The 288,358-nt window shown below is 39.1% G+C and overlaps 2 protein-coding genes and 1 long non-coding RNA gene across 8 annotated transcripts in view; 1 reads left to right on the forward strand and 2 right to left on the reverse strand.

Moving 5' to 3' along the window:
* Positions 1-5,898: 5,898 nt before the first annotated feature.
* Positions 5,899-111,174, reverse strand: LOC126198751 (uncharacterized). Its single transcript, XR_007540098.1, has 4 exons — positions 111,077-111,174; positions 31,085-31,139; positions 25,343-25,481; positions 5,899-6,078 (listed from the first exon to the last, which is right to left on the reverse strand). It is a non-coding gene; the product is annotated as an uncharacterized LOC126198751 (long non-coding RNA).
* On the forward strand, positions 110,576-134,979 carry LOC126198750 (transmembrane reductase CYB561D2-like). Of its 6 annotated transcripts, none has more exons than XM_049935303.1 (3): positions 110,576-110,778; positions 125,634-125,769; positions 134,292-134,979. In XM_049935303.1, the coding sequence occupies exons 2-3, from the start codon at positions 125,728-125,730 to the stop codon at positions 134,805-134,807; spliced, it is 558 nt and encodes a 185-aa protein (XP_049791260.1). In that variant the 5' UTR covers positions 110,576-110,778; positions 125,634-125,727; the 3' UTR covers positions 134,808-134,979. The 6 variants fall into 6 exon arrangements, with proteins under 6 accessions (XP_049791260.1, XP_049791257.1, XP_049791261.1 ...); XM_049935304.1 differs by lacking the exon at positions 110,576-110,778 and adding an exon at positions 111,991-112,180; XM_049935301.1 differs by lacking the exon at positions 110,576-110,778 and adding an exon at positions 113,450-113,466.
* Positions 134,980-168,843: 33,864 nt separating this feature from the next.
* Positions 168,844-288,358, reverse strand: part of LOC126199192 (sorbitol dehydrogenase-like) — a 127,316-nt gene continuing 7,801 nt past the window's right edge. The window contains exons 2-8 of the mRNA XM_049935974.1: positions 268,009-268,042; positions 243,671-243,835; positions 225,520-225,679; positions 203,869-204,053; positions 185,416-185,594; positions 185,134-185,255; positions 168,844-169,124 (exon numbers count right to left, since the gene is read on the reverse strand). Coding sequence (XP_049791931.1) covers positions 168,971-169,124; positions 185,134-185,255; positions 185,416-185,594; positions 203,869-204,053; positions 225,520-225,679; positions 243,671-243,835; positions 268,009-268,042 — 999 coding nt within the window. The 3' untranslated portion in view covers positions 168,844-168,970. The remainder of the gene's footprint in view (positions 169,125-185,133; positions 185,256-185,415; positions 185,595-203,868; positions 204,054-225,519; positions 225,680-243,670; positions 243,836-268,008; positions 268,043-288,358) is intronic.

Raw genomic sequence — 288,358 nt, forward strand, 5'->3', positions numbered from 1 at the left:
GGGGGGGGGGGGGGGGGGGGGGGACTGTTAGTAGGGCAAGTTTGGTACTTTTATGGCTTCAAGTTGGCATACTGGGATGAGCCCTGATCAGCTGATGTACAAACATTGTTTTGTTTATAACCTCAAAAATACATTTGTTTTGTTTATAAACTTAAAAATACATTTCAAGATGGTGAGTCTGCTTGGAACGTCCACTTTAGTTGAACAACGTTCTGTTATTCAATTTTTACTTGCTGAAGGTGAGAAACCGGTGAATATATGCTGTAGGATGTTTAAAGTTTATGGTGAAGGTTGTATGAATCATGCAAATTTTTACAAGTGTAGAGCAGTTAAAAAATGGTCGCGACTCAGTGACTGACGTACATCATTCTGGCCAACCAGTTGCAGTTTCAACTTGCTCACTTGAAAGTCGAATTGACGACATTATTCGTGCCGACTGCCATGTGACTGTGGAAATGATATTTTATAAGGTTCAAATTAGTGCTGATACAGTTCATAACATTATCTGTAACAAGATGAAGTACCCCATAACATGTGCAAGTTGGGTCCCAAAGGAGTTGATGTGGCTACCCAAGGAAACAGGTTGAGAGTGTGCCCAGAGCTAAAGGAACATTATGAAAGAGAAGGAGAGCACTTCCTCAACAAAATTTTTAACTTGGGATGAAACTTGGGTTCCCTATTATGAGCCAGAATCCAAAAGACAAAGCATGGAGTGGAAGCACGCCAACTCACCTGTCAAGAAAGAATTCAAAACCCAAGCATCAGCAGGAAAACACATGTTAACAGTGTTTTGGGATACTGAAGATCCAGTTTCTCATGATCATCTCGAAGAGTAGTATACAATGAACAGCCAATACTACTCAGATTTGCTTTTAAACAAGGTGAAGCCAGTCATGAGAGAGAGATGTCGTGGATCTCAGAGGAGAGGTGTGATTCTCCAGCAAGACGAGGCACATACTCGTATTGTTCAACTAACCCATGAAACCATCGACAAAATGGGCTGGGAAGTACTGCCCCATCCCCCTTACAGTCCTGATTTGGCACCTAATGATTTCCATTTGTTTGGTGCACTGAAGGAAGCATTAAATGTTCAAGGGGATGGTGTTGAAAAGTAGAAAAAGTATTGTTTCGAAAAAATTAACGCTTTTTCTTCAGAGCAATTTGTCTCTTTAATTACTGAATTACCCTCGTAACAATATTATGATTGTGGTTTCAGTTGCCTGAGACTGCAGTCGTGTGTGTGTGTGTGTGTGTGTGTGTGTGTGTGTGTGTGTGTGAGAGAGAGAGAGAGAGAGAGAGAGAGAGAGAGTAGGTGTGTCTCTTGTTGATGAAGGCCAAAAGCTTTAATTGTGTAATTGTGAGAGTCTTTTTGTTGTGCCTATCTGCAACTCAGCATCTCCACTATATGGTGAAGAGCAACTTTCCTTTTAATATTGTTAAACTGTGATGAGATGGATGTGGACAGTCATATATCGTACAACCATGAAACTAACATCGTATACATACCACACAGGCAGGTACGTACTGTTATGGCACATGGTTTATTCGGAAACTTGAAGCAGCCTGTATATTATAACTTTGATACCACAATGACTTGAGATAAGCAGATTGGTATCATTAAAGAGATATAGAATTTAAGATCTGCTGTAGTTGGTGTCGTATCTGCTTTGGTGGGGGAGGGGGAGGGAGGGAAGGCAAGATTGGGAGGAATTTAACATTGACTAAGCAAATACATACTTCATCAGTCTAAATTATGAAATGAAACATGTTTTGGGTATTTGCTGGTGTGCCACATTTTGGGAAATTGTGGCTGCTCACAGTGTAGAAAAGTTTAAAACCTGTCATTTGGTCATCTATTTTTCCACGACTATATCAACTGAGTCGTGGTAATTGCCAGTAAATTAGCTTATTACACAAATGTTCTAGCATTTATTTGGATGAATTTGGTTTATGTAACTGAAGATACATGTTCTGATGATGACTTGGGTTCTGCTCAAGTCTAATGATTTATAATGCTTATAACACTTGGTAGTAGCCTAAGGCTGAAGTCTAGATTGTGAAATAAAACCCGTTGTACAGTCAAATGGTGGTTATATCTTTCAACAAATTTTGGGAAATATTTTAGGAATAACTTTTTGGATGGTGATTTTACAATTGGTGACTCAAAAGAAATAACAAAATATGTAATAGAACAGTTATTGTTGAAAGACAGTTGAGCACTCAAATTGCAGCCTAAACTTATTGCTCACTATCTGACAGTCTCTGGAAAAGACTGATAGCTCATTCATCCTAGCCTGCCAACTCTTTTCCAACACCATATCTGAAGTAATTTCTTTTGTGATGCCTGAATTAAAATACACTGAAGACTTCTGCAGTGTGGTTAACAATACAGTTGATATTATGCTTCCAATGTACATGTTGGCAATGACCTATTTCAAGTGTTTTAGTGTTGTGTAGACACATGAGGAGTTTCTTCATGGATTCTACTGTCTGTGAAAGAATAAGAGAAGGAGAAATAAAACTTAATTTACATAGATGCAGTCACTGTTGGGTTGCTTTGTAATCTGAAATGTGGTTACAATTTGAGCTATATATTTACCTCAAAGTTCAGCCAGACTGCCTCAAAAACTCTTCCCAGATAAGAGTAGTTGGCAGAGCCCATGACTTCCCTAACGAATGTAATTCAAAAGCTGTTTGCATGTCACAATTTACGAAGAACAGAATTTATGACAGTCAGTCACATAAATCTTCGCCATTTGCAATGGAAACTGGTGCAAACTACCTGATTTTGAAGCTGTTCACATGATATATCATCTCTGGCATTGAGGAAACATTGTGAATTGTAGGAAATGAACAAAAAAATAGCAGTGTTACATTAGAAGATTTAACTGTGTCATCACTTATAGTCCTCCCCCCCATGAACCACGAACCAAGCTGGGAGGGGGGGGGGGGGGGGGGGGGGTGTCCTCAGAGATTCAGATAGCCATACTGTAGGTGCAACCACGATGGAGAGGTATCTGTTGAGAGGCCAGACAAATGTGTGGTTTCAGAAGAGGAGCAGCAGCCTTCTCAGTAGTTCCGGGGGCAACAGTCTGGATGATTGACTGATCTGGCCCTGTATCATCAACCAAAATATCCTTGGTGTGCTGTTACTGCGAACAGCTGAAAGCAAGGGGAAACTACAGCAATCATTTTTCCCAAGGGCATACAGCTCTACTGTATGGTTAAATAAAGATAGGTGCTGCCTACAGGAAAATTAGACACCTTTGGAGAAAAGAGAATAACTTACATGAGTATTAAGAGCTCTGTAGAAAACCAGTCCTAAGCGAAGAAGAGAAAGCAGAAAGATGGAAGTTGTATACAAAGGGTCTACAGAAGGGAGATGTGCTTGAGGGCAATGTTATGGAAATGGAAGAGGATGTAGATGAAGATGAGAAGGGAGATATGATACTACATAAAGTATCTGATGAAGCACTGAAAGTCTTAAGTCAAAACAAGGTCCCGAGAGTAGACAACATTGAGTTAGAACTACTGATAGCCTTGGACAGCCAGCTGTGACAAAACTCTTCCATCTGGTGAGCAAGATATACAAGAAGGGTGAAGTACCCTCAGACTTCAAAAAGAACATAATAATTCCAATTCCAAAGAAAGCAGGTGCTGACAGGTGTGAAAATTACTGAACTATCAGTTTAATAAGTCATGGTTGCAAAATACTAACATGAATCATTTACAGAAGAATGGAAAAATTGGTAGAAGCTGACTTCGAGGAAGATCAGTTTGGATTCCAGAGAACACAGAGGCAATACTGACCCTAGACTTCTCATAGAAGATTATATTTAGATTAAAGTTGACTGCACAGCAGCAAGGAGAGCTCCACCTACCAACCCAAGGGAGCCAATGGGTCTGATGATGGTTTTATAGAAAAAACCGAAACCGGTTACTCATTAAAACAGACATAACGTGATCAAGACTGAACTTTAATCTAAATATAACAATTAATTGATCACTGTATTCCAAAAATGTTTACCAAAATTGTGTCATAGAAGATTGGTTAAGGGAAGGCAAACCCATATTTCTATACTCAGAGAAGGTTTTTCAGAGTTGACTGGAATACTCTCTTTCAAATTCTGAAGGTGGCAGGGGTCAAATAAGAGAGCAAAAGGCTATTTACAATTTGTACAGAAACCAGAAAGCAGTTGTAAGAGTCGAGCAGCACGAAAGGGAAGCAGTGGTTGAGAAGGGAGTGACACAGGGTTGTAGCCTATCCCCGATATTACTCAATCTGTATATTGAGCAAGCAGTAAAGGAAACAAAAAGTCAGTTTGGAGTTGGAATTAAAGTCGAGGGAAAAGAAATATAAACTTTGAGGTTTGCCGATGACATTGTAACCGAGGATGGTCGAAGTAGGGAGGATATAAAATGTAGACGCAATGGCAAAAAAAGTGTTTCTGAAGAAGAGAAATTTATTCACATCGAGTATAGATTTAAGTGTCAGGAAGCCCTTTCTGAAAGTATTTGTAGCCATGTAAGGACGTGAAACATGGATGATAACCAGTTTAGACAAGAAAAGAATAGAAGCTTTTGAAACATAGTGCTACAGAAGAATGCTGAAGATCAGATGGGTAGATCACATAACTAATGAGGAGGTACTGAATAGAATTGGGGAGAAGAAAAATCTGTGGTACAATCTGACAAGAAGAAGGGATTGGGTGGTAGGACTCATTCTGAGGCATCAAGGGATCGCCAATTTAGTACTGGAGGGAAGCGTGGGGAGTAAAAGTCATAGAGGGAAACCAAGAGATGAATACAGTAAGCAAATTCAGTTTTTGGACTGAAGACCACTACAGTACACCACTGGCTGAAACTCCAGAGTATTTTCTAGAATGTCTCTGTTAAATCGCACAATGTATTGGTTCCAGATCCATTTCCCTAGGCAAATAACTTGGACATCCTAGTGGCAATACGATAGATACATCAACAAACCCTACAAGCTTCAGCTGGACTGAGAAACTATCTCACTGTGACTCACTCATTTGAAATAGTCAAAAAATTATATGTACTATTTTTAAATTTCTGTGGCAGCAGTATCTATAAAGATGTTCTAAAATAAACTGACTAAACTTTTAATCGGGAAGTATCAAAATATTTCTCAAGAGGTTGTTACGACATATACCAGAACCTTCATCCAAATAAGGCACCTCAGCACATCAGCAAAGGGACAGAAGGCTAAACAGCAGCAGCAGAAAGCAGCACACACATATGGAGAGCGTCTGCAGGTTACTCCAAACTGGATTAAGGTATTTCATCTCGTCTTCATCTTCTTTTCATTAGCATTAAACTCATTTAGGATAGGCTACACTGTACACAATATTTGGCAAATATATTTTATTTAACTTCATGGCTGGATGCCCTTCCTGTTGCTGCAGCTGTCAGTTACCTAAGGGAGGGAAGTAATGTGCACCACTTACCTGTAAATTATGTAAACTTTTTTCCGTGTCTGATCATATTTTAAATGTTTTCATATCATATTTTCTGAGGCAGAAACCGAGGGCCTGCCCAGCACTTGTCTAAACAAGCATGGGAAACCATCTAAAAGATGCACTCAAGCTCACCAGATTAAGATATTTAATACGAGTATTTTATTAAAACTATTGATAGTAAGGCAATTAAGTCTCTAGCTTCTGTATAATTATGCATACTAATGTTTAAATAACTGGAATTATGGTGTTTCCTTAGTATGCATGAAAGCTTTTATCATTGTTGCTTATGCGGTACTATTAAAAACTGAATAAAAACAGACTGAAGGACATCGGGTGAGGAATTATCAAATAGAAAGTATTGAGTAATACAATGTCTATGCCAAGAGGAGTCATATTGTTTAATTTCGCTAGTCATTACTAGGAGGACAACATATGCAATTCATGGCCTTAGTAAGTAGTAACATTCATTTAACATGTTACCTTAATCTTCTCACACTTCTTGGCATTTTTTCTGTTTTGTGCACCCCTTCTGGCTTGACAACTCTCTTGTCCATGTGCCTTCAGCAAGTGTTGGTAGAAAGCCCCAGAATACTGCAAACTGATGAAGCAAGAAATAGGAGAATGTTATTCACATTTTTTGCCCAAGTGCTGTTGCTTACTACAATTCACACAATCGTGGTTGGTGTTGATTTAATGGACCAATGCTTGGCATTGCATGCACTCTGATGTCGCAACAAACATTGGTATCTGCGACTGTTATTTCATTTTCTAAGTATGTGTGTGTAGTAAATTGCTGATTCTTTTAGATCACAAGGTGTCTGTAGCAAGAACACTAATAAATGTTGGCTCACAAGGTGGAAGTAGTGTAGGAAAGGTGCAGGCCAAGCCAACTCCATCTAAAGTAAAATGACAACCAGTGACAGAACCCCAGATGGAATACTTCATCATGCAGGTAACCATTGGTCAGATCTGATAAATGTCAAAAATGCAAATCACTGTCATTATGAGATTTGTAAAAGGAAAACAAAATATATCTTTGTCAAATGTAAAGAGCCTTTGTGCCCTAATTGTTTTGAAACAATTTTCGCAGCAAAAGAAATGATAAAACCATTGTTATGAAAATAAAATTGCATATTGCACGACATTAAAATTGGTGATGTAATCATCTAACAATTACCAGTACATGCATTTTGATTATTCATAACCATCATTTGTTAATATTAACCACTCATTAAATTTTATTTTATTTCAGAGTAATTCAGGCATGAAAGGATTAAGCACAATAGTGTTGTACACGAAAATTAGAATACTTCTTATGCTACTACTCATTTTTGACAGTGACATCATGTGGAAATGCCAAACACATTATCCCAACTAACTGTGTAGTAACCTTGATTGACTTGCACCAATTGCAGTTTATGCTGGGGCCACAGCTCCCAGTGGAATCATGAACCAAGTGTGTAATGGGCAGAGCCACTGAGTATTTAAGCGGCAAGTCAGTTTACTTCCATGTGTGTTGCTTATCATTTCACTCCACACATTGTTAAATAAATACAACCTTCCCTTATTTTAGAGTTAGCAGTAGATCTGTTTGGACTGTTTTCACTAGCTCCCAGTGATTTTGAGTTTTCTTACACTTCATTGAAATAAAGAGTTCTGGACTTCAGTGTACCTTCCAGTTTCTTTGAAAGTACGAGATTTAAATTAAGTAACATCTCTGTTGTGCTCTACAAACAATGTTTGTGTATCTGCAGAGATACAGAATTATGTCGACAAGATCATATTTCTCTTCTTCACAGCACTTGAGCAAAAGCAGCACAAGAGGTTTCTAACAAGGACTTTACCATTGGAGAGTGGCTAATGTGGCTTAAAGGCAGCATGGGTGTAGCAATATTTTTGTATGCTGTTAAGAAATAAGCTTCTGCCATCAGCCAGGGAATATTGGAAATATTGGATGCCATTTTATGACTGGTTGAAGTCATAGTACTAACAGTGGTGATAGCTTCCTTTAAGATGAACCTGCTGAAGTGTTTTGTGACCTAGAGCATTTCTCATCATAATTCACACAGCTTGAGTGATTAAAGAGTGTTAATGTGTTTATCTGTTGGTACTTTTTGCACTGCGTGAATAATGAGACCATGCCCTCCTGCTGGCTGAGCGTATGTCAGTCTCGCGCATCGGCACTCTGGGCTAGTTTATTCTTGATGTCAGCACACCATGCCACACTGCATAATCAACAGCAACAGTGGGCAACGGGTAAGCAGCCACTAGCTGTTCTTGGCTGTCACACCCATCCTAGTGCTGTCAGCTGCCTCAGAGACAACAGCCAAGCAACTACCTTCCAAAGTGCACTCCCACAAAGATCTGGGAAAGACTAGCCGCCATAAACTCATAGACCTGGTGGCACTGGATTGGCAATGTCAGCTGAGCCTCTTCTCTGCTGGTGGCTTTGACAGCAGCACAGGAGAAGGTGTCAGCAATTGAATCTCAAGAGATCCAGTTCAGATTCTGGAACACAGTGGACTACGTTGATGAGATGCTAACACAACGTATAATCCATGCCAACATGGAGATAAATGTAAAAACAGTAGTCGATACACAATCTATATTGAATATAGAGCTTGAGAGGGAACTCATAAATAACAAATGTATTTGTGAAAGGAGAGAGATGGGTCTAAAGGAAAGGGCTACACATAGGAATGAACAGAAGCCACCTTTGTCATTGTCCAGCAGCAAACAAAGCAAGCATTATGTCAACACCAAGAACAGGTCATATGTCAAGTCAATTACATTTGTTTCAGTAGGAATAACTTGAGGGGAGTACAGAAACCATATTACTTCCTTTCCATGCTCCAGGCTTTTAACGTTTTCTCCACGACTTTTACCAATGTGTCAAATTCAAGTCAGTGTGCCCCCCCCCCCCACCCCCACCCCCTTTCAGTGCTCTGCTTCTTGTAGCAAACCACCAAATACTCACAGGATGATGATAGACATGGTAAAGATCAAAGTCAGTGGTATGGTTCCCCTTAAGATCCAATGTTCATACACTTAACACATTGGAAATATGCTGTATGAAATTTGCCACTAACATCAGATCCTAAGGTGGGGGGTTGTTATAAAATCAATTAACTATATTTCATACAATGGAACATCCAGGATGAAATGTAACAAAATTATGAAAAGGAAAGTTGCTGCTCGCCACACAGCGGAGAATGCTGAGTCGCAGATAGGCACAACAAAAAGATTCTCACAATATAAGTTTTCAGCCAACAAGGTCCTTATCGAAAAAAGAGGACACACACACACACGACTGCAGCCACTGGCAGCTGAAGCCACACTGTGAACAACAGCAGCAGTCCATGATGGGAGTGGCAACTGGGTGGGGGTAAGGAGGAGGCTGGGGCAGGGAGGGGGAGGGATAGCAGGGTAGAGGTGGAGGACAGTGAAGTGTTGCTGGGGAGCGTGCAAGGACGAGCTGGAGAGAGGGTAGAGCAGCTAGGTGCAGTCAGAAGGTTAAGGGGGTGCAGTCGAAAGGTTAAGGGGTGGGCAGGGGACAGGTGGGTTTGGGGGGGGGGGGGGGGTAGCGGAAAAGGGGAGAAGTAAAAAGACTGGGTGCGTTGGTGGAATGAGAGCTGTTTGTAGTGCTGGAATGCAAACGGGGAAGGGGCTGGATGGGTGAGAAAAATGACTAATGAAGGTTGAGGCCAGGAGGGTTACTGGAACGTAGGATATATTGCAGGGAGAATTACCATCTGCGCAATTCGGAAAAGGTGATGTTGGTGGGAAGGATCCATATGGCACAGGCTGTGAAGCAGGCATTGAAGTGACGAATGTCGTGTTGGGCAGTGTGCTCAGTAACAGGGTGGTCCACTCGTTTCTTGGCCACAGTTTGTCAGTGGCCATTCATGCAGACAGACAGCTAGTTGGTTGTCGTGACTACATAAAATGCTGCACAGTGACTGCATCTTAGCTTGTAGACCACATGATTGGTTTCACAGGTAACCCTGCCTTTGATGGGATAGGTGATGTTAGTGACCAGACTGGAGTAGGTGTTGGGAGGATGTGTGGGACAGTATCTTGGTCTATTGCAGGGATATGAGCCATATGGTAAGAGGTTGGGGGCAGGGGTTTTGTAAGAATGGGTGAGTATATTGTGTAGGTTCAGTGGATGGCGGAATACCACTGTCGGAGGGGTGAGAAGGATAATGAGCCGGACATCTCTGATTTCAGAGCACATTGAGAGGTAGTCAAAACCCTGGCAGAGAATGTGATTCAGTTGCTCCAGTCCTGGGTGGTACTGAGTTATGAGAGGAATGCTCCTCTGTGGCCAGACAGTGAGACTTTGGGAGATTGTGGGAGAATTGAAAGATAAGGCATGGGAGATTTGTTTTTGTACAAGATTGGGAGGATGATTGTGGCCTATGAAGGCCTCAGTGAAACCCTCAGTATATTTCAAGAGGGATCGCTCGTCACTGTAGATGCAACAACCATGGTTGGCTAGGCTGTATGAAATGGACTTCTTGGTATGGAAAGGGTGCGAGCTGTCGAAGTGGAGGTATTGCTGGCAGTTAGTAGGTTTGATATGGACAGAGATACTGATGTAGCCATCTTTGAGGTGGAAGTCAGCATCTAGGGAGGTGGCTTGTTGGGTTGAGTAGGACCAAGTGAAGCAAATGTGGGAGAAGCTGTTGAGGTTCTGGAGAAGCTGTTGGGGTTCTGGAGGAATGTGGATAGGGTGTCCTCACCCTCGACTCAGATTGCAAAGATGTAATCAATGAATCTCAACTAGGTGATGGGTTTATGGTTCTGAGCATTGAGGAAGGATTCCTCTAGATGGCCCAGGAACAGGTTGGCATACTCTGTACTTCAGATTTGTTTGTAGGTAATGCCTTCAAAGGATAAGTAATTGTGGGTGAGGATATAGTTTGGTCATGGTGACTATAAAGGAGGTTGTTGGTCTGGAATCTGTCGGGTGTTAGGAAAGGTAGTGTTCAACAGTGGTAACACCATGGGTATTTGGGATGTTAGTGTTAAGGGAGGTGGCATCAACAGTGATGAACAGGGTACCGTATGGTAAAGGGACAGGAACTGTGGAGAGACGGTGGAGAAAATGGTTGGTATCATTTATATAGGAGGGTAGGTTCCAGGTAATAGGCTGAAGGTGTTGGTCTACGAGAGCAGAGATTGTCTCAGTGGGGGCACAGTAACCGGCCACAATGGGTCATCCTGGGTGGTTGAATTTATGAGCTTTAGGTAGCATGTAAAAGGTAGGAGTGAGGGGAGGTAGGGGTAAGGAGAGAGACGGACTCCTGGGAGAGGATTTGAGGAGAGGCTGGAGATCCTGCTGGATTTCTGGAATGGGGCCACTGTGGCAAGGTTTGTAAGTGGGAGTATCTGACAGCTGGTGGAGTCTTTCTGCCAGGTAATCCTTGTCGTTCAAAAAAACAGTGGTCGAGCCTTTGTACACAGGTAGGTTTATAAGGTTGGGATCAGTTTTTAAGCGGTGGACTGCTGTTGTTTCCAAGGGTGTAAGGTTAGTTTGCATGTTGAGGGATTTGGGGGATGATTGTGAGGCAATGTTTGAGGTTAAGAAATTGTGGAAAGTTAATGGGGTGATTTGGGGGCAGTGGGGTTGGATCATGGTTGGATGGAGGAGTGAACTGAGTCAGGCAGGATTCAACGTTGGTCTTTGGTTGAGTCTGATTGGTAGGGTTGGTGGCAAAAAAGTGTTTCCACTGTAGGGACTGGGAGAAGGAAAGAAGGTCTTTAACGTGTCCTTGCATGATTGAATTTGGGAGTGAGGCAAAAGGTGAGGCCGTTGGAAAGAACTGATATTTCTGTGGGGCTAAGGCTTATGGAGGAAAGGTTCATGACTGTATTTAGGGTCTGTTTAGGTTCTGGATTCATGGATGTAGTGTGGTGGTGGGAGCGAGTTTTGGAGGGTGGAGTAAATGTAGCATGTCTGCGAGACAGGGTTTGTCAGCTAGGAGGGGCTGTGGGAGAGGTTTGGAGGTCCGTGTAGAGGTGGTTGATGGTAGTACTCCAAAGTGGGCGTAGGAAGTGAGCAGAGTGGAGAATTTTTTGAGGTGGCATTGTGCATGTTGCTCTAGTTCCTGGAGGGCAAGAGTTTAAATGTGTGTTATGGGCCCCGTGATTTGGGATTGCATAACAGGAGAACTTTGTGGATAGAGAGAAGGTACTGCAAGGAGGTTCGGGCTTGGTTGATATGGTTTTGCAGGAATATGTTGGTGAGGGCTAAGGATCGGCAAAATCTCAATGGATGGAGGTCACTGTGGAAGGACGGGTGGTAGCCGGAGATGGGTAATTCGATGGTAAGGCCATTTGGGGGGACTCCATCATCCAAGCAACAACGCAGGAACGCATGTAGGATTGGGTTTTGGCTAGTGATAAGGAAACTTTTTTGTATTGATGCAGGTGGAGGCGCTAGGATACATGGTGGGTGGAAAAAATGCGAAAAACTACATAAATAACATAGAATTACGTCCAAAAAAATTCCTGAAAATACACACAAATGCATTGGAAAAATCACGAGAAAGAAGAAACAGATGAAAAAGTGGGAAACGAGATTAAATCTGAGGGAGTCGACGATAGTGAAAGGCGAACATTCACTAAAATTGGTATGAAGTCACAATGAGACCAAACAAAAGATATAAATAATGAAAAATAATATTTTACTATGGGTGCCAGGTCTGAGGGTGGATAAGTGTGTAGAAGGGGGATGGCAAATGTGACTGGATGAGGTGAAATTAGTGTGAGCGAACTGGGAGAAAGAATGGAGGGTGGGGAGGGGTTCATAGGATGATATACAAAATCATGTAGCACTGGAAAGGTGCAGGAAATAACACGCAAAAATATGAAAAATATGGGAGCATGATCAATTTGAATGTATAGGATTACTGATATCGGCAGGAGTTATGTGGGACATAAGATCCTGACCAAACAATCAGCGTGGTCTTGTAGCCGCCTGCTGTGCGTGGCCGAGATGGCTGATACAGTATGGATCGTAAGTAGAGCATGCAGTGTGGTTTGTTAGGCGACAAGAGAAACACAGGAAAGAAGAGAAAGAGGAATGGACATTGAGAATAGTAATGCATTAGAAAATAGTAACAAAGGAAAACAGCACTAGGTTAGGATTGAAGCAAAGCCATCAGGCAAAAACCAAACAATTGAAAATCCAGGATGGGATGTAACAATATTATGAAAAGGAAAGTTGCTACTCATCATTCAGCAGAGATGCTGAGTTGCAGATAGGCACAACAAAAAGAAACACAATATAAGCTTTCAGCCAACAAAGCCTTATTTGAAAAGAGAGGGGAAACACACACACACACACAACTGCAGCCACTGGCAGCTGAAGCTACACTATGAGCAACAGCAGCAGTGCATGATGGGAGTGGCAACTGGGTGGGGATAAGGAGGAGGCTGGGGCAGGGAGGGGGAGGGATAGCAGGGTAGAGGTGGACAGTGAAGTGCTGCTGTGGAGCACGCAAGGACGAGCTGGAGAGAGGGTAGGGCAGCTAGGTGCAGTCAGAAGGTTAACGGGTGGGCAGTGGACAGGTTGGGGGGGGGGGGGGGGGGGTTGCGGAAAAGGGGAAAAGTAAAAAGACTGGGTGCATTGGTGGGTTGAGGGCTGTGTAGTGCTGGAATGGGAACACAGAAGGGGCTGGATGGGTGAGAAAAATGGCTAATGAAGGTTGAGGCCAGGAGGGTTGTGGGAACATAGAATATATTGCAGGGAGAATTCCCATATGCGAAATTCAGAAAAGCTGGTGTTGGTGAGATGGTTCCATATGGCACAGGCTGTGAAGGAATCATTGAAATGAAGGATATCATGTTGGGCAGTGTGCTCAGTAACAGATTGATCCACTTGTTTCTTGGCCACAGTTTGTCAGTGGCCCTTCACGCAGACAGACAGCTTGTTGGTTGTCATGCCCACATTGAATGCAGCACAGTGTTTGCAGATTAGCTTGTAGATTACATGACTGGTTTCACAGGTAGCCCTGCCTTTTGTGGGATAGATGATGTTTGTGACTGGACTGGAGTAGGTGGTGGTGGTGGTGGTGGTGGGAGGGTGCCTTCTCTCCAGCTGTAAAATTCTCCTGCTATACAATCCCAAATTTCTGGAACCAAAACACACATGATAATGCTTGCCCTCCAGGAACTAGAGCTACATGCAGAATGCCACCTGAAAAAACTCTCCGCCCTACTCACTTCCTACTCCCGCTTTGGAGTACCACTGTCCCATGCATCCTCCCACCACCATCTACTCCACACCGTTCACAAACAAAGCCTATCCCATCAAAGGCAGGGCTACCTGTGAAACCAGTCATGTAATCTACAAGCTAAGCTGCAACCACTGTGCTGCATTTTATGTGAGCATGACAACCAACAAGCTGTCTGTCCACATGAATGGCCACCAACAAATTGTGACATAGAAACTAGTGGACCACCCCGTTGCTGAGTATGCTACCCAACACGATGTCCTTGATTTCAATGACTGCTTCACAGCCTGTGCCATATGGATCTTTCCCACCAACACCAGCTTTTCTGAACTGCACAGATGGAAACTCTCCCTGCAATATATCCTACATTCCCGTAACCCTCATGCCCTCAACCTTCGTTAGTCATTTTTCTCACCCATCCAGCCCCTTCCCTGTTCCCATTCCAACACACAGCCCTCGTTCTACCAATGCACCCAGTTTTTTTACTGCTCTCCTTTTCTGCTAACTCCCCCCTACCCCTCTCCCATCCTCCCACCACCACCTCTCAGCTGCCCTCTGCCTAAACTTCTGACTGCCCCTAGGTGCTCTATCCTCTCTCCAACTAGTCCTTGCGTGCTCCCCAGCAGCACTCAACTGTCTCTCACCCCTACGATGCTATCCTTCACCCTCCTGCCCCAGCCTGCTACTTATGATCACCCAGTTGCCATTCCCATCATGCACTGCTGCTGTTGCTCGCAGTGTGGCTTTAGTTACCAGTGGCTGCAGTCATGTGCATGTGAGTTGCGTTCAGTTGCAGGTACAAAAAAACCTCAAGGATAGGGTGCTAAAGATACATTGAGCTACCTTTGCTTTTACCATAATAAATAATAATCAAGTCACATGCAAAGTTTAAGGAAGTTTTATTTAAACTGTTTATACATATATACGAGGGTAATCCCAAAAGTAAGGTCTCCTGTTTTTTTTATAAGTACATAGACCTGTTTATTTCTACAATTGGTAACATCAGTTTACAACTTGAACATTTAACTATTTTTTGACATAATCACAATATCTGTCAATGCATTTTTATAGACGCTGTGGCAGTTTTTCTATGCCCATGTCATACCAGCTTGCCACCATGCTGTTCAGAAAGTTATGAACCTCTTCTTGCACCTCGTCATCAGAGCTAAATGGCTTTCTGGCCAAATGTTCTTTTAACCTATGGAACAGGTGATAGTTACTGGGGGCCAAGTCAGGACTATAGGGTGGGTGGGTGTTTATGTCTCATTGAAACTGTTGCAGGAGAGCAACGGTTTGCCGAGCAATGTGTGGGCGAGCATTGTCATGGAGAATGTAAAAGCCCTTGCTCAAGATTCCTCTTCTCCGGGTCTAAATTGCCCATTTGAGTTTTTTCAGCGTCTCACAGTACCTGTCAGCATTAATTGCACCAGTGGGCATAAAGTCGACCAACAATACCCCTTTCTGATCCCAAAAACGGTTGTCATGACTTTACCGGCAGACTGTGTTTGTTTGAATTTGCGCGGCTTTGGTGAAGAAGGATGCCGCCACTTGCGTGATTGTTGAATGGTCTCAGGTGTAAAGTGGTATGCCCAGGTTTCGTCACCCATGACAATTGAGTCGAGAAAGTTGTCCTGTTCGGCAGCAAGGCGGTGAAGAAATGCACGGGAAGCATCAACTCGTTGCCGCATATGTTCCTCAGTCAACATGCGTGGCACCCATCTTGTGCACACCTTCTGGTAGTTCAATGTTTCCGTTAAAATTCTGTGAGCGGTGCTTCGGGAAACCACAGGACCCAGTGTGCAGAGATCATCCAGGGTGATCCGCCGATCATCATGCATGCTTTGCTCCACTTTCAACACTGTCTCCTCAAAAATTGATGGTCTCCCACTCCTTTGTTCGTCATGAATTTTGGTCTGACCAGCTGCAAACTTCCTACACCACTTACGAATATTTTTGACATCCATGCACAACTCACCATACACTTCCGTTAGTTGGCAATGGATTTCAATCGGCGCAGTGCCCTTTGCGTTCAAAAACCGAATAACTGCATGCAATTTGCACTTGGCGGTAACATCCAATGGGAGCTCCATTCTCAACGGCTGCCAAGCCAAGACTGAGCACCTCAGCGCGGCGTGCGCATGTTTACACACACTGCGTGAAGCACTCTTCATAACAGTGTGACCAACTGCCACACAAACAGAGTTCTGTACTTATAAAAAAATAGGAGACCTTACTTTTGGGATTACCCTCGTGCAAGACAATGCCATCTTATGATATAAAAAATTAGATGCCAATTATTCTCAAAAAAACACTTTATTCGCACTGAAAAATGCAACACTAGTACACTTAGCACTAAAATACACATGGTCATGCTCCACGTATTTCTAATATCACTAAGCACAACACTGACTGAAGTCCACGGTAATAGCCAAAAATTGCACTTTTATCATGTCCAAGTTATTGCAACAATTGTAGCTTTCAAACTGACTACCTGTTAGCGACTCTGCTTCCCTCATATACATGGCACGGTTGTTTCGAGAACTTTCGCTTCCACACTTTTATGGAGTGTGAACAAATACCTACCGTGAAAGCAACAAGCCAATATGTACTTTACGATGTATAATATAAGAGTGAGTTTCCAGTGATGATATCATATGGCTGTTTATGTGTGTGAAACTTTTATTGTTGATTCTGTTCCTTTCTAGTGCATTCGATAGAGGGCCTATATAGTAACAATGTACTTTTAGGAATCTTCTCGAAAGTCACTTTTACCGGAGATATACACATCAATAGTTTCCCCCTACCTAACTCGTATTATGAGTTAGGAATGGGAAACTGTTGTTACATTATTAGTAAAAATATTGTTATGAGTGTTGTAACAATATTTTAACTGTGAAATTACTATGAATTACTGTTATTAATACTTAACAATCAACTGATCATTCTCACTCTTGACTAGTCTTCACACTTGCACTTGCTGCAACTAGGACTTTTTACTTATTCATTCTTCAGTATTAATATTTCTGCTTCTGAATGTAAACTAGCTTCCTATTCGGCAAATAGTCCATATTTATAACGCTATGTATCGAAGGTTCTCTGTACACGAAAACAGTAGAATATTCGTGGCTTTTCTCGAACAAATACCAGACTGAATACTGTATTGAGATCGCTAGAATGGCCATTTCTCATAGGTATGTGTTAGCTATCTATGTGCCAGACAGAAATGTGGATGTGCATGCTACATAGGAAAGTACAACTACTTGATAATCCAATTCAGTCAAGTCAACTAACTAAAGAAATGAATGAATAGCGTGCAGGCTACTGGCGGGGGCAGCGCGGGTAGCAATGCGGGTGGCCCTGCAAGGGCCACTGGTTTTGTGTGTGTGTGTGTGTGTGTGTGTGTGTGTGTCCACTGGTTGTGTTTGAGTGTGTGTGTGTGTGTGTGTGTGTGTGTGTGTGTGTGTGAAAGTCTTTTTGTTGTGCCTATCTGCAACTCAGTATCTCCACTGTACGGTGAGTAGCAACTTTCTGTTTCATAATACTGTTAACTATATCTTAAAAACAGTTGATAGTGAAGATTATATGAAGGGACCACTACATACTTTAAATGAAATTCAAATCAAAATAAACTGGTGATATGTTACAAAACTTCGTCTTCATCCACAAGAAAACTGACAGAGTGACAATACAAATCTGACATGAGAGACAATTAATCAGCACAAGTATGATGTCCAGGTAAAGGTAAAGGACTCAAACTTCACATTCCCTCAATATGAATAAACTGCACAAATCTGAGGTGGTTATTTTTCCGAACTAAAATGGGAAGAACATATCTTCTTAAATGGAATCTAATGTCACTGTGGCATCGATATACCCTCATAAAATGTTAGACTCCCTGGTAACAAGCTGGTGCTGCACAATATGCTCACCAATCACTTGTTGTCCCAACGGACATGAAGATGTGGGTCACCACAGTATCTCCACCAGCTTGGAATCTGCAGATCATGGTAAGTCGTTAGCACAGTAGCCCAGCACAGAACACCAGAATGATTGCACATTGAGCATGTGAAGTCACCTTAAAGATGACCAATTACAGTGGCACTGATCATGCATCCGACTCCCCCGTTTGCGTAGGGACGACAGCTAGCACCAATCGGGCAACATGTCATTTACTTCTGCCCAATGGCATGAAACTGCAACGTTAAATGCCGGCCGGTGTGGCCGAGCAGTTCTAGGCGCTACAGTCTGGAACCGCACGACTGCTATGGTCACAGGTTCGAATCCTGCCTCGAGCATGGAAGCGTGTGGTGTCCTTAGGTTAGTTAGGTTTAAGTAGTTCTCAATTCTAGGGGACTGATGACCTCAGAAGTTAAGTCCCATAGTGCTCAGAGCCATTTGAACCATTTTTGCAACGTTAAATAATTTACCAACATGGAATATATTAAGTAGACAGTCAATTAGCACTCACTCTCCTCTCAATGTTTGTTGTGGACATTCAAAATGGAGTAGACAAATCAGAGTGTCGTGTATACAACTCAGAATTTCCAACACATCAGGTGAATGCAACAGGAGCCCATTTGGCCCCATACCCACAACAGGCCTGGCCTCTTCAAGAATAGTGAGTTCTCTCCCACAACACCAAAAATCCCATCCTTCTAGGAGTGACATGAGATCCTGAAAGCCTCAGTCTGGACTCTACTACCCTTGAAAGCCAGGGATGTAATCTTCCAAGTGGCAAGCAGACTGCCACGCTACTCCCAATGTCATGTGTATTGGTCATTCCCCAACTCCTGGGGAAACAAACTACAAGTTTCCTCTGAAGCGACATAAGTTCAGACTGACAGTTCCTGCACTTTTATCAAATGCATTACTCAGAATCAAGAATGGTGATCAGAGTTGAATAAAGTGATGAGAATCATCTGTTCCACGTATCTACAGTCATGACAAGGAGCAGATAGCGTTAGCTTGTTAATGGAAATAGGCAAGCCAGATGGCTTGTAACCTTCCATAGCCTCTCCCTCCCAATGAAAGTTCAAGAGGGAGTTGTACCACTGAGGTAGGGTAGTGGAGCAACTCAAAGCAAAATTTCCATGACTACCACCAGTCGTAACTGGTCAGGACACCCATAGAAAAATGTGAATTGTGTTGCAAGGAGTGGTATTAAAGGTATCAGCTAGAACTGTGGTGTCATTGTATGGGCTCCTGTTCTTCATAAATGACTAAACCATACATAAAGTGGCAAAAGGTCCATTTCCACAAGACTTTACAATATCCAATTCACTCACTGATATACCGTACAAAAGTGATTATTGATGACACTTTCATTTGCAGGTATGGAAGAAAGCCTCTCAGAGACTGTGTTTGAAATTTTAAGTTAAATCTTTGTTTGCTTAAAAATATGACAGGAAATAAGAAATCGTTGGATCAAGATACGCAGACAGATGCAAAATGAGCTTCAGGAGTTTATAAACATGTGACAGTTCAAATATTTTAGAGTATGATCCTGTTGATGGATGGGCATAGTAAATGAAATTCATATGAAATTGTGACATCATGAATCAGAAATTGGATGAAAAGGAGGCATAAAGATATATACTTATATACATATAAAAACTGTACAGTGATCCTAATAAGTACGAGCATTCTTTAAAGATTCAAGCTGACAGAAATGAGAGCATGGCAATTCATATTGATACATGTAATAATGTATTTAGACATGAAAATATCGATCTATCTTCACTAAATGAGATACAGTTTATGTCATTGTCATTACAACCTTTGAATAAAATGTATATTAAGATAAAAAGATGTGATGTGTCAGACAATTAATGTTTCTCATGTTCTAATATAATTGATAAGCGTGATCTACACTAAAATGAACAAGAAATGTGTCAGTGATGGTCACTTAATACTAATACAAAATTTGTTCAACAATTTCTTTATAGGATTGGGTGCGAAGTCAGCTGCAAAGAATCACAAACACAGCAAGTGTCTACTCTAACCTAGTTCTTTCTTCTGAGAGCATCACACAAGAGACAGGGGCATGTCACACGGTCACACATTAGGGCATGGTTCACTTCACTTGGAATACCATGTGGATGCGTAGTGTGTGTCTGTGGTTGGGGGGGGGGGGGGGGGCATTGGCTGCAATTTATGTCAATCCAGATCATTGGTTGGCATGAGGTTCCTCCTGGACCACGGCTTTCACTGGCAGTGTTAGCAGTTGCACGTCTCTGTCCACCACTTCTTGAGAGCTGGCAGAGTCCAGGACAACTATCTGGTAGCCATTTCCTATGGCACATGGAGGCTTGTTTGGCAGGATGCTCCTGTGGTGTCAAATCATTTGTACAGAGACAGAGAGTTGATGATGACTCATGCAAGAGCAAAAACTGGTTGAACTTGTTAGAGTTGTGCACCCTATCTAAAGGTCTGTGATAGAAAACAATTTGCTGCTTTGACTGTCCCGCGTGAGCAATAGCATGGGTGTGGTCTCTTAGAGACAGAAATGTGGGCATCTGCAATCAGAAATCACAGAACTGCAAGGCTATAGACTGGCTGATTGAGTGCTCCCCTAGAGAGAAAGAAAGAATTCATTTCCATTAGCTGGTACTGCGCGCCGTGGAATTTGAGTCCACACCAGACGTCATGGACGTCAAAGACCCATAGAGGTCTCTGCACCATTGTGCCATAAGCTGTGGCGGCGCGCGCCTCCTGGCCTGCTTTTAGTGTGAGGGTGATGCTGAAGTCCGCCCCTTGCCTTACTCCCTTCTCTCCGGACCACCCCTTGGTTGTGGCAGCTGATGTGTTGGCATACGGCATTGGGGCCGTCCTCGCGCACCGGGATGCCGATGGCTCCGAACAGCCCATCGCTTATGCCTCTAAGACGTTGACCCCAGCACAACGGAACTACTCTCAGATTGAAAAGGAGGCCCTGGTGATCGTATTCGCCGTCCAAAAATTTCACGCCTATCTCTTTGGGGCAAAGTTCACTCTCCTGACGGACCATAAACCCTTGGTTACACTTTTTGGACCCCACACTCACCTTCCCGAACGGACGGCTCAGTGTCTCCAGTGCTGGACATTGTTTTCATGTAATTACACTTACACCATCCGGTATAAGCCCAATGCCCACCATGCTAATGTGGACGCTTTGTCACGTCTCCCAGCAGGCCCCAATCCTGCCTTTGACCAAGAGGAGGTCCTCTGCTTTTACATTGATTCTGCCCGCCAGGATGCGCTGGACAGTCTGCCTCTTATGGCTGCTCACATTGGTGTGGCTACCCGTTGCGACCCTGTCTTGCGGCAGGTTCTCAACTACGTGGTCCATGGGTGGCCATCCTATGTTACTCGTCGGATGCAGTCCGATTTCAGCCCCTGGCGCCACCTGTCCCACAGGCTCTCCGTGGTCGATGATGTCCTTCTGTTGGCCACAGAGTCAGATGCCCACTGGGTGGTCATCCCTCTGGAATTGCAGTTTCGGGTACTCAGTTTGTTACACCGCGGGTACTGGGGTATGTCCCGTACGAAAGTTTTGGCTTGCCAGCATGTGTATTGGCCCGGCATAGATGGTGATATTGAGTGCCTGGTCCGTGGGTGCACTGTCTGTGTGCGTCACCAGGCAAGCCCCCCTCAGTCGTTTGCACCCTGGCCTGTGCCTCACCGGCCCTGGGATCGCATCCATATCGATTTTGCGGGCCCGTTTTTGGGTTCCATGTGGTTACTCATCTTTGATGCCTACTCCAAATACCCATATGTTTTCCATATGGCATCCACCACCACGGAGGCTACACTCACAGCCCTGGCCCAGGTTCTCGCCATTGAGGGCCTGCCCCACATGTTGGTCTCCGATAATGGTCCCCAATTCACGGCGTCCTCCTTCCATGACTTCTGTCAGGCCAAAGGTATCAAACATATCCGTAGCCCCCCCCCTCCTTTCCACCCTTCGTTTAATGGCGCAGCGGAGAGGCTTGTCCGCACTTTTAAACACCAGTTGACTAAGGCAGTCGACACATTTCCAACCACGTCGGCCCTCACCCTGTTTTTGAGCACCTATCGCACTACGCCAAAGGACACAGTCAGGCAGAGCTCCTTCATGGGCAACAGCCGCGGACCCTGCTCCATTTGCTGATGCCATCCTCCTCCCAACCCCACTCCCAGTCCTTGCAGCGGTATGCCCCTGGCACGGCTGTGTGGGCCCGTGAGAATGGGCGCAAGGCGGGTTGGACACCCACCACGGTCATCACGGCCCATGGGCGGCGTGAGACGTCGGTGCAGACGTCGAAAGGTTTGGACCGCCGCCATCATAATCAGCTCCGCCCTCGTGCTGCCATGGGACTCGCGCCGCCGCCTCTTTCCCTTCCTCCTTTGGGTATGGAAGTGGTCCTCGAGTCACCGTCCCAGCCCCCGGTTGCCGTCTCCCCCCGTTCCTGCTGCTGGCCCTCTCCGCCTCCAGGTGGATCGGCGGTGGCTCCCTCCCCCGCCCTGGACTCTGGATCAGTTGTCATGGATACCTCGGGCGTCCCTTCCTCCCCGCCAATTACGGTTGATACGCCCACTTCCTCTTCCCACTGCCACCCACCTCAGCACCGTCCAGGGCATTTCCACCCCTACGCGCAAGTATCAGGGGGGAGGGATCTGGTACTGCACGCCACAGAATTTGAATCCGCGCCAGACTTCATGGACGTCGAAGACTCATAGAGGTCTCTGCACCATTGCGCTGTAAGCTGTGGCGGCGCACGCCTCCTGGTCCACTTTTAGTGTGAGGGTGCCACAGTGGAACACGTGGTTCCAGTGGCCAATAGCAGCACCCCCGATAGCGTACCGTATTTACTCGAATCTAAGCCGCACTCGAATCTAAGCCGCACCTGAAAAATGAGACTCGAAATCAAGGAAAAAAATTTCCCGAATCTAAGCCGCACCTAAAATTTGAGACTCGAAATTCAATGGGAGAGGAAAGTCTTAGGCCGCACCTCCAAATCGAAACAATGTTGGTCCATTGTAATATGAGACACAATTTAGGTCTAATGAATGACCATACAGCTACAGTAGTTTGGTTCGGGTCATAAGCTTAGCAGTTAAGCTTTACCAGGTAGCCATTGCAAAGCGTCAGGTGCTCCGTCCGTATTTATACGGGTACCCTTCCTTTTTCACGTGCTTCGTCTGGTTTCAATAGATTGCTTATTTTTCTTTGATCTGATAAGTGCCATTCTCTTTGTTATAGGTGTTTATGTCACTATAAGCTGAAAATGCATTACTGTACTGTGTCATGCAATGTTTGTCGCATTCTGATAATGGAGTGCTTTCAGCCTGTCGCCGCTCATGGCATGGCTTGCTTTTGTGCGTGCTGCCGCCGCTTACAATAAAAAAAAAAGAGAGGAATCGTCTCATTAGCGAAATAATGGCAAGAGACTGCTATTTGTTGTTACTTACACTGCTGCTTTCTTTGATAATGATCAACAAGAACCAAATAATAGACTGCGTATGATAAAAGATGTTCTGAACGAGAGTTTAGCAAAAATTTTTCTTCGTTTGAAAATCTTTGCAGATGCCCTTTTAGTACATTACATTCTGCACAGAAATTAGAGTCATCTTAGATTTTAAAATCTAGTCAGTTGCCGTGTTTCATTTCTGACTGTATCCCTATTAGGCATAAGAATAATACGAATATAAACATGACATGATATGTATATTCTTCCGCGTTTGCTGTTGTCTCCCTCTACTTTCATAGTTTATTAGGCAGACAGGATTTAAATGAGATAGCAGCAAACACGAAAGAATACACAGCAAAATTCTTATGGTGAAGAGAATACTGCATGTGATTCACAATTCATAAAAGTTCCTATCAGCAACCATCTCTTCTCACAGGTAGGAATAAATTCAGAACGGAAGAGTTGGCCATATTGGCAAACATCCCAGTCTTGCCAGTCGGATTTTCGTAGTACATTGAAATGCTGCTACATTCGAAGATGAACAATACGGAATTTGTATTCACTTCATTGGATAACGTACGAAAATGCAGTGGTCGAAAATCGGGGCGGAGAAAAAAGCTCGTCTTCCACCCTTTTTTTTTTTTTTTTTTTTTTTTTTTTTTACACAGATGTTTTGGCGTCAGTATTTATCTATGTGCCTGCAAAGCATGCCTGTGTAGTGCTACATATATTCGACGGCAGAAGTTAGTTGTGGCAGCAAGCACCTATCAACATTTTTCAGAACTTCCGCTTACTTTGCACTCGATTCTAAGCCGCAGGCGGGTTTTTGGATTACTAAAACAGGAAAAAAAGTGCGTCTTAAATTCGAGTAAATATGGTACTTAAGTGCCTGCCTCTCGCTCAGCCAGCCAGTCAAATCTCATGTACGTCTGTTGACACCTCGTGTCGCGTTAGACAGCTTACTTCCTTGTTCTGTGTACGAGTGGACGTGTTTGTTTCCTTATGACTCCATTGTTCAATCTTGTTGTATTTGTTCTGTCCTTCATTAGTCGTGTCCGTCCTCTCCTGTTGTGTTGTTGTTAGCGGGTCCCGCCACGCTTTCTGTCATTGCTACCCCGCAACCGTCCCGGTCGCAGTTACAACATTTATTATGTTGCCATACAAAATATTGGGTCATTTTGTCCTTGACACCGTGTGACAGGTCAGGGAGGCATGGTACAGCTACAGACTCTCCATAAACATCTTTTCTGGCTCAAGAGTGTGTCTCCTAACACAAGTTATTGGTCTTTGGCTTTAGAAGGAGCAACTGCCACAGGTTGGCGCAGGTAGGTAAAGAGCCCCGTCCTCTGTCTGCCGTGCACAACCCCGTGTCCATTGACCCAGATTACCATTGTCAACAGTTTCTTGTACAACCACTCCATAAGTCATCCACATTGGTCCCCCTTATCTGGATATCTCTGCACTTTACTAATGTAGAAAGTAACAAACAAGACAAGGCTGGACTCACACAATTCAAGTTTACAACGTATTTGGTGTAAACAAAAATACATTAGGCATACCTGATACTAATCCTGTTCTTGCACTAAACCTGTGCTGTGGTACTATTCTAAATATAACATGTATATGTTCACATCCAAATGGTTCACACACAACATGTAAGATTAGTAACATTAATGTTAATCAGACTAACTACTCCACCACCTACAGTGTTAGTGAAGTACATGCAGTTTTACCCTGCTAATAGAGTAACAGCTCCCCCCATAAATGTCATACAGGAAAAGTGTCTGGCAATGAAAGGAAACATGTAAATTGTCCCTTGATGCTCTTGATATACAGTGATTCCAACATTTTGGTCCTTTGACTACACAACCAATGTTCTTGATCGCTCTTGTGGCTGGTTTCTTGTATAATCACACATTTGACGGTTAATTACAGCAATTCGGATTATAAGTGGAGTTAACAGGAATCATTCATGCAGAAATATTTTTAAAACACACAAAATATTAACAATGACCTCACAATATATCCTATCCCTTATGTGCTTTTCAGCTAAGAACCTATACATGAACAAAACCAATACTTCTTATCATGACCGTGACACACAAACATATAAATGAACAAGTCACAAAGAACAAACATTTTTATTCAATATTAAATAGACAGACGCATAACTTTAGATGAGTATACTCACATTCTTTTGATTGTTGTCTTTTCATTAATATGTTCCATTCTGTACTGTTATGGTTATGATTGCTGACTATCCTTTCTATTTTTCCAAATTTGCTACCTAATCATCTTGTCTTCTTTTCATAAAGTTACAGGGAAGAAACCTATGTAAAACACAAATTCGGAACATTATTAGTAAGTTCTTAATCTAAGCAGTCACGCCAAACGTAGACTGTTCCTGACAGCCAAGCACACCTTGATGTTGTCTTATTTCTCTCGTAGGTCAAGTATACTCACTTACAATGCTGCACACTGTGTCCTAAATCTGAAATGAAACTCTGTCAATAATATAAGTTAAACCTGCACTCTCAAGATATGGGTCCATGAAATGGTGGTGTGGATTAGTCCCAGAATACATAATTTGTCATCCTAAGAAGGCATTACTGGCACAGGTGACAACAAAGGCCTGCACTGTTTACAGTCTTCCTCTCGACTAATCAAAACAATAACTTTATGAGAAATGTAAATCTAAACTGGGAATCAGATGGTTCTCCCTTTGTCACAGCCACTCAACAGATGTCTCACAATTCCTGTCCTACCCGCAGTAATGAAAATAAAAATGTCAGACAGTGCATCTTCTCATCTTCATCACTCTTTATAATCCAGAACTTTCCTTTCCATCCTTCCACGTGAGTGTTTCTAAGAGGTGACATAAAATCAGGCCCCAGCGTTTCACAATGCAATACACAACGCAATACCTATGTACAAAATTTGAAGGAGCACACATACCCTATTAAATTAACAGAAAATTCCTGGAATACAACATGACACAATTATCATCTGCTTAACAGAAATACAAATTAAACTATTGTTTCCTGTGGCCTAGTCAGCTATTCAATTCAGTGAATGATTTCAAGTGGCTGTTTTGCTGGTATCTGAGTGATCTGTCCCACAGTTACTTCTGTCATTGTTGCCTACCATTTCATGGCATTGATTGCTGTGTGGGTTGGGTGGCCAAATCTCAGCTGCATCCTCATGTGCAGTATTTGGATCTGAACTAAATCTGTTCTGTCCAAACTGTCACATTTTATGCCTTCTGTTGTGATAGTGGTTGTTCCAGCATTCTTTCTGATATGGATAGTTGTGTTGTCTGCTGTCACCAGTTGTCCTGTCTCTGTTTGCTTGCCGATTATCCCTGTTATTATTCCTCCTCTGCTGGATGTTGTCATAGTAATCAGGCCACATCTGCATTTCAGTGCTCTGCTTGTCATACGTGAATTAACCAGAGCCTCAAAAAGTTTAACTGGGCTCTTGAATCTTGAGGTGACCAGATCCTTACTGGACATAATCTGATGCTCAATTCATCATTATTCGATACACGTGTTGCAGCAATCGTACACTTTCTTCATGTGACACTGCCCCTGCTGGTCCCACAGGTGTGGGGTAGTGACACGTTGAATTTCCAAATAAACATCTTTGGATGCAATGTGTTATCACTATCTCTATAGTTTTGGGACTTCCACACTGACACAAAGCGTTTGAAGTCAAACCCATCATCTGCTTGTCCATACAATTTTGATTCTGTGAGACTGTCCTGAACTGATTCGGCTCTCAAATAGCAGTGTTGCTCAGTAGCAGACTCACTACATTGCTCACCAGATCATTGGTTCTGTGCTGTGGTACTCACTTATGTATATCATTCGGTTTGCCCTCCTTCTAACATCTGCTCTACTCTTCCCTTGTCTTAGAGTAAGAATGTGTTCTTCATTTTGTATATTGGTTTACCATAATGATTTTTTCGCTGCTTACGCATGGTATAAGATACTTTGCTGCACTGCCTTTGTGATAAAATATTGATCATATCTTTGTGTATATGACAATGAATTTGGCTGCCTTGCTTTTCCGGTGAATGTATGTATATCATGCTGAATATAGTTTTAGGAGAGCTTGCTTAGAAGAAGCATTTACTGTTAGAGGCTATAAATAATGTAAATTCCGAGACATAGAATTATCAAAAAAATGGATGTAGAAAGAGAATAAGTTGAAAACGAACGTGACTGTAAAGTGGAAATATGAAAATAGGCGGGTTGAATGATGATTATATTATGTGGTTATAATGATGTTACCTCTTCTTCTATCAAGTCTTGAACCTGACCTCTTAACTGCTCAATATTTTGCAACATTTTCTTGTTTATCTTGTGTGCCTTCTCTGCTTTCTTATCTGCTGCCATTGCTAACAGTTTTGCCTCCCGTACTTCCTTCAAGGCTCGTACAGCTAATGTTTGGATCCTTTTACTTTCATCTTTCACTTCTGTTCTAATTTTCTTGATCACTTCCTGTGCCCACTTTTCCACATCGTCTTTGCTTTTTTTATATAAATTCTTGTTTTCTCTTCGCTGCCATGTCTTCCATTTTCCTTTCCCTCTTCATTGCCCTGTCGTCCATTTTATTTTAGAAGGTTAATAGATGTTGCTCATCCTGCTTGACTTCTGCCCTATTGTTACAGAAGGATGTACGCGAGCATGGTCGCAAGACAGGTCGACTGGGTGTGATGGATCTGACTCTCTTCTGAGCCTTGCAGTCCACTATTTTTGTTGCACATTCACTGTGTCGTGACTTGACATCATCTTTGCCTTTATTCCCACTATCATTACTGTGGTGTACAACTACCTCAAACTAGATGTGATCCCAATCGATTTTGTGGTCATCCATCTGATTTGAGTTTGGTTGTTCTACAGGAACTGATCCTCCCCCTTGTTTGCAAAATCTTCTGCTTCGCTGAGCTCCAGGATCTCAATCTTGTCAGTTTCAGCAAAATCTATCTGTACCTAAGGCTTACTTCATGTGATCATACATAGCAGAACACCAATTTACACAAAATTTTAAACTTCGCGGCATAAGAAAGGTGCTTTACTGAAGGCTAACACACCTATAAATTCCGAATCACAACATTTTAATTATGAACAAAGAAATAAAAGCAAAGAGAAGCCTTCTGAAGTTCCAACACTTGTTGACACAGCAGAAAAACAAACAATGTGGGACAAAACCCACAACACCAAAAATATGAGCACAAATGACTTTCATGTTGACAGAAAAAACTTGCACCTGATACAAAAGGGAGTATACTACTCAAGCATAAAGGTGTTTAATGCACTCCCGTCTGACAAAAAAAAATCTTACCACTGAAATGCCAAAATTTAAGAGTAAATTGAAGGAATATCTTCTGGAAAAAGCGTTTTACTCTCTTAATCAAGTCTTTAACGTAACATTGTAACTTAGATGTAATACTTTACTTCTAATATTTGCTATTGCCACTTTGTAACTTAATACATCTCACACATAATTTATTATTTTAACGTTTTATACCCCTGTTTTACCATAGAAAATGCATAAGCCTGTAACTATTAACATACTTTGTTTCTTATACACCAATTGCAATTTGCATTTGTTAGCATATACTAGCATATACTGACTGTGTTAATTTATATTGTGACTCATTCCACATCCATGCAATTCTTTTGTATACCGGATCTACGGAACACAAATAAATAAATAAACTATGTAGTGGTTGGTTGTCCAAACTAAAATGGAAGGAACATATCTTCTTAAATGGAATTTAACAGCAATGTGGCATTGATGTACCCTTATATGCCCACCAACCTCTTGTCATTTCAATGGACATGAAGATGTGGGTCAGCACAAGATTTCCACCTGCCCGGAATCTGCAGATCGCTGTAAGTCATTGACATGATGGTCTACTGCAGAACACCAGAATAATCCTCCCCTCTGTGATCGAGCTTGTGAACTCACCTCTAACATGACCATTTCCAGTGTCCCTGATTGTGTGTCCCTGCACCAAACTCCTCAGTTTGTTTCGAAATGGCAGCAAGCACCATTGGGGCAAAATGTTATTTACTTCTGTCCAGTGGTATGAAACTGCAATGTTAAATAATTTCCCACCATGGAATATATCAAGTAGAGGGACAACAGGGCACTTTCTCCTCTCAAAGTTTGTTGAGGAAATTACTGTCTGATGTCTTTTACACTATGGTACTATGTACAAGCGATTTTCATTTATACAAGTGGCTATTTACATGCTTCGCAAAAGGGGATATTTATATTCGAGGAATGAAGGAATATAAATTAAGTCTTTAACATACTGCAAAAAATAGGATTGAGCCCTGTTTATGACATGAGTTTTCTTTCCAGTTGCAAAAAGGTAAGTCAAAATGACAACCACAGTTCAAACATGCACTCTTACAACTCATAAAAAGTTTGATAAAGAATGAACTGCATACTGACAGAATTTGAATACATGAATATTGAAAGTGGGATGCAGTGAGCAACTATGCACTTAGTTTTAAGTTGGTATTTAATTGTCCTTCCAGTGAATGATGCAGAGTCACGTACTGGGTAAAATAGGGAACACAATAGTTTGGTACCAAAGAATAAGGGTGGTACCAAAAATAAATAATTATATGTATAAAAATGTATGTGAGTATGATAGTGTGAGTGTGTGTATGAAAAAACTACAGTACGCCAAATATATAAAAAGGTTGAACTTAGGTCTTGTGCTACAAAATAAAAAGGGGTCAGACCAAACAATGTAAGTCCATGTGACTGAGAAGAGCACCAAGCAAGAGTTATTACAGTATATTTGCACTTTAACATTAGTTGTCACAACATTGTTTCACACTTATTCAATGGCAAAATTCTTATAGAGACATATTCATGCACATCAGAATACACAGGACTGATATCCTGTAGCAAAGGAGGTATAAGTCACAAACACTGAAGTACACTGCTTGCAGTCGATGATGACACTTGTATACACAAAATGAGTGAGTTAACACGAATAGATAGTAATGAAATGGTGTGCTCATTAGTTCTCCCGTAATGAGTGAAGGATTGCAGTAGTAGTGTAAAAATGAACGGTGCTTCCTATCCATAACATTTCCTGTAGACCAGTAGACACATCTTGGAAAACTTGTCAGAGATGTAGCGAAGTGTAGTTATGTAGGCTTATTGCGATTTTATGTTATGAAGTTTTCCTTCCTACTCATCTGTTACAATGGACACTCATGTCAGGTGCGGTGTATGAACACAAAACTTGTGTGTATCATGTGATAATGTTGTATGCAAATATTTTGTCAATGCAGGAAAATGAGATTGAAAAAAATGACAGTCTATGTAATGTTAAAGTAAGATGAGACCATGAATACAGATTGCTCACAGATAAACATTCAAAAGGGCAACGCCCGAGAGCAAAATGGATAAAAATGATCATGTAAAACCTAAAATATGGTAACTGACATAAAATCACAAGATATGGACATAATATTAACTTTATTGTATGTATAATTTCTGTACAGTGTTTATGTAAATTTTTGTGTAATATTAATGTAAAGAAATGTAAATGGTAGATGAAAATGTGTATGTATGGAGTAAGAAATATGAACACCCAGCATGTCAATATATTTTAAAATGTAAACACTCAGGTTATTGTCACTATGATGGACTGTAGGAACTATGACGCAATATGAAGCTGAATATGTTCTGCAGGACTGCATATGTCAACTAATGACTGTAAATGTGCTATGAACATTGTGTGAAGGTTTGAAACCCATAATTCTGTGTGTTCTTGTGAAAGAAACGTGTGCTAGTTCTGGGCTGTAATGAACATTTGTATCCTCGGTGAACTCGGATATTGACAAGACATTCTACCACCGAAAGGGTATGGAAACAAATAAAGGCATTTGAGACTTACCTTGAACCCATTCAAGTGTCTTCGGGATGCTGATAGTGTGAGCCTGGTTCAACCACTGAAACATTTGGATTACAACAGGAACAATTAGCTGGGTCGTCAATAATGGACCACCTCACCACAACATCAATGATTCCACTATGCACAAGTCTCATACTTTTTATTGATTCTGGGTAAACAAGTGAAACTGTAGCACTCATGGACAGCTCAACTTAACTGTAACGTTAACAAACTCAAGTGTGCAGGATGCATCATGTCAGATGCGCGTCGCTGGACAATGCCACAATAGCAGTGGCTACATTCCAATAATCAAACTACAGACTCTGAATTCAAATGCTCCAGTTGGCACAACCTTTAAAAAGTTTTTGTGGATAGTAGTAATAATTTGTAGAGTATTCATTAAACACAATTAGATATATATGTTATGTAATGACACATTCTGGGAGTAAACAAGGTGAACTTGGCCGCAAATAGAGGTCTCAGCACCCTGAAAGGTCAAGAGTTTAAAGTACAGAAAAGGTGCAAAAGGTGTAATGTACCACCACTGTACACTTATGTCCAGTGATATGGATCATGCCAGTATGCAGTGGGGAGGGGAGGGGACGGGGGACAGTTGTATCAGTTGATGTTGTAGGGAAGTATCATTGTCTCAGTAAGATAGTTAAAGGTTAAACTATCAGGTTTTTTATGTGTCTCATTTTTCTTTTTTTTCTGCGGTTTTTTCAGCTGGTGTGATACAGTCACATGGATTATACTGTATCAGCATTGTTTTAAGTAAAAGTTATGATATGCATAGGTCACAAGTTTTCATTCTACTATTGAGCTATGTCCTAATTTCCTTCTCCCAGTGCAACCAGGACATGTATTTGTAGACGGAGATTTTCATCGATGAAGTGAACATGGAGAGAGAATAGCTGCTGCAACCATGCCGGTGTTGTTGTACATGGCTGGGGAGACAAGGTGCAGATAAATATGCATTAACTTAATTACTTCAGATCTGGACAATCCAGATTATCTCTCTCCCCAACCACTATGTTGTCAGGCAGCCAGGCAGTAGTAGCTGACCGCGATAGATGCAGCAACAGATAAGTAAACCGCTTTTGTGACATTCACGAGTCCCTGACCAGGAGCGAGTTTCATTATATCATTGGTGCGCTTTAATAGTTTAGTTTCTTGAGTTTCTGTGTGTAAATTTAAAATCTAATAGCCACAGTTATCGGGTTTTCGTTTGCATCAGAAAGTAAACCGCTTTTGTGATATATTACAAATTCCTTATCAGGGGCAAATTATTTAGTTTCACCTGAGTGCTTTGGTAGTTAGGTTCTTGAATATCTGCGTATTACTAGACACAGTTCGTGCGTTTTCGTCAGGGTCGACATTACAGTTGCGCAGCACATGCCGATAGTCCGTTTATCTGCATAGTTTAGTTTTCCACGGTCTTTGGTGTGGACAGGGACTGCAATTGTTGTGTATGGATGCGAGCTGAGTTGGTGACACTTCGCTCTCAGCTTCAGGCTGTGATGGCTTTGGTTACACAGCTTGAGGCTGCAGTTGATGGGCACCACTGTTGTGGGCTAGCCGTGGGGATCCAATGGGCGTCCAGCGTGTCGGGAGTCCTCCGAATGGTCCTCACCGGTGGCCAACCCAGTTACTGCTCACACTGAGGCTGACCCCTCACCTTTGGTCGAGTGGGAGGCTGCCCCGGGGCAAAGCAGGTGGCGAAACACTTCCCAGGCGGCCACACATGACACACGAAAGGCCTCCCCGGTTTGTCTGACAAATAGGTTCCAGGTGCTGTCTGTGGCTGACACTGTCACTGAGCCGGATGCTGTCGCCTGTCCTGTTTCAGTGGAAACCACTCAGCCTGCAAGATCCAGGCAATCACAGAGGGTGGGACTATTGCTAGTTGGGAGCTCCAAAGTTAGGAGTGTTATGGGGCCCCTTAGGGACTTGGCTGACAAGGAGGGTAAGAAAACCAATGTGCACTCCATGTGCATACCAGGTGGAGTCATTCCAGATGTGGAAAGGGTCCTCCTGGATGCCATGAAGAGCACAGGGTGCACCCAATTGCAGGTGGTTGCTCACATCGGTACCAATGACGTGTGTCGCTTTGGATCAGAAGAGATTCTCTATGGTATCAAGCGGGTAACAGAAGTGGTACAGGCTGCCAGTTTTGCTTGCAAGGTGAAAGCAGAGCTGACCATTTGCAGCATAGTCAACAGGACCGATTGCGGACCTCTGGTACAGAGCCGAGTCTGAATCAGAGGCTCAGACGGTTGTGCGACTGTGTAAGTTGCAGATTCCTCGACTTGCGCCAAAGTGTGGTTGGGTTTCGGGTTCCGTTGAATAGGTCAGGTGTCCACTATACGCAGTAGGCAGCTACATGGGTAGCAGGGGCTGTGTGGCATGGACTGGGCGGTTTTTAGGTTAGAGGGTCTCGGGAAAACACAAGATGAGCTTCAGTCACAAAGTGTGCAGGTTGAACACACAAAGAACATAGATACAGGAACCATTGGTATAACAGTTGTAAATTGTCGTAGCTGTGTTGGGAAAGTACCAGAGCTCCAAGGACTAATAGAAAGCACTGATGCTCAAATCTTTATAGGCACTGAAAGCTGGCTAAAGCCAGATATAAGCTCAGCCGAAATTTTTGTGAAGAACGTAATGGTGTTCCGAAAAGATAGGCTAAACACGGTTGGCGGTGGCGTGTTTGTTGTTGTTAGATGTAGTTTCACTTGTCACGAAATTGAAGTAGATACTTCCTGTGAGTTAGTATGGGCAGAGGTCATTGTTGGCAACCAGAATAAAATAATACCTGGAGCCTTTTACCGACCTCCCAGTTCAGATGATACAGTTGCTGAAAGGTTCAAAGAAAGCTTGAGTTTGATTTCAAACACGTACCCGACTCATACGATAACAGTTGGTGGTGACTTTGATTTAGCCTCAATATGTTGGCGAAAATACATGTTTAATTCTGGAGGTACGCATAAAATATCATCCAAAATTGTGCTAAACGCATTCTCTGACAATTATTTCGAGCAGTTAGTTCATGAGCCCAAGCAAATAGTACATGGATGTGAAAACACACTTGACCTCTTAGCAACAAATAATCCTGAGTTAGTAACCGGCATCAAAACCGATATAGGGATTAGTGAACACAGGGTTGTCGTAGCAAGACTGAATATTGTAATCCCCAAATCCTCGAAAAATATACCTATTCAAAAAAGCAGATAAAAATTCACTTGATGCCTTCCTGAGAGGCAATCTCCACTCATTGCAAATTAATAATATAATTGCAGACCAGATGTGGCTTAGATTCAAAGAAACAGTATCGGCAGCAATTGAGAGGTTTATACCAAATAAACTAACAAACGACGGAGCTGGTCCTCCTTGGTACACAAAAGGGATAGAACACTGTTGCAGAAACAACGAAACAAACATGACAAATTTAAACAGACGCAAAATCCCCAAGATTGGCGATCCTTTACAGAAGCTCGAAACTCAGCGCAGAGTTCAGTGCGAGACGCCTATAACAGTTTCCACAATGAAACTTTGTCTCGAATCCTGGCAGAAAATCCAAAAGAAATTCTCGTCGTATGTGAAGTATGTTAGCGGCAAGAAACAATCAATGCCTTCTCTGCGCGATAACAATGGAGATACTATCGAAGACAAGGCTGCCAAAGCAGATTTACTAAACACAGCCTTCCTAAGTGCCCTCACAAAAGAATATGAAGTAAATATTCCAGAATTCGAATCGAGAACAGCTTCCAATATGAGTAACGTAGAAGTAAATATCCTCGGAGTAGTGAAGCAACTCAAATCACTTAATAAAAGCGAGTCTTCTGGTCCAGACTGTATACCAATTAGGTTCCTTTCGAAGTATACTGACGCATTAGCTCCATACTTAACAATCTTATACAACCTTTCGCTCAACGAAAGATCCGCACCCAAAGACTGCAAAGTTGCACAGGTCACATCAATATTCAAGAAAGGTAGTAGGTGTAATCCACTAAATTACAGGCTCATATCGTTAATGTCGATATGCAGCAGGATTTTAGTACATACATTGTGTTCGAACATTATGAATTACCTCAAAGGAAATGGTCTATTGGCACACAGTCAACATGGGTTTAGAAAACATCGTTCCTGTGAAACGCAACTAGCTCTTTATCCACATGAAGTGTTGAGTGCTATTGACAAGGGATTTCAGATCGATTCCGTATTTCTGGATTTCTGGAAGGCTTTTGACACTGTACCACGCAAGCGGCTCATTGTAAAATTGCTTGCTTATAGAATATTGTCTTAGTTATGTGACTGAATTTGCGATTTCCTGTCAGAGATGTCACAGTTCGTAGTAATTGACGGAAAGTCATCGAGTAAAACAGAAGTGATTTCAGGCGTTCCCCAAGGTAGTGTTATAGGCCCTTTGCTGTTCCTTATCTATATAAACGATTTGGGAGACAATCTGAGCAGCCGTCTTCGGCTGTTTGCAGATGCCGCTGTCGTTTATCGACTAATAAAGTCATCAGAAGATCAAAACAAACTGCAAAACGATTTAGAAAAAATATCTAGTGGTGCGAAAAGTGGCAGTTGACCCTAAATAACGAAAAGTGTGAGGTCATCCACATGAGTACTAAAAGAAACTCGTTAAATTTCGGTTACACGATAAATCAGTCTAATCTAAAAGCCATAAATTCAACTAAATACCTTGGTATTACAATTATGAACAACTTAAATTGGAAAGAACACATAGAAAATGTTGTGGGGAAGGCTAATCAAAGGCTGCGTTTCATTGGCAGGACACAGAAAATGTAACAGACCTACTAAGGAGACTGCCTACACTACGCTTGTCCATCCTCTTTTAGAATACTGCTGCACAGTGTGGGATCCTTACCAGATAGGACTGACGGAGTACATCGAGAAAGTTCAAAGAAAGGAAGCATGTTTTGTATTATCGTGAAATATGGGAGAGAGTGTCACAGAAATAATACAGGATTTGGGCTGGAAATCATTAAAAGAAAGGCGTTTTTCGTTTCAACGGAATCTTCTAACGAAATTCCAGTCACCAACTTTCTCCTCTGAATGCGAAAATATTTTGTTGACACCGACTTACACAGGGCAGAACAATCACCATGATAAAATTAGGAAAATCAGAGCTTGTACGGAAAGATATAGGAGTTCATTCTTTCTGCGTGCTATTCAAGATTGGTATAATAGAGAATTGTGAAGGTGGTTCAATGAACCCACTGCCAGGCACTTAAATGTGATTTGCAGAGAATCCATGTAGATGTAGATATGCAGAATTGACCACATTGCTCACAGATTCAGACCCAAGTAGGGTACAAATATAGGGTGACCACTTGCCTTTAACTGCGCACACCCTACGACAACCTGCAGATACCTTACTACATCACACAGAAAGTATCCATTTCTTCTGGTGTAAGCTGTTAAATCACCCACCTTCAGACAACCAACCAAAATTTCCTAACAAAATGCCCAGGTTCGAAACAGCAAAAACATGTCGCCTTAGCAACAGTGTGAGACTGAGACTGTTCTGGTCTACCTTGTCAAACACTACTCAATCCACCCTCACAATGGCCTAACTTTAATTCTCCCCATTTTTTTTCACTATAATGGACAGTCTCAATAGAAACAAGTAGTTTATCTATATCAAATAAACATACTGGTTTCTTCCAAAACAAGGCCATAGATCGGTCTTCCACCCACACACCTTCCTTTCCGTAATTTCAACACATGAGCCAAAATAGCAAGATGCACATTGTTAACATAATCAGCCAATGGCTCATTCCTGCCCTGTACCCAATACATATATTTGTCAATTAATTCTTTCCTCTTCCAAGTACCAGTGCATTTACAAACAATGGTCTTTTGAAAATTCCACTGCATTTTCACATTTTACAGTGCCTCTGCAACTATTCTAGTCAGACAGCCTATTGCCAAAGGATTAACAAGTTTGAGTACAACATCATGATCTAATTGCTATACATTAGCTTGTTCATACAACTTGACTAAGAACCACATAACTGAATTACTTGATCAGTACTGTCCACAGGTAAATTCTTCGCCTCCTGGAGAATGGCAACTAGAGGGTTTGATGATTGTTCAGTCTCTGATCATACATTTCCTCATTGATACCTAAGTCCCTATTGGGTCGATCATCCCATCAGTTCAAATATAACATCTGTTGTTGCAGGGCCTAAACTTCCTACTGCAGGTTTAAAAATCTCCTGTAACACTAACGGATCATTATTGATATCATGGATCAGTTAGCTAATTGGACCAAAAGGGTCAGTACTCAGCAAATTTGCCTTTGAGACAGGGAGGCAACTTCAAAAGTGGACACATCATCTTCAAAATCTGCCAGCAGAGCCTTACAATACGAAATGTTTTCACTTACCTCTCCTACTGACTCAGCTGAAATATTTACAGAAAGGTCAAGGCAAATCCTAGGCACTGGCAGACTTACGCAATGCTGTCCCCCTCTGGCTGTTTGTGTGTGTGAAGTTCATACTGTAAACACAATTTCCTGAGGCTGGTTACACCAATCACATTTCTCGCTCCCTTAGTGTCAATTGCTGAAACACAAAAGTAAATAATGGCAACTGCCTGTAATATACCTAACAACACTGGTACACTAACACTAGGTTACACTGAAACTGGTACGCGTTCTCACCCCCGATTATACCACAAAACCACACGCTGAAATGATAAGACAGTAGGACACTGGCTGCTGAAGTAGAGGGGCTAAGGCTGCATTGACACACTGTGTCTGGCTGGGCTGGGATGATATGTACTGGACCGGCCCATACCCAGCCACTGCCCTGGTGTTCACACTGTGCATCAGGCCTGGAGGATGGAAAGGGGAAAATCCACATCGCAGTGTTCACATTGTAAAAGGTCTTCACAGTCTGTAAGATTTTGCTGCATTGTTTTATGCACTTGTATTTTCCTTATAAGCTTTACTTTCCTTGTGAAAATAGAAAATGCCTACTTCTTATTCTGCCTGATTTTTTTTCTTAGTTCCATAACATTTCTCAGTCGATCCTGGAAAAGGTACGGGGTTAAAAAATCTGATTTTGTACACATTTACCATTTACTTTTATATACCTCATAACAGTCATTGTGAAGTGATGGCATTTGTCAACCATGTGCACTTGATTTACAAATCTTGTAGTGAAAAAGTTTGATAGCAAGTAACTTACCTTTAGACATGTTGTAGACTATACATAACTGGGAGTGAAATATAGCCAGAAGTATGAAAGTTTTTGAAATGATTGTGACACTGATACCTGTCTCCATTCACAAATATATACGAGGTATTGAAGGGTGTCAATGCCACGATCACATGCCTATGGAGTTCATGCAGATTTAACTTGGTGATCGTTTCAGGCCTACAGTTGGTTGCTTGCGTTATTTTAATAATCCATGCCTAAAAAAACCAAATACAAATATTTCCCTCAGACATCCAATTATACTGGACAGTCTACTACTATGGTTTCGCAGTGGTACCGTATATCATGAAAGTCAAACAATTATTTGTTGTCCACATCCTACAATTAATAAGGTAGAAGAGAAGAATAAATTAATAAGGTAGAAGAGAAGAATAAATTAATTTAAGAATGAGACTTTGCTGTGGATGGACTGTAATAAAAGCTTGCAACGTTCTACTTAATTCCTATTTAGCTGGAAATGAAAAATGGCAAATGCTGAAAAATATAGTTACATTTACAGATTTTAATCTAAGTTTGACTAACACCCAAAATGTTCACTTTTGACATTTTCATTTTTGTAGTTTTGGGGAAGTGTAATACAGTACCACTGGCGTAATTAATTACATGCTTTATATTGACCCTGTCTCCACTTTCAAATAACTGTGCATAGCTCTTACAAATAGTACTTATTTTAGGAAATTAATGTAATGAAATCATGGCTAAATGGAACTGTGTTTCAATGGACATTTTTCTGGATCATTCGATGAAAAAGTTGTTAAGTTCTCTTTGTGTCTGAGGTGCTTCCATTTTGGTTTTTCTACTTTAACTGAAAGAAAAATGCACAGATTCAGCGCAGTCCAACGTACTTCAGGACAGGTAAATGAATTACTGCTGACTGATGTGTTGGATCCTCATGCAGTTCAAACCACTTTAAAGAATGAGATCTGTGTGTCACTGTCTGTTCCCATTTCCATGTAGTTCTTTCCCCACCTAGTGGGCTAGTCCCCATCGGCAAGAGATTCTCACTCTTTCACAGCTGAAGGTCAAATATAACACAGATGCAGCCAGAAGTGTTTCACCACTATCCAATTAGAGCCATCTTATATAACATTGATTTCATTGTTCTGTTGGTTTTGTTTTCACATTATCATGACTCATAGAATTTTAAAGCACATAAGAAATGAATAGTTATGGACTCACCCCATGAAAATTGACTGATGTTTAGCAGAGCTTTCCTCTTACATGAAGAACTAAAACACTTTCTTGAAAAACTTTTATTCCTATTCTCCATACCAACAGTCCTCAGAAGGTCCAATGGTGTCATCCACAGCCGATATGTAGCACCACTGCATGCAGATGTAGAGGGGCACGTGGTCAGTACACCGCTCTCCTGGCCATTGTCAGTTTTCATTACTGGAGCCACTGCTTCTCAATCAAGTAGTTCCTCAACTGGCCTCACAGCAGACACAGACAGTCACCCGTCCAGGTGTCAGCCAAGCCCAGTAGCAGTGAACACCACAGTTTTATATTGTATTTATTGGTCTTGTTGTCTACAAAAGTGTCTTTTTCATAAGACATTGGACAAGTTTATTTATGAGTACACTATTGAGAGATATTTCTAGGCATACTCATTTACACTTACAATAAAACAATGTATGCATTAAGTATTTATATAACACACTTCATAAATTTAAATATTCTCTAATAGAGCAAAAGCAGTGATGCTGTAAATATGACTTTAGAGATTTCCCGAAGGTTTTTACCTCAGTAATAGCTTTTATGTTTTCAGAAAGCTTGTTATAATGTTTAACTTCTATGCGGAAAGTAGCGTTTTGGCACAGAGATGTGTTGATTTAGGTTATAAGTAAATTTTTGTTTTTTCTGCCAAAATGATCATGTATACCACAGTTTTCTTACAGTCTGCAGTTCTTACCTATTACATTTATTTTTATTAATATAATATATACACATGGTAATTAAATAATACCAGACAGTTTAAACAGAGGTTTGCAAGAGTCTATAGGTTTGCAAATATGGTTCTAATGGCCCTTTTTTGTAGTTTGAAAGTGCTATTAGCTGTTTTGAATGTTCGCCAGAAAGTAACTCCATATTTAAGGTGAGAATGGAAGTAGGCGTAGTATGAATTCATTACTGTTTCCTCCCTACAGCACGATTTTAGTCGGCGAAGAAAGTAACATGTCTTACTCAGTTCTGCATTAAGGTATTCAGTATGCTTATCCCATTTAACATTGTTCTGCAGCCAAAGTTTTAGGAATTTGGTTTCAGTTCTGTTACTAACTAGTTCATCACTGACCGAGAGCAATGGGACAAACATGTCCTTGTTTGGAGCATTGTGGAATTTTAGTGCAATGCTTTTTTTTAACTATTTAGTACAAGTTGATTACTCTGTGCCCAGCAGTGAAGTTCTTTTGTGACAGTGTTTACTGATTGCTGTAATTGTTCTTTACTGTCTCCTTTTAGTAGAATTGCGGTGTCATCTGCAATTATGATTGTTTTAGATGCATCCCCATTTAAGTTGAGATAAACCATTTAAGTTGAGATATGCAGAAGGGATCCCATTACTGATCCTTGGAGTACACCGTATTTAATTTGTTTAAGTCTAATAAGTGTTCAGATACAGTTTTTAGGTGGGTATTTGTGTGTTTCATGCACACTGCCTGCTTATGATTGTTCAGGAAGGAACTGATCCAGTTCTTGGACAGACCTCAAATACCGTACTTATCAAGCTTCGACAGCAAATCTTATGGTCCACCATGTCAAAAGCTTTTGAGGTCAACAAATACTCCTATTGATTCCTTAATATGGAATTGATGCACTCATAAACAGCAGTTGTCTCTGACCTCTTATTTATGAATCCCTGTTGTTCGTTGCATAGGATATTGTATTTATTTACAAATTTCATACATTTGTTATACATAATTTTTTCTAATACTTTTGAAATGCAGGAGGAAATTGTATGAGTCTGAGTTATTCACGTTATCTTTCTTGCCTTTTTTATGTACTGGAATGATTTTAGATGTTTACAATACATCAGGGAACGTATCTGCGTGAAGTGAGCAGTTGCATAAGTGTGTAAGTATTTCAATTAGCTTTGACGCACTCTTCTTCGACATTGTTGCAGCGACACTATCAACGCCAGCAGAGCTATAATTTTCAGTCCTTTTCTTGCATTACCTACTTCATCTTGTGAGACAGAACTGACTTACACTGATCCTCTACAATCCCTTATTTTGTACTTGACTGGCTTGGATGCCCTTATGTAAGTCTGATTGTATCATATTATCAGCAACATGGTGAAAAAATATTTAAAAGTGTTTCTACTCATAAGGGGTTTGTCACTTTTTAATTTTTTGTGGTAGTTTTATATTTGGTCTGTGTTCACCAGATTCTTTTTTTGCAACACTACACATAGCCTTTGATTTATTATCTGAATTATAAATGTATTTGCCATTATGCATTATTTTTGCTGCTCTTATTACTTTTCATAGTATTTTGGAGTATTTTTATAGTATATGTGTATTTCATGTGAATAGTTTTTTGATTTACACATTTCATGGAGTAGTCTTTTTTTCTGGCATGAAACCCTTATTCAAATATTTTTTATTCCAGTCTTTGATCACAATATAAAGCCCATCGATGATGACCGGTTTCAGTCTGTAATGACCATCTTCAGATCTGTCCCACACTATGTCCTAATGTGATAAAGCTGTAATGGCATTGTCAGAACATTTTACACCATAATTTAGTTTGACGTGACAATGCTTTGCTGAGAGTATTTATATGTTTTGACGATGCCATTATGGCTTTATCACATTAGAACAGATTTGAAGATGGTCATTACTGGCTGAAATGGGTCATCATCAAATGACTTAATATTGTGATCAAAGACTGGGATAAAAAACATTTGACAGTACTTGGATCTACGTTTCTATTCACAACTATGTCGCAGCTTGTGAAACCCTTATTCCCCTTGTGATCCAGCTGTTTTTTTAGAATCCCCCTTTTTATTACAGTTTTCAGTGGGAAGGCAGTTTGAAAGTAATGGGTTAGCGTATCAATGAAAATGGTGAATTTTTCATTGATATCATTAGTTTGGTGTACCTGTGACCATTTTTCTTTCTGTAATAAGCTGTTGAAGTAGTTTACATTTTACTGATTATACCTTCTACTAGTGGTTCTTAAAGACATGTTAATAATACTGCCTTTCATTTTTAAGCTTAATATTTGAGCAAGATCGTCACTAAATCCTGCATTGAAAATTGTTAGAGAAGTGTTGGGTGGGTAAACTTTTCTTGACAAAAAATTGATCTAAAGCTGTTTTACAAGTTTCTGTTACTCAGGTATCAGCTTATGCTTCAGCCATTAAAGGACCTCTCTGTTTCTACTATTTGTGAGGAAATCAATATTGAAGTCACCACAGTTTATCAACTCGCAATCCGTTTTATTTACTTTATTTAGCAATGACTCCATTTTGTTTAAGAAAAGTTCAAAATTTCCAGATGGTGATCTGTAAACTGTAGCTGTAACCAGACTGAACTGAATAATTTTTATAGCTGCAATTTCATAATCCTTTTCGACATTTGTTCTAGTTAAGTCAGGTAGAAAAGTAAAATCTATACTTTCCTTTATGTAAATTGCCACCCCACCCTGTTTGCTGTTTTTACTGCAGTAGTAGGAATACAAAATGAATTTATTTATTCTCTTATTCTGAATTAATTCTGAATTAAACCAGTATTCACATACGCATAACACTGAGTTAGCTTTTAGTTCATCAGTTAACAGTGCATTAATGTCATTGATCTTATTATTCAGGGATTGCACATTATTGTGATAAATTTTCAGATCAGATGTATTCATGACTGGGTAGTTGGGAACAGTGGCAGCTGCTGTGTAAGAGCACAAGAGCAAGTGAACACCCTAACTTTCAACACCTTGAGGATTTATTGGTTATTTTTCTTTGAATGCCGTTAAACGTAATATAGATGCTGCTATCTGAAAAATACAGCACTTAAATCTGCCGTGCTACTGTGGAACTTAGCTTCATTTGTCACGAGCACACATTCCTTTGTCATGGGCACACCTTCAGGAGCTTTTGTGCATGCACAACTCACATGACATAATTGCCTTATGGGCCAAATACACAGGGATTTAGTAAACAACATGCACGGTTCACAATGTGCACAGCTATACTCCGTACGTTGAGAGAAGAGTTCTGACAGCTGGCAGTGCAGTTGCCAGTATTTCACATGGACGGGCAGCAAGCCAGTGGTGGGGGGAGCGGGGTGACAGACCTTCCCGTCCCACCCTTCGACCTGCGGCAACACTCAGCTCCTTCAGAACCTAACAGTGCCATGTCACTCCAGCGTTCCTGTAGGGGCAGCATTCTGCTGACTGATGTGTTCCTTGGTGGAATATTTTTTCGCATGCACTTCCAGTGTTAGTCACCTTACACACACACACACACATAAATATTTTCTTTAATGATGTTGCAGCCATTTGACTGCAACAATTTTTATTTTATTGTTATACGGTTCAGATTTCGCTGTTTTCATGCAAGTCTGATGTCTTTTGACATATACAGGGTGTTACAAAAAGGAACGGCCAAACTTTCAGGAAACATTCCTCACACACAAATAAAGAAAAGATGTTATGTGGACATGTGTCTAGAAACGCTTAATTTCCATGTTAGAGTTCATTTTAGTTTCGTCAGTATGTACTGTACTTACTCGATTCACCGCCAGTTGGCCCAATTGAAAGAAGGTAATGTTGACTTCGGTGCTTGTGTTGACATGTGACTCATTGCTCTACAGTACTAGCATCAAGCACATCAGTACGTAGCATCAACAGGTTAGTGTTCATCACGAACGTGGTTTTGCAGTCAGTGAAATGTTTACAAATGTGGAGTTGGCAGATGCCCATTTGATGTATGGATTAGCACGGGGCAATAGCCGTGGTGCGGTACGTTTGTATCAAGACAGATTTCCAGAACGAAGGTGTCCCGACAGGAAGACATTTGAAGCAATTGATCGGCGTCTTAGGGAGCACGGAACATTCCAACCTATGACTCGCGACTGGGGAAGACCTAGAACGATGAGGACACCTGCAATGGACGAGGCAATTCTTCATGCAGTTGACGATAACCCTAATGTCAGCGTCAGAGAAGTTGCTGCTGTACAAGGTAACATTGACCATTTCACTGTATGGAAAGTGCTACGGGAGAACCTGTTGTTTCCGTACCATGTACAGCGTGTGCAGGCACTATCAGCAGCTGATTGGCCTCCACGGGTACACTTCTGCAAATGGTTCATCCAACAATGTGTCAATCCTCATTTCAGTGCAAATGTTCTCTTTACGGATGAGGCTTCATTCCAACATGATCAAATCGTAAATGTTCACAATCAACATGTGTGGGCTGACGAGAATCCGCACACAATTGTGCAATCATGTCATCAACACAGATTTTCTGTGAACATTTGGGCAGGCAATGTTGGTGATGTCTTGATTGGGCCCCATGTTCTTCCACCTACACTCAACGGAGCATGTTATCATGATTTCAGACAGGATACTCTACCTGTGCTGCTAGAACATGTGCCTTTACAAGTACGACACAACATGTGTTTCATGCACGATGGAGCTCCTGCACATTTCAGTCAAAGTGTTCGTATGCTTCTCAACAACAGATTCGGTGACCGATGGATTGGTAGAGGCGGACCAATTCCATGGCCTCCACGCTCTCCTGACCTCAACCCTCTTGACTTTCATTTATGGGGGCATTTGAAAGCTCTTGTCTACGCAACCCTGGTACCAAATGTAGAGACTCTTCATGCTCGTATTGTGGATGGCTGTGATACAATACGCCATTCTCCAGGGCTGCATCAGCGCATCAGAGATTCCATGCGATGGAGGGTGGATGCATGTATCCTCGCTAACAGAGGACATTTTGAACATTTCCTGTAACAAAGTGTTTGAAGTCACGCTGGTACGTTCTGTTGCTGTGTTTCCATTCCATGATTAAAGTGATTTGAAGAGAAGTAATAAAATGAGCTCTAACATGGAAAGTAAGCGTTTCCGGACACATGTCCACATAACATATTTTCTTTCTTTGTGTGTGAGGAATGTTTCCTGAAAGTTTGGCCATACCTTTTTTGTAACACCCTGTAAATAGGTTACTGTTCTTGAAAATGGCCAATGGCCAAACTCTGCATCATATAACAATAAAATAAAAATTATTACTGTCAAACAGCAGTAACATCATTTTAAAAAATTACCATAACTATGGTTCCAGCCAAAATAAAAATTACACACGTTTTCAACGTTAACAAGGTAAAGCAAATTGTACAAATGTTATGTTAAAATGTCAAATAAGCATGTTACCTCTATTTTTCTTGTGGAAGAATGGAAACTCCAAGATCATCATCATCTGATTGGTCATCTCTCATCACAACCACAGTCTTTGGTATCTTTGCTGCTGCTGTACTCACTCTCTGATAAATAAATTGCAATATTATGAATGGATTCTTCTCTTGCACCATCTTTTATGTTTGACCTTGTAATCTCTTCCCACACTTGTTTCACGACATTCTTCCAATTTTCTGGTGTTATTGGTGTGACAGCCTCATTTACTAACCTCTCTGTGTCTCGCAACGTAAAGGTTTTGTTTTGCTCCACAACATCTGCTTTTATTTGAGCCCTGGTGAACTCAGTTGCATTGTAATGGCAGTGGTATGGTGGAAGACGTATAACTTTGTGGCCATGGTTCCCTGCTAAAGTATCAATCACATAATGCTTCTTCTGTGGCTTGTACCATTTCACTAATTCCAGAAGTTCTGTTTTCCACAAGTTCTGTTCAAAAATTATCTTTCAACCAGCTGACTATTTTTTCTCTCCTTGCAGCAGCCGTTGGTGCCCTATTTAATTGCACAGATTGGTACAACACATTGTCCATTACAAAAACACTACCAGAACTGACATTTGGTAGCAAACGAGTAACAAACCAGACTTTGAATGTATCTGCATTCATCTTGTCATGGCAGTTGACAGTTGTTTTTGACTGAAAGATCATCATAGCACTGGGCACAAAACAATTCATAGAGCCAGCTTGAACTATACCAACTTACCAGTTGGCACACTCATTGTTCTATGGCATGTGTCGTCTGTCCATCAAATGTACATGTATGACACATGTTGACCCATGTTTCGTCAATTGATATTACATTTTCCAGATTTACTGCTAGCAACTCATGCAGGAAACATCATCTCCATGCTAAAATGTCTCCACGTTCCATTAATACTGTTCATGCTGAGAAATTTTTCCCAATGGAAGCCAATCTTTTTCAAAACATTGGAGAGATTTGTCATTCTGCCTGTGAACAAACCACTGTCCAACATTGATGCTATCAACTTTATAAGTGTCAGATACTCCATCCTGCTGTAGTACAGATATATGTGTTACCTGATAGCACTTTCATCAAAGTTGCCTGTTTCAGTCACACGACATGATCTCTTCCTTGACTTACCAGGCATCACAATAACAGGGGTCGCAGCTGAATTGGCAGCCTCATCATCATTTGTGACTCTCTTCACTGACACTGTAGAAATGTTCAATGCTTCTGCCACTCTTCAACCACTTTACTCATTGATATTGAAGGCTCACCATTGTCCCTTTCCCTTTCAAAGTAGACGCGCAATCTGCATATAAATTCACGTGCTTGGGATTTCAGCATAGCTCCTTTCCCAAAAGCCCTCTTCTCTGTACTACAGGCAGCAATTTTCTACTTATACACACTTTTCCACTTATACACATGGCAATAAACTCATAAAAGTAGCGGAATGCACACATATACACACAAACCTGAACGTAGCATGTGATGCAACTGACTAAAAGCAGCGGTCACCCAGCACCACGGCAGCACTGGAGCATTGCCACAGTAAAGCTCATGATCTGATTGGCTGTTGTGGATGCACGAAGCACATGCACCACGGCCGTGTCAACTGTCAGAGCTCTTCTCTCACCATATGTAGTATAGCCCTTGCAACAGAACTAGGAGTTTACGTCATTGCCACCAGATGGTACCACACTGCAGCAGACTTTTATCCCCTTTGCTCAGCATAAATCCTGCTAGATGATAGTACATTCTTCAGATATGCTAATTCACTCACTATATAGTAAAATTAGATTGCACATAAGTATATGTTAAAGTTGTACTGATACTTATCATGTTTTGTGGGTTTCTGAATGAGTTATAGAATATTAAGTTATCAATTTTATCATGCAGTAATCCATTTGAGGCTGTGAGAATCATAAGGGCCTAAAGCTCATCACCATCAATTGTGAGATTGTAGCATTTATTCATGCTTCTGAAAACTGTTGATCTTATGGTGAGTCAGGTTTATCTGTGCTGTAGGCCCACGTCATATATATGTTCAAGAAAAGTTCTATCACTGGTTTCTCTGATATCGACTTAAATGTGGGATCAACAGCAGTTAGCTTCAGGCCCTTGTGGATCTCAGTGCCACATTTGTGTTCTAGTCAAGTGGCTGTGTTGGTAGACATTACTACTTGAGTTTAATCATTTCCACATATGGCAGTTTATGTTTGGATTTGATTGTTTACTATGCGGGAATCAGCTTTCGCGTGCAGTGCAAACATAAACTATGTTAAATCTATTTTAAACACTAACACCTGTGAGGATGCATCATGAGTTGTATGTGGAGAGCTTAGTTGGTAGAGCACCCACCCAGCAAAGGCAAAGGTCCCAAGTTCAAGTCTCAGTACAGCACACAGTTTTAATCTGCCAGGAAGTTTCATATCAGTGCAGACTCCATTGCAGAGTGAAAATCTCATTCTCGGAACATAAAAGTAAATTATCAGGAAAATTTAGTGGCAAAGGAACTAGGGCTTCCACAAACAGGTCCTTTGATTGAGAGAGTGACGAAATCAAATAAGTGTGACTACAAGTGAATATTCAAGGGAATGTACAGTAAGCATAAGTCGTTACATGGGTGTAGCATATTAGTATCTGATTTTCAGCCCAGAAGTAAATTTGTGAACTAATACATCTGTTAGGGGTCTTGTATATTTGCGTGAAAAAATGGAAAAGCATGAAATCTCCGAATTACACAAAAATGCAAAATGGAGAGTTGCAAAAGCTTACACATTATTTTGTTATTGCCCTAAACTGTACATAATTATGTACAAAACAACAAATTTCCACAAAAACAATTCTTTCTTTTGTCAGATAAGTTATGCATATTATTATTATTTATTTCCTTTCTCAGACGTTATGTCTGGTTAAAAATGGAAGGTATCGCGGACCTTGATCAAGCGTGACTTCCTTTTAACTGTACAGTATATGTTACATTGCATTTAGGAACTTTCGGGTAATTGAACAAGTGTCAATAGTTACAGATTTCTGTAGTTGTATATATAAGTTTGGATGTAGCTGTATTGCATTGATGTACTGGTGGATATTGTGTGGTATGACTCCTGTAGTCGATAGTATAATTGGTATAATGTCAACTTTATCCTGATGCCACATGTCCTTGACTTCCTCAGGCAGTTGAATGTATTTTTCAATTTTTTCTCCTGTTTTCTTCTGTATATTTGTTGTATTGGGTATGGATATTTCGATTAGTTGTGTTAATTTCTTCTTTTTATTGGTGAGTATGATGTCAGGTTTGTTATGTGGTGTTGTTTTATCTGTTATAATGGTTCTGTTCCAGTATAATTTTTATTCATCATTCTCCAGTACATTTTGTGGTGCATACTTGTAAGTGGGAACATGTTGTTTTATAAGTTTATGTTGTAAGGCAAGCTTTTGATGTATTATTTTTGCTACATTGTCATGTCTTCTGGGGTATTCTGTATTTGCTAGTATTGTACATCCACTTGTGATGTGATCTACTGTTTCTATCTGTTGTTTGCAAAGTCTGCATTTATCTGTTGTGGTATTGGGATCTTTAATAATATGCTTGCTGTAATATCTGGTGTTTATTGTTTGATCCTGTATTGCAATCATGAATCCTTCCGTCTCACTGTATATATTGCCTTTTCTTAGCCATGTGTTGGATGCGTCTTGATCTATGTGTGGCTGTGTTAGATGATAAGGGTGCTTGCCATGTAGTGTTTTCTTTTTCCAATTTACTTTCTTTGTATCTGTTGATGTTATGTGATCGAAAGGGTTGTAGAAGTGGTTATGAAATTGCAATGGTGTAGCTGATGTATTTATATGAGTGATTGCTTTGTGTATTTTGCTAGTTTCTGCTCGTTCTATAAATAATTTTCTTAAATTGTCTACCTGTCCATAATGTAGGTTTTTTTATGTCGATAAATCCCCTTCCTCCTTCCTTTCTGCTTAATGTGAATCTTTCAGTTGCTGAATGTATGTGATGTATTCTATATTTCTGGCATTGTGATCATGTAAGTGTATTGAGTGCTTCTAGGTCTGTGTTACTACATTTCACTACTCCAAATGAGTAGCTCAATAATGGTATAGCATAAGTATTTATAGCTTTTGTCTTGTTTCTTGCTGTCAATTCTGTTTTCAGTATTTTTGTTAATCTTTGTCTATATTTTTCTTTTAGTTCTTCTTTAATATTTGTATTATCTATTCCTATTTTTTGTCTGTATCCTAGATATTTATAGGCATCTGTTTTTTCCATCGCTTCTATGCAGTCGCTGTGGTTATCCAATATGTAATCTTCTTGTTTAGTGTGTTTTCCCTTGACTATGCTATTTTTCTTACATTTGTCTGTTCCAAAAGCCATATTTATATCATTGCTGAATACTTCTGTTATCTTTAGTAATTGGTTGAGTTGTTGATTTGTTGCTGCCAGTAGTTTTAGATCATCCATGTATAGCAAATGTGTGATTTTGTGTGGGTATGTTCCACTAATATTGTATCCATAATTTGTATTATTTAGCATGTTGGATAGTGAGTTCAGAGCAAGGCAGAACCAGAAAGGACTTAATGAGTCTCCTTGGTATATTCCACGCTTAATCTGTATTGGCTGTGATGTGATATGATATTATTTGAATTTGTTTGGATATTAAGTGTGGTTTTCCAATTTTTCATTACTATGTTTAGGAACTGAATCAATTTAGGATCTACTTTGTATATTTCCAATATTTGTAGTAACCATGAGTGGGGTACACAATCAAAAGCTTTTTGGTAATCAATGTATGCGTAGTGTAGCGACCTTTGTTTAGTTTTAGCTTGATATGTCATCTCTGCATCTATTATCAGTTGCTCTTTACATCCTCATGCTCCTTTGCAGCAGCCTTTTTGTTCTTCATTTATATTTTTGTTCTGTGTTGTATGTGTCATTAATTTCTGTGTAATGACTGAAGTTAATATTTTGTATATTGTTGGTAGGCATGTTATGGGGCGATATTTAGCTGGGTTTTCTGTGTCTGCTTGATCTTTAGGTTTCAGATAAGTTATTATTATTATTATTATTATTTCTTTCTCGTCTCAGTCGTTATGTCTGGTTAAAAATGGAAGGTATTGCGGACCTTGATCAAGCGTGACTTCCTTTTAACTGTACAGTATATGTTACATTGCATTTAGGAACTTTCGGGTAATTGAACAAGTGTCAATAATTACAGATTTCTGTAGTTGTATATATAAGTTTGGATGTAGCTGTATTGCATTGATGTACTGGTGGATATTGTGTGGTATGACTCCTGTAGTTGATAGTATAATTGGTATAATGTCAACTTTATCCTGATGCCACATGTCCTTGACTTCCTCAGGCAGTTGAATGTATTTTTCAATTTTTTCTCCTGTTTTCATCTGTATATTTGTTGTATTGGGTATGGATATTTCGATTAGTTGTGTTAATTTCTTCTTTTTATTGGTGAGTATGATGTTAGGTTTGTTATGTGGTGTTGTTTTATCTGTTATAATGGTTCTGTTCCAGTATAATTTTTATTCATCATTCTCCAGTACATTTTGTGGTGCATACTTGTAAGTGGGAACATGTTGTTTTATAAATTTATGTTGTAAGGCAAGCTTTTGATGTATTATTTTTGCTACATTGTCATGTCTTCTGGGGTATTCTGTATTTGCTAGTATTGTACATCCACTTGTGATGTGATCTACTGTTTCTATCTGTTGTTTGCAAAGTCTGCATTTATCTGTTGTGGTATTGGTATCTTTAATAATATGCTTGCTGTAATATCTGGTGTTTATTGTTTGATCCTGTATTGCAATCATGAATCCTTCCGTTTCACTGTATATATTGCCTTTTCTTAGCCATGTGTTGGATGCGTCTTGATCTATGTGTGGCTGTGTTAGATGATAAGGGTGCTTGCCATGTAGTGTTTTCTTTTTCCAATTTACTTTCTTTGTATCTGTTGATGTTATGTGATCGAAAGGGTTGTAGAAGTGGTTATGAAATTGCAGTGATGTAGCCGATGTATTTATATGAGTGATTGCTTTGTGTATTTTGCTAGTTTCTGCTCGTTCTATAAATAATTTTCTTAAATTGTCTACCTGTCCATATTGTAGGTTTTTTATGTCAATAAATCCCCTTCCTTTCTGCTTAATGTGAATCTTTCAGTTGCTGAATGTATATGATGTATTCTATATTTGTGGCACTGTGATCGTGTAAGTGTATTGAGTGCTTCTAGGTCTGTGTTACTCCACTTCACTACTCCAAATGAGTAGCTCAATAATGGTATAGCATAAGTATTTATAGCTTTTGTCTTGTTTCTTGCTGTCAATTCTGTTTTCAGTATTTTTGTTAGTCTTTGTCTATATTTTTCTTTTAGTAGTTCTTTAATATTTGTATTATCTATTCCTATTTTTCGTCTGTATCCTAGATATTTATAGGCATCTGTTTTTCCCCTCGCTTCTATGCAGTCACTGTGGTTATCCAATATGTAATCTTCTTGTTTAGTTTGTTTTCCCTTTACTATGCTATTTTTCTTACATTTGTCTGTACCAAAACCCATATTTATATCATTGCTGAGTACTTCTGTTATCTTTAGTAATTGGTTGAGTTGTTGATTTGTTGCTGCCAGTAGTTTTAGATCATCCATGTATAGCAAATGTGTGATTTTTGTGTTGGTATGTTCCAGTAATATTGTATCCATAATTTGTATTATTCAGCATGTTGGATAGTGAGTTCAGAGCAAGGCAGAACCAGAAAGGACTTAATGAGTCTCCTTGGTATATTCCACGCTTAATCTGTATTGGCTGTGATGTGATATTATTTGAATTTGTTTGGATATTAAGTGTGGTTTTCCAATTTTTCATTACTATGTTTAGGAACTGAATCAATTTAGGATCTACTTTGTATATTTCCAATATTTGTAGTAACCATGAGTGGGGTACACAATCAAAAGCTTTTTGGTAATCAATGTATGCGTAGTGTAGCGACCTTTGTTTAGTTTTAGCTTGATATGTCATCTCTGCATCTATTATCAGTTGCTCTTTACATCCTCATGCTCCTTTGCAGCAGCCTTTTTGTTCTTCATTTATATTTTTGTTCTGTGTTGTATGTGTCATTAATTTCTGTGTAATGACTGAAGTTAATATTTTGTATATTGTTGGTAGGCATGTTATGGGGCGATATTTAGCTGGGTTTTCTGTGTCTGCTTGATCTTTAGGTTTCAGGTAAGTTATTCCATGTGTAAGTGTATCAGGGAATGTGTATGGGTCTGCAATGTAACTGTTAAATAATTTAGTTAGATGTGAATGTGTTGAGGTGAATTTCTTTAGCCAGAAATTTGCTATTTTATCTTTTCCATGGGCTTTCCAATTGTGAGTAGAATTAATTGCTTGGGTGACTTCATGTTGCAAAATTATCACTTCAGGCATTTATGGTATCATCTTGTACGTATCTGTTTCTGCTTGTATCCACCGTGCATGCCTGTTATGTTGTACCGGGTTTCACCATATGTTGCTCCAGAAGTGTTCCATGTCTGTTATGTTTGGTGGATTGTCTATTTTAATGTGTGTGTTATCTATTGTCTGGTAAAATTTCTTTTGGTTTGTGTTGAATGTTTGGTTTTGTTTCCTTCTATTTTCACTTTTTTTTGTATCTTCTAAGTCGTTTGGCCAATGCTTGTAATTTCTGCTTCTTTTCATCTAATTGCTCTATCACTTCTTGTTGTGAGATTTTACCTAACCTTTTTCGTTTTTTTTTTCTGACATTTCATTTCTTATAAATTGTGTTAGCTGTCCGATGTCTTTTCTCAGTTTTTCTATTCTGATCTGTAGCCTGTGTTGCCATGCTGGTTTTGTGGGTTTCTTCTGTGTGTTGGTTGGTTCTGATCTCTGCCTAGTGTGTATATTTAGTGTAGTGAGTGCTCCTATATAAACCAGTAGTTGTAACTCTTCCATAGTTGTGTTTTCATTTATTTTGTTGTGTATGATTGTGTTGATAGTTTTTATTGTTGTTTCGACTTGTGGGTTATTTGGCGGTCTATGCAAGAATGGTCTAATGTCTGTATTTGTGTCTTTGTATTCTATATATGTCAGCTGAAATTTTTCTTCTATATCTAACATGTGTGTCACTTCGTGTTCTATTTGTGCTTGTTCTGGTGGTTGTCTTAAGATTTTGTTTTCCTCTGACTGTTTAATTGATGCGTGTTGTTCTTTGTTTGTTTGCTCTGGGATGTTTGAGTCCATTACTGTATTTTCTTCTTCTTCTGATTGCACATTATTTTGTTCCAGTATTTGATGTACTTGTTGTTTGATGTTTTCTAATTCTGACTGGGGTATCCTGTTATTTTTTATTATTACACGGATCTGATCAGCTAGTCGTTGTTCTGTTAAAAATTTTAATTCTGGGTATCTGGTAATAAATGTTGTGTATACTTGTGATCTGTATCCAGTTGAGTTGGTTCCTAGGTTTGTTGCTTGGTAATAACAGAACATGAGGTGTCGATTAACTTCATCTGACCATCTCATCCTCTGTCTTTGTTTTCCTTCTAGGGTGGTTGCAGGAAGCATATCCTGCAAAACACCTCTATTTGGTTTTGAATCATTTTCCAGTTGGCTAGCAGTGTCGTTACCATTGTGGGCGGGCATAGGGTTCAAGCGTCGTCCTAGACCATGACGGCGCTTGTCCGAGGCTTCTTTAGTTCTGTCCTGAACCAACTAATCACACTAAAAGGGGGGTTAGCCCTATTAGTGGTTTGTTCTTTTCGTTGCCTTTTACGACTGGCAGAACATACCGGAGGCCTATTCTTTTCCCAGGCCTCCACGGGAGTTATTATTATTATTATTATTATTATTATTATTATTATTATTATTATTACTGTAGTTATTATTATTGGCAGTGACTGCAGTTGTATAAACTTGTTGACAAGCATAACTGTTATACAGCAGATGCTATTAAGTTCACACTCCCAGATTTATCTGAATCTAAAAATTTGTGAACACCAAGAATGTATACTCACATACCACCACTCACGTATCTTTAGTTTAAATTAGGATCGCCTGTTGTGTTGTCTTTTCATTCTTCTTTCTTGCTCGGTTTACTTTCCTTGCTGTTGCCCATAAGATGGCCCATTCCCATTCGAGTATACGTCAAGCTACAGCTATCCCCCTGTCACTGGAGCTGCTAGAAACTGAATTGGTCACACTGGAAGCTATCGCTAGAAATAATGGTTATAGTTTGCAACTGGTAAGACGTTTGTACAATAAGAAAACAAATAAAAATAATGGTGCAGCTTCCACATTAGGAGATTTAGTAAATGACAAACCGATGGCAACAGTATACACTCCTGGAAATGGAAAAAAAAACACATTGACACCGGTGTGTCAGACCCACCATACTTGCTCCGGACACTGCGAGAGGGCTGTACAAGCAATGATCACACGCACGGCACAGCGGACACACCAGGAACCGCGGTGTTGGCCGTCGAATGGCGCTAGCTGCGCAGCATTTGTGCACCGCCGCCGTCAGTGTCAGCCAGTTTGCCGTGGCATACGGAGCTCCATCACAGTCTTTAACACTGGTAGCATGCCGCGACAGTGTGGACGTGAACCGTATGTGCAGTTGACGGACTTTGAGCGAGGGCGTATAGTGGGCATGCGGGAGGCCGGGTGGACGTACCGCCGAATTGCTCAACACGTGGGGCGTGAGGTCTCCACAGTACATCGATGTTGTCGCCAGTGGTCGGCGGAAGGTGCACGTGCCCGTCGACCTGGGACCGGACCGCAGCGACGCACGGATGCACGCCAAGACCGTAGGATCCTACGCAGTGCCGTAGGGGACCGCACCGCCACTTCCCAGCAAATTAGGGACACTGTTGCTCCTGGGGTATCGGTGAGGACCATTCGCAACCGTCTCCATGAAGCTGGGCTAAGGTCCCGCACACCGTTAGGCCGTCTTCCGCTCACGCCCCAACATCGTGCAGCCCACCTCCAGTGGTGTCGCGACAGGCGTGAATGGAGGGACGAATGGAGACGTGTCGTCTTCAGCGATGAGAGTCGCTTCTGCCTTGGTGCCAATGATGGTCGTATGCGTGTTTGGCGCCGTGCAGGTGAGCGCCACAATCAGGACTGCATACGACCGAGGCACACAGGGCCAACACCCGGCATCATGGTGTGGGGAGCGATCTCCTACACTGGCCGTACACCACTGGTGATCGTCGAGGGGACACTGAATAGTGCACGGTACATCCAAACCGTCATCGAACCCATCGTTCTACCATTCCTAGACCGGCTAGGGAACTTGCTGTTCCAACAGGACATTGCACGTCCGCATGTATCCCGTGCCACCCAACGTGCTCTAGAAAGTGTAAGCCAACTACCCTGGCCAGCAAGATCTCCGGATCTGTCCCCCATTGAGCATGTTTGGGACTGGATGAAGCGTCGTCTCACACGGTCTGCACGTCCAGCACGAACGCTGGTCCAACTGAGGCGCCAGATGGAAATGGCATGGCAAGCCGTTCCACAGGACTACATCCAGCATCTCTACGATCGTCTCCATGGGAGAATAGCAGCCTGCATTGCTGCGAAAGGTAGATATACACTGTACTAGTGCCGACATTGTGCATGCTCTGTTGCCTGTGTCTATGTGCCTGTGGTTCTGTCAGTGTGATCATGTGATGTATCTGACCCCAGGAATGTGTCAATAAAGTTTCCCCTTCCTGGGACAATGAATTCACGGTGTTCTTATTTCAATTTCCAGGAGTGTATATCCCTTTTGTAGTTAATGTTAGTTACAAATTTGCTTAGAGCCTATAACTTTAGAGTAGCCTTTTCCACCAACAATAATCTGCACAAGAATTTAATCCTCTCGTTGCAGATCACAGATAAACTGTCTCAGTGTGGAGTGTATAAAATTACTTGCGGTGACTGTCTGAAATTTTACATAGGTCAGACAGGCCGAGCTCTCATGACTAGATATAAATAGCACATCCCCACTAGAACCGGTGATGGCACGAGAGGTTCCACTTATGCAGAACACCTTATAAAAATGGCCCATGCGCCGAGCCCTCCGTCTAAAATCGAGTTGCTTTGTGCTGAAGTTAAGGGTTCAAAATTGGAGATCTTAGAGCAATTGCAGATTTTTAAACACCTGCAGTATGCCAAAGACGATGTCGTTAATGATCAGCTCCAATTAAAAAACAGAAATTTCTTTGAAGGTTTCGAGTTTCGGTCCCTTACTTAATTCTTCACATTAATAAGCATGATGTGGAAGTTGGCTGATGCATGCGCACGATGTTGATTGTTCACGGATGGTAACAACGCCCGCCCCCTCCCATTTTGGTACGTTTTCCCTCCTACTGTGTTGAGGGTTTGGTTAGCCAAGAAGAACACCATTTGTATTTTCTTATTGCTGTGCGCTTTTAGGAGGTATTTTATGTATCTTCGTTGGCTTCTATGTAATTATAAGATCATGGAGCCAAGGTGTGTTATAAATCTTTAACGCCTTCTGATTACGGCCTGGTCGGCCACTTATTATTATGGCGATGTAGCGAGTATGGTTGTTTCTGCTGCAGATATTATTAGTGCGGTTTTATCCGTTAACAATAACGTCCTTAGCGTAGTTATCTTTTTAGTTTAGTTGTAATATCTACCTAATTCTAGCGCCTCCATATTAGCTTGTGGCTGATTTACCATCCGTGCACAAAGTTTGTTGTGCGTTGCTATTAAATATGTCTTAATTCCCGCATCATCGCTTTTATCATTTGCTCAATTTGTTATATGTGCGACAACTTTTGGCAATCAGTTAGGTCCCGATCCGTGTTAACTTTGTAATCCCGCTCCTATGCATAAGAAGAGCGTTTCCTGGCCGTGTGCATGCGCAGTGATTTCGATAGCCATGCATGTGAGCAGCCTGTGATGCCTCAGTTCGGTGGAGAGCCTGTGACCATTGTACATTAGCTAGGGCGAGGCAGCACTCACAGGGTTGAGATGAGTAATATTATTGACTTGGTACATATGTACCGTGTATTCGTAAAAAATTTTTATGAGGTCTTGCCGCTGTAGGTGTTGATTTTAGCCTTTCACTATGCCTATATAGGCAAGCTGTTTTATATTTGTTCTGCAGAAGGCGTGGTTACCCACGCTGAAACCTAGGTAAACACCAGGTAGTTTGTGCAATCGAGGCGGATTTTTCATAATTATTAAGTGAGAGCATTACAATATTTCTTTTGCAATTAGAGCTACATTATGAGGAAGATTGTGCCTGCTTAAATTGCCACTAGTTAATGATGCCACAACATAGACGTATCAAAACATCAAATAAGCCACGAATCAATTCTTTATGATCTCAAACAACACCCATCAGGCTTATGGCATTTGGTATAGGTTCATTGATGCTTCTAAAGTAATTTTTAAATCACAGAATGCTCAGCCACTTTTGGTATAATATGTGATCTATGATTAGCATGGTTTCCATTTCAACTGACAGGAAAAACTGCAACAGTGTATCAACTGGGTCTGCAGGAAGGGCATTGGCCCCCACCCACTTCAAACTCCGGAGAGGGGGATGCAAAATATAGTTTATTCCCCCCTCCCCAAAATCACTTGTAGTTTTATTTGATCTATAGGCAGAGCCAATAAATGAACTATTCTGCCGTCAAGAAATATGGGATCAGTATTTTTTGGTGCCAGCGATTTTTGCTTTTGACAGAAGCGTCTTATTACACCTGCTACATTCCGTCCTCTCCCTTTGTCCCATTTTTCAGTCTGTGACTCCTAATGGGGGACAGTCTCTGCATAGCACTTTCGAATAGTTGAGACTGATTGGGCGAACTACAGACTGGCAGCATGCCGAAGTTGGAGGAGGAGCATCAGACTTAAGGCATATATCTTGACTGCAGAAAACTGATTTTTCTGTCCCTTTACATTGTTAACAGTTATCCTCTGCACCTGCCTAACAATATACTGCTCAATACAAGTATTTCCTCAATCTTCATTACTGTTTGGTTCCCCTTGAAACTAAGTCCACACACATTCACAGATCCGCAGGTTGTGAAAAACTTTCTTTGGTCTGTTTAGTTTCATGGTCATGCAGGCATAAGCCAAGTGCGGTCCTATAAAAAATGACAAACACTAGCAAACAACGCCCAAACAGCAGTCGGTATCCCTGACAGGGCTCCCCACTATGACAGTGCCCGACACACTACAAACAGTCCAACAATTAAGAAAATAAAAACAACGTGAGCAGAGGCAGTATTCTAACACTCCACCATTTTCCCTCCCTTCACGACAACCATGCCTTCACGCAGTAGCTACATCGCAATATGTTGTTGCTCTGGTACCGAACGTGAAGCATGTACGGCGTAGAAGTGGTTTTCCTCCAGTTTCCTATACAGAGACAAAAACACACATATTTGATCGGCATTTTCGAGGTGATATGTGTGAATCTTTGTGGTGAAAGGTATGTAATTATTTATGTAAAATATTTTTCACAAAACTCCAAGTACAATATTGATTTTTCTCAGTAGGTAATTGAAGAACGTAAATGTAATTGAGTAGCTTAAATCCAAAAGCCACTAAACCCATTTTTTGTCGATTTTGAGTTGAGTGCACAACCGTACAGATTTTTTCTGTGCCGTCACAATGGAATAGGTACCAGGGTGCAAAACCTGCCTCAAACTGTTGAAATTGGCTATAGAAAATCGTGTCCGGTTGCAAAAGCCACTAACTGTGCGTTGTCTTCGAGTGCCAAGCCCGCTAAACGGCCAGCGTTCTCAAGAACTGTGAATTTCAACAGGCATGGCGGACGTCATGCCATGTCTGGATGCTAAGTGCGACAACTGTCGTCAGATAAAACAATCTACACATTCAAAGCTACATTTCAGTTTTTTAGAACTCAAAGGGATATATTTCTTATTCGGAGTTAGGTTGGCTGTGCTGTAGTGAACCCTTAGGCAACAATGAAGCTCTCGCTGCTGATGCGTTGTCGAAATATACGCCGGTAAGCACATTTCAGCTGATCAGCAGGATGTTTGTTGTATTTTTGTGAGTGTTTTGAAAAAAGTAAATTATTGTGTGGACGGTTTAAATGCAGAAGATGGTACAAACGAAATGGGAGTAATTGAAATAGTAGGAATTCTGCAAGAAGTCGAACCCATTGTTGTACTTACAAATGACCAGAACGAGACCGCGGACGACGGTCCCTCCTGAGAAAGGAAGAGGCGTTGAGATCAGTGGAAAAGAAATGTTTCCAAAACAGAAAGGTAAGTACATTAAAAGTATTATTAAAGCAACATTATGCCATGAATACTGTGTTGACACTACTTGTTACGAAATAAGTGAAAGGATTTTGAAAGTTACTGGTAACTGGCATTTGCAGATTCAAAAAGCCAAAAGAAATGATGTTCAGGAAAAGGAACAACAAGATTTGCTTAGTTCGTGGAGACCCCTTCTACAACTTTGAGGCTGGAGACGGGAAGAGCATCCTGAAGAGGAAGAAAAAATTTCAGCAAATGAAATGGCCTAACACCAATCACAGCTGGTGTAAGACTTTCAGAAGCCAAACTCGGATATTTCAAAATGCTTTTGGAGTTCTACTTTGGTGAAGACTGAGCGACCAACTAGTGGTGGGCAGGAAATCGCGTATCTGTTAGAAATCACCGTGATTGAGAAGTCACAGATATCACAATAACAACTTTAAAAAATCTAACTGCGATTTCAGTCACAGTTAGTAGTCGCAAGTAGCATTTCACATTCAACGCCGTGAGCCATCTGTTGGCCGAATTCCGTACTGCTTTCTGCGATTTCAGTGACAAGTCACGGCTAGAAGTCGCAAGTAGCAACTAAAAAGCGCAATTAACAGTGCCATCTGTTGGCCGAAGTTCGCACTACGCTCATCTCTGCGACACGCTATCGAGTCCAACTGCGATTTCCTTGACATGTCGCAACTAAGAGTCGCAAGTAGCAACTAAAAAGCGCAGTTAACATTCTTTTCCTAGTGCCATCTGTTGACCGACCTATGTACTTCGTTATGAGAGCCTTGTGCCTCACAAGATTTATGTGCTGTGTGTGCATATGAAGGGCTTATTTCGATAGTGGTACAAGTCCATTTTTGTTCATTTTGAGATACAGAGTCGTAAAGTTAAATGAGCGCTAAAAATCTGCAGTTGAGATACCAGAAATATTCAAAGCATACGGCTTCTTGCTAGAGATGAACCTTTATTTATGTTTGTTTGGATAATTAATTTCAGAAGCATTATAAACAGAAAAGTGGAGGTAATGGACTTGTACCACTATTGAAATAAGCTCTTCATATTATATGACGACATGCACATTCAACATCAGTTATGGTTGGTCAAACACAGCTGTGACTCTGAATGTATTATATTAATAAGAAGCAACATTGCCTTTTTCTTCTGAAAATATCAAGTAACGTAACAAATTTGTTTGATTCTGCTTCCAATATGACAGCTTTGGTTAATACTCCACATGCCTACAGGACTTTGCAATGTTAGCACAGCATAACTCAGACATGCGTATAAGTGTAGTGAAATGAAAGCAGTATTACTGAGTCATATGAATGCCTCACTTTTGTTCCACTCGGGAGAAAAGCTTTACATCCGATGTTCTACATGGCAACTTCACACACAAGACCTTTTTGCCGACACTACTACCACCTACATAAGTAATCTTTTCCTGTGTTACTTTCAAGTAATGCACTTAAGCTATTCCTGATTTAACTGGAAGATTTGTACTTCCCACTCTCATATCAACAGCCTCAAAATGCATATTGTAGACTTCAGGATATCTTACAGGTCAGTGTCACACCAAGATTGAGGAGAAGGGGGGGGGGGGGCGGCATGTCACTCTCCAACAAGTGTTTACCAATAAATAAGTGGCGGAAAATTACGGGTATAGGATGGCTTAACATGTGGAAAATGAGATTTTCATTATTCACTCACTGTATTTAACATTTATTATTCCTTTATAATCGCACAACAATTTCAATAAAACACAGTTTAATCACTCATCTGCACACTTATTTCACAATTATGTCACTTTTAAACTGCAAATCCTCTTAGAGCTGTCTTAAATCTTCACGAGTCTGTCTCAACCAACGAGTTAAAATTTCATAGAGTGGCTATAGGTCCGCCATGTTTGAAGCAAATTGAAGTTCTGTCCGCCTTGTTTTCTTTAGTCAAGGCATTCGTCTGCTGTGTCCCGCCCTCTTGTAAGTGCGTTTGACTCACTTTAAATAGCCCATACTAGCTTTATTTTTTCTAAAACAAGCAACAGACAGTAGTGATTTCTGTGTACACTGACAGCAAAAAGGGATGTTTTTGTCGAAATATGGCTAAACTTTTCGATGTAGATAACACTACAAGACACCTCAAATAAGTCTGTCCATCCATTATAACGTTACTTGTTGCCCATAAATTAATGCAATTAGAGCAGGTACCACCAGAATATTACGGTGAAACTTCTAAACATGCTGTGGTTAACTATTAGAAACAGCAACGGGTGCAGAAATGCGATATTTTTGTCGCTATTTCAAAATAAACAAAGCCTCAAAAACCAGTACACTGTGAACGAGAATATTATTTGAAATATGTGTTACAAGTAGTTAACACAAGCATAGTAATTCAATAAAATAATAATCTACAAGTAAAATAATTTATTTACATTAAATTTTTACAATGTTTTAACTGACATTCGTATTTTTTCAGTCTTTTCACTGACCTTTAAATAAAATAAGCTTCGTGTATAGTTGTCTTACAACTTTACCTCTCTGCTCAGATGATTTTGATTTGCATAAGTGATTTATTCGACATACAAAATAATGTTTGAGCAGCAGTTTTATCAGTTTAACATAATGGGTTTCTTCACCAAATTCAGTTTTTGTAAAAAGATGTTCACTGTCTATAAATAAGGAGCCTCTCACCAATTCCAACACTTCTGTCTGGAACCTCAACAAAACGTTTTTCTGACATTTCAGGATTATGTCCTCATTATTTCTGAAAACCTTCTCAGTAACATTATAAAGTTTAACATCATCATTAGCTCGATTGATTAAACTGGTTTTCACATCTTTCACTGCAATCAATCCAGTTCTTTTAGTCTCAATACAAGCAAAAATAACTTCTAAGCAGTCAGTACAGTTAATTTTGTTTGTCACCTGTCTCACTATACTTCCAGCTATGTACTCAATGACATATTCAAAGTACATACTCAGTGAGGCATAATCTGGCACATAATCATGGTCTACAGCTGCAGGGTTTACCTTAGCAAAAGGAAGTGATGGAACGGTAGCAGGAGGTAGCATACTGGTATTTGGGTTATTTCTGTTTCCTCCTCTACTGCGAATGCTGGAGAAAAATAATTCCAAGTTATCTTGACTTGTTCTATGGGTCAAAATATAATTGAGCTCTGCATTTTCTTTCCAAACATACAATTCTGCAATTTGCCTTATGCTCATTAAATTCATCATAAGTCCATACAACGGCATTTTTCTGTTAGACAGAATAACAGGAATTCCATCAGAAAGCTTTAAAGACTTGAAATACTTAATGTATTCATTGATCCTTTTACAGACTGTGTCTTTGTTCCCTCTGAAAATTGGTGCCTTAGTGCCCTTGTCCATTGTGTGACAAAAATTTAATAAATCAAAGGCACCGTCTAACATTTTGATATATTTAACTGTTGCCTCACACCCACAAAATTCTTTAATGCCTAAATCTTTGCAGAACAACATGGCATTTGCAACAGAATTGCTAAGGGTTTGTGCTGCCAAAGCCACTTTCATTTTTTGAGTATGGTACAGAATGTGCTGCCTCCTAAGTTTGTTTGCAGCATGCAAACCTTCCCTTTCAATCAAGTCCACTAACTTTTTAAAATATTCCCATTTAATTATGTTATCACTGCCTGAAATGGTACCATCTAACAAAAAATTCTTTACTGCAAGTAAATTACGTGCCAGCTTTACCATGTGAGCTGTGTCAAACATGCAAAATACCCTCATATCATTATTTTAAGGGTGGGGAAACCAACACTGTGCTCCCTGTTCATCATATCTGATCCCTAAATTTGCCATTAAAGATCTATTTGTGGCAGTACCATCGCAAACCACAGCTACTATAGTAACACCAGTGTCTCCAAGTTTTTGGAGATACTGTTGTACCAAATTTAGCTTTACAGTATAAGATAGGGAGTGAACTAAACAATAACCCACAGGAATTTTACAATTTCTGTTTAGCGCTGTGACCATGAACACAAGAGCCTCTTTTGCTGCCTCGCTATCATCACTTTCTATGCCACCCTCCCCAAAATCAACATAGCCTCTTATTTTTTCCCCATACCAAACAAGGTCCTTCTTAATAGCCATCTCATCAAACATCAATGTTGCAAAAATTTGGGGTTGTGCTATTCTCAACTTCAGAGGCAATTTTAGTGAAACCCTCCTCAGTAAAACCTGGATGGCCACCCACTGACATTGCCCAATGGCGAAGCGTTCTTGGGTGGGGTAATTTCACAAATTTTCGTAAGTAGCTGATTGCCTTGGCAGAATAAAAGCGTAGGGTCAGGGCAAATTTCCTTATTTGCTGAGAATAATGGCATACTCTAGCACTGCACTGAAGTTCCAATAGCTCCTTCAACAAACCAACTACATGTTCACTGTTTAACATATCAGAAACTGAACTACATAGCCTTCTTCTCAAACCAGCAACTAAAAGTCTGTAACTCCACTATTCTTCTTTTGTGTCGTACACTAAGTTGCTTCATTTGCTTTATCCGCTTCTTTAGTCGCACATTCTCTGCTTGTGCTCTGTTATATTGTGTTTTCAACTTCTTAGGGCTTGGTAGACAGTAATTGTGGTCAGCAGAAACAGATGTGGGTCCGATAGGCACTGAAAGAATGCAGCTACATCATAAGTTTATAACAGAGTTACACCATAAGATTATAATAGAAAGTATGTAATTCAAAGTAATAAGAACACGGAGTAAAATTAAATTATTGACTTACTTTGTGCTAATGATGTCACTGTAACAGCACTATCTTGCAAATTGTCGAAAGACTGCTTTCTGGGTTGTGGTCGTAATACTTTATCATTCTTTTGTAAATGTGGTGGAAAATTAAAGATAGTAGGTACTCCTTTTGACGAAAGGCGCCTCTGGACATTTGTGTGGTACATATATTTCTCTTCAAAATGAGCTGAACAGAGGTAACTGGCTGTAGTAGGAAACCAGTTTTGTAGCTTCATATTTATAACCTATCTTTTTGTAATTTCCTTATCTTTTAAAGGAAATCTGTCATCAACGATAAATAAATTACTTTCCTGCATTTGTCTTAAGCATAATTACAGTTCCATTGCAAATTACTCTTTAATAAACATTAAAAAACGTGTGTCGTATTTCGGTACTAATATACTTACTTATAATATGAAATATTTGTTGTTTTATCGCTGCGATTTGTGCAGTTGAACGCTGAACACACTGCAGGCATGTTGACTTTATATTTTGTAACAAAAAAGTCAACTAGAAAAGTTGAATATTGCAGTAATAGCACAACAGCTGACACACTTTCAACAGAAACAACAGTAACGCTTTCCTAATGTTTTGACTAAGGAGAACATGGCGGCCGAGTTAGCGTTGGTTGCCGCTAGGAGCGCTGTAACTAGTATCTCAGCCACTCTATGAAATTTTAACTCGTTGGTCTCAACAGCCTTGATGTGTATAGACAACGCCACCTAGGAACAAGGCCTCACAGCGCGACTCGTGACGTCATGACTAGGGGTCTGAAATACCGAGCGGCTTGTTAGGCTCTGCACCACGTATATGAAAACATTAAACACTTTCCTGGCAGACCACTCATAGTGTTTTATGCATAAATCTGTAAACAAACGCTAATCCTTCTCACTGGAGAATTAAATTGTTCAAATTTCGTAAACTATAGCTCCAAAGGTGAAAATACTTTTTCGTAATTTCCGTCACTCGCGTTTTGAAACTGCGAATTTCTAATTCCATAACTCTGAAAGCACTATTTTCACCGTGTAAGTCGCCTTGCATAATTTAATTGGAAATGAGGTACCGTAATTGGAAAGACTGACAATGAATCGAAGCAGGTACTCATACTTGTATCTATGTCAAATTCTAGTTTCGTATGACAGATACCTCATTTGGCAGTCATCTACAGTTTTATACTTAAGAAAACATTACCGTACAGAAACTTGTGCAAACTTCGCTGAACCTTCTACATACTACTTAGTTTAAGAGATTTGCCAGTAGAAGACTAGGCAGTGTTAAGTTATTAGGTATTATAAATTGAAATGGGAACCACACATTAGAATTATTGCAAACTTGCCCACTGCAAGCCATTGTTTATCAGCTTGAAAATATTAACTGTTATAAACTTGCACATTTACACTGTTCTACTGTATACAAAGAACAGAATACCAGCTTAAGCAGGATTTACACTCTCATGGAACTGGGGTTTAACTGATGAATGGGACACCACCCATCAACCTCATGTAATGACATATTTTAAGAACCTGTTATTACTTTTTATTGTACAAACTGATCCATTTATATTCACCCATCCACATACTGATCCCCATCTTTTAATTAAAATACTTGTCATTTGATACACTGATCATTGGCAATGGGTATTACAGCGTTGTAAAAATTTAAAATGTCATCTATAGGGCCATTTGTGAAAGCAGATGAGTGGTATCCCAATCTTCAGTAATGCCACAACTAGAAATAGTAGGTATCTTCACATACCTTACTGCAGATTATCTACATCATAGAACAGTAATGTAGTGAGTATGAAGCTGTTTAACAAACTGCCTATAGAATGGCTAGAAGCTTTATTTGATTTATTCAAGCACAAGAAGTACAGTTGGTCATCGGTAAATCCTCTATACTCACTTTAATGTATGAGTTTAAATATCACAGTGATAACTGCTTGGTGAGTGTACCACAATTTCCTTAATGATTTCTATTTAAGATGTACTACACAAATAGTTTTAGCTTGAATATTTTACTTTATGGAAAATCTGTTGTAACGTTGTTTTTTAATTTGCGTATAGTAATTTTTGTATACATGCTGTATACTTTTTAAACATTTGTAATTTGACTGTCTATTGCTGCAATAGCTAAATGAGAATAAAATTCTTTTATTGTTCACTAATGTTGTCCCAGAGGAAAAAAAGCACTGCTATTCCAAACTCCAAAAACATTATCAAATAAAATTGCATAGAATTTCTCTCAAATGAAGAATGGCTAAGTTATGTATTGTCCTCCCCCCCCTCCCCGAAATATTGGTTGTATTGACAGACTGGACCTGTTCTGCAGATTAATTTTTACTTATGATGATGGTAGACTAACATGTGAATACTAGCAATGAATTGTTCTCCTTGTGAGAATAATTAATTTACTGACTGGACAAAAATATATACAAAAACTTGTCAACCACAGAGCAGGAGCAGCATTAATTATATATTTACTGATGAACAGATAAGACTATTCCCCTAATTCTATGAGATTGGGGTTTCACAGAGAATTTGTGGAAACAAATTAATCTGTAGCAAAGCCTCATGTTTACGGCTGCACCATATCGAACAGAGCAGAAGGGGTCTAATACATAACATTTACTGACAAGATGTATGGGATACTGTGCATGAAATAAATACAGAAAATAGAAATAAACATTTATTTCACATCATCTTCCCAAGCCTCAAACAGTGAAAATATACAACCACAGTATAATTTAACATTTTTTCAATCTTTTGTACACAGTTACTTTTTTAACAGTAGTTTCATCATTTCTCCTCTTGGTGTAATTGTTTAGCAAAATATTTGCACAGCAAAACAGTATGCAATTCATGACTGAATCAATTGAGTGTGTATTTTTACAGCGAAACCCATAAAAAAGATTGCTGGGAATGTTGTGGGATGCTACCTTCACAAGTACATTTCTCTGATTTGCCTGTTCTAAAAATAAAATTCAGAATTTTCTGTAGAGTTAAATAGACATATGTCATACACACTACTACATCATCTGCAGGATATGTCAACCCTCCTCTGTCTTTTACCATAATCAAATCACCACCACCCTGCTTAATTTCATCTGTAGTAAGGAATACCTTACAATATTCACAATGGTTTTTTTTAATAGATTGGTGTGAGCAGTAACCTGCTATGTAATGCAACAGTGGCCAAGTATTCTCATCTATTCCAACAACATCATTTTCATCTATTGCTACATTTAAAAATTCTGGTATTGATGTTTCTTTTAATCCCTGAATTTCAATATGAGTAGAAAAAATATCAGTGGTCTTAATAACAACATCACCAACTACTTTCGACCGAAGCACAAGGGAAAACATAGACTGTGCCCTTAGTTTTTGTTCAGTTTCAAAAACTTATCTTAGAGAAACATTATAATTTCTCCCACATAGCTGGCGGTGTTTGCCGAACCTTTCTTCTAAACTGTCTGTCTGTACTTATCCTAACAGCAAATATGATCTGTTTTTCTCAGAAAGCCAGTGTTTTGAATCACGTTCACACTTTTACTTATAAAATACTTTATTAAAATATACATATGTTCACTTTACAAAAGACACACGAAGACTATATATTGCGCCTCATCACTCACGCATATATACACAAACATAGCTGTCACCACAATCGATACTTCTCGAACATACTCGATATAACTTATTCTAGAACGATGTTCTGGAACTTTCTCATATCCGATATAAATGTATTACATAATTCCAACACACCTCCTTACATTTATATCACGATGTTTAACATATTCCTAATTTTAATGAATTTTTCTTTACATAACGACTTTGTGAATATATCTGCAACATTTTCATTTGAATCTACTTTAACAATATCAATGAGTCCCTGTAAATAATACTCATTCACAAAATGGTAATGCACTTCTATGTATTTTGAATTCTTTGTAAAATTACCAAACTTCACTATATTTAATGCTCCTGAATTATCTTCATATATGACAATAGGTTTTTCAAATTTAACATTAAAAATGTCTAAAATATTACGTACAAGTTTCACCTCGCTTACAGCTTCAGACAATGCTACATATTCTGCGAAAGTTGAAGCCTTTGTAACACTCGCTTGTTTTCTTGACTTCCAAAATACAACATTACCAAATAATCTAATTACATAACCAGAAGTTGACTTTCTATCCACACTATCACCTGCCCAATCTGAATCCACAAAACAATCTAATATCTCAGCACTTTCATTCTTACAATAGTTTAATTTCAAATCTTCAGTTAAATATAAATATTTCAAAATTCTCAAAGCATATTTAAAATGAGTACTACTGTAACAACTTTGGAATCTGCTCAAGTAATTCACACTATAGCTAATATCTGGTCTAGTACCCGAACTTACGTACAAGAGTGCACCTATCAAGTTTCCATATCTAACGTCATTACAATCTTCATACGCTGGTTCTAACTTTAAATTTACTTCCATTGGAGTTTTGTACAAGATCGAATCTTCAATTTTATATTTTGCAGCTAACGAATCAATATATTTTTCTTGACTCAAACTCATAACTCTTGTTTCACAATCATAATTAATATCGATGCCAAGATATCTTTTTACCTCACCTAAATCTTTCATATTAAATCGTTTTGACAATAAGTTCTTAATCTTAACAATTTTTTCTTTTCTCACACAGCAAATGAGCAAATCGTCGACAAAAATAATCAAATAAATCAAGACATCTCCATCTTGCAATACATAAAGACAATAATCATATTTACTCCTTTTAAAACTAAACTTCTTAAAAACTCGTCAAGACAATTGTACCAAGCTCGTGAGCTTTCTCGCAAACCATACAATGCTTTATACAATTTACAGACTCTATCCGTACCATCATCATATCCTCTTGGCTGCTTTGCATAAACTTCAGATAAAACTTTACAATTTAGAAACGCAGTCTCTACGTCCATTTGTTCTATAACCAAACCTTCTTGACAACAGTATGACAACAAAATCTTTAATGTTTGCATATTGGTTACTGGAGAATAAATATCCTCAACGACTTCTTTTTGTTGAAACCCCCTGACAACTAATCTTGCTTTGTAAACACTTTCTGAATTCTTTGTGAAAACCCACTTTACATCAATGGCTTCTTTATCAACTGGTTTATCTACTAATTCCCATGTTTTGTTTTTGTTCAAACAATCAATTTCCTTATTCATCGCTTTTTCCCAAAAATTTGATTCGGCGCTGTTAATCGCCTCCTCAAAGCTTTCCGGACTATTTGCACTGCAAAAGTTTACATAAATAAAATTGCTGTAAACATAATCATTTAATATTTTTGGTTTTCTTTCTCTAGATGATCTCCTCAACTCAAGTACTTTCTCTGGTTCATGATTATCAGAAAGCTTTTCATTTTTCTCAATTTCCTTCTGTTTTTCTATTAGTTCATTTTCATTTTCTATACTTTCGTGTTCAGAATCACTAGAATATTCACTTACTGAATCATAATCTTTAAACCCAATACATTTAACACCACTTTCAACAATGTCCACATGTCGAGCAACAACTATCTTATTATTTATTAGCACTCTGTAGCCTACTTCACAATAACCCATTAAAACCCCCAAATCGGCTTTCCTATCCCATTTCGACTTCCTCAGTTGCTCAGGTACTCTTACAAAAACTCTACTCCCATACAACTTCAAATGATTAACATTAGGTCTTTTCCCCAGTAATATCTCATAAGGAGTTTTCTTTTCAATGGTGTTAGCTAAAGTTCTGTTTTTGAGGTACGCTGCTGCACAAACCACTTCAGGCCAAAATCTCTTGTCTACTCGCACTTCGGCTAGCAGACACCGAGACATGTCCATGATGGATCTGTTATACCTTTCAGCAGTACCATTAAGCTCATGCACATAAGGTGGACAAGCATTCAATACAATTCCTTTTTGTCTCACAAATTCATAGACATTTTCATTTTAGTATTCCTTCCCATTGTCACATCTTATCTTTTTAACAGTTTTCCCAGTGAGATTCTCAACTTCATTAATATACTCTACAAAACAATTGTATACTTGATCTTTAGATTTTATGGTGTAAACACGAGCTGCCTTACTGTAATCATCAATGAAAGAAAGAAAATATCTTTCCCTATGCATTCCAGTAGTTGAGTGAGGCCCATTTAGATCTGTGTGAACAATTTCTAAGATTTCTTTTGCTTTGGTTCTATTATTTTTAAAAGGAACATTATGCATTTTGTTTTCGATACAGATTTTACATTTCATAAATTCTGATTCTAGTTCTGAAGGAACCCCATCTAACAATTGATGTTTACATAAAGTATTTAGATAATTGAAATTAACATGTCCCAAAATGCGGTGCCATTTTTCCTTTGTTGTCATATTATTGTCTTTACTCATAACGTTAACATTAACTTCTCCTTTATTAATAGTACTACTCATTTTATACAACCGACTCTCTTTCCATGCAATTGCAATCAATCCATTAGCTTTATCAAAAATTTTAGCATTATTCCCTACCGATACAATTTTGTGATTATCTGTAATTTTGGCATAACTGATCAAGTTTTTGTCTGTGTCTTTTACAAAGAAAACATCTCGCATATTAATTGGAACCATTTGATCATAGACAGGAAAATTACTAATTACATTACCAACTTTAGTAGCTTGCAAAATTTTTCCCACAGCAATTTTTACATTTATAGGTTGTTTTAAAGTTATACTCTTAGAAAAATATTCCTCATTATTAATAACATGATCAGTATAGCCACTGTCTAATAACCAATTGATTTGAATTTGATTGTTGTTACTTGACTCTACTGTTCTATTTTGACCTATCATAGAATTAACCTCTGTTATAAAACTACTCATACCATGATCACTCTGATGGTAACCTTGCTTGCTGTGATGCCGACCGCTCCTAAAACCATGCTGCTCTCCTCGACCACGTTGCCTGCTGCCATAACCTCCACGCTGCATGTTGCCGTAATTTCCATGCTGTACATTGCTATAGCCTCCACGCTGCATATTTCCATTACCTCTGTCGCTACTTTGAAAATGTACTCCACGATGCCATGTGCCTCTGTTACTTGTTCTTCCTTGGTTACAATCACGTTTGAAGTGACCTGCTTTGCTGCATCGATAACATACTTGCTCCTGATTTCTTGAATTCAATTTTCTTTGTGTGAAATGCATTTGATTTTACCTCTTCATTTCCAGTTTTTGCATTCGATAATTGAATCTTACTTTTAACGTATTCAACTGTCTGGTCCTCTTCCTTCAAGACGTCCACTAAGTCCCCAATATAGCTCATTGACTCTGGTAACGTTCGCAGCATATAATTTAACTTCTCCTTTTCCGTTACTTTAGCGCCTGCAGATTTCAGCTCATTTACAGTTTTTTCAAATGCACTGAAAAATGTCCCCGTATCACTGTAATCACTTAACCTCAATTTGCCCAACTTGTTTCTGCGTAATATTTGAAGGGCTGTAGACTCTTTCGAATATAATTCATCAAATTTCTTCATGATCTCGAAAGCACTTTCTCTGTCACTCACGAATTCTAGTTGCTTATTTGTGATTGCACCATAAATATAGTTGATAGCCTTCAAGTCCTCTTCATCCCACGTTTCGTTGTCTGAGCTCACTTTTGCCCTCGTAGTCACTGTATGGCATTTCTTCATTTTTAGGTACATGATTATCCGCTGCTTCCAGTTCCCATAGTCCTCGCCATCGAATACAGGAATAGTTATATCAGCCATGTCGAACTTTCTGAATGACACGCGACGGCCACAATATAATATTTAACTTCTACTTTTCTTTTCAATAACCACGCTCTGCTACCATGTTTTGAATCACGTTCACACTTTTACTTATAAAATACTTTATTAAAATATACATATGTTCACTTTACAAAAGACACACGAAGACTATATATTGCGCCTCATCACTCACGCATATATACACAAACATAGCTGTCACCACAATCGATACTTCTCGAACATACTCGATATAACTTATTCTAGAACGATGTTCTGGAACTTTCTCATATCCGATATAAATGTATTACATAATTCCTACAGCCAGTAGTCATTGAAGTCGATCAAAGCAGCAGTTGTGTGTTTCAAAGCACTATGTGTCTCTCGAGTAAGTTTTCTTTCATCACTACACTCTTCCCAAGAATATAACCATGAGATGAAGCACTGTAAGAATTCTTGTATGTGATGGGATTTACTAGTCACAGGTTCTTGGAAAATATTTCTTAACCTCTGTTCCTTGAGTAATGTTTTTACATTTACAATATACCACCAACGATTTATTATTTTTAGCAATGTTTCAGTACTTTCCCAGTTGCTAATTGCTTTCTTTGAACCAAATGTGTCCAAAGCAACAACTGCCGTATCATTGAAAATACGCAATACTAACTTGACATTTTGGCGCTCAATTGAGTTAGGAAATAGAGACTTCAAAGTTAAGGAACTGCCATATTGCAGTAGTTCATCTTTTTCTATCAAGTGCAATTCTTTCAGTGCTCCAACAGAAGACAAACCTCCCTTCAAACTGTCACTGAAGTCAGGAAAACACTAGATCTGCTCCTTTTGGTTAAACCAGTTATGGCAGATACCCTTCAAAATATGGACAGTGTCCACAAAATAATACAATGGGCGATTTGGAGAAGCCTGTACAGGGCGATCATACTTTATTTTCACATCTGGAGGAGCAGAAAACTTAGACACTGCTTTCTTATTAATTGCATTATTGTCTGCTACTATACCAACCACCTCAAATCCAACTGTGTCTAATTTAAGAATGACTGCTTTAATGTAAGAGAACGGAACATCAACCTGAATAGTATGAACTGGCGGAATAGATACCACATCCTTGTAAGGTGATTCCATGCTCTGAACCATAAAAACATAGGCGCTGGTTGCACACAAAAAATATTCAGTGTTAAAGGCACATCCTACAACATTTCCAGCTTTGTAATCAAGCTGAGACTTCAGATGAATTTCATTCATCAACAGGAGCACAGTTTTATCATCTGAGGATAAAGTACCTACTTTATTTGTGATGTAGCTCATAAACTGATGACCCTGTTGCTCAATGACACGATTTGTTGAGAGTTTACTACAAAGCCTTGAAAGGGCGTTAGGACTACGCACAGAAAAACTGTCAGTGTTCCTCAAAAATTTGTAAGCATGTGGGCCTATAGAATGTACTTATGACCACATTATCATAGAGTTAGTATCATACCTAAATTGAGTTGAACTTCTGCACTTCAAAAATGGAATCTGTTCCTTCAAAAATGTAATTTTAGTTTCGTTTCCTGGCAACTTTTCTAATAAATTTTGCAATAACTGGTCAATTAAAGACAAAATGTTATCTACAGGAGCCTCAGAACTAGGCCTATTATAAAGAAGATAAATGTTCTTAAGAACATCACTTACCACCTGTATGTTGTTTACTTTCATGGGAAATTTCATGTTTCCAATACATTTCACTTCAATATCATTACTGAAGACACTGAGTAATAAACCACTGCTTATAACTACGTGGCAAAAAATTCTTGGGTAAGGATTATGCTTTAGTAACACTAGGCACACACTGTCAGATTTGTTTATCACTACCCAGTCACTGTGCTTTTCACATTCACTCAACTTTGTTTTCATTTGTTCTAAACTATCGAACGATATCGCATCAATCATTTTCGCATGTGTGTCCACACTTTCATGGATAGCAATTTGAAGAGCACGATTTTCTAAACGCCCCCTGCGAATTTCTGGGTCCTCTCGTACTGCAGTTTGATGGCTCGACAAGTAAGATGGGCATCCAGGCAACTTCGATGGGATAGCATCTGAAAAATTAATAACGAAGTATGAAACCGATCTCACAGCATACAAGTGAAATAAAGATAATTATTATGCCGCTGTACTTTACTAAGAGCGTGTTTCGTAACTCACCTTTTCTCAAGCGTCGACGATCCAACGGTGCTGACAAGAGTGTACCAGTTTTCGGGTCATACATGCTGGTACTGCTTAAACTATCGTCCTTGTTGAAATGCAGTTCACATATCTAAAAACAAGCATACAGTTCTCTTTAAAACATATAACGAAAATTAATGAGGTATGAGATTATAAATACATTCTTCTGTTTACTGTATTTTATTCAGCTGGACTACGTTTCAAGTAACTACGACACACTAACCAACCAAATACACTGATACTTACAACAGAGTGCTTACTAGGTGTCCAGTCTTGTCTGTGAACAGCCGATAACCATTTTCGTCTTAAATTCTCGTCAGATGGAAAAAAAATACACTGACTTTAGGTCCATTATCGTAATTGGCCCTGCAGTTCGGCATACAACACCTTCGGGGCATCGTAACTGAGTATAGATCAAATAACCACTCACGAACAGCACAAAGTACAATATGGAAACGCTACGAATCACGTGTGTCGGACTGTCGGTACCTAGCTTCTCAGATCCCTACCCGTGACGTCACAGGCTCATTAGACTCACGATGTGAGGCCTTGTTCCTTGGTGGCGTTGGTATAGATATGTACAGCAACCAATAATCAGAGTCAGAACTGTGTCTGCAAAATCACAAGGATTATTAAACAATTTTTGCTGTCACTAATTACAAGCAATATAATTGACAGAGTAGATTGTTAAAACAGCGACAAAAAATTCTAGAAAATGAAATTAGCTGAAACTGCTTTCATGTGACATCGCTCACAACACTGCCCATCAATGCAAAATCTCTTCTGGCTTCTTCAGATGGTTGACAGTGGCAGTGGCGACTCTAGTAGTGCCTTCCTGTTCGGCACCTCAGTGTAGTATTCGAGTTTGTCGTTGGTCGTAGTGATGGGCTAAACTGCGATTTTCCGATATCATTGATTTCTGTGAATGCTACTTTTCAATATCTGTTATTCTTAAGAGGCGCAGTTAAGGACCCTAGGTCGTGTATCCCCCTGTAGGCGACTTGCCTACAACAAATAATTGCATAGCCGTTCGGTATCATGAGTTAACGAAAACATATTTATTCGTGAAAACTCACAATGAGATGAAACTAGATAAAACAACAGAGAAGTAACAAAAACTAGGAGATCCTATAGTCTTACGGCAAAGATAAAAAACAACACATGGCCAAAAAAAAACTCTCGCGCACTTTTGACATACTTTGCACCAGACATGAAAAATATCACTGCCACACCTCCGCCACTGCTATTTCTGTGATTTCTGCTACTTCCGTGATTTCTGCTACTTCTGCAATTTCTGCGACTTCTGCGATTTCTGTGACTTCTGCTACTTCTGCGATTTCTGTGACTCCTGCGATTTCTGCGACTTACCACCGTATGAAAAACTTACATCTGTCCACACAGAAAATTGCATCTCAACAAACCTGTCATTGGTAGGTATGTTTTACGTCTGTTCTTCCGTTTGCTTTAATTTTGTATTAAAGAATCAACTGTGAAAATATTAATAGTGTAATTAACATGTAAACTACATTTCAGTCACTCAGTAAAGTGATAACTCAAAATATCACTGTCAACAGATCTGGAGAAATTGCCACTGCATCTTTAGACCGTTTTCGTCAGACGAGAGGTTAGTTTCTAAGTGTTTCGATGGACTTAATTACTTCAGTGAGATCGTTCTTGCAAATCTGAAAGATACCCCATTGAGTGGCTTTCTTTTTTTTCTTTTTTAGAAACAAAGAAATGAAGTATTTAACTTTAATAATTTGGATGAGACTAGTTTTTCGTGATTATCTCAGTTTGCTTATCATGTAGTTAGTGGCTTTTGTAGCTGGTTAGTCAGTTATATTCCCACATTTTTCAGTGAGACTTTTGTGGTGAACGAATGGGGAGGGGGGGGGGAGTTATGGCGTACACGAAAGTATTTGCAAAAAGGTATCAGTTATTTCCGATATGGTGGAAATGCTTTTGAGTTAAAACAACAGTGCCTAGATCAACACTGAAATACTCAGAACTCGCTGACTATCCGTATCAGTGGTAAACACATTAGCCACAAGGATTCAAACTGGAAGAAAAGAAGAAATGTTCCAGAAATAATTAACAAAGATCGGCGAATAAGCATTCCTTACCACTACATCAAAGCAGGTATGGGTTCAACGAACAAAGGTGTCGATAATCACTATGTAACAATGTAAGTTAAATTCGTACAGAAAGGCGCAAACTATGTACTCATAGCATCGCATCGAGAACTAAGATGGAATAATTGTCGTAAGTTGCAAGAAAACTAGTATTTGGACACGCGAGTTTGAGCTAGGTGTACTATTGCAAGAAAATCCCTCTATAAGCCGTTGCAGCTCGTCCTGAAAATAGACATCATGACAGTATACTCATATCATTCTTCTGCTCCACAGCAAGAGAAAGTCCACTGCCATTGCAGGATTAGAAAAAGTGAGATGTATGTTCCGATACAATACTGTATAGCAAGTTGTTATGAAGTTCATTGTACATGACATGCACTACATTCACATTTCAGTATGAAATTTTTAATTAATTTTACTAGTTAAAAACATCCGCGATATATGTCTCATAGGAATGCATAATACATTCATTATCTGACACAAGCTGCTTTGTCTAGGGACCACATTTCTCATAGTCAACCCTGCAGTAGTAGTTAAGCAATGCATTCAATCAGTCATAGCGATTATTGCTTAGATGATGTGTTTCATGCTAAAAACAGCCCTCTGTTTACTAAGGCACTACAGATAATTTAATCCTGAAGTCTAGTACGCACTGGTTTATTAACCAGACTCATTATCGCAATTTGTTATCACTAGCTTATAGATGCGGTATTACTATTGTGAACTGTTTGTGGAAAACTCTTTCTCACCCTGTAACACAAAATAACCGAAGAGGAAACATAGTTTTCAGTCATATGGATAAATGTTTTATATAAATGAGACAAAGCAACAACCTTTTCTGAAATTAGTTTGTTCGGAAAACGTTTTACTGTTTGCACACAGAAATTAAGAAAATACTAATTTGAATATGAGTGGACTTTTTCTTTTCGCTATGCAACGTTTCCATGTGATTTCATAAAAAAGTGATGTATTGTAACTGCACATACGAGTGTGGCAGTGACATGGCTTCCTTTTCGTTATTAAATATAGTTTTTACGGTGTTTATAAATGAAGTACCATAATTCACTGAATGTAGCTTGAAGAATTTGCATGAGATCACTGACTATTTCACGTTTTATGCGCTTTAGGACATGTATTTCAGCATACCAACTGAAGCTAATGAACCAGCTTAATTTATTATTTTGGTAAGAAAGCTTTATCTTTCCAATGATGAATAAATGGATTGTAGGTGCTGGTGATACGCCATACATGGTAACTTTCTGCACGCCATGCAGTGTAAAGCGTGACAAGTCTCTACACTAGGGTGACCAAACGTCCCGGAAAACTGGGATTGTCCCGGTTTCCATCCCTGTGTTTCAGTGTCCCGAAAATTTGTTTCGGTGCGCTCAGAAGTCCCGGAATTCAGTTTTTAAATACATTTCGTGAAAGTTTCTCAAATTTTTGGGATTTCGCTATATTAAGGGAAATACAACACAAGAAATTAATATATTTTAGCTTATTTGTCTAAAACCTCCATTGTCCCATACTAGTAATCACAGTATCAGTATTGATACACTCAGGCAATAATTTACTTTGAGCGGTACTTTGGCCAACAAGTAGTAAGTTGTATTATTGTAACAGAGCTATGAAACCGTCCGATTGTCGCGCCACTTACTCACACACTTATTGTCAGAACAGTGTAGTAGTTGATGTTTTGTCAGACAAACTGCAATAGTTTTTTCTCATATTAGTGGTATTATTGCTGCAGTACTGTGAAACGCAATGCCGAAACGTGCCTGCAAGTTCAGTGACTGTTATTCCAAGGAATGGAATTTCATTAAGAAAGGTCGTTTTGATTACGAAGCAGAGTGTTCCATATGTAACTGTTTTATTAGTATAAGTCATGGTGGACGTTCCGACACAGTTGATCACATCAGGTCAAAGAAACACATTAGCAGATACAGTGCACCGAGCTGCAGTAAAACTCTACAAAATTATTTTGTGAAACATCAGTCAAGTGAAGAGACGAAAGTTCGAGAGCCGAGCATACACTAGCCTACCACACGGTAAAACATCACCAAACTTATAGATCTAGTGATTGTACTGATAAGCTTAACAGCATTATGTTTGATGATTCTTCCATTGCAAAAAAGTTTAATTCAGCAAGAACTAAAGTGTCAGCCTTAGTGAAAGGAGTTATTGCTCCCCAGAGTGTAAAGGAAAGCCCTGAATACATCAAAAAGTCTTCTTTCTACGCGATATCCACTGATGCCAGCAATCATAAGGCCACTAAATTATTTCCGTTTGTTGTTCAGTTTTTCGATATTAATCAGGGAATTCAGACCAAACTTTTGAAGGTGAGTTCCCTACCTAATGAAACATCTGACGAAATTTCAAGATTTTGTATGAATACTATCGAAATGTTTGATCTTGAGAAAAATAAATGTGTGGCATTTTGTGGAGACAACACCAACACAAACTTTGGTGGTTTAAAAAGACAAGGCAAATGCAACGTATTTACCACATTAAAGGCAACATTGCATGAAAACATTGAAGGAATAGGGTGCCCTGCACATGTTTTACACAATAGCGTGCAGACATCTGCTGACAGTTTAAGCTGTGATGTTGAAATTATCGTCATGAAGGTATACTCACACTTTTACATATATACTGTTAAAACAAAGAGGCTTAAGGAGTTCTGTGATTATGTGGGAACTGAATGTATGAATGTAATGTGTCACTCGAAAACTCGCTGGTTATCACTGTTCCCAGCAGTTGAAAGAGTAATCTGCCTGTTTGAACCGTTAAAAGATTTTTTCCTAAATGAAGACAAAGCCCCCAAAATATTGGTTCAGTTTTTCAGTAACCCTTTTTGTGAAGCCTACTTATGGTTCATTCACAGTCAGCTTAGCACTTTGCAGCATGGGATAAAGGAAATTGAGGAAAGCACGAAAAGTGTAATAGAGGTAATTGATGTTTTGAAAAATACTCTATAAACTGTTACTAAGAGGAGAGAACAGCGATTCATTTCTTTTAATGTTAAATCTGTCCTTAAAAGAGCAGAAGTATCAGAAGCAGCGGAAAGGAGTTTTAGAGAAGAAGTTAACAAGTTTTATGACACTTGTCTAGAATATCTCAGCAAGTGTAGCACCTCATATTTACCCTCATCACCGGTGTTTGATTGGATGTTACTGAAGAGAGTGCCAAAATGGGAAAGTGTTGAAGAGACAGTTTCTTATTTGAAGAGTAAAGAGAACGATGATTCCATTCTCTTTGATCAGTTTGGCATACTGACAAATTTTGTTGAAGAAAGTCTTCACAAGTGGAATGATGAAAAAAAACACCATTGGAATGTCATGAGAAGTGGATGAGTTTTTTTAAAAGCTGTGACTGTCTTCAGCATTACTCTGAGTTGGTAATAATTGCAAGATATTTATTTGCAATCCCAGCCCATAATACCAAGAATATTTTCGTTCATGAATATCCAGTGGACTGATGAAAGAAACTCTCTTGAAGCAATCCTGCAGATCCTGTACAACTACAAAAGGGATTGTGCCGAGATTTATCACTGTGTCTCAAAGAACAAAGACATGATCAAGAAGGCTAGAGGCAGTGAAAAGTACCCTTTTCTCCAAGGACAGTCAATTCCATTTACAAGTGCTCAGTATTATTAAAGCTCATGTTAATATTAGTTGATTAAAAGTTGAATGGCTGTAAAATTTTGTAAAATCGTAATACATTTCTTTATTACTGTATACGTTTATTAAATGTCATTAATTATACAGATAATCTAGATTATATCAATCTTTTGTATCCTCTTATTAGTTATAATAATCGGGTTAACAAAATTTATCAACAAAACATTAATTTTTAAAATTAAGAAACCTGGGTACATGTGGAATGAGGTGTCCATTGGCACCAGGGTGAATGTGTCCCGGTTTTCACCAAAAATAATTTGGTCACCCTACTCTACACATAAACAGTTCAAGATACTGAAGCAAGGTTTCCAACGAATAATAGTAGCTCTGTACAATAAATACTGAGATTTTTTATCTATCGTAACATTTAAGTGTATTAATGGCATTTGTTAACCTATGAAAGGAAAGTAAGTGCTATAATGCAAGTCAATGTTTACAATCAGACGTGTGCAAAAACAGCAGCAAGTAAAAATAAATAATCAGTTCTGGTAAGAAGTTTTAATATCCTGGTGTGCGGCTACATTTTTGGCTGTTACGCAGCCACCGAGAAAAGCATTTGCACACTGAAAATGAGATTTGAGTTCTCCATATTTCATACCAGTTTCATCACAAATGTTATATGTGATGATACAAATATTGTTCAATTTACTTAAATTGATTTAACAACTGGTAGTTGAATGTACGATAAACACAAAAACACAGTGTTTTACACGACAGTTCATCATTGAAGAAATATGTAGTACACATTATCTTTACAGCTGAAAATATTTTATTTACCATGTGAGTTTCCTTCTAATAATCGTCAGTTACAATCGATTTGGTATGAATTGTGGAAGTTTGTTGTGTCTGATGTTAATGTTCTTCCATTTACGCTGCTGCAATGCTTTTAGATCTGATTTGAACCCTAATTTGTTATTCACTATATAAATGTTCAATAATGTTCACAGTGATTCCTCTTACTTGCGACAGATACAATTAGTAGGTTATAGCGTCATTTTTAAATTTCCGTGTCTAACTTTTCGCTCTCTTTTTATGTTTACATCGATTCATGGGTGGAGGGTTTGAATCAGACGCTCAGACCGTTCTGCGACCGTGTATACTGCAGATTCCTCGAGTTGCGCCAAAGGGTGGTTGTGTTCCGGGTTCCGGTGAGTAGGTCTGCAGTCCACTACACACAGGAGCCGGCTACACTGGTAGCAGGGGCTGTGTGGCGTGGACTGAGTGGTTTTTTAGATTAGAGGGTCTCGGGAAAACCAAAAAGGGGTTCAGTCACAAAGGGTGAAGGACAAACACAGGAAGAATCTAGATACAGGAACAATCGGTAAAACAGTTGTAAATTGTGGTAGCTGTGTTGGGAAAGTTCCAGAGCTCCAAGCGCTAATGGAAAGCACTGACGCTCAAATCGCTGAAAGCTAGCTAAAGCCCGAGATAAGTTCAGCCGAAATTTTTGCGAAGAACCTAACGGTGTTCCTAAAGGAACGGTTAAACACAGCTGGTATTGGCGTGTTTGTTGCTGTTAGAAGTAGTTTATCTAGTTGCGAAATCAAAGTAGATGGTTCCTGTGACTTATAATGGGCAGTGATCATTCTTGCCAACCGGAGAAAATAATAATTGGTACCTTTTACTGATCTCCCAATTCAGATGATACAAACGCTGAAAGATTCAAAGAAACCTTGAGCTTGACTTCAAACACGTACCCGACTTGCACATTTGTAGCTCGTGGTGACTTTAATTTACTTTCTATATCTTGGTGAAAATACATGTTTAATTCCGGAGGTATGCATAAAACATAATCCTAAATTGTCCTAAAGGCATTCTCTGAAAATTACTTCGAGTAATTAATTCATGAGCTCATGCGAATAGTAAATGGTTGTGAAAACACACTTGACCTCTTAGTGACAAATAATCCTGAGTTAATAGCGAACGTCAAAACGGATACAGGGATTAGTGAACACAGCGTTGTCGTAGCGAGACTGAATACTGTAACCCGAAAATCCTACAAAAATAAACAAAAAGTATACCTATTCAAAAAATTGATTTGATGCCGTCCTGAAAGACAGTCTCCACTCCTTCCAAATTAACAATGTAAGTGCAGACCAGATGTGACTTGAATTCAGAGAAATAATATCGGCAGCAATTGAGAGATTTATACCAAATAAATTAACAAACGATGGAGCTGATCCCCATGGGACACAAAACGGGTCAGAACACAGTTGCAGAAACAACGAAAAAAACATGCCAAATTCAAACAGACGCAAAATCTCCGAGATTGGCGGTACTTTACAGAAGCTCGAAATTTAGCGAGGATTTCAATGCGAGATGCTTATAATAGGTTCCAGAACTAAACCTTTCTCGAAACCTGGCAGAAAATCCAAAGAGATTCTGGTCGTATGTGAAGTATGCCAGCGGCAAGACACAATCAGTGCCTTCTCTGCGTGATAACGAAATAGTATTGATGAAAGTGCTGCTACGCAGAGTTACTAAATGCAACCTTCCGAAATTCCTTCACCAAAGAAGGCGAAGTAAATATTCCAGAACTCTAGTCAAAAACAACTCCCTACACGAGTAACATAGAAGTAGATAACCTCAGAGTACTGAAATAACTTAAATCACTTAATAAAAGCAAGTTTTCTGGTCCAGACTGTATACCAATTAGGTTCCTTTCGGAGTATGCTGATGCAATAGGTCCATACTTAACAATCATATACAACCGTTCGCTCGACGAAAAATCTGTACTTAAAGACTGGAAAGTTGCACAGGTCACACCAATATTCAAGAAAGGTAGTAGGAGTAATCCAGTAAATTACACACCCATCATTAAAGTCGATATGCAGCAGGATTTTGGAACATATATTGTGTTCGAACATTATGATTTACCTCGAAGAAAACTGTCTATTGACACACAGTCAACACGAATTTAGAAAACATTGTTGTTCTGAAATTCAACTAGCTCTTTACTCGCACGGAAGTGTTGACAGCTATTGACAAGGATTTCAAATGGATTCCGTATTTCTGGATTTCCGGAAGGCTTTTGACACAGTATCACACAAGCAGCTTGTAGTGAAACTGCGTGCTTACGGAATATCGTCGTAGTTATGTGACGGGATTCGTGATTTCCTGTCAGAGAGGTCACAGTTTATAGTAATTGACGGAAAGTCATCGAGTAAAGCGGAAGTGATTTCTGGCGTTCCCCAAGGTAGTGTTATGGGCTCTTTGCCGTTCCTTATCTATATAAATGATTTGGGAGACAATCTGGGCAGCCGTCTTATGTTGTTTGTAGATGACACTGTAGTTTATCGATTAGTAACGTCATCAGAATATCAAAGCAAATTGCAAAACGATTTAGAAAAAATATCTAGTGGTGCGAAAAGTGGCAGTTGGCCCTAAGGAACGAAAAGTGTGAGGTAATCCTCGTGAATGCTAAAAGGAAACCGTTAAACTTCGGTTACACGATAAATTAGTCAAATCTAAAGGCTATAACTTCAACTAAATACCTAGGACTTACAATTACAAAGAACTTAAATTGGAAGGAACACACAGAAAATGTTGCAGGGAAGGCTAACCAAAGACTTTGCTTTACTGGGAGGACACTTTGAAAATGTAACAGATCTACTAAGGAGACTGCCTATACTTGTCCGTCCTCTTTCAGAATACTGCTGCACTGTGTGGGACCCTTTCAGATAGGATTGATGGAGTACACTGAAAAAGTTCAAAGAAGGGCAACACGTTTCGTATTATCGCGAAATAGGGGAGAGAGTGTCACTGAAATGAAACAGCTTTTGGGATGAACATCATGAAAACAGAGGCGTTTTTCGCTGTGGAGGAATCTTCTCACCAAATTTCAATAACCAGTGTTCTCGTCCGAGTGCGAAAATATTTTGTTGACGCCGGTCTACATAGGGAGAAACTATCGCCACGATAAAACAAGGTAAATCAGAGGCCGCACCAAAATATATAAATGTTTGTTCTTTCCGTACACTGTACGAGATTGGAATAATAGAGAATTGTGCAGGTTGATAGATGAACCCTCTGCCAGGCCCCTAAATCTGATTTGCAGAATACTTAGATGTAGATGTGTATGTAGATGTTTATAGATGATTATTACTATTTTGCTATTTTAGGTGTGGCACTGCACAATGTCAAAAAATCTATCAAGGAATTTTTTGGAGGTGGTAGTAGCACTAAAAAATCTCATAGTTGGCATTAGTGTTACCCACGAGTGACCAATCTCAGTCTGGTAGTAATAATCCTAGTTGAAGATATTACAAGAAAGCACAAGCTAAACATCTTGTGGTCAACTATGTGTGTTTCTTCCTACGCTTGTGCTGTTATACTATAGGCCCACCATCAACATACTTTGATTGCTGGAAGCTACTTTTGTCTTAGCATGGTGTATGTAAGATTCGTCATCTTGCACGTTCTTATCCTTAACGATTTCACGTACGCCCTGATCGACATAAAGAGCTGTAGCACAGGACTGTCAAAGCATGCAAACACTCCATTCTCACAAGAAAACACAATGTGCTCTACTTCAAGTATACCTGTTCTTGAAACAGAATTTCATCAATCAGAGAAGCATAAATTTCCACGAAGGAATGGTAGATTTTGTAAACTGTAATGGTTAGTAACTTATCCGTGGATACATTGGAAGAAAAGAGTGGTAGTGTTTTCTGCTAGGACTGCATTCAGTCCACCCATTTAGTGAACAATAGAAAACCACAGAACGAGGTGGGTTTTCTTGAAGAAGATTTCTGTAACTGGAAAAAAAAGCTATAGAAAAGCTCAAGATACATGAGGAGCCTTTTTCTATCGAGAATCTCTCGCAAATATTCAGCAACGTGAAAATAGCACACCTATGATTGCCCAAGTCGCGAGACATCTGCTGACCGACCAGGAGAAAGCTAGAGCCGCTTTACTAGTAATTATCAGTTCTCTCAGGTTCCTGGGTCGAACAGGAAATGCACTGAGAGGTCATGGAATGGTCTTTGGGAACCTAATGACACTCGAGGAGAGGAAAAATGATGTACCAGAACTGAAGATATGAATGAAACGCTGAGACACATGATCTGCGCCAGCGATATAAAACGAAGTATTGGAAATTACGGCTCACACGATCCCGCAAGAAACTGTGCACCAAATTAAAAAAAAATCCCTATTTTACATAATTACAGCAGACTGAATGATGGACGTGGCTGGCCAGGAGCAATTCATTCTTTGTGTAAGTTGTGTTGACCCTGAGACGCTCGAAATAAAAGAACTTTTTCTGGTTTATATAAAAATGCAGTAAATGAAGCAGGCAAAAAGGAATACAAACGTCTCAAAAATGAGATCGACAGGAAGTGCAAAACGGCTAAGCAGACATGGCTAGAGGACTAGTGTAAGGATGTAGAGGCTTATCTCACTAGGGGTAAGATAGATACTGCCTACAGGAAAATTAAAGAGACCTTTGGAGATAAGAGAACCACTTGTATGAATATCAAGAGCTCAGATGGAAACCCAGCTCTAAGCAAAGAAAGGAAAGCAGAAAGTTGGAAGGAGTATATAGAGGGTCTATTCAAGGGCGATGTACTTGAGGACAATATTATGGAAATGGAAGAGGATGTAGATGAAGATGAAATGGGAGATACGATACTGTGTGAAGAGTTTGACAGAGCACTGAAAGACCTGAGTCGAAACAAGGCCCCCGGAGTAGACAACATTCCATTGGAACTACTGACGGCCTTGGGAGAGCCAGTCCTGACAAAACTCTAGCATCTGGTGAGCAAGATGAATGAGACAGGCGAAATTCCCTCAGACTTCAAGAAGAATATAATAATTCCAATCCCAAAGAATGCAGGTGTTGACAGATGTGAAAATTACCGAACTAACAGTTTAATAAGCCACAGCTGCAAAATACTAGCACGAATTCTTTACAGACGAATGGAAAAACTAGTAGAAGCCGACCTCGGGGAAGATCAGTTTGGATTCCGTAGAAATACTGGAACACGTGAGGCAATACTGACCCTACGACTTATCTTAGAAGCTAGATCAAGGAAAGGCAAACCTATGTTTCTAGCATTTGTAGACTTAGAGACAGCTTTTGACAATGTTGACTGGAATACTCTCTTTCAAATTCCGAAGGTGGCAGGGGTAAAATACAGGGAGTGAAAGGCTATTTACAATTTGTACAGGAACCAGATGGCAGTTATAAGAGTCGAGGGACATGAAAGGGAAGCAGTTGTTGGGAAGGGAGTAAGACAGGGTTGTAGCCTCTCCTCGATGTTATTGAATCTGTGTATTGAGTAAGCAGTAACGGAAACAATGAAAAATTCGGAGTAGGTATTAAAATCCATGGAGAAGAAATAAAAACTTTGAGGTTCGCCGATCACATTGTAATTTTGGCAGAGACAGCAAAGGAATTGGAAGAGCAGTTGAATGGAATGGATAGCGTCTTGACTGGAGGATATAAGATGAATATCAACAAAAGCAAAACGAGGATAATGGAATGTAGTCGAATTAAGTTGGGTGATGCTGTGGGAATTAGATTAGGAAATAAGACATTGAAAGTAGTAAAGTTTTGCTATTTGGGGAGCAAAATAACTGATGATGGTCGAAGTAGAGAGGATATAAAATGTAGACTGGCAATGACAAGGAAAGCGTTTCTGAAGAAGAGAAATTTGTTAACATCGAGTATAGATTTAAGTGTCAGGAAGTCATTTCTGAAAGTATTTGTATGGAGTATAGCCATGTATAGAAGTGAAACATGGACGATAAATAGTTTGGACAAGAAGAGAATAGAAGCTTTCGAAATGTGGTGCTACAGAAGAATGCTGAAGGTTAGATGGGTAGATCACATAACTAATGTGGAAGTATTGAATAGGATTGGGGAGAAGAGAAGTTTGTGGCACAACTTGACCAGAAGAAGGGCTCGGTTGGTAGGACATGTTCTGAGGCATCAAGGGATCACCAATTTAGTATTGGAGGGCAGCGTGGAGGGTAAAAATCGTAGAGGGAGACCAAGAGATGAATACACTGAGCAGATTCAGAAGGATGTAGGTTGAAGTAGGTACTGGGAGATGAAGAAGCTTGCACAGGATAGAGTAGCATGGAGAGCTGCATCAAACCAGTCTCAGGACTGAAGACCACAACAACAACAACATATACGAGGTGCGACAATAAAGTAATGAGACTGGTTTTCTTTGCAAGATGTGGCAACCCTACAGGCTTGTGTGGGCACAATATCTTTGACCTTGGTCTATAAGCTGCTTCTAGTCCAAGCAGCACATTGATGCAGTTGCTCAGTCGTGATTTGAGCTGTAATAAGTTAACACGTGTTCGTGTCTCTCGTCACAGAAATGGAACAGTATAATATTGCGCAACAGTATTCCATTTCTTTTTGCGTTAAATTGGGTGAAAACGCGACGACAACTTACAGTAAGCTTCAGAAGGTTCTTGGAGAGGAGGTTATGTCAAGAACTCAAGTTTTTCGTTGGCATAAAATGCTTATTCAAGGCAGAATGAATGTTGAAGATGAAGACTGCAGTGGACGACCATGCGCGCTTATGTGCTTCTTTGATTCCAATGGAATTGATCATAAAGAGTGGTGCCTCCTGGAAAAACAGATAACCAATATTACTACAAAGAAATTTTAGAAAGACTTCATAATAGAGTTCTTCATGTCCCTGCCAACATTGCTGATAATTGGATTCTGCACCACGATAATGCGCCATCCCATACTGCTCTGTCAGTACAGTAATTTTTAACCTCAAAACAAATTTCAGTACTACCACAGCCACCTTATTCACCAGATATGGCTCCATGCGACTTTTTTCTATTTCCAAGAGTCAAAACGGCGGTCAAGGGACACCATTTTCAAACAAAACAAAATGTCCAAAATGCTGTGACAAGGGTCTTGGAGGATATTACAGAAGATGAGTTCCAGAAATGTTACCATCAATGGCAGAAGTGCTGGAAAAAGTGTGTGCAATCAGAAGGGAACTACTTTGAAGGAGACAGTACTGAAATTGACTAAAATGGTAAGCAACATTTTCTTTCACTTCTGTTGTGGTATCAGACGTCAAATGTGGCGTATTGAAACTCAGCGAGAACTTTCCAAATGATTTATTTGTTTCCACTACAGTGCTCCGTTCACCTTGGTCCGCGTCACAGGGTCCTGCAATGCAGAGACCAGTGCCCCAGCGATCCAGTGCAGAGTGCTGTTGTGTCCGGCCTGCCTTGTAAGCCAGCTGCAGAGTTCCAATTATGTCAGGATGGCTGTGCCAGCAGCCAACTCAGCACTGCTCGGTGTGAGCCGCGGACGGCCAGCTGCGGCCTTGTCCTCGTTGGCATGGCTGAGAACGTGGCGACGAACAAGCATCGGCTATCCAGCATCCGAATCTGCGGCCCTCGCCTCAGGAAGTCACCGGCGTGTGTTGGGAGCCGAGAACACTGCCCGCAGTAGCGAGCCGAGGAGTGGCCCACCCTGACTGGCTGCGGACCCCACATCGGCCTCAGAGGGTCGAACCAAGGATCCGCCGTGGACTGGAATGCTGTCGCTCCATCTGTTGCTGCTTGTAGCCCGGCAGTGTGACACGCCCCGCCATCCAGGAGAGCTGCCACACTTGAATAATCTCGTAAGGAAATGGCACCTATTTATACTTGGCTGTGCGCCTCTGTTTTGTCAAGCGCGCCGCTTCGCGTCACATATGCATAACACTTAGGTTGGACAGTGGCCCTCTTCTGCCTGTGACTTGCGCCATGGAAACTGCTGCGTGTGCCCTCTCCGGCAGTTTTGCGCCCCTGCGGCCACTAATTGACTTCGCAACTGCTGGTATGCGTAACTTACTGCTATCCGTCCCGCACCTGGCTGTAACTCGTGCTCCGAGTATCGCACAAAACTAACTTTCCCTGTCCTAAACAGTGGTGCTCCTACATTATTCCCCTCTTCGGAAAGACCTGGTCCCCGGGTCGTCCTTTAACTAACTCTTAAACGTGTTTGGATTGGCACTTATGACATTCTTACTTACTATTGGAAAACTTAAATGTGGTCTAGTGCTCTCTTAAAACCATGACATGAAACAAAACGTAAAAATTCCTTACTGGACGACCACAGCTTGATCAACCTATTACCTACTCGTCTCACGTCCTCGGTATCCAATTCATTGGGACTTGGACTATCCTTGGTTCCCTTTTGGAATTAGCTCTCCACCTGATCAGAAAGAAAACAACACATAACAAAGTCAAGGCTGCGATGACACTTGACACATAGGTGCTCAAAATGATAGTTATTTGCCGTTGCCTTTCCCTATACTGCACGACATGTTGAACAATTTGTTCGGCTGATATGCGCCGCTTTTTCTCTAAAATGAACTGGTTTACGGATCTCAACAGACCTGGCTCCAGAGTTTGATTTAACAACGTCAGATTCTGCCTTGGAAAAAACTCTAAAGTGGCTTCTGGCTAGTACAGCTGTGGCTGCGTAATATTTAATTGTGTGACTCCTGAAATTGACGCTGGCAGATGGAAGGTTGGTCCTATTATGTTACACTTAGTTCGATTGATTAAAATTCCGCTTCCTTCGAGCTCTTCTCGTTTCGCTTCCGTAAACACTCCTTGCTCGAAACAACTTGCTACTACTACCAAATTCTCGTAGGTGGAGAAGATCCAATGCATCCCGACCCGTCGAAAACTCAATTTTGGCTCCACATTGTCCCTTGTACAGTCTATTCCTTCCCCCCTGGCTAAAAATAACTGCACCGTGCATGTGTCCCATATTTGTAGCTTCACAGATTTTCCTCTAAGATTCATTATTTTGGATCCAAACACAACACCGATTGTGTGACTACTTTCATCCTTAAATTATTTTATATGAACTGGTGCAATAAACACGACTTTCCTGACCCAGCAAGCCGGCTGAAGTGGCCGTGCGGTTAAAGGCGCTGCAGTCTGGAACCGCAAGACCGCTACGGTCGCAGGTTCGAATCCTGCCTCGGGCATGGATGTTTGTGATGTCCTTAGGTTAGTTAGGTTTAACTAGTTCTAAGTGCTAGGGGACTAATGACCTCAGCAGTTGAGTCCCATAGTGCTCAGAGCCATTTGAACCATTTGAGCCTGACCCAGCACAATCGATAACAAAAAAATTTAAACAAGAAATCGTACGACTCTGACATCGTTCAATACATATTTATTACAGCTTTGCCACAAAATTTACTCAGACGCATTTATTTCTCCAGAACTGCGTTCGATTTCTCCTCCAATAACACTCCACATACGTCAGACGCTACACTTCCCTTTTCAGTGATCTGAGGACAGGGATCACCATCACCTTTCCTCCCTCTTCAAAGAGACTGCTGTCCCTAGCAGGCTCACAATACTCGAAAACACATATAAAATACAATGCCCAATTACTCTACGCCAACCCAATGATACATGACACGAAAACAAATACTCTACTACTTTCTAAGTAACTTAGATCGCAAAGCATACGGTACTACATGCTGTACTCTATCTTCCTGGTTTCCTCCATGCTGAGCACCACTCTTCACTCTCTTTTCCTTCCTCTCTCCTTCCTGTGACACGCCTGGAATCACATCCGGGCAACCCTTAAATGGCCGTCACCGTCTAGTGTGTACTATCGTTGTTCTCATTGACAGCTTATGTGGTTTAAAAAATTTGGTATGGCCCTTCATACCTCGTGAGAAACTTCTTCGGTTTCCCTTTTTGCATAGAGGGGCTGGACGGCATTACCCATGGCCTCACTTTATAATGCGGTAAACTTCCTTTCCGCTTTACTGCGTCTTCCTGCCTTTCCATAGCCTTTGTATTCGCCTTTTGTAACCGTTTCCAAACATCCCGAATTGTTTTCGCGAGTTGACGTACAGATTCACCAGTACTTCCTTTCTGTAGCTTCACTACATCAAACGGTGACAGCATTTTCCGCCCGTGCACTACTTCATATGGAGACAAAACGGTGTTTGTATGGACTTTTGCATTGTATGTGCATACAATATGCTTCAAGTACTCGTCACACTGATGGCGATGCGAATCCACATAAAAACCCAGCATCTTCCTGATTGTTCTGTGTACCTGTTCTGTCCTTCCTGTGGCCTGTGGATGCAACGTGCTCGTCCTCAAAATCTTTACGTTCAACGATTTACACAGTTCCTTCCTTAAATCCGACATGAAGCTGGTCCCTTGGTCAGTAATTATTGTCTCTGGTAGACCAAACTTCAAAATCCAGTTGTAAACTAATGCTTGCACGACCACTGCTGTCTGTTGATTTGCCACAGCCACCATCTCCACATACCTTGAAAAATGATCTATTATTGTCAGAACGTATCTGTTCCCCGATCGTGTTCGCCTAAAACGTCTTAAGACATCAATCCCCAGAAAAGAAAATGGGCATGTCGCTTTACGGTAATCGTTGTAGCTCTACCTGTTTCCGACTCAAATCTGCTCTCTGCGCACGTGGTGTATAATTCTTTACATACTGATGCACATCTGCTTTCCTTCCTCTCCCTCAATACCCCTCCGCCACTCTCCTATTCGTCGCTCTATACCCACCATGACCGGATAACACGTGATCATGTGCTTCCTTTAAAACCTCATCCCTCAACTTCGCTGGCACTGCTACCCTTACACATATTAATTGTGGCAGTGTCCGATACAGTTTACAATCGTTGTCAGCGTCCTATAATTCTTGCCATACCGCTAGGTCATAAACTATGACTTCTACTTTTGCCACCTTCCTACTTAGTGCATCCGCATTACCGTGCTTCTTCCAAGGCTTGTGCAACATCTCACAGTCGAATTCACTAAGCCTTACAGCCCATCTAGCGAGTCCAGTGGACAGATGCTTCAAACCCAACAACCACTTCAACGCAGCATGATCTGTCACTACCCGATATCTTCTCCCATATAAATAACATTTAAAACATGTGATTCCATAGATTACGCTAAGCATCTCCCTCTTTGTTGTTGAGTAATTCTTCTCTGCTGCATTCAACTGCCTAGACGCATGGGTACAGGGTGTTCTTCCTCATCAATTTCCTGACTAAGAACACACCCTAATGCTTGATTCGATGCATCACATGCTAGTATAAACTCCTCTTCAAAATATGGTAACACAAGAAACGGACTTGATGTTAACACTTCTTTCAGTTTGTCAAACGCTTTCTGACACTTCTGTCCACTCAAATTTCACACCCTTCTGTAACAATCACGTCAACGGCTGTGCTAAATCTGCAAAACCCTTCATGAACTTTCGATAGAAATTGCTAATTCCGATGAATGGTTGCACTTCTTTAACTGTTTTCGGTCCCCGAAAACCCCTTACAGCCTGTACCAACCTCGAATCTGTTTGCACTCCGTCTTTATTGATAATATGGCCCAAATATTTTACTTCTTCTAATGCGAAATAACTCATCTCCAGGCTCAACGTCAAACGAGCTGCTCTTAACCTCATAAACACTTCCTTTAACTGCTGTCTATATTGATCCATACTACATGAAAACACTATAATGTCATCCAAGCAGACAAGATACTGCCATGGTTTCAAACCCCTCAAGACACTGTCTAACAACCTCTGAAACGTTGCCGGAGCGTTTTTCAAACCGAATGGCATTCTAATGTAGTGGTAATGGCCTCCAGAGTAGAGAAAGCAGTTTTTGGACGATCCTCTGGAGCCACTTCTAACTGATGATAACCACTTGTCAAATCCTAAGTGATCCAAAGTCTCCGCTATGCTTGGAATAGGGTATGCGTTCGTTACTGTCTTATTATTGAGGTATCGGTAGTCACAACAGAACCTGTATTTCTTAGTTCCATCCGCAGATTTTTGAGGCACAACGACAATGCCTACTCACCAGCATCTATTACTATGCTCTATAATACCGTCAGCAAGCTGCTGATCAATGAAATCCTCCACAATCGGCTACAAATACCTCAGTGTTCTGTATGGTTTACGGTAAACAGGTGCTTCATTCCCTGTGGGTATCCTGTGTTGAACTAATGGAGTTTCTAGTAACGGCCATTGTGGAAAAAATAAATCCTTAAATTCCCACAATAATTCTTCCATGTGCTCTCTTTATCCTCCTTTCAAATGCTTAATTTTGTCACGCAATGCACTTCTATCGGCAGTTAATGGTTAGTCGCTTCGCCTACCTCTCAAACACCAGTCTTCGTCATCTGGCACATCTAAATTTGCTACTAAAACTCCTTTCCTCAAATTCGCGTCTACTGCGCTAAAATTATCCACGTTCACGGGAACTACTTGCCCGTCGTTCCCCTCCTGTACGCGTACAACACTACGTTTCACAAAACAACCCAGTGAACCCAAATCTTCATTATCCTCCAATGGTTCAATAACACATACTGTACCCACAGGTAGATTTGACTGCAAACTTACCCAAAATGACTTCCCGGTGCCACTAGACGCACACTCATGCGAATTAAGCCTTACGCGGTTCAATTGGTTTGTTCATTACGTTGAACGCTCCTCGCGACAGCTCTGCATTGACAACAATTTCCCCTAGCGGAAATAACATTCCACCAAGTTCCACGGTTGTTGTCAAGAAATCTACTCCTAGGATCATGTCGTAGCCCTCGCTCACCCATGGTACAACCTCTATGCATGCATTAAATCGGACTTTCCCTATGCGAAAGTCAACTGTCACCGACCCCAAAGGAGTGACCTCCTTATCCCCCACTCCACGCAACTTATTACTTCCTTCATCCCATTATATTCTTAGTAGCCACTGACACTTGCGCCGCTGTGTCCAACAAAATCTTAAACTTTTTAGTTCCTATGGATCCTTCCACTGAACATTCCACCTCTGCATACGTATTCATCGCATTGAAATTACATGGGAACTCCTTTAGGTGGGTCTTGGGACCCCTCTGCCGTTTAACGCTTGTCCACCTCTACTATTTCCACTTCTCCATCCTCCACGCTACATCAGTCTCATTACTTTATTGTCGCACCTCGTAGTCCGCCGGACTGCAAGGCGCAAACACTGGCATCTCCCATTGAATACATCCTTCTAAGACTGTCACTAGAAATTGAGTTTCTACACGCCCCCATGGTGCGGCTAATATGTCTGAGCAGAACGAAGATGTGAAAGAAAACCCTCTTCAAGACCAGCCAAAGAGTTTTTACATCGACTGCAGCAATCGCTGTTTGGATCTGGCACTACAGGAAGTTTCAAGAAGCTGTGATCCATTGTGCTATGTACTGGTAACTGTGAAAGACGTCTCAGATATAATTCTAGACTCAGCAAAAAGGGAAACGTATATGCAGATGTTATGCTACCATCCGATGTCGATGAGACGAATCTAGAACCAGAAGCTCATCGCCTGATTCCAGTGTGTCCCATACGATGGGCTGTAAGAGCAGAATAATTTGACACGTTTTAGGGAGAACTATGAGCAGGTCCAGAAAACGGTGACCAAGGTCAGTTAGAGACGAAGCAATGTAGTCCTGTGGGGCTACCCGAAGTGCCTCGAAAAGATTGAAACAATCTTTTATATAACAGTTGCAACTGAAGTGTTTGGACTGTGCGAGGAACTGTCCAGATCCCTACAGAACCCAAATTTTAATGCAGCCAGAGTGAAAGATTTTGCACGGTTCTAAAAGTAGCTCTTGCTAATCTTAGGACTATGGAAGCATTTGATATGCTGTTAAGGAAATTCAAACATTATTATTATTCTAAAAACCTAAATATGAAATACCCAAACCGGTCAAGCAAAAAAAAGGGGGAATCGCAGCACACAGAAACACAGTCTGTTCCAAAAGAATTGTCTTAAGAACGAAAATTTAGGAAAGATTTGTTTGAAATTCTTGATCTAAAGCGACTATCCTATCTTGAAGTATGAGATACTTATTACGTCCTGCGAAACGCATCTATCATCTACACGATGTTTGGAGGAACTGCTTCGAGTACATACAACAGAGCTTAGCCTGAACAGACTTCATGCACAGCTCGAAATGCTGTAAACCATTACGTATGGTATACAACCACATAATGTATCCTCTATTGGAAGACAACTTGCTTCTCAGCCTGGGTATGATTAAAGAAGGAAGCTATTCGCCTCATCATCCAGATTCTGGTAGTTCCAGTATCATCTGCATCCTCTGAGAGGTCATTCAGTACCTTGAGACGACTTGAAACTTGTCTCAGATCAACAATGACTCAGTCCAGACTAAACATTCTACTACTCCTCCATAATCATCAAGACTGGGCTCGAAAAATTAATCTTATGGATGGCATGAAAGAATTTGTTTCCAGAGCTGTCGAAACGAAAACTGCATTTGGAAACTGTACGTGTTTTAATCTAATTATGAACAAAATAGATGCCTTTTCTTTTCCAAAAAAATTATGTTTTTTTTCTTTTTTCATTAATACGTGGTACCGAGTATTTGTAAAATAGTAATAATAACAAAAGGACTCTCTCTGGCCGACTAAGATTGCAGTGTACAGTAAACACCCCTCCTTTTCGTAAATGATCTCAAAATACAGTGGGATAAATGATGTCTTTTTAGAAATTAAAGCAACGAAATTGTTTTCATGAGCAAGACCTATAAAATTTTAATGAATTGTATCTCTCTGTAGAACAACATAGTGCTGATTACCCGAAACACCCTCCTACAATATCGGTAAGCATTTATTCTTAACGGTTTTGCTCAAAAAAACAAAATGAGTAAATCTGTTTCCTCATCCACTCTCCCCCTCTAAGGAAATAGTTGGTGCGCCACTGAACAAGTATGCATTACATGATCTTCGCAGTAGATCAACCAAACATAACTGAATGTGCAACCAGTGACAAATTATAAGAACCTAACAATATAACCAAAAACTGGAGACTGGCAATTACTCATCTGTGGGTAACTGATTGTGGTGCCTGATGTCTCAAGTTTTTTAGCTATAGAAATTGTTTGTTGTATGTAGGTTCTAGATGAGATTTACACATGCACAGCTATATTATATTGACACATGAATTATCTATTGCTTTTTTTTTTTTTCTGAAACCACGAATTGGATCAGAGGCGGCAAGAAGGCAGCACAGATATATTGACCAATGTTTCTGTCCCCCAACTAATGTAAAATTAATTTCTCTTTTTCTTTCCTTACATCAAACCTCAAAGTGGATGACTGAAGGAGTAGTCAATATAAGACAGTAATCCACATACTTCAGAATATTCAGCCTGCTGTAAAAAAACATAGCATGACACAGTATTGATAAAGTTATCTGAAACAGAATCGCAAAGACTGTGGAACAATGATTATAGGCCTATTGATCATACTTTGTGACATATAGTTAATACAGTCACTGCTTCATGTCCACAGCCTTCACTTAGTTACAGCTGCAGGACAGGGCTAGGCCTAAAGCAGCAAAATCCACTAAACTAAACACTTACATTCCTCAACTGTTGTCCCTTACAGATACTTCATATTTTGAACACTATTTCCAAGGCTAGAGATCTGTTATTGAGCAGATCTATAAAACAGCAAGAGGAATATATAGGACAGAAAGGCAGCAACTGCATGTACCAAAGATAGCTACTGCTACTGGAAAGACCCACGTCTTTTGCAAGGAAACGCAAAACTACATTAGTAACTCCATTGTTTCCCATATTGCTGATCAAATCTTTATAAATGTGATAATAAATCAGAAGTTAGCATTCATCTGAATTTGTGTAGACATGTATGCATTTTGGATATTTAATTTAACGTCCACATACATTTTTACCTTTTTTGTAGATGTCCATATATTTTTTAGTTTTGGGAACTGTGATCTTTTGATTTTGGTTTTCATGACATCTCATAAAAAATGTACACACTTTTTACTTCAGTTATTGAATCACGTCATCACGGTCTTATGTGGAAAAATCTATCAAATCTTTGTTTGATAAAAATATTGGAATTTATGATGGAAAGTGCTTTGATCAGTTTTCAGATTTAAAAAAGAAATCATGGCCACTTATCATGGAAAATCTGAACCAAGCCAGAAGCAATAGAGCAAGTACATTGAGTTGTCAAGTAGTGATGAGCAGTTAAGTGAATTAATTAAAATTGTGCACTTTTTCTTTGAAGTGCCAGCCTATAATACTTGTTTCAGAGATTGTTCTCTTTAATACAACCACAGTGGACAAAGGAGACACATATAGTGACAGTCAAATATGTAAAATGGTAAAATTTTATTTGTGTCAACAAAAGTAGCTTTTAACCAAGGTTCAGTTCAGTAAAAAATACATAACAAATGGTTCAAATGGCTCTGAGCACTATGGGACTTACCTTCTGAGCTCATCAGTCACCTAGAACTTAGAACTACTTAAACCTAACTAACCTAAGGACATTAAAACATCCATGCCCATGGAAGGATTCGAACCTGTGACTGTAGTGGTCGCGCTGTTCCAGACTGTAGCGTCTAGAACCGCCGGCCACTCTGGCCGGCAAAATACATAACAGATATGAGAGAAATAGTAAAGAGCAGGTATACATGATGTGTAGGTTATGACATTTTTATTTTGTTTGTGTCATATCTAGAATAGCCATATGACATCGTCACAAAACTAAACTAACGACCGTCCATTCAACAAATAGCAAGTCAAATTTAGTCTTAGAAAGATCAGCCAATAAAATATTTGTGGACATTAATCACTGGTTCCTAGCCAATTCTTTGTCACTAAACTTTGAAAAAACACACTACCTGCAGTTCAGAACTTGTAAGGGGTGTCCCAAGAGTATATGTCTAACATACGATGACAAGAAGATAGAAGAAGTGGACAGTGTTAAATTCTTGGGATTACAGCTTGATAATAAATTCAACTGGGAGGAGCACACCACAGAACTGCTGAAGCGTCTTAACAAATCTCTGTTTGCAATGCGAATTTTGTCAGACATAGGGGATATAAAAATGAAAAAGCTGGCATACTATGCTTACTTTCATTCCATAATGTCATATGGGATTATTTTTTGGGGTAATTCATCAAGCCAAGCTAAAGTTTTCCGGGCACAGAAACGTGCAGTGAGAGTTATATGTGGTGTGAACTCAAGAACATCCTGCAGAAGCCTGTTTAGGGAACTAGGGATACTAACTACTGCTTCCCAATATATTTATTCCTTAATTAAATTTGTCATTAAAAATATATCACTTTTTCAAACCAACAGCTCAATTCATGGAATCAATACTAGAAATAAGAATAATCTTCACAAGGATTTAAAGTCACTTAGTCTTGTACAAAAAGGTGTGCATTATTCAGGAAGACACAATTTCAATAACTTGCCAGCAGCCATAAAAAGCTTAACAACCAATGAAATTCAGTTTAAGAGAAGCCTAAAGGATTTATTGGTGGCCAACTCCTTCTACTCCATTGATGAATTTCTTAGTAAAACCAACTGATTTGTATACAAGTACAACATAACTTCTGCACAATTTCAGTGCAGTAATGTGTTCATTGAGAATTTGTGTGTGTGTGTGTGTTAGTATAATCTAACTTCTGCACCATTTCAGTGCAGTAATGTGTTCATTGTAAATAAGTATTACAGTAGTTGTATTACCTTATAAATAAATAAAAAACTTTTTTATTTTAAATTCAGTGCATTAGTATTTGTAAAATGACTCTTAGTGTTCATTAAAAAATGACGATCATTCCACTTGGGACCTGTGGAATGGTACATTAGCTTATTTGTTTTAGTTGTAAATATTTGTCATGTATTGTTGTTTTTCTGACATGTTCCACATCCTGGAGGACCTCCTCACTACGGATCAATTGGAATGAAAGTAAATCTAATCTAATCTAATCTCACAGACATTTTTAAGATCTGTTGCACAAAGGTTCTGAAAACAAATACAGCAACAGTCTAAAAACATCACTCTACAGCTGAGTGGTCCATACCCACTCTGCAGAGGCTTAGACCATTAGTTACGAGTTACTATGCTAAATATAAAAATTATGATGCAGACAAAGCTAGTTATATTGAATTAAAGAGTAAGGACAGATCACAAACCATGTGAGCAAAGTGCAGAGCAAATCACAATTACATTAGTAAGTACCACAACAAGTGTAAAGCTGCTTGGTATGTTGTAAAGACTAAACTGGGTAGAAGCAAGAGTTATAAAAATGATGGCTGTAATGTTAATATAACACAAGAAAAATTCAATGCTTATTTTGTTAATATTTATGATGTAAGCTCCTCTACTGCAAGTGAGGCAAATAATAATTAATTATTTCCTAAGAAGAATGGGTAGCTTTGAGGGATGAAGTAGTGAAGGCATCAGAGGATCAAGTAGGTAAAAAGACGAGGACTAGTAGAATTCCTTTGGTAACAGCAGAAATATAGAATATAATTGATGAAAGGAGAAAATATAAAAATGCAGTAAATGAAGCAGGCAAAAAGGAATACAAACGTCTCAAAAATGAGATCGACAGGAAGTGCAAAATGGCTAAGCAGGGATGGCTAGAGGACAAATGTAAGGATGTAGAGGCTTATCTCAGTAGGGGTAAGATAGATACTGCCTACAGGAAAATTAAAGAGACCTTTGGCGAAAAGAGAGCCACTTGTATGAATATCAAGAGCTCAGATGGAAACCCAGTTCTAACAAGGGAACCTCCCCATCACACCCCCCCTCAGATTTAGTTATAAGTTGGCACAGTGGATAGGCCTTGAAAAACTGAACACAGATCAATCGAGAAAACAGGAAGAAGTTGTGTGGAACTATGAAAAAAATAAGCAAAACATACAAACTGAGTAGTCCATGCGCAGGATAGGCAACATCAAGGATAATGTGAACTCAGGAGCGCCGTGGTCCCGTGGTTAGGGTGAGCACCTGTGGAACGAGCACCAACAGTGATACGTGTGTTAAAGTGCTTTTTTAAAAAAATGTGACAGTGAAAAGTGATTTAACACGTAAAAGTTTCCAATATCGTGTCAATATAACCATAGCTCCGAGTGTTTTTCTTTCTTTTTTTTTTCCTACCCTCAATCGTGTGCAATCGAGAGGTGTGCGCAACTTTGAATACCATAAAACTATTACAGTTCCATCAGTACAACAAACTAGTGACTCACATGCTTATATATGTCTTTGTTTCCACCACGAATAGTTTCCTCCTTTCAGTCTTCCCTACTCTCGCGCACCACCTCTATTAACCCTCTATTGCCCAAATTATTATTTCCAGTAGAAAAAAATATTTATATGCACAGAATGTTAGAGAATAATGTATTTAACACATATCAGGTGAATTTTTGTTTTTGAAAAAAATTATTTTTTAAAAATAGTTCTGTGACTCTGAGGTCACAGTGGGCAGTTACATTGTTTGTGTATAAAGCAGCCATATTGTAACACTCAAGTCACACTGGTCAAGAAAGAAATAACGATCCTAATGCGAAATATAACGATAAAATTTGGCGTGACTTCAGAGTCACGGTGGGCAGTAGAGGGTTAAACTAGCTCTGCAATAGCACTGTATAATGCTTCCTAGTGTATTGCTCTTTGCTCAGTCGAAAAAAAATTAGGTTTAATAATTCGCTAAAATAGTAATGTCCTTTTTTTGTCATGGATTGTTTAAATATGCTAAGATAGTTTTTCATGAGTGTTTCCCCTTTGGATACCACTTTACTCATCGAACAACAGCTGACAATTTATACACTCATTAATATTTCTGTCAAACTGATTTTATGCCTAGTGCATGTCCCACTAAGGTCTCGTTTTCAAGACCCAACGTAAAAAGCCTCCCCCTTTGTTTCTAACAAAAGATTTAATTAGAAGATAGTAATAATTAAACATTATTTTAAAATGAATAGAGCACATCCACAACCCAAATATATATATAAATAATAACAATAATAATAATAATACCATAACTAGTAATAAGTAAAATTTCCATAAAATAACTTTTATTTATAAATTATTCTGTGTAAATAACTAGATCGTACAATCAATGCTTATTCCAAATTCCTTCTGCCACACATACAAATGTAGTGTACAAAGACTCAGAAAAAGCTAAACTGCAACAATAAACAGTGCAAGAAACCACTAACGAACTCAGACTGACAGACTCTCGAAAAATATTTTTTTAAAAGAAAGCACCAAATGAAATAATTACCTGGACAGTAACCGAAAAATAAAAGCAAAGAATGGATAGTCTCATCTTTACAAGTAAAATGCAAACTGTATTTGTAAAACGAAAATTGTTATTTTGTAAATAAAAGTCTATATACATTGAAAAAAAAGAGGTCCTTGGTTCAAGTCTACCCCGAGTGAAAAGTTTAATTTTTTGTTTTCAGACAATTATCAAAGTTCAGGCACTCACACATAATCAACTTTGCTCTCCCAAATTCCAGGACATGTTCAGATTTGCTTGGACATATGCAGGATTTGACGGTCTACACAAGGAAAAATTTGAAAACGTTAAAAACATATGTTTTGACAGAGCACAGGGAAAACTGTGCGACTGTGAAACTGTTGCATTCATTTGTTGCAGTTTATGTGACAAACTCTTATGTTTTCATCACTTTTTTGGGAGTGATTATCACATCCACAAGAAAACCTAAATCGGGCAAGGTAGAAGAATCTTTTTACCCATTCGCCAAGTGTACAAGTTAGGTGGGTCGACAACATATTCCTGTCATGTGAAGCACATGCCGTCACCAGTGTCGTATAGAATATATCAGACGAGTTTTCCTGTGGAGGAATCGGTTGACCTATGACCTTGCGATCAAATGTTTTTGGTACCCATTGGAGAGGCACGTCCTTTCTTCTACTAATCGCACGGTTTTGTGGTGCGGTCGCAAAACACAGACACAAAACTTATTACAGTGAACAGAGACGTCAATGAACGAACGGACAGATCATAACTTTGCGAAAATAAAGAAATTTAAATTTTCACTTGAGTGAAGACTTGAAGCAAGGACCACTCATTCCGCAGGTGCTCACGCTAACCATGGTACCACAGCGCTCCTGAGCTGAGATAATCCTTGATGTTGCCTATCTTGCGCATGGACTACTCAGTTTGTATATTTCCTTTTTTTTCATAGTTCCACACAACTTCTTCCGGTTTTCACGATTGATCCGTGTCCAGTTTTTCAAGGCCTATCCACTGTGCCAACTTATAACTAAATCTAAGGGGTGAGCGATGGGGAGGTTCCCTTGTAAGGGAAAGCAGAAATATGGAAGGAGTATATAAAGGGTCTATTCAAGGGCGATGTACTTGAGGACAATATGATGGAAATGGAAGAGGATGTAGATGAAGATGAAATGGGAGATATGATACTGTGTGAAGAGTTTGATAGAGCACTGAAAGACCTGAGTCGAAACAAAGCCCCAGGAGTAGATAACATTCCATCAGAACTACTGACAGCCTTGGGAGAGCCAGTCCTGACAAAACTCTACCATCTGGTGAGCAAGATGTATGAGACAGGCGAAATTCCCTCAGACTTCAAGAAGAATATAGTAATTCCAATCCCAAAGAAAGCAGGTGTTGACAGATGTGAAAATTACCAAACTATCAGTTTAATAAGTCACGGCCGTAAAATACTAACACGAATTCTTTACAGACGAATGGAAAAACTAGTAGAAGCCGGCTAGAAGCCGGCTTGATCTTCTACATCAAGCACTGCAGTTGTCCATAAAAAGCCCCTCGAAGTGGTATCGGTATGTGGATGATACCTTTGTAATATGGAATCATGAGGAAGAAGACATGAATGATTTCCTGGTACACTTAAATAGCATCAACCCAAAGATTAAATTTACTATGGAGAAGGAGAAGAACGGACAACTTAACTTCTTGGATGTATCAGTTATCAAACGGGCGGATGGGACCTTAGGCCATAAGGTCTACAGGAAAGGTACACATACTGATCGCTACCTCCATAAGAACTCAAACCACCACCCTAGGCAAAAGAGGGGGGTCATAAAAACATTGGTGGATAGGGCTAATAATATTGTGAACCAGGCTACTTACAAGAAGAACTAAATCATTTACGAATGGCCTTTGCAAAAAATGGTTATACGAAAAACGAGATTAACCGAGCACTTCATCCAAATAGAAAAATGCCTAAAAATAGGAGACAGCAACAACCATCAGCTGGAAAAGTATTTCTTCCGTTCATCCATAATATTACGGATCGCATTGGGAAAGTATTAGCCAAGTTTCACGTAGAGACAATTTTCAGACCTACTAAGAAAATTAGTGAATGCCTAAGATCAACAAAAGATGCTCGTCACCCCCTAGCCACCCCAGGGGTATATAAAATTCCGTGCAGTTGTGGCAGGGTTTACATAGGAACTACAAAAAGAAGCATCAATACACGGTTGACGGAGCACAAAAGAAACTGTCGCTTGGGACATATCGACAAATCGGCAGTAGCGGAACATGTTTTTAAGGATGGAGATCATGAAATAAAATTTGGTGAAACAAGCGTGCTAGCAAGGACGTCGCATTATTATACACGTATGTATAGAGAGGCAATTGAAATCCACAAACATCAATACAATTTTAATCGTAAAGAAGAAGGATTAAAATTGGATAAGATATGGCGGTCGACGTTGCATCAATCACGTGACAATCGATTGCCTGCAATCGAGAGAACAGACGATAGCCAGAGATAGCTGCACATCGACGCCACGTGACGTGCGGTGACGCCCTCTACGATATCCATATAAGCGGCGGCCCCAGCTCCTAGCAGCCTTTTTATGTGCTACTTTTAAACAGTTTTTTCTCTCCATTTTACAGTCACCCCGTTTTTTGTCTATTGCCTTCCATGATGTTCCCCTTTTTTATATCTATGTTCACCTTATTCTCTCCTTTGCTGTTTTTAAATGTCTTCTATTGTTTTGTTCTATGTCTTTCGGCTGAAGAGCAGCGCCTATGCTGCTGCCAGCCCGCCCCGATGGGGAATTGAAACACAATAAAGGAAAAAAAAAAAAACTCCTAGCAGCCAGTCGTTGACTCACCTCCGAAGATGTTCTCCGTAGTTGAGAACGAAACGTCAGGGAGAAGAAGTTCTACAAATCGACCACGGCAACTTAGCCCGGAAGTTTTTATTGATGAAGACGCCGGCCGTGAAAGCGTACATGGAATGGTTGCACTTCTGTCACATTGAACTATTCTCTTCAGTCATCGTTGGTCCCATTCTTGCACCATTTTTTTCCGGCCGCAGCGATGTCGGAGATTTGATGTTTTATTGGATTCCTGATATTCACGGTACATTCGTAAAATGGTCGTACGGAAAAATCCCCATTTCATCGCTACCTTGGAGATGCTGTGTCCCGTCACTTGTGCGCCGACTATAACACCACGTTCAAACTCACTTAAATCCTGATAACCCGCCATTGTAGCAGCACTAACCGATTGAACTACTGCCCCAGACACTTGTTGTCTTATATAGGAGTTGCTGACCGCAGCACCGTATTCTGCCTGTTTACAGATATCTGTATCTTAATATGTATTCCTATACCAGTCTGTTGGGCGCTTCACTGTATTTATACTTGGGTATCACGAAAATAAAATAGTTTCACCACCCCACATTAAGGATCTCTTCAAAACTTGATGATTTGACTATAGTTTGTTATGCTATCGTGATAGGATGTGATACTTTGGGTACAAAGTTTTACAGTTAAAAGCACATAATCGTAAAAATGTCTGGTGTATCTGCTATATGTTGTGCAGATAAAATTTGTGTGAGTAAGCATGTATTATTTAATTACTGAATGGAGATTTGAGGTTTCACAGCAGCTCACACTATTCTACAAATGATGAAAATTAATGGAATTCTGGGAGTACTGTACATTCAGATAATCAGATTCTAGTACTGGAAACTGGAATGCCTTTTAGACACTTGTGCACTGGATTTGATAAAGGAAGTAACAAGTTTCTGTTAGCATCATTGTTTCCGATTGAGTTTAGATTTTAATAAATAAAATCAATTCTGTTAAAGTGTCTTTTAGTAAACTTGCATGAATCATAGCTCGAAAATTATGTGTGGAATAAATTTAATATTGTATCATGCAAGAGTGAAAATATTAGCTTTTAAATTAGTCTTTAGGACGTCATAAATAGCACAGAAGCATATCACACAAAAAATCAGTAACTGTACTTTTGAGAATGCAGTGTAGGCCTATATATTGGAAAGAAATTCGAAATGGCACTTCTAATTTTACTTGAGACAGGGCTGCATCTTTAATGTATCTAGTAGAGTTTGTATCACAGTTCTACAGCTACTTGAAATTAGCTTCTGTTATCATAAAGTGTTTCCTGTTTGTGTCTTTGTGTATGACAGTGCTTCGTCCATAATTTTGTTTGATGCCACTGTGTTTTTAGTGCATAAATTCCTCTTCCAAAACCAGTCTTTGTGCTTTCTCCTCCTTTTATTGAGTTCTTAGCTCGATTTAGATACCATAACCTGAGTAACAATACCAATGTCCATATAAACAGTGTCACGACCATTTTAACATGAGTGTGTCGAAACACAACAGATGGCACCTGTGTCGTATCAGCCGTTATGTTCCTTTGTTGCATGTGGAAACCCACAAATCAATTTACATGTGATAACACCCTATTTGCACACTGTCATGCCTACTTACATGTACGTTACAAAAGTTAAAAGGGCTCTAATTCTCTTGTATAAAGTTGCTTCTCACACTACCGTCTTCAACAGCTTGCTCTATGTGGATCTCCTCTCATTCTGCTTTCGTTCGTTTGAAACCACACACATCCTGAACCATTTGTTTATGTATATGAATAGTTCCAACACTGTTCACAAACGATGGCAGTTCACGCAGGTCGAGGTACGGACGACTATTGTTTTGATGCTGGTTGCAAGAGACAGTTGCAGTATGTGCATACATTTGCTTTGTACTTGATGGAAGTATGTATTCTGCGGATACTGTCTCTCCCTTGCTTACAGATAATTTGTTTCTTGCCAGCACCATCAGCGATGACAACTTACAATAAATGGAATACAACTTCATTAAATAAGTCACTATGATCACGCTTAACAGTCGAATTGTATACGACATTCACACCAGAATGCTCAGAGCAGTACTTATTGAGTTGGAGAATACATGAAATAGGTGCACAGAAGAAGCCTAATGTCGACAAATATCATTCACGGCTCCCACTGTAGTGTAATTACTTACAGTAGTAACAGGCAGTCTTCAACTAAGTGAATAAGTACTTTGTGAAGAGGAAAAATGTTCTTAAATTTTGCGGTAGGAACCTCATCATAGCATTCAGCAATTTTTTGCTTTGGTGTAAATAGGCAGGTATGGCTTCTGATAAAATGCTCTACAATGGCTCAGGTCTTACCTGATAAATGGGAAGCAAGGAGTACTTATACCGTCTAATGCCACAAATTATGCGTCTCAGAGGGATTCAGTTTCTTCTTCCTCTTTTATGTATACACTTTACTCCGAATATCAGTGACCAGCAGGCATGTTTGTCAATGACATGTCAGTACTTATTGACAAAGAAACATAGGTACATGGTCTCAAGAAAACGGCCTTAAACTTAATATTTCAAAGATTCTGTTCTCTTAATTTAAAAGTAGTGACATCTAAAATCTGTGACATAAGTACTGTACATAAAAATCAAGTTATGGGAGAAACTCAGTCCATCAAATTCTTGGGAGTGAAGTTGGAAAAAAAGTCTAATCTGGCAAGCTAGTTACCAAATCAAAAGCCTTACTTTTGCAGTGGACATACGTTCTGGTGTAACAGAAATAAACAGCATGAAAGTACTATACCACAGTTACTTTAAACCCATAATTACATATGGTTTAATTTTTCAGGGGAGATAAGCCACACATCACGAATCCTGCTATTTCAAAAAAGAATTCTTAGAAAAATGTGTGTTGCTCCTCCAAGAACATCCTGTCGCCTACTATTCAATAACCTTAAAAATATTACCTATTCATGAATTGTGCATCTTTTCACACCATAATCCAGAGCTAACTGAAGAAACCAGTTTCAAACATATGTAAAACACTAGAGGCAAAGAAAATGTAATGTTTCCAACACATTGTTTAAAACTCTACCAACAATCATCCAAGTACATAGGAATGAAACACTACAATAAACTGAAGAATAGAATTGTACTGCACATGGAAATAGGCTCACTGAAGTGAAAGTATATGATCTCCTGGTGGAAAAATTCTGCTGCTCAGTTGAGGAATCTATGAATGATGAGATGATCATTTGAGCAGTATAATGATTTAATATCATAGTATTGTGGACAATATTGTATGCATAATCCAATATCTGGGAAATTAAGACTCTAGGTACTGGTAGATCACAAGAAAAACAATTTACTATTATCACCGTGTTTGACATAGACCTGTGCTACTGAAATTTGTGTTAGAAAATTATGTAACTGTTTGTGTAATAAACCAAAAATTGACATGTGTCTTGTGCAATACGATCAGATAGTCTCCGAAATGTATGTTACGAGACGAATAAAATACAAATACATTTATTCAAATGGCCCTGAGCACTGTGGGACTTAAAATCATAGGTCATCAGTCCCCAAATACATGTATTACAGTCAAGTGGAAATACAAAACTTATCAGTGCTTTTAGAGGTTTTTAAACTACACCAGAACTAATTAAAATGCTGTGTGATTTACCATAGTATTTGTATTGGCGCAATCATTCCTTAATACCTGTTTTGCACATTAGCACAAAGTTTGGTTCCAAAATTAAGGACCATACCGGTAAAGGAAACGTTGTATTTACAGCTTCTTTGACTTATCAAAAACATGACTGATTCCTAAAATAGAAAGAAAGCGCAGCTGATGAGACACACACCTTAGTTTCCAACTATCTTCAATGTAATGGAAATAGCATTCAGTACTTCACTAAAGATTTTCAAAATAGTGTTCTTTGGAGTGTGATGTGTGTATTGCAGAAATGATAGCGTCACCAGTTGCCAGATATTGCAGTGTTACACGTAATTTAATGTCAGTTTCCATGGAACTTTATATACATATAAGGAGTGTTTAAAAGGAAAGGTATGAAATGTCATAATAACCAAGCCGGTTGAAATTTGCATATATTGCTTTTGGAAAATGTAACGAGACATCTAGGAACAGCATTTATTGGAAGCATGCACTGTCACCTCCTCTTAAAAAATTCAAAGCAAATTCCTTGAGCACGGAAAACCATTAATCAAACATGAACTGTGAGACACTCAATAGTCTACGCCAAGTCCATCAAGAGCAAACAGCGTGGAGTGCTTATGGAGGGAGTGATTCTGCTCCGAGGTAACATAAAGTGTAATGACCAAGTTGAAGTGGGAGCAGCTTGAGCATCCAGCCTATAGCCCAGACATATCGCCGTGCGACTTCCATGTGTCTGGTCTGCTAAAAAGACATCTCAAAGGAAATGTTTCACCCAGGACGACGACTTTCCCCTATAAAACATTGGGATAGTTGTGCTCAGGCCACTGGAGACTACTTTTGAAAAAAGACTTCAATTATACCTATAGTGTTGTTTGTACCTTTTCTTTTGAACAGACCTCACGTATTAGACTTTCCGACAGAGCCAGAAATGTGGCTCAAAATAAATGCAAAATTGATTTTAATAATTCGAAAATGATTTTTGAAAGAAAGTTCTTTCCCAGCATGTAGCTTCCTTATTAGAGCTTTGGATGTTCCCAAAAGATTCCTATGAGATACCCATTTTCAAACCCAACATTTGTGGGTCTGCTTTTTCTACATCTACATTGATACTCCGCAAGGCCTGTACCACTACTAGTCATTTCATTTCCTGTTCCACAAGTAAATAGATCGAGGGAGAAACGACTGTCTACATGCCTCGATATGAGCCTTAATTTCTCGTATCGTATCTTCAGAATCGTTTGGCAGTCAGCTTCTTTGTTAATGCCACTATAAACTTTTCAGCTAAAAGCTGCGCAACCATATTAATTCCTGTATGAATAATTTCACTTGTCACTATCTTGAAAGCGGCGTAAATAGTGTTTCCAGTTTCGACGTGTGGAAACGATAACTTACATGTAATGATAGCGGTGTGCGGTGCCAGTGGGGTTGGTGGGTGGGGGGGGGGGGGGGAGAGGGGAGGGCAGCATGTGTAAGTGTAATCCATACTTGTGGAAGCTGGCTTAATACTTCGCAGATTGTTTGCTAATATTATAAATAGCAGTTTCCGTGGCACCGAACCCTACAGCACAATGTGAAAAATATTCTTTGATTGCTGCTTTTCTTTGATGTAGTTTACGATTTGTTACTGAGATATGATTTGGTGAGGGAGGCTTCGAAGTCCCTAACGCTACAACATCAAATTTCCTCCAACAATATTTTATGGTTTATATTATCAACTACCTTATTTGGATGGACTGGACTGGATGTAGGAGGCGTAAAAGAAATCTGTAAAATGCATTATCAACAAGTTTGACTTGAAAATTGGAGCCTGAAATGACACTGAGATTTAGTCAAAATATTATTATTTAACAAATGTAGACATATTTCCTCTTGTATGCGGCGTTCAATTATTTTGGGAAATATATAGGCGGCAGAGAAAGTAGGCGATCATTATTAGCATAGAATTTGTCACCGTTTTTTTTGCAATTTATTATAGACATTTCTGGAAAACGGCCACTTACAAAGTTCCAATTCTGTAATGTGTTCGGAAATGAGGCGGCAGAGAAAGTAGGCGATCATTATTAGCATAGAATTTGTCACTGTTTTTTTTTTTTTTTGCAATTTATTATAGACATTTCTGGAAAACGGCCACTTACAAAGTTCCAATTCTGTAATGTGTTCGGAAATGTGAGATCAACTCCATTACGTCTTTAATCTCAAAATTTGATGAGTCATAAATATATTCAGACTTGGAATAGCTAACTTATGCTTTTTGTTTAATGACATCATATACCTCCACTTCCTTCAAGGTGCTAGTCTCACCGTCGTTGCTACAGTTCTTAGAAACTAATTAACACGAAAAAACTTTTCTGTACAGCCAGCTGACAAGACAGAAATGAGCGAGTGGGGCATGAACTGTGCAGTCCGATTGTGGAGCGGATGGAAGTGTAAGTTCTGCTTGTGGAAACAGGGCTTTAGAATGGCCTTTACAGAGTTAAAAAAATAATGAAGAGGAGAGAGAGATAAAATTCATCTGTAGCAGTTTTAACATTGCTTGAACACAGCTTTCTCATAGTTTTTACCTGTATCCACTTCTGTGTTTGTGGAACTTCAAGCAGGCTCCCATTTATTATGAGAGATTTTACATAAGGTAATTTTATTATTTTATCATTGCCGAAGGTGTCTACAGCATTTTTCGAAACCTGTATCATAGTCCAATTTAGATCTTCAGATTATTCTTAATAGTGTTAAGCTTGCAAAATTATGCCAGTAGCATTGCCAAGCAGGACGATGTCGATGACGACAAGATGTTCAATTAATCTTATTTTATTATGGTCCCGTCAATGTACTGAAAGCTACGGAAATGTAATCGAGTCTCCCTGAGAACACTAACGTAACGGAAAGGAATTTTTTCTGTCAGGCAGACGTCAAAAACGTTTGTAAATTACCATAATAGTCGTAAATCAGGTCTTTTTCCGTTTCACTTTGTTCCTAGCTGACGATTTTCTGTAGATTTGAATATCAAATGCACAGAGCTTTGAGAACTGCTTTCTTATGTTCTATTCTGGGAGATACAAAAATAGTTTTGACACAGCGTGAGACCGCTATAAGCATCGTCAGTCACTCAGTTAACAACAGACTGTTACTACGATACGGAAAATTTGAGTAACGTGCTATAAAATTAACACTTTTTTTTCTTCTTTCATGGTTGCTGTAGAACAGCCGAGATGTAGCAGCGGGCATTGTTGTGAGGTCTGCTAGGGAGAAAGAAACCATATACTGTTTCATCCGATAAAAAGACAGATAAGTGCGCACGAGCACATGTGTGCACAGCTGTGCGAGCAAAAAAAGAAAAAAAAGACTTATAAAAGGAAAAATGACGTTTATACAACACTGCGTACAAAGAGGGCTGTTTGAGGAAGTGAAACGGTTGAGTGTTTGTTGTAGCTGGTGATGTGGATTTTATGACACTTTCTGTAATCTACAGAAAATGGCAAGTGCTTTTCCAGACGTATCTCCAGCTAATGATCCACTCAAGGATGAAGATGGTTACGACGAGGTACTTCAGCTTGAGCCTCAAGATAAAAAACCTAACACCAAGAACCCGAAATCACGCTGGCGGACAGTAAACATCATGAGCAACATAAGTCATATTTTGATGCTGTTGTTCACAGTGTACGTGTTGATTTTAAGTTTTGGTGATTATTCATTTTTTTCGTGGCATCCAGCGTTAATGACACTCGGTGTGAGTATACAAAATCATGTACATTATTATCGTAGATATTAGGCAGTGTAGCGTAAGCTTTTGTTGCTAAGCGGTATAGCATGCAACACTTGCTTATCTTGTAGCGTCATTTTCATTCGTAGATAGGTGGAGAAATTCTGTGGTTTCTATGAAGAAGATTGTTTAATAATAATAATAATTTAGGTTTATGTATATCACAGTTACACACAGACAGATGTATCTTATTTCATCTGCTGTTCACCTGTCCGATCAGTAGTACTGTGCAAGTGTTACGTATCGCACCAATGTACTGCCAAGTAAACACATTGTAAGGACACCACCACGATAATATTACTCATACGTGTGCAGCTTGGAATTTGTGCATGGATTTACGTACTATACAGCGAAAATTACACGCTGGTGGTTGTATTTCGTCTGCTCGTCATAATATTTAAACAGTCTTGATGTGCGAAATAGAAGTTAGTGGATTTGCAGTTTTGACCTATCTATACCAGAAATTGCGTTTTTTAGTTGGTGGGGAGGGGGGGGGGAGGCACCTGTGTGTTTATGTTGGGACTGCTACTGTGAAGCAGTTTCCTCGTCAAGGTTATGTTTGTCTTTCCATGGGCCTGTACTTAGAATAAATAATAATTGTGTCATAACAGTTTTCGTTATAGAGATTTTCAAACCAACCCTACCATGCATATCTTTTATGGTATTTATGTTGTGCCCATGTACTCGTTTCGTAGTTTTAGACTATGCTACTCGTCGAGCAGATTAACTTGTTCAGTATTGTATTGCATGTAGCATGCAGCAAAAAATTAAAAAATACTAAAGAAATTTAGATAAAACACTTTTAAGATTTTTGGTTTGTCGTGTGCGCGTCACGTGAAGCAGTAAATTTCCCAATCAGGCACTGGTAATGATTATTGTGTGTAGGCTTAGCTAGTTGAAAACTTGAGCATATTTATCAAAACTTTAAAGCAGGCAACCAAACTTAACAACACACCTATCCTCCTCTGAAGTGTATCGTCAGTAACCGTGTTGGAGTAGTCTCTAAATAGTTCTTGAGAAATTTGGTACAGAGTAGAACTTTTATTTCTTATGTGGGAATTATACAAACTGTGAAATTTTATTTTAAGCGGATGGATTTTAATGAAGCTGCAGTGACAAGTTTCAATTTGCAAAATGGTTGGTGGTGCAAAAACAAAACAAAGAAAAAGTTAGGCTAATTTATTTCCACTAAGTACAGGTACCAGGGTTCTAGTCATGTGGAATACTGCGGGAAAAAATTGGCTGGGTAGATGACCATAACAAACATTATGGTATCTCGGAAATAATGTCAACCCTTTTCCACTGAAAACTCAAAACTTCACCTCTGTGTTGCCTTATGCAGTTTGATTATATTGACAAGTGAGTCAGAAGCAGCAGGAGGTATAGCAGTCAGTAACTAATGGATACTTCCAAGTGACTCCATCTTAGATAGAAACAACAGGATAATTTTGTCATTACTGTATTAAGAAATAAGTCACCAAGCTAACAACTGACCAGACTGAGTCAGTTTGAAGAGCAGTTGGTATGAAGAAAAACTACTGTCCAGATATATCAAATTTTGTAAGTTATGTTATCTGTATTGTAAAAGGAATTGATTGCAGTTTAAATGTATCCAAAAATTACTGGAGTGATGATTGCACCACATTTTATGACCTGTACATGAGTAAACTGTTTACATTGAAATTCAGAAACCTGCTGTATTATTTCTTCAGGATGTCTTAAGGTGCATAAGAGAGTCACATTTACATGCTCAGCAAATTACAATGGGAGACACTTAGCGTGGGTAGGACGTCAAACGGGCCAACTTGGAGCAGTAGTGTCACCACAGGACATTTTAATTTCTGCTGTCTATACTTTTACAAATAAATTCATAAAACTTTGTCACCATGACCAGGAAGGATTGAGGACTCACACTCATTGCAGTGGAAGTTCGAAAACGTAGCAAAGTACCTTCTTTTACATATGAAATTTCATCATTTTTTCACTTGTTACTGGCTGCATTTGTTGCTATAGTTACTTTTCTTCCTAAGTATGAGAGATTCTTCGATGAATTTTTCATAGCATACAAACAGTAGTTACAGGTGTATGAAACTTTAGAATTTTCCGAATCTATTAAAAAACTGTGGAAAAAATTGAGATAACTAACTATAAAACTTGAATTTTTTCTAAACATGAAGTTTAAAATGTAACAGTTCATTTATTTTTTCATAAATTAAATAACTTCTAGAGTTTCATACATCTGTAACTATGGTTTGTATGCTGTGCAAAAGTCATCGAAGAATCTCTCTTACTTAGGAAGAAAAGTGTAGCTATAGCAACAAATGCAGACAGTAGTAAGTGAAAAAATGATGAAATTTCACATGTAAAAAAATGTGTTTTGTTACGTTTTTGAGCATCTACTGCTATGAGTATGAATTCTGAATCCTTCCTGGTCATGCTGTTAAAGTTTTATGAATTTATTTGTAAAAGTATAGACAGTGAAAATTAAAATGTCCTGTGGTGCTTCTCCTGCTCCAAGTCGGCCCATTTGACGTCCTACCCCCCTTAAGATTTGTATACCAAGTGTAAGATTTTCTGTTTACATTCCAAGACAAGTCAAGAAACACTTCTATGGACATCTCATGCAACGCCATTATGGCGAGATTAGAAACACATTACATGGAAGCACATTAGTAGTAATTCATCATGTATGTGAAATAAATAAATAAATACTGTGCCAATTATACAATATTGCACCATTTATACTGTTTGTTTGTTTGTGTGTGTGTGTGTGTGTGTGTGTGTGTGTGTGTGTGTGTGTGTGTGTGTGTGTGTGTGTGTGTAAATAATTCTTCTTGTGTTACATCTGTCACTGTAATTGGGAATTAAATCTGTGAATGTAATTGGGAAAAGATTCAGTTAAACTGGTGCACTAAGTACCGCCTTCTACAACTGTACAGTATTTTGCAAACTGCAGATATAGTTACACACAACTTTGTAAGAACAGTTTCTTTCCTTTTATTGTATACTGAGAAATGGCGAGGGCAAAAATTGAATTCTGGTTTTTGCATAATAGTGCAAGAAAGCATCTACATCTGCATCCATACTCCTCAAACCATTGCAAGTTGCGTGGCAGAGGTTATGTCCCATTGTAGCAGTTATTGGGTTTCTTCATTTTCCATTCACATATCGAGTGCGAGAAGAATGACTACTCGAATGCATTTGTGTGTGCAGTAGTTATTCTAATCTTATCTTCACAAACATTATGTGAGCAATCTGTAGGGAGTTGTAGCATATTCCTAGAGTAATCATTTATAGCTGGCTCTTGAAACTTTGTTAATAGACTAATTCTGGATATAGTTTACGTCTGTCTTGAAGAGTCCTCCGGTTCAGTTCTTCAGTAACTGTATGACACACTCCCATGGATTAAACAAACCTGCGACCATTCATGCAGCCCTTCTCTGTATACTTTCAGTATCTCCCGTTAGGCCTATTTGATATGGGCCCCACACACTTGAGCAGTATTCTAAAATCAGTCACATGAGAGGTTTGTAAGAATTTCCTATATATAGCAGTTTTCCAGTATTCTGCCAATCAAATGAAGTCTACTGCCTGCTTTACCCAAGACTGAACCTATGTGATCATTCCGTTTCATATCCCTACAAAGTGTTACATGACGATAATTTCATGTGAAATCACCCAGTGGCTGTTGCCCTTACGTCACAGATTTTTCTGAAAATTTGGTGTAAGTGAGCATAATTAGTTAGGGTTAAAATATTTTTTCTGGAATTTTTTGACCAAAATTGTAATTAGGAGACCATTTTGAAATGTGGGCTCCTTCTACCAACTGGCAATGAGAAACGAAGTGCCTTGTAAGTTAACCACTATAACTTTTTTTATTTATGAATCAATTTTATTGAATTTGGTGTCATTGGAAAGTAAAAGAATAGAACTATAATATAAAAATTATTAAAGTGCTGTGTCTAAGCAACAGATGTTTGAAAATTTGTAATTAGGCTAATGTAATTTCTTACCAATTTTTTTTTTTTTTTTTTTTTTTGCAAATTTCAGGATTTTTTTTTTTTTTTTTCAGCAGAATCACAAGTTTCACCAACTGAATTTTTGATTCAAATAATTCCTACTGCCATTCTTTTCAACATAAAAAAATCAGAAGGGTGTTTGTTCTCTATTGTTAGATCTTATACTTTTTCAATAATGCTGTAATAATTAATTGCTTCAAATAGCTAATCAACAATACATGAAACAACAATGGAAAATTTAGTCTAGTAGCAACACTCGCATGCAACACAGGGTATGTGACTAATTAGAGAACAATTCTGCAACATACACAGTTGATTAAAAATCACAATGGCAAACAAATGTTCTTTAGGTTTTGTGTCAGCAGTTGTGTGTCAGAAGTAAAGTAGTAGCAGTGAAAAGCTTGATTTAATAGATATGTCAAGCCTGAATCAAGCTGATGCTGAATTATTGAGGCTAAGAAGCACCTGTGAAAATATTGAGAATGTTTTTTTTTCTCACAAAAGGCTCTGTTTGGTAACATTTGAAGACAGACAAAGAATTTGCTGTGACTCTTTTAAGAAGAATGGTAAAAAGACTGCTAAGAAATCTTTGAAACCTATTTCTTTACCCAAGGCAAGGAAATATAAAACCCTTGGACTTATCCCAGGTACCAAGCTGTGCATAACATGGTATAAGAACATTTTATCTCCTTTGGGGGATAACCTTCCAGAGATGGATGAATGTGGAGTTGAAGATCAAGAATATACATCAGATCTGTCTACAGCTCTTCAAAAACTTAATGAAAGTTGTGAATTACTTGAAATTTCACCATTTAAGGTTATCAAGAGAGCACAAGACATGCGTCCAGAATAGATTCGATCCAAGTCTCGTTGCTTAGCTTTAAAATTCCAGCAAACAGCATCAGAAGTGCTAAATGTTGCAGTGAAAAACGTGTCTGAAGAAACTGGCAGTGCTGAATGTACAGACTGTAATATTTTAATGCAAAAGCTTAAAGAGAAATTCATCAGAAATTCTGTTAAAGGAAAAATACAAATACATACCTTAGCACCAGCTGCACAGAGTAAAGAAAAAACCCAAATGTTTTTTAACACTACCGAATACATTGTAAATAATCGAGGGTATTGCTAAAAGATGGTGGTATTTTGTCAAAAGGGAGTTATAAAGTGGGGAACAGAACAGGTAAGGATGTGGAAAAAAGTGACCAGAATTTTTACTGTGAAGATGATATAAGTCGCATTTCTGCTAATAAAAAAGACTGTCTTTCAGAAAATGGCAAAATAGTGTATAAGACAAAAGACTAATTTTACATAATCTGAAAAATGTATACTTAGCTTTCAGAGAAGAATATCCTGAAGATAAAATTGGTTTTACTAAATTTTGTGAACTTGGGCCAGAAGAATGTGTGTTACTGTAAACATTCGTGGAATGCGTAACGTATGTGTATGCACGTATCTCCAAAACGTAAAACTGTTAATGCATGCTGCGCATGTGAAAGAATCGTACACTGAACTTCTACATAAACGTGTGTGTAATCTGGAAAACGAGGAGTGCATGCTGCATTGCTGTTCTCAGTGTCCTGACGAATATGAACTGCACAATTTTTTAATGGAGCTGGATTCCTTACAAGATTGTGAAAATGTTGTATTCAAACAATGGATGCAAACTGATCGACCTACACTGGAGACATTAATGAAGACGACCAATGAATTTGTTGAGTATTTAATGCAAAAACTTCAAAAAGTAACACATCATCATTATGTATCAAAATCTCGGAGTTACTACTATTAAGTCAAGCAAAGAAACCCTCCCTGATACTACATGCATCATAATAGTGGATTTTGCAGAGAACTAGGCGTACCTGTTTGCTTCAGGATGCTGCACAAGGATTTCACTGGCAGAACATTCAAGTCACCCTTCATCCTTTTGTGGTGTACTTTAAAACAGATAATTGCATTAAGTCAATGTTATTGTGTTGTACAAGTGACTGTTTGCAGCATGATACAAACACATTCTATGTTTTCCAGAAAACTGCTCTCACTTATGTATTGGAACAATTACCACACATCCAGCATGTTATGTACTTCAGTGATGGCAGTTCTGCACAATATAAAAACTTTAAGATCTTTTTGAATTTGTGCCATCACAAGCAAGATCATGGAGTAACTGCAGAATGGAATTTTTTGCCACTAGTCATGGCAAAAATGCATGTGATGGAGTTGGAGTACTATTGAACGATTAGCAACAAGAGCAAGTTTACAGCATCCATATGACAGTCACATTTTAAGTCCAAAAGATCTGTTTACATTTACCAAAACTCATGTTCCAGGAGTAGAAACCTTTTATGTTACAACAGGAGAGATAACAAAGTTCACAAATATGTTACAAGAACAATATGAGACTGGTTCTACCATCCTGGGACAAGAGTGAATCATTTTTTCAAACCACTGAATGAAAACAAGCTGCTGATAAAGCGTGTAGCATCATCTACTAAATTCATTGAAGTTCCTCTTGGAATTCAAAACACTGCCTCTAACACAATTAAAGAAGAAACATTTGTCGCAGCTATCTACGATAACCAGTGGTGGCTTGGAAAAATTCTAGAGATAAGTGAAGGACACAGAGATGCAAAGGTCAAGTTCACGAGTCCAAGTGGCCCTACCTCAAGTTATTCATGGCCAGTTCACACTGATGTTTGCTGGATACCTTATGAAAACATTTTAATGACTTTGCCTGCTCCTAGTGCCAGCACAAGTACTGGTCATTTATATACTTTTGAATCAGACATAATATTGTCCATTGAAAACTTGTTTTAAAGAATGAATGCTTTTTAGAATTTTATGAATGTGTTTTATGAGAACTGATCATCATTTGTGACCACTACGTAAGAGTCACAAAATGAAACATGTATATTATTATTTATGTTCTTTCTGTTTTAAATGATTAAACAGAACAAACACCCTTCTGATTTTTTTTATGTTGAAATGTATGACAATTGAAATTCTTTGAGGCAAAAAAATCATGAAATATGTATTAAAAAAATTGAAAAATGACTTTAATTACAGATTTGCATATATTTATATGCACAGTTGCAGCATTTTTATAGTTTAGTGATATAGTTGGTCCTTTTATCTTTCTAATGACACCAAATTGATTTATAAATAAGAGAGTTATAGTAGTTAAAAACTTTCAGCCTACCTTTCATACTGACGCCAGATGGAGAAAATGCTAGACATTTCCAAATGGCCTCCTGACTACAGTTTTGATGTAAAAATCTGAAAAAAAATATTTTATCACTTTCTATTTATGTACTTCCTTACACCTAATTTTCACAAATATCTATGACGTGATGGCAACGAGATTTCTTTATTTTGGGTGATTTTAAATGAAATGAGCCATGTAGATATTTGTACAAGTTGACTGATTCCAACAGTGACTCATTGCTATTGTAATCATAGGATACTGTTTTTTTCCTTTTATGAATTACAAAATTTTATATTTCTGAACACTTAAAGCAAGTTACCAGTCTTTGCACCATATTGAAATCTTATCAAGTTTGAATGAATATTTATACAGCTTCTTTCAGATAGTAGATAACGGCAGCATCTCATAAAGTCTGCGTTTGCTGTTAACATGGTCTGCAAAGTCATTAATATATAACATGAGCAGCAAGGGTCCCAACATATTTCCGTGGGGCACACCTGAAGTTACGTCTGCATCTGACGATGACTCTCCATCCGAGATAACATGCCGCGTCCTCCCTACCAAAAAGTTCTCAATCCAGTCACAAATTTACTTGATACCCCATATGATCGTACCTTTGACAATAAGCTTACATGTGGTACTGAGTGAAATGCTTTTTGGATATCAAGAAATACAGCATCTACCTGGTTGCCTTGTTCCAAAGCTTTCAGTATGTTATGTGAGAAAAGTGTGAGTTGGGTTTCATATGATCATTGTTTTTTATATCCGTGCTGGTTGGCTTTGAGGAGGTCATTCTGTTCAATATACCTCATTATGTTTGAGCTCAGAATATGTTCTAAGCTTCTACAACAAATCGATGTCAGTTACGCTAGACGGCAGTTTTGTGGATCACTTCTTCTACCCTTCTTGTAGATAGATGTGACCTGTGCCTTTTTCCAAGAACTGGGCACAGTTTTTTTGTTTGTAGGATCCACAATAGATTATAATTAGAAGAGGGGCTAACTCAGCCACAAATTCAGTATAGAACCTGATGGGGACTCATTGGTGTGTGGACCTTTGTTCAATTTTAACGAATTCAGCTGTTTCTTAACACCTCTGACAATAATTCCTATTTCATTAATTTTTTCAGTGGTACGAGGATTAAATTATGGCAGTTCTCCTGTGTTTTCCTTTGTAAAGGCACACTTCAAAATGGAATTAAGCATTTCAGCTTTTGCTTTGCTACGCTCATTTTCAGTTCCTTTCTCATTTGCTAGGAACTGAAAACTAACTTTGGTGCAGCTAACAGCCTTTACGTACAACCAGAATTTCTTTGGGTCTGTGAAAGATCACTTGACAATATTCTGCTTCAGTAGCCGCTGAAGGCATCATGCATTGCTGTCTTGACAGCCAAACACGTTTCATTCACCATCTCTTGATCAATAGCCCTATGCTTTGTTTTACATCTATTATACAGTAATCTCTGTTTCTTTAAAAGTTTCTTTACAGTGACCGTATACCATGGAGGTTCCTTTGCATTATTTTCCCCTACATGCTACTGCCCTATGCTGAATGGTTCAAGTTCCTCATTGAAATATGACTCAACAATTAGAAATTTCAGAGAAAATCTTCAGCAGTAAGACTGGGATGAGGTGTACAAGGAATCCGATGCTAATTTAAAATATAACTTATTTCATGATACACTTGTAAGAGAATTTGAAAACCGTTTCCCCAAGAAAATAGTTAAATCTAATTATAAGAAACCATGCAAAAACCTTGGCTTACTAAAGGAATAAAAATATCTTGTAACTACAAAAGGGAACTGTATGTAACAAGAAAGAGTAATGACCCAGAAACAGCCAAATATTATAAAAACTACTGTGCTACATTAAGAAAGGTTATTAAAAAGTCCAGAAGCATGTTCATCATGTCTGAGATTAATACCTCTGATAACAAAATCAAAACAATTTGGAATGTTATTACAAGGGAGACAGGGCAACCAAGAGTACAGGATGACAGCATCACCATCAAAGCGAATGGAAACTTGATAAACAACAAGCCGGAAGTCGAAAACATTTTGAATAATCATTTTCTAAATGTTGTAGAGAAAATAGGATCTAAATGTTCATTAGAAGAAGCAAGGCAGTTAATGGAAGAGGCCTTACCCACACCATTTGATACAATTGAAATTCCACCCACCTCTCCTTCTGAAATTAGGAAGATAATAAACTCTCTCAAGAATAAAAGTTCACACAGAATTGATGGCATTTCCAGCAGGTTAATAAAAGCTTGTTCCCAAGAAATAAGTGGGATTCTTAGCCACATATGTAATAGCTCTCTGAAACAGGTTATTTTCCCAGATAGACTGAAGTATGCCATTGTTAAACCACTGCATAAAAAAGGGGATACGCCTGATGCCAACAACTACCGCCCAATCTCTCTTCTGACTGCCTCATCCAAAATTCTTGAAAAAGTAATGTATTGTAGAGTAGCTTCACACCTTTGTAAAAATAAAGTTTTAAGAAAATGTCACTTTGGTTTCCAGAAGGGTTTTTCAACTGAAAATGCTATACAGTATATACTTTCACTAATGAAATATTAAATGCTCTGAGTAACCGGAAGTCACCCGTTGGGATTTTTTTGTGATCTATCAAAGGCTTTTGATTGTGTAAATCATGGAATACTTCTAGATAAGCTCAAGTACTGTGGTATGAATGGGACAGTGCTCAAATGGTTTAAATCATACTTAACTGGAAGAGTGCGGAAAGTTGAAATAAGCAGTTCACATAATATGCAAAAAAACTGGTGAGTTCTCAAACTGGGGATAAATCAAGAATGGGGTGCTGCAAGGTTTGGTCTTGGGCCCTCTGCTGTCCTTCATATATATTAATGACTTGTCATTCTATATTCATGAAGATGCAAAGCTGGTACTTTTTGCCAATGATACAAGTGTAGCTATCACACCCAAGAGAAAAGAATTAACTGGTGAAATTGTAAATGATGTTTTTCAGAAAACCATTAAGTGGTTCTCTGCAAATGGCCTCTCATTAAACTGTGACAAAACACAGTATAAACAGTTCCACACAGTAAATGAAATGACACCATTAATAAATATAGACTTCAATCAGAAATCGGTAGCTAAGGTAGAATATTCAAAATTTCTAGGTGTATGCATTGATGGGGGGTTGAACTGGAAAAAACACACTGAGGATCTGCTGAAACGTTTGAGTTCAGCTACTCATGCTATTAGGGTCATTGCAAATTTTGGCGATATACATCTGAGTAAATTAGCTTACCAGGCCTATTTTCATTCTCTGCTTTCGTATGGCATCATATTCTGGGGTAATTCATCATTGAGCAAAAGAGTGTTCATTGCACAAAAGTGTGTAATCAGAATAATTGCTGGAGCTCATCCAAGATCATCGTGCAGACACTTATTTAAAGAGCTAGAAATCGTCACTGTAGCCTCACAATATATATATTCTCTTATGAAATTTGTTATTAACAATCCGAACAAATTCAAAAGTAATAGCAGTGTACATGGCTACAACACTAGGAGAAAGGATGATCTTCACTACTCAAGGTTAAATCTAACTTTGGCTCAAAAGGGGGTAAATTATGCTGCCACAAAAGTCTTTGGTCACTTACCTAATAGCGTCAAAAGTCTGAAGGATAGCCATATAGCATTTAAAAGCAAATTAAAAGAATTTCTTAATGGCAACTCCTTCTACTCATTAGATGAATTTTTGGATATAGTAAGTGGGTAAGATAGCCATATAGCATTTAAAAGGAAATTAAAAGAATTTCTTAATGGCAACTCCTTCTACTCATTAGATGAATTTTTGGATATAGTAAGTGGGTAAGCCCCCCCCCCACCCCACCCCCCACCCCCCCCCCCCCAAAAAAAAAAAAAGAAAAAGAAAAGTGTGTCCTGTAATATTTTGTGTAATGTAATATCTTGTATAGACACCTTTTATCAACCTGACACGTTCCACATCATTAAGAAGTGTCGTATTTGTTGCGTCGGCAGACTTGCCAACACTACGCACACTAATTGAAAGAGGCGGCCAAGATGCACGCGCTAACTCACGAAGGATGGAGTGAGGTCTGAAACTGGAGACTTAATGAATGCTATAAAGAAAATACGTAGCTCCTTTGGTACTTATCTTTTAATCCATCCTTTGTATACATCGTTCTTGATGAGACATCTGGAGATTGTGGCGATACAAGTGAGACTCTTTTGATACAAGCTATCTAAGGCTAATGGCGCCTTGCTAGGTCGTAGACATGAACTTAGCTGAAGGCTATTCTGTCTCTCGGCAAATGAGAGCAAAGGCTTCGTCCGTATAGTCGCTAGCAACGTCGTCGTACAACTGGGGCGAGTTCTCGTACTTCTCGCGAGACCTGCCGTGTGGTGGCGCTCGGTCTGTGATCACACAGTGGCGACATGCGGGGCCGACATGTACTAATGGACCGCGGCCGATTTAAGCTACCACCTAGCAAGTGTGGTGTCTGGCTGTGACACCACAGTATTCATGATCTATGGAACAAGTACTAATGTAATCTAATATGACACTATTTACTTTTATCTAGTTTACTGAACATATATATCTTTTTGCTTGTTTAGTAGTTTTTTGTACTTTTGTAATCATGTTGTCACTGCCGCGTCATGGTCACTGATACCCGTTTTGATGTGTACATCCTGAAAGAGGTCTGATATATTTGTTGCCATTAGATCCAATATATTACCATCATGAGTGGGTTTCCCAACTATCTGTTTGAGGTTGTTTTCAGAGAAGACATTTGGTAAAGTTTCACACCCATCACTAACGAAACTGTAATGTTCCCAATTAATTGTTGGATGGCCCAGTGACAAGCATCATTTCTTCCAATGTGCACCACAATCTGCAGCTGGTTGCAACTTGTTCCCTAAATGGCTGCTGAAATAGCCACTTCAGTGTTTTGAATTAGTCCCCCAGACATACACACTGGGTGCACCTCATGTTGTTTCCTATTCCTTGCTGCCATTTCCCTAAGGGGTACCATCATTTGCTGTACGTTTGAATGGCAGACGATTAATAAACCTCTACCCTTTTGCACTTGCCTCCTCCTGACACCAGACAAAACAGGTTTCCCCATAAAGGTGAAATGAGCCCCAGTGGTTCAGTTTCAGTGAAAGACAGCACCGCAGACTTGTTGATTAGGGGGATCGGCACAACACCCAGAGTCCTCCCTGGTTCCTGTCTACCCTGTACAACCACCCGCAGACAGGTGGATGAGCAATGACAGAGAGGACAGCACTTGAGAGGTACCTGTGGTACAGGTATCACAGGTACATAACTCACAGGAGCTCTTCCAACACACAGATTCGCAGCAACTGCCAATCGTTTGACAGTAGTCAGGGCAATTTTCAGCTGCTTACCAATGTCAACCAACTCATCCCCTGTATGAGAACAGCATTCACAGTGGGGCTGCATTGTGGCTTTCACAATGTATTATAAGGCAGTGAACACTTAACTTTACATTAAATAATTTTAGCATAGCCTGCTGATTATCTTTTAATCTGTTGATTCAAAAAATTCCCTGTAAGAATTGGAGCAAATCACAAGTATATGTACAGTAGGGAAATTACCTTTCAGGGATTAACTATATTAAAAAAATTGGTACCATGTAATATTTGTAGATTTTCTCACCTTGAAGACAGAACTGAAAGAATATGAGTGGGTACAATCACAAAGCTGCCTGTACCTACTGTTTGAGAGCTGATGGAATTCTGCAGGTTCTGTCTCCTGTTTTCTATCTGTTAGACTAGTCAATCCCATTGCACTGCTTTCTCTCTCTGTCTTAGCCAACCATTCAAACCATTCTTTAAAAAAGAGTACAGCATTGTTGCCTATGTGTACTAGAAAAATTAAAAGGTTTGGATATAACTTCTCACATAACTTTTTCCCTGTATTTTTTTCTCAGCAAATTCCAAATTGAAATTTTCCCATTTTATCAGCTGAGTGTCATTTTCATCTAGAAACAATACACTTCACCTGAAGATGAAGATGGAGTAGAAAACATTGAAGTGCTGCTTCAGGAAGACACTCCCACTAAACTGATCTGAAAATTATTTACAGAATGTATTATTTCCATTCTTTTACTGGTTGCTCCACTGTATTTTACAACTGTCTTTTAGTGATGCTTATGAGTTTTATAAAATGTATCAATACTTAATAAAAATTAAGAAAGTGAGAGAATGAAAACTATTTGCTACTATGATTTTCTATCTAATTTTATGCAAAATTTTTATAGATATCTAATAATTTCCAAATGTAAGCAGATAACTTTGACAATGTAAAACTATTTGATAAAAAATTTGCCCATCTACATCGATATGAATCAAATGGTGGAATTAGTAGTAGTAGTAGTAGCAGTAGTAGTAATTTATTCATCCAGTCATCAAGTTTACAATGGTATAAAATCTGTCAGCTTAATACATAATTCATGCTGTATGTAAATATACACATGTCTTTAATGAGCAGAGGACAGGTGGTCAGCTGTGGCCTTGAAGGGCTGAAGGAACCATCTGACATTTGCCTGAAGTGATTAGAAAGACAACATTAAACCTCAAGCAAGATGGCTGCACAGAGCATGAGCTTCCTTCCTTGTGAGTCCAGGGTCAGTGTTTTAACAAATGCACTGCTTCAGTTGTTTATATCTAACACACAGTGCTCTTATATTTGTGCATACTTAGAACAAATTAGCATAATAATGTGATTAATAACTCTGTTCATATAGAATCTACACTGCACACATCACACACACTTGCAGATGATTTCAGGACCATGAACATATTATGTCTACAGTCTTCCCTTCTGCCTGTCTGAAAAATCAGTCAGTGTCCCCCTCATGATGAAAGAGATGTTGAACTCAGAAAAATGATGACATGTTGGTATTGGTTTTGTAAAACCTTGTCACCAGTTTGGTGAACCCTTGTTGGCAGTTTTGTGAAGGCCTCGTTGCTACAGCTGTGGAGGCCGAATTGCCACTGTTGTTACAGTAGGCAGAGTTTGTGAGTTCATGAAATGGCTTCCGGTGCAGTACACTGCTAAGAAAATTTCCCCCTGCCACTATTACACAGCTATGCCCCAGGGTCAGGTAACGGGACAGGAGAACGAAATTTCTACAACACCTCAACAAATTAGTAACAAAGTTACGCAAGTGAGTTAAAACCATTTACTTATCTTTGTGACTTATTGAATAATGAAGTCTGCAACACTGCATGTAATATTACACAAAAAAGGCCCTCAATGGCTAAATGCAAATAATCGTAGGTAAACATTACAGTACATAGCAAATGCAATTTACAACTGTCTGTTCACTTCTAAGAGTTCACAAAATGACGTTCTCTGTCTAAGTCATCCTTGGACAATGCTCTGTAACCAAGGGGGTGAGAGCTGCTGCTCTCTCTTCCTAGTAAGCTTCTGTCCATTGTCATCCGGTCATTGGTAGATTGTAATTGGCCACCAATTGGCTGAGGCAAAGTTGATATCTTCATCCTCAGTGCCGCCCACGGTGCTGGTGGTACTTGCACAAGTGGCGAGTCTCTATGGCACTGGCACCACCTTGCGTCTTTGCTCCAGTGGTGTTTTTGCTCTGGCTGTGTCCTGTTCAAACAATACAGCACCATCATCATGTACAGCCGAGCACAATACTGACAGTGGGGGTAGGCGTGATGTTGAACCAGTGTGGAGCAGTGACCATTGCTGTAGCCAATGCCGAGTTGCTGCTCACACCCTGTCATTTGTGTTGAGACTCCGAGGGAACACCGGCCGAAAAACGACACAGAGGGTGTGTCCCAGCACCCGTCGGCAGAGCATTTTCTTGATGATGGAAATCCTCAACGGCATCTCTTTGACAGGAGGCCCCATGGTAGGCCTCAGTGTGGGGTTGACCCAGCTGTTGTTGTGTGTCAGGTGCTAGCGGACATCCGCTAGTGGACAGGTGCGATGTCGGATCGATGTCCATTGGCTAGAGATCTGCAAAGAGCACTCCGTGGCGCTCGGATTGCATCGACTGGGAAGGCCTGGAATCTGTGAACATACAAGAAGCGGCAGACTTTGCAAGCTACAAGGGCAAATTTAATTTAGGTGCCGCTTCTGCAATCCATCAGGACCTCGAATGTGAAACATACACAAAATAATTGACTGAGTGATGATGCCACACTTCCATGATTTGTTTCTCCCATAGATTCTGTAAAACACAGGATGGCTAATCCGATATGTTGGCTGACTGGAGTCTGTAGATGCCAACCACAGCGAGCGATGGAACACATGGAAGAGCATATGGTGGCATCAGCCAGGTAGCACCTTTGCGGGCGAAGGGCCATTGCGGGGTTCGAAGTGATAAGTAGACAAGAAGCGAAGTAAGGCTTTTTTGTGTGGATGATGCAAGTGAAGTTTGTCCATTTGCTATTTGAACCTGTGAACAAAATTTTCAGTGTCACCATTCAATTGTGGGTGGAATGGTGTTGAGGTGAGATGGTGCAAGCCATTTACTGTACAGAAATCTTCAAATTATGCAGAGACAAATTGAGGTCCTTTCTCCGTGACGAGCCGTTTAGACAGACCTTCAATGCAGAATGCTCGATCTATTTCATTGTCAGTGTACCCATTTCTCTTGAAAGCCGTTTGCAAATGGGTACACTGACAACAAAATAGATCGAGCACTCCACCCTAGAAGAAAAGTGTCCGAAAATACACGATGACAACAACAACCGTCGGCTGGAAAAGTTTTTCTTCCATTTATTCATAACATCACGGACCGTATTGGGAAACTTTTGGCCAAGTTTCAAGTGGAGACAATCTTTTGACCTAAGATCGGTGAAAGATGCACGACACCCCTTAGCTACCCCAGGTGTGTATAAAATTCCATGTAGCTGTGGCATGGTTTATATTGGTACAACTAAAAGGAGTGTTAATACCTGCATATCGGAACATAAAAGGAACTGTAGATTGGGACAAATTGACAAATCAGCTGTAGCGGAACATGTTTTCAAAGACGGTGATCACAAAATAAAATTTAGTGAGACAAACGTGATAGCTAGGACCTCACATTATTATACCCGCATGTATTGAGAAGCTATAGAGATCTACAAGCACGAAAATAATTTTAATAAAAAAGAAGAAGGATTAAAACTAGACAAGATATGGCAGTCGACATTGTACAAACGAAGCGACAATTGATTACCTGTAATCAAGAGAGAAGGCACTAGCCAGAGATAGTTTTAAAGTCGAAAGCACGTGGTGAGTGGTGGCGCCATCTAAGTGCTCTATATAAGCGGGACCTCCAGCACCTAGCAGCCAGTTGCCGACTCATTTAAGAAGATGTTGCCCGCAGTAGGCAACGAAATGTCAGGAAGGAGAAGAAGTTTTACATATGGACCATGATAATTCAGCTCGGAAGTTTTAATTAATGAATCATATAAACTTCGCAGTACATAGCAAATGCAATTTACAACTGTCTAGTCACTTCTAAGAGATCACTAAAGAACTTTCCCTGTCTCAGTCAGGTCTGGTTGATGATCTGTAACCTACTGAGCAAGAGCTGCTCTTCTCTCTTCTGAGTAGGTTTCTGTCTGTTGTCATCCGGTCATTGGCAGATTGTAGTTGACTGACAGTTGGCCAAGGTGAAGTGAACAGCTTCATCCTCAGCACTGCCCGTGAATTACAATACAGCTGTTGTTTCAAATTTCGTTATTGAATTATGTGTAGATATACTTAACAGTACTGGAATATTTGAGAAATCCAAACTGTGATTTTGACAATAAATAATTTGTGGTCAGATGGCTAAGACTTTCTATATTATCTTCTCTCAAAATTTTAAGGATGCTGGTAAAAATGAAATTGGTTGGAAATTTGGCCCTATTTATCTCCTTTCATGTATTGAAGCTTAACTTCAGCATATTTCAGTCAGTTGAGAGATGTTCCAGTGGTAACTGATTGGTTAAGCATGTAACTTAATAGGTTTCTAAACTCTGAAGAACAATCTTTAACTAACTTCATTGATAATATTATTAAAAGACTACATTGCTGCATTCTTTTTTTATGCGTATCTGTGGCTCAGCATCTTTGCTATATGGGGAGTAGTGATCTATACTTTTCATAATATTGTCATTATTCTATTCTGAATTTTCCTTTGTTTGATTTTAGCTTTGTTGATATTTTATCATAACCACTAAAGTTTTTTGATTTTAAAGATTTTACAGTGGACAGTACTTCTGTTTTTGTAGTGAGGATCATATTCATATTACTGAAGTTATTTGTGAAGATGGTCTGAGGTATTCAGTGACAGCGTCTGTTGAACCTGAGAACCAAATCTTTTCAGTGACAGTTATGAAATACTTTAAAACGTTTTGAAACACTGCATGCATCTGTTACCTGTGTATTATTTACTCTCAGTGCTATATGTTCCTCTTCATGTCATGTTTTATACAAGCCTCCTCCTTCACTATATCCCATATTATCTTTATTTTGTTATCTGATGTGATTGTCTCTTTCTGGTAATGCATTTGCTTCGATGTCCGTATTACTATCTTTAATATTTTGTAGTATGTCTTGTAATAGGCTGTAGCATCAACATCATAGTTGTTTGTGACTGGCAGATACAGTTTCCTTTTTGTTTTACATGGTACCATTATTTCTGGATTAATCTATGGCTTTTTTGTAGACTTTGGTTTATCTGGGTTAGTTTATGTGGGAGGGGGGTAAGAATGTTGTTAATAAAAGTGTTGGATTCATCATTCACGCTGTGAGCACAGTATACATCACTTCTGTTGCCACAATAATCAAATTTGGCTTGACTACCCTCTTGAATTCAGATTTAGTAGAAGAATGCTGAAGATTAGATGGGTAGACCATGTAACCAATGACGAGGTACTGAATAGAACTGGAAACAAAAGAAATTTCGGGCATAACTTGACTAAAAGAGAGGATCAGTTGATAAGACGTTCTGTAACATCAAGGGAGTGCCAATTTGGGCTGGTGGGAAGTAAGGAAGGAAAAAATTGTAGAGGGAGACAGACAGATGGATGCAGTAAGCAAGTTGAAAAAGCTTGCAGTAATTTTTCGGACATGAAGAGGCTTGCACTGGATGGAGTAGCATGGAGAGCTGCAGCAAATATTCTTCATACTGAAGACTACAATAGATATTATATCCTGTTCAGTATTAACTTCAAAAAAATCTACATGTCATGCTCTGAGAGTCCATTGTCTGTTTGTTTTATAGCATAATTTTGTTCATTAGACCTCCCTATTAAGATATCATCAATGGCTGTTTGTGAGCAGTTAGCTACCCTAGTTGGGAAGTTTACGCCACGAGCTTAGTCGAATGATAGTGTTACTGACTGCAGTACATGCTTATTGGGAAAGTACTTACGAAAATCTGCATTAAAATCATCATCATCGACTATGTCTCGTTTTTTTGCCCCTGTTAAGAAGGCCAGTGAAGCTTTCGAGTTGATTTATGAAGAGATTAAAGTGATTCCATCAGTTCCATCTCCTGAATGGAAATAAGGTTTTTGAGAACTTACTGAAGCTGCACTCACCCTCGAAATTGATTTGAACACCACTGTGGCATACTAGGCATGGTGTTGTTAGAATTGATTGCCCTTGCCATTCTCTGACCTTTCAACTACACAAGCAGTTAGTTTAGAAGAGGAAATAAAAATTGTAGAACAGACTGGGAATTGAACTGCTGAATGTTCACACTTGTAGTTTGACGCTGAGCGACAGGAAAAGAGCTGTACAGGAAAATAGCTGTGTGTATTTATATAGAGTAAAATGAATAATTCACTTATATATATATATATATATATATATATATATATATATATATATATATATATATATATATATATATATATATATAACAGAGGGAAACATTCCACGTGGAAAAAATATATCTAAAAAGAAAGATGATGAGACTTACCAAACAAAAGCGCTGGCAGGTCGATAGACACACAAACAAACACAAATATACACACAAAATACTAGCTTTCGCAACCAACGGTTGCTTCGTCAGGAAAGAGGGAAGGAGAGGGAAAGATGAAAGGATGTGGGTTTTAAGGGAGAGGGTAAGGAGTCATTCCAATCCCGGGAGCGGAAAGACTTACCTTAGGGGGAAAAAAGGACAGGTATACACTCGCACACACACACATATCCATCCACACATACAGACACAAGCAGACATATGTCTGCTTTTCTATGGACATGTAATATCCATCGTATTGTAGTAGACAAGAAATGAAACACAAAAATTGTTGACCAGACACTCAGACAGCAGCAGTTCGACATCCAATTTAAAGTTGAGATAACCTTGTTAGACCCACAGGTGACAGGCTTTGAAGTAAGAGCGTAGCTTGTATCATCACCAATGGTGAGTTTCATCTATGTTGAAATTTCATTTTTTAAGGGCACTGGAAAAATTATTGAACATAATTGTCTATAGGTGCAGTCTTATTACTTTAACGCAACTTTATAGGAGAGAGATTTTTAAGACAGAGATTTAGGAACCAGGTTTGAAATTGTAAGACATTTTCAGGGGCAGATGTGGACTCTGATCACAACCTGTTGGTTATAAACTGTAGATTAAAACTTAAGAAACCGCAAAAAGGTGGGAATTTAAGGATATGGGACCTGGATAAAATGAAAGTACCACAGGTTGTAGAGAGCTTCAGAGAGAGCATTAGAGAACGATTGACAAGAACAGGGGAAAGAAATACAGTAGAAGAAGAATGGGTAGCTTTGAGAGATGAAATAGTTAAGGCAGCAGAGGATCAAGTAGGTAAAAAGACAAGGAATCATAGAAATCCTTGGGTAACAGGAGAGGTATTGAATTTAACTGGTGAAAGGAGGAAATATAAAAATGCAGTAAATGAAGCAGGCAAAAAGGAATACAAACATCTCAAATATGAGATTGACAGGAAGTGCAAAATGGCTAAGCAGACATGGCTAGAGGACAAGTGTAAGGATGTAGAGGCTTATCTCACTAGGGGTAAGATAGATACTGCCTACAAGAAAATTAAAGAGACCTTTGGAGAAAAGAGAACCACTTGTATGAATATCAAGAACTGAGATGGAAAACCAGTTCTAAGCAAAGAAGAGAAGGCAGAAAGGTGGAAGTAGTATATAGATGGTCTATACAAGGGCAAAGTACTTGAGGGCAGTATTATGGAAATGGAAGAGGACGTAGATGAAGATGAGTTATGATACTGCGTGAAGAGTTTGACAGAACACAGAAAGTCCTAAGTCAAAACAAGGTCGCAGGAGTAGACAACGTTCCATTAGAGCTACTGACAGCCTTGGGAGAGCCAGTCCTGACAAAACTCTACCATCTGGTGAGCAGGATGTACGAGACAGGCGAAATACCATCAGACTTCAAGAAGAATATAATAATTCCAATCCCAAAGAAAGCAGATGTTGGCTGGTGTGAAAATTACTGGACTATCAGTTTAAAAAGTCGTGGATGCAAAATAATAACACGAATTCTTTACAGACAAATGGAAAAACTGGTAGAAGCTGACCTTGGGGAGAATCAGTTTGGATTCCGTAGAATTGTTGGAACACGTGAGGCAATACTGACCCTACGAATTATTTTAGAAGATAGGTTAAGGAAAAGCAATCCTACATTTGTAGACTTAGAGAAAGCTTTCGACAATGTTATCTGGAATACTCTTTCAAATTCTGAAGGTGACAGAGGTCAAATACAGGGAGCGAAAGACTATTTACAAATTGTACAGAAACCAGATGGCAGTTATAAGAGTCGAGGGGTATGAAAGGGAAGCAGTGGTTGGGAAGGGAGTGAGACAGGGATGTAGGTTATCCCTGATGTTATTCAATCTGTATATTGAGCAAGCAGTAAAGGAAACAACAGAAACATTTGGAGTAGGAATTAAAATCCATGCAGAAGAAATAAAAACTTTAAGGTTTGCCGATGACACTGTAATTCTGTCAGGAACAGCAAAGGACTTTGAAAAGGAGTTCAGAATGGAAAGTGTCTTGAAAGGAGGATATAGGATGAACAGCAACAAAAGCAAAACAAGGATAATGGAATTTAGTCTAATTAAATCGGATGATGCTGAAGGAATTATATTAGGAAATGAGACACTTAAAGTAGTAAATTAGTTTTGCTATTTGGGAATTAAAATAACTGATGATGGTCAAAGTAGAGAGGATATAAAATGTAGACTGCCAATGGCAAGGAAAGCGTTTCTGAAGAAAAGAAATTTGTTTACATCGAGAATAGATTTAAGTGTCAGGAAGTCTTTTCAGAAAGTATTTGTATGGAATGTAGCCATGTATGGAAGTGAAACATGGATGATAAATAGTTTAGACAAGAAGAGAATAGAAGTTTTCGAAATGTGGTGCTACAGGAGAATGCTGAAGATTAGATGGGTAGATCACGTAACCAATGAGGAAGTACTGAATAGAATTGGGGAGAAGAGGAATTTGAGGCACAACTTGACTAGAAAAAGCGATCAGTTGGTGTGAAATGTTCTGAGGCATTGAGGGATCACCAATTTAGTATTGGAGGGCAGCATGGAGGGTAGAAATCATATGGGGAGACCAAGAGATGAATACACCAAGCAGAAGACCACAGCAACAACAACAACAACTACTTTATTAAAAAATAAATAAAAAAAGAAAAAACAGTAAATTTTGTGAAAAGCTATACATTCCTGTTTCAGGTCTTCAGCATTCATTTACATTTGTATTTTGTTCATTCATGAATACATTATTTAAAAAAAATTAGGAAATTTGTTTAGAAATAACACTTCTTAAAGGTCAAACAATGGAAACTCCAGGTAGGAATGTGAACAAAGTAGGAAAAGATAGATTGCTACATACCATAATGATTATACAAATGATTTGATGTTAAGGCTTTTATCTATCCAACCATTTCTAATGTGAGGGCTTGGTTAAGACTAGCAATTCATAATGATTATCTGGCTCTATAGGGGAGGGCACTCTTAGAGGTGCTTCCTCTTTTTTCCCATTGTTACAGTAACAGTATTTAAATTTATATTTCAGCTTTAATGAACAGATTTTACTTGGCCTGTTACTTGTACAATAAGCACATTAGACATACATCGTTGTCATCATTTTTCACTTGTATTAACATTTATAAATTGTTGTTAACAGTCACTGCTCTTCATGGGTGAGGCAGTTTTGGCGATTTCAACTGGGAACTGGCTGACTTCAAGACTGAACAGGAGAAACCGCGTAACAGCTCATTGGGTATTGCAGGCCATAGCTGCTGCCTGTATTTTTGCAGGATTTTTGATAATATTTATTAATAAAAACAGAAAAGGAAAATTACACTTTCAATCTCTTCATGGAATAGTGGGTCTAGTTTCTGTGATATTTGTTGGAATAACCAGCAGTGGAGGCGTTGCCGCATTGTATACAACGCGCTTGAAAGACATAATTAAACCAGCTAAAGTTAAATTTGCACACAATGTTTTTGGCATTATTACATTTGCCATTGGAATAGCATCAACGATACTTGGTATTTATTCAGGATGGTTCACAAGACATTCAAATACATTAATGCAGATAGTTTCTGTAATAGTTGTTACACTAGCAAGCATTTTTGCTGTGATAAATGCTTTTAAATCTGCATATTCCAGATTTGTTAACATGGTACATGGTCATTAAATTGATGCACTATGGTTAAATTGTGCATTTATGGTGAGAGATCATTTTGAGTTGTATACATTGAAACTATATGGTTTTTCAGTAGAATGTTAACAAGTATTGTACAATAATCACTTTTTTTGTGATGTGTATTTGTTGCATACTAAGAAACAAGATCTATTGTTTCAAAGCATTTGTTGAAATAACTTTTTTCAGCAGGAAGTTAAGACCAAGTATTGACCAAAAACAGTGTATGTTAAATATGTATACTGAAAATTAGTAAATAAGATCTATCCCCTCAAATCATTTTGTGGTACTGTTGGGGCATGGATTGGTTCAGATAATTGCTACCCTAATTATTTATCTCGCATATAATAGGACTGACAATAATGCTCAATATTTGTTCGAGAAAACTGCTACTTCATTTTTCCATTGCTGAATACATTGCAGTGTGCAACAAATGTGCTGAGAAGTAAGGTAAAACTTGTTAACGATGTAGTCCATTTTAGGAGTTTAATTTCCTTTCATATATACACAATTTTAGGCTGGTGTTACAAAAAACATATGGTACCATGGGGCAAGTTGCTTTGTATTTGTATTGGAAAACAATTGTCATATTAATGGAATGATGATATTGACCATGCATCTTTGTTGTTTCATGCAATATATTATTTTGTTAACAAAAAACTTGCAATGTTCTCCCAGTTTTTGAACAACATGTCTAATGAGATAGTGTTGTTCCAAATAACAGTTTGTTTATACACTAAAGTTCTCTGAGAATCTCCAGTAGAAAATCATTAGCACTCTGTTTGGTAGTTAACTGCCTGCTCTTCTTCTTATAAATCGGACAAGTAGCCCATTGGTTGTTGCTCAGCACCAAGTAGCATGCTGCTGAAGTTGTTAATCCTTTGAAGCAGGATAGATATTAATTTCTGGCTATATCTCTGTACAAATGAATATGCTCAAAATTAACATCATTTACCTGAAGGAAAATATTTACAAATAAAAGGAGGCAACATGAATGGGTTTGTTGATTTCTCTGATGTCATGTGAAAGACTTCTTGGAGTAAAACAAGGGCTTAATTGAAAACAAAGTAAACCTCCCATTTCTAGAAATTTGTTCTGCCAGGCTCTGCCTTTTGTCTGTGCATCTCACAGGTGTCTTACAATTTTCAGTATTTTTACTTAGAAAATTTTATTAGACTTACATGAAAATAGTGACAAAAATCATAAAGTTCCTATAGCAACTGTAAAATGTATTTTGTTTCACTGTTGAAATATTCAGTGTTGTCACAGGTTCTGGAAATCAGGGAATTTCAAACACATCAGGGAAATCAGTGAAATATTAGGAAAACTTTTTTTTTTAAAAAAAAGCTGGAAAAATCTCATTTTTGGCTGTCATGGATCGTTGTTGGCTGGGTGCAGATGAGTATGTGTGCCACTTCTCCACTCCCTCATTCCTGTTTCTTCTCCCCTTCTTACCACTCTCCTCAGCTTGCAGTCAGTGCTGCCTTCACTTCTTGCCGCTAGCCTAGCAGCTGCTGATGAGAGGCAGGGAGGCATGAGGAGTGTTTTGCTTGGAGATTCTCAGAGGCTGCAGATGCAGTGGCTGGAGACGGTGGTCATGTGTGCATGAGTTGTGTCTGAGTGGTGGTGTGAATGTGTGTGTGCTCACATTTTTTGATGAAAGCTATGGCTGAAAATTTAGTTGTGAGTGTGATTGTCTTTTCTACATGTCTGCCTGGGGCTCAGCAATCATCTTTACAGTAAGTTTCTACCTATCCTCATTATTATTGATTCTCAGAGTATTTGAACAAGTTACCTGTTGCATAGATTGATCATTGTGGTCTCATTTTATCAACATACTGTCTATGGCTTGTGAATATCTGGCCACACAAGTGGATTTCCATGACGGGCCAAAACCTGAGGCCATTTCTGCGGGTATCAGTAATGGATTGGGCCTGCCGAACTGAAGCCATTCGTTTCCCACCAATGTGCAGGCCCTCCCTGTCGGGTGTAGTCTCACCATCTGCCCGCAGGCCAGGTCTGATTGTGTGTGGCATAATGCAGTGGATTTTCATGATTTTTCCATGGACCCAGGACTGCGATGCACCTCAGCAGGCCAGAGACCATGGGTGATGGATTTCAGAAATTGTGACTGTCTCACCACAAGTGTGTTGTACATCATGGCGGTTTATAGATGTTTTATTTGTTCTAGTGTATTTTGCGCACTTCAAAAGTAGTTTATATATTAGAAAGTATTTATGATAAGAAGAAAATGATGTCAGTCAGTGGTGGTTTTTATGCTGAGTTCTTATACATTTCTCAAAAGAAAACTCTCACAATACCTGTAAAATAATAGTTATAACACAGTGGGTAATAACTGACAATAACGAACATAGTAGAACCAACATTTTATTGGCTGTCACCTACAGTGGTTTACATAATTCTTCCCTACCTTATATATTTCTTTGAAGGAGCCTACTTTTTTCTGAGGTTATTTCTGAAATCGGTGAAGATATTTTAAATCCGGCTTGCAAATCCAGGGAAATACGTATTTTTGTCACCAAATGACTTTCGTTTTATTGAAATAAAATAACATCAGCGGTCTTAATGAAACACACATACCATTTGGCTTGCTTCCTCTATCTAAAAATAGTTCATCACAAAAGATATTGATGTTAGTACTTAAGATTTTTGGTCACATCAGGAAACGCCGTCTGCTTGCAAGTTTTTTGTAGATATTTCCTTGTTTGCACTATTGTACCATAGCTGCAAAGAGAGATTGTCAACTTACATCTTATTACCCTTGAGATCGCAACACTTGTCAGGGAAAAGTGCTAATACTCGTCTGGAAATCAGGGAAATATCAGGGAATTTCACTTGGGGAAACTTGTGGCAACTCTGAAATTACCAATTACTGTTACATGTCAGCAAGCATGTTCTTGTAAATTATTGCATGGCTGGTATCACAGTTATACCAAATGAGATTACTTTTGATACTGAAAAGCCATTTTAGTTAGAACAGAGCAGTTATATTAGTATTCATCAGACTCGGGGAGATAAAATCTGAAATGAAATACTTGAAGGAAGTAATTTTCCTGCATAGGATGTTATTTTATATTACCGTTGAGTATCCAGTACAGTTGACTTGAATGACTTGGTTCTCAGTAACGATGTAACTATTGAAAGTATTGCAACCGCAGGTGAAAGTGCTAATGTCATTGAAAGTTTAGAATGCTGTTCATTTTACTGCTTGTAGGCAAAAGCACAAAGTTTCGAATTGCATAGGACCAAATAACATGCCTTCAGAGATAATAAATAAATAAATAAACTATAGGACAAGAAGGAAAGAAGATTTACTGGTACAAGAGTGGCTGGCTGACTGGATGATGATGATGATGATGATTATGATGATGGTACCTTGTACTTCATTTACTGATGCATTGGCTCATTATTGGCACAGATGGATCATACCTAGAAGTAAATTTGTTGCAGTAGAATGGAAATAATAATTATAACACACGTAAAAGCATCACATTTGTAAGCTTGTGAATGTTACAAATTATGTATAACATCAGAAAAATTGAATCAGTAGGTGGCATGGTTTATTTGATAGAAGTACTACAGTATGTGTTCCTCGGCACAGGGACTGGGAATTAAGAGGCTTATTGTGTATTACACAGATGAACCAAACCATAGTGTGTTGGTCCACCTTTGGAACATGGTACAGCAATGATTCTGTGTGGCATAGGTACAAGGCCTTTGTATGTTTCTGGAGGTGTGTGGCACCAGATGTCTATGCACCTGTCAAGCAATTCCCACAAATTACGAGGCGCTGGTTTGTGGGTGCAAAACTGTTACCTGGTAGTATTCCAGATGTGTTCAGTTGGGTTCATATCAGCTGAATTTTGTGGTCAAGACAGCAACGTGAGTTCACTGTCAGGCTGCCAAACTACTATAACACAATTCTGGCGAATGACATGGACAGTACCCTACTGGAAAATTCCATTGGGAAAGATACCAAACGTAAAGGGTTGCAGGTAGTCCACATAATTTTCAAATAGTTCACATTTGTCATTATGCCTTCAGTTTCTGCCACAGGTCCCAAGGAAGCCCAGGTGAATGTCCTCCATAGCACAATACCACCCGCACTAGCCTGCGTCCTTGGCACGATGCATTTTTTAAGTAAATGTTCGTCTTGATGATATCAGATCCAGACACAACCATAAGCTTGGTATAACAAGAAACATGATTCACCAAACAAGGTGACATGTTTCCATCGATGCACAGCCCAATTTCCTTGGTCCTGTGCCCACTGCAATTCTGAGTGCTAATGTTTTGTCAGTTTGGGAACGTGTAGAAGTCATATGCCGTGTAACCCCATGTTCAACTCTGTGTGCTGAATGATGTGCTCTTAAACACTTATGCCTGCAAAACCATTGTACTTAATTGTAACATATGCAACTTGTATATCTTGCTTCACAGCAGGCAAGCCTCTGACCTCCATGTTCGGTGATAAGGCGTGGACGTACTACACCTTGTCACCTATTCGTGGTTGTACTGTTCTTCAACTATTTTCTATAGAAACCCACAACAGCTGACCAGCTTTGCCATTTCCAAGATGCTTGTTCCCAGGTGGTGGACGATAACAGTGTCAAACAATGGAAGCTCCACGTTGGAATAACAACAATTTTTTTTTAAGGATAGATTACTGCTCACCACAAGGGTGACCCGTGGAGCTGCAGACAGGCACAATGAAAAGACTGTTACACATTATAGCTTTCACCAAAGCCTTTTTCAGCAAAGGAAAACACACACACACACACACACACACACACACACACACAAGCAAGAACACTGAATGCACACATGAGGGACTTATGACCACAGCAGTTGAGTCCCATAGTGCTCAGAGCCATTTGAACCATTTTTTTTTTTTTTTGCGCACATGACCACTACCACTGGTAGCTCCGACCAGATTGTGACTGTCACATGAATAGCAATCTAGAGAGAGGTGGGAAGGTGGGTGGGAAATGGGGTATGAAAGCAAGGTATGCGTGGGGGGAGAGATGAGTGCTGTGTGGCAGGGTGTGCAGGGAGTAGGGACTGCCATGGACAGTGTGGGGGAAGGGGGGCATTGGCAGGGGCGGGGGGGGGGGTAAAGGAGAGGAGCAGGGAACAGGGAAGGGGAAAGGATGGGCAAGTACATTGGCAGAGGGTGGCACACAAAGAGGGTGAGGGAAAGTGAAAAGGGAGGAGATCAAAGAGACAGAAACTGTTGGGTGAGGGTGTGGGGACAGTAGGTTACCATAAGTTGAGGCCGGGATAATTTCAGCTATTGGGGGAGAGAAGGATCCAAATAGCCTGGTTTGTGAAGCAGCCAATGAAATCAAGCATATGGTGTTCAGCTATATGTTGTGCTACAGGGTGGTCATCTTTGATCTTGGCCACAGTTTGGCAGCAGCCATTCATCGTGGTGTACAGCTGGTTGTTAGTCATACCAATATAAAAAGCTGTGCAGTGGTTACAGCAGAGCTGGTGTACAACAGGACTGCTTTCACAGGTGGCCGAACCTTTGATGAGATAAGGTAGCCTGTAACAGGACTGAAACAGAAAATGATGGCTGGGTGGACTGTGCAGGTTTTGCACCTGGGTCTTCCACAGAGAAATGATCCCTATGGGAAGGGCTTCGGTTTGGTCATGGCGTAGGGATGGACTAAGATATTGTGAAGGTTTGTGGGTGATGGAACACCATTTTAGGAAGGTTGGGAAGGGTCCTGGGTAGAACATTCCTCACACCAGGATATGATGATAGATAATCGAAGCCCTGACAAAGGATGTGGTTTAGTTGTTCCAGGGTGGTATTGGGTGATGAAGGGGGCACTCTTTTGTAGTTGGCTTGTGGGGGTGGTGGGAGGATTGAGGGTGTGAGGGGAGGCACAGGAAATCTACAGAATTGGACGGGAATAGTGCCTGACTGTGTAGGCCTTGGTGAGACCTTTACCATGCTGGAAAAGAGAGTTCTAATCACTGCAGATACACTGTCCCTGGGTGGCAAGGCTGTATAGGAGGAATTTTTTAATATGGAAGGGATGACAGCCATCAAAATGTAGGTAATGTTGGTGGGTTTGATGTGGACAGGGGTGTGGATGGAGCTGTCAGAGAGGAAGAGGTCAACATCTAGGGATGTGGCACAGTGGTTTGAGGAGGACCAGGCGTGGTGGTGTTGGGAGAGGTGGTGTTGACGTTGTGAAGGAATGAGGATAGTGTGTCTCTGCCCTGAGTACAGATCATGAAGATATCATCAATGAATCTGAACCAGACCAGGGATTTGGGGTTCTGGGAGGCTAGGAAAGTTTCCTCTAGATGCCTCATAAACAAGCGGGCACAGGAGATTGCCATGTGGATGCCCATGGCTGTGCCCCACCGCCCCTGTCCAAATGCCCCATCTCCAAGTGCTGCAGCTGGCAGTCTATAGTAGCTGCATGCTCTGCCAGACAGCACTCTCACCCACCTCCTCCCCCCACCCATACCGTGCTGTCCCTCCCCTTCTTTGTGCTACTTCAGGGTGCTATTCATGTGACAGTTACATTCCAATCAGAGCTGCTGGTGGTACAGTCATGTGCGTGGGATGTGCTTGCTTGTGTGAATTTGTGTGTGTACTTTCTTTGCTGAAGAAGACTTTAGCTGAAAGCTATAATATATAACGGTCTTTTCTGTGCTTATTTGCAACTCACCAGGTCATCTTTACTGTGAGTAGCTATCTATCCTGTTCCTAATGTGATGGATTTCCCCATTTGTGGCCCATGTCATCACTAAAATGATTCCCAATTTGTCTCTGCTCTGCTTACATATTTTTCTTACTGCATAATGTGCTCACAATGCCACCAGGTGGTATTAAATTTTGTAACAGGCATTTGTCACTATACTGCAGCTCACCAGGGTATGTTAGATCCCTCAGTTTTAATGAATCATTAAGAAGTCTCAGTTACCTATGCCTTCTGTGATATGGACAATGACCTATCTTTAATAACTGATAAGTTACCTCAGTAACTACATGTTTAACATGTTTTTGTCTGTTTTGATACATATGAAGGGAGACTGTTAAAATTGGACTCCTGAAAACACAAAGAAGTAACTACTGAGTTCCATGTTTCTACTTAATAGAGAGCTCACTGTCGTTACTTCCAGCTCTTTCTACAAGATGCTGCAGAAAAGCTTTGAGATTTAATTTTGACATCGATATACATTGCATTGATCTGTAACTGTACTATCGCAACTCTATTACCTTATGAAGCTATTTGTATCAGTCACACTCAGTTTAAGTAATCTTTTAGTGAGTGCCACCGTGTCACTGTAGTTAATAATTTGAATTCTTATGGTTGTATGAATTTGAATTTATATTGGAAATCTTCTAGGCTGTGAATGCCGGAATTGAGTATAAGATTCTTGCTTATTTGAATATTTTAGATAATCTAGAAGTCCTCAAGTTACTATCCTTGCTAAGTTCCAAGTGTAGGCAATATGTAACTGCCCCTTCTCTGACTTAGTCTGATAGTCAAGTGTGTATTGAATGATGTGATGTGGATGATTATGAAAAGTGCTTGGATTGATAAAATATTGAGAATGTTGTATGAAGAATACAGAATGAAAAAAGAGGGAGACTGAAGTCTAACACCTGTCTGTCAGCAGCATCAACAGGCCAGGTGAGATTAATTACCTAATCCATTGGGGCTGTTCACATTCAGCAGTGTTTTATGACATAAGATAATACCTGGAAGTTTGAAGTTTAAACTCATGATGCTGTCACACATAAACTCTGTAGTGCCCCATTTTCCCCAACCTGGTGAAATATTTGTAAGGAAAATTTCCTTTTATCATGATGATTTAAACCAAACAATTTCTAGATGAAATAGTACTGCACATCTACAACCACAGTCAGAAAGGCATCATTAGAATGCAGTTGAAATAAGAAATAAAATTTTGTGATTTATTTGCTAGTGTATTTCTTGTAGCTGATATTATTTTAGTAGCCTGTATCTCATACTTTTGGGTTTGTCTGTCCTGTTTGCTCCTTATACTTTTAATATTAACTGCTCCTTTTATATTTTTAACATTCAAAAGTCTAATTTCCTTTCAGTGAACTAACATGTCCTTCCATCCATCTTTCATTTTACGTTGATATCACTTAATAAAAATATTTTAAAAAAGGTGTGTGCTGTCCTACCATTCATTCATCATACGCTGTAGATCTCACCACAAAGAGGACCTTCAGTAATACATAAAAAGCCAAAAAAATGGAGTAACTATTCGAACCTAAATCTATATACTGTATTAAATAAAATATTACTATGCACTGCACGTGGCTTATGGATATAGCGCTGAATTTGACATAGTATTGTTACCTGGAAGCTGGTACTTTTGGGCAAAAACTGTTTCATGCCCACATTGATACTTGGTAAAATATAACAATAGAGCTGTATTTATAGTGACCTTCAATATTTGCTTAGCTTGTTGAAAACTTTTGGATTAAAATACAGAACTCCACACTGAATCCTACTCAAGGAGGTACAGTCTAAATAAAAATAATAATTGTGTCTCTTGTATTAGTCAATTAAAACTGACAGTAGCAACAAACTTAATTTTGGTGTAAATGTAGTGGAAAGATCTTACTTTTCCTGAATAAACAATTTGTTGTGAATCTGCAATATTAGTTGATCAAACCATCCATGGGTGTACAGATAGCACATTTTAACTTGGACTCTCTATGATCAGTGAAAGTTGGCTGACTTCTTGCCACTCTGGAATGTTTACACTTGTCGCCAACCTTAATTGCATCACAGCATTATGCACTGTAGCAATATGTAGCTATTGTGGATATAATGTTGATTTTTGTTTGGTGTTGTGCATATGATTGTTAATATTATTTACTAAAATGAATGAAGAAGCTGTATCTGGTCCTAGATACTTGCGATCATCTTTCGTGTCAGATCTGCAATCCATTAATCTAGTACATATTTGTTCCTGTTATAAGCTATAAGCTGGCTGCTCTGGGAAAAGGAGATGGGGCTCGTCTCAGCAGCCAGTGTGCTACAAACTGATCACAAACTTTCACCCCCAGCATTCTCCACTCAGGTGCCAAGCTGAAGTGTACAAACTGTACTGCCAGTTCATATTGTCCAATGGGAACAATATTTCAGCCATCAGACATGTCGCCATCATCAGTTGCTCTGACAAAACTGTCTCATGGGGCCACACGGATGACTTACACCCTCCTCCCATCTGCTGCTTCATATGTTGTCCACAGCTGAGGATGTGCATTGGTGGCTGAAAAGCAACTGCATCAAAGTCTGTGGTTGGCGAAGCCCAGCGGGACACGCTGGCTGCAGTAGCATGAGTCGAGGCACTCCATCTGCCCCAGCTGCCAGATCATTGTGATTCCTGGATGTCTTCTTAATTGGACCCAGTTTCCAAACCTTTCTGAGGCTATAGGTGCATTCTGTGTAGATGAGATTGCCCTTGGTATATTTCTCAATAGCCTCTCTAATGATGCTGTACCAGTATTTTGACATTTGTGCTAACATCATGATGCGCTCATATTCCATCCCATGAGCCTCAGACAGACAGTGCGCTTTGTGATTGCCGATGTGTCTTGCCACAGTGGCATGGAATCAGGTCTGGTCTTCCATAAACTGGTCCTCTTTGGCACTCTCCAAAAATGCTTGTGTTTTATTGGCTGTACTAAAGACAGTTATTACTGGGAGCGTTTTCAGTATGCGTCTGATTTTTCCCAGTAGCATGTTGGTGTGTGGTACAAAGACAGTGTATACATCTTTCTCTATAACTGCCTCAGTCTCCACAGGTTGTACTGTAGTGGTGGGGCGCAGAGTGAGCCGAATCTACAATTCCGATTGAACTTCTTTACAGAACACTGCTCGAATTAGTTTAGTTCTCAGATTCTTATTGTCTCTTCTGTTGTCAGAGAAGCTAGCAGAATGCCCAAAATGACAGCCTCATCAACTGAGACTGTGATTATGGTCTCAGTAAGGCTTGAACCAGCACTGAGAATAATTAAGAAGACACTCAGTGAACACAAGTTGGTGGTCAGGATGGCCTGAGTGCCTACATCTACACAACTGCAGCTCGGACACCCTGCTGGATGTCACTGGTGACAGATGCAACAGTGTGACCATTTTGGCCACCAACATGGATACTCATGCATGGACTGTGTATGGAATGATCTGCAGGGGGAGGGTATTTAAGTCAGGCACGAGACCCAAGAGTTCAGCTTGTCAGCACACATACCAATGGCAACATGTCTGACCACTGAAATATTGTGTCCATTGGACTCTATGAACTGATAGTACACCTGTGGAATTGAATAATCATATCACATACCTTTGCAGGGAGGAGATGTAACACAGTGTGAAGGAATTCCACAAGCTGTGCCTCTGTATATGCTGTTTGTGGAATGCTCTTGTATTTCTGAAAAAATGCCATGCTAAGCATGTGTGGCTGAATTTCACCAAGGTCGCACATCACATTGGTTTGGTGGCAGCCAGGAGAATCAAGAAACGGGCCTTGCCCTAGTCCATGAAAGGGTACCCTGTGCCTATTGGAGCCTGGAGAACATCTTCCAAGAACCTTGTAAACTATATTTACAACAGGCCAATCAATTTAATTCATGGACTTGGGAATGGACTGATGGCATTAGATGAGTGACAGTCAATTCCACATATAAAAAGACCATAGGAAATCAAGTATCACATTTGTACATCTCACTGACAAATTATCACTGGAAGCCACCTGCAAGACTGTCTTAAATCTGATAAAATCACAGCTGTGTGGTGATAGAGTTTCAGTTATGAAGAGTGACTTACTTGGCTCTCGACCCGTAAGTTCACATCACCAACAGGAATTTTCAGTGCAGTTCAACAAGTCATGGCGTGATTGCCACTTGAAGCAGTTGAAGAAGTGCAGGTGTAGGTCATAACTAAATCTACAAAATCGAAAATGACCAGCAGTAAGAGGGAGGCAGGGTGGCCATCAGGGACCTGAGAGAGACATTGTTCTCTTACCTGACAGAGCACTCCACTGTAATCCTCACCCACATGGACTACACTGAGAAGGCACAGGGCATTGTTAGATGATGATTCCTGCAGGAAGCTGTAGAACAAGACCAGGGCACTTCTCAAGGACTCACATTTTACCAGAGGTGGTTATCAAGAAATCGTTACCACAAGGATCTGCAGTGTTAAGACTTTATAGGCTCCCTAAGGTCCACAAAGACAGGGTGCCAATACACCCCAATTGATGGCGACATCATGGCACCTACATATTTGCTGCCAAAATACCTGAAAGACATAATAAGCCTGTATATGGGTAAATGCTCATAACACATCAACAATTCTGCGGATTTTATGAAATGCCTTGATAACTTCAGGCTGAAGAACTTGAATATTGTGGAAAGCTTTTTAGTATTTTTGCTATTCACCAGGGTACTTTTATGAGAATCTCTAGAATTCATTTGTCAGAGATTTGACTTGAAGACCAACATCCTTTCCAGACATGTCCTAACCTCCATGTTTTTTTCCATTTAATGGAGAATACTGTGAACAGATGGAGATAATCACAATGGACTGCCCACTCTTGCCTGGTGCTCTGAGGTCACCCAAATGGAAATCTACTTGCTTTTCTCTTATATGGATGACACATTTGTCATCTGGTCCCATGGAAGAAGTGAACTCCGTGACATCCTCACACATCTAAACTCCACAGATACCAAAATCAGGTTCGCTATGGAGTCCGAGGCAGAGGGAAGACTACCATTTTTGGACTCCAGGATGGAGCAAATGCTTCCGTGGGCAACATTGTATATCAGAAGAAAATATCCACCGGCCTGTACTTGCCCGTAGACAGCTGCTATCATCCTGTGCAGAGGAGTACGGTATTCAAAACAGTAATACACAATACTCTGACAATTTCAGATGCAGAGAGGGGCTGGAACACCTCAGGACAGTGTTCAGGAAGAAACTCTTATTCAGAATGCCAGATTAGGAACAGTCTACGTCCCACCACTACAGTACCTGTGGAGACTGATGAAATTTCAGAAAAAGAGGCAGATGCTGTGTTTGCACTGTTCATCAGTGTGCTATCAAGAGTAAGCGGGTGTATACTGAAAAAGCACCAAGTAAGGACTGTATTTTGCCAGCCCATCAAAATGTGGGTATTATTGGGAAACATCAGAGGTGATCTCAAGTTATGGAAGGTTGGGGTATGCCACATTCCAAGCCAATGTGGCAAGACATAATTGGACAAAAAGTGTGTGCTATTGAGAACACCGACAGCACACTTGACTAATGAATCCTAACAAGTCAGTGGCCACAGAGGACTATTTTTTCTGAAACTCATCTGATCCAATACAAACATCAAACTACTAGGATAGCATCATCAGAGATGTCATCAAAATATGTACCAGGCACAACCTCACCACTTGGAACTGTGGTATAGTCTCAGCATGGCTTGGGAGCCAGCACTGAGTCTAATTAAGAAGACAATCTACAAACACAGTGAACTGGCAGCCATGGTGGATGGAGTGCCCTCATCCACATTACCACAGCCATTATGACGCACTAGGTGTTATCAGACACAGATACCAATACAATCATCTCTTTGGCCATCTATGTGCACAGTCAGCTGAGACGCATCTATGGAGTAGCCTGTGGTGCAGAGGGGTTTCTACAATTTGGCTATGTGCTCAAGAGGTCAGTTTGTTAGCACACCTGACAATGCAACATGTCTGATGGTCAAAATACTGTTGGACAATATGAACCATTGGTACACCTACAGACTGCTTGACAAAACAGTTGATATAGTTGCCTAAGAAGATAATTGGAGAAGACAGCAGTGATGGAAAATATGCAAAAGGAGCTAGAATCTGGTGTTCAGGAAAATATTAATTATCTAGCTGGACCCCAATGACCTTTACACATAGAAGTTTCATATAGTGTATAACAGTGTCATTGTAATTTGAAATTTGGTGCTTGCCAAGGGAAGGTAGTAGTATGCCTAACAACTCTTTATCTTTAATAAGAATTTGACCATTTGTAGACTGCTTAGAACCTAAGATGATAATAGACAAATGTTCTTCCTTTCTTCCCAGTACTTCTTCATACATTGACTGAAGACCTGCCTCTGTTCATCTAAGGTTGCTCTCTTACATTAAGGTTCTGGTTGTTGGGTCAGAAATATCGGGGAAGTTGTTCCTGGCCTGGATTTGCTAAGATCATGTTTTGTCTCTTCTAGCCATCGAATGGTGTATTTTTTTTTAGATGAAGAGCAATCTTCTTGGTTAATTTGTTATTGTTCAGTCTTTGGAGGGATCCATAACACTTGAATCTTTTTTTATTGTGTATGTCGTCATCTCTTGTGTTTTTGTGTAAATCTTCATCCTATCTTTTTGTCTGTTGCATTTTCTTTAGTTCTTCAATAATTCCCTTAGTATTTTCATTCCTTTTTCTCATAGTCCTATTGTTTACCTTTTGTTACTCATTGTAAAGGATTAGGATCAGATAGTTCCTTTTATTTAATTACTGTTTATTAATGTTTGACTTTAGGCTGAAAACTTTAGCTCCTTTACTGTAATAGTTTCAGGTGAGTTAAGATATATAATCTATGTGTATTTGCAGGCTTTATTGCTCAGTCGATTTTATGGACTCTATTCTCCCAAGTGTTTATAAATTAATGAAATTAATTGAAACCCTCAGCTGCCAACAGGTGTTGTTGATGTACCTCAAATGGAGACAGCTGAAAATGTGTGCCCCGACTGGGACTTGAACCCGGGATCTCCTGCTTACATGGCAGATGCTGTATCCATCTGAGCCACCGAGGGAACAGAGGATAGTGCGACTGCAGCGACTTATCTCTTGCACGCGTCCCGTGAGACCCACATTCCCAACTGTCCACAACTTACATTCGTAATGTTCCTAAAGGATAGTTGCCCATTCACTCATTACTCATGCCAACTAAGGTGCCGATTCCCGTAAGAGTTTCAGCAAAGTGTGCGCATTCACACAGGAGGAGGTCAATGGCCGGATAGCCTTTAACTATATGCACGTGCAAGGGATAAGTCCCTGTAGTCGCACTATCCTCTGTGCCCTCGGTGGCTCAGATAGATAGAGTGTCTGCTATGTAAGTAGGAGATCCTGTGTTCGAGTCTCGGTCGGGGCATACATTTTCAGCTGTCCTCATTGAGGTATATCAACAACACCTGTTGGCAACTGAGGATTTTGATTAATTTCATTTCTTTCTAGAGAAGCTGCATGGCCATCATTGGTATCTGTTCTTTCGTAACAGTTACTATCTTCATATGTTTATAAATTTGTCAAATCATCCAAATGTTCCATGATGTTTTCTACGCAGTTTTCTCTACAGAATCTGAGCTAAATGTATTTGCCTATTTGTAGTTAAGTTTTTGCTGTAATTTGATAAAGAATTAGTCGTCATTTTTGCAGCTACTTGTCTTTGGAAACTTTTGCAATATCATTGGCAAAAGCAAGGCATTTCCCTTTGAAATTTTCCTTGCTTTTTTCTCCAAATGGGTTGAGTTTACATCCATTTGTCCCACCTTTTAGAGCTCCTGTTTTAATTTTGAGGAGTTCTGAAATTTTGTTTGAAAACTTGACTCTGTGTCATGTTTGCAAGCATTTTATCAAGTGATTTGCTTGTGTTTTTATTTTATTCCTGATTCATGATTTAATTAAGCTTAATAGAGCCATGGAATTGTGGGGCTTTTCAGACTCAATGAAAGTGACTGATGTGGTGATGTTATGTTTTGTTCTAATTATTAGGAGTGTTTTAATGCTGAAAATTTATTCTGAATATTAAATGCTATCTGTGAACTCTACATGGTATTCACTTCATTCATTCAATTTAATTCTTTATTAACCATCGATCACTAACAACAGAACAGGTTTAGTCATTAAATATACAAGTGATAATAATGATATTTTTAGTGTCTTCAGCTGATGAAGAGGAGATGGCAGCATCCCTTAGGATCCACTTTCCTTATTATAGCAATTATTCTGTCCGCAATTTTCCAGTTGTGTATTCTGCTTGTTCTTTTGTTTTGTAACACTTTTGTGTTTTGTAACACTTTTGAAAATATTTTTCTGAAAGCTTGTGAAGAGCTGCAATGTAAGAATCAATTAACATATAACATTAATTTCTTATTGTTTATTGTTACGTGATTCAACTAATAAGAGCCCAAATGTGTTTTTAAGGAGAACGAGGTCCTTGTGGGCAATTTTATTGGAAAGGTTGTTGTTAGTTTTATGCCAATTTGCTATAGTCTTTGCTGTTCATATTAATACATTTTCTTACCGGAAAATCATCTACTATAGCTTTGTATTTAATTTCTCTGATAATCTGTGTATTCAGATAAGTCTCCCATGGGTATTTCTGTTTGGTGCTGTGTTGTTTTTGATGACTAATTACTTTTCTTCGTGTGGCTGTCACAGTTATATAAAATTTATGTAATGACTACATTTTTTATGAGCTCATGCACATTGCAGTGGTGTATCCTTGCTTCCTGATCTAAATGAGAGAAGCGAGATCTGTTCTCATGGATATTTAAAACTTTTATAAGTTTGTGAGATTTTGTTTGGTCAGTTTTTGGTTATTGCTTTTCCTTTCCTTTTATATAACAAGAAAATGATTGGTAGGTACAATTATTTTTATAATTGTGTGACTCTTAGGTAATTTAACAGAAGACTGACATGAGCAAGATATAGTTCTAATTGCCTAAATAGCATTTTTATTCTCAGAGTATCTAATGTGATCCTGAGATATCAAAATAATCTTTGTCAGCCCAATTGTCAAATTATATTTAGTTAGTTGTAAGGATATATTAATCGGTCATACATTTATTAGATTAATGTTATTCTTATATTCTTAAGCATGATTTCTGGTTTCCCACCTTTAGTAAAATTCTGGAGAGAGTAATAAATATTTAAATGTCGATTTAGTGTGTTCACTATTACAACTATAATGGCAGACCTAACAGTAGTTGTTTTAAGATATGCATAGATGTACATTAACCACTACAAAATTTGGTCAGTGGTAGTGTTTACACATACTTTGATTTTTGCTAAGTGCCAAGAATAATTATCAACTATTTTTATAGTGATTTTTAGTCTGAAATCATTGCAATTGTGCACTGACTTTTATGGAAACAGTTAGTATTTTGGAGCTGATAATTCTTAATGGAAGATACTGATGTTTTCACAATATTCTAATAGTAAATACTGGAAAACTATAGATTAAATGAGATTTCATCTTACGTCATTAAGGCTGTTGCATTCCATTGTGTACTCAGAATAAGGTCAATAAGTATGTACTGCATTTAAAATTATTAGTCTTCCAGGTTTATATAAGATACAGGCCCTGAGTATTTACAACTACATACAGATACTACATAATTAATAGATTTTTTGTGGAGTGGTAATCCAGAAAGTAAGTTCCTATTGTCTCCAGAGATGATATTACTCATAGGACCAGACTACACATTTGGTGGTATAGAAGGGGGGATGGGATATGTAACAATAATGTGTTGCAGTTTCAGTGTCATGATAATATTCTTTATTTGACAGGGTTAGGAGAAAATCCCAGAAATAATATTGTCTCCCATTAGATGCAAGATTTATACAATTATCAGAAGAAACTGCAGCAAAAATCCACTGTCAATTGTGCCTCATGTATTATCAGAAATGGTGTAGATAGTTGACTGAAGGCCAATCTAATGTGCATAACAAAGACTGTAGTGGCCGATTGCAGCTGATGCAACAGAATAGACTGAAAGTGTACAGCGAACACTTTCACAGAACTGGCCTTTCTCACTGTCCCATCTTTGTCCCAAATGATTTTTATCTGTTCTGTTCCCTTAAACACTTTCCAGTAGGAAACTGTTTCCAGTTTATGATGAGGTACAAATGACAGTCACTTCATGAACTTCAGATGTTGATACGGCCTTTTTATCACATGAGCCTATGGTGCATTGGTATAATATATGTTGTAGTGGTGGAGATGGTGATATTGAGTAGTAACCAGTGAATATTTGTAAATACTGAAACAGATATTTCTTAGTTATTAATATATTTGTTTTCTTTGTCATCTATCAAAAATTACTTTCTGGATTACCGTCATCTATGTGATGAATAACATTGATTTTTAAGTGAAAAAATATGTATTTTTGCTATCCTTTTATTATAATTCTCTATCTCAGGTGGTTTGGAAAAACATAGATGTTACATTGGAAAAAGGAGAAAGTGTTGGGTCATTATTATTCCTATTATTTTGTGTATTTGAGTGGTGTTGAGAGTTGAAGTGGGAGAGGTCAGAGGAAGAAATAGTTAGTTATTTAGAAAGGGACCATTTTAATCCTTACTCCAGTATAGTAGATAGTTTACCAGTAGTATGTAGTGCCCAGTTTCAGTGAGCAGCTTGATGGATTTCTTACCAGACTTGGTGATTACTGGAAACAAATCAGCAGCAATACTGAAAATGTTAAAAAAGAGAAAAGTTTTCTTAGTTTTTGGAAGCGTAGATTTTTTGTTTTGTAGACCAGGGAGATTGTAGTGGAAGTTCTAAGTTACTAAGACTCCAATAGTCAAACATTTGAGAGCTAAAAACTGTAAGCTTCCCATCTCTTTTCTTTTTTCTCAGTGTTTTACTTGATGTTTTCCCTTATAACATCAGAAGAAATTATCTTCGATTCCAAAGGCGTACAGTTCACATTTTGTTTTGGGAACAACTATTAGTAGAGTTCCAGTCGTGAAGTTTTCAGTGATGGCTAACTATGCATGTCTGTTAGTGTTTATTGTTTTTAGTTTTGACTTCTGTTGCAAAATTTTGTATTGATACATCCTCTGTTGATGTAAATATTTCATATGTATGAATGTGTTGCCTCATTTATTATAACAAATATGTTTATTCATTTTGTACTACTGTGCTGTGATACCTGGAAGTCTGCCAAACATTTTAGAAATAAATAAATATTTATAAATAAATAATGCCTCAAATTAAATGACAAACTGAATATTTGTTTGTAGCTTTTTGCTTTACGTTTTAATCTTGGTAAGATGAGCTCAAGTTCTGTCTCTCTGCAGTATTAAGGCAAATTTATCTTTTCTATCCCAAGTACAAATAAAAAATTCATGAAAATGGTTAAGTGGCGAAATAAAGTATATTTAATATAATTTAATGTTCTTCTTTAAGCAGGATGGTTGGATTATCTAACTCACTTACTTTACTTGGAATTTGTTCAATTAAAACATAAAAAGAGAGAGAACTCACCTTACCTATTCACAGATATTGATGCAAGTGAAAATCTTTGTACTAGACAAATACCATCTATAATCACTTCTAAAATCAATGAAATATGGTGATCTATTTGTGATTTTCTTTCAGTATTTGTATCCACAGGATGCCTGAGAAGTCCTACTGCTCTTGACTTCATAAAATTGAGAAATAGTTGTTTTATTGGTATCTATTCGCAGTTGAACTTTGAGCACTGTGGTCAAGTATGCATGTTCCCACTATAAAAGATTTGAAAATGAAAAAAATGTAGACAAATGTTTGTAAATGAATTATCTGACAGCAACATAGAGTGGTGAGTTGCAGCCATCCTCTTTTGTTTGGCACAATTTACAAATGCTGTGTCTCACTTAAGAGGGTCTGGTTAAACTGTGATATATCACAATTACATGGAGGAATGTGGTTTTATTCTATAAAGGAAATCACCTTTGTGTGCACGAAAGAGTTTGAAAGGTACCCAACTCATGTTATGATGTGGGTTGAGATATCATTGGCTATTGGCTTCAGTCAGTCCTGTAAGAGAGTATCAAGTCGACTTAGTAATGAATATGAAATTCATGTACACCATAATGCTAGGATCACAGACCATCAAAACTATTTATTTTGTGATAATTGCAAGGCAGATAAACAATGAGAAACAATAAACTACAGCTGTACAAGGTGTCAGCAAAGGGGAAAAAAACAGTCTTTCTCAACAGATTTGATCACATTACATATTTGATTAATTTCTTTGAAATGAGTGTGAAGGAAATGTTTATTCAGAACTCAGCTCAAAACAAGGGAATTGTGGATCATGTGTGGTTCCAGCATACTTCACTGTTCAAGTGCACGAGTATCTCTGTGAACAATTTTGAGGCCAATGGATTGGGTGTGGCTCAGCAGCACCTCCAGCCTCCTTTCAAATGACTGCCACAAAATGTGGACCTTACTATACAAGATAACAGTTTATAGGGAATAATAAAGTCAGTCAAGTCAGTGCAAGACTAATGAAGAGTTTCACAAAACTGTTTAGGACGTCTTTTGAAGCATAACTCCTGAGATGCTCCACAAGATGTCCAGAAAATCATGGAGAAACGGAGATAACTCTGTAAGGCACATTGGCGCAAATACAGCTCCACTGCATACATAGTTTTTAATATTAAAGTTCTCCAATATAGAATATGTAAAACACAAAATACTGCCTTGACCTAGGGATACAAGGATTACTTGAAGTTATTGTACCGTAGCATGTTCAACTTTTAGTTATTCACTTGTGGCATGAGTCACATGACGGTTCGGGTGTCACACTTGTAGGAAGTCTTGCACCTGCCACACTGCACCATATGGTATGATCTTTCTCTGGTTGACTGGTGTTAAGGCCAACCAATAACATTTGTGTTTCATTGCAAAATACCATAAGCATGTTGTCCTTGTAAGGTTTATATACCTTGAATTCAATCAGACAAGGTAAATGTTATCAACTTGGTGAATTATTATTATTATTATTATTTTAAGAAAAACACTTCCCTTTGTTGAGATGCACTGATAACCCAAGACATTAAGACCACATGTCTTGGTTCAGCATTGAAAGTCAATACACCAACGATTCTGCATGGTGTAGAGTCAATAGGTCCTTGGTAGGTTTCTGGAGATATGGCACCAGATGTCTGTGCACAGGTCAAGAGATTCCCATAAATTATGGACCGGTAGTCTGTGGACTTAGCACTGACTCCTAATAGCATCCTGGACATATTCCAGTAGGTTCAGATCAGATCAGGTGAGTTTGGTGTCCCAAAACATTGATGTTGAGTTCCCTTTAATGCTCCTCAAACCACTACAGCACAATTCCAGTCTTGTGACAGTTATTCTGCTGGAAGATGCCATCAACAAAAATATCAAGCAAGAAAGGATGCAGGTGGTCCGCAATAATGTTCACGTGATGAACATCTGTTGTCATGCCTGGTTAATACCTTAGGGCCCAAGGAAGTCAAAGTGAATGTCCCTCATAGCAAAATATTGTCCACACCACCCTGCATCCTTGGCACAATTCATGTTTCAAGCAGTTGTGCTCCTGGATGGCAGTGTATCTGGACATAACCCTACGTAATGATTTATCCAATCAGGTGACACATTTCTATTGATCTACAGTCGAATCTTGATGATTCTGTGCCCACTGCAATTTTAATTGACAATGGTGTTGGGTCTACATAGGAAAACATAGGGACCGCCTGCTGTGGTCCCATGTCCAGCAATGTGCACTGAACATTGAGCTCTGAAACACTTGTGCATGCATGATCATTGTATTCTGTCTTAAGATCTGCCACAGATTGCCATTTGTGTATCCTACTGTACAGATTGGGCAAGCCTCCAGTCTCCAACCATTTTCCATAGCGACTCATGACTAGCATGCAAACAGCTAACCAGCTTTGCCATACACAAACATCAGGCCATAGCAATCTGCCCATTGTCAAAGCCACTTATGTCAGTGGATTTTCCAATATGCAGTCGGTATCATTACTAGAATGATTCTCCATTCATCTCTGCACCACCTTCTTCACCATATCAAGTGACTACCATGCCACCAGACAACATTCAACTGTGTAGTTGACTGTGGTCATAATGTTTTGTCTCATCAGTGTATACATTATCTCGCCAAAAGTCTCAGGACACCAACAGTTTGCTTCAGGCTCACCAGCCATGTTTCAAATAACCTATAGGACACTGGTGAAACCTCTCCTTTGCAAGATGAATTGTAGGCTCTGTGGACCTAAGTGTATGTAACTTATATAAGATCTCTGTGACTTATGCCATTATGTCATATAATCTAATATCGTCCTCTGATCAAACTTGATCAATTTTGTCCATTGACTTAGACTGACAGAAAACGTGTCATTGACAATGTCCATTTTTATTTGCAGTTTATGTTCTACAGAGTGCATCCATTGAAATATCTAAGAGTGCTTTGGCCACGTTTCTGGTTATCAAGGAACAATTGAGCATGGTTAAAACAGTAGAGGTGCATCCAGGGAAAGCCAACTTTAAATTATTATATGGTCAAGATTTTCCTTACTACCGTAAATCATTTAATGCAGATGCCTGCATGGCACCTTTACAGTAGCTGGTATCCTTGTCCAATCAGGAACAGTGGGATTTTAAACCATAGTATTCCCTATCCTTGTCTTTTGCAAACTGAGCAAGTAATTAGAAGCTGTCTTCTTTGACAGAAATTAGGGAGAAACATATGTTCAGTTTTGGACCTAATTGCAAACGAGTGATGAATACGCCAGTTAGATAGTTGGTGAGTACTAAAATCTGTTGGGTTCACTTCTTCTGAGCAGAGTTATGCCATGGCTGCCTGATGATGCAGCGAATACTGCTACTGAAGCATTGTGGTGGTACCTCATATTGACATGAAGCAGAGGGGGCAGCAGCATGAAAAACATTAACAAACAAAGACACTACAGTCTGGATGACATGGTTACATCCAGACGATGAACTTGTACCTTGTGTTATAGAAACTGGTGCTGTAGCAAAACAAGAAGGGCGAAGATCTTATAAATACTCATCATTTTTAGCCCAAAGTATTGGGGTCTACTGGCTATTGGTCCTGAGGAAGGAACTGTGTCAGTACACTGGTCTCCTTGGCTCAACTAGTCACCCCGACAGACTCTGCTACTGCTAACTGCAACCTGCCACTGGTGCCAAGTCCAGTGCTGTGAACTTGACAGTCCTACTTCAGCTGCTTCTGGCCTTCCACCCTGGAGGTGTCCGGCTCTTAGCCAGGGCTGTTCAAATGTTCAGCTGCCACTGCCTGTGCTTGCTGCCTGCCTGTGCTGTGGGCAGGCTACACTGTTGTGAGCTGCCCTTTATACACCAGGTCGACATTGGGATTCTGTCACCACAGCATGCTTTGTCCAGGGCTATTGGCTATGATGATATAATGTGCTCGTCTCTCTGGGTCAGCAGCCTTGCCATGCCTTGGCCTCAGCTTTTCATTGCGTACATGATGTTGCCATCTGCCCGTGGTTGTGGCCCACATACTGACCACAGCACCTTCCTCAGTGGGCAGGTATTTCTGACATCCTGTGGGTGTTCGCAGCAGTGACAGGACTACTGTAATGCTGAGTAATAAATGAATGGCTTTACAATGATGTTTCTATGATGTCGGCACATACCAGGCACTCACTCACCACTCCACTGCTCTCCGGTCCAGACTGGTGACTTATACCCAGCTCCACCACTGACCATAGTGGCTAACATCCTGGTTGCTTTAAGCACTGTCAGAATGGTCACCGACATCTGCAGCATGGGTCCAGACAATGCACTTCATCAGTATATTTTTGGTGGGTGATCTTTTAGTTATAAGGTCTTTTTTTAAATTCATGGCCATAGTTAATAGACAACACATGCACAAAATATGAAGGTGCAGTTCATGAAACCAGAAGAGCCTGTGGACATTTTACTTTTAAGAGAAATTGTAAGTATATTACTTACAGCCAGTGAGATGCCAGTATTGTATAGTGTTAATATTACACTATTTATCAATCAGTTTAGTATTTTAAGCATCCCTTACAGAAACTGAAATAACAATGGAGAAATTTCTACAGAGATTTTTATACAATGCTAACATTTGTGTGATTGTCTTTTCCAGTGTAATTATAGGCACTGATTTCTGTGGACGTAGTTAAGAATGAAGTTTTACCTTTTCATTGTGTGGTCTTCCAGAGTCTGTAATTTAATCAAGGTCTGCCAAATTGAATCTTGCATTGTTTCCATGCATCCTGGATTTGGCAACTGGGGTACTTTCTTTGCCTTGCCGTGCTGTGTCTCCTATCCAGTACAACTTTTGTATTCGTAAAGAATTGTGTATTTTTCCTTTAAAAGTGGAGTTTTTATTATGGATGATTTGCTCAACATGCACACGCAACAACTGATGTATACAGAAATAGCTAATTAAAAAATTCAATGTAACCCAATCTGAATTCTGTTCATGACTTCGAAGATGTTACGTTTTCTTAGTTCCTATTAATATGTACAATTTATAGTAAGTGATTACAAAATAATAAAGTTTATAATAATAATTAAAACATTCTTTTTTCTCTTATCCCTTCTAGATACATTACATATACTCCCACTGCCATCGACCATTTCAGCTCCTTCAATGACAGTACACAGCATTCTGATTAAATTGAAAAAAAGAAAAGAGCAGACACATGTTCCTATTAAGTATGGGAACTGGGTGCATGTCCTAATCTCTTCTTCTCCCTGTCTTTGTCCATCTCCTCCTCCCCATTCCTTTGTCCATCCATCTCCTCCTCTTTCCCTCTCTCCTTGTCCATCTTCTCCTCCCTCCCCTTCTCCATCTCCTCGTGCCCCCTCTCTCTCAGTCCATTTCTTCTTCCCCCTTTCTTGGCATATCTTCTCCTCCCCTTATCCCTCTCTGACCTTGAGCCTTGTTTATTGGTATTGCAGAAATCAGATTCTGTTGTTGTATTCTAATCATATACCAATAAGCCATCAATACAACCTTCCTCTTTGCTGACAACTTTTCACTGTTGTATATTATACACGTATTTATACAAGAAGTCTCTTGGGACCAAGACAATGAAATTCTAGAACACTTTGATGCTAAACGCTCTTCACACTCTGTTTCACTCTCTGCTACTCTCCTCAATCGTGTTCATTTGGTAGAGCACAGCAAGAGGAAAGGTTAGAGCGTTTTCAGGAAGGCATTATTACTACAAGACAAACTTATCAATATCAGTAGTTACATCAATAGAAGAATGAATTCAAGAATGAAAGAAGTTAAACAAACAAAGACACTAATACATAACAATTGCATCACTTCACTAATATTAATAAGACACAATGAAAACCTCTGAAGAAATGTACAAAAGTTATTTTTAGTGTCAACTTGACAAACTTGTCAGCAGTAATAGTAGCATCAACTTGACAAACTTACCAATGGTAATAGTCACTCCGATTCAAGAATGTCTATCAATAATGGGATTAGACTGTTGAATTATTACTGTGATGGTAAAATACTGCTTTTTACAGAGCCTATCATTTCTATCCTGGTTTGTTTAGTTAATTTTTATAAAAGTTATGCTGTCCCGATTTTCTTCTTCCGATATAATGAAATGATCCTTACACGAAAAGTACCTAAGACTGTTTTCCTGTATTTTGTATGGATTCCAGTTTCCCCATACTGAGCCAGTTAAAGAAAATACTCTGTATGCATGGGTAACTCGGCTTGTAGGTGGCGTATTGGGATGAAGCGGACAAAATTTTAAGTTAGACCTCCAATAATAAAACTGTGAAAACTGCATCCAATTTCACTCAGCAGTTATTGTGTGATGCATGTACAAACGTGTGGACAGACAAACAGGCAGACAAAAATTCAAAAATAATTATTTTGGCTTCTATTGCTGTTATAAAGACATCTCATACTAAGATTTTTTAAATGTCTCCTATGTACAAACATAGGCTTGTTACAATTTTATTGTATGTATAGATTGTACACATAGAAGTTGCATTTTGTATTTTGGCATCTTACAGTACAAAAATCTTATCATATTGAAGAAGCAAAATGTTTTCATGTCAAACAAGATTATTTCTACATTCTCCCTTTCATACTTTATCAGAACTGTACCATGGTCTAGGAATTTATTTCTTTTTGTTGGACCAGAGGATGAAGATTTGTTGTTAGAGTTTATTTTCTCACTGGACGTAGGTTAGCCCTCTTCTAACGTTTTTCGGACAACAAGAGATATTGTGGTATTGGGTTGCAAGGCACACACATCTCTCAATTCAGTTAACTTGCATGTTGTGTGTAGCCGATCCTCTTCTCTGGGTAATCATCTACATCGATCTCCCACAAGCTTTTTCTACCAAGACTAAAGCCGGTTAAGGGAATTTATTAAAATACTTCTCAATCCTTGAAATAATTTTGGCACTCGTATAATACTTTTCAGTCCAATCACTTTATATTTTCAACTTTCACAGATAATAACTTCTGCAAGCTAACTTATTCCTTACACGTTAAGACTCATTTACACATATTCAGATAGTGTACATGTGTTTTGTTTTGTTCATAGCCAAGACATGAAATAATTTAAAAGTCTCTAGTCTCAAGCGAGTCCAATACATGAATGTGCTTAGCACTATATTCAACTGTTCAATAGTCTTTTTTTACAATCACCAAAGACACTAACACATCAAAGAATACGACATAATTATTCATTGAGTTCTCCTCACGTGGTCTGTGGCACTGTTCATTGGCAAACACTTGTTGTCATCAGTGACTTGCCCCTCTTACAGTCTTCTAATAATAAACTTCTGACCTGCACGTAGAAACAGATGGATTGGTAGAAACATTCTCACTCTCCCGCACTTGTACCTAAAATATCGGGTGTTTGAGGTGGAATGCTGAATGTTTCTAGAATTTACCCCAAAATTCTCGAGGCACTACTCTTTGTAATAATTAAAAATTAAATTTTAAGAATACCATTTTTCAAATTACATTTACACATGTCAGAATTACCTAAAATTGTCTTGTGTTTACTGTCACATTTACAAGTTTGGTAATTACATGAGTTTATCACTTTTTTTCTTACACAGGCGTTATTATATGTGATTTATTGTCCATCTTTCATTTATGAATGTCTTTCTCACCTTTTTTGTCCACATTCGAGGTAAATTGTTTTGTTGGCAGTAGAGACATATTGCTCGCTTGCCTTTCAGTTAAGTCGTATTGTCGGTCCAGCTGCCAAAACTGCACTTTGTTGAAAAAATGTGCGAAACCCCAGTTGTCAGCCAACTGTCAGGTTGTGTATGAGAAACTGAAAGGGTCATTAGTGATGTGTCCATTATTAGTACTTCCAAATTACCAGAACGAATTTATCTTGTCCTGTTATGCAAGCAGTTGGGCAGCTGGATGTATTCCAAGTCAGGACACAGATGACAAGCAACACCCAGTAGCACACATATCAAGACAGTTGAATAAAGCCAGACAGAATTATTCAGCCACAGAGAGAGAGTTGTCAAATGTCATATATTGTATTACCTATTTCTGTTGTTACCTTTTTAGTAGGAAATTCAAAGTTGTAATGGACCATGTAGCATTAACATGGTTACTAGGACTGAAAGATTCTTTGAGTAGATTAACCTATTATGCATTAAAATTGAGTGAACTTGATTATGAGTTTGTACATATATCTGCCAAGAAACATAGCAATGTCAATGGCTCGAGCAGAAAGATTGGGTTTATAAGAGCACTCGGCTGAAGTCTTGCTGCGTGGCAAGAAGCAGAGACTGATGATGCACACTGCCACTTATTTAGAACACAGTCTCTGTTTGCGACACATGAGGGTCTCCTATGTATGATGATGAAGTACAGACCAAACATTGTGCTACACAAAGTTTGAAATGTTAAGGGATGCTCACAACCATGTACTCACAGGTCAGGGAGGACAAAGCTCACAGTGCTGGTGGAAGATGAGGAGGCAGGATGTTGACCAGTATGTGAGGAACTGCATATCATGCGCACAATGTGCTGATCTCAGTCAGTAATGAGTACCACTGCAAAGTTCACCAGAGTCATCTATCCCATCTGAAGTGAAGGGAATGGCCATTTTAGGTCCAAACCTATCACTAGTGGCTAATCGCTACACATTAACCATCATAGAATATTTTTCACCTTAGATACAGAAAGGACAGTCTTGGTTGCACAAGGTAGATTTATTTAGTCATCACATGTGTCACATTTTGCCTGTTGTAGGCGAAATGCATCACACAGTAATTACAGATCTGGGCACCAACTTTATGTCTGAGTTGATTAAGCAATTACGCCTTCTGTTGTGGATCCAGGAGCTCATAACTAACCCTTTCCACCCTCAAAGGAATGGAAAAAGAGAACATGTCCAACTGTGGGTAAGATGATGTTATGTGAATACCCACAATGACGATTGGGATGTTTATCTACCTTATGACTTTGCTGCATATAATACTACCATCAAAAACATCCAGAAAGGCGCGATAATTCTCATGATGTTGCACCTCTTTGCGGGATAGTGGACTCAATGTAGAACCATTGACTCAAAGGAGGAGTGCTGTTTTCCAAACAGGGGGACATCGTGCTAACCAGTCACCTATGGACATTAAGGCTAACCTGTAATACATGGGAAGTAAGGAATGAAATAAGAAGATAAAAGGAACATTCTCATCTCAAAGCTGAGAGGCAAGGAGTACTAAGAAAGATACAGGCAGAATATCAGAGGTTGCAATTTAAGGGCCCAGTTGCAGGAGATGATGGATTTAGCTGATGTACATTTTTATGGAGGAATAGTGGATGGTGAGATGCAGCTGGAAAGTTAAAAAATGTGATGTTTGGCACAGAATATAACGACAACATCCAGGAATTAAATGACATTCTGGTAGAAGTGCACTAACAGAGCAACTATGGAATGGCATATCGCACAGTTAGAATATTTGGATCAAGACGTGTTGAATAATACTAAGGTGATACAGGAATTGACTGCAGAGTTAGCAGGATATTTGAAGACAACTATGGGAACAGTTAATAGGGATTTGGATAAAATACAGGCTCGAACTTACTAGATAAGTAGAACTTACTAGTGAAGTTACTTCAAGCTCTGGCAGACTGCATAGGTGATACGAGGGTGGGGGTGACAGCATTGCAGCAGGTGATACCTTGCTTAGTGCATAGGTTATTAAATTCTTCATTACTATCTTCACGGCAGGTGGTAGCTGAACTTCAGAAGGTACAGCAGGAATTGACAGCAGAAATGCTGCACATAGTTGATCCAACAGAACGGAATTTGTCATTATTTTATCATAGGTCAGTGGTTGAGATTAATATTAATGGAGCTAAAATTCATGTGTTGGTTTGGTTCCCTATGACAAGTGTGGATGGGCATTACCAGTGCTTCATGATGCATCCCCACCAGTGCAATGGGAAACTGTGATCAAAACATAGGAGGTGCTGTTAATCTCCAAGGAGATGCAAAGCTATGTATTAATGTCCTCAGGTGAGCTATGCTTGAATCAGAGAGAGAGAGAGAGAAAGAGAGAGAGAGAGAGAGGATCACAATATTGTAATACTGAGTAGTAATGAATGGTTTTACAATGCTGTTTCTTTGATGTCCTGTAGGGCATCCACAAGGCATCCACTCACATTTCCACTACTACCCAGCTCAGGGGGGTGGTCTATTTACATTCTGACATCAAGGTACTCCACTCCACCATCCACCATAGTAATCAACCACTTTGGTCTTTATATCATTAACTGAGACAAAATAACACCTAACCATACAGCATCTCCTGTACGGAAATGTGAAAACATGTACTACTGCATTTGGCTGCTTTAGATGTATTCTATCTCCAGATTTATGTTGTTGGAAGCATAATAACATATTTATTATTACAACACAATCATATCAAAATGTTATGGTACATAAGAGAGAATGTAAGAAGACTATCAGAACAGCACTAGGAATTTAATGGCCATGAATCTCTCTCTCTCCATCCATCTCCCTCCTCCGTCCCTCTCCCTCTCGCCGCACCTCTGTCTCTCACTCTTTTACAGTAATACAGGGTGGGACCCTGGACAAAGTATTACTGTCAATTATGTTTCTCTTTAATATTGACACATTTCTGTTTTTCATAAGTGATTTTCTTACTGTTGTCAGTCTGCCTTTTATATCCCCTTTGCTTTGATAATCATCAGATAGCAAGACTCATGTACTACTTTTAGTTTCCCCACTTTCTAATCTAATTGTCTCAGTGTCACATGAATATTCTACTTGACAATATTCCATTACTCTTGTTTTACATTTGTCGATTTTCATCTGATAAACTGTTTTGAAGACACTATTGATTCCATGCAATTGATATTCCTTTTCTGTCACTGACTGACCTACATTGTCATTGTCAACTAAGAGTTTTTATTTTTCCCCCCCCTTCATTAAAAACTAACATGGTGTGGGAAGGATGTAGGTAGGTTGGACCTCACTTCAAAGAATATTTTCAGGAAAATCATATTGCTGCCATAGATGCTTGTTAATACATTCAAGACTAGAATAGTACTAAATTCTTAGAACTGATTTGTTGTTTTTAAGGGTGCATTGGTGACACTCATTTTTATAAATGTCGGTTTCAACTACAAAAATATTTCAGGCTCTATATTTTTGATGGAGAGAACAATCCTGGGTGCTTTGATAGAGATTTTTATGTGAAATGAATCACACAGTTTTAAAGATATAAAATGGTTTGACAAAACATGAGTAAAGACCAGACTGTTGGATTAATCACAAGGATAAAGCTGTGGTACTCCTCTTTGGTGATTATTTTGCATGGAGGTGCATGATGTTTCTTTATCTGTGGAAGTCAAGTGCTTCTCAGGACATAGAAAATGTTGGTTACTATGAAGAAGTGTATCATGAAAAGTTTTAAATTGGTTTCAAAATTATTGTCTTCCAAATTCAGTATTATCCTCTCATCTGAAAAAAATTAAGTCTTGAGATTATTTGAATGTCAAGTTACTGCTGAAGATAGTTTGGAAAAGAAAAAGAATATTGTAGTTAGAATGTGTGTCACTTCACATCACAATTCCCAACATTTGATATTGATGAGATAAATATGGACATCATGATAAGACAGCTTCCTTATTAATGCCACTGTAACAAAACTTGAAATTATTTGAGTGGAAGTGAAAAAAAGTTAAACTTCAGTGAAGTTTCCACATCCTGGAAAAGTCATCAAAATGAACTGCAAGACCATGGTGAGGTACGTAAAGTAACTGACAAAAGCAAAATAATGAAGGTCTCCTTAAAGATAAGCAATTGAACTAATAATTGCTTCAAGCTGCTCAGCTTCTTTCAAAAGCTACAGTGACTCTAAATTTAGTGGTGCCTATTCATTACAGAACAACATAGTTGTCTGCAACGAATTGTATCTGCCTTTGTGCCTCTTGTGACAATGTTTCTTGGGTCTATGGTTTTTGTATTTACTGCCATAACAGTACGTCTCTGTCTGTCTTTATTCCATCTCCTGAAGAACATTTATGAGAATCAGAGGCTAAAAAAGATTCTTTTTTTTTCCAGAAAATAAAGGTTGTGTAAACTTTATCCCTGAATGCTCTGTTTCCACAAGTTATATAAGTAAGAGCATCTGTTTCATACAGTTTGTTCAGAATAAAATACCAACTCTATATTATGGAAATCCAGGAAGGAATAATGACAGTAGTATGAAATGGATATTTGCTACTCACCACATAGTGGAGTTGCTGAGTCGCAGATGGCCGCAACAAAAAGGCTGTCAAACAAAGCTTTTGGGTAAATGGGCCTTCATCAGAATAAGACAACAAAAAAACAAACAAACACATACACACACACAATGCAAATTACTCAGACGTGACCACAACCTCTGGCTGCCAAGGCCAGACTAAAAGCAGATGGGGGGAGAAGCAGACTAGGTGATGAGGGTAAGGAGGAAGCTCTGGTGGGAATGGGGAGGGATAGTAGGTTAGGGATGGTGGATGGTAAAGTGCTGCTTGTGGCAGCATATGGCTACAAGATGGGGAGTGATAGGGCAGCTAGGTGCTCTCGGGAGGTTAGATGAAGGATGGAGAGGATGGGATGGAAGCAGAGGAAAAGGAGAGAAGTAAAAAGACTGTGGATGCATTGGTGGAATAGAAGGCTGTTTAGTGCTGGATTGGGAACAGGGAAGGGGAGAGGTGGGTTGACAATGCCTAATGAAGTTAAGGCCAGTCAGGTTACAGGAACATAGGATATATTGTAGGGAGAGTTTCCCCATGCGCAGTTCGGAAAAGCTGGTTTTGGTGGGAAGGATTCAGATGGCACAGGCTGTGAAGCAGTCATTGAAATGAAAAATGTCGTGTTGGACAGCACGCTCAGCAACTGAGTGGTCCAGCTGTTTCTTGGTCACAGTTTGTTGTTGGCCATTAAAATGATCAGAAAGCTGCTTGGTTGTCATGCCCAGCTTAACTTGTAGATCACATGACTGGTTTTACAAGTAGCCCTGCCTTTGATGGGATAGGCAATGCTTGTGACTGAACTGGAGTAGGTGGTGGTGGGAAGATGTGTGAGACAGGTCTTGCATCTAAGTATATTACAGGGATATGAGCTATGAGGCAAGGGGTTGGGAGAAGGGGTTGTACAGGGATGGACAAGGGAGGTTTGGTGGGTGGCAGAATACCATTGTGGGAAGGGTGGGAAGGATAGTGGGTAGGACATTCCTTATTTCAGAGCATGACAAGAGGTAGTCAAAACCCTGGCAGAGAATATGATTCAGTTGCTTCAGTCCTGGGTGGTACCAGGTACAAGGAGAATGCTCTTCTGTGGCTGGACAGTGGGACTTTGGGAGGTAGTGGGAGACTGGAGTGATAAGGCAAGTGAAATTTTCTTTTCGTACTAGGTTGGGAGGATAATTACAGTTTGCAAAGGCCTCAGTGAGACCCTCAGCATATTTCGAGAGGGACTGCTCATCACTACAAATGCGATGGCCATGGGTGGCTAGGCCGTATGGAAGGGACTTCTTGGAATGAAATGGGTCACAGCTGTTGGAAGTGGAGGTATTGCTGGTGGTTAGTAGGTTTGATATGGACAGGAGTACTGATCAAGCCATCTTTGAGGCAGATGTCAACAGCAAGGAATGTGGCTTTGTGGGTTGAGGAGGACCAGATGAAGTGAATGGGGGAGAAGGTGTTGAGGTTCTGGAGGAATGTTGATAGGGTGTCCTCACCCTTGAGCTGGAGGGTCATGAAAATGTGCTCAACGAGTCTGAATCTGATGAGGGTTTGGGGATTCTGGATGGTTATAAAGGATTTCTCTAGATGGCCAATTAACAGGTTGGCATAGGATGGTGTCATGTGGGTGCCCATAGCCATACCCCAGATTTGTTTGTAGGTGATGTCTTCAAATGATAAATAATTATGGGTGAGAATATAGTTGGTCATGCCGACTGGGAAGGAGGTTGTAAGCTGGAATCCATCAGGTGCTGGGAAAGGTAGTGTCCAGTAGTGGCAAGGCTATGGGGATTAGGGATGTTAGTGTAAAGGAAGGTGGTGTTAATATGATGAGCAGGGCCCATGTTATAAAGGAACAGGAACTGTGGACTGTCAGTGGAAGAAATGGTTGGTATCTCTTCTATAGGAGGGTAGAGTTGCGGGTAATAGGCTGAAGGTGTTGGTCTGTGAGAGGAGAGATACTTTTAGTGGGGGCCAGTAACTGGCTACAATGGGATACTCTGGACTTCAGGAAGCAAATGGAAGGCAGGAGTATGGGGAGTGGTAGGGCTGAGGAAAGAGATTGACTGTAGGGAGAGGTTCTGGGCTGTGCCTAAGAATCTGAGGAGAGACTGGAGATCCTGCTGGATTTTTGGAATGGGGTCACTGTGGCAGGGTTTTTAGGTAGATGAATTTGGTAGCTGCAGAGTCCTTCTGCCAGGTAATCTTTGCTGTTCACAAACAACAGTGGTGGAGCCTTTGTCAGCAGGTAGGATTATAAGGTTGGGATCAGTTATAAGGTGGTGGATTGCACTTATTTCTGTGGATGTAAGGGTAGTTTTCTTCTTGAGGGTTTTGGGGAATGGTAGTGACACAAGATTTTAGGTTAAGAATTTCTGGAAAGTTAACAGAGGGTTATTTGGGATCAGTGGTGGTGGATCGTGGTTGGATGGAGGAGTGAACAGAGTCAGGCAGGGTTCAACATTGATCTTTGGTTGGATCTGATTGGTGGGGTTGGTGGTGAAAAAGTGTTTCCAATGTAGGGACCGGGAGAAGGAGAGAAAGTCTTTAGCAAGTCGTGCCTTACTGAATTTTGGAGCGGAGTGAAAGGTGAGGACTGATATTTTTGTGGGGCTAAAGCTTTTGGTAGAAAGGTTCATGACTGTGTTTTGGGTCTCTTTAGGTTCTGGATTCTCTGTGGTGATGGTCGGGAGTTTTTGAGGATGGAGTAAATGTTGTAGGTCAGCAAGGCAGGGTCTGTCAACAGTGAGGGGATGTGGAGGTTGTCTGGGCATTGCTGTAGAGGTGGTGGATAGTGGTAGTCCAAGGCAGGAGTAAGAAGTGAATAGGGTGGAGAGTCTTTTGAGGTGGCACTATGCATGCTGTTCTAGTTCCTGGAGGGCAAGAATTTCAGTGTGTGAAATGGGATCCAGAAATTTGGGATTGCATTGCAGGAGGAGAATTTACAAATGGAGAGAAGGTACTGCAAGGAGGTTCTATGCCTAATTGACATGGTTTTGCAGGACTATGTTGGTGAGGGTTAAGGACTCATCAAAACTGAAGAGATGGAGGTAATTGTGGAAGGAGGGGTTGCAGCTGGAAATACTTAATTTGATGTTAATGCTCTTCAGGGGGATTCCATGAGCCAAGCAACAATGCGGCAACAGTATTTGGGACTGAGTTCTGGCTAGAAGTAAGGAAACTTTGTTTGACAGTTTTTTTGTTCTGCCTATCTGTGACTCAGCATCTCCTCTACATGGTGAGTAGCAACTATCCTTTTCATAATACTGTCAACTTCATATTATGGGTGTAAATCAGCAAAAAGCATTACTCACAAAAGGTAATTTCATTTACATAATAGAATTGATGATTATTCAACAATTTATTCTGTCAATGCAATAAATGTGTTACACTTCTAGTGAAGAAAAATAACATAGTTTATCTTTACTTATCATACAATAATTTTCCCAAGTTTTGAATGTAAAATAGCAAGATATAGTACAATAGTACAATAACACATGTGGTTATATATTTGTGAGGAGGCAACTTTTGAAGGGTGTATAGATTAATTGCAGTGAAGCATTATTTTAATAGGATTCCCTTCTTTTGATATAGCAGTCTGGATTGCCTTCTCTGTGTCCTTTAAATGGAAGTTATGTGTAATTAAATTCTTGAGATCCACTTTTTGTGAGGCAATCAGTGACAGTGATGCAGGATAGCTGAAAAATTGCATACAAGAACTTATTAGTAAGGAGCTTATTTCACTAACTTAATTGAATTTAGTGAGTGTAATGACAGTCAGTGACATGATAAATCCACCATCAGCAATAAACATGACAAAGGAAGGAAAGCCGGCCGAAGTGGCCGTGCGGTTAAAGGCGCTGCAGTCTGGAACCGCAAGACCGCTACGGTCGCAGGTTCGAATCCTGCCTCGGGCATGGATGTTTGTGATGTCCTTAGGTTAGTTAGGTTTAACTAGTTCTAAGTTCTAGGGGACTAATGACCTCAGCAGTTGAGTCCCATAGTGCTCAGAGCCAAAGGAAGGAAAAAAATTCCTCACTATGATCAGCACTACACAGAGATCATGCTAATGTCAACAAAGTTGGCTTTTGTTATGTTGGTACATTTTGCACAAAAATGTAACTTAAGCCACGACTTCACTGACAATTTATAGAGCTTTCTAAAGCAGTTGTATTGTGTGTGTGTGTGTGTGTGAGGGGGGGGGGAGGGGGGGGTGTAACACCAAGACATACAAAATTATTTGTTTCAATGTTGTATCATCAGTGTATCGTCATTTTTGACAGATAAATATACTTAGCTGGCTGAATTCAAAGAAGGCCATATGTTTTTCTGGAACCTCGATGTGAAGGCATTGTGGAACTGTATGCAGATGTGTTCCACAGTTCTACAACAACTTGCCATTGTCAGCATAAGCTTATAATTATGTGCATTTGCCTGATGACACTTCTTGAAAGTGGGAATCGTGCATTTCTTTCTAATTCATTGGTACCCATTATGAATCCAGTAACTGGGAATGAGCTGATGCTCTACTGTAAATTGATGTATTTTTAATTCTTGGGCAATTTTAGTTAATATTTATCATACAAGCACTCATCGCAACATCCACCATTTCAACATTTGTGCAATGATTGAAAGGATGAACTGTTTTATAAATCATCCATAATTCTGGAAAACCAAATTTAATGTTGTGGCCTTTTGTCTGTCACATTCTCCCTTTGCACCAATATGGTCACAGAGCAGCTGAATAGATCAGTAGCTGTAAAACTGTGGCCCATGGTCCTTGGGCATGTTTTATAATCATATGCATCTAGAAACTACAGCCAAATCCTAAAAGTCAGCTAAAGTTAAGAGCCTCTTAGGAGACGATAATATTTTAAGATATGCTTAATTTTAATTGATATTGGTGAATTTGTCCATGAAGCAAGTATATCTGGCCATTTACCTCAGGGGCATAGGGCTAAGTAGCATGGTCCTTGTGGATTAAAAGATGTGAGTGGGGAATGTTTGATTGTTTGTCTTCCAGTACTGACAACTCATGGGTGTGTGTGATTTGTACCAATCAGCAGCTATGGTATACATTTGAAGCAGAAGTAACGGATTCACAAATGAATGATCATCTTCAAACATGGTACATATTTGTAACAAGGAATACGTAATTAAATTAAGGCTGTTGTAATACAGTGCAGTGGGTAGAAGAAAAAGGACATTCAAAACATTTGGTTCATGTCTCATATTGCATTTAATTATAAGTGCAATGACTGTTATTAATAAATTAATCATCCACCCACACAGACAACTTAACAGCACTTTGTCAGGCATTGTAGTGTCACAACTACGGCATCACTGAGGGTGGTAGCAATCTGAAACAGAGCACAGTTGACACAAAGCATTCCGAATGGTGGTGACTTCATGATCAGTACTTGGGGGGGGGGGGGGCTTGTTTGAATTCAGCCAGCTAAGTATATTTATCTGTCAAAAATGACGATGCATTGATGATACAACATTGAAACAAATAATTTTGTATGTCTTGGTGTTACAGCCCCCCCCCCCACACACACACAATACAACTGCTTTAGAAAGCTCTATAAATTGTCAGTGAAGTCGTGGCTTAAGTTACATTTTTGTGCAAACTGGAGCCAACATATAATACCCTTACTACAGCTAGTCTGTTGCAGCTCATAACACACTAATTTAGTAGGTTATCAGTTAATAATAAGATTGATACATACACAATCCAAGGTGCCAACCCGCAACATCAATATTGCACCTTGAGCAGAAAAGTTTGATGACAACTAGAATAGATGACTCCAGATCACTTTCTTACTTTATGTAAAACCAACCCTACTTAGCAATTTTGGTCAGATTTTTTGGCAAAGTTTTAATTTTAGATTAACTGAATTCTTCTCACATTGCTGTTGGTTGTGCCCATTTTGGTTGTGTTCAGCATCTGTTTGTCAAATCAGCAAGTCTTACACTTTGCTTAGATCTGTGATGAAAATGTCTTTATTTTCATGGCAACATTCTAACACAGTTGTTGAAGCATGGTGGGTTTTCCATTCCTGACAACAGTGCTTGGCACATATGTGTCTGATGCATATTGCACAATGCTTTTAAATTTTACTCGTGGCTTCATACCAAGAGCTGAAAGTTTGACGTGGACTACTCAGAGACTTTGCAGCTTGCTTCCTGTCTCTCTCTTCCCAAACAAAAATATTTGTTTACCTTTCTTAATATTCCTTTTAAGACTTCTGGTGTTGTCATTGACAATAGCACAGCCTTATGGTCACTGATTGACTCTGCTATGTTAATTGATTAAAAAACTTTGGGTCTGTTAATTTACCCTCTTGTAATAGTTCTCTGGTTAACTACTTGAAATAATTTTAAGAAATTTGTTGAGAACAATCTCATATGTAACCCTCCCTGTCCTTGGGCAGTCAGAACCTGTAGTAACCCCACTAGATTCTATTGAGTTCTTTATAGCAATAAAAATGCTGTCACTGTTGGTGTCTAACATGTTGTTGCGGAGTAGTGAAAGGTGGGATAAAGTGGCCACTCAAGGGAAATTGAATTTTCACTAAACCATGATTGTTGATAGAAGCCTGCCCATTATGTATTTTGGACATACATATTATATGGTATCACACTAGAGGTCTTAAAGCGAAAAATAAAATAGTATGAATATAATAGAGGGAAACATTCCACGTGGGAAAAATATATCTAAAAACAAAGATGATGTAACTTACCAAACGAAAGCATTGGTATGTTGATAGAGACACTAACAAACACAAACACACACACAAAATTCAAGCTTTCGCATCCCACGGTTGCTTCATCACGAAAGAGGGAAGGAGAGGGAAAGATGAAAGGATGTGGGTTTTAAGGGAGAGGGTAGGGAATCATTCCAATCCCGGGAGCAGAAAGACTTACCTTAGGGGGAAAAAGGGACAGGTATACACTTATCCACCCCCACATATACAGACATAAGCAGACGTGTAAAGGCAAAGAGTTTGGGCAGAGATGTCAGTCGAGGCGAAAGTACAGAGGCAAACGTCCCAGCATTTTTTTGTCTCTAATCTTGCCACAGGTTTACAGAGTGTGCTTTCCTTTCTGTGAAAGAATCTATACCTAATCAAAGTGTGTCAAACATTTTACTACTTAAAAAATCAATATATCATTGTCTGTTACTGGAAAGCTGTTACTAAAAACAGTACCCAAGACTGGGGTGGTTTGCCGGCCGGAGTGGCCAAGCGGTTCTAGGCGCTACAGTCTGGAATTGCGCGATCGCTACAGTCGCAGGTTCGAATCGTGCCTCGGGTATGGATGTGTGTGATGTCCTTAGGTTAGTTAGGTTTAAATAGTTCTAAGTTCTAGGGGACTGATGACCTCAGATGTTAAGTCCCATAGTGCTCAGAGCAATTTTTGAACTGGCATGGTTTCTCTATTTGATTACGTCTATTTTGTCACTGTCTGCTAAGTAAAATGAAATAGGCCTCTCTAATATTGCAGCAATTGTAACATATGCCAAATAAGCAAAAGTGTTTTGCCACAAATGGTCATTTTTATGTACTTCATTCACATAAACAACACGACAGAACATAATTCATGGAATACTAATATCAAATGTCTTTTAGGCCTACTACAAGCAAAATGTTTAATGTTAGGAAATAGTTTCACAAGTCATTCATATGCTCCAGCTTCTCAAGCATGAGATCAAAAGGTAGTAGCATGAAATTTTTATATATATCTTTAATTGTCATATTCTTTTGTATGATTTGTGTGATGTCACCATTTCTTCTCCTTCTTAGTTCTAACAAACAATCTTGCCATCACTAATTATTTAAATATTCCTGCCATTGTCAAAACTCATGCCCGGTTAACTTCACTAATCCTGCCAGAGTCACAGGGTCAGTTATCCGCATTTATTCTCTGGTTAGGTGTTATTACATGTTCGTACAATGGGTTTTCCACCCTATTTCAAGAATAGAACTTAAAGTGGTTGCTAACAGCGGAGTGTACAACTGGTGGTGTAGCAATCGGGCAAAAATTTTCTGTCAAAATTTCATTTTCTGGGATACATCAAGAAGATAATATGTAATCTTTCTTAACTGTTATTCCTGTAGTCATTTATTTCCAGTGTGGTAACCTGAATCTGTGGATTTTGCTAAAAATTATAACAACACTGATCATTCGCACACCCAGTCAACTATGTAAACAAACAGCGACTGGCATTTAGTCATTTAGGTTTATTCGGCTCAGCTCATATAGCCCGGCCCCTTTTGTCTGCAGGAAAGTTTTTATTTCTAGATGACATGGGCATTCCCCTGGCAGAGACATCATATATACTATGCATGCATTCAAAAATAAACTTACGATTCATTCAGAAGTCAACTTAGAATGTGTTCAAAAACCAACTGGGATGTGTTTCAAAATCATGTGAATAATTGATAGGCCAACATACACTGGATGCTTGGCACTTGGTGAACCAAGTTTGTTTTCTCCAAGAATATGTATTTGGCGCTCCCCTAAAATTGCCATCCGGGGCAAATACCCTGGTTTGCGGCCCCTCCCTTGGTCCAGGCTTGCTAATTTTTTTATATATCTTGTAGTCATCGTGATAATCTAGCATCTGAAACAATACCAAGTGACTGCAGCAGACTATTTTGAATCAGGTTTTTGTATTAGGCCAAATATAAAAGAACAAAATGGTTTTAAATAATATAATTTAACTAATTCAAAGTCATCTCAAAGGGATAGCTTTGTCTATAAATGGGTTTAGAAGTCAGTTTGAGGTGTAGTACGAGGGCTATCCACAAAGTACATTACGTTTTGGAATTAAAAATAAATAAAGTATTGGAAATTTTTTTAAATATATACAGATGAAAGCCACACTTAAATACTACTTTTCTACATAGTTGCCATTTAAATTAAGGCACTTATCTTAGCGATGGACGAGCTTGGAAATTCCTTCGTCGTAAAATTCGGCCGCCTGTGCCTTCAACCACGTGGTTACCTCTTCTTGAAGCTGTGCGTCGTCATCAAAACGCTGCATAGCCAACCACTTCTTCATTGCTGGGAATAAGTGAAAGTTGCTCGGTGCCAGGTCAGGACTGTACGGCGGATGAGGAAACAACTCCCACTTAAAAGATTCGAGAACTTCGCGAGTGGCATTTGCCGTGTGGGCCCAGGCGTTGTCGTGAATCAGCAAGATCTTTGAGCCCAACTTTCCCCTGCACTTGTTTTGTATTGCTCTTCTGAGGTTGTGCAGAGTTTGGCAATACCTTTGAGAGTTTCTTGTAGTGCCTCTTTCCAGGAAATCCACAAAAATCACACCTTTTCTGTCCCAAAAGACAGTCACCATCACCTTCCTTGCCGACATTGTCTGCATGCATTTCTTGGGTTTTGGGGGGAATGTGTGTGCCCCCACTGCATTGACTGCAATTTTATCTCGCAGTTCACATGCTTAACCCATGTTTTGTCACCAGTAATGATGCGATCGAGTAATGAGTTGCCATCTTTCTCGTAAGCGTCCAAAAACGTTAACGCTGCAGCCATTCGCTGATTTTTGTGAATCTCTGTCAAGATTTTTGGTATCCATCTTGCACAAAACTTGTGGTAACCAAGCTTTTCGGTAATGATTTTGTGCAACAAACTTCGTAAAATTTGTGGAAAACTCATAGAGAGTTCCATTATTGTGAAATTACGGTTTTCACGGACCGCGGCATCGACTTTTTCGACAAGTTCGGCAGTCATTATGCTGGGTCTTCCACTTCGCTCTTCATCGTGAACGTTAGCTCGTCCATTTTTAAATGTTATGACCCATTGACGTATCCCACCTTCAGTGATTATGTTGTCCCCATACACTTCACAAAGCTGCCAATAGATTTCTATCGGTGTACAGTTTTTTGCAGTCAGAAACCTTATTACAGCACGCACTTCACACTTCGCGGCATTTTCAATTAACGCTGACATTTCAAACTGTCACAGTAACTCAACGGAGTACAGCACGAACCTCTCACTAGCACGGCAGGATGCCGACTGGGCGGCGGAATGCTATAACACCAAGATGGCCGCGCTAGCCCCGCCCCTAACGGACAAAAACGAAAACGTAATGTACTTTGTGGATAGCCCTCGTATTATGCATGATGTATGCAAGTAACTAACTTTTATTAGAGTGAACACTTTTCCTGACAAGCAATGTGGCCACTTTTCCCAACCAGACACCATGTTAGCATTATTGGCTCAAAAAGATGAAACTGCAGACAGAAAGAAAAACAACAAGAGACAACATTTGAACACCTAAAGCATTGTTTTAACACTGGAACTGTAAAAAAGTATTACTCTAAGTGTATGTGATGTAATACAAATAATATAAATGATTTATCTTATGTCAGATGATTGAAAATCAGAAAAGGTTTTACTACAAAATAATGGAACAAATGTCTCTTAACTCAGTGACAGCAACTATGTTGTATATTAAAATTAATTTGACTACTTCTCAGAGTACAGTAACACTGTTCAGGGCCAACAATATGCAATGGACACTTTCCTATATATTCCAGTATGAGTTTAAGATTTTCCTGTTATTCACTTCTGGTCTGAGTCACCTTACTGTTCCTAGTATACAATTCTGTTCAGGGTGGGATGAAAGATATTAGTTGTTTTGATAATTTCAAATTATTCAGAGGACTATTAAATGAATCTCCGTTGGTAAGAAAGAGTTATGGGGCTTTTAAAGGTCATAAGGACGCGGGCATGAATGGAATTCAGAAATCTATTGTGGATGGATACAAAAAATTTCAAAATAGTTGTATAGATGGTTGCCAACTTATGCTTCCCTCAGATTACCAATTGTAATTTGCAGTCTTAATTCACTGCAAATTCTTTGAACAATAGACAATGAGTTACTCAAATTTGAAGTGTCATAATAGTCATGACGACAATGGAAAAATAACCAATTTGTCATTGGTCTATGATGTGAGGCTTACAGTTTCAGATAATTGGATATTTTTAACCAGTAGTTTGCTTCTAATCATTTGAGAACAGTTGCCAGTGAAAAAACATGCAAATACAAAAGACGTGATATTTTATTTTTTTATGCTTAAAGTAAGACGTCTTGAAAAGTATTTCAGCAACTTTTCTTCATTTACAATCAGTATGTTATTCAGTAGTGCAGCAGATGACTCAACTTTCACCTTTCTGCTTTCCTTGAATCAAACCTACAAGTGGACACAGTTCTTTGCACGGCATGGCAAAAAAGTTTGCCATAAAGAGTCCATGATAAAGAATTGTGGCTATGAGCCTCAACAATTGATAGTCTTCATCTACATCTATACTCTGCATACCACGGTGAAGTGCATGGCAGATGGTATGTCCCATTGTACCAGTTATTATGTTTTCTTCCTGTTCTATTCGCATATTGATCGTGAGAAGAATGATTGTTTGAATGACTCTGTGGATGCTGTAATTATTCTAATCTTATCCTCATGATCCTTTTGTGAGTGATATGTATGAGGTTGTAGTATTTTCCTAGAGTCATCAGTCAAAGCTGGTTCTTTAAACTTTGTTAACAGACTTTCTTGGGATAGTTTATGTCTACATTCAAGAGTCTGCCAGATAAATTCCTTCAGTATCTCTGTGACACTCTCCTATGGATCAGGCAAATGTATGACCATTTGTGGTGTCCTCCTCTGTATTTATTCAATGTCCCCTGTTAGTCCTATCTGGTAAGGATCCCACACATTTGAGCAATATTTTAGAAATGGTCACATGAGTGATTTGTAAGCAATCTCCTTTGTAGAGTGACTGAACCTCCCCAGTATTGTACCAATAAACTGAAGTCTACCACCTGCTTTATCCATGACTGAGCAAAGTGTTCCACACAGTTATTTGTATGTGTTGGCTACTTCCAACAGTGACTCATTGATATTACAGTCATAGGATACTATGTTTTCATCTTTTGTGAAGTGTGTAATTTTATATTTCTCAACATTTAAAGCAAGTTAACAATTTTTGCGCCACTTTGAAATCAATACTAGAAATAAGAATAATCTTAACAAGGATTTAAAATCACTTAGTCTTGTACATAAAGGTGTGCATTATTCAGGAACACACATTTTCAATAATTTGCCAGCAGCCATAAAAAGCTTAACAACCAATGAAATTCAGTTTAAGAGAAGCCTAAAGGATTTATTGGTGGCCAATTCCTTCTATTCCATTGAGATTAAAAAAATATGCTGTGACTTACCAAACGGGAAAGTGCTGGTAGATAGACACAATAAAAGACACACAAACACAGACACAAATATCAAGCTTTCGCAACCCACGGTTGCTTCATCAGGAAAGAGGGAAGGAGAGGGAAAGACGAAAGGATGTGGGTTTTATGGGAGAGGGTAAGGAGTCATTCCAATCCCGGGAGCGGAAAGACTTACCTTAGGGGGAAAATGGGACAGTTATACACTCGCACACACACACACATATCCATCCGCACATATACAGACGCAAGCAGACATATGTAAAGGCAAAGAGTTTTGGCAGAGATGTCAGTAGAGGCGGAAGTACAGAGGCAAAGATGTTGTTGAGTGACAAGTGATGTACGAGGGGCGGCAACTTGAAATTAGTGGAGGTTGAGGCCTGGTGGGTAACGGGAAGAGAGGATATATTGAAGGGCAAGTTCCCATCTCCGGAGTTCTGATAGGTTGGTGTTAGTGGGAAGTATCCAGATAACCCGGACGGTGTAACACTGTGCCAAGATGTGCTGGCCGTGCACCAAGGCATGTTTAGCCACAGGGTGATCCTCATTACCAACAAACACTGTCTGCCTGTGTCCGTTCATGCGAATGGACAGTTTGTTGCTGGTCATTCCCACATAGAAAGCTTCACAGTGTAGGCAGGTCAGTTGTTAAATCACGTGGGTGCTTTCACACGTGGCTCTGCCTTTGATCGTGTACACCTTCCGGGTTACAGGACTGGAGTAGGTGGTGGTGTGAGGGTGCATAGGACAGGTTTTACACCGGGGGCGGTTACAAGGGTAGGAGCCAGAGGGTAGGGAAGGTGGTTTGAGGATTTCATAGGGATGAACCAAGAGGTTACGAAGGTTAGGCGGATGGTGGAAAGACACTCTTGGTGGAGTGGGGAGGATTTCTTGAAGGATGGATCTCATTTCAGGGCAGGATTTGAGGAAGTTGTATCCCTGCTGGAGAGCCACATTCAGAGTCTGATCCAGTCCTGGAAAGTATCCTGTCACAAGTGGGGCACTTTTGGGGTTCTTCTGTGGGAGGTTCTGGGTTTGAGGGGATGAGGAAGTGGCTCTGGTTATTTGCTTCTGTACGAGGTTGGGAGGGTAGTTGCGAGATGCGAAAGCTGTTTTCAGGTTGTTGGTGTAATGGTTCAGGGATTCGGAACTGGAGTAGATTCATTTGCCATGAAGACCTAGGCTGTAGGGAAGGGACCGTTTGATATGGAATGGGTGGCAGCTGTCATAATGGAGGTACTGTTGCTTGTTGGTGGGTTTGATGTGGATGGATGTGTGAAGCTGACCATTGAACAGATGGAGGTCAATGTCAAGGAAAGTGGCATGGGATTTGGAGTAGGACCACGTGAATCTGATGGAGCCAAAGGAGTTGAGGTTGGAGAGGAAATTCTGGAGTTGTTCTTCACTGTGAGTCCAGATCATGAAGATGTCATCAATAAATCTGCACCAAACTTTGGGTTGGCAGGCCTGGGTAACCAAGAAGGCTTCCTCTAAGTGACCCATAAATAGGTTGGCACACGAGGGGGCCATCCTGGTACCCATGGCTGTTCCCTTTAATTGTTGGTATGTCTGGTCTTCAAAAGTGAAGAAGTTGTGAGTTAGGATGAAGCTGGCTAAGGTAATTAGGAAAGAGGTTTTAGGTAGGGTGGCAGGTGATCGGCGTGAAAGGAAGTGCTCCATCGCAGCGAGGCCCTGCCCATGCAGGATATTTGTGTATAGGGAAGTGGCATCAATGGTTACAAGGATGGTTTCTGGGGGTAACAGATTGGGTAAGGATTCCAGGCATTCGAGAAAGTGATTGGTGTCTTTGATGAAGGATGGGAGACTGCATGTAATGGGTTGAAGGTGACGATCTACATAGGCATGGATACGTTCTGTGGGGGCTTGGTAACCAGCTACAATGGGGCGGCCGGGATGTTTGGGTTTGTGAATTTTAGGAAGTAGGTAGAAGGTAGCTGTGTGGGGTGTTGGTGGGGTCAGGAGGTTGATGGAGTCAGGTGAAAGGTTTTGTAGGGAGCCTAAGGTTCTGAGGATTCCTTGAAGCTCTGCCTGGACATCAGGAATGGGAATACCTTGGCATACTTTGTATGTAGTGTTGTCTGAAAGCTGACGCAGTCCCTCAGCCACATACTCCCGACAATCAAGTACCACGGTTGTGGAACCCTTGTCAGCCGGAAGAATGACGATGGATCGGTCAGCTTTCAGATCACGGGTAGCCTGGGCTTCAGCTGTGGTGATGTTGGGCAGGTGAGGGCGCTGGATCGTTCAGTTTGGAACTGGTATAGGGACTGATGGAAAGGAGGGTTACAGCCAGAGATGGGAACTTTAAGTGTGAGGTCTTTGAGAGTAATACCAAATGTCAGACAAGCCTGAGTGAATAAAATATGGGAGTGTAATCTGGCTAGGGCAAAGGCATGTTTGCGGAGGGAATGTAAATAAAACTTAATGGGGTCATTGTGGGGATGTTGTGAGCGTGACATGATATTAGAAGGTGGGAAGTGTAACATGAGGCTAAAGTGAAAATAATCCAGGGATTCTAATGACTCCTTACCCTCTCCCTTGAAACCCACATCCTTTTGTCTTTCCCTCTCCTTCCCTCTTTCCTGATGAAGCAACTGTGGGTTGCGAAAGCTTGAAATTTGTGTGTGTGCTTGTGTGTTTTTTATTGTATCTATCTACCATTCTCGTTTGGTAAGTCACAGCATCTTTTTTAATGCATTAGTATTTGTAAAATGACTCTTTCATATAGTGTTCATTAAAAAATGACGATCATTCCACTTGGGACCTATAGAATGGTACATTAGCTTATTTGTTTTACTTGTAAATATTTGTCATGTATTGTTGTTTTTCTGACATGTTCTACATCCTGGAGGACCTCCTCACTATGGATCAATTGGAATGTAAGTAAAACTAATCTAATCTAATCTAATCATATCTGACTGATGATTTACGCAGCTACTTTCAGACATTATTTTATTATAGAGAACTGCATCATCTGCAGAAAGTCTGAAGTTACTATTAATATTGTCTGCAAGGTCATTAATACACAACATGAACAGCAAGGGTCCCATCACACTTCCCTGGGGGCACATCTGAAGCTGCTTCACATCCAATGATGACTCTCCATCCATGCTGCGTTCTCCCTTCCAAAAAGTCCTCAACCCAGTTACATATTTCACTTGGTACCCTGTATTGACATACTTTTGACAGTAAGTGTAGGTGTTTTACTGAGTAAAATGCTTTTAAGAAAATAAGAAATACTGCGTACTTGACTGGCTTGTTCAAAAGCTTTCAGTATATTTCATAAGGAAAGTGTGAGTTGGGTTTCACATGATCAAAGTTTTTGGAAGACATGCTGGCCATTCTGTTCAAGATACCTCATTATGTTTGAGCTAAGAATGTATTCTAAGATTCTACAAATGGGTAAACAAGTGACTCATATGTGTTTCTTGTTATTTTTTTTTATTTGTGCCGTGTCAGCCAGCCTCCAATACACATTAAATCACTCATATAATACGATTGGCCTACAATATTTAAATTGGTTGTAAATATATTACTTGGATCGTAATGTGCTCCCATCAACGCTATGAGGTGTAACTCCAAACGCCAGCTGAATATGAAACATGTAATATTCATGCCTCCAGAGAACTTTCCTGGCATGCGCTGCATACTTTGCATCAGTTATAATATGAAAGTGATGATATTCTCTTATGAAGTGCTGCTTTATAAACTTTATTTGTGGACCTCAAAGTCAAGTCGTCTGGTTGTAGATAGTTAATGTTACCCTTGCGAAGCTGGGCCAGGTTACTTATCTTTAATAAATGAGACTAATTGTGAGAACTTTCTTCACCAGTTCAGACATCTAAAGCAGCCACAGTGGAAGGTGCCATTTGTACTGATGTGAACTATGATTTGCAGCTAGCTGCATCCGGAACTTTCAATAACTGCCAGGGAATCTCTTTCACATCTTGGGCAAGACCTCTCAAAGAACATAGTGAGTGACACGACCTTCTTCCACAGTCAACTACTTCCCTCAGTGACTTGATTACTTGCGTAATGCACTGGGACTCACATCTGGAACCTTGCCATTTGGAGGTAGTGCCTGTGCTATGCATGCTCAACTCAACTTCCATTATGTAGGAGAGGCATTGGCAGAAATGAAACGGTGAGTGTGGTTGGTGAGTTATTCCTGGATAGTGTAATATCCATGCCTATATTTTATTCAAAATAATATTCACAACAGCACTCTATGTGGAATGTGACTGAACTTTGATCCTATTCTTGTAATACTAATAAAAATGACTTCATTGTTAATAAAATAATAGATAATTATTGTCAATGGCATAATTTAATATCTTGTAAAAAATTGTATCTCAGACAATACTCATGTAAAAAGATTATGAAAATCTTAATCTTTTGTTATATATGATTTTAGAAAACTCCTTCTTCTTCTTCTTCTTCTTCTTCTTCTTCTTCTTCTTGTTCTAACTATTGTACTCATAAGATCTGATTGATGTCTCATAACACAGAGGTCGGTAAAAAACTGTACTAAGATATTGTTATGTTGCTAACCGATATTTGAAAATATGGTTTATGTGTTACTGAATGAATCTTCTTCGTTTGGAGTTTAATTTCATTGTAATTCTTTTCCAATGTAAATGTTAAGTTTTCTGCCCAGCTACCAAAGAGTGCAGCCATTAGCATTATTGATCTACAGTGCAGTTTATTGGTAAATGGTGAATATTGTGTCTTTTAACATAGAGAAATATTTTCAAATGTTAACATGTATAGTGAAGGTGGGAAAATATTTAATATATGTTATTTATTATGACTTAAACACAGCCTGAAGCAGAATTGATAAGTGATTGTCTTATGTTAGCCGCCTTCTTAGTTTTAAATTGATTTTCTATGCAGACTTAAATGTTGTTGGTTATAATTGCAATCATATGTGTACTAGTGGCTGAGGACCCACTCCAAGGTAATAAATTCCAGTTAAACTTTGAATACATTGAACGTCTATAATGTAAAGTGCTTCGTAATGATATAAATGCTTATCTGCTGATGTATGTATTTCGTAACAACTTTTATGAAATAATTTGACAGGAAAATACATTAGTATGATGTAAGTGTGGTATTGTGTGACAAAACTGTTCATTTTATTGAAAGAAAAGTGTTGCCACATCGAGATAACAGTAGCATTAATTTTGATAAATGATCCGCAACTAGCAAAGAGTCTTTTAAATAATGGCACTGAAATTACTAAAAATCATTAATCTTGTTTAATTCAGATTACTTATCATACATTTAGCTTGTTTGCTGGTTATAAATGATCATTTTTGTGAATGAACTTAGTGACATTTACATTGCTTGAAGACAACATTGCTACATGTTCCCAGGTGGAGATTTCTTTAACAAAATAACGTTCATTAGCCAGGAAAAGCAGTGATTAAATAAAACCTCATGTTACATTAATAATAACTAACTAATTTTATTGTAATCTTTCTGAACTTGTACAACAACAACACATGCACAATTACACCACATGTCACAATAGTTTGGAAGGTAGAGTTTTGCCCATGGGTTGAGATTGCGGATTATAATCCTGATTTGGTACTCAGTATGTGAGATAGTTTCACAACGCTGCACACTCCTCTGTAGGGTGAAAGATTCATTCTGGAAACAATCCTGTAGGTGATCTAATCTGTTTCTTCATAAAATTCAATATACTTTCTTCCTGGAGTTCTAGGCCAGCAAGGTATACAGGAGAGCCTCTGTAATGTTTGAAGTGGAGGTAGGTACTGGCAGAGGTAAATTTGTGAGAATGGATTGTGATTTGAGCGTGGATACCTCAAGTGATAGGCTCATTGTCCATGAAAGGTAAGGCCCCAGATCTGAGTCCCAATCTGATACACAGTTTTAATTTGCGGGAAAGTATCAAAACAGCACCACTACTGCAAAGGGAAAGAGAACATACCCACCCTCAGTTCTCAGCTAGACTTGGCAAGAAAATCAGCCAGTGATCCTATAGAAGAGTCATCTTGTTGTATCTCAGATGTGCTGTCAACATTACCCAGCACCTCATGATTGTTGCTAAAGTATAATGGGATGATTTGTGAATGATACAAAGATTCAGCTTCCATGAAGAGATATGTGACCCTACCACTATCCACTGCTCACTCTTGGTGAGGATGAACAGGTCAGATCATGTGCATCAGAAGAAATGTTGACATTGGGTTTATTTTGCCCCAATGTCCTTGCAGCCCAGGGCAGCTTGCCAACTGTGGTCAATTCAGCTTCTTGTGTTTCAAAACAGCTACCAATTCCCCTTGTGTCCACACTTGATAAACACAGTCCAATTACATTTCCTACTATGCCTAACTATAGAATATCATGTGAAAATCTACTAATCAAAACTGTAAGAGACTGACTAAGAAACAGAATAGACTGATGGCTACTGCTCACTGGTCAGCGACTAGAGCTCTACTGAATACCTTCAGCAGTCACAAATTCTAAACTGAATCAGATGACAGTGGTATTTATGATAATGTGAAACTATACTTCAAAGGCAGTGGTGCTAAAGGTCATAAGATATGCAAGCAGCTTAAAAAGTTAATAACTGCTACTCAACACAGAAAAGTAAACAGTTACATTCCACTTCTACACTGAAGGATGTAAGGAAATGACTGAACTAAATTCTCTATATAACCTATATACTGCTACTGCTGATGGCTAGTGAATACAGATCAGCACCTATGTCTTTTGCTCTGTATATCTTAGTTAGGATTTTCTAAAATTTAACTCTGTCACCCTTTAAGAGATCCCTTTTGTAAGTTAAGAACTCCTGTGTTCCAAAATGTTGTTAGTCATGATCATCTATGATGCTGTCTATTAACAGCAATCACCTGGTAAGTAGGGATTTTCATATCTTTATTTGATGTAGATGCATAATTATCTATTTAATTCAAAAATTTTTGGTTATTCTAGCTGCATGTGTATATACTTAATTATCCATTTTTTATCTGTTACATATTACGAGCAGAAATGAATGATTTTTTATAGATTGAATTTATCTTTAACTAAATGTATATATTGTATTAATTGCAAAAACTGTAAAAGAGGTAGACTGGCTGGTCAGTTTTTATCTTCAGGAAGGTTGGGGATGACAGGTAGATCAGTGAGACAAGACTTCAGGATGAACTTTTGGGACTGAGTGACTTTTCTCATTCCTAGCCCTTCCAATCTATCGCTCTACGTCCCTCGCCCCAAACCCCCACTACTCCCCCTTCCCCCACATTCTTCAAGGTGTGTTTAGCAACTGTGCTGGACTGTCACTTACTGGACGTAAGTACTGCCAGCCATTGTATATCTTAATAAGTTTAAATGCTTATATTAATTACTATCAAAAACAATCAGATGATATTATTTATGTTAGAATCTCCATTTACTGGGATACTTACACATTGCAGAAACGAAAAACACCACGAACATCAACTTCACGGAATATACCTTTCCCAAGTTCAAGGGTCATTTCACGTCCAGCTAAGCCAACAACAACCAGTTTGCCTCCAGAACGAGTTGCCTGTGTATTAGAGCAATCATTATAATGCATGTTTAGTGTTTTATCACACTGATTTATATATCTATTGGAATGAAGTAATATGTAAATGTAGGCATTTATCTGTGATATTAATACATAAATTACTTCTCATGCAAAGTAGTGAAGTGATTGTTGGACATACCTGCAAACATAACTTAACAGTTTCTTCGAGCCCACAGCAATCGATGCTTATGTCAGGTGCTTCATTTAACATGGAATGTATCTTTTCAACCTGTTGTTCCACAATATCATTCTGTGAGACTTGAAGAGTGAAATCAGCTCCAAATGTTTTAGCTACTTGGAGACGATGAGCAATAATATCTGTAATTTTCATAAGACGATTCAGCTAGCTTAATTACATTGTATTTGTATGGGACAGTGACTCGCATATGCCATAGATTGTGTGTACACATATCAGTCAATAGAAGTCCATTCTTTAATTAAACATTGGTTTCAGTAATTTGTTGACTGACATGGAGATAGTGTTTTACATCAAATCGTTTTCAGTGATGGGGTTGGTTTCACATACCTGGGTACATTAATTCCCAAAAGCCAAAAAATTTGGTCATCAGAAAATCAACATGCCTTAAGAGAAATGCCATTGCACACAGACAAAATCAGGTGTGGATTGCCATAATGTGAGTGTGGATCATGACATGGATCTTTTTTGGTACTACCATCACTTCTGATGTCTATTGTTCCCAAATAATTTATCCATTTGTTGCTGTGCTGAATAAAAATGAGATCAATCATTCATTTTTCCAACAAGACAATCCTACTTCTCATACGGCAAACCAGTCCCTATGACTTTTAAATGAAATGTTTGGAGACAGAATAATTATGAAAGGTTTCTAGCCCCATGCTCAATGAGTCTCTCTCTGCCTGGCTACTTCCTTTGGGATGTGGCTAAAACATTTGTGGATCAAAATAACCAAAAAAACAGTAGGTGAACTGAAGACAGTGATAATTGATTATCTGCTTCCAGTTACATGTGAAACATTGGTAAAGGTGTTCACAAGCAAATGTAAACATGTTGAACTATGCCTTTGAGAAGGAGGAAAACATTTTCAGCCCTTACCTGTAATGTCATATTGATAAGTATGGTGCATATAATTGTAATTAATTTCTTCGTTTTAATGGTAATAATGTTGTAGCCCATCTACCAACAAAAATGCAGCTACTAGCAGTCAATCCTGGCCCCTAGCTTATACAGCAACATGAATGTGTAGCCTACCTTATGTGCAAGGCGAGACATACGGAGCTCATTGCTGCAGAGAGACTTTGCAGATGCGCTGTGCTGTGACCCATTTGACATGCTGAAGCTGAGTTCATTTTTTTCTGTTTTCAAACAGCTCTTAGGCAGTGGAAAGTTCACCATTCAAACCTACCTTATTGTTATAATGAAAGTGCTTTTTACTAAAAATGCATTTACCCAAAAAATCTTTAAATCTTTGTTTTCAAGAAAAGGGCTGTTACGGTAGTCCGCAGCATCCTGTATATGTGGACTTGTGTGTTTGTTTGCTACTGTCTAATTATCACTTGATTTATTTATTTCATGTCGTTAATGTGGTGGTTATTCACAAGTAACCTGTTTGATGATGCTATGTAAAGAAAAAAGAGAGACAGATAGAAAGAATACTGTGAGAGCAGTGATTTGCAATATATTTTTTACTTGATCAAATACTTTATATGTATGTGTGCATCTTAAGTGTGTATAGTTTATATCTCTATGTTTAACAATACTTTGTAAGCTTCTTGTGAATAATAACAATAATATAAAATTTATTATAATTTTTAAGTATGCCATACTTGGTTGGGTAGACTTCAAGATGCTTTAGCGAGAAAACTATATTTGATCTTACACTTGTTGGTATTTTTCTAACTTTGTTTCTGATTGATTGATATGTTTATTTATCTGTATAACAATACAAATTGTATGGATGTCATCAATTGTGTCTTATGAACTAAAACATACATGGGTTCTTACAATGTTTAAAAGTCAATTCTTACAATTTTTACAGGTCAGTTCCTATAATATTTATAATTATGCCATATGCTGTCACTTTATATAGGCCTATGTGGTATTTGTGTCTACTAAATAGCTATATACAGTTATTATAAATACTCATTTACCTTGTAACAACTTTTGCTTAATAAATTTGTTTTTAGCTTTTGGCTGAAGATCTGAAGTTCATTTACATCTTTTATTTCCTGTGGCAGTCTGTTGTGCAGTTTTAGGCCATTATATAACATACTGTTCTGTGTTTTGGACTTGTTTTACCTGTTTAAGTAGTGGCTGGATGTAGTTTGATGGTCATGTATTGAGATGTTTGTAGCATACAGATGAATATTTTTCCTTACACACATTACAGTCTGGAAAATGTATTCACATGGAACATGGAATAAAACAGTACATTGGGCCCTGTTGCTGCTATTTGTTATTACCCGTACAGATCTCTTCTGTACCGTGAGGGCAGACTGAATATTCCCATCACTTGTTCCCCAGAACATGATTCCGTAACTGAGAATTGAGTGTATTTATCCAAAATATGTCATTTTGAGGCACAAAATATTTCATACTGGTGCAAGTATTCATAGAGCCTAACATGCTGTGGATAAATCATAAATATTTACTTGAAAAACTGAGATATTAAAATAGCAATGACATCCCACCTGGAAACTAAGAAATTTGGCACCCCACAAGGTTCAGCAAAATGTTTGGTTTACATTAATGAAGGAAAATTAGGATTTAACATTCTGTCAACAATTAGATCATTAAGGGTAGACGTATGGCAAAATTTAAAAAAAACTGGATTTTTTTTATTGCGTAATTTAGTAGATTGGTTTTTTAAGGCTAGCATCGCAATGTTTCATAATCAAATTCTGGCTAGAAATATGTGTTAAAAAAGGTTGTTTGGGCACCTGCACCTGCCGCGCTTCCTGTTTCTATGCTGTGACCAGCACTTTCTCTACGCTAGAAATTTTTTGTGCATTAATTTTTTGTTCACACAATCAAAACGAACTGCAGATGATTCTAGAAAGTTGTGAGCAAGTTCACCTTTGCTTGTTCCTTTGTTTATGACATGGTTTTTTTGAATACTACATGCTACATATTTCAGCTTTTAGTTTTGCATATATCAACCTGTTTTTCTTGAAATGGGCCGTAACAGTGAATGCATATGCAAAAAAGTGAGGAAAGGTAGAATTTCATGTGTAAAATGTACAGGAAATTTAAATAACACTGTTAAAGATTCTGCTCCTAGTTGTGACAAACAATTTTTGACAAAGTCACTGAGTTCGTTGAAGAAGAAAATTAGTGAAGAAATTGTTGATGCTGTATATGGTGCCAAAAATGACTTTTTTCAGTGTATTTAGGTTAACTGACTTAGAAAGAAATACTTGCCCTTATGATTAATTTGCATGTGATAATTGTGGGTGAAACGGCCTCAGAGTGTATGATGACATTGACAGAACTGGTATTGTAGGGAACATATTTTGTGTAAAGTTTGTCAATATGATGTTCAGTTCAAGACTTCTGCTCTCAATGGGAAGATGTATGAGGTGAATGTAAGATTTATTAAGCCATGAGATGCTTAGGTGTTGGGAGAGAAGGCACAAATTTGTTTTGTGGCTTAATCAACATGCCTGTACCAGTGACTAGATTTGGTGATTACATCAGACCACTCTTCAGTGTTCTTGAAGATGAGTGCAAGGAGCACATGATAGCAGCTGTTGAGGAAGCTGTAGATATAAACAATGAAGGGGAAGGAGGACACTGTGTAGTGAAGACAGATCTGTGTGTCTCTTGTGATGGAACCTGGATGAAGAGGGGCCATATATGGTTATCATCTGTCATTAGTATGGATACAGGGAAAAATCTTAGACTCCCAAGTAATGAGCAAATATTGCTCTCAGTGTGACACAAGAAAGAACAATGATGGATGGCAGTGAAGAAGAGAAGTGGCAGCAAGAACACAAGAAAGTATACAGCAAGAACTACCAGTGGTCAAGTGGTCAGATGGAAGCAACTGGAATGAAACTAATATTCCAAAGGTCTGTTGAACAATATGGTGTTAGGTATGTAAAGTATCTAGGTGATGGAGATTTCAGTGCCTTTAAGACCATTTTAGAGAGCAATCCTTATGGCTCATAAACAAAAATTGAAAAACTGGAACATGTGGGGCATGTTCAAAAGCGAATGAGTGGTAGACTTCTCAGAGTGAAGAAAGGAATGAAAGGCAAGAAATTAGAAGATGAGAACCCACTGGGAGGTGATAACAGACTGACAAACAAGGAAATTCATACTTAATAAATATATTATGCAAAAGCTATCAGGGGTATCTTACATAGTGTGAAGACAACACAGCAAGTCGTGTGGGCAATATTCTTTCACAAACTTTCCACAGATGATAATTCTCAACATTTCCTCTGTGTCATATTGTGGTGTAAATATTTTCAGGCAGAGGCCAGTGGAAAGATATACACCCACAAACATGGTTTGCCACTTGCTATTCTAGTTGTTATAAAACCAACTTTCAGGTACCTAGCCAATCCTGAACTGATGAAAAAATGTGTACATGGGAAAACATGGAATACAAATGGGAGCTACAATCACCTTATTTGGATGTTTTGTCCAAAAACAGCATTTGTGTCCTCAATTGTTGTGAAGATAGCTGCATCTGATGCCTGTCTAGTATTCTATAGTGGAAATGTAGGTAGGATTAAGTGCCTGCAGAGGCTAAGCTTCCATCCAGGTGCATTCACACTGAAGATACTCAGAAGCATCAATGGAGCATGACTGTGCAAAGCCCAGGCAGCAGAAGAAAAAATGCAAAAGTTGGCTAGGCAAAGGGGGCAGGGCAAGATATTACTACAGGAAGATGAGAAAGAGAATAAAGATTATGGGTACAGACAGCATTAGTGACTACAGGTATAGTAATGTTGTCAAAAATTGAAATAAAAACTTTAAATGCGAATGGACATAAACTGATTGTTTGAGCTATAATGCACCTTTTCTCAGGAACTATGAAAGCTAACATGCTGAAATTTGGCATAGTTCTGAAGAATTACTCAGTGAATAATCCTGTGCAGTACTTTTCTGTTATTGTTTCTCTGAGAAAAGTAGGGCAGTCCCAGGCAGCACAAAACTGAAAAATTAATTTCAGAGCAGTGCAACCTTAAACAAAAATCTATTCCACACATTTTGTTAGCCTCTTATGTTGATGTAAACTGTGAAATTCCAGTTTGATTGCTTGAGTAGTTTACAAGGAAAGGTACATTATAGAATCAATGGTAATTAAAAATTCAAATCCTTATAAATTGTATGTTGATGTGCATTTGTAAACAAAAATTGCATGGAGTAGCAAGCATTATGGAGTACATAATAGTCTCAAGTCTTATTATCGAGACCGATGACCTCGCTGTCTGGTCTCCTCCCCCAAAACAACCCAACCCAACCCTTTTACTATATTCGCTGTAATAGTTTGGAGATATATATGTTTGAGTACAAGAATGCATTTTCCCTACATCTGTCCTAAAAAAAAATCACCACACAATTGGCTTTGGAGAAGTGTAGAGAAGGAAATTGGTCATGTCATTTTCCAAGAAAACATTCCCATTCATCTTAAGAAATTCTGAGCAACATTGAAAAACTGGTTTGGAATTTCATCTACTGTCCTCCCTTATGCAAGTACAGTGCACTAGTAAAAAATTGATGCTGATACAAGTGTACCAATGAAGAAAGCAGACACAGTTACATCAGTAGCTGAACAAATTTGTAATTAGATCACACCATCCCTGTAACCTGACAATAACTGATTTCCTGCAATTCCAGTGTAATAAAAATGAGTTTGCAGCTTCCTGAAGTAGATGTTGTTTATTGATTTTTACATGAAATCTGATGAATGGAAAAACTGGTAGAAGCAGACCTCGGGGAAGATCAGTTTGGATTCCGTAGAAATGTTGGAACACGTGAGGCAATACTAACCTTACGACTTATCTTAGAAGAAAGATTAAGAAAAGGCAAACCTACGTTTCTAGCATTTGTAGACTTAGAGAAAGCTTTTGACAACGTTAACTGGAATACTGTCTTTCAAATTCTGAAGGTGGCAGGGGTAAAATACAGGGAGCGAAAGGCTATTTACAATTTGTACAGAAACCAGATGGCAGTTATAAGAGTCGAAGGGCATGAAAGGGAAGCAGTGGTGGGGAAAGGAGTGAGACAGGGTTGTAGCCTCTCCCCGATGTTATTCAATCTGTATATTGAGCAAGCAGTAAAGGAAACAAAAGAAAAATTCGGAGTAGGTATTAAAATTCATGGAGAAGAAGTAAAAACTTTGAGGTTCGCCGATGACATTGTAATTCTGTCAGAGACAGCAAAGGACTTGGAAGAGCAGTTGAAAGGAATGGACAGTGTCTTGAAAGGAGGATATAAGATGAACATCAACAAAAGCAAAATGAGGATAATGGAATGTAGTCAAATTAAATCGGGTGATGCTGAGTGGATTAGATTAAGAAATGAGACACTTAAAGTAGTAAAGGAGTTTTGCTATTTAGGGAGTAAAATAACTGATGATGGTCGAAGTAGAGAGGATATAAAATGTAGACTGGCAATGGCAAGGAAAGCGTTTCTGAAGAAGAGAAATTTGCTAACATCGAGTATAGATTTAAGTGTCAGGAAGTCGTTTCTGAAAGTATTTGTATGGAGTGTAGCCATGTATGGAAGTGAAACATGGACGATAACCAGTTTGGACAAGAAGAGAATAGAAGCTTTCGAAATGTGGTGCTACAGAAGAATGCTGAAGATGAGGTGGGTAGATCACGTAACTAATGAGGAGGTATTGAATAGGATTGCGGAGAAGAGAAGTTTGTGGCACAACTTGACTAGAAGAAGGGATCGGTTGGTAGGACATGTTTTGAGGCATCAAGGGATCACAAATTTAGCATTGGAGGGCAGCGTGGAGGGTAAAAATCGTAGAGGGAGACCAAGAGATGAATACACTAAGCAGATTCAGGAGGATGTAGGTTGCAGTAGGTACTGGGAGATGAAGAAGCTTGCACAGGATAGAGTAGCATGGAGAGCTGCATCAAACCAGTTTCAGGACTGAAGACCACAACAACAACAACATGAAATCTCTTTGTTTAACATCCATAGGTCCAGATTGACAACAATTTAAAACAAAATCAAACCCCAGATAATACAAATAAAAAAGTCTGTTCAGTGTGCTTTCCATTTCATGATCTCCTTCTTAAATATGGTCCAGTTTGATACAACGCTGACTTAATGACATTTAGTTGTTTGTGTGGCATACAGGAAAAAATTTTTAGTAGTTTGAAATTGCGTAACATGAATATTTATGAGATTAAGACAAACTATTCTCTTTGAACCAGTTGCAGATAGATCAGTTATCACCTTGGCTGTGTCTGGTACAATTAAGTTTGGGCCCTTGATCTGTATGCTTGTGTCATCAGTAAATATTAAAGTGTTAAATGTACTATTAACATCACTAGAAAGGAATTTAGGTAGTTTGGGAAACTACTCAGTGGTCCCATTAACAAAACTTGTGGATTCTACATTTCAAGCTCTCCCATCCCAAACTTAGAAGTGGAAGTTAAGTGAGGCCCAAATGTCCAGTTGACACATTATGATTTTTATTTTTTCCCGAGACTCTGTGACCTTTGCACTTCTATTGTGATGGCTACAGAAAATACAAACAGGATGATTTTTGTTGTTTAGCTGTATCAAGATAATGTAATCTCTGTAGATGATTCCTTACAAAAATCAATTCTGTGAATATCATACTTACCCTGTCATTTCCTTGTGTTGATATTAGTTAATTCTTTCTCTTTATAAGGTTTCTTATCTTTCAATAAAACACAATAAGTTAGTTTGGGCTCTGAGTGAAAAGTTTGTCCATTTGCAGCATTGATTTGGTAGTAATTGTTCCAACTATATTTACTGTGCTAATTTAATATAACTGGATAAATAAAAAGTCTGATTGCCAAGTGATGGCAGGAGAACACACACATAAAAAAAGTTCTGTGTACACAGGCTTTCAATGCCATTAGCTCCTTCTGGCAGAAGGGTTGAAGGGAAAGGAAGAGGGGTGAAGGAGAAGGGCTGGAGAGGTTTAGGAAAAGGGGTAGACTTAGGAAAAGTCACCCAGAACTCCTAGTCAGGGGAGACATACTAGACAGGATGAGAAGGAAAGACTGATTGTTGGGGGCTACACCAGAGAAGGTTTGAAAACATGGTAGCTTAAAGGTGGAAGACAGGCTAATGTGCAAGACAGAGATTACTGATAAAACAATGTGCACAACTTAATAAGAATGAAAAGCTAAGTGCACTGTATATAATAGAGGTGAGAGGGGAACAGGGAAAAATAGACAGGTCAGAAAATGAAAGATGTAGAAAATGAAAACTGAGTGAAGAAAGGAGTAGTTACTGTGCAGAAAAGCTGAGGAAGAAGAAATTAATGTAAATTAAGGCCAGATGATGGCTAGAACCAAGGAAATGTAGTGCTAATTCCCACCTGCAGAATTATGAGAAACTGGTGTCCTGAGGAAGGATCCATATGGCACATGTGGTGAAATGGACACTGAGGTCATGACTGTCATGTTGTAGAGCATGCTCTGCAACAGGATATTGCGTTTTGCTGGTACATACCCTATGCCTATGCCCATTCATCCCAATAACTTGGTGGTAGTCATGCCGATGTAAAGGGCTGAACGATGTTTACTTAACAGCTGGTATATCATGAGTCGTTTCACAGGCAGCTCACCCTTGGACAGTATATGTTTTGTCAGTTTCAGGGCTAGTATATATGGTGGTAGGAGGGTGCATAGGGCAAGTCTTGCAGCAGGTACGCTCACAGGTATAGGAACCACAGGGTAGGGAGATGGATGCTGAAGAAGAATTGGGTCGGACAAGGATATTGTGTAGATTGGGAGGTCGATGAAAATCTATTCTAGGTGTGGTAAGCAAAATATCAGACAGAATGGGGCCTGGGTAATTTGCTTTTGAACTAGGCTGTTGGGATAATTAAGTCCATTGAAGGCTGAGGTGAGAATGGTGGTGTATTGCTGTAAAGAATCTGCATCCAAATACATTTGACACGAATGCCAAGACTGTATGGAAGGAATGTTTGACATTGAAAGGATAGTAACTGTCAAAATGCAAGTACTGTTCTTTGTTAGTAGGTTTAACATGGACAGAAGTGTGTACCTGGCCTTGAATGAGGATGAGATCAACCTCAAGGAAAGAGGCATGGGATTCGCAATATGACCATGTGAAATTTAATTGGGAGAATGTATTTAGAGATTCCAGGAATTTCATCAATGTATCTAAACCAAACCAGGGGCTGAAGGCTTATGGATCCCAAACAAGCCCTCTCCAAGTGACTCATCAAAAGGTTGGCATAGGGAGGAGCCATGCTGGTTTTCATGGCCATACCAGTGATATGTTTGTATGTTTGCCACTCAAAGGTGATGTAGTTTTTGATAAGTATTAAGCTGATTAAAGTGAGCAGCTAGGATGTCATACACTTGGAATCAGGTGGGTGCTGACTGAGGAAACTTTCAGCAGCAAACAGGTGATGCATGGGGGGTTGTTGGTATAGAGGGAGATGGCATCAGTGGTGACAAGCAAGGTGTGTAGTGGGAGAGGGAGGGGCATAGATCTCAGACAATCTAGGAAATGGTTGGTGTCTTTAACATAGGAGGAAAGTCTTTGTACTATGGACTGAAGGTGTTGATCAGCTAAGGGAGATGTACATTCAGTGCATGCTTTGAAGACATCAACTGTAGGATGGCCAGGATGATTGATTGTGGATCTTAGGAAGAAGGTAAAAGGTGGGGGCTTGTGATTTGGGTGGGGTAAAAAGTTCTGTGGATTGAGGTGTTAGTTCTTGTGAGGGGCCTGAGGTTTTAAGGAGGAATTGCCGTGCAGTTTCAATCACAGTGATTGGATCTTGATGGCAGATGCTGTATGGAAAGGTGTCAGACAGTTGATGTAGACCTCCAATAACATACTCTTGTTGGTCAAGTACCACAGTGGTAGATTCTTTGGCTACTGAGAGGATAATGGTAGAATCTTCAGATTTTATGGACTGCAGAGTCTGGAGTTCTGCGGAAAACAAGTTAGGGTCATGTTGTAAGGACTTGAGGAAGGGTTGTGAAACAATGCTGGATGCGAGGAATTCCGGGAAGGCTTGAAAGGGATGATTTTGAGGTAGTGGAGATGCATCAAGTTGGGATCATGGTTGGAACTGTTCAAGGCAGGGTTCAATGTCAGGTTTGCTTTTGGAAAGGTTTTGGGTTTGGTTTGCAAAGTGATATTTCCAGCTGACATTGCTTGTGAAGGAAAGCATGATTAAATGTAGATTTAGGGCTGAAAGTGAGACCTGTGGATAATGGAGATAATTCAGAAGAGGAGAGTGCTTTAGATGAGAGAGAACACTGTTCTGCTGTGACTGGTTCTTATGATTTGGAATTATTATTGGTCTGGGAAGCCATGTTGAAGGCCGAGTGATGTTAAGCAGGTTGGCCAAGCTCAGTTTGTATCAGAGGTGTGGTGGCTGATGGTGTGGCTGTTTAGGGAGTTGCAGAGGGACAAGAAGGGAAAAAGCACTGTTGAGCTGGTTTAGGAGAAGTTGGGATAGTTTTTTGATGTGAAGTTTGGAATAATATTGCAGTCTGAAGTTGGCTTGGCAGATGATACCATAAACTGCAGAATTGTATAGAAGGAGAGAACACTACTGGAAATTGGCAGATGAGGCATACGTCACAGATTAGCCGGGTAAGTGCAAGAGATTGCTATATTTGAAACTGTAAAAGAGCCTGGTGTAGAATAGAATTACATCCAGGAAGTGGGACTTTCAGTGTGCCTTTGGGAGTAACTCCAAGGGATGAGCAGGTTTCAAGAAATGTTCTTCAAAACACCAATGAAACATATGTTTTCCTTAGTAGATTAACACCTGCAACCCATAGTACAAAGACTTCAATCCTGTATTGAAGACATCAACCATTTCCAGGACTGTCTGAAATCCATACCCCTCCCTCTCCCGCCACACAACCTTGTTTGTCCCCACTGATGCCACCTCCCTCTATACAAACATCTCCCATGAACATGGTCTGTCTGCTGCTGAACTTTTCCTCACTCAGCACCCACCTGATTCCAAACCTATGACATCCTTTCTCCAACCCTATGACATCCTTTCTGCTCACCTTAATCAAGTTTACACTTACCAACAACTACTTCACCTTTGAGGGCAGACATACAAACAGATCAGGAGACAGCCATGGGAACCAGGATGGCTCCTTCCTATGCCAACCTTTTCAAGAGTCGCTTGAAGGGGACTTACCTGGGATCCATAAACCTTCAGACCCAGTTTGGTTTAGATACACTGATGACATCTTTCCATGTGGACTCATGGTTAGGCTGACCTGCTAAAATTCCTGGAATCTCTAAATACATTCTACCAATTAAATTTCACATGATCCTATTCCAAACCCCATGCCACTTTCCTTGAGGTAGATCTCATCCCCACCAAAGGCCAGCTACACACTTCTGTCCACATTAAACCTACTAACAAACAATAGTACTCACATTTTGACAGTTGCCATCCTGTCCGTGTCAAACTTTCCCTCCCATATGGCCTTGGCATTTGAGGCAAAAGTATTTGTTCAGATGCAGACTCTTTACGGCAATAGACCACCATTCTCACCCCTCAGCCGTCATTGAATGTAATTTTTCCCACCAACCTAGTTCAAAAGCAGATTTCATGGGCCATCACATCCAATCCTGGTACTGTTGATGCCTCAGGAAACGAGCTTCAGAGCACATCACTCATCACTCAATATTGTCCTGGTATTGAATGTATTAATCAGCTACTTCAAGAAGGCCATAACTTCCTAAAATCATGCCCTGAAATGGGGCCCATTCCATCTGATATTTTACCCACCACACCTAGAATAGCTTTTCACTGGCTTCCCAATCTCTGCAACAGCCTTGTCAGACCCTATGCTGCTTCTGCACCCATCTCCCTACCCTGTGATTCCTATGCTTTGAGCATTCCTGCTGCAAGACCTGCTCTGTGTACCCTCATACTACCTTCTACACCAGTCCTGTAACTGGCAAAACATATACTATCAAAAGGAGAGCCACCTGTGAAATGACACAATATACCAGCTGTTCTGTAAACACTGTTCGGCCTCTAAACATTGGCAAGACTACCACCAAGTTATCAGTTAGGATGAATGGGCATAGGCAGAGGGTGTATACCGGCAACACACTATATCCTGTTGCAGAGCATGCTCTACAACATGACAGTCATGACCTCACTGCCTGTCACCCCTGGACACCAATTTCTCAGAACTCTGCAGGTGGAATCAGCACTACATGTCCGTCTTTCTCACCACCCGCCTGGCCTTAATTTGCGTTAATGTCTTCCATCTTAGTATTTATTTGAAGTAACTACTTGTTTCTTCACTCCATTTTCTTTTTCTGCATCTTTCTTTTGCTGATCTGTTTATTTTTCATATCCCCTTCCCATCTGTCTTACATAAAATGCACTTAGCTTTTCCCTCTTATTAAGTGATGCGTGATGTAGTAGCAGTGATCTCTGTCTTGCATATTAACCTGTCCTCCACCTTCAATCTCTCAAGTTTTCAAATATTGTTTGGTGCAGTCCCAACAATCAGTCTCTCCTTCTCATCCAGTCCAGTAAGTCTCCCCTGACCCAGAGTTCTGGGTGACTTTTCCAAACTCTAGCCCTTTTCCCAAACCTCTCCAGCCCTTTCTTCTTCACTCCTCCTCCTTTACCTTCAACCCTTTTGCCAGAAGAAGGAGCCACTGGCATCAAAAGCTTACATACGTAAAACCTTTTTTTATATGTGTTCTCCTGCTGCCACTTGGTGAGAAGAGTTTTTATCTATTCAGTTACATTATATTGTCAAAAATTGATTATTTTTGTTGGTGTACTGTGCTAGTTCATCATTCAAAAAGTTCTTCAAACACTGTTTACATTAATTTTGAGAGTACTGGTGAAAAATAACCTGTTCCAATACTTCTATGTTTCTGACACTTCACATTAAAGTTTTAGAAACGATTACACTTTTAGTGAATATCAGCAATTCTTTGCATTACAGTAATTAGTTTAAACATCACTATCAGCAATAGTGATGTAATCAGACCATAATATAAGTAACTCCCTTGTAAAGTCTTCAAACAGTGTAGTTGCATTCATCGTTCAGTGTATTTGATTCTACTTAATAATTTCGTATGTAAATACACTCCTGGAAATGGAAAAAAGAACACATTGACACCGGTGTGTCAGACCCACCATACTTGCTCCGGACACTGCGAGAGGGCTGTACAAGCAATGATCACACGCACGGCACAGCGGACACACCAGGAACCGCGGTGTTGGCCGTCGAATGGCGCTAGCTGCGCAGCATTTGTGCACAGCCGCCGTCAGTGTCAGCCAGTTTGCCGTGGCATACGGAGCTCCATCGCTGTCTTTAACATTGGTAGCATGCCGCGACAGCGTGGACGTGAACCGTATGTGCAGTTGACGGACTTTGAGCGAGGGCGTATAGTGGGCATGCGGGAGGCCGGGTGGACGTACCGCCGAATTGCTCAACACGTGGGGCGTGAGGTCTCCACAGTACATCGATGTTGTCGCCAGTGGTCGGCGGAAGGTGCACGTGCCCGTCGACCTGGGACCGGACCGCAGCGACGCACGGATGCACGCCAAGACCGTAGGATCCTACGCAGTGCCGTAGGGGACCGCACTGCCACTTCCCAGCAAATTAGGGACACTGTTGCTCCTGGGGTATCGGCGAGGACCATTCGCAACCGTCTCCATGAAGCTGGGCTACGGTCCCGCACACCGTTAGGCCGTCTTCCGCTCACGCCCCAACATCGTGCAGCCCGCCTCCAGTGGTGTCGCGACAGGCGTGAATGGAGGGACGAATGGACACGTGTCGTCTTCAGCGATGAGAGTCGCTTCTGCCTTGGTGCCAATGATGGTCGTATGCGTGTTTGGCGCCGTGCAGGTGAGCGCCACAATCAGGACTGCATACGACCGAGGCACACAGGGCCAACACCCGGGATCGTGGTGTGGGGAGCGATCTCCTACACTGGCCGTACACCACTGGTGATCGTCGAGGGGACACTGAATAGTGCACGGTACATCCAAACCGTCATCGAACCCATCGTTCTACCATTCCTAGACCGGCAAGGGAACTTGCTGTTCCAGCAGGACAATGCACGTCCGCATGTATCCCGTGCCACCCAACGTGCTCTAGAAGGTGTAAGTCAACTACTCTGGCCAGCAAGATCTCCGGATCTGTCCCCCATTGAGCATGTTTGGGACTGCATGAAGCGTCGCCTCACGCGGTCTGCACGTCCAGCACGAACGCTGGTCCAACTGAGGCACCTGGTGGAAATGGCATGGCAAGCCGTTCCACAGGACTACATCCAGCATCTCTACGATCGTCTCCATGGGAGAATAGCAGCCTACATTGCTGCGAAAGGTGGATATACACTGTACTAGTGCCGACATTGTGCATGCTCTGTTGCCTGTGTCTATGTGCCTGTGGTTCTGTCAGTGTGATCATGTGATGTATCTGACCCCAGGGATGTGTCAATAAAGTTTCCCCTTCCTGGGACAATGAATTCACGGTGTTCTTATTTCAATTTCCAGGAGTGTATTTTCTGTAAGTGAGAAATTGTAATGTATCATTTGATGATACACAATTTGGTAGTTAGTTCAGTACAAGTAGCACCCTCAACCAGGTAATGAACCAAGAAGGAGCTGAAATGTATTGAAATTGTACTGATAAAAAATCATGAGAATCGTAGGAGTGACAAAAAATTATAATTTAAATGCTCATATGTTGTTGTTGTTGTGGTCTTCAGTCCTGAGACTGGTTTGATGCAGCTTTCATTGCCACTCTATCCTGTGCAAGCTTCTTCATCTCCCAGTACCTACTGCAACCTACATCCTTCTGTATCTGTTTAGTGTATTCATCTCTTGGTCTCCCTCTATGATTTTTACCCTACACGCTGTCTTACAATACTAAATTGGTGATCCCTTGATGCCTCAGAACATGTCCTACCAACCGATCCCTTCTTCTAGTCAAGTTGTACCACAAACTTCTCTTCTCCCCAATCCTATTCAATACCTCCTCAGTAGTTATATGATCTACACATCTAATCTTCAGCATTCCTCTGTAGCACCACATTTCGAAAGCTTCTATTCTCTTCTTGTCCAAACTAGTTATCGTCCATGTTTCACTTCCGTACATGGCTACACTCCATACAAATACTTTCAGAAACGACTTCCTGACACTTAAATCTATACTCGATGTTAACAAATTTCTCTTCTTCAGAAATGCTTTCCTTGCCATTGCCAGTCTACATTTTATATCCTCTCTACTTCAACCATCATCAGTTATTTTGCTCCCCAAATAGCAAAACTCCTTTACTACTTTAAGTGTCTCATTTCCTAATCCAATTCCCTCAGCATCAGCCGACTTAATTCGACTACATTCCATTATCCTCGTTTTGCTTTTGTTGATGTTCATCTTATATCCTCCTTTGAAGACACTATCCATTCCATTCAACTGCTCTTCCAAGTCCTTTGCTGTCTCTGACAGAATTACAATGTCATCCTCAAAGTTTTTATTTCTTCTCCTTGGATTTTAATACCTACTCCGAATTTTTCTTTTGTTTCCTTCACTGCTTGCTCAATATACAAATTGAATAACATCGGGGAGAGGCTATAACCCTGTCTCACTCCCTTTCCAACCACTGCTTCCCTTTCATGCCCCTTGACTCTTAGAACTGCCATCTGGTTTCTGTACAAATTGTAAATAGCCTTTCGCTCCCTGTATTTTACCCCTGCCACCTTCAGAATTTGAAAGAGAGTATTCCAGTCAACATTGTCAAAAGCTTTCTCTAAGTCTACAAATGCTAGAAATGTAGGTTTGCCTTTCCTTAATCTAGCTTCTAAGATAAGTCGTAGGATCAGTATAACCTCACATGTTCCCACATTTCTACGGAATCCAAACTGATCTTCCCCGAGGTTGGCTTCTACCAGTTTTTCCATTCATCTGTAAAGAATTCGCGTTAGTATTTTGCATCCGTGACTTATTAAACTGATTGTTCGGTAATTTTCACATCTGTCAGCACCTGCTTTCTTTGGGATTAGAATTATTATATTCTTCTTGAAGTCTGAGGGTATTTCACCTGTCTCATACATCTTGCTCACCAGATGCTAGAGTTTTGTCAGGACTGGCTCTCCCAAGGCCGTCAGTAGTTCTAATGGAATGTTGTCTACTCCCGGGGCCTTGTTTCGACTGAGGTCTTTCAGTGCTCTGTCAAACTCTTCATGCAGTATCGGATCTCCCATTTCATCTTCATCTACCTCCTCTTCCATTTCCATAATATTGTCCTCAAGTATATCGCCCTTGTATAAACTCTCTATATACTCCTTCCACCTTTCTGCTTTCCCTTCTTTGCTTAGAACTGGGTTTCCATCTGAGCTCTTGATATTCATACAAGTGGTTCTCTTTTCTCCAAAGGTCTCTTTAATTTTCCTGTAGGCAGTATCTATCTTACCCCTAGTGAGATAAGCCTCTACATCCTTACACTTGTCCTCTAGCCATCCCTGCTTAGCCATTTTGCACTTCCTGTCGATCTCATTTTTGAGACGTTTGTATTCCTTTTTGCCTGCTTCATTTACTGCCTTTTTATATTTTCTCCTTGCATTAATTAAATTCAATATTTCTTCTGTTACCCCAGGATTTCTACTAGCCCTCGTCTTTTTACGTACTTGATCCTCTGCTGCCTTCACTACTTCATCTCTCAAAGCTACCCATTCTTCTTCTACTGTATTTCTTTCCCCCATTCCTGTCAATTGTTCCCTTATGCTGTCCCTGAAACTCTGTACAACCTCTGGTTTAGTCAGTTTATCCCGTTTCCATCTCCTTAAATTCCAACCTTTTTGCAGTTTCTTCAGTTTGAATCTACAGTTCATAACCAATAGATTGTGGTCAGAGTCCACATCTGCCCCTGGAAATGTCTTACAATTTAAAACCTGGTTCCTAAATCTCTGTCTTACCATTATATAATCTATCTTAAACCTGTCAGTATCTCCAGGCTTCTTCCGTGTATACAACCTTCTTTTATGATTCTTGAACCAAGTTGTGCTATGGCACCAGGCGGCTTCCTCTGTCATTTCTTAGCCCCAATTTATATTCACCTATTATGTTTCCTTCTCTCCCTTTTCCTACTACCGAATTCCAGTCACCCATGACTATTAAATTTTCATCTCCCTTCACTATCTGAATAATTTCTTTTATTTCATCATACATTTCTTCAATTTCTTTGTCATCTGCAGAGCTAGTTGGCATATAAACTTGTACTACTGTAGTAGGCATGGGCTTCGTGTCTATCTTGCCCTCAGTAATGTGTTCACTATGCTGTTTGTAGTAGCTTACCCGCACTCCTATTTTTTTTATTTATTATTAAACAGACTCCTGCATTACCCCTATTTGATTTTGTATTTATAACCCTGTATTCGCCTGACCAAAAGTCTTGTTCCTCCTGCCACCGAACTTCACCAATTCCTACTATATCTAACTTTAACCTATCCATTTCCCTTTTTAAATTTTCTAACCTACCTGCTCGATTAAGGGATCTGACATTCCACACTCCGATCCGTAGAACGCCAGTTATCTTTCTCCTGATAACAACATCCTCCTGAGTAGTCCCCACCCGGAGATCCGAATGACGGACTATTTTACCTCTGGAATATTTTACCCAAGAGGACGCCATCATCATTTAACCATACAGTAAAGCTGCATGCCCTCAGAAATAATGCTCATATATATTTAATAAAGTTATGTTTTATTTGGTGCTATGTTGATATTTGCCATCAAGATCAGTTTCATATTTATATTTGAAAACCATCTTCAGAGGGATAAGTTAATATGTCTTTCACATGGCCTGGCAACTTCATTGTATTTCTCCATGTGAGCACACGTTGAGTATTGCACTTGAACTGTATTCACACTCCCACTGAATATTTACATTTTTCTTTCTGGGTGTCATCAAACTTTTGTTAATGAAGTAACCATTGGTTAACACATTTATGATGAAAACATAAGTTTGGGCCCTGGTCTGTTTGTTTTTGTGGCATCTACTTGTATTCACATGGAGTAAAAACCAGGGAAGTTTCCTGAACACATTAAAGAAAAATTAACAAATCAAATTTCTTTACATTTGGGTTGAAAATATCTGCATTGCTGCACATTAACACACTGACTATCTGTACTGCTGCTTATTAACATACTGACTGTCACAAAGCCACTGCCAGCCACAACAGAGTTTTATGCTTTATGCTGTGTGCCTGTTGGCAGCCACAGCAGAGCCTTTCACTGATGCTGTGGCTTGGCAGTGAAACATCCCAATTTTGATTATATAAAGAAACACACAGTTTACAGAGCATCTTAAAATATGGTTATTTCAGCAAACTTGCTATAGATAACAGTGTTCCTTCTGAAAAGTAAATAAATTCTTTGGTAATACCTGTGATGATCACCTTAGATGCACCCATTGCTTTTGCTGCAACAAGTGTGACAAGCCCAATAGGACCAGCTCCAGTTATCAGAACAACAGATCCCAGTGTTACTTCTGCCTTAAAACATGCCTGAACACCAACTGAAAGTGGCTGAATGAGGGCACCTTCCTCCATGGACATATTATCAGGCAACCTGAAGATATTTTCTAGATTAGTTTCTACATTGTGTGTGTAATGGTCTTGTATGTGTCTGTCCATATGTGAGAGGTTCTTGAAATAATGTTGTATCTGCATAATGAAAATGTTCTCCAACATAAATATACTTTTAAATACACTATCTTTTCAAAAGTATCCGGACACCTATTAGTGGATGTTAATATGGAGTTCTGTACCCTTTTGGAGGCACTTTCAATGAAGTGTCTGGAATGTCTGTGGAGGAATGGAAGCCCATTCTTCCTCAAGAGCTGAAACCAGAGAAGTTAATGATATTGGACACTTCGGCCTGGAATGAAGTTGATGTTCTAACTCATCCCAAAGTTGTTCTCTTGGGTTCAGGCCAGGACTCTGGGCAGATGAGTCCATTTGAGGAATGTTGTTGTCCATAGACCATTGCTTCACAGGTGCTGCTTTATGACAGGGCATATCATTAAGCTGATATAAACAGTCATCATCTCTGAACTGTTCCTCTCCTGTATGCAGTACATAATGCTGTAAAATACATTCATATCCTCCTATATTTAGTGTTTTTTTAAGCACAATAAGGAACCACACACTAACCACAAAAAAATGCACCCTTACTGTAACAACCCTTCCTCTGCATTTCACCATTGGCATGACACACAATGGCAGATAACACTCTCCAGGCATTCACCAAACCCACATTCTTCCATCAGACTGACACAAGTACAACATGATTCATCACTTGTTTCATCATCCAATGTCCAGAGTCATTGCTCTTTACACCACTTCAAGTGTTGCATAGCGTCAACTACAGAAATGTGTGCCTTATGAGGAGCCAATTGACCATTCTTCCCCATTTTAACGCCAATGCATAGTCATTGTGCTAGATGTATGCAGGTAGCAATTTTTTTAGACACACACTCTACAATGCTCAACAGTGCCTGTCTCACTTTGGTTTAGCTGTGGTGTCCCTTCACTTTTCCAGTTCACAATCACATCACCAACAGTCAACTTGGGCAGTTTTAGAAAGTTTGAAATGTTCCTGATTCCTGACCGATCCATTCTGCTGTTACTGCTTCTGTGCTGGCAACACAAAACTCCCTGCCTGCTTTTTACTGGCAGGTCCACCTCTTATCACATCTAGTGATCAGTTCTGTATTACTTAGGGTGTCCGGATACTTTTGACCATAGTTTAATGATAAAAATTTTGCACTTACAAATCAGTAACATGGATATACAACAACATCACTAGCTTTCATAATAACTGATAAAAGAGAAGAACACACAGGAGAAAACAATTCTATTCAAGAATGAATCATAGAAGCCACACTCAAGAGGAGATATGCAATGGTTCAGAATAACAGAGAAAACAACAAGATACAGATGAGATCTGAAGGCCTGAGAGATCAGAAGTGACAGGAAGTCCAGCTGACAAAACAGTGAAGATAAGAATGGACTGAGAACAGAACTGCATATGAGGCAAAAAAGGACAGTAACTGACTAAAAGAGAGAAACAGCAGCCAGACAAGCAAAGATACAAGATGCTACCAGATGTAAAAGAAGCAGAACATTTACAGTGTCAGTCCATAAGTTCTGTCAAATTCGTCACTTTGTTACAGTGCTGAAAATAAATATCAACCAAAGACATATATAAAAATGATTTCTAATACAACAGAGAACTGTTTGAAGTATTTCTGTGAGTATTATAAAAATGAAGTGAACCTAAAACTACCTACTACTGGAAAATCATGTAAGTAAATTGCGGATCTGAGTCAGATTTACAGAAAAGTGACAAAGAGGATATCTAATATTGAACTTGAAGAATAAAAGATAATACAGCATAAAAGAAATAAATGGATGAAGACAGAGATGTGGTACATGTATGGATGAAAGACATCAGTTGAAGTGACACATTTGTTACTTTCCTGTTCAGTCTCCTTTCCACATTTTTCTAATTACTGCTAAAAGAGTCTCCTGTGTTCTGAAGAGTGAAGCTTACTTAGCACCTCTTCTACATCTACATCCATACTCTGCAAGCCACCTGACAGTGTGTGGCGGAGGGTACTTTGAGTACCTCTATCGGTTCTCCCTTCTATTCTAGTCTTGTATAGTTTGTGGAAAGAAAGATTGTCGGTATGCCTCTGTGTGGGTTTTAATCTCTCTGATTTTATCCTCATGGTCTCTTTGCGAGATATACGTAGGAGGGAGCAATATACTGCTTGACTCCTTGGTGAAGGTATGTTCTTGAAAGTTCAACGAAAACTCATACTGAGCTACTGAGCATCTCTCCTGCAGAGTCTTCTAGTGGAGTTTATCTATCATCTCCGTAACGCCTTCGCAATTACTAAATGATCCTGTAATGAAGTGTGCTGCTCTCCGTGGGATCTTCTCTATCCCTTCTATCAACCCTATCTGGTACGGATCCCACACTGGTGAGAAATATTTAAGCAGTGGACGAACAAGTGTACTGTAACCTACTTCCTTTGTTTTCAGGTTGCATTTCCTTAGGATTCTTCCAATGAATCTCAGTCTGGCATCTGCTTTACCGATGATCAACTTTATATGATCATTCCATTTAAATCACTCCTAATGCCTACTCCCAGATAATTTATGGAATTAACTGCTTCCAGTTGCTGACCTGCTATATTGTAGCTAAATGATAAAGGATCTTTCTTTCTATGTATTCACAGCACATTACACTTGTCTACATTGAGATTCAATTGCCATCCCCTGCACCATGTGTCAATTCATTGCAGATCCTCCTGCATTTCAGTACAATTTTCCATTGTTACAACCTCTCGATATACTACAGCATCATCCACAAAAAGCCTCAGTGAACTTATGATGTTATCCACAAGGTCATTTATGTATATTGTGAATAGCAACAGTCCTACGACACTCCCCTGCGGCACACCTGAAATCACACTTACTTCGGAAGACTTCTCTCCATTGAGAATGACATGCTGTTATCTTGGAACTCTTCAATCCAATCACACAATTGGTCTGACAGTCCATATGCTCTTACTTTGTTCATTAAACGACTGTGGGGAACTGTATAGAACGCCTTGCAGAAGTCAAAAAACACGGCATCTACCTGGGAACCCATGTTTATGGCCCTCTTGAGTCTCATGGACGAATAGTGCGAGCTGGGTTTCACACAATCACCTTTTTTGAAACCCATGCTGATTCCTACAGAGTAGATTTCTAGTCTCCAGAAAAGTCATTATACTCAAACATAACACATGTTCCAAAATTCTACAACTGATTGACGTTAGAGATATAGGTCTATAGTTCTGCACACCTGTTCGATGTCCCTTCTTGAAAACGGGGATGACCTCTGCTCTTTTCCCATCCTTTGGAACGCTACACTCTTCTAGAGACCTATGGTACACCGCCGCAAGAAGGGGGGCATGTTCCATCACGTACTCTGTGTAAAATCGAACTGGTATCCCATCAGGTCCAGCAGCCTTTCCTCTTTTGAGCAATTTCAATTGTTTTTCTATCCCTCTGTCATCTATTTTGATATCTACCATTTCGTCATCTGTGTGACAATCTAGAGAAGGAACTACAGTGCAGTCTTCCTCTGTGAAACAGCTTTGGAAAAAGACATTTAGTATTTTGGCCTTTAGTCTGTCATCCTCTGTTTCAGTACCATTTTGGTCACAGAGTGTCTGGACATTTAGTTTTGATCCACCTACTGCTTTGACATAAGACCAAAATTTCTTAGGATTTTATGCCAAGTCAGTACATAGAACTTTACTTTCGAATTCACTGAACGTCTCTCACATAGCCCTCCTCACACTACATTTCGCTTCGTGTAATTTTAGTTTGTCTGCAAGGCTTTGGCTATGTTTATGTTTGCTGCGAAGTTCCCTTTGCTTAAGCAGCAGTTTTCTAACTCAGTTGTTGTGCCACGGTGGCTCTTTTTCATCTCTTATTATCTTACTTGGCACATACTCATCTAATGCATATTGTACGATGGTATTGAGTTAAAATCATTTTGTCTGTAAATGAAAATAAGTTTGCATGAAAGCCTTACATACACTGAGGTTTCAAAAGTCATGGTATACCTCCTAATATCATGTTTGACCTCCTTTTGATTGACGTAATGCAGCAACTTTACATGGTAGGGATTCAACAGCTCATTTTAAGTCTCCTGCAGAAATATTGAGCCATGCTGCTGCTATAGTCATCCATAATTGCAAATGTGTTTCCGGTGCAGGATTTTGTGCATTAATTGACCTCTCGATTGTGTCCCATAAATGTTCAATGAAATTCATGTTGAGTAATCTGGGTGGCCAAATCATTCACTTGAATTTTCCAGAATGTTCTTCAAACCAATTCTGAAGAACTGTGGCGTAGTGACATGGCTCACTGCTATCCATAAAAATTCCATTGTAATTAGAGAACATGAAGTCTATGAATAGCTGAACATGGTCTCCAAGTAGCCGAACATTACTGTTTCCAGTCAATAATCAGTTCACTTCCATGAAAACACAACCAACACCATTGTGGAGCTACTACCAGCTTGTACAGTGTCTTGTTGACAACTTGGATCCATGGCTCTAGGGGCGTGCACCGTACTTGAACCCTACCATCAGTTCTTCTCAGCTGAAATTGGGACTCATCTGACCAGGTCATAGTTTTCCAGTGTTCTGGGGTCCAATTGATATGGTCACGAGCCCAGGAAAGGCACTGCAGGTGACATTGTGCTGTTAGCAAAGGCACTCATGTTGGTCGTCTGCTGCCATAGCCCATTAACACCAAATTTCACTTCACTGTCCTAATTGATACATTTGTTGTTAACTTCCACATTCATTTCTGCAGTTATTTCATGCAGTGTTGACAACTCTACACAAACACCGCTGTTCTCAGTTGTTAAGTGAAGGCTGTTGGCCACTGTGTCATCTGTAGTGAGAGGTAATGCCTGACATTTGGTATTCTGAGCACTCTTGAAACTGTGGATCTTTGAATACTGAATTCCCTGATGATTTCTGAAATGGAATGTCCCATGCATCTAGCTCTGTCTAATATTCTGCATTCAAGGTCTATTAATTCACATTGTGCTGGCATAATTATGTTGAAAACCTTTTCAAATGAATCACCTGAGTACAGATGACAGCTCCACCAATCAATTGCCCTTTTATACCTTGTGTATATAATACTGCCACCATCTGTGTACGTGAATATCACTATCACATGACTTTTGTCACCACCATGTAAATTCCTCAATTTTTATTTATGTAATTAGACCTAAGTGTACTTTTTTTCCAAATTAACAGAAAATGACTGGTATCATTATGGAATCAGAAAGTTGTGCAAAAAACAGTAATGTTTGTTGAACTCTGCAGTGTGAATGTGTACAAAAAAAAATAATAATAATAATATATATAAAAATAGAGGGAAACATTCCACGTAGGAAAAATATATCTAAAAACAAAGATGATGTGACTTACCAAATGAAATTGCTGGCAGGTCGACAGACACAGACACATAAACAAACACAAACATACACACAAAATTCAAGCTTTTGCAACAAACTGTTGCCTCATCAGGAAAGAGGGAAGGGGAGGGAAAGACGAAAGGATGTGGGTTTTAAGGGAGAGGGTAAGGAGTCATTCCAATCCCGGGAGTGGAAAGACTTACCTTAGGGGGAAAAAAGGACGGGTATACACTCGCACACACACACATATCCATCCACACATATACAGACACGAGCAGACACATATTTAAAGACAAAGAGTTTGGGCAGAGATGTCCATATATATTTATTTAGTTATTTATTTTTTTTGTAGAAATCTCCTGGACTGAACATTTTCAAAGATAATCATAGCTTCTAAATCTTAGCAAACAAGTCCACTGTAATGCAGTAGCACATTTGGCAAATGTAAGCCATGCCTCTGGAAACTCATTACACACACAGTAAAATATGTACAGATACAGAAGGGGAAGCAATAAATATTAGACATGAAGACCTACCATTACAAAACAGTTTGTAACATTATCAACAAGCATTTTGTGTCCCCAGCTGGCACCATACTGCCAGACATAGATCTAAATAGCAAAACAATACACTAATGTGCAACAGATGAAGGCTTTGAATGGGAGGAAATAAAAGAGCAAGATATAAATAAAAATGGTACATTCTAGTGGTTGAGATTATCTTTTCAGCACATTATTAAACATGTGGTCATCACACTAATTACAATCTCATGAGTTGTGGCATCAAAAATTGCACATTTTTAGGACACTGAAAAGGAGTGCAATAAGACCAGTACATGAAAAATAATATAAGAGGAAGCATTGAATTACAGACATTTTTCATTGATTTACACTTTTTTTAAACTCCTCGTTAGAGTGCTAATAGCTTAGTGCTGTCTTCCCAAATAACCATCTTCTAGCAGTGACCTAATTTGTATTTCAAAAAGATCACAATGTTGTGATGGCTCTTGTGGAAGTTTGGTTTGATGTCTGTAACTATCTAGAATAAGAGAAAAATACCTGCACATATTTTTAGATCTCGCAAGTGACTGATATTTCAGTAACCAGGACTCAAAAGTCAATACCACAGAATCACAGTTACTGAAGTTCAATGCAGGCAGCTGATGTTATAAATGTATAAATAATATTTCTGAAATTTTTTGTACAAAAAATGAAAACTGTAGAATCATTGGCCAGCACTGGAAGAAAATATTCAAAGTAAAAACTATCAACTATGTATATTTTGTGTGTGGAAATGTTTGTTAGTGAACATATAACAGTTCAAAGATACTTTTTCTTGAACACCTCACCATAGTAAGTTCAGTAATGATCCAAGTTAGTTAAGCATAAAGTTATTGGAGTATGTCAGACTCCAAATGCAGATGTAATATGCTTTATGGATAGATGCCCTGATGACTGGCCCTAATGACCTTACTATATTTGGTAACTTTAACATACATGCAATTTCTAATAGTACAGTACTCTTGAAGCTCGCTGATGTATTAAGCTTGTATAATTTTGCCAATATAATTAGCTCTAACACTAGAGTAATAGACACATGGTCCACTAGAATAGATTGTGATGTAATCAGCAGAAATATTATAGATAAGGTAAATTACAGTGGTCTAGATATTCATTGCTCTGAGCACTTTTGTCAAGTAATAGACATGCAAATTCAGCTGTGCCAAAAATAAAAAAGGTTGTTCTTCAGAAACCAACTCTCAATAAATCAAATATTAATGCCTTTAAATATAAACTAGAAAAGGAGAAATGGGATTCTATATATGAGGTAAAGGACTCTGTTGACAAATGGAGTGAATTCTATTGAATACTATGGAGACATTATGACAATAGTCATAAGGTAGCTAAACATTGTCAAAATGAAAGTAATCCTAGGCTAAAGTGCCCACCAAGTCTGATTGGGCTCAGGAAGAGTATACATGATCAAACCTGCTTTATAAAGCTACAACTCTACAAATTTTAATGGAAATTACTAACCTTAGGAAGCAGATTAACAGCAAAACAATAGAGCACTGTTATAACATGAGTAAAGCATTCTGGGAGTTAACTGGCAAATCCTGTAAAGGTTCCAAGATGATGAACATGGAACCATTCAGCATAAAACATGATGGTAACATTGTGAAAAACGCAATTACTATAAGTAGTATCTTTTTATAAATATTTCACTGCTCCTATTGACCAACCCACTGCTATTATAGATGCACAAGTTGAGACCCTTTGCCACCCCACTCAATGTACCATGTTTGGAGTTATAGAGATGAATGAGCAGGAAGTTCACAAGTTAATATCCATTCTAAAGAAAAAGTTTTCATCTGGATGGGGTGGGACATCCAGTGCAATTACTAAAATGTTCTTAAAAGTAATCTCATAACCTCTTACCTATGTGACTAATTGCAGGTTTAGAGAAAACATGTATCCAGTATGACATTTTCACTCTGCAGTGGAGTGTGTGCTGATATGAAACTTCCTGGCAGATTAAAACTGTGTGCTGGACCGAGACTCGAACTCAGGACCTTTGCCTTTCGCAGGCAAATGTTCTACCATCTGAGCTACCCAAGTACAACTCACAACCCGTCCTCACAGCTTCAATTCTGCCAGTACCTCATCTCCTACTCTCCAAACTTCACAGAAGCTATTCTGCGAACCTTGCAGAACTAGCTCTCCTGGAAGAAAGGATATAGCAGAGACGTGGCTTAGCCACAGCCTGGGGGATGTTTCCAGAATGAGATTTTCATTCTGCAGTGGAATGTGCGCTGTTATGAAACTTCCTGGCAGATTAAAACTTGTGCCCGACTGAGACTCGAACTCGTGGGCAAGTGCTCTACCATCTGAGCTACCCAAGCACGACTCGCGACCTGTCCTCGCAATTTCACTTGCCTGCGAAAGGCAAAGGTCCTGAGTTCGAGTCTTGCTCCAGCACACAGTTTTAATCTGCCAGGAAGTTTCATGTATCCAGTAGTTCTAAAAATGAGTCTTAGAAAACCAGTGTATAGAAAGGGAAGTAAGGAAGGTATCTGACTATAGACAATATCACTAATTCCTATCTTTACAAGATACTCAAAAGTGTTGTCTTTTCCCAGCTTATGCCTTTTCCACAAAAGACAAACTGTTTATAGATTCTCAGCATAGCCTTACAAATGGGCTAAGCAGCTACACGGTTCTTCCATGAAGTGTACTGTCTGTTAGACCAGAGAATGCAAACTGCAAGTCTGTTTTTGGACTTGACAAAAGCTTTCGATATAGTAAACCATAGCTTACTTCTTAAAAAACTGAAGACATGTCATGGAGGGGATCTGTCCACACATCTTAAGGTACGTTTACACTGGGATACATGTATCGCGACATGTATGAGCGACATGTCAATTTGACATGTCGCGATACATCACCTCATACAAAAATTCACCGAACTTGTATGCGGACACTCGAGCTCATACATGTTGCGTATACATTTTGTATATCGCTTTTTGGCCATATACGCGACATGTATGAGCGACATTTGAAGAACTCGCGCATGTGCAGTACTATCATTTCCTGTCGTCTTGTCGACTGCCGCTTATTTCGACGATCAGCGCATGCATAGTACCAGGCTCTTTGGTGGCTATTTGAGTTTTGAAGGTGCCGACTGTCGTTCCGACGTTAATGTATCTGCATAGAATATCAAAAAGTGCCATATGCAACATTATTCTTCGTGTTAGCGAGGCCATTGTGCAAGTTTTATCCCAAGAAGTGAAGGTAAAAGTTTTATATATATATCAGAGTATGTAATACATTATATAATTTTTTCATGCATCTGGCACGTATATCAATGTTTTGCTATTATTCCGGCGGCCTCGCGTGATAATGTTGACAACGGACGCCGACAATCGTGTGTGAGACGTTGGCATTAGCAATCGCGCGACAATGCAAATGTTTTGTCATGAAATCTTCGTTTTATGAGGAATCCCCAGTGGCTAAAAAACGGAGTGGTACTGCCAACTGATCCTCTGGTGGAATCGCTTCCCGAAAGTTTGTGTTGGTTTTGGACGCAAGAGGAGTCACAAGTGATAATAAACCGCGGAAATCCTCCATACTCATCCTAACATAATTTCTAAAATATGCACCATCCTCTAGCGTTAATTCGCGAGAAACTCTCTGTGCCACCATCTACACTTCCTCCGCCTTTTCTTCCTATCATCTTCCAAAAGAGCAAGTGTATCAGCACATAAAAATGTGAAATCTTCCAAATCATCGTCGGAAGCTATCGCACAGTGATACATATCAACCAGTGTAAACGCACGCTCATACATGTATGAGGTTGATACTTGTCAACTCATACAAGTCGCGATACATGTCACAAAGTCGAATATACATGTATCTCATACATGTGCCGATACAAATCGCAGTGTAAACGCACCTTTATAACAACATATATGTTGAATCATAAACTATGCACTGAACTGACAAACAAATTAGATGATAAAATTTTAAATCTTCACTCTATCAGTTGATGCTAGGCAGTGGGGCTAGGTGTACTCAGAGCTCAATTCCTTATTCTCTTTCTCTTCCTCTCCCTCACGTATCATAACAACATTGTACAAACTATGAACTCCCATGTTATAAACTATGCTAATGATACCTCAGACTTATTCTATGGCAGAGAACATAAGGAATTAGAATATTTTGCTTCTAGTGGTTTAAAAGAATTAATGAAATACTTCAATGATCAGGAACTCAAGATCGATGCTACGAAATCTCAATTGCTGCCAGTTAAAAGAGGCAGTTCGCACCACACCAATCTAAATAATGCACGCAACATCAAGGCAACACAAATGGGAAGTTGTAAATTTCTAGGTGTATATATTGACAAAAATCTGTGCTGGACAAATCACGTTAATTTTGTACATGGAAAAGTTTGTCGTGGCTTGTATCTCCTTATCCAACTCACCAAGATAGTTCCTAGTCAAAGACCAAAAATAGTTTACTGTGGAATAATTTGCCTCTTTCTTAACTATTGGACTGAATTAGGAGTCTGCCCAGCTGATGTCCACTTAAACAAAATTAAGCAATGGAAAATTATAGTTGGAATATCAACAACATTATGAAAAAGTGACACACTGAGTTGCAGACAGGCACAATGAAAAGACTGTTACACATTTGAGCTTTTGGCCACAGCCTTCTTCAGAAAAGAGAACATATACATTTTCACACAAGCTAGCAAACCCCTCGCACACATGACTGCTATTTCCAGCTGCTCTGGCCAGAATGAAATGGTGTCCCATTGAATGTGAGCAATAATCTGGAATGGGGCTGGGAAGGGGGTATGGGTATGGCAAGAGGAGTCAGTGTAGCCTAGTGGAGCATGCAGGGACTAGATGCGAGCTGGACAAGACTGCCAGGAACAGCATTGGTATGCTGTATGGGAGAAATGGAGAGTGGCAAAGGTGAGGTGCAGAGAAGGGGATAAGCTTAGTGGGTGTGTTGACAGGCAGTGGAGCATAATGAGAATGAGGGTATGTAAACTGGGAGAAGCGACAGGACAGAGGGGGCAGGAACTGTTGCATAGAGCACATGGTGACAATAGGTTACCATACCGTAACTTCTCTGTTTCTGCCCCTTCCCTCTACAGCATCACAACACTGTGCATGGTAACCTTGTCCAGCTACCACCTAGTCCCTGCATCCCCCCCCTCCCCCCCCCTCTCTCTCTCTCTCACCAGGCAGTACTGACTTTTCTTCCCCCACCCACCTCCTGCTATCCGTCCCCCTTCCCCATCCCAGTCTGGATTGCTATTGGCATTCTATGCAACACCATTGCGTTCTGACCAGAGCAGCCAGAGATACCAGTCACGTGTACTTGTTTGTGTAAATGTGTGTGTGTTCTCTTTTCTAAAGAAGCCTTTGTCCAAAAGCTCAATGTGTAACAGTTTTTTCATTGTGCCTTTTTGCAACTCAGTTTTTCATCCTTATTGTGAGCAGCAATTTATCCTATTCGTTAAAAAAATATTGCTGTTACAGAAACCAGCAGTAGGACTTATACATGAGATAGGTCACAGATAGTCATGCTGTGAAGTATTTGTGCAGCACAAATACTGAACAATATATTCTTTATACTTACAGGGTGACAATTATTGAAATATATGAAATAAAACTCCTGAACGCTTTGCATTAGGACATTCAAACTGCATGGTTAGCTGTGGGGCATGATGGGAACTGTATGGTTTGGTTTAGCAACAAAGCCCACTTTCATTTGGATGGGTTTGTCAATAAGCAAAATTGACACATTTGGGTGACTGAGAATCCACATTTCACAACTGAGAAGTCTCTTCACTCTCAACAGGTGACTGTGTGGTGTGCAATGTCCACTCACAGAATAAAAGGTGTGATATTCCTTGATGGCACAGTGACTACTGAATGGTACATGATGGTTTTGGAAGATGACTTCATCCCCATTATCCGAAGTGACCTAGATTTTGACAAGATGTGGTTCATGCAAGATGGAGCTCAACCCCATTGAAGCAGGAGAGTGATGTCCTGCAGGAACACTTTGGGGACCGCCACTGGCGTGGCATTCTCCATATCTGAACACATGTGACTCCTTCTTTGGGGGCTATATTGAAGAGAAGGTGTACAGCAATAACCCCAAAACCATTGCTGACATGAAAACAGCCATTCAGGAGGTCATCGAACAGCATCAATGTTCTAACATTTCAGCGGATCAACCAGAATTTCACTAATCATCTGCACCACATCATTGCCAATGATGGCAGGCATATCAAACAAGTCATAACATAAATCTGAATGTCTGTAGTGACATTTATATGTTGAATAAAGTGTGTGCATGCCTTAGTTTATAACTTGTTTACTTTTTTTTTCATATAGTTCAATAATTGTGGCCGTTTATATTTTTTATGCATCAATCAACTGAAGTTTTCAAGTGCAGTGATGTGCAAGATTACAACACCAGAACTAAATAGAACTATTTTTGGAAAAGAACAAAATTAAAACTGACATAGGAGCCCATACATCAGTGGTTTGATTTGGCTTAACAAGCTATCAAACTATTTAAGTACGTGTAAGAGGATTGATTTTAACAATAAATTGAAATCTTTACTATTAGAAAAATCTTCAGGAAGAAATTTCTTCATAAAGATTTCACAGTTGCTGCTCCAGCCATGTATAAATTTTAAGTTAATTGAAAAATGTTTACATTTGTTAAACAAATTCTAAGACACTGTTTGTGGTATGAACCAGTAGCATATCAGCCATAACGAAATAAATGTGTAAAATTCATCATCATCATTTAAGACTGATTATGCCTTTCAGCATTCAGTCTGGAGCATAGCCCCCTTATAAAATTCCTCCATGATCCCCTATTCAGTGCTAACATTGGTGCCTCTTCTGATGTTAAACCTATTACTTCAAAATCATTCTTAACCGAATCCAGGTACCTTCTCCTTGGTCTGCCCCGACTCCTCCTGCCCTCTACTGCTGAACCCTTGAGTCTCTTGGGTAACCTTGCTTCTCCCATGCGTGTAACATGATCCCACCATCTAAGCCTGTTCGCCCTGACTGCTACATCTATAGAGTTCATTCCCAGTTTTTCTTTGATTTCCTCATTGTGAACACCCTCCTGCCATTGTTCCCATCTACTAGTACCTGCAATCATCCTAGCTACTTTCATATCCGTAACCTCAACCTTGTTGATAAGGTAACCTGAATCCACCCAGTTTTTGCTCCCATACAACAAAGTTGGTCGAAAGATTGAACGGTGCACAGATAACTTAGTCTTGGTACTGACTTCCTTTTTGCAGAAGAGGGTAGATCATAGCTGAGTGCTCACTGCATTAGCTTTGCTACACCTCGCTTCCAGTTCTTTCACTATGTTGCCATCCTGTGAGAATATGCATCCTAAGTACTTGAAACTGTCCACCTGTTCTAACTTTGTTCCTCCTATTTGGCACTCAATCCGTTTATATTTCTTTCCCACTGACATTACTTTCGTTTTGGAGATGCTAATCTTCATACCATAGTCCTTACATTTCTGATCTAGCTCTGAAATATTACTTTGCAAACTTTCAATCGAATCTGCCATCACAACTAAGTCATCTGCATATGCAAGACTGCTTATTTTGTGTTCACATATCTTAATCTCACCCAGCCAGTCTATTGTTTTCAGCATATGATCCATAAATAATATGAACAACAGTGGAGACAGGTTGCAGCCTTGTCTTACCCCTGAAACTACTCTGAACCATGAACTCAATTTACCGTCAACTCTTAAATGCTGCCTGACTATCCATGTAAAGACCTTTAATTGCTTGCAAAAGTTTGCCTCCTATTCCATAATCTCGTAGAACAGGCAATAACTTCCTCCTAGGAACCCGGTCATATGCCTTTTCTAGATCTATAAAGTATAGATACAATTCCCTATTCCACTCATAACACTTCTCCATTATTTGCCGTAAGCTAAAGATCTGGTCCTGACAACCTCTAAGAGGCCTAAACCCACACTGATTTTCATCCAATTGGTCCTCAACTAATACTCGCACTTTCCTTTCAACAATACCTGAGAAGATTTTACCCACAATGCTGATTAAAGAGATACCTCTGTAGTTGTTACAATCTTTTCTGTTTCCATGTTTAAAGACTGGTGTGATTACTGCTTTTGTCCAGTCTGATGGAACCTGTCCTGACTCCCAGGCCATTTCAATTATCCTGTGTAGCCATTTAAGACCTGACATTCCACTGTATTTGATTAGTTCCGACGTAGTTTCATCCACCCCAGCTGCTTTATTGCACTGCAATCTATTGACCATTTTCTCCACTTCCTCAAATGTGATCCTATTTCCATCATCATTCCTATCCCATTCTACCTCGAAATATGAAACATTACTGATTGTATTTTCACCTACATTGAGCAACTCTTCAAAATATTCCCTCCATCTGCCCAAGGCATCCACAGGATTCACCAGCAATTTTCCTGACCTGTCCAAAATACTTGTCATTTCCTTCTTACCTCCCTTTCGAAGACTGATAATTACATTCCAGAATGGTTTTCCAGCAGCTTGACCCATAGTCTCCAACCTGTTTCCAAAGTCTTCCCAAGATTTCTTCTTGGATGCTGCAATTATCTGTTTGGCTTTGTTTCTTTCTTCAACATAACTTTCTCTGTCTACCTGAGTTCTAGTATGTAGCCATTTTTGATATGCCTTCTTTTTCCTTTTACAGGCTGCCTTAACTGTGTCATTCCACCAAGCTGTTTGCTTCATCCTACTTTTACACACTACTGTTCCAAGACATTCTTTAGCCACTTCTAGTACTGTGTCCCTGTACCTTGTCCATTCCTTTTCCAATGACTGTAATTGACTACATTCAACTAACTGGTACCTTTCTGAGATCGCTGTTATGTACTTGTGCCTGATTTCCTTATCCTGAAGTTTCTCCACTCTTATCCTCCTACATATGGACCTGACCTCCTGCACTTTTGGCCTCACAATCCCAATTTCACTGCAGATTAAATAATGATCAGTGTCATCAAAGAATCCCCTGAATACACGTGTGTCCCTCACAGCCTTCCTGAATTCCTGATCTGTTATTATATAGTCAATGACAGATCTGGTTCCCCTGCCTTCCCAAGTATACCGGTGTTCTTATGTTTAAAAAAGGAGTTTGTGATTACTAAGCCCATACTGGCACAGAAATCCAAGAGTTGTTTCCCGTTCCTGATGGCCTCCATATCCTCTCCAAACTTACCCATAACCTTTTCATACCCTTCTGTTCGATTTCCAATCCTGGTGTTAAAATCACCCATGAGCAGAACACTGTCCTTGTCCTTTACTCTAACAACTACATCACTGAGTGCCTCATAAAAACTATCCATCTTATCTTGATCTGTCCCTTCACAATGCGAACATACTGACACAATCTTAATTTTCTTGCTAGACACTGTCAAGTCTATCCACATCAGTCGTTCATTTACATTCCTTATTGCAACTATGCTGGGTTCCATTTCTTTCCTGATGTAAAGCCCTACACCCCATTGTGCTATTCCTGCTTTGACTCCTGACAGGTAGACCTTGTATTCTCCCACTTCCTCTTCTTTCTCACCCCTTACCCGAATGTCACTAACAGCTAAAACGTCCAGCCCCATCTTACTTGCAGCCTCTGCCAGCTCTACCTTCTTCCCAGAGTAGCCCCCATTGATATTAATAGCTCCCCATCTCATTACCATTTGTTTGCCAAGTAGTATCTTAGGAGTCCCTGGTTTGTCAGTTAGAGGTGGGACTCTGTCACCTCCAAAGGTCCAAGGCATTTTGCTCTGACTGTTGCCAGCATCATACACTCCTGGAAATGGAAAAAAGAACACATTGACACCGGTGTGTCAGACCCACCATACTTGCTCCAGACACTGCGAGAGGGCTGTACAAGCAATGATCACACGCACGGCACAGCGGACACACCAGGACCCGCGGTGTTGGCTGTCGAATGGCGCTAGCTGCGCAGCATTTGTGCACCGCCGCCGTCGGTGTCAGCCAGTTTGCCGTGGCATATGGAGCTCCATCGCAGTCTTTAACACTGGTAGCATGCCGCGACAGCGTGGACGTGAACCGTATGTGCAGTTGACGGACTTTGAGCGAGGGCATATAGTGGGCATGCGGGAGGCCGGGTGGACGTACCGCCGAATTGCTCAACACGTGGGGCGTGAGGTCTCCACAGTACATCGATGTTGTCGCCAGTGGTCGGCAGAAGGTGCACGCACCCGTCGACCTGGGACCGGACCGCAGCGACGCACGGATGCACGCCAAGACCGTGGGATCCTACGCAGTGCTGTAGGGGACCGCACCACCACTTCCCAGCAAATTAGGGACACTGTTGCTCCTGGGGTATCGGCGAGGACCATTCGCAACCATCTCCATGAAGCTGGGCTATGGTCCCGCACACCGTTAGGCCGTCTTCCGCTCACGCCCCAACATCGTGCAGCCCGCCTCCAGTGGTGTCGCGACAGGCGTGAATGGAGGGACGAATGGAGACGTGTCGTCTTCAGCGATGAGAGTCGCTTCTGCCTTGGTGCCAATGATGGTCGTATGCGTGTTTGGCGCTGTGCAGGTGAGCGCCACAATCAGGACTGCATACGACCGAGGCACACAGGGCCAACACCCGGCATCATGGTGTGGGGAGCGATCTCCTACACTGGCCGTACACCGCTGGTGATCGTCGAGGGGACACTGAATAGTGCACGGTACATCCAAACCGTCATAGAACCCATCGTTCTACCATTCCTAGACCGGCAAGGGAACTTGCTGTTCCAACAGGACAATGCACGTCTGCATGTATCCCGTGCCACCCAACGTGCTCTAGAAGGTGTAAGTCAACTACCCTGGCCAGCAAGATCTCCGGATCTATCCCCCTTTGAGCATGTTTGGGACTGGATGAAGCGTCGTCTCACGCAGTCTGCACGTCCAGCACGAACGCTGGTCCAACTGAGGCGCCAGGTGGAAATGGCATGGCAAGCCGTTCCACAGGACTACATCCAGCATCTCTACGATCGTCTCCATGGGAGAATAGCAGCCTGCATTGCTGCGAAAGGTGGATATACACTGTACTAGTGCCGACATTGTGCATGCTCTGTTGCCTGTGTCTATGTGCCTGTGGTTCTGTCAGTGTGATCATGTGATGTATCTGACCCCAGGAATGTGTCAATAAAGTTTCCCCTTCCTGGGACAATGAATTCACGGTGTTCTTATTTCAATTTACAGGAGTGTATTTAAAGTACCAGGAAAGCAGGTTGCTAGCCTTACTTGCCCCGAGCCCCATTGGGTATTATCCCTAATGGTTGAGGGACTAACTGGTGGATTTGGTAGTCTTTGCCGTATGTGCACAAAGGTGACCATGACTCAGAATATGTCCGAGATGCCCTGCCTTATTCCAAAGTAACTGGTATCCCGACTGTCGGGACCACTTACTTGGCCACTCATACGTTGCCTGTGGTTCATGAACTAGGACATGACTACAGGAACCCACACCATGTAAATATAATTTTTGTCATATTATTATCTCTGACATCTGCAAAGGCCGTCATTGAGCTGCTGGTATGAAAGGGAATGTAAAGAAATATGTAAATAAATGTAGGAAAATAAACAGTGCACTGTATTACCCAGCTGTCCAAAACTGTATCAAACAAAAATACTGAAAACAGTGTGCTGTGGAAAACTTTTCCATTTGTAAATTATGGAATAGTCCTGTGGGATTATGTCATTGGTGTGCTGTGAAAGACAGCTGTTACACAGCTTGCAAGTGATTACAAACTTGTTCAATAATGAAGTTAAAAATCTGCTGCGTTGTTAGACTGCACCATATTTCTTCTGAATGATCAACATTTTGATCTCTCTGCTGTGATCTTCTTCAGTAATCCTTAATTCAAAATATTAGCTTATTTTCAAATATAGAAATGTTTTCCAAACTATCTAATTCCTTAAAACTGTTGTGCTGTAGTAAATTGCCCTGGTGATTGAATGTTGCTCCACCTTCTCCTTCTATCTAAGGCTGGCACTAACACATTGGCCAGCAATATGAGAGCAGCATGTAATCAGCATACATCAATTTTGTAAAACCAGAACCATCACTTTTCCTTCAGGTAGCTTCTCAGTTATGATCACAACTCATTCCTATTCTAGTCTTCCCATAAAACTACATTCTTTAGCAGTAGCTTGGGTTCAATATGGTGCTCCAAGCAATAGGCCCTACTAAAGCAGGGTACTTATTATGCAACAGAGTACCAAACAGTTTAGAAAATATAAAAGCACTACCAGTTTTCAAAACAAAATGAAGAGATTCCTTAAAAACAGCATTTTTGTACAGTGTTAAGAGATATTTTGAGGCTAATCCAGAAAAATTAGAAAGAATTTGCAGTACTACAGTAATATCCAGAGAACTGTGCTACATACGAGGTGCAACAATAAAGTAATGAGACTGATGTGAAAAAAAATGTTGCTTACCATTTCAGTCAAGTTTAGTGTTGTCTCCTTCAAAGTAGTTCCCTTCTGATTGCACACACTTTTTCCAGTGCTTCTGCCATTGATGGTAACATTTCTGGAACTCATCTTCTGTAATATCCTCCAAGACCCTCGTCACAGGTTTTTGGACATCTTGTGTTGTTTGAAAATGGTGTCCCTTGACCAACATTTTGACTCTTGGAAATAGAAAAAAGTCGCACAGAGCGATATCTGGTGGATGAGGTGGCTGTGATAGTACTGAAATTTGTTTTGAGGTTAAAAATTGCTGTACTGACAGAGCAGTATGGGATAGCGCATTATCATGATGCAGAATCCAATTATCTGCATTATTGGCACAGACACAAAGAACTCTTTTATGAAGTCTTTCTAAAATTTCTTTGTAGTAATATTGGTGAAGCGTTTGTCCAGGAGGCACCCACTCTTTATATGAACAATTCCCGTGGAATCAAAGAAGCACACAAGCATGCATTTCACTTTTGATTTTGACATGCGAGCTTTTTTGGTCTGGGTGATCCCTTTGAGCACCATTGCGAACCTTGGCATTTTATCTCTGGATCGTACTGAAAAAACCAACTTTCATCACCAGTGATAACACAGCTCAACAATTCTGGATTGATTTCCATTTGATTTAACAGATCGGCTGCCACATTTTTCAGTGTTTCTCACTGTTGTGGTGTGAGATTTTAGGGGACCAGTTTTGCACAAATCTTTCTCATACCATCAGTTATTATTAGATGAACCATTTCTCGATTGATATTCAGTTCTTCTGCAATCATTTTCATGGATAATCTTCAATCAGATTGTATGAGTTCACGCACCCTGGCCAAGTTGACATCCATCCATTAGGTTGATGGTCATCCACTGCGGTCTTCATCTTCAACTTTCATTCTGCCTACACTAAACATCTTATGCCATTGAGAAACTTGAGCTCTTGACATAACCTCCTCTCCAAAAGCCTTCTGAAGCTTACCATAAGTTGTCACCACGTTTTCACCCAATTTAATGCAAAATGAAATGGCATACCATTGCGCAATATTATGCAGTTCCATTTCCATGATGAGGACACAAACACATGTTAACTTATCACTGCACAACTCACGACTGAGTAGTTGCATCGACGTGCCGCTTGGACTAGAAGCAGCTTATAGACCAAGGTCAAAGATATTGTGCCTATGCAAGCCTGCAGGGTTGCCACATCTTGCACTCCTTGTATACATTGTCAATGAAAACGGAACATAAAAATTTTCTTAATTTCATCAATACACTAGCACCGCAGCAGAAACTGAAATTAGCTGCCTGTATATAGGAGGGGCATTTGAGAAGTCCGTGCAAAGATAAAAACTGCTTACCTGTTTGGGCTAAACCTTTTTTTATTTTTTGACATAGTCTCCTTCTAGACTTATACACTTTGTACAATACTGTTATAATGTGTTGATCCCTTCTGAATAATAGGAATTGTCCAAATCTGCAAAATAGTTATTAGTTGCTCACCTCCTTGTTTGAGTAAAATATTTGTCCCGCCAGCCATTTCTTCAATTGAAGGTGCAGAGTCACCATAATGTTTATCAAGCTTTTCTTTAGTCTCCTGAGGCATTTTGCCTTTCATAGAGTAATGTTTAATCACCACATGACATTTTTTTTGTCCATTTTTTGACAATGACTCGACTTCCTTGATACACACGAATGCCAAACACAAAGAAATAGACCAATATGATTGAAACTTGGTGGGCGTTCTTTCCAAAGATGCTACTAGCTAAACATGACCTCGATACGTGCCAGTGGTGCCATCTCTCGGACTTTGCATGGACTTTTCAAATGCCCCTTGTAGTAAATTAATTAGTAGTAAATTTTTTTGTGTTGCCTATGTTTTCATTATTATATATGTATAAATCTATTGTAATATAATAATATACATGCTCAAATTTAAATTACCCCAATATTTTAATTGTAGATTATACTGACTATCCAATATCACTCCAAACAGTGACCAAAGAATGAATAAATAAATAACAATGTTCTGAATTGAGAGAGTATTAGTTTACTTGCAGTTCGTACATACTTTTCTTTCAGCGATAAATTTCAGAATTTCAGATACATGTGAATACTTCTTTTAGTCCCATTTTTGGTATTTTTGACACCGGATTGTAACACTAGAAGAAACATAAAAATTGGAGGTAAACTGATTTAGGAGCATTTGGAACAGAACAAGGAATTTTTAACTGAAAGGAGAATAGTGACAAACGAGAAAATAGTTTTGAGATTTCACAACAGTTGGCTCTGGTTACACATTATTTTACTCAATATCCATTACATGTTATGTCTTTTTCAAACTAACAAAGAATCTGATGTGTCTGTCTGCATGGTGAGACAGGTTATAGTACTAGTAATAATGAAAAAATTGTGCTTCTTACCCACCGACTACTAATCTTTACCCAAACTCCACAGTGCATAAATATTTGTAATAAAAGGCAAAAATGTAAATATGATTGAGAGTAGTTTTCTAAAGAAAAAATTCTATAGTATGCTAGTCCAAAAGTGCTTTTACTTACTAGAGGATTTCTTGATTGATAATATTGTTACTTGAGCAAGATGTTGCGAAAGGAACAGTAATAAGTAAACCTACAAATAAATTCTTTTAAATAATGATTTGATATCTGTGTACTGTGTGAAATTAAATGACATATTATAATTGTATTGTACAATATTAAAATGCCCTAAAACTAGACTTTGGTGTAGTACGGTATAATGTAGATGTATCTCCAATACAATAAATCACTGATTTAGCTTGTATGTTACAAGACAATAGCTTCTGCTTCTGTAAATATTTCTGTAGTGTTTTGATGTGTCATTTGCTATTGCACAGAATGATCATACTATAAGTACTGTTAAATATATAAAAATAAATATGATATAATCTTTTCTAAATGGTGCCCAAGTGTTGTCTAACAAATACAAATAATTGAACCAAAAAATAATTCATACATACTTAAAACAGAAATCAGCTGGATGCTTATAATAATAACTAAGGCTGCCATCATGAGGTGGTGCTCCACAGTAAGAGACATCTGTGCATAAGTTGTATCTCCCAAGTTTACAGTAGTTGCATCTTCTGCATGGACTGTTTGGCTCAATAGCTACACGGTCACCTGCAGACAGCAGAATTCACATGAAAATGTTAGGCAAAAAGGAAGAGAGGAGCTATTTTGTCTTTTATCAAAAACACATTTGACAATGTTGATGCATACCATCCTTATGGATTTCTATTACAAAATGTTAAGGAGACAGCTCAACACAAGACTAAAATTTGAAATACTTTAGTTACAAGCAAAAAGTCATTTCTGTGTAACATATTGACCTACAAAATAGTGTTCTGGCGAATTTAGAGTCTCCAAACTCTGTACAGCAGTACCTATAGATTGATAACCAGTCTGCCTCTGAAGACTCTGCTATTATTAACATCTTCATAGGTAAAACTGTGCATTAATTTAAAAGCATTACTTCCTCCATGCCAATCACTATGGATTCTACAAGCATCAGTTATGTGAAACTGAACTTACACTTTCCTCACATGTCAAGGATCACAATGATCAGGTGGATGCAGTATTTCTTGACTTCGACTCAGTGTCACACTAGTGCTTATTAATAATCATAAGGGGCATCAAACAACATTTGCTACTGAATTGAGAATTTCTTAGTAGAGAGAATGCAGCATGTTATCTTGGATTGAGGGTCATCAACAGATGAAGGAGTAACTTCAAGTTTCATTAGGGTAGTGTGTTGGAAGCCTTACTGTTTGTGTTGTGAATTAATGACCCACAGATGACATAAACAATAATCTCAGAAATACTGCATCTGATGCAGTTATTTATAATGAAAAAATTATTGAAAAAACTGCACAAACATTCAATCAGGTCTTGATAAGATTTCAAAGTGGTGCAAAGCTTGACATTTCTCTTTAAATGTCCAGAAATGTAGATTAGATTAGATCAGATTAATACTAGTTCCATGGATCATGAATGATGTAATGATGTGGAACGAGTCAAATTTTCCAATACAGGACATAATTAAGTTAATTTAACAACATAATTAAGTTAATATAACAACTTTTTTGTTTTTTTTTTAATTTTTTAAATTTTTTTATAATTTTTTTGTTTGTTTTTTCTTTCTTTTTTTCTTAATTTATATCTAAAAATTCCTCTATGGAGTAGAAGGAGTTTTCATTCAGAAATTCTTTTAATTTCTTCTTAAATACTTGTTGGTTATCTGTCAGACTTTTGAAATAGTTAACAGTCACTTCATACTACTGCAATAACTGTGTGAAATGGATTGATCACATAGCTTCAACTGTAGGTAAAGCAGGTGAACCACACTGTAGTTAACTGGTGGAATACTGGGAAGAAGTGGGCAATCTACAAAGGAGACTGCTTACAAAATGCTTGCTTGACCTGTCCCAGAATACTACTCAAGTATATGGGACCCATACCAAATAATACTTACAGGGGATATTGGATGTATGCAAATTTGAGCAGCACAAGTAGTCACAAGTTCGTTTGACCCATGGCATAGTGTGACAGAAGCCCTGAAATAATTGAACTGGCAATTGCTTTATGTAAAGCGAATATTCTAGGAACATAATACAGCTCACTATGTGTCACTCCCATAGTCATTTTTTCTGCAATCCATACTGGAATGAAACAAGAAGAAATCCTGGAGTATGGTACAACAGGAAGTGCCCTTTACCAAGCAGTTCACAGCAATCTGCAGATTATGAATGTAGATGCAGGCAATACAAAGCATGTGAAATGTGACAAGTTTATCACTGAACATATCTGTTTGGTGCTAATTATACTATTCAATAAGTGTACCATCAGTGGGGTTAACATTGGCCCTTTGCATGCAACATTGTCCCAGAGGAAAACAAAGATTCCATGTCTCACTGCTCATACATACATCAACGAATATCCATTTTTCTAGTCTTAAACAATAGGTGGCAGCATCAGCTACACTGGTTTTTCACTGTTTTTGTAGTTCATGAATTTGCTGCTGCTGCAGCACTTGTTTTGTTATGGTCAGCAACTCGTGGAAAATTAGTGTTATTCCAACTTTCATTTGGTTATCAGTTACGGAAGTGATTTAATTTTCAGTAAGTAGTTTTTATTATCGCTTCATTTGTCTAGATTAAGATTTAAAACAGAAAGATGTCAGTTTCTCCATATAAGTATGAAATAAATATTGCATTTCACCATGGGGTAACATTGGCCCATGTTTGGGGTTACTTTGGCCCAAACGATGTTAAACTTACAGGTTGTTTATTTCATTATCTACCAGTAATTATTTTAAAGATCCAGTACTCTTTTGAGCAGAATTCTTTCCAGTGAGGCTACAAAATGTTTTTCTTCTTATTTTACAGACAATGCCACAAATACATAACAAGAGACTTGGTTGAAGATCATACGCAAATTACTCACTGGAGAAGTTGGAAGAATGTTTAAAAGCAATTCGTGCACATCAAATGATGCAACATGAAGCAGAACAAAGGTTTTGGATACCCAGACTGACCATAAAAAACAAGCTTGCTGGCAAGCATTCAAAAAATGTAGGTCAATCTCGACTGTTTGCTGATGAGGAAGAACTTTCCTTTCAACACCATCTCATAAAGTTGTGTGATTTTGGATTTCCAATTGATTAACTGGACTTTCATATGGCTGTCAAAAGTTATTTAGATAAAAAGGGTGACAATATTCCTGTGTTCAAGAATAATTTGCCTGGTTATGAGTGGACTAAATTCTTTTTGAAATGCCACATTGAACTCTCTGTTAGATGAGCTCATCCATCAAAAAGGTCAGAGCTCAGATCGGTGAAATAGACTTGAACAGTTATATGGATAACTTAAGTGAAGCTGTGAAAGATGTTCCACTATCCAGAATCTGGAATTATGATGAAATGAACCTCTGTGATGACTCAGGAAGTAAGAAGGTGATTTGCAAACAAGGTGCAAAATATGTAGAAAACATTTGCAACTTTAGTAAGAGCTCAACTTCAATAATGTTCTGTTCCTCATCTGATGCTAAGAAAAGAAGAAAGACGATAGATGTGCCTGCTGGGAAAAGCATCTAGGTTAATGATCTGAAACTGCTTGGTGCCAAGATACCTGCCTCTTCTCCATTTTCCCAGCAAAATAAGCAAAGACAGAAGAGAATCAAACTGTCAAGTTGCTCAGGTGATGATGATCTTGATGATGTATCACTGGAAGAATCAAGTGAAAAAAGTGAAACATTTTCAGTGCCTAAGGAGTGTTCATCAAACTGTAATGAGGATTATGTTGAAAATGACTTTGTAACTGTCCTTTTCAATGGGGGAAAAGTATCCAGGACAAATAAGACAGATTAATGAGATAGGCTGTGTTGTTTCGAATGCATGAAGAAGAGACTTAAGTGTTGGAGGTGGCCTGAAAGACCAGATTCGATGTTATATTGATTGACTGATTTCTTTATTAATCCATGTAACAATTTACATTGTGTGGATTTCGTCAGCAAAATCATATACAATACAATATACCTACAATTTATACACATAAAGTTAATATTTGCACACATTTTTAAAGTATCTTAGATTAGTTTTATATCCTTATGTAATTTTCTTATAGTACTGTACAATTCTGGATTTCATATTATAATTATTTCCTCATGTATTACAATGCAGGCTACTTTAATTACGCTACATGTTTTAATTCAGATAGTCCGTTACTGCATAACAACTTTTATTTAATAAAAAATTTTTTAGTTTTGTTTTGAACTGTCCAATTGTGTCAATATCTCTTATATTTTGGGGTAATTTATTATATAATTTAACGGCATTGTACAACAAGCTCTGCTGAGTTTTAACTTTATTTTTCCTCTCCAGATGCAGATTGTATTGGTTTCTAGTTTCATGGCTGTGTACTAAAGAATTTTTAACATAGCAGTCAATATTTTTTTTCACTTACCTAATACTTTGAAAAATGTATTCACAGGGGACAGTTAGGATTTCCAGCTTTTGGAAATGTTCAAGGCAGTGAGCCCTACTGCCACTCCTGATTATTATACGAATTGCTCATTTCTGTAATTTGAAAACTATTTGAATATTTTTGCTGTTACCTCCACAAAATATTATTACATAGGTAATAACAGAGTGGATATAAGAAAAATATACAGATATGACACATGTAGTATCACAGACTGCAGTCAGAATTCTAAGAGCATAGCATGCTGTAGCGATTCTGTTAGTAAGTATTTTAATATGTTCTTCCCACTTTAACTGACTGTCAACATGCATACCAAGAAATTTTGTGTAGTCTACACATTCTATAGTTTCATTGTTTAACTTAAAGTTGTTATAGTGTGGTTTTTTGCAGACATAGAAGTTAACAGCATTTGTTTTTTTTTTAAATTTAGTGTTAGTTTATTATTGGATGCCCACTCACATGCACTGTTTAAGTGTTTGTTTGGCTTTTTCTATCAGTGCATCTGGTGATTTGTCACTGATTATAACATTTGAGTCATCTGCAAACAATATTGTGTGTCCATGCTTGATGCTCTGTGGGAAGTCATTTATGTAAATGAGGAATATTATTGGGCCAAGGACACTACCCTGTGGGACACCTATATTTACATAATTTGGGTCTGAAGTATACTTTACAATATAGTTTGAGCAACTTGAAATATGTGAGATTTCAGTTATCAGTCTTCTATTTTTTAGATATGACTGGAACCGCTTTTTCACAAGTCCCCTTATTCCCAGTTCATCTAACTTATTTAACAATATTCTTGGAAAGATGTGTTGTTCAAAATAAAAGAACCCAAAAAGGTATCTAAAAGGAACCAATTTTCAGTTCCTGAATTGGACAACTTTATTTAATCAATTTCTGCAATATTTAAACTGTTCTGAACTTTTATAATAAATAATAAAATAAAAATAAACTAATCGGTATTTCCTTTTTCTTTCTCTCTCTTTAAATGTTAGTTATCTAACTCAATTTTGGTATTTAAATGACTTATTGAAGTTTAGTAACATTCTATAATTATATGATCCTTGTTGGTTGATTGAACATTGGCTTATTGCATTTTTTAGTTTTTTGTAGACAGATTTGAACATGCAGGACAAAGTTACCCCAAGTAAAGGTAACATTGTCCCAGTTTTTTAAAAGAATATTACAGTCATAAACAGTTTCTGAAATTTGGTAACACTAGACTGATTTTGTCACACATGGTTATATAGATGCTTTAAAAAATATTTTATTACAGTTTACCAGTACTGTGTCAGCTACCAAGAGCTTAACACGTCAAATATTGTGGAAAAGTGGGCCAATGTTACCCCTGCTGACGGTAGATATCTTTTCTCTTCATTAGCAGATTTTCAACTGATTTGATGCAATCTCCATCTTTTCCCATTACATGTTTATCTTTGTATACCTAGTCCCCACAATTAAATTTCTTGATAACTTGTTTTACATCTGGTATCACAAACCTCTCTTACCCTTAAAATGTTTTGACTCTATAGCTCCTTCCTATACCACATTAGTTATTCCTGGATGCAGTAGCAGCAGTCATCACTCTAAACTGTCCCTGTTTCTGGTGAAGGTTTGTCACAGACATCTTTCCTCACTCACTCCTAAAGTATCATCAACTTCTTTCAAATTAAAGGTTTGTTGCAGATTCATTCTGAAGTCGAGGTCAAAACTGTCCTCAGTGTTGTTTATTGACTCATTCCAAGTCAGGTCACCATTTTGGTGTATATGTAAATGCATGAAGTAATAACATAACACTGGATACTTTGATTAGGAATTGAAGCCAGTTCTGTTGGTTGAAGAAATCAGTGCACCTCTTAATACTCGACTTTATTTATACTCTTCCTTTTTAACACCTTTCTACAATACCAAATGTGGACTTCTTTCAGCTACCTCTTTCCTCTTTTTCTAATGGGACATGTTTTACTCCCACACAATGCCGTGCTCTAGACATACACCTTGAGGAACACCTCTATTCTATATCAGTCCACAGTACCAGCAGAGCTCTTCTGACAAAGCTTTTTTCTCATCTGGCATACTATGTCTGATAATCTTTTTGATGATAAGCGAGTTGACGCTGTCTTAATAACCTTTGTTTTAGTGTTACTTAACCTTAAACTATGTTCTATGTAAAGTAAACTCTCCACACCATTAGAAAAAACTTCTATGCCCTTCTTACTTTTGGTGTTTTTTTTAATTTTTATTTATTTTTTTTTTTTTATCTGTGCTGGATCTTGTTGAAGTTTTTGGTTATTATTCAATTAAGGATTGTTGATAGAGAATGGAACCAGCCAAAAATACTGAGTCATTTCCATGCACACTGATCACTGTAGAGATAATTATCAAGGGGTGATCCACCAGTCTGCCTGCATAATGGCATTGACACAGTTCACCATATTGGGAGCAGTGGCTTTGAAAATGGCATTCGGAACTTGATAGGCTGAAGCTCAGTTTCTGCACATCTTGGTACTTTAACTCTCTTTATCCATCACTCAACAGTACTATCAACTCAATAATTACCATTTACTGCACATAGGTATTTGTAGATGACCACCATGGTTTCTTTATCTCAAATGACGAAATCTATTACAGTGTGTTGCTTGTAATGAGTGTCTCTAATAGATGTTGTTTTGATGGTTCACTAGATCTCTGCCATCAGTCAGAATTATTCAAAACTTTGTACAAGTGTAGAAGAAACTTCAAATTTGAAGCACGTAAAAGGATGTTTTCATACATTAATGGCTGTTAAAAGAATTGGGAGTCTTTCTTTACTGAAAAACCCTTGTCTTATCTTTCCAAATTTAAAGATGTATATAAATGTATGTATTCTGTTGTGTATCTGCTCTTTCTTCTGTATGTAACATAGGTTTCCCATGTGTGCCTTTTAGGTAAAATTTTTTGCTTTTTACTTCTCCAAAATTGTGTTTACTCTTTCTTGTTGCCATGCCAACAACTCCCTGTGAAAATCCCCCTTTCACATTCCTGTAAAAGTCTCTTTCACGTTTTCTCATTTATCCTCTTTGCATGGCCCTCTGGGTTATCAGTCTTCTTCCTTCCATCAGTAAGCTGGCATATTTCGTGAGTTGTGTATGTTTTTGTAATTGCTTTCACTGTGCCTGCAGTTGCCAACTCTGCCTAGACCATTCCATTCTTTATTATATTCCATCCATCTTGCTCTGATTAGTTCCTAATTGTAATCTATGCCACTGGGCACTGCCTAATTTGCTACTTGTATGACATTCTTTCAAATTTCTGTTACTATTGATTACTGCTAGATTCTGATTTTGATCTATGTCAGAATCTGTATTTTTATTTGGTCCTGAAGGAGAGAGAGAAAGAGAGAGAGAGAGTTAGAGAGAGAGAGAGAGAGAGAGAGAGAGGTTGTGTGTGTGTGTGTGTGTGTGTGTGTGTGTGTGTCGAAGGTGTGGGCCCTAATAAACTTCAGCAAGCCTGCAGGGACTGAAGATGATAGTGCAGAGTTATGGCATGACTGCATGTCATCTCCACTAGAGATAGGCCATGAATGCTTGTGTCAGCCCACAAAAGCAACTCGATGGAAGCAGCCTTTACTGTGCCTATCGGATACAACGGCACGTTGACAGTGTGCCAAACACCATCAGTGCAGTTCTCAGAAAGCTGAAGGTAGAAGTCCTCAAAACACCTCAGTAATAGATGAGATGTTGGCAGCTCACAGTAACCAGGTCTGGCAGACCAAGCAGGCATAAATCTCCAAGGTAGAAGCCATCTGGCGAATGATAGGTAGCATGTCACAGGGTCTGCATCTTAGCTGGCCCACTGTAACTGAATAGAATGTAGGCTTGGAAATCTGAGTATTCATCATTGTCCATCTCAGCCAGTCAAGTTATGTCTAGCTGAGGTTGACCTCATGTGTCCTCATTTCCTGGGATCATCAGTATTCTTTGCCACACTTTGGAATCCGTGCTTCTGCTTGATGCTTTTTTGCCATGTCCAGTGGGCTGTAGGCATTCTTGTGGAACATCTACTTATTCTTGAAGCATTCTGCTGTGCATCAGAATGACATTATGATCCCTCCCCAGTGATGTTATGTTGCTGAATTAACAATTCAGACTGCTCGCTGGAGTGATGTGAAGCAGTAGCTTTCATAGTATGTGATATTATTTCTCCCACTGCAGAAATAACACTACTGGTCAGTATGACACCAAATTGCAACGGGATATTATCAGAGAAGGGGGAAAATGTATGGCAGAGGAAAAATAAATAGTTACAAAATGTAGCAATAGATGGGGCTGTAAGCATCAGAATTTAATAGTGGTCAACTACAAATGACAAATGAATCATACAACAATGCCTAACGTGTACGTTTGGCATTAAATAAACTGTACTACTCAGTGTGCATGGGTGTACAGGTGTGATACTGTTAGTTAGGTAAGCCCATCCTTCATGGCAAGGTCATATCACATTGGATGGGAAATATTGGTTTTTAATTGTTTTGAGTCCAAAAACCACATAAAAAGCATAACTTACATTGGCTTTTGACTGTCCTGAGGCCAAAAACAACATAAAAAGCTCCAGTCGCATAGGATTTTAATTGTGTTGAAGCCAGAAACTGCATAAAAAGCATCAATCAAAATCGAATCAGATTATTCATTTCCATGTGACTGGTGCAAAACATGTTCAATATGCTGTCCACCGTTTTCCGCAATGAGTGGAAATTGAGAAATAGCTTGTTCCACAACTGATCGATGTGTTTCCAGGTCATGTTCAGAGTGTGCTGCACAATGTGTGCCTTCAGTGCATCTAAGTTTGCAATCAGAACACTGAACACATCTTTTAGATAGCCAACAGCCAGAAGTCACACAAATTAAGATCAGGTAATCGGGACTGTCAGGCTGTAGGGAAATGGCAGCTGATAATTCTAGCATTTCCAAAATGGAGCTTCAGCAGCTGCTTAACTGGATTTGCAATGCGCACAGATTCACCATCTTGCATAAAAATAATCCCATCCACACATCCATGCTGTCGGAGAGCTGGAATGATGTGGTTGCAGAAAAGGCACTCATAGCGCTTACCAGTGACAGTGATGGTAAAGGTAGCAGGACCAGAAGCACCTGTCTCTTTGAAAAAAATATGGCCCCATGATAAATGATGCCATAAACCTGCACCACACAGTGACATTTTCAGGATGAAGAGGTACTGGTTGATTTGCGTGTGGATTTTCCGTTACCCATATTCAACAATTCTTTGTATTGACATATTCTGTCAGATGGAAGCAGGCTTCATCCGTCTACAAAATCGTCCACAGCCAATCATTGCTCACTTCCATGCAAACAAGAAATTCTAAAGCAAAGGTCCCTCTTGCTGGCAGGTCAACAGGAAGCGACTCGTGCACATGGGTAATTTTGAATGGATAGCAAAGAAGGATACTTTGTAGAATTTTATGCACTGGGTATGTCCAATGTTTGGGCAATTCTCCATGCATTGTACGTTTCCACACCACCACTCATCTCCTCCTGCTTTGCTGTGGCCACTGCATCCACTGATGTCGAATCAATTCGTTTCCTCCCTCTACCAGGTTGAACACCAAAAGAACCCATCTTTTCAGATTTCTGAATCATTTTCTCCAGACCCACAACAGTCATCGGACCAACGCCTTTCTTCAAACCCTTCAGTGTCCAGAACTTTGGCAGAGCGATGTGTGCACAGTCATTATTCTTGTAATACAGCTTTACAAGCAGAGCGTGATCGTGCATTGAGACATTCATGGCGAACGTCGCAAATGCGAAAGGAAGAGAAGCCGTGTACCGGCTTGTTTATACCAATTTCAGTGGGTCGCGCACATGACAGGTGTTTTCATGTACAGATTTTGATGCAGACAGCGCCATCTATTGATCAATTTTCACACTATTTTTTTTCTTCTGCCATACATTTTTCCCCCTTCTCCGATAATATTCCATTGCAATTTGCCATCATTCTGACCAGTGGTGTTATTTCTACAGTTTTTTGAAAGTTTAACTTTAATTATAATCACCCTGTATATTACACGCGTAATTACACACTGTACAACTTTTTGTGATTAGAATGTTCGTAAAAGCTTATTCACAATGTCTTTGTTTTGTTTCTAAACCCTTTAACTGCTGTGGACATGTTAACGCATGTGCCTTTGTACCTGCCCCTATGTGCTCTTAACGTGTTTATGCGTGCCACCACTCCTTCTACCTGGTACTCTGAACATGTCTGCACGTAGACATGTTCAGAATACCAGGTAGAAGGACTGGTGGTGCACATAAACACGTTCAGAGCACACAGGGACAGCTACAAAGGCACGCGCGGTAACACGTCCAGAGCAGTAAAAGGGTTAATCCTATATAGTCTTTGTGGAATGCTTATGCTTTAATACAAGTTTACAATCATATTTTATGTTACACTTTTTTTTAAATACTGTTTAGTCTCTTAACAGGTAATTATTGTATGAGTAGGGTGGGGGGGGGGGGGGGGGGGATGAGTGGTTTTATGTCTCAAGTATATTAAGAGTACACAATTGGTTAACAGAACCCTGGCAGCATTGTAGTAGTGATGTTATCCCATTGCCTACTACTACTACTACTACTACTACTACTACCACTACTGCTTGTTCTACTACTACTTTGAGATCAATAAAGCATTCTTCACCTGCTGTATGCATTTTTGTGTGACCTAGCCAGCTTAATTACAAATCTACACAAATTTACTAGAATGGTTGCTAGCCAACTACATGACTTTATATCACACCTTATTATATCTTCTGGATATACTTCTCGCTAGTGATATCTGCTTCTTAGGTCCACTGTTGGAAAATAGTTTCCTTAGCCTAGATTTTCCAGTGTCTCTGTGATATTCTGGACAGGATACGCATCAGTAACAGCTTTTGTGTTCGAATACTGGCTGTCAAAACAGAAATTGTACTTCCTTATTTCATCAGTGACATTCTTAGAGTAATGATGATGTTTACCGTCCAAGAATATCTTTGTTGTATTATTCCTTGTGCCAGTCATTGATCAATGAATTCCTCCATGAATGGTAGGACATGCTTTGGTATATGATATAACTTCCTATAAACTGGAGCATTGTTACCCCTGGGTATATGGTGTTGTGTAACATCTGTCACTGGCAACAGATTATTTGTGTTCAACAAATCCAGGAATCACAGTTATAAAGCTTCCATCACTTGTGGATCACTTCTTTACAGTGATTCCATTTTTTATGTAGTGCAGATGCACTGAGGTTTGCTTGCGGCTCTGGTCATCACATCATCACATGACCTATCAATGTCCTTTATGTCCAGACCACTTAAAGTGGAAAGCCCTTTGACAGGCTGACCTCATCTATGCCAAAATTATCCAGCTTAAAAGGAACCACAAACTCTCCATTTATATTGTGAAGGTGCACCAAATTTCTGCACACAAAACCACCAAAACCAATTCTTCATTACTTTTCAGTGGTTTTACCATGCACAATACTTTTTGTGGCCATTGGTAGCAACAGAAATCCAAACCAGCTTCCATGTACCTGGTGTTACACTACCATGGGGACCAATCTTTGGTGTACATGTTTGTATTTCAGTTGGCAACACTTTAGATTGGTGTCCCTTTCAGCACTGCCTAGCTCGCAATTGTTGTTCCCAGCTGAAACAAACCTTCACTGAATTAAGTTGTATACTGCAAAAGATTAATTTTAGCATGCTGATTATCAGGAAAGTCTAGTCTGAGTATCTGAGAACTTCAGAATGACCTTTACCAACATGTGGCAATACTTACATGTACGCATGAAAATTCTTAGCTCCAACGCTACATTTGAGTAGTGTTGTCCCTAATGACTTCACATCAATGTCATGGCCTCACATCTCTGTACCATGAAGATCTTAGTCTCTTCCTGCCTAAGAGGTCTGCACTAAAGACTGACGTGCGTGCAACTGTGTCTACTAAAATCTTGTATTTCTTACCTTTTACTATGCCTAACAATTAGCATACTGTCATGTATGTGCAGTATTCCATTCTAGTAGAAAAGCTTTTCAGTGGTTGATGCATTCCCATTTGTAATTTAATGGACACTTTTTAAGGTGCTGTTTCCCTTGTTTCTTACTCCTGCACTCTTGTGCCTTATGACTGACTCAATCACAGTCATAGCACAGCAGTTCACTTCGATGGTGAAGACCCTTATGCCCTTTCATAACAATACTGATTTCCTCGAACTGTGTGGTACTCCTAATAACTGTAGCCAGGTGAGATGGATTCTCCATTCTGACTGTGTAACATGTTGGCGATAACCCATAAGAAGACATCGAAAGTCTTATTCTCAAATTCTAGCAACACAACTGCAGCAGCCTCTGCACTTCACACCATGCCAGACATTTTTGCATAAACCTTCCAGATTTTACCCAAGAAGGATTCCACTGACTCCCTGGAAGTCTGCACTGAACTACTCAGTTTTCCTCCCAAAAATCTTACACTATTCCTTTTCAGGTAGCGCAGGTGCAGGCCATCAACTAGCTCCTGGGCAATTTCTGCCTTACTATGTGCTATGTGATACATTACATATGTTTTAGCTTCACCCACTAACCATAAATTAGTCATACTTATGCATGTTTCATCCACCCAACTGCACAATTCAGAGGTAGCAAGTATGTCTTTTATGAATACAATCACATCCTCCATTGTCCTTCCGGAAAAAGAAATTTTTCAAGTACACTGCTGATGGATCAAGAGGAGGGGAGAGTACACTCAATACTCTCTTGGCTTTTCCTTATCCCAGTTGCACCTGTATAAAGTTTCAACCTGCCTATGTTGTTCTTCATTTTTTGTACTCATACTGTTGAACTCACTCTTCTAAAGCAGTAACACTTTCACCCACAGTAGTAGCACGTGTTTCCACTATCTTGCATATTCTGCAACTAATATTATAGTAACAGAGATACGGGAAAAACTATACTTTTGTAGCATATAACAATAAAATAAATTAGTTTCTACACAGGCTCATGACTAAGTGTGATTCAGAACAGTTCTATGCTAAATGACGAAACCATCTACAAAGATCAGATGTAGCTGGTTCTAACTTAGCACATGGCAATCCATACCCTAATAAATTACAAAATTGGTACCTCACTACCATTAAATACCCTTCTGTGGTATTTCCCCTAAATAATGACAAGTTTGCAAGTTCATTCAGTTTAACAAGTGACACTTTTAGAGTGGCATTAATATCCCTATGATCTGACATGGCCACACAGAATAAACACAACCAGAAAGGCCAACAGAAAAATTACCCCTCACTGCACTGCATCAACTTGGGATTGAAGTCCAGACAGCAATGAGAATGGTGCTGCAGATGTGGTTCCACTACAGTGGTGGCAGCCAATGTAAACACTTCTGACACCAATTTGTAATGGCCTGGGCTGAGACCTTTATGGCAGGAGGATAGTGAGATCTGGAGTGCAATAATGAAGGCCAAATGGTGCTCTTTGCACAAATAAAATAGAATTAGAATTACATACATTTATTGGCTATAAGAGTTATGATTGAATAATCTTCTCTGTGCCCATAATGAGGGCATTAGATGCAGCACACAGACTTGGAATACACTGACTTGTCTGTCTCAGCAGATTATCAAGCTTGTTGTCTCTGTCCCAGTTGCTCAAATAACACTGCAATGCTGTGCAGGGTAGTGTTTGGCAGGCATAACTTGCACAATGGTATTCACCAACAGCTTTTTACTAGGGCTCTCTTTCACATATTGAAGGCGTGTGACTGAGTAAACTCCAACAGCTCTGCATGCAGTGTGGATGGTAGTGCAGATTTATAGCACAACCTCTCCCCAGAGGTAGGCCACGAATGCTGGTGTCTGCACACAGAAGAAAGTTGGGGCAGCAGCCTTCAGCATACCTCACAAATACAGTGAGAGCGGATAATGCACAAAAAAACCATCAGTTCAGCTCTCAGCAATCCAGAGGTAGAAATCCCCAAAACTTCACATAATCAGTTGTTATGTGGGCAGATCAAAGTGATCAGGTTTGGCAGACCAGGCAGGCAGCAATCTCAAAGGATTCATGTGGTAAATGATAGGCAGCCTGCTACAGGGTCTGCATCATGGCTGGTTCACTGTACTTGAATAGAATTTGGGTTTGGAAGCCAGTATTTATTGCTGTTGATCTGAGGGAATGAAGTTATGTCTTGCTGAGGATGACCACATGTGTCATCATTCTGGACTCATCAGCATTCTCTGCTGCATCTCAGTGCACAACAATCACTTTCAGTGCATCTGCTTGTTCCTTTTCTGTCATGTCAGCTGGCTGATACAGGTCCATCTACTCACTCTTGGAGAATCGTGCTGTGCTGTCAGTATGATGTTACGATCCCTGCTCAGTGAGGTCACGTTGCTGAATTAATGATTCAGACCTCTCACTCTAGTGAGGCAAAGCAATAGCTTCTGGGGTATGCCATATTATTTGCACTATTAACTCTCTGCCTGTTTGTCATTCTGTTTGCTTTATGGTGCACTGGCTTGGTTTGACTTGAATTAGTGCTGGCTATAGAAAAATTTAGGAAAACTTTGCATTTGCCACCATATCTGTCTGTAGTACAACACATCCAACAATTTATTGGAATATAATAGAGGGAAATATTCCACGTGGGAAAAATATATCTAAAAACAAAGATGATGTAACTTACCAAGCGAAAGCGTTGGCATGTTGATAGACACACAAACAAACACAAACACACACACAAAATACCCACAAGGATGTGGGTTTTAAGAGAGAGGGTAAGGAGTCATTCCAATCCCGGGAGTGGAAAGCCTTACCTTAGGGGAAAAAAGGACAGGTATACACTCGCACACACACACATATCCATCCGCACATATACAGACACAAGACTCGCACACACACACATATCCATCCGCACATATACAGACACAAGCAAACATTTGTAAAGGCCATTCAGATTTAGAAATGGTTGCTAATCAAATTTCACTGACATTAATAGATGATTTGAAGCTAATTCACTGTCATTAAACTCATTATATGGGACACGCATTATATGCAGTTCAGAACATGTAAGAGATTTCCTTACAGCATGTGTATAACATATGAAGACCTGCAGATTGAAGAGGTTAACAGTGTTAAATTTGTGGGATTACAGCTCAATAATAAATTCTGCTGGGAAGGGCATACCACAGAATTGATGAAGTGCCTGAACAAGTCTATATTTGCAGCGAGAATGATATTGTGCAAAAATGTGTAATAAGACTCATTTGTGTCATGAATGCAAAAAACATAATGTAGAAATGTTTTCAAGAAACTTTGTATTCTAACCACTGCTTCTCATTATATTTATTCCTTAATGAAATTTTTTGGAACTAACATATCTCTATCGCCACCTAATAGCTCGATACACAGTATCATTACTAAGAACGAGAACTATCTATATAAGGGCTTAAAATGACATACCTTGAGTCAAAAAGGGGTCCAATATTCAGGAAGATACAATTTCAATAAATTGCCAGCAACCATTAAAAACTTGGTTTCTTTTTAAACAGAGTTTTTGATAGGTAACTCTTTCTACTCTATAGATTAATAACAGGGACTGTTAGACCAGCTTCAGGGCAAAAATGTCTGTTAGATTTCAGTTTTGACAGCACTTGGTCACAGCAGACAAGATTAGGTATTTTGTGGATGATAAATTTATTAAAAGTGCATAACTATGTGTCATTCTGACAGTGTGTTTATTCTGTAAATATTAGCAGTTCCAGTTTATTGTAATGTATTCACCTATTTTGACAATGTCCTGACAAATGATCAGGGTAGTTAGCAGTATATTCAAATGTTTTATTTTCTTACAGTATACTTTCTGGCTTTTTCTACACCCAAAAGAATCATCTCATTTTTGAATCTATGGAATGAAAACTGAATCTAATGTGGTCTAATCTAAACTAGAAATCCCTGTCCTCTTTTCATTTAACTTCACTAAAACCAGTTAAATACAACCTAATATAATGTGCATAGATAAAACACTCTTCACCAAGGAGCGGCAGGATAAAACACATCAGAGATGTAGTCACACGCAATGTCTTGAGGCCAGTAGCACTGTCTTGTGGCATAAGAACTGAATGGAAATAAAGGATGATGAAGAAAAAGAAGTGGTGCAATTTTTGCTTCCTTCATGTTCTGTTATATCCCATATTATTTGATGTTATTTTAAATACAAGTTGAAACCCAGCTAACTAATGAAAGCGCAATGTGATGTAGTTAAATTCTTGTCATCTTGCACAGGCATTCTTGTAACATATTAATTTGTAAGAATTTATTTGTAAAAATGCATACTTGACTTGTACAATATCATATGCATGAATTGTACAATATTATGATTTGTTGGATCGGTCAAATAAATATAATGCAATACAATTTGGGTTTCCTAAGGAGCACAAGAGATATGAAACAGCATGTTACTGGACTGTTTAGTTACAATTTCTTGCAACCTACAGATATTTACTGAAGAATAACTTTGCGTTTTAAGAAGAAGAAATAGCTAATAAGCAGTGAGAGACGTGATGAATTACAGAAAGGCGATGTATACCAAGACAATAATCTGATGTTTTGTTCACTACACTTTGAAATTAAACAGTTTATGAATTCAGAATGAGATTTTCACTCTGCAGCGGAGTGTTCGCTGATATGAAACTTCCTGGCAGATTAAAACTGTGTGCCCGACCGAGACTCGAACTCGGGACCTTTGCCTTTCGCGGGCAAGTGCTCTACCACTGAGCTACCGAAGCATGACTCACGACCGGTACTCACAGGTTCGCAGGAGAGCTTCTGTAAAGTTTGGAAGGTAGGAGACGAGGTACTGGCAGAAGTAAAGCTGTGAGTACCGGTCGTGAGTCGTGCTTCGGTAGCTCAGTGGTAGAGCACTTGCCCGCGAAAGGCAAAGGTCCTGAGTTCGAGTCTCGGTCGGGCACACAGTTTTAATCTGCCAGGAAGTTTCAGTTTATGAATTAATAAAATATGAAATCTATGGAAGGCAGTACCTACATTATTTAATATACTAAATAAGCCCCCATGAATGTAGTGGAGGAGAAAACTATCACACAGGTGAGACAATAAATTGACAAAACAATAAAACTGTCTCAGGACCCAACTGATTATGCTATTGTTGCTACATTGAAACCACCAACATCAGAAGTTTTCAACACATTCATCTATTGAAGAAAAAGTAATTATATTAAACAAATATTCATGAATTGTAAAGTAGAGTGAAGTGCAACAATGAGCAAATCTTCTGATTCTGTGCAAAACCATTACATTTCAAAGAAAATTCCATTCAAAAGAAGAGAGCAACAGAAATATATGCTTCTTATGGCTGAAATACTGTATTTATATTATTTTTCTTTCATAAGGATGAGCTGCAATTATATTAATTTTTGAGAATATTTCTTCATGAAGATATTGTAGTTTATGCCATTTCACTCATGAGTTTTGGGTCTGTTTACATTTATTTCACAGTTATTTAGGTCTCTTGATATCATACTTTCTAATGCTTGGACTCAAACTAAGCATTTTTGTAAACTAAGTAGATAAATGGTTAGAAACACATATTAATGTTATGGCACATGTGACATTAAGTGGGGAATGGCTTTCTAACTACTGTATTAGGGGCATCAGCATGTGTTCATCTGTCAGACAGTAACAACTTTCTCAGCAGTGAGTGTCACAGCTGTACATGTTAGATTGTGGTACCAGTTTCAGCTACCATTTGAAAAACTAGGTTTCACCTGTCTTCATTAGCAATTTATTAATGATAATTTAATATGATTTTTAGAAATTTGCCACGATAACTATTTCTCTCTTGGCTCATCCTAAAACCTAAAGGTTTCCTCGTGGTAGTGGTAGCTAATTGATAATATGAACTACTTACTGAATTTGTTTCTATTTCTGTTTCATTGTAACATATGAAATTCCAGACAGAAGTCACTTGTTTACCTACACGCTTTATACAGCAAATGATATATCATTTAATATGAACTTTCAAACACAAAACTTTATTTTAACCATTGGGTGCATTCCTTCCCAAATGCATATACTTACCTATTTTGAGACTCTTGACTCCTGGTCCAAGCTTTGTAATGATTCCAGCTCCTTCATGACCAAGAACCATAGGTTTTTCTACAACACTTTTTCCATTATAACCATACTGCACATAATGAACATCAGAACCACATATGCCTACACATGACATTCGTATCTGGACCTCTGGAACAGAATAGGTTAAAGGTTTCATAAAGAGCTTTAGGCAAATGCTTTATCTTTAATTGTAGTAAGATAAATATTTATCTTATGCAAAAAGGGCTAGTAAAAATAATGAAGGGAATACCAATGCAATCAGCTACCAAACTTTTATTTTGAGAACTAAATATATTTCCAACACCCTTTACTTACATTCTGTAAACAATACATTTTATGTTAAAAAAGTCCTTAGATCTGTTTTCAGAAAATGGGGAGATGTACTGACATGACACAGAAACCAAGGAAAACATTCATCAGGTGAACCAAAGATTAAGCAGAAGTCATGTTGGGATAAGAATTACTACTTTTTAACAAACTATCTGTCTTCATTAGAAACAAAAACAATACTTTCATGAATAATTTAAAACATACTAACACAACACACTTTTTATCCTACTTATTTTGTACCTGAAGGCAAGCATGTATTGATTCTATAACTTGAATCTTAAGAAAAATATTTTTTGTAAACACTAAGTGCATGGTGGTAACTATATCCTAGTGTCTTATATACTGGGTGCTTTAAAATGGATATAGAGTTTTCAGGCTTTGTAGCAGTTTTACATTCAACTTACAATTATAAACAACAACATCAAATGAAATAGCAACTCAGACAGTTTTTCTTACAAGTGTTCAGAGTGAGCAGCATTCACCACACAACACTCAAGTCAATAGGCAAGTTCTTCCCAGACCTTGTTTAGTGTGTCTGGAGTAATTTTTGCAACAACTGCTTCAATCCTGTTTCTTAATTCTGCTAGATCAGCTGGTAGTGGATGCACAGACAAATGATCCTTTATGATTATCCAAAGGTAAAAATCACTTTGCGTCAGACTGGGTGAATCTGGAGGCCATTGAAACAATATAGATAATGAAAGCCATGATGAAGGGTGTGGGTCAGCTGTTCAGTCCAGAATGGTATTGGGTTATTAAGGGTGTGTGCTTCTTTGTAGCTGACTGTTGGGGGTGGTGGGTTGATTGATGTTGTGTGGGGATATGGCAAGAGAAATTTGTTTACAGACTAGGTCTGCAGGTTCTGTGAATGCCTTTGTGAGACATTCAGCATACTGTGTAATGGAGTTCTTGCTACTGCAGATATGCTTTCCCTGGTTGATAAGGCTGTATGGAAGGGATATGTTTGGTGTTGAATGGATGTCACCTATCAAAATGCAGGCACTGTTGGTGCTCGGTGGGTTTAATGTAGACAGACATGTGGATGAAGCCATCAGAGAGAAAGAGGTCAATGTCCAAGAAGGTGGAATGCTTGGTTGCAGAGCACCAAGTGATGTGGATGGGAGAGAAGGTGTTGAGGTTGTGGAAGAATGAGAATAGGGTGTCTTGGCCCTGAGTCCATATCATGAAGATATCATCAATGAGCATGGACCAGGCCAGACATTTGGTGTTTTGGGAGGGTAGAATGGTTTCCTCTAGATGGTGCATAAACTGGTTGATATAGGAGGGTGGCATGCTGGTGCCTATGACTGTGCCTCAGATTTGTATTTAAAGCCTCCCTTCAAAGGTGAAGTAGTTTTGTGTTTGGATAAAGGAAGTAAGATGTCTGAAGAATGAGGTAGTGGGTTTACACATATCTTACACCGTACACCTTACACACATCTTACTAACTTTGTCCTAACACACAGCTACTTCTCCTTTGAAGGGAAGTTATACAAATGTATCTGTGGCACTGCCACTATTCCAGCCTGTTTATGGACAATCTAGAATAAACCTTACTAAACCCCCTAAAACTCCAAACCCCTAGTCTGGTTCAGGATAATTGATGATATCTTCATGATCTGAACTCAGGGCCAAGATACCCTGTCTTCATTTCTTCTCAATCTCAACCTTGTCTCCCCTCCACTTCACATGGTTGTTCTCAACCCAATGTGTGGTCATTGTGGAGGTGGACCTCCTCTTCTCTGATGGCTCCATCCATACCTCTCTCACATTAAATCTACCAACCATCTGCATTACTTACATTTTGACAGCTACCATTTCTTTCACACCAAATAATCCCTCCCATAATGCCTTGTCACCTGGGGATAAAGTATCAGTGGTGACAAGAACTCCCTTGCCCAGTATGCTGAAGGTCACATAAAAGACTTCACAGATAGCTACAATGCCTCAGACCCAGTCTGGAAACAGATTTCCCATGCCATATCATCACACACTCTCAATTTTCCCACCACCCACAAGAACCAGCTACAAAGGAGTGCCCCCTTCATCACCCAATACCACCTCAGACTGGAACCCTGAATGACATATTTCATTGTGACTTTGATTAACTACCATCATGCTCGGAAATGAGGAGCATCATATCCAAGTTCCTTTCCATTGCCCCTCAAACCTCCATACCACCCTAGCCCATCCATACACAACAGGGATATGATCCCTGTGGAAGATCCAGGTGCATGACCTGTCCAATGCATCCACCCAGCATGTACTATTCCAGTTATCACGAGGTTATCCCACCCCAGCAGAGGCCAGTTCACCTATGAAAGCAGCCATGTCATATATAAGCTCTGCTACAGTCATTGCACAGCTTTTTACATTGCTATGACTACTAGCCAGCTGTTCACTAGGATGAATGGCCACACCAAACTGTGGCAATAGCAAAGTGGGTCACCCTGTGGCACAACATGCAGGTGAACACAACATGCTTGATTTCATATGTTCTTCACATCTCAACCATCTGAATCCTCCCCTCAATCACTAGCTTTTCTGAACTGTACACATGAGAGCTATTTGTTGCGACAAGTGTGAAATTAACTTTGAAGCAACATTTACCATCTGACATGTTCACACAATGCAATCTGAGAATAATCTAAAAGTGTCAAAATTCAACAACGGCATAAATATATAAACCAAAGAAGAAACACAAAGCCAAAGATATTACTTCTAAATGTAATCACTGTACAACTTGTGCACTTCACTTCTGCACCTTGATGCACCCCGCTCCCCCACCAAGTGTTAACAATGTCTGTAATTAAACTTGACCTGGCATTCAAACTGTGTGACAAATATTCTTGTGGAGTCATCAGTTGTAGAACTCAATGTCTGTGGTGGGTTATCAGCAGTACATGACGAGATAGTGGATGGTTCAGGCATGTCCATAAGTGGTGTGGTAGGTGATTTGTGTGTGCCAATATCAGCAGCACTAAAGGCAGGTTTTAGGCAATCAATGGAATCTGTTGTTGGCATACCCATGATGTCAACTCTAGATGTTGTATCCTCCCTGCAAAATATGGTATATGACCCTTCATACGGTGGTTGGTTTATGTACTGCTGAATGAACTCTTGTTTGCAGCTCAACAAATCAACAAAGATGAATGGGCAACAAGTCACTTGCTCACTTGCTACAATAGGCCAGATTGTTGCATCTTTGTGCATAACTTGCTAACAAAATCTGATGCAGTCATAATAGTGTCCAACGTGGTGCACAGGAACTCACCATGTAGTCTAATTGGTTGCCTATAGACCAGCTCAGCTGTGGTTGTGTTCACTAAACAATTATCAAGTATGAAAAACCAAGTTATGCAGGAATGAGTATAAAAAAGCCATCGTGGAAGCCAAAAAAGCACATAATTTCAATACCATTGATAATTCCACAAATAAGTGCAAAGCTGCATGGAAATTAATAAATGGTGTTGCTAAAGATGTAAGAAGCAAAAAAATTAATATAAGTCCCCAAAAATTCAATGATTTCTTTATTAAATCTGTTGAAAATGTAGGAAATACTATAATCAAACCTGATATCAGTTCATCAGAGTTACTTTCTAAAAATGTTTGCAGAACACCAACAGACACAGGTACGTTTATGTTCTCCGAGGTCTCACCTGGTCATGTCCTAAGCATTGTAAAATGGATGAAATCTTCAGACAGTGTAGATATATATGACATATCCTGTAATTTACTAAAGAAAGTAATAAACTATATTGTGTGCCCCTTAACATTCTGTATAAATAAATGCATATCTGAAGGATACTTACCCGAAGAACTCAAAGTGGCTAGGGTAATTCCAATATATAAAAAGGGAGATATGGACTCACCTTGCAGTTACAGACCAATCTCCATAGTCCCAGCTTTTTCTAAAATACTGGAATGTGTAATTTACCAACAGCTATCTGTCTATTTTGAAAAATTAGGAATAATTAGTGAATCTCAGTATGGTTTTAGGAAAAAGTTGTCTACTGTGGATGCTATAGACTTTGTAGTCAAATACTTACATCAAGTGTTTGAGGATAAGGGCTATGCTCAACTCACATTTTGTGATCCAAGCAAAGCTTTTGACTGTGTAAAGCATAAGCCACTCCTAGAAAAACTGGAATTCTATGGCATTAGACATAACAGCCTTAAATTAATAAAATCATATCTTCAGAATCGTAAGCAAGTTCTTTGTGTAGGGAGAGAAATGTCGAGTATAGAGCAAGTCAAGGTAGGTGTTCCGCAGGGATCTGTGCTGGGCCCCTTTTTGTTCCTGATAATGATAAATGATCTGCCGTCATTTATCAAGTCCACCACTGTGTTGTATGCAGATGATACAACATTTCTTCATGCTAGTGAGGATTTCAATAGCCTTAAAACTTGTGCAGCAAAGACAATTGACCAAGCATCCTATTGGTTCAAGGCAAATGGATTCCTGCTGAATGAAAACAAAACACAGCAGATGGTCTGTAGTCTTAGAGACAAGCTTCTGTCAGATGATCCATGTTATGTCAAATTTTTGGGGGTATACATTGATGATAAATTATCTTGGGGTCAACATGTACAATATATTAGTGGTAAATTGTCAAGAGTTATTTACCTGTTAAGGCAACTTATGGATTGTGTTCCTGAAAAATATGTTAGAACATCCTATTTTTCATTCTTTCAGAGTATAATAACATATGGAATTATTTTGTGGGGGAACTCTAGCTATGTACATGACATATTAATACTGCAAAAAAAAGCTATTAGGATAATTACTGGTTCTGCATATAAGGCACACTGTAAACCATTGTTCTGTGAACAGAAAATCATGACTGTTATAAACTTGTACATATACTATGTTCTAATTTATACGAAGAAGAAATTACCAGAAACAAAAACCAGAGAAAATGTACACAGCCACAATACAAGAAGGAATAGGTGCCTCTATATTCCTTACCACAGGTTGTCAAAGTCACTCAACAGCTACGAAATCATGGGGTACAAATTATTTAATAATCTTCCTCAATCTGCTCAAGAATTACCTGAACAATTATTCAAACAAACAATTCATGACTGGCTAGTCCTCCACCCATTCTATGACATAAGAGAATTTATCAACTGTGATATAATACTATAATGTTAACAAGAAACCTGTTGTTTCTTTCAAACTATTAATTGTATTTTAGTATGTATATGATGTTGTCTATTTCTGTAATGGCCGAATGACAGTAAAATTATTATTATTATTAATGGCTGTGCAGAGGCACAAGAACAAGATCAGTAGTGTCAGTCCAATGCTTTGACTCGTGACACTGAAGAGATACTTTGAGCTGATGGTGTAAGCATTCTATCAAACTATTCACTGTCAGGTGGTAAACAGTTGCCCAGATGTGTTTCATACCTAACAGAGTGGCAATTGCCTTGAATAGATAACATCTGAATTGCCTGCCCTGGTCAGTAGTGATGTGTTAAGATACACCAAAATTGGAAATCTATCACCAGAGAAATGTAGTGTCAACAGTCTCGGTGGTGATATTGGACATGAGGAAGAGCTCCGACCAGTGAGTGAATCAGTCTACAACAGTCAGACAGTAAGCACATCCTCCTGATGGCAACAATGGCCCAGTTATCTCAATGTGGACATGTTCGAACCATTGATTAGGTGGAACACACATGCCGAGGGGAGTACTAACATGAAGAGTGATCTTGTTACACTAACAGGCCATACACTGGTGAATAAAGGACTTACAGTCCCTGTCAATGTTAGGCCGCTCAAAAGTTCTTTTCGTCAAATGTGCTGTAGCGTGAACACCAGGGTGAGACAGGTTGTGTAGTGATGCAATTGCTTGCTGTCAAAAACCTCGAGTCACATACGGTCATGGCTTCGATGCATAGTCATTGCCATACAAACAAACATTTAATGTAGGTACTTTAATGCAATGTAGCTGAAGGCTAGAAGGCCAGGTCAAGACATCTTGCAGCTCCTCATCAGACTTTTGTGCTACAGCTAGCACCTCATAATCAATTGCCATTGGGATCATCTCAGTGCACAAGAGAGTATCTGTTGGGACATTAATTTGTCTCTCCACATGGGTAGTGTTGATTGTAAACTGTTCTATGAACTTCAAATGTTGAAGCTGGTGTGGTGATGCTTTGTCTGGGAACTAACAAAATGCATATGTCATTGGTTTGTGGTCCATGATGAGCACTGATCGTATACCTACAGCTACAGTGTGGCCCATATTGCTGTTGCTGGTGCATCAACCATTAAGGTGAGTGATACTTGCAGAACTGGGTGTGCCAATAGAGTGGTCTCAGTGATAGCAGACTTTACATTGTTGAAAGCTTTCTTGGCTTCACTATTCCACAACAGTTTGTCACCTGGTCTATGCCAGCTGCATAGGGGATCATTCAGTGGGGTGGCTACAATGCATGGTTCTGCACACAATGGTAATACAGGTTGATGATGTCTAGAAAATGACACAATTCACACACTGGTCATGGATAATTAACTATTGTGTCTTCCCTTTCTTGTGGTTGCAGGGGAGAGGTGGGGAGGGGGGGCAGCGCAAGTAGCTACACTAACATTCCTAATGACCACAGCCTTACTGCTATTGAACACTACCTTTCCCAACGCCTTATGGATTTCAAACCCACAACCGCCTTCTTCATTGAAGGCATTATCTACAGACAGATCCGGGGTACGGCTGTGGACACCTGCATTGCACCATCCTATGCTAACCTTTTCATGGGACATCTAGAGGAATCCTTTCTAAAGACCCAGAATCCTAAACCCCTAATCTGGTTCAGATTCATTGATGACATCTTTGCTATCTGGATCAAAGATGAGGACATCCTATTCACATTCCTCCAGAACTTTAACAACTTCTCCTGCATTTGCTTCATCTGTTCCTACTCAGCCCAACAAGCCACCTTCCTAGATGTTGATCTTCACCTTGAAGGTGGCTACATCAGTACCTCCATCCATATCAAACCTACCAACCACCATCAATACCTCCGCTTCGGCAGCTGCCACCCATACCATACCAAGAAGTCCGTGCCATACAGCGTAGCCACTCATGGTCATCGCATCTGCAGTGATGAGCAGTCCCTCTCAAAATATACCGAGGGTCTCACTGAAGCCTTCACTGACCATAATTATCCCCCAAACCTTGTACAAAAACAAATCTCCCATGCCTTATCTTTCCAGCCTCCCATCAACTCCCAAAGCCCAACTGTCCAGCCACAGAGGAGCATTCCCTTCATAACTCAGTACCACCCAGGACTGGAGCAACTGAATTACATTCTCCACCATGGTTTTGATTACCTCTTGTCATGAACTGAAATGAGAAATGTCCTGCCCACTATCCTTCCCATCCCTTCCACAGTGGCATTCCACCGTCCAATGAACCTTCACAATATACTCGTCTATTCTTATGCAAGCCTTGCTCCAAATCCCTTACCTCATGGCTCATACCCCTGTAATAGACCAAGATGCAAGATCTGTCCCATACATCCTTCCACCACCACCCACTCCAGTCCAGCCACAAATATCACCTATCCCATCAAAGGGTTACCTGTGAAACCAGTCATGTGGTCTACATGGTAAGCTGCAACCACTGTGCTGCATTCTATGTAGGCATGACAACCAACAAGCTTCCTGTCCACATGAATGGCCAATGACAAACTGTGGCTGAGAAACAAGTGGACCATGCTGTTCCTGAACATGCTATCCTTCGTTTCAATGGCAGCTTTGACTCCATCACAGCCTGTGCCATATGGATACTTCCCACCGACACCAGGTTTTATGAACTGCACATGTTTTTTGTTGACATGTTCCACACCATAACATTTATCACGACTTTTATCCTTGTAACAAATAACTAACTTAATGGCATATTTGCAGACATTAATTAATGGTTCCTAGCCAATGTTTTGTCACACTATACACAGGTTCCTAATGGTGGGATCATTGTGCAAGGATCATGATATGATAGTGGGCAGAGCAGGAAACAGTACTGATAGGGATCAAGGCTTCGAAATTAACAGTACAGATAGCCTGCAAAAATCAGCAGACTCCTTTAAATGGGGGGATAGCAAGAATGGTGTCTCACAGGGTTCAATCTTGGGTCCCTTATTGTTCTTAATATACAGGATGATTCAAAAAGAATACCACACTTTTGAAAATCTGTATGTAATCAGAGAAACATGGATGGAATATTGGATATTTAAATATGTGAAGAGCACTTAAGAAAGTTGTTTTTTTTCAGCAGAAAACAAGTTCACAGAGGTTCAATATGACCCCCTCCAGACACATGATCAACATTAACACAATACTTGAACTTGTTCCATGCTCTCTGTAGTGTCTCCAGCGTAACTGTTTGGGTGGCTCCAGTTATTCCTTCTTTTAGTTCCTCAGTGTTAGCTGGTAGAGGTGTTCAAAACACCATATCTTTAACATACCCTATAGAGGAAAATTACAGGGGCTGAGGTCAGGCATCTTGGAGGCTAGTGATGAAGTGCTCTGTCATGAGATGCGTGATGGCTGATCCATTGCTGTGGGTACCATTCGTTCAAATAGGCACAGGCATCCTGCTGTGATACACTACTGGCTATTAAAATTGCTACACCACAAAGATGATGTGCTACAGACATGAAATTTAACCAATAGGAAGAAGATGCTGTGATATGCAAATGATTAGCTTTTCAGAGCATTCATACAAGGTTGGCGCCGGTGGTGACACCTACAACTTGCTGACATGAGGAAAGTTTCCAACCGATTTCACATACACAAACAGCAGTTGACTGGCATTCCCCAGTGAAATGTTGTTGTGATGCCTCGTGTAAGGAGGAGAAATGCGTACCGTCACATTTCTGACTTTGATAAAGGTTGGATTGTAGCCTATTGCGATTGTGGTTTATCATATCACAACATTGCTGCTTTTGTTGGTCGAGATCCAATTACTGTTAGCAGAATATGGAATCAGTGGGTTCAGGAGGGTAATACAGAATGCTGTGCTGGATCCCAATGGCCTCGTATCAGTAGCAGTCGAGATGATAGGCATCTTATCCACATGGCTGTAAAGGATCGTGCAGCCACATCTTGATTCCTGAGTCAACAGTTGGGAACGTTTGCAAGACAACAACCATCTGCACAAATAGTTCGACAATGTTTGCAGCAGCATGGACTATCAGCTCAGAGACCGTGGCTGCGGTTACCCTTAACGCTGCATCACAGACAAGAGTGCCTGCGATGGTGTACTCAATGATGAACCTGGGTGCACTAACCTTTCCCTTAGGACTCTCCAAATGGTTGGTTGTGGAATCTGCATCTCTCTGATAGCTCAATGGGTGGATTTTCCTGGATTACAAGCAAATGTTTCCTGAATGTGGTCAACATTTTTTTCACTTGTATGTTACTGTCCGGAATTTTTCCCTTTGTACAAACACCTTTCTTTGTGAATTGTTTATTCCAACATGCAATGCAACACATATCAGGAGATTGAACACCATATTTGGCTCAAAATGCATGCTGAACAACCATTTTTGATTCACTTCTGTCATACTCGATAACACAAAGAGCTTTTTGTTGAGCATTCACCATCATTGCACTGACAACAGAAATGAAGGTTATGTGGCCTACAGTGCTCCTAGTGACCAAATGAGCAATCAAGTGAAACTTCAGAGCTTCCTTCCATTGATGACAGAAAGACTGTAACTCTCCTTTTATTCTTTGCAGAATTCTTGATTTTCAGGGTTGTGATATTCTTTTTGAATCAACCTGAATATTAATGACTTGCCACTCTGTATTCGTGAAGATGCAAAGCTATTTGTTTTTACTGATGAGACAACTGTAGCCATCACATCCAACAAACAGGAATTAGCTGAAGAAGTTTGTAATAATGTCTTTCAGAAAATTATTAAGTGGTTGTCTGCAAATGGACTCTTACTAAATTTTGAGAAAACACAGTATATACAGGTCTGTTCAGTAAATGGCATAAAGCCAGTTATAAATATAGGCTTTGAACAGGGTCTGATACTAAGGCAGAATTTATGGGTGGGTACATTGATGCGAAATTGATAATCTGCTGAAATGGTTAGGTTCTGCTATGCATGCTATTACAGTTAATGCAAAATTTGGTGATAAACATATCAGTGAATTAGTCTACTGTGCCTATTTTCATTCACTGCTTTCATGTGACATCATATTTTGGGGTAATTGATCATTAAGAGAAAATGTATTCATTGCATAAAAATGATGCAGTCAGAATAATAGCTAAAACCCACCCAGGATCACTTTGTAGTCATTTGTTTAAGGAACTTGGGATATTCACAGTACCTTTTGAATACATATATTCACTTATGAAATTTGTTATTAATAACCCACCCCAAGTTAAAAATAATAGCAAAGTGCATAGCTACAACACTAGAAGAAAGGATGATCTTCACTATTCTGGGTTATATCTGTCTTTGGCACCAAAATGGGTGAATTCATTGGTCATTTACCAAATAGCTTTAAAAGTCTGACAGATAGCCAACCACCATTTAAAAACAAATTAAAAGAATTTTTGAATGACAACTCCTACTCAATAGATGGATTTTTAGATATGAAGTAGTAATCAGAAAAAAGACACATTCCACATCATTACAAAATGTTGTATTCATGATCTATGGAACAAATTGTAATGGAATGTAATAAGAGGTTTCCCTTTGGTACAGGCCTAAAATATGACAACAAGCAGATGGAAGAAGTTGATAGTGTTGAATTCTTGAGATTACAACTTGATACAGTTGCAAATAATGGACCATAAAACTGCTGAAACACATTAAAAAAATCTTCATTTGCCCATATTACATAAGATGAGTGTTGCATAAAATCTGACTTCTGCATATTTTCAGTGCAGTGATGTGATCAATGTGTGGGAATCAAGATGTTACATATGGTAATATTGAACCCAACATTAAGTATTTGCTCGTTTATAATGAATTAACTTTATTTTGATCATGTCGGTACAAACACATCCACTCGAATACAGAGTTCGGAACACACTGAGATCAACAGTTTTCAAAGAAGTTCGTTCTCAAAGATCAGGCGGTCATCTCTCAGTTGATAACCAACACAGAGCCCCCACCAGTAGTGCAGAGCATGGTAAGGATGATGAGAGGCATGTGTGCACCCGGCCAGCTTATGGCGCAGGTGCACGTGACTGAGCGTGTTGTGGCAGGCGCTAGTGCGAGGCGCGATCGGACTGTTTCTTGATGTCTTGGTAGGCATGACCAGTGGAGGAAGGAGGTGCAGAAGGCGTCCATAGGTTGACCGTGCCATGCTGCTGATGGCATGGTGGGAGCAGAAGGTGGCGGCATGTCGGTGGAGAGAACATCGTCGTTCTGAGGCCGTGTGGTGCAGCGGGGTTTTGATCTGATCAAAGGCTCGGAGTGCGTCGTAGATGCAATGCGATGTAATGCCAAAGTATTTTCCAGTGAGGGCTCCGGTAAGTGCAACATGTCCGGTAACAGTTTGTTATTGGCCATATGATATAAAGGAGCAAGCATGCTGTGGCTTAACGGGTTGCGTAAGAGATGCCGGATGAGCAACACTTGTGGTAATGATGGAGTTACAGAGGCGCTTGATGTTGCAGCAGGGGGGAAAACAGCTGCACATGACTGACCTTGGTGGCAGATGACTTCGGTGTAGACGGAAGTGTCATCTCAGAGTCCGTGGACGGTGAGTGTGTTACAGGGGTAGATGGCAGGATGTTCCAAGTGGAGTTGACAGTGTTGGTGTTTTGATGTGTGAAACAGCCATGATCGAAGGTTGGGTGCCTGTCCTTGAGCCCTGTGCATAAGGCATGGCGACGGTGAGAGGTGGTGGAAGGCGGACGTGGTCGGCGAAACCATGGTCGGAGCAGGAAGGCGATGAGACGTAATGTGAATGTGAAGAAGTCGAATCGGCGGATGAACTACTGGTCCGAGGCGGAGAGGTGACACAGTTCAATGGAACTGGAGCTGTGTGTGTGCTGTCACTGTTGGTGCTGTGGTCGAGTCGTAAGGCTGCGAGCTGCTCATGAGAAACTGCTGGACGGTCTTGTGTCGGAGCGGAAAGATGCTCTCTCATCAAAGCAGAAATGGCAGATGTGTTGGCCGTACATTGCGGAGGTAGTGAACAGGGTGGCAAAGCAAGCAGCACTGGGATGTGGCTGGTTATGCCCTGGTACAGAAACGAAGTGTCTGGAACTATCAAAGAAAGGTGGCAGCGGCGTAAATAAGTTGCTTGTATCACTTCAGTAACGTAGAATTACCACTTGAGGCAGCGTGATGATGGCAGTTATGACGTCTGGGATATAGATCCATGTAGCGTGATCATCAGGGTATTAGTTGTAGCTGGTAGTAACGGCAAAGGATCATCAGCAGTCTGAGGCGGAACAGTGACAGGAGCATCTCGTTGCATGTCATGCTCAGTCGGTGTCGGTTGCAGCATGTGTAACTGATCTTGTACCAACAAGTTGTATGTTGCAGTTTTCTCACGTAGCTGTCGCAGTTGTTCAGGTGAAAATGCATCTCATTGCATGTCGTGCTTGGTTGGTGTCGGCTGCAGCATGGGTAACTGATATTGTACCAACAAGTTGTATGTCGCAATTTGCTCACGTAGCTGTCACAGTTGTTCAGGCAAAAATGTATATTGTGAAGCAGTCTGTTGTGTATCACTGAGTAAGATGGGGTCAAAATCAGAATCTGTCTCTATCAAAGGGTAACCTGGCATACAAGACAAGGTTGGCGGCACAGTATTGACGTAACAGTTCAAGTAGAAGAGATTGTGTGTGTGATCGCAAATGTGAAACTCAGTACTTGGTGGCAGTGGAGTGAGAACATGTTCACTGCTGTATGAAGCATTGATAGGGCTGAAATCATCTTCTGGGGTGGGTGAACAAGTTGCGGGCACGATCGAGTAGTGAACGGCCGGGCGGTAAGCGTGCGTAGTGTCGGCGAGTTGTTGACAAGATGCGGGTGTGTTAGATGTGGCGGGATCATATGTTGCGCAGTTGTTTGTTTGGAATGGGTTGAGGTCAGTGAGCCAACAGGCGGCGGCTGTGATGTTGCTGTCGGTAGCGGTCGAGCAGAGTCGGTGCGGCTTGGCTGCTGCATAAAGGGAGGCGTGGCACATACAGTGTTGCACTGAGAAACAGCTGGAATTGTCGTCAATGTAATTGGTGCATTGTCATTGATCAGTAGGATGTCCTTGATGAAATTGTTCCTGTGATGTTCGTGACAGGTGCTGAATTAAAGCAGCTTTCACTCTGGTGTACTTGTCATTCAAATTGTCACAGATAATGTCCGTAATTATATAATGATAGTCCTTTAGGTGCCTGAAGAGCACGAGGTATTTTTCACTTTCGTCAGTGATGCCATAAAAGGAAAATATATGCTCTGTGGCCATGAATCACATTGGAAGTTGGTCCGAGAGAAATGTTGGTAGTTGAATGCTGCAAATGAGGGACAAGCGTGGAAAAGCGGCGAAAATTTGGCACGAACATTCAAACTCTGGAAGACGGGCTGTGCGGAAACTGGGTCGAACAAATTTGCGTGTGGCGCAGAAGACACGGTAGCCATGATGGGAATTTGTGAACTTGACCAGGCAAGCAATTGAGCCGTAGTTTGGAGTTCGTGTGAACTGTGATTTGCAACGTAGTCCCTGTTTGTTGCAGTCCATTGTTTGGCATGACTGTCTGGTTTCGAAGCACTGCACAAAGTTAATTCATTACACAAAAGCAAGTCAAAGTTGTCCAAATTAATCAGTGAAGTAGCACTGCACTGTCTGGAAGGGAAATTACCGACACGTTGAGCGGGTTTTGACGGACGACGTGTACACCTCGGTCGCATTGTCGATGTGTGAGAAGGTGACGAAAGTTACCAAAAAGCACGAATCACACAAGAGTCGGGAATTCACACACTAATTACACTTCCTGTACACTGCATCCAGATGCGGCATGATGTGAAGTTGATGGACGTAGAAATCCGACAAAGGGTTGCTGCATTGTTTGTCCATGGTGATGTTCCAGTACACATTTCTGGTGTCATAAGCAGTGTTCGTGAGTGTCGGGTTCACCAGTGTGGGGGTCGAGATGTTATATACGGTAATATCAAACCCAACATTAAGTATTCGCTCATTTATAATGAATTAACTTTATTTTGATCATGTCGGTACAAACACATCCGCTCGAATACAGAGTTCAGAACACACTGAGATCAACAGTTTTCAAAGAAGTTCGTTCTCAAAGATGAGGCATCCAACTCTTGCAGTCGATAACTGCTACAAATGTAAGTGGGTGTTGTAAAATGAATTTTCCTTTGATGACACTTAGCAAGAACAGCCTAAGAATTAAGATATGCACTTCAGTTTATTGCATTATTTATATGTTTTGTTACAAAGTTGTTTATAAACTCTTAAATGAAAATATATTTAAATTTTTTGAGTTATTTGACACATAGGAGCACCATTAAATTTGCATACATTGATGGCACATTAGCATAACTTTTTCCAAAATATGTGTTGTGTGTTCTTGTTTTATGATGTTTTTTATATATTGCTGATCTCTTCATTGTGGACCAAAAAGTTCATCTAAACTTATCTGTACATTCTAAGATTCACATAAATGGTAATTTACATTACAAAAAGTCTTGAACTGCTGAACTCAAATTATAATTTTACTAGACATAAATAAAGATTTTGAGAATTAACTCAGTTGTAAGAAGTGCTTGGTTGGCTTGTTTAACAAGAAAAATTACCAATAGAATCTGATTAAATGGAACTTGAGAATCAGACTTTGTTTATTGTGGACAAATGTTCTACCGACTTATCTACTTAAACACAACTTATAGCCTGCCTTCACAGTTTTACTTCAATGAGTACCAATTCTCTTACCCACCAAACTTCATTAAACCTATGAGGGCAGGCATTAAAGCTATGAGTTGAGCTTGGATAGTTCAGTCAGTAGAACATCTGCCAGGAAGGTCTAAATCAATGCATAATCTGCTACACTGTAAAAATTATTTTTACAGGTATCATTGAATTTTCAAAATGAAAAACCAAACTCAAGTAATTATCTAGAAGCACTGCCTTATTGTTGATGTTATTTTGATATTCAGTCTGATGACTGGTTTGGTGCAGCTTGTAATACCACAACCCCTTTTTGGGATCTGTATCCTATTCCAGTCTCATCCCCACTCTCCTGATGAGGTCATATATGTAATATTAGTAATTTACACCAATTTAAACTGTTGTTTTGACTTCGTTTTTTCTGGTTGTCTGGATTTGAATATAAGGAAGATTTTTCACGCAGAAAGTTAGAAATTCACACTAATTTAAGCTATTGTTTTGACATTGTTTATGATGTACCTCACCAGTATACAGAATGAAGGAAACATGTTGGATTAAAGCCTAAAGTACACTCACAATTTGCACACAATACAAACCACAGGAATGTGGTAGGAATAAAATTGCTGTTGTAATTATGGAGTAATTTACAATTAAAGTTCTGATATTTCTAGTCATTGAGAGACAGCTATTTTCATGCTTTGATAAATCAGAAATTATTTGTATCCCTAATAGATATATTACATGATGATTTTTCAGTCAGGATCAACCATGGTCATGTTCTAATTGGTGTTAGTTAATAGAACTGTAATTATGACCATATAGAAAATGTAACATTTTGCTCATACAAAATTTAATTAATTGAATCTAGGCCTTTCATGCAATAAAAGTAATCGCTCTGTTCACCTGTAAATGATTGGATAATGCTCCGTTTAGTTAATAAAATAATATATGCAAATTAATGAAATACATTGTTGCAATGGAAAAACATGTAATTTATAGTCTTAATTGAAACAGATCCTTTCCTGTCTTTGTATGAAATTATTCAATGTTATTCCATGTAATTTTCTATTAAATTTTGGAAGATGTATGTAAAACTTTAATTGTTAAATATGCAATTTTAATATGTAACAATAACAGTAACTGTTTAAAATCTCATAAATAGAGGCAATTTGTATGCCACCATAGGCCAGTCTTAGGTCAGTCTTATGTTGGTCTTAAGTCAGTCTTGGACTGAATTTGATTTCAACAGCATGTAGGCAGACTTTGTACATTTGCCGCCAAACTTTCAGTATGTGAAATAAAATTCTCTGTGAACAAGAAGTATTGAAATTTATTTCTGCCATTGCATGATTCCTGTGTGGAAATGCAGTAACATCAAGATGAACCTACAGCAGCACCAAGAAGCAGCACCCTGGATTACACAAGATACGTATTATTTTATTGTTGGAGGATATCTGTAGTAGCATTTTTCTTGTGTTAAGCAACGATACACATCCCAAACTTCACCTACAAAAACATTTTTGCCATGCTATATTACAAGCTCTCCATGTTACTCTATCCTGTGCAAACTTCTTCATCTCCATGTAACTACTGTAACCTACATCCATCTGAATCTGCTTACTGTACTCATCTCTTGATCTCCCTTTATGTTTTTCACTCCTCATATGTCCTTCTAGAGCTAAATTGGTGATCCATTGATGTCTTGGCATGTGTCCTATCAACTGGTCACTTCTTTTAGTCAATTTGTCCCACAGATTTCTTGCCTCCCAATTGTACTAGTACCTCTTCATTAGCTACGTGATCTACCCATCTAATCTTCAGCACTCTACTGTAACACTGCATATCAACACCCTCAATTCACTTCTTGTCTTAACTTTTTATCATCCATGTTTCACTTTCATAAATGGCAACACTCCAGACAAATATCTCCAGAAAAGACTTCCTAACATTTGTATTTGATGTTAAAACATTTCTCTTTTTCAGAAATGTTTTTCTTGTCATTGCCAGTCTACATTTTATATCCTCCCTAATTTGGCCATCATCAGTTATATTGCTTCCCAGATAGCAAGACTCTTCTGCTACTTTTACTGTCTTATTTATTAATCTGATTACCTCAGCGTCACCTGATTTAATTCAAATATATTCCATTAGCCTTGTTTTGCCTTACATTCATCTTATATCCTCCTTTCAAGATGCTGTCCATTCCATTCAACTGCTCTTCCAAGTCCTTTGCTGTCTTTCACAGAAATACAATGTCATTGACGAACATCAAAGTTTTTATTTCTTCCTCCTGAACTTCAATTCTTTTTCCAAATTTTTATTTGTTTTCCTTTACTGCTTGCTCAATGTACAGCTTGAATAACATCAGGGACAGGCTACAACCTGATCTCAGTCCCTTTTCAGCCACTGCTTCCCTTTCATGTTCCTTGACTCATAACTGCTGCCTGCTATCTGTACAAGTTATAAATAGTCTTTTTCTCCCTGTATTTTATTGCTGCTCCCTTCAGAACTTCAAAGATGGTATTCCAGTCAACATAGTAAAATGCTTTCTCCAAGACTAAAAATGCAATAAATGCAGGTTTGCTTTTTCTTAACCTTTCTTCCAAGATAAGTCAAGTTCAGTGTTGCCTTTCATGTGCCTACATTTCCGTGGAACTCAGTTTGTTCTTCCCTAAGGTTTGCCACTACAAGCTTTTCCATTCTCCTGCAAATGATTCATGCCACTATTTAGAAACCATCTCTTACTAAACTGTGTTCAGCAATGTTCATGCCTGTGAGCACCTGCTTTCTTTGGAACTGGAATTGTTACATTCTTCTTGAAATCTGATGATAGTTCTCTTCTCTCATATATCTTGCACACAAGGTGGAATAGTTTCATCATGGCTGGCTCTCCCAAGGATATCAGCTGTTCCAAAGGACTGTTGTCTATTCCCGAAGCCTTATTCAACTTAGGTCTTTCAGTGTTCTGTCAAATTCTTCTCACAATATATTACCTCCCATGTGTTGTTTATTTACATTCTCTTCCTTTTGTAATATTGCCTTAAAGTTCATCATCCTTGTATAGGCCCTCTATATACTCCTTTCACCTGTCACCTTTGCCTTCTTTGCTTGGCACTGGTTTTCCATCTGAGCTCTTGATGTTCATGCAGCTGCTTCTCTTTCTTCCAGATTCCATTTCAATTTTCCTGTAGGTGGTATCTGTCTTTCCCCTAGTGAAATATGTTTCTGAGTCTTACATTTGTTCTCTAACCATTCCTGCTTGGCCATTTTGCACCTCCTGTCTATCTCAGTTTTAGATAGTTGTATTTCCTTTTCCTGTTTCATTTGCTGCATTTTTATATTCCCACCTTTCATCAATTACATTTAAAGTCTCCTGTGATATCCAAGGATTTCTTCCAGGCCTTGTTTTTTTTACCTATTTGATTCTCTGTTGCCTTCACTATGTCATCTCTCAAAGCTACCCCATTATCTTTTACTGCGTTTCATTTCCCTTATTGTAGTCAATTGTTGCATAATGCTCCATCTGAAACTCTCAGTAACCTTTTATTCCTTCATCTTATCCAGATCCAGTCTCCTTAATTTCCTACCTTTCTTGCAATTTCTTCAGTTTTAATCTACATTTCATAATCAGTAAATTGTAGTTAGAGTGCCACTGGAAATGTCCTATTACTTAAAATAAGGTCCCAAAATCTTTATCTAACTTTAATTGTGATGGGGGACTTGAATCTGATAGTTGGAAAAGAAAGATAAGGAAAATTAGTAAGTGCATGTGGACTGGGGGAAAGGAATGAAAGAGGAAGCCAGCAAATAGAATTTTGTATAGAACATAATTTAATCATTGTTAACACTTGATTTAAGAATCATGTAGGAACATTGCATACATGGAAGAGACATGGAGATATTGTAAGTACCATTGTGTAACCTTTTGGTATCTCCACGTCTCTTCCACGTATGCAGTGTTCCTACATGAGTCTTAAATCAGGTGTTAACAGTGATTAAATTATGTTCTGTACAAAATTCTACTTGCTGGCTTCCTCTTTCATTCCTTTCCCCCAGTCCACATTCACTTGCTAATTTTCCTTCTCTTTCTTTTCTATCAGATTCAAATCCCCCATCACAATTAAAGTTTTTATTCCCTTAACTATCTGAATAATTTCTTTTATCTAACCATACAGTTCTTCTACCTATTTACCTTCTATGGAGCTAGTTGTCATATAAACTTGAATTCTTGTGTTGGGTGTGGTCTTAGTATCTACCTTGGCTGTGATAATGTGTTCACTGTGATGTTCATAGTAGCTCACCCATATTCCTATTTTCTTATTCACTATTAAATCTACTCCAGCATTACCCCTATTTGGTTTTGTATTTATGACCCCTATATTCACGTGACCAGAAGTCCTATTCCTCCTGCCACTAAACTTCAATAATTCCCACTGGATCTAATATCATCTAATATCAACCTGCCCATTTTTCTTTTTAAATTTTTTAGCCTATCTGCCTGATTAAGGATTACTATCCTTTTTTTTTTTTTTTTTGACATTCCACACTCTGATCTGTAGAATGATGGTATTGTTCCTTCTGATGACAATTTCCTACTGACTTGTTTATTATAAACAGTAATATCATACATTCAGAAAAATCTTCAAAAAACTAATATAAATCACCCCTTTCATAGAGCTCTGTAGATGGTGTAGAACTGGTGCAAGGCAGGTACATCACCCTCAACTATTGAGACACATAACAAGAGTGAAATAGTTTGTATGTGCCACTCAGTTGAATGGAATCAGAAAACTTGACAGCAGTTGCTGTCATTAATGAATGGAGATCCATCTCAAGTACTGCTTTCAAAATGTGCTGAGAGTCTCACTGATGCCCTCATTCTTCCAACCTTGTACAAAAACAGATCTGTTATGCCTTCTATCTCTAGTCACCCACCACCTCCCCAAATCTCGCCATCTGGCCACAGTGCAACATTGACCTTGTGACTCATTACCCTCTGCCTCGTGATGACTGGGTGTTGTGTGATGTCCTTAGGTTAGTTAGGTTTAAGTAGTTCTAAGTTCTAGGGGACTGATGACCATAGATGTTAAGTCCCATAGTGCTCAGAGCCATTTGAACCATTTTGACTCATTACCACTAAGGACTAGAGCAAATAAATTACATTCTCTGCCAGTGTTTGGACTGCCTCTCATCATGCCCTGAAATGAGAAATGTCCTACCTACTACCCTTCCCACCCCTCTCAAGGTGGCATTCCACCACCCACTGAACCTACATAATATCCTCATCCATTCCTCCTCAACCCCTGCTCCCAACACTTTGCCTCATGGCTCATATCCCTGTAATAGATGTAGGTGGAAGACATGTCACAGACATGCCCCCACTGTCTACTCCAGTCCAGTTACAAGTGTCACCTATCCCATAAAAAGCAGGTCTAACTGTGAAAACAGTCATGTGATCTACAATCTAAGCTGCAACCACTGTACTGCATTCTATGCACGCCTGACAACCAACAGGCTGTCTGTCCATATGAATGGCCACTGACAAACTGTGGCAAAGAAACAGGTGGATTACCCAGTTGCTAAGCATGCTATCAAACATGACCTTCATTTCAATGACTGCTTCACAGTGTGTGCCATTTGGATTCTTCCTACCAACACCAGATTTCCTGATATGCATAGCTGGGATGGGACCTTGCTCTCCCAGCAATATATCCTATGTTCCCATAACCCCCCTGGCCTCAACCTTCATTAGTCATTGTCTTTATCCATCTAGCCCTTTCCCTCTTCCCATTCCAGCACTACACAGGCCTCTATTCCACCAAGGCACCCACAATCTTTTCACTTCTCTCCTTTTCTGCAACCCCCCCCCCCCCCCCCCCACTCAATGTCTAACCTCCCGACTGCACCAAGCTGCCTTACCCTCTCTCCACATTTTCCCTGTTTTTGTATCTCCATGATTTTAGCAGGATATCTCTAGGACGACACCAATTTACTATTGTGACAAAAAATAAAAACATCTACAGCTGTCCTGAAGATTTTATTTTATTTTTTTGCTACCAGTTTCGACGCTTCATTGCGTCACCTTCAGGTGGTTTTAATGCGGTACAAGTTGATACGATCCCCATGCATAACCCATCAGTTGCCAGCATTACTGGATTTGCAGATAATGTGTCAGCACTCCAGTCATCAACTGTCAACTGTGAGTTGACAGTTGATGGTGTATAGACACGTCCATATCTCACCACTTACTTATAGTATCAGCCGCAAGCAGTTGACATCAACAAGTGTATGGGCCTGAAGATGACATTGTTACAACATTGAAACTAGCTGCCAAAATAAAATCAACACCTTAAATACAGCTGGAGGAATTTCTTAATTTTCAATATAAATTTATACCAGTTGACATCCCACTGTCCTCCACTTCAACTACGGATGTACAAAGATACTTTTTGATAGTCTTTTTGTTGTGCCTATCTAAGACTCCACATCTCTGCTGTATGGTGAGTAGCAACTACTCTTTTCTAATACTGTCATATTCTATCCTGGATTTTCCATAGTTATATTTCAAGTGAATGTTGACATGGGGACTACATGCAGTGGAATTTGGAGTTAATGTTTTGTGAAAGGCCACTGCTCACAGCAGAACATAGAGTTGCATGCCTTCAATGGATTTAACAACACAGAAACTGAACAGTAGTTGACTGCAGAGATGTAATCACCCCAAAAGTCACAATTTTGCTTCTTTTCAAATTATGTGACGAGCTGGGTGCACCAATGGTTCAAAGAGGTGTTTAACCAGCAGTGTATGGAGGTAGTTCAGGCCAGAGATGGTTCTTTGAAGTTTTGAGGTTGTCTTTTTCTACTGCCACTTCGTCTCATTCATTCACTTTCCTGTTAATGTGAATCAGGATGTTTCGTATTTTCCTCTACATCTTCATCAAGTGTGCACTTGGACTCTCCTGTCTTCCAGGATAGCAACCAGCCTTGTTTAAAGTGCTGCAAGCATTTTGTTCCTGGTTTGTTAAACATTCAACCACTCTATCACACCTAAATTGGGCCACTAAATCAACCATTGTTAATTCAGTAGAAAACATCTACGACCATATGAATTAGTAGAAAAAATGTTGCACTCAATATTCTGGTAATTTGATAGCTCTACAGGATCTAATCAACAATGAGTGGCTTCAGCTGGATATGGCATACCTGAAGAAACTGTGAACTCTCTTCCTCACTGGACTGAGGCCATTATCAAGGCTAGAAATGGTTTTGCACAGTATTAACATGGTATCTCCTGGAGGAGGGAGAAGCAATATTAATTCTTTTGTCTATCACTCTTACATACCTTGTCTGAAACTGGCAATTCCTAAAATCAAAATGAATCATATGTGTAACATTTTGGACTGAGAAACAAGGAAGTAAGCCAGAGAGTGGGCTGTTTCAGGTCAAGTGGCTGCTGCTGTGTACAGCTAAATGCCCACAGGCAATGGTGGGCAGGGTTGATTGAACAGCTGAAGTGCAGGCAGTCGGGCAGTCAGGCACTTGGGCAGTAGCATAGATGTTTGTACAGCACCAGGCATGAGAGGCATAGTGACTCACCCATGCACGGAATGTATGCAGTAGGGCCTCCTCATGGGTAGCCTTGTCAGCTGTGCCTGACCAAGAGGAACTGAGTTGTACCTGCCTTTTATTGAGCAGTATTGGAATAGTCTGTCATATAAATATTCTATTAATGTGAGTAGGACCATTGTAAAGAACAGTTCCTGTGTAGCAAATATTTTAAGGGTCATATTTTAAAGGTAGATGAGAAAGTTTCTGCAAGTAATTTAGAAATGAAAGGGAAACAATACTGTGAAGATAAGATACAGAGGAAATGTAGTGATATCAATATGTTTCTCATGTCTTCATCCGAAATAAGGAATTATCACACCCCTGAACATTAAAGGTTCTTATGGGGAATGATACTTACAATATGACATTAAATGTTGTGGATTCTTTTAAATTTAATGTTCTTACTTTATAATACAGAATTGAAACTGACTATTTTACAAGACAGAGTAAAATGTGCCATTGCTATGCATTTCTATATGAAAGTAAATCCACACATAACAATTACTACCAGACAGTGTCTCTCCTCAGATGTTTGTTGATAAGAAATGAGAAGTTAATGTATTCCCCTAATTGTGGCATAATGGTATACTTTGACAATCACATTCTGGATTTCAAAAAGGTTATTCTATTGAGACAGCTATTTATACTCTCAATGAGTGCATAATAAAAACTGTAAACGGTAAAATAATATTAGTTTGAATCATCTGTGACTGTTGAAGGAATTTGATGATGTCAGTCATAATTATTTTAGAATATCTGGTTTAGCATATTTCTTATTTAGCTGATAGACAAAAATCAAACAATGGAAACTCTGGTAGGAATATCAACAATGTGGGAAAAGACAAAATTCTACTTACCGTAAAGAAGACATGACAAGTTGCAGACAGGCACAATTGAAAGACAGTTACATATAGCTTTTGGCCACAGGCTTCTTTGTCATGTCTTCTTTACAGTAAGTATCAATCTGTCTCTTCCAACATTGTTGCTCTTATTTAGCTGATACTTGAGAAAAAGGTTGTAGAAAGTTGTGCTATGGTGCACAAGTAATTCAGGAAAGGCTACCACAAGATTTGCTTAAAGAAAAATTACAATCATATTCTGCAGAGTTCAATCATGGGCCTTTCGGTGCTCTTAGGATACGTCAGTGACCAACTATTTTACTTGAATCAGGACGAAAATTATTCCTCCTTGCTGATACCAGAATTTTTGTTAAAAGGAGTAAAGAAACATTAACAGAGAAAATACAGTAATAAATATTTTTTTATTAGTGCTTAAATGGTTTAGCACAAATTGAGTAGCTTTTAATTAAAAAAAAAACACATCTCGTCCTGTTTAGTATTGTTAAGAATACTCCACCTCTCATTTAAAACAATGCACCAATAATTCTCCTCAAATTTTAGGAAAATAATTTGCATACCAGGAAAATAAAATTGTCAAGACTCAGTCAAAACAACACCTTTTTCTCTTCAAAACTTACCATTTTCTCCTGGTTCTGGAATTGGTCTCTTTTCCTGCAAAAAATGGAAAAGGTTCTTTTGTAAACAAGTAATGCCCATGATGGGATGATGAAAACAAAATCAGTTACCCAGCTACAACAAAAATAAACACACTGAAAAAAATAAATTGTCATTTAATGAATATTTTACTTTTAATTCTATATTACTATTATTATTGTGATGGTTTTGGACTTATCAGATGTTTATAGGCAGTCTACTGAATGGTTCAATTTTTTCCTCAAAGCAAGTGAACACTGGGTTACACAGAATATGTTGGCATTAAGGATATATGATTTAGACACATTTATAATAATAGTGTTCTGCTGATACAATTTATATACATCTGAAAATAAAAAATTATAATTACATATTCATTACTAAAAAGTCTCAATCATAGCACTCAGTATGGTTAGAATCAGTGAACTATGTTATGCTGGATTATATAGAATGTTGATGACACTGTTGCACCAGAGTGAATAAAATAGTAGGAGTAAAACTGTTATAGTTAAGTGGCATAGTTGATCCCTGACAGTTGCTGTGGGCTGGGCACAGTAGCTTCATGGACCAATAAAGTAGTGAGATTTTGTAAATGGCTCTATGCTAATGCTTCAACATTGCTACTGCTCGGTAGGTGGCTACTGTGTTGGCATGGAGCTGTTAGCACTTCAGCGTTGAAAACTGGTGACAACTTTGCCACCTGTCAGAGATCTTGACTATAGGAAGAAATTCCTAAACTGAAGTGGTGAAAGTCCCTAATTTGCATAGAATTTTTATCTGTTGTTACCATAAATCAATTATTTGGAAGAGTTATAATTTCTGAATGAGAGAGTTTTGTTCTTGTGGTATGTTCTGGTATAGGCTTATGTTGAAACAGTAAATATGTAGTTACTTGTGAGCAATGAAAACTAGCCTCTATTCTGACAACATATAGATCACAATTGCCATTTGATAATTACAATCTGGAACCACAACACCCATATTCAGTAGTTAATCTTTCCTCCAAACCTCTCTCCCAATCCGAAACCTCTGTCCTATCCAAAGGCCTCACCTTCAGCCCCACTCCCAGATTCAACCAAACAGCCCTCGTCAAAGATTTATTGTCCTATACTCGTACTCTCTGCTGGAAATATCACTTTGCCACGAAGAAAAATGATCCTAATCCTACTCTTAATGATCCAACTCCCCAAGACACTATCCAAATTGAACCCTGCCTGGAACAGTTCCGTCCTCCGTCACAGCGGGACCCACATCCTCTTCCTCAAAATCACCCTCTCCAAACCTTCCAGGAATTTCTCACTTCCAGCCTTGCTTCTCAATCCTTAAAAAACCTTAATCCTACTCCCAACATCACCACTGCGAATCCCAGGCTATCCGTGATCTGAAGGCTGACCGATCCATCATCATTCTTCCGGCGGACAAGGGTTCCACGACCGTGGTACTTGATCGTCGGGAGTATGTGGCTGAGGGACTGCGTCAGCTTTCATACAACACTACTTACAAAGTTTGCCAAGGTAATCCCATTCCTGATGTCCAGGCGGAGCTTCAAGGAATCCTCAGAACCTTAAGCCCCCTACAAAACCTTTCACCTGACTCCATCAACCTCCTGACCCCACCGACACCCCGCACCCCTACCTTCTACCTTCTTCCTAAAATACACAAACCCAACCATCCCAGCCGCCCCATTGTAGCTGGTTACCAAGCCCCCACAGATCGTATCTCTGCCTACATAGATCAACACCTTCAACCCATTACATGCAGTCTCCCATCCTTCATCAAAGACACCAACAACTTTCTCGAACGCCTGGAATCCTTACCCAATCTGTTACCCCCAGAAAACCATGCTTGTAACCATTGATGCCACTTCCCTATACACAAATATTCTGCACGTCCAGGGCCTCGCTGCAATGGAGCACTTCCTTTCACGCCGATCACCTGCCACCCTACCTAAAACCTCTTTCCTAATTACCTTATCCAGCTTCATCCTGACCCACAACTTCTCCACTTTCGAAGGCCAGACATACCAACAACTAAAGGGAACAGCCATGGGTACCAGGATGGCCCCCTCGTATGCCAACCTATTCATGGGTCACCTAGAGGAAGCCTTCTTGGTTATCCAAGCCTGCCAACCCAAAGTTTGGTGCAGATTTATTGATGACATCTTCATGATCTGGACTCACATTGAAGAAGAACTCCAGAATTTCCTCTCCAGCCTCAACTCCTTTGGTTCCATCAGATTCACCTGACCCTTCTCCAAATCCCATGCCACTTTCCTTGACGTTGACCTCCACCTGTCCAATTGCCAGCTTTACATGTCCGTCCACATCAAGCCCACCAACAAACAACAGTACCTCCATTATGACAGCTGCCACTCATTCCACATCAAACGGTCCCTTCCCTACAGCCTAGGTTTTCATGGCAAACGAATCTGCTCCAGTCCAGAAGCCCTGAACCATTACACCAACAACCTGAAAACAGCTTTTGCATCCCGCAACTACCCTCCCGACCTGGTACAGAAGCAAATAACCAGAGCCACTTCCTCATCCCCTCAAACCCAGAACCTCCCACAGAAGAACCCCAAAAGTGCCCCACTTGTGACAGGATACATTCTGGGACTGGATCAGACTCTGAATGTGGCTCTCCAGCAGGGATACGACTTCCTCAAATCCTGCCCTGAAATGAGATCCATCCTTCACGAAATCCTCCCCACTCCACCAAGAGTGTCTTTCCGCCGTCCACCTAACCTTCGTAACCTCTTAGTTCATCTCTATGAAATCCCCAAACCACCTTCCCTACCCTCTGGCTCCTACCCTTGTAACTGCCCCCAGTGTAAAACCTGTCCCATGCACCCTCCCACCACCACCTACTCCAGTCCTGTAACCCGGAAGGTGTACACGATCAAAGGCAGAGCCACGTGTGAAAGCACCCATGTGATTTACCAACTGACCTGCCTACACTGTGAAGCTTTCTATGTGGGAATGACCAGCAACAAACTGTCCATTCACATGAATGGACACAGGCAGACAGTGTTTGTTGGTAATGAGGATCACCCTGTGGCTAAACATGCCTTGGTGCACGGTCAGCACATCTTGACACAGTGTTACACCATCCGGGTTATCTGGATACTTCGCACTAACACCAACCTGTCAGAACTCCGGAGATGGGAACTTGCCCTTCAGTATATCCTCTCTTCTCGTTACCCGCCAGGCCTCAACCTCCACTAATTTCAAGTTGCCGCCGCTCATACCTCACCTGTCATTCAACAACATCTTTGCCTACGTACTTCCACATCGACTGACATCTCTGCCCATACTCTTTGCCTTTACAAATGTCTGCTTGTGTCTGTGTATGTGCAGATGGGTATGTGTGTGTGTGCGAGTGTATACCTGTCCGTTTTTCCCCCTAAGGTAAGTCTTTCCACTCCCGGGATTGGAATGACTCCTTACCCTCTCCCTTAAAACCCACATCCTTTCGTCTTTCCCTCTCCTTCCCTCTTTCCTGATGAAGCAACCGTTGGTTGCGAAAGCTTGAATTTTGTGTGTATGTTTGTGTTTGTTTGTGTGTCTATCGACCTGCCAGCGCTTTTGTTTGGTAGGTCACATCATCTTTGTTTTTTATATATATTTAAGAAGGAATCAGTGCGTGTATCCATGTGAGAGGGTGTGCAATGTTACAGTGAAAATGGGGCTCATACTGCCAAGTTCTTTCTAAATTTTACTTGGTTTTTATCACTGAAATGACATCACATGACCTTGCAACCCATGATGTTTAATTTTGTTTTCTCCTCCCCTTCTGGGTGCTTCACATTTTTGTCAGGCAGTGTATACATATTTTTTTTCTCTTTAATAAGGGTGATATATCCTAAATTTTGTGTTTATATGAATGAGTGAGAGTGGCTTTTTAGAGAGAGAGAGAGAGAGAGAGAGAGAGAGAGAGAGAGAGAGAGAGAGAGAGAGATAGTAGTGTATGTGTGTGTTTGAGATGTGGCACCTGATTATGAGTGAATACATTGCCTGGTTTATCTGATATTGTTTTTGTGGTGGCTGGAGCAGCTGTTATTTATTTACTACATGTTTTATTATTTTAAATAATGTTTGTTTAGTTATTTGGTGCCGGCCGCGGTGGTCTAGCGGTTCTAGGCGCTCAGTCAGGAACCGCAGGACTGCTACGGTCGCAGGTTCGAATCCTGCCTCGGGCATGGATGTGTGTGCTGTCCTTAGGTTAGTTAGGTTTAATTAGTTCTAAGTTCTAGGTGACTGATGACCTCAGAAGTTAAGTCGCATAGTGCTCAGAGCCATTTGAACCATTTGAACCATAGTTATTTGGTATGTATTTCTTTTCTGTGATTACCTTTTAATTTTGAAGTTTTCTTGTAGTGTTAGATGATGCATTTTGTTACCAAATATGATTTTTGTTATGTTTCTATTGTGGTAGGGGATGGTTTTCTTGTTGAGTTGTTCTGCTAGTCTTGAATGGCTGGTGCTATATTTCCATTCTGGCATGCTGAAGTTGGTAAATGCCAATTCTTTTTAATGTGTCCCATGTCAGTATCATCCTCCTCCATTAATCATTTCAGAATGGAGTTATTAATTTGGTAATCTAGTATCACTCCTTTTTTCTTTATGGTGTTGATAATTTTGTGTGTCCCTTCGTTTTTATTCGTGAGGAGTATATCAGCTATGACTGAATAAACACTAGCAACCAAACATTATTTAAACTAATAAAACATAGAGTAGATAAACAACAGACCTTCTGGCCCCCACAAAAATTGCATCACATAAACCAAGGAAGTTATCCACTAATGCTACCTACCACAGTGCTTTAATAAAGTAGTTCTAGGACATACAATCTCCACACACACACACACACACACACACACACACACACACACACACACACACACATGAACAAGAATCACTGACATTGCCACACCCATAAAAATAAAACAAAAGATGATCACATTCTGCAACATGTAAGTGGATCAGTACAAATGAAAACCAAAATATAACCCATCTAAGTGATGCACTTTGTACAAAAATTAAACAACTATCTGTAGAAAAACATTAGGAGTGGGGAAAAACACAATGCAAGCAATGATTTAACACTGTTTAATAGCACTAATTTAAAATGTGATAACTGTTTTAATCTTGTTAAACATATGTATAAGGAAAACCATACCATTACCATGACCACTGAAGATGCTTTAAAAAATTTGAAACAGATCTTGTCTAAATAAGACTTTTATTACAGTTGAAAAAAATGGTATGCATCTTATCTTAAGTTTATAACTGTGAGTACAGAAGAGACACCAGAAAACAAAAGAGACAACATGTCTTAAAAATTATATTGTTACCTGTATTCAGAAACTGTAGATTCTTGTTTATTGCCACATAAGTGACAATACTCATTATAAAAAGGCTTATATTCTTAGTGCACAAATAACAATTAAATGACAAAATTATGAATGTGAGGATGAAGTTATTAAGTTAACATCTGGGAATGATAAAGCAAGTGACTTTTTATTTATTTGCTTTTAAATTGTAGCATTATTATTTATTTCCCTGTTTTATACTGTTTTATTTTACTACTTTATAACAGTATAATGATTTTATGACATTTAATTTATTTTGTTAATGCATATCTGTGACTTGAATGTTTTCCTACTTTATCAGACCTCTGGAACACAATGAATGTTTGTCTGGAATAGCTACATTGTCCCAGCTCAGTGACCTGACTGTGTTGTATGGCTGGACTGCTCAATTCTTCCACTGTATAATAAGGATTTTCCTTTAACTACTCAATGATGTATCTTACTCCTGTAATTCATGAAACAGAAGCAATAAAGATGAGCCATTCTTATCATCAATATGGTCTTTGAGACACATTATCATCGATATGGTATTTGAGACCATCCAAGATTCAGCGAGGAAACTCAGCCTCCTTCCATGAAACCATACATACAGGTGGTGAATGATAGAATATGATAGAGCTCTGAAATTTCACATCCAAGCCTGGTAAAACTGGTGCAGCTACCAAACTTTAAGGACTTGGTAGAACTTTTTATCCTTGTAAAAATGTCTTCCTTCTATGTGTATGTATATTTGAACTATTTACTTTCATTGTATTATGATGCCAAATCCTATATCACCCTGAGACCCCACATCCATTAAAATGGACACTTAGGTTTTAAAGTTAAAATCTTCTGGAGTGTTTGGCCACCATCATATTTCTTCTAAGCAATCAACATTTAGATCCTTCTGCTGAAATGTTCTAAATGATCTTGTGGGGTCCATTGTAGAATGAGTGCTCAATCTACAGTGGACACCACAAGATCCTGAAGGAGATCTCAGCAGAGGGGTCAAAAGTTGATTGTTTAGAAGAAATATGACACAGCCTAACAATCCAGAAGAAGTTAACTTCAATTACACCAGTCATGGTAACCTGTAGATTTAGGTTATGGACTGCCATTTTGTAGATACAAGTTTCTGCTGAGCACAATCCACCGTCCAGTAAAGCAGACTGTTTAGTGCTTCCAAATGCTAGAGCTTATGCATACTACATGCACAACTGAACTTCGGTTTTAGTATCTGTGTTGTAGCCAAACATGACTGTGTATGTTTTATTAGGAAATAACATCATATAAACAAATCACTTGTCAATATTAATGCTTGAATTATAGTTTATGGTGTTTCTTGGATACTGTATTTAATTTACTAATATAACAAATAAAATTTTCCACAGCCTGTTTTTGAGAGAAATAGATGTCCATTTTAATGGACACAGGGATTTAGTGATAACAAAACATGTCTCCACATAACCAAAAACTTCCTCAATTTGCACCACACCAAGTGTGTGAAATATTGTAAGTATTGCAATTCTTGTTATTATGTTTACTTAAGGTAAGTAATTTGTTTTATTAAGAAGAAAGGACCTTGCAGATGAACAGTTAGTAAATTTGCTGATGAATGGAGAATTTTCTGATCTGGATGGCTTTAGCAGTGATGAGGAAGATGACCCCATAGATAATAGTCATCAGCAGCAAGCAGCTGTGGATGAAAAATAGTGAGAGCCACAACATGCAGGTGATTCAAGTGATGACAGTGATGATGATGATACTAGCAGAATAGGTAATGAGATTCTAAATGAAAATTAGGCAATGCTAGGACAAAATTATGGGGAAAATGTGAGAGCCAATACAACTTTAACAGGGGTTGCATGCACGTCATCAGCAGAATGATCAGCTACTAATGGGTTAATCCTTGAACAAAGAATGCTGACTGATAGAACTATTTTTCATATTCTTGTTTTAGAAACTGCAAACAGTTGGGTGCAGTACTGGGTGGACAAGGGTAGATTAAATGACCACAGAAAAAATGTTCTGCAGTTCATGGCTTTCAAGATAGGTTTGACAGAGGAATTTTTGGAAAAAGGAGATGGTACTTCCAGTGGCACAGACTACAGTGATGAGAATACAAGGAAATGGAAGAGAAAATAATGACAATGGTACACCAAAAAGGAGGAGAAAGCATTGTCTAGTGATGCTGAATGTAAAAATAAAATGAATTGTGAGAAGAATGTTTACAGAAAGAAAATAGAAGTGGTATGTCAAGCATGGGAAGCATATTTTTGTATTACTGTGCAGAAAAATTCCTTAGGGAGATGCGTGAAAAATTATTTTGGGAAAAGCTAATACACATTAGTGTTCTGCTCAGTGTTATATGTCCTTAATAGTTGTTCATTATATGTAGTTCTTTTTGTGACATTTCCTTTAAATTTTGTTACTCATCCCAATCTTTAAGAAGGGAAATAGAAAAGAGTGCAAAAACTATCAGGGGATAACATTGATGAGTCACTGTGCAAAGATTTTTGAGAAAATTTTGGAAGCCCGAATTCGGGCAAAATTAGAAGGAAGAATGAGAGAAGAGCAACATGGCTTCAGAACAGGAAGGTCCACGGTAGATCTAATTTTTGCTGTAAATTTTTGAGAAAATTTTGGAAGCCTGAATTCGGGCAAAATTAGAAGGAAGAATGAGAGAAGAGCAACATGGCTTCAGAACAGGAAGGTCCACGGTAGATCTAATTTTTGCTGTAAGACAACTGCAGGAACAACACACACGTAATTGGTGAGAGGAAGATAAAAGCTATTGTGTTTGCAGATGATCTGATGATTTGGGAGAATAAGGAGTAGGAAGTACAAGAACAGTTGGACATATGGGAAAGAACAGTACAAGAATATGGGATGAAATTTTGTATAAGTAAGAGTGAGATGCTTATCACAAAAAGAAAGAAGGAGAGAGGAACAACTGGAATAACAATTGGTGGGGAATGATTGAGGAGAGTGGACAGTTTCAAGTACCTAGGTAGCCTGATACAGGAAGTTGGAAAAAATGACAGAGAAATAAACGAGTGGGGGCTAAAAGCAGAAGCATTTCAGAAGAGTGTCAGAAGCCTGATGTGGAGCAAGGATGTGCCCCAAACCAGTAACAAGGCTATATACTGGTCATACTATGTCCCAATCCTACATATGCATCAGAAACCTGGTTTATGAAAGGAAGAGAGAATAGCAAACTACAAGCTATTGAGATGAAATTCCTGAGAAACAGCATTGGGGTGACAAAGATAGACAGGTTAAGAAATGAGAGGATCAGAGAGTTAATGAAGGTGGAACCATTACAGGAGGAGATAGAGAAATCAAGGCTGTGATGGTATGGACATGTTAAGAGAATGGATAAGAAGAGGATACCCAGGAGGATACATGAGATGAAACTGGAAGGAAAAAGGCCAAGATGAAGACTGAGGAACAGATCACTGAAAGGAGTAGAGGAATACATCCAAAAGAAAGGAGAAGATTGGACCAAGATGAAGATGGAGAGATGGTGCCAAGACAGAAGACGATGGAGAGGCCTATGTTCCATACAGACCTGGCCAGAAGCTGGAAACTGTCAAAGATAATAATGATGATGACTCATGCCTTCCATATCATGCAGGAGGCAAGTTTCATTTACAGAACAAAATAAAAATGTAATCAGGCAAACGACTTCATAAGATAGTCAATTCATTTTACAAGAAATATATGCATATTTAACATGTAACTTAACTTTAATAAATGCTTTTGATAAAACAAGTAAGAACATGCATGCTTTTATGTCAAGGAGAAATTTTTCTAAGTCCAGCAGTTTTATATATCATTCAGAGCCAATGTCCATTTAAATGTCTATTCCATACTTAAGCTTTATGTCAAAAAATCTTTAAATATCCTCTTTAACATGTTGTTTGTACTAGTCTAACACAGTTCAAAGAGGTTCATTATTAATATGGTTCTAAAACAGCTTTAGGTATCAGTAGGCTATAATTATCAGATGATATCTGAATGAGTAAATAAATGAAATACAGATGCAAACATCAAAAGAATCACCATGTTTAATATGTGTATGACTTCAGAGGGTTGGGAGAAATCAGAGCAATATATAAAATTTCTACAGTACTTTTACAAGAAAACTAGCAACTAACAGGGTATTTGTTTCTACCACCCAGATGGAACACTGAAGGCAAATACAAAGACTAACTCTGACATCCTATCCTGAGACATTAGTTTCAGAACCTACATAACTGAGAATATTGTACATAGAATTTGCAGTCTGACAATATTTCATTCTGATCCAGGCCTCTGTTCCACTGCTCTTTGGTGAGATACAGAGTATGGCATAACAGCAGCAATGGTCAAAATTGGATGCACACTGATGACTGAGCTACGATAAGCCATTATTGTTACTAAATGGAGAATAACAGAGAAGTGAAGTTTCACATGCTGACTGAAAAAATGCTTTGATTCATTTGCTACACAAAAAGTATGAAGATAAATCAAAACAATTACTAATATATTGACAAATGTAATCAATTTTTGAAAATATTATATGACTGGATAAATAAAAAATCTATTCACCAAGCAGCAACAGGAGAAAACACAAATGGAAATTAAGAAAATGTGCAAGCATGCAGAGGCAGTGCCTCATACCAAGATCATAATGAGTTAGGCCCCTGCCAAGGGAATATGGACAGAGGGAAAAAGACTGACAAAGATGATTTAAGAATTAAACAGGAGAGATACAAGAATTCTCCTGCTGTACATGTTTCCACCTTCCACCTGTGAGAAGAAGCTTTCCCTGCAGCAGGAAATTGTAGACCCATGCTGTTGTCAGATTGTCACTTCATTCAAGTAGTACATAAGAAAATGACTAATACAGAACTGGTGTAATTTGGCTTATGTGTCAACAGTGCACTTGGTTCAAACAGCTGCTGTCTACACAGCTAGCTGATATTCAACAATGGAGTTTTCAACTTCTTTGCTATGATGTATGATCTTGAAGGTTGGCCAACAAGTCTTGAAGGAAATATGCAATTTAACTGAATGCTTCTGATTTTTGATGATTTCTGCTAACTGAGGACTAGAGTGAAACTGTCAGACTAAACTACTTCAAAGAATTTGATAGAATAAAAAGTTAAATGGGAAATAGATGTCACATACAATGCACCATTTCATCTCCCTTTAATTTTCTGTTAGGAAAGCATTAAATGAGTGCTCTGCAACTTATTTAAAAAATATACAGCAGATTCTGGTGCCAAGTATATCAGAAATATTGATACAGCTGAGGTAGTTAATAAAACAGCAGTTTTCAAGTTCCAGTAGAAAGAGATAATGAACAACTCTGACACATATTTCTGTTTGGATATTTTGAAGTTGTTTTTTCAGTGGCTGCAGCATTTTGTCAACATACTGTCAGAAAATTAAAGAGAATAAAAAATTCCTTAAGGTTAAGTGTATGTGAGGCAGACTGAAAAATTAAGTTATCTTGTCAATTGCATATGACACAGTCGCTCAATGTAATTTCAGTGATGTGATCAGAGTGTTTGCTGCACCCAAAATAATGAAGTGTAAAGCAAAATTGTAATAAAAACACAACTTTTGAAAAGAAAGTGTTCTCAATACTTAATTGTAGCCATTTTTCTTTAATTTCCTATTAGAGGTTGATACACTACTAATAATTTATGAGGAGCAAATAAAATCTACTCTTTATTATACATCATCCTAAAATGAATGTACAATAGTTGCCGCAAACAATTTTATTTATTTTATTTATTTATTTATTTATTCTTTGCCCATGGACTCCAGCTGAAAATCCAGCTGGGAGTATTGGGTGTGTCATACAATAGCCTATTAACATCAAGCTTGATTTCAATATATATATATATATAAATGAAACAAATGATTAAACAGAATTAGTCCATAATCATACAAAGGTTTTACATGTTTCACATTATACGTACACACAAATCCAAACAACATACAGAAATGATAATTTTTACAGGTACATTTCAGTAATAATATATTTAAACACCATCTTAGTATTCACTCAAACTGTATATACATTTCTCTGTGAGATATAGTTTCAAATGATTTTTAAAACATTTTAGATCTGTTTCTTTTTTAATGATATTGGGGAGTTTATTAAAAAACCTTTTGCCTGCTTCTTCTGGGGCAGTCATAGACAGTTTTAGATTTCTGTTTATCATGTAGTAATTTTCATTTCCTCTTGTACCGTGTTTGTGTACATCTTTATTTAGGAGGTGTTTATCACTTGACCTTACCACCATTATGCTTTGGTATATATACAGTGAATATACTGTCATTATATTATAGTGTACAAAAGCTTGCCTACAGGTCTGTCTTGGTGGTATTTTTGCAATGCATCTCACTGCCCTTTTCTGAATTGTGAATATTCTTTTTAGGTAGCCAGCTTGTGCATTTCCCCATATATGAACTGAATAAGACAAATGTGGGAAGACAAGTCCATAATACATTGATCTGAGGACTTTATCATCCACAGTCTTAGCTGTTTTATGCATGATGAAGATCTGTTTGTTTATCTTTTTACACAGAGCATCTATGTGCTCCCCCCATGCCAAATGTTTGTCTATTATAGTTCCTAGAAAATTTGCGCTGGTTACTTCTTTAATAGTCTTTCCATTTATATTAACATTTATATTATAATTTTCACTATGCTTGGTCTGAAATACTACATTCATTGTTTTAGACTGATTCATAAACAGGTTGTTTTGTGTGAAATATTTATTTGCATTTTCAATAGTCAGGAGTGCTTCCTTCTCAAGCTCCTCCTTTGTGTCAGCTGTGCAAATGATTGTTGTGTCATCAGCATACATTATAAGTTTCTGATTTATATAGCTAGGGAAGTCATTTAGGTAGAGTACAAATAGTATTGGCCCAAGCACAGACCCTTGCGGCACACCGTGTTTAACTATTTGTAATTCTGATATGTAGTTTGTTATATTTCCCCCACTAGTATGTCTGATTTCTGTGCATTGTTTCCTATTTTTAATGTATGATTTAAGTATGTCATAGCATTTTCCTCTAATTCCATACTGATATAATTTCATCATTAATTTTGAGTGGTTCACACAATCAAATGCCTTAGATAGGTCCATAAAAATCCCACAAGTCTTTTGTGCCTGTCAAGTAAATTAAGAATGTGCTCAATTATATCTGTTGATGCTGTTTTTGTTGACTTCCCTTCTCTGAAACCATGTTGTGATGAATGCAGTATACTGTACTTTGTTATAAAACTTACAATTCTATTCTTTTACGCTCAGTTTTGTTTAGAATGTCTGTACAATGTGGAATTTCTTTATGACAATGATAAATTTAACTTATTGTGTGCAATATTTTTCATCCATATGGGGCATTTAAATAATATTCTTAAAATAAACTTTCATTTTCACTACACCTACCTTAAAAATTACAAAATTTCGAAATCTGTGTAGAAAAAACTGGAGAAATCTAGTTTTTTCTTGAGGTGGGTGAGTTGCAGGTGGCAGAACAGCTTTGGGAGTTCTGTAATGGGCACAGGATCACATTGGCATGGCTCTGGATGCAGGAAAAGGATTGGTGAGATTTAGGAGATGTGTAAGGTTACATAAAAAGTTGTGCACAATGCTGGGTCATGGTAGATTTACCAGACAAGATGGGGAGGGAAGTCTTTCCTTCTTATTCTGTCTGGTAAGTCTCCCATGACCTGGCTTCTGGGTGAATTTTCTATAACTCTCCCCATCTCATAATCGTCACCAGTCCTTCTTGTTCATACCTCTTCCTTCCCCTTCAACATTTCTCTGAGAAGAAGGGGCCATTTGCTTTGAAAGCTTGCACATTTCCTTAAATTCTGTATATGTTTACTTCTGCCACTGCTTGGTGAGTAGATTATTTTATCTAAAATCCACTTGCCTACAAAGTACTTTAAAATGCCCTAATTACCAGAATAAAGCAACAGATATAATGGAAGATAGTGACTAGCAAGTGAGCTTCCTACAATGCCAATCATTCACAGAACAGATCAAGTACCTCAGGAAGATACTACAGAACCACCAGTCAGTCGATTTTCACAATTACCGCATTCATGTCTTGATCTACCTCTGTGATTTTTACCTCCCACACTTCCCTCCAGTACTAAATTGGTGATCCCTGGATGTCTCAGAATGTGTCCTACCAACCAATCACTTTTTCTAGTAAGTATGTACCAGAAAATTCTCTTCTCCCCTACTCTATTCAGTACCTCTTCATTAGATTAGATTAGATTAGATTTACTTTCATTCCAATTGATCCGTAGTGAGGAGGTCCTCCAGGATGTGGACCATGTCAGAAAAACAACAATACATGACAAATATTTACAACTAATACAAATAAGGTAATGTACCATTCCACAGGTCCCAAGTGGAATGATCGTCATTTTTAATTAACACTAAGAGTCATTTACAAATACTAATGCACTGAATTTAAAATAAAAAAGTTTTTTATTTATTTATAAGGTAATACAACTACTGTAATACTTATTTACAATGAACACATTACTGCACTGAAATGGTGCAGAAGTTAGATTATACTAGCACCAACACACACACACACACACACACACACAAATTTTCAATGAACACATTACTGCACTGAAATTGTGCAGAAGTTATGTTGTACTTATATACAAATCAGTTGGTTTTACTAAGAAATTCATCAATGGAGTAGAAGGAGTTGGCCACCAATAAATCCTTTAGGCTTCTCTTAAACTGAATTTCATTGGTTGTTAAGCTTTTTATGGCTGCTGGCAAGTTATTGAAAATGTGTGTTCCTGAATAATGCACACCTTTTTGTACAAGACTAAGTGACTTTAAATCCTTGTGAAGATTATTCTTATTTCTAGTATTGATTCCATGAATTGAGCTGTTGGTTTGAAAAAGTGATATATTTTTAATGACAAATTTCATTAAGGAATAAATATATTGGGAAGCAGTAGTTAGTATCCCTAGTTCCCTAAACAGGCTTCTGCAGGATGTTCTTGAGTTCACACCACATATAACTCTCATTGCACGTTTTTGTGCCTGGAAAACTTTAGCTTGGCTTGATGAATTACCCCAAAAAATAATCCCATATGACATTATGGAATGAAAGTAAGCATAGTATGCCAGCTTTTTCATTTTTATATCCCCTATGTCTGACAAAATTCGCATTGCAAACAGAGATTTGTTAAGACGCTTCAGCAGTTCTGTGGTGTGCTCCTCCCAGTTGAATTTATTATCAAGCTGTAATCCCAAGAATTTAACACTGTCCACTTCTTCTATCTTCTTGTCATCGTATGTTAGACATATACTCTTGGGACACCCCTTACAAGTTCTGAACTGCATGTAGTGTGTTTTTTCAAAGTTTAGTGACAAAGAATTGGCTAGGAACCAGTGATTAATATCCACAAATATTTTATTGGCTGATCTTTCTAAGACTACACTTGATTTGCTATTTATTGCAATGTTTGTATCATCGGCAAACAAAACAAACTTGGCATCTGGTAATGTTACTGATGAAAGGTCATTGATATACACAAGAAAAAGTAAGGGCCCCAAAATGGAACCTTGTGGGACCCCACATGTAATTAGTTCCCAGTTGGATGATGCCTGATAGCTTGATACGTGTCTCTTTCCTAATAACACCCTTCGTTTCCTGCCAGAGATATAAGATTTGAACCATTTTGCAGCATTTCCTGTTATACTATAATATTCTAGTTTACTTAAAAGGACATTGTGATTTACACAGTCAAATGCCTTTGACAGATCACAAAATATACCAGTTGCCTGCAATTTTTTGTCTAATGAATTAAGCACATTTTCACTGTAAGTGTAGATAGCTTTCTCAATATCAGAACCTTTTAGAAATCCAAACTGTGACTTTGACAGTATGTTATTTGAGATAAGATGGTTATAAAGACGACTGTACATTACTTTTTCGAAAATTTTTGAGAATGCTGGCAACAGTGAAATTGGACGGAAATTTGATGCTATTTCTTTATCTCCCTTCTTAAACAGTGGCTTAACTTCAGCATATTTCAGCCATTCAGGAAATATTCCACTAATAAAGACTGGTTACACAGATAGCTTAATATGTTACTTAGCTCAGAATCACATTCTTTAATTAACTTTGTTGATATTTCAACATACCCACTTGATGTTTTTGATTTTAAAGATTTTATGATGGACATTATTTCTGTTGGGGTAGTGAGGGTCAAATTCATATTACGGAAGTTATTTGAAATGCCTGGTCTAAGGTAATCCATAGCAGCATCTACCGAACCTGACAACCCCATCTTTTCAGTAACAGTTATAAAATGTTTGTTAAAAAGTTCTGCAACACTATACACATCTGTCACCAATGTATCATTTACTCTTAATGCTATTTGTTCCTCTTCATGTCTGGTTCTACCGGTCTCCTCCTTCACTATATCCCATATTGTCTTTATTTTGTTATCTGATATGACTATCTTTTCCTTGTAATATATTTGTCTTTCAGTGAAGGTGTGTTTCCTGAGAGGTTGAAAATCTCTAAGGTTAGCCCTCTGTTTAAAAAAGGAGATCCATTCAAGGTAGAAAATTATAGACCAATATCCCTTCTCCAATCATTTTCAAAAATTCTAGAGAAATTAATGAAAACCAGACTCATAAATTACTTAGATGCTCACAAACTTCTAAACTGCAATCAACATGGCTTTCGCTCAGGCCACAGCACAGAATCAGCTATCCATGCCTATACCAAAGAGATTGTCAGGAGTCTCGACACTAAAAAATGTGTAGTGGGAATTAACTTAGATTTATCTAAAGCTTTTGATACAGTAAATCACAAAATTGTGTTAAACAAGATGGAGGCAATAGGTGTAAGGGGAGTTGTGAAGCAGTGGTTTGAATCCTACCTTCAAGATAGAACTCAGGTGGTAGAAATCATCGCAGAGCATAAAAATCAGAAAATCAAGTGGATCTCAGATGCAAAGAAATTGGAAATAGGTGTCCCACAGGGCAGTGTTCTCGTTCCCTTATTATTCTTGCTTTATATAAATGACATAAAAAATCCTAATATTTCTACCAAAATAATGTTGTTCGCAGATGTCACTAGCATAATTATAAGTGATGATAAAAAATCATTAACCACCACAACTGATATAGTCCTGAAATATATTCAACATTGGTTTAATGCTAATGAGTTAACACTTAATCTAAGTAAAACAAATTATATACAGTATGGCAAAGCAACTCGAGATATGAACCTCCAGTTAAAACTAATGGATAAGAAGATAGAGAGTGTACAATCCACAAAGTTTTTGGGCATGCACATTGATCAAAACTTAAGCTGGAAAGACCATCTCAAGTACTTATCCCACAGGCTCAATTCGGCATGTTTTGCATTGAGGATATTATCTAGAGTATGCAGTACAGACTGTACTAGACTAGTGTATTTTGCTTACTATCAGTCCATCGTGTCTTATGGCATAGTGTTCTGGGATAAAATTAAATCAAGCTTAACAGATATCTTCAAATTTCAGAAAAGAGCTGTACGAATCATAACACATAACTCTCCAAGAACTCATTGGAGGCCCCTTTTCAAAGAACTGCAAATACTCACAATACCATCACTGTATATTTTTAAAAGCATTCTGTGTACAAGAGCACATATGAAAAATCTACGTACAAATGAGGACTGCCATAATTATAATACTAGAACTCATAAGAATTTGTATGTAGAAAGGGTAAGGACAACACAAACCCAAAAGCATGTAAGTTATTTTGGAATAAAACTCTACAATGCTCTACCAGTGTACATGAAGGTAATAATAGATGAAGTAAAATTTAAGACTGAACTTAAAAATTACCTTTTAAGCAAACCTTTCTATGACGTAGATGAGTACTATGATTGTGTGTGAATTTATTGCCAAAAATTTTAATTTGTATGTCTAAACTTGTACTTTTAAAAAATACCTTGAAAGTGATATTCTGTTATTATGTCTGTAGTACTTGTACTAGTATGATAACTTTGTTGTGACAATTCCTACATCATGTAAATGATATACAGGAAGATAATAAAATGAAATGAAATGAAATGAAATGCTTTGACATCCGTATTACAGTCTTTAATAGTTTGCAGTATTTCTTATAATGTGCTATAGCATCAACATTGGAAATGTTTCGGATTGACAGATACAGTTTTATTTTTGTTTTACAAGATACCCGTATTCCTCGAGTAATCCATGGCTTCTTTGTAGACTTTGCTCTAACCTTGGTAAGTTTTGGGGGAAAGCAGTGTTCGAATAAGGTAAGCACTTTATTAGCAAAAATGTTATATTTTTCATTTTATGTGATCTGCCCCTCTAGTCTTATGGCATTCTTCTGTAGCACCACATTTCAGAAACTTCTAATCTCTTCTTGTCTAAATTGTTTATCATTCATGTTTCACTTCCATACATGGCTACACTCTGTACAAATACTTTCAGAGAGGGCTTTCCGACACTTAGATCTATACTCAATGTTAACAAATTTCTCTTCTTCAGAAATTTTTTTCATGCCATTGCCCGTCTACATTTTATATCATCCCTACTTTGACCATCATCAATTATTTTGCTTCCCAAATAGCAAAACTCATCTCTACTTTAAGTGTCTCAATTAATCTAATTCCCTCAACATCACCTGATTTAATTCTATTACATTCCATTATCCTGATTTTGCTTTTGTTAATATTCATCATGTATACTGGTTTCAAGACACTATCAATTTCATTCAACTGTTCTTCCAAGTTCTTAGCTATCTTCAACAGAATTACAATGTCATCGGCAAACCTCATGTCTTTACTTCTTCTCTCTGCACTTTAATTCCTACTCCAAATTTTTCTTTTGTTTCCTTCACTGCTTGCTCAATATACAGATTGAATAATGTCAGGCACAGGTTACAACCCTGTCTCACTCCCTTCTCAGCCACTGCTTCCCTTTCGTGCCACTTGACCCTTATAACTGTCATCTGGTTCCTGTAAAAATTCTAAATAGCCATTTGCTCCCTGTATTTTATGCTGGATACCTTTAGAATTAGAAAGAGAGTATTCCAGTCAACATTGTCAAAAACTTTCTCTAAGTCTACAAATGCTATAATTCCTTGATCTATCTTCTCATAGAAGTCATAGGGTCAGTAGTGCCTCATGTGTTCCTACATTTCTCCAGAATCCAAACCAATCTTCGCCAAGGTCAGCTTCTACCAGTTTTTCCATTCGTCAGTAAAGACTTCGTGTTAGTATTTTGCAACTGTGAGTTATTAAAGTGATAGTAATTTTCACCCCTGTCAACACATGCTTTCTTTGGGATTGGAATTATTATATCCTTCTTGAAGTCTGAGGGTATTTCACCTGTCTCGTACATCTTGCTCACCAGATGGAAGAGTTGTGTCATGGCTGGTTCTCCCAAGGCTATCAATAGCTCTAACAGAAAGTTGTCTAATCCTGGGGCCTTGTTTTGACTTAGGTCTTTGAGTACTTCATTGAATTCTTCATGCATCATCATATTTCCCTTCCCATCTTCATCTATGTCCTCTTCTATTGTACTCAAGAACATCTCCATTGTATAGACCCTATATGTACTCCTTGCAACTTTCTGATTTCCCTTCTTTGCTTAGGACCAGTTTTCCATCTGAGCACTTGATATTCACATAGGTGGTTCTCTTTTGTCCAAACGTCTCTTTAAATTTCCTGTAGGTGGGATCTATCTTTCTCCAAGTGATATATGCTTCTATATTCTTACATTTGTCCTCTAGCCATTCCCACTTAGCAATTTTGCACTTCCTGTCAATCTCATTTTGGAACATTTTTATTCCTTTTCACATGCTTAATTTACTGCCTTTTTTTATTTTCTCCTTTCATCAATTAAATTCGATATCTCTTGTGTTACCCAAGGATTTCTATTAGCCCTCATCTTTTTACCTACTTGATCCTCTGCTGTATTCACTATTTCATCTCTCAAAGCTACCATTTCCTCTTCTACTGTATTCCTTTCCCCTGTCCTCACAATTGTTCCTTAATGCTCTCTATGAAACTCTTTATAACCTCTGGTTCTTTCATTTTATCCAGGTCCCATCTCCTTAAATTCCTGCCCTTTTGCAGTTTCTTCAGTTTGAATCTGCAGTTCATAACCAATAAATTATGGTCAGAGTCCACATCTGCCCCTGGAAATGTCTTAAAATTTAAAACCTGGTTCCTAAATCTCTGTCTTACCATTATAAAATTCTACCAGGTGGCTTCCTCTTTCATTCCTTTCCCCCAGTCTATGTTCACCTAGTACTTTCCCTTCACTTCCTTTTCCTGCTGACAAATTCCAGTCCCCCATGATTATTAAATTTTTATCTCCCTTAACTATCTGAATAATTTCTTTTATTTCATCATACATTTCCTCAATTTCCTCCTCATTTGTGGACCTAAATGGCATATAAACTTGTACTACTTGGTAAGTGTGAGATTTTTGTCTATCTTGGCTACAATAATGTGTTCACTATGCTGTTCATAGTAGCTTACCTGTGTTCCTATTTTTTATTCATTATTAAACCTACTCCTGAATTTCCCCTATTTGATTTTGTATTTATAATCCTACATTCAATTGATCAGAAGTCCTGTTCCTCCCACTATCAGACTTCACTAATTCCCACTATATCTAACTTTAACCTATCCATTTACCTTTTTAAATTTTCTTACTTATCTGCCCGATTAAGGAATCTGACATTCCATGCTTCGATCAGTAGAACGCCAGTTTTGTTTCTCCTGATAATGACATCCTCCTGAGCAGTCCACACATAAAAATCCAACTGGGGGACTATTTTGTCATCCAGACTGTTGATCTTGCAACTACTGAAAAGACTGCTGTCCCTTTTTAGAAACCACATGTTTGTCTGGTCTCTCAACATATACCACTCCGTTGTGGTTGCACCTAT

This window comes from Schistocerca nitens, chromosome 8 (genome assembly GCF_023898315.1).
Source record: "Schistocerca nitens isolate TAMUIC-IGC-003100 chromosome 8, iqSchNite1.1, whole genome shotgun sequence".
Taxonomy (NCBI): domain Eukaryota; kingdom Metazoa; phylum Arthropoda; class Insecta; order Orthoptera; family Acrididae; genus Schistocerca; species Schistocerca nitens.

What these genes read in the sequence shown, in the direction of transcription:
- LOC126198750 (XM_049935300.1), top strand. Translation starts at nt 111,619, where the DNA reads ATGGCAAGTGCTTTTCCAGACGTATCTCCAGCTAATGATCCACTCAAG. An exon ending in CAGCGTTAATGACACTCGGT is followed by an intron (nt 111,874 to 134,291) that starts GTGAGTATACAA and finishes TGTTGTTAACAG; the next exon opens with TCACTGCTCTTCATGGGTGA.